The sequence below is a fragment of the Leucopleurus acutus genome (assembly GCF_964270905.1).
Source record: "Leucopleurus acutus genome assembly, chromosome: 11".
In the NCBI taxonomy this organism is placed as follows: Eukaryota; Metazoa; Chordata; class Mammalia; order Artiodactyla; family Delphinidae; genus Leucopleurus; species Leucopleurus acutus.
In genome coordinates, this window is record NC_139152.1 from 43,195,981 (window position 1) to 43,471,402 (window position 275,422).

A 275,422-nucleotide genomic window follows, 5' to 3' on the forward strand; every position below is an offset into this window, starting at 1 on the left:
GAAAGCAAGACGTGCGTGTAGACACGGAATGCAGCGTGAGGGCTGGGGCCAGGGTTGGCAGTGCAGAGCCCATGCAGCTAGAATTCCCAGGAGGAGAGCTGAACGCCTCTGAAACGGGGCTTGAAGTTCTCTCCACCCCAAATTAGCCAAACCCCCAGCCAGTTATCAAAGTTTCACACAAACCCAGCAGTGACCCTGGCACAAAGGTGGTAAGACAGAGGGCTTGAGGCTCTGGCACCCTCACCTGCTTTTTGAGGTTCTCAGTCTGACTCTGCAGCTTCTGAATTGCCTGCTGCAGCTGAGTGATCTGGACTTTGGTCCCCTTCATTTGGTCCCCATGAAGCTGGGCAGACACCTGAAGCTCCCGGTACTGATGGGGGATGGGGTGACACCGTCAGTGGAGAGGACCCTCACCTTTGACCCCAAGACCATGAGGAACACCATGGCCCCGGTTCTCTGCCTCCTCACATCCTCATTTGGGAAGCGGGTTAAAACGCTTGGAAAACCAGGACATGGTGGGATGTGGTTGCGGAAGTCTGGGCTCATCTCCCACAGTTTCCCTGCATTGCCTCCCTCCTGGAGAGGGGAAACATGGTGTCCACCCAGCCCTGGTGCTTCAGAGAGGTTATTACAACTGCCCAACGGGACCAAGGTGGACGACCACCCTGGGGGGGCAGGCAGGGAGACCCAGCCATTTCCAGCATGGTGCCTGTCCCCCGGCCCTGGCACCTTGGTCTGGTACAGCATCTCGGCCTCAGCTTTGCTGGTCCCAGCGATCTCCTCGTACCGGGCACAGACCTCGGTGATGAGGTCTCTGAAGTCCAGGTGGCGGTTGTTTTCCATGGACAACACCACAGACATGTCGCTGGCCTGGGTCTGCAGCTGGCCCAGCTCCTGTGGGGAAGACTGACTCAGTGTCCATTGGCCCCCCAGCTCCCTTTCCCCTTGGAGCCCCGGGCAGGTGGGCAGAGTGCCCTCTTCCCTCGGAGGCAGCCCTCCTTTGTGCCGGGTGACAATGAGCACACCCTGCCCTCTGCGGGGCTGTGTCCTTTTCTGGAATTGAGGGCTGTCCAACGACTCGTGGACATTAAAGGAACGTGTCCAGCAGGGTCTGAAATCACCTGGTCCCCATCACTCCCCTGACCTCCTAACACATCCTCTCTCTTGTTCCCATTGCTCCAGTCACAGCAGCCTCCTTGCATTTCCTCAAAGACACCAGCACCCTCTGCCTGGAATCCCAGATTCCCCACTGTGTGTCTGTCCTCCTCACTTCCTTCAGATCTTGGCTCAGATTTTGTCTTCTAAATAAGGCCATGCCAACCACCCTATTTGAAATCGCCACCTGCCCTACCCCCCTGCCACATTCCCAATCTTCCTTTCCCTGTTCTAATTTTCCTTATTCCCATAGTATTTATCACTTTCTAACATACTTGGTCATTTATTTATTTACTAGGTCTAGTGTTTATTGTCTGTCTCCCAATAGAAAGCAAGCTTCATGATTTTTGTCTGGTTGTTCACTGGTGTATCCCCAATACCTAGTAATTCACATGGTACATTCTCAGTAACTGTTTATCAAAGGACTGAATGACCGGCATCTAATTCACTCTAACCAGGCTTCACCTCCCAGCCACTCCCACTATTGCCACAGGAGCCTGCCCACCCTGTCCTCTTCCCTCCCGCCCACCTGCCCCTGGCAGACCATCACTTCTGCCCTTAGTGATCCATACTTCTTCATACAGACGCCTCAAGAAGCAGATGTACTCTTTCAGAGCCTCCACCTTGCCTTCCAACTCCATCTTGCTCGAGAGAACTCCGTCCACATCCTGGGGACAGGAAGATAAAAGCCATATACCCCCACTCCCTCTTTGGGGGTCCCACTCTGACCCAAGAGTTCTGTTCACACACTGCCCAACACCCACCCCATGGCCATCTCCAGCTCCCATTCCTTCCTCCTCCAGCCCCGCCCTGCCCTGCTCTCTCTTTTGCCTGACACTGACCCACACCACCTTCAGGAAGCCTTCCCTGATTCATCCTAACCAGTCCTGTTTCTTCCACTCCCTCCCCACCCTCTCCCACAGTGACACCAGAGCTCATCACATAGTCCCTCAGTTGGATCTTGTCCTAGGGTCCCCCTGTGTCTACGTAGACATCCCATTTCCTCAGAGGGTCCCTAGAGGCAGTGTGACAGCATGTCGTGCGTGAGGATCTCCCACCCACTGCCCTCCCAGCCCAGGACTGGGCTCTGTGCACGGTGGATGCTCGGGGTTCGGGTAGAGCAGCTGACCCCACCCTCACCTTTTTGAGGACCACGAAGTCTTTCTCCAGTGTGGCGCACCTGTGGGCCTCCCGTTCATACCTGCCAAGTAAGTATAGAAAGACGCTGCCTGGAGTGCTGGCATCAGAGCCCAGGCCCCTCTCCAAGTACACCCTCCCTGCAAAGGCCACTCTGCTTTAGATGCTCCAAAGCAGGACACGCCACCAGCCTGCTTCTCTACTCTTCCATCAGGAAGCTTTGTCATGTCTTATGTCCCTCTTCACTCTTTCAGCCCAGGTCGACTTGTGACATCAGGCGACTTTGCTTCATGTTTATAAGACACATTCAAACACTCTTCTCACTTACCACTCGCAATCATCATCTGAAGCAGGCATTTTGGATTTTATTAGAGAGATTACAAGATGTGCCCAAGTCCTAGATAATTAGGTGGCCCAAGCAGATCTAAAACACAGGTCTCCTGGCCCCAATCTTTCCAGGACCTTCCACCTGTGTCCTGGAGCAATGCTCCCAATGTTTCTGGAAGGTAAGAAAGGCAAGTGGCATTTTCCCAGTCCACAGATAAGGAAACTGGGGCTGGGAAGGGTAAGATGCCTTGCACAAGGCCACACAGCTATTCCTTGTTCACAGTCGCTAACCCCAAGCCTCCTGTTGGTCCAGGGCTCTCTCCATACCACCAGGTGACCTGGCGGGGAACCCAGAACCACAGCCTACCTGTGAGTCATGCCACAGGCCTAGGGATGTTCCCACTAATGAATTCTCTTCCACCTCTGAGACCAGAGAATGTCTGAGTCACTTTGACCCACAGCCTGCTCAACAGAACTTTCTCAAGGAAAAAACCCACATAGGCATTGTTTAATAAGCCCCTCCCAGCCTTGACCAGAAATGTGGCCCTCATAACTGGGGCCTGCTAGAATCGAGGCTCTCCAGTCCTGGGTATCAGGGGCTGTGGGACCACTTACTTGCAGCAGGTGGGGCCCCCTGAGAATCAGAGGGAATGAGGATGTGGAGGGGCTAGAGGGGAGGCCGGTCATGTGACCCTGGGAGCTCAGCAGTGAGATACCCTCTGGTTGACAGCCTGATTCAAGCCCTCCCAGCCCCCATCCAGGGCCCATGGGGATGCTGCGTTTTGCCTACTTGGCTTTATACTCCTCCTGCTGGTACTGGCAGGACTTCAGCTCGGCGTCCAGAGACACCCGTTCTCCCTGCAGCTGCTCCAGCTGCTTCCTGAGTTGGAACAGACAGGCCTCGAAGAAAGACTGCAGGGCCTGGGGACTGTCACTCAACTCCTGCTGCTGCAGCAAGTCCCACTTGGTCTCCAGGACCTTGTTCTGCTGCTCCAGGAACCGCACCTACAGCACAAACAGCGGGTCCCTGAGGCAAGCCCCTGCCAGACTCCCTGGGCACAGCCTCTGGGAAATAAAGCCTGAGCAACCCTCTAGCCAGCCCGGAGCCTTTAAGGCCTTTGATAAGTATTTTCCAACACACTAAATGAATTATAATGACATTTTCATAAAGGGAATTTCAAAACACTAATTAAACAGAGCCTCAGCATAAACAGAGAGCCTCCAGTTAGACCACAGGAGGGACTTCCTTGCTGCAGAAGTGATTAGAAAACTAGTAGGAGACCAGACTTCCCCATTCCCAAGTCCATCGAGAACAGTTCCTCGAGGGAGTCACAGAGACAGGGGCTTAGCTGAGTTCACCCTCACCTTGTCAATGAAAGAAGCAAACTGGTTGTTGAGGGTTCTGATCTGTTGGGTCTGCTGAGTCTGAACCACCTGGAACTGGGGGTCGATCTCAATCTTCAGTGGGGTCAGCAGATTCTGGTTGATGACCACTTCCTGGATGCCTCCCGGAGGGCACGGGGAAAGCCCAGGCCCACCGATCCCCTCCCCATACCTCACCCCTAGCCTTCCCCTTGAACCCCAGGCCCTCCCACGAGAGCCTCCTTGGCACCCCCCAAAGGAACTGAGGCTCCTGCTGCTGAAGTTGACCCTGCCTCGGCCCCCCGAGCGAGCAGAACAGGCTGAGCCAGCACTGAAGCCCCTCCGGGCCCGGCAGGGGGAGAGAGACATGGCAGAGACTGAAGGTTTCACAGCTACAGACAGAGGATCCTCCAGGAGTGTGTGTTCCTGCCCTGAGGCCCCCGGGCGGCACAAGACTTTTATCTCCTCCCGTGCCTGGGCTGGGTCTTGGAGAGCAAGATGCTCTTGGCCTGAGTGTGTCTGTCACTGACTCCAGCTGGCCTCTTCTGACACGCCTGGGGAATAGGTGCCTGGCAAGTGCAGAGCCCAAGGAAGAGACCCAGAGCCTGCCCTCAGAGCTCCCAGGCTATAGGAGGGATGGGCACATTCTGAAGACCAGGAAGTAGCCAGAGACCTGGATTTCAATGCTGGGGGATGGGGAGAGATGGCCCTGAGCAAACTTCCTGAGGGTCATTCAAGGAAGGCTTCCTGGAGGAGGAGATGGGGAAGAAGGGAGGCACATTCAAAGGGAAAAGAAGATGGAGGGGGTTCAGATGGAGCCCTTGAGTGCCCTGCAGATGCTGGACAGGGGAGTGCATCTTCCCGAGGGAGGGTCTACATTCGAGAGGAGGAGGAGGAAGGCACTTCGCAGCACAGGAGAAGCCAGGAGGTTAATAGAGGTGTTATTGTCATCATTAGCTAAAAGACACTGCAGGGTTTCCCTGGTGGCGCAGTGGTTGAGAGTCCGCCTGCCGATGCCGGGGACACGGGTTCGTGCCCCGGTCCGGGAAGATCCCACGTGCCGCGGAGCGGCTGGGCCCGTGAGCCACAACTACTGAGCCTGCACGTCCGGAGCCTGTGCTCCACAACGGGAGAGGCCACAACAGTGAGAGGCCCGCGTACCGCAAAAATAAATAAATAAATAAGTAAAAGACACTGCAGGATTTGGAAATGAAACAGAAAAACAGGGTACCCAAGTCCCTCCTCTTGCCCAACGCAGCAATCATCCATGAGGCGCCACCCCACTCAAACCAGCCATCTGCACCGGGGGGGGGGGGGGGGGGGGGAGGGGGGGGGGGCGGCGAATGGAGCATTTCCAAGCCCAGCCTGTGTTCCTTTCACAAACACACAGCACTAGGCACATCCACTTGGGTCCAGCACTGTGTCTGTCAAGTTACACATCAGAGGATCCCAGGCTCTGAAATAAAATGTACATTTAGAGACATACCTTCCCCGGGGACTGGGAGCAAAAACAGGAGTTTTGAGGCTCGCTTGCAGGATAGATTCCGTCTCCGCCCTGAGAGTCTGCTAATTGGAGGAGCCCCAAGGTTCATCATTCAGCAGGCCTCCCACCCGGTGGAGGACCCGTGATGGAAGGCATCCAGCCACCTCCACTGCTGCCCTCCCACTGCTGGCAAGGAGGGCCGGCATCTCTGATTTTTAGAAATTTCCAAAATGTCTTCTTTACAAGGCGGGAGGGCTATTTCTCCCTGTCCCTCCCCCGCTTTCTTAGAGCCTGATGCACCCTGAAGCTGGGATACTGGGCCTTTGATAATGCAACTCAAAGCCAGGACAAACAGAGACTCAGCATAATAAACACTCAAGAGATGTGCTATGAGGAAGTCAGTCCTAGCAATGCAAACAGTCCCATAGATGTTCCACCCCCGGGGACCAGAAAATGGTGAGCGTATCTCCCCTCCCTCCAGAGGATTAGAAACCCCATCTGGCAGATGGCATCCCGGAAGAAAACTGAATGACAGATGACGAGGTCAGGACTTCTGTGGGGAAAACAAAGGAGATCAAGGGACTGAAGGCTCAGGTGAGGAAGAGAAGAGGAGAAAAATGATCCAAGCAGAGATTCAGGGACACAGAGGAGAGAGGAGGCAACGTGGAGCAGCCTCAGAGTCTAGAAAAAGAATCTGGAAAATGGGTTGAATCCCACTGAGGACCCACCTCCAAATCCTACCCCCTGGGGACCACTTTGCAGAGGCAAGGAGGGCCGGGTGCCTTCCTCCCACAAACATTCTTAAGAAAGATCTCCGTGGGCTGGAGTCTACCACCCCTCTCCACTGGTACTGAGGGTGAAGGGCAGAGGTCACACTTGGAACGGGGCCTAATGTACCTCCCTGGAACTTCCCCTTGTTTGTAATATTACAGAACATTAGAGCCAGAGAGCTTCAGGGTCCTCCGGTACAATGCCCTTGTTTCACACTTAAGGACTCTGAGGACCCATAGGGTGTAGTGCAGGGTGCAAAGGCTGTGCAGCCTCGAGTAACCTAAGAGATTGCACAGATGACCGCGAAGCCTACTTTGACCTTCACTCTGTGGTTTGAGTGACTGGCTCAAGGCCACCTACACAGCTGATCAGGCTGGAGCCAGGGCTCCCACCCAGCTCAGACCACTGCCCCACAGAGCAGCCCACTAAACAAACCTTTGATCATGACTCCACAATGCCTGCCTTGTCCACCCCCCCATCGAGCTCAGGGTCTGGCTTATGCTAGGCATCCAAAGTACTTGTTTAAGAGATGAATTCTTATCCATGACAGTTACAGCCAGGGACCTTCATGAATCCCCGTGAGTTCTCAAACACTGCTGGAACACATGTTTTCCCCTATTTAAAAAAAAATCATGCTGTGATGGAGAGAATGAAAAAATGGCTTGGATGTTTGAATGCCAGGCCCCTCGGAGGCTGAGTGGTACACACAAGGTACGCAAAGGGACCCCGATCACGCAGCAGCAAAAGTCCAAATGGCTGGAATCGTGAACTTAACGTTAAACCCAGCATGCAGCCACAGGGGTCCCCAACCCCCGGACCACGGACCAGTAGCTGTCCACGGCCTGTTAGGAACCAGGCCACGAACCGCTACTTGTCCACAGCAGGTACACAGTAGGAGGTGGGCAGCGGGGCAAGCGAGCGAAGCTTCATCTGTATTTACAGTCGGTCCCATCGCTCGAATTACCGCCTGAGCTCCGCCTCCTGTCAGGTCAGCAGCGGCATTAGATTCTCATAGGAGCGCGAACCCTACTGTGAACTGCGCACGCGAGGGATCTAGGTTGCGCGCTTCTTCTGAGAATCTAATGCCTGATGATCTGAGGTGGGGCTGAGGCGGTGATGCTAGCCCTGGGGAGCGGCTGCAAATACAGATTATCATTAGCAAAGAGGTCGGACTGCACAGAGACCATAATAAATCAATTGCTTGCAGACTCATATAGAAACCCTATCAGTGAGTGGCAAGTGACAATTAAGCTGCGACTTACAGAGTAAACTGGACATAAGCAACACACCCTGGGTGTCACTGTCTCCCATCACCCCCAGACGGGACCATCTAGTTGCAGGAAAACAAGCTCATGGCTCCCACTGACTCTGCGTTATGGTGAGTTGTATAATTATTTCATTCTATATTACAATGTAATAATAATAAAAATAAAGTGCACAATAAATGTAATGCGCTTGAATCATCCCAAGACCATCCCCTGTCCCCATCAGTGGAAAAATTGTGTTCCGTGAAACCAGTCCCTGGTGCCAAAAAGTTGGGGACTACTGCTCAACCACACCTCATGCTCTACAGTCCCTGCCCACCCCAGTCCTGCCTTCGAGAATGCCCTGGCCAATGCAGCTTCTTGTAGCTCCCCAGCAGCCCCTTCTCTTACTGCTCCACCCTGAGTTCACCCCTGGCCACAGCTACAACTCCTCAATCTCTTTCTCTCTAATTGCCCTCAAGCCTGTTCTGCTTGTGAAGCGGATTTTTTGACCCAATAGCCATTTATTCACATTTATTTATTGACTCAACAAGATATGATTGAGCACCTTCTATGTGCCGGGGCCTATGCTGAGAGTTAGGAATTTAGCAGAGAACAAGGCCCAGCCCCTGCACCAAGAAAGCTTAGAGTCTAGTAGAGAAACAGACACAGAACAGGTAATTAGATACGTATTTGATTGCAATTATGATAAGGAGAGAAAAGTACAGGGCATGAAAGAGGCCTAATCTAGTTTAGCCCCTAATTTATTCTCGAACATGCCAGGAGCACTCCTGCCTCAGGGCCTTTGCACTCGCTGCTCCCTCTTCCTGGAATGCTCCTTCCCAGATCCCCGTATAGCTATAAGTCAACTTCTCTGGTTGTCCTAAACCAAAAGTGCAACGCTGAGGCCATCCTTCATCTGACACTTCTTACCCCTTCCCTGCTTTATCTCTTTCCAATTAGCACTTAGCGCTTCCTAACATACCGTATATTTCACTTCCTCATTTTGTTTGTCAATCTTCCTGCACTAGAATATCATTTCCACGAAGGTAGGGATTTGGTCTCTTTGCTCACTTCTGTAACCTCTGCACTTAGAACACTGCCTGACATACAGTAGGTGCTCAGTAAATACTTGTTAAATGAATGATTCCCCATTCAATTTCATCTTGTTGATTTCCTTCCATCTTTTAACCCCTGGATATCCTTGTGAATCTCAATTCTGTTCTCCAAAGCACTGATCACTCCCCATCTCACTCCCCAACAAGGTTGGGAGCAAGCAAACATGGTAGTGTGTGTGTGTGTGTGTGTGTGTTATTGAGCTCCTGCTGTGGGCTGAGCACTGAGCTAAATGATACAGGAGACATAAAAGATGGATAAGGCGCCATCCCCATCCTGCAAGAATATATAGTCCCGTGGAGAATACACATATGAACAAAGAATGGGGGAAACGATCTGAGAAAGAGTGCACTGGGTTGCAAGTGGGCATGTTGGTGTAATAGTGAGGGATTCCTCTTTTTACCTGGACCCTCCTCTTGTCCTTGGAGGAAAACAAGGACAGAGCCTTGTGACATGCCACTAGAAACCCTTCCTCTGCGGCTTTACATCCTCCCAGTGTATGTCCTTTGGATGCTATGCTCAGCTGTTTGGGAATCTACCCACCTGTACTTTTATCTAAGAACTCTACATATGGTAAGCATTTGATCCTAACAACCCTATGAAGTTGGTACTATGATTATCACCACCTTGCAGAGGGAACAAATAATTTTCCCAAGGCCACACAGCTAGTAAGTGACAGAGCCAGGATTTGAACAGAGATAGTTGGACTCCAGAGTCTTTGCACTTAATCACCTCACTGTGCTCCTCTCAGAGACCTGGGAATGTCAGTATTGAAGGACACCTTAACCAACTGAAGCCCAGAGAGGTAGAATGACTTGCCTGAGGTCACACAGCAGATCCAAAAGTGAACTCATTTCTCAACGTTCATCCATGATCAACATTAATTAAGCACTACCAGGTGCCAGACACCATGCCAGCCCAGGTTAAACAAAATTTAATGAAAGTCCCTGCCTTCGAGGTGTTTGCAGTCAGGAAGGGGAGTGGGAGAGAAGTGGGGAATCTATTTGAAAACCAGTAAGTGCAATAAAGTGTTGGAGTCTCCACTGTAGACGCATGTACAGGTCTTGTGGTTCTGGCCATCTTCTTGAAGCAGCAGCGGCAGGAGTGCTTATTTTGGGCACATCCCAGAAGAACAGAAGTCATCTCCTGGGGCAAGATGAGACAGGGTTACCCACACCCATTCCGGGTCTTCCTAGCTTTCGCAGGGCAACAAAGGGGTTGGTTAGTGTCCTGTCCTGTTTGAGGGGAACTGGACAGAAAAGGCTCAAGTGTCTCGTGCCTGCCTTTAGTCAGCCTCCCCTCCCCCACCATGGACACCCCATGACGTCCCCGATCTAGGCACAATGGAACCTTCCCTCAGCTCTGCTTTTGCAGCTGGGAAATACATGCCAGATTCTGACCCAGAATCTCCTGAATCGCCCAAACATCAGCCACTCACATTCAACCTCCATCATCACGCCGTTTCGTAAAGCCAGATGTACTAGTATATACTTAATATTTTCTTTAAATCAAAGCTAAATCAGTTCACTTCTTTCTTATCCTGACCCTAAGCCGTAATATCCTTGAAAATGTAGCTTTTGCGTGCTGGTTCTAATTTTTTTGAATTCATATTCAAATAAAACATAACTATTAAAATGTAAAACATTCCTCCATGTGCTGTCGGCCTACAGAGAACACAGGTCAATCTTGTCCCTATTCGAAGTTTCCCAAAGCCAGGGAGGGCAAGGAGGGCGTAGCACCCATCAGATGTGGCTGATTTCTATCTCACCTGTAATTACAGCTCTCTTGGCCTGTCGGGACAGGAGGGGAGGGAGGAGATGAAAGGTCTGCCCTTCACTCTTCCCCAGGCCAGGCAGAGCACACTCACACCAGCCTGCTCTGCCCTGGCACCGTCCTGCCTGCTGGGCTGGGGGCGGGTAGCCCCTGCCCTCCTCACTGCACTGGCAATGAAGGAAGGCGCTGCCCATCCAGAGAATGGGCTTATTGTGAGGGAAGGGGTGTCCCAGAGGGGAGCCAAGCTGCTGCCTCCTCAGGCCTCCGTGCCCAGGTAATGAGCCCCCAAAACCCACAGGGAGAGGCCTGGAGAGGAAAGATTTGCAAAGCTTTTCCTGGGAGCTCAGTAGTTAAATGTTTGTCTCCAAGTTCCCGGTTGAGGGTGGAAGTGAGGAGGGACAATGCCAAACTCTAACTTTGGAGTAATAACCATTTTCCATGCATAACACACTTTCTAAAATTCTATTGACGCACCCCAACGTTCATTGCAGCACTATTTACAATAGCCAAGACATGGAAGCAACCTAAATGTCCATAGACAGATGAATGGATAAAGATATGGTATGTATACACACACACACACACACACACATATATACAATGGAATATTACTCTGCCATAAAAAAAGAATGAACTCATGGCATTTGCAGCAACATGGATGGACCTAGAGATTGTCATACTGACTCTGGGTGCCAGTCACTGTGTCGGGCCCTATAGATGCTTCACGTGCTTTAATCCTCACCACGATCTGAGAAGTGGGGATTATTCTTATTCACACTACAGACACAGAAACAAAAACAACTGTCCAAGACCTCAAAGACGTGAAGAGGCCCAGCCAGGACGAGAACCCAGATCTTCTAAGTATCCTATCGTCTCCTCAGGAAGAGAAGCCTCCTCCAAGACTCCTTCTTGCAATAGGAGGAGTGTTTCCCTATTCAACAGAGAACCAGAAACTTCCCCTCTGGTGCGTGCTGGGGAGAGAGGCCGTGGAGGGGACTTGCTGAGCTTCCCTGGGCAGTGGGGGCTGCTGTGTAACGGCTGGCTGTCTGCGGGGTTGGGAGAACACGTCTCTGTCTTGTAGTGTTTGCCATCTTCTAGGGTATAAATGGTCCCGCCATGGCTGATTTCAAGCTACCGGCATGATGTCACTGACTGCAGAGTTGGGAAGAGGTGAACACGGTTAGCCCTCACGAGATTGCACAACTGGCTCCAGCACACCACTGGCCGAGGGTGAGGAAGGTAGAGGCCTTTCTGTGGAGGGGGACCCGTCCCAGACTGTGGGAGCCAAGAACACATCTTTAGGAGCAAACTGATGGTAGCTGGGAGAGGAAAGAGGGCTGGGCTGAGAGGGGAAAATCTGAGTTGAGGGTCCAGACTTGCCCATCAGGACCCAGCACGCAGCCACTGCCACTCTGAACCAATCAGGTTCAGCCAGTTGGGTGCCCTGCTGCAAGCAACCACTCCTGAGTTGGTAAATATTTATACAGCATGTTACTAAGGACAGCCTCCCAACACCCCAGAGGTCCATGGGGCAACTTCTAGGGCAAAGTTTCCAGGATTCCTACAACCCTGGGAAAATGAGGTCAAGGCCCCAGCAGAACTCCTGGACTGGGAGATAGGGTAGGGGGTTTACCTGGACCAGCTCCCTGCCCCTCCTCAGTCCCCCTCCCCAGCAACCCTCCCATGGCCATCTGAAGCACTAAGCCCTGGGCATGGGGCATGGGGAGGGGGTTGAATCTTCGGCCCCCATCCCCAAGGAACTTCAGTCTGAGAGAATAGTATTTTCAGAACTGCAAGTTACAACTCACTAGTGGGTTGTGAAATCAATTTAATGGATCTCGACCAACATATCAGAGTGTATCACCATAAAATTGTGTTCCATGTGTGTATGTCTGTGTAAGTGTGTACAGAACTGTGATATAAAATGCATTTCTTACTAAGGATCATTGTCCAAAAAAGCTGAGAAACCCTCTGATAGAGGAGGTGGTCCCACCCCCAGACACACGCAAACCCAAGAAATAAGACCAGAAACAGGAGTGGCGTTAGTTGTCAGGACTGGGGGATGGGAAAATAAAGGTTTAGTCTGGGGAGATCTTCCAGAAGAGAAAAGTAATGAAAGCAGGATTGGGAGGGGGAACTTGGAGAGTGAGGACCGCTCTCAATTTATCCTGAAAGTTAGGAAATTCTCCTAATACCAAATCTAATCCCTAAGCCCACTGATGCATGCTCTGCCCTGCAGCCCGCCGACTCCCCAAAAGGAAGAATCACGGGCCCCTGCTCCACAGAGCCTCCGAGTCACAAAAGGGACAAGGACAGGAACCACTAGCTGGGTCCAGGGGAGGGAGGGTCAGGCAAGCCAGGGAGCACAGACAGCAGCGTGCTGAGTGCCAGCAAGGCGAGGAGGGCCAGACTGCGTATGCCGTGGCGACACAGACCAGGTCTTGGGAATTGTAGACGCTAGTTAAGATCACAACTGGAGAATGACCTGACACCAAAAATGCCCCACACGTGCATAATACCTGCCAGTTGTTGTCAGATGTCAGAGCAGAAAGACCTAAGAGGTCATCTTATCCAACACCCTTGTTTCATAGCACAAGAAACTGAGGCCCAGAGAGGGCAAGCAACCTGCTCAGAGCACACAGCAAGGGTAGGACTAGAGCCCACTAAGCCAGGACTCATTTCATTCTGCACTGCAGAGAGCCATGAGACTAGGACAGAGACTATAGAAGAGGACCCCAAACCCCCACCCACACAGCCCCCCCATCCCAACAAGCTCATGCACGCTATCATCCACCCATAACGTTTCCTGGGCACTTCTCAGCACCAAGCACTGTGCTCGGTATGCGGAGATACACCACATAATCCCCTCCAGGTAAGAAGGGAGTGCCCCACCTGCCCTCCAGAAAAGGAGACTGGCTCTGTGATCTCCCTGACCTGCTCCAGACTCTTATGACTGTCAGGAAATTCTTGGGTCTAACCTCACTCCTTCCTGCTGCAACATCAGCCCAGTTCCTCTTGGCCCCAGAGGCACCTGCTTGCTAGCCTGGCCTGGCACGGGGGGAGTGCTGCCCAGGACCTTCTCCCGGCTCCTGAGTCAGCCCGTCCATTGTTCCAATGACTTTACCTAAACCTTTTTGTACTAAGGTGGCACAAAAAGCCCGGGGAGCCGTGCCAGCAGAAGCTTGTGGGCGGAGAAGTGGCAGAAAGAGGAGAGGACCGGCAGGAAGATGTTGGATGGGCAAGTGAAAGGGGGAGAAAATGCAGATCCCACCCACTGCCGTGCTTCTTAAAGTCTAGGCTCCTGTTTTAAAGATGTGGAGGAAGAAGAAGAGTCCAAAGCTGGTGACACTTCCTTTTCTTTATACAAACAATACAAATTCATTGTTGAAAAATTTAAAGCAACAGATAACAAAATTGGAAAAAATAAAACTCTTCCAAAATACCACCACCTAGAAGTAGTCACTATTAACATTTTGGTGCATAATCTTCCAGACTTTTCCATATGTAAATATCTTTCATTATTCATTAAACCTATATTTATTGGACACTTTCTATGTGCCAGATATTGTTCCAGTGCTAAGAATAAAGTAGTAAAAAAAAAAAAACAGATAAAAATCCATGCCTTTACGGAGTTTCCATCTCACAATGATGTGTGTGTGTGTGTGTGTGTGTCTATTCATATGTCTAGTATAGTGCTGTATTCTACGATAGTGTAAGCACCATTTATTCGTGTAAATATGTATTTCCCAGAAGTGGGATCATATTACACATACAGATTTCTAGCCAGTTTTCCTCCCCGTCTGTGTCAATAAATATACCCTTAGATTATAGTGAATGGCTCAGAGCATTCCCTTGCATGTATTCTCAGGGCTTTTCCCCAATTCCACTGTCTGATTTCTTCCCCGCAGGAGACCTGAACCTTGCTCTGGAAGCCCATTGGCACACGCGCATGCGCGCAGACACGTACAGGAGGCTGCACGCGCGCACTGCAGACACCGGAGCCAGCCGTCGGCCTGATGGATCGTGCAGTCTAATGTAGTCCTGGTACGAGACATGTTTCCAGGATTCACCAGGGCACAGACCCATTCCCGGCATTCCCATCCGGGCAGGAGCAGGAGCCCGGCTTCTCCCAGTCTTGACTTCCCCTGCAGGCGGCCGGGGTTCTCGCAACTGGAACCAGGCCTGGGAGCCCGGCAGGAGCCAGCCCTGCAGCAACAGGAGGAACAGAAGCAGGGGCTGATTCTGATCTCCCTGAGTCCCTTCTCTGCCACCGCCTTCCTGGTGCCTGGTGGGGATGTAAGGCCAGAGGCCTCAAACAGCCCCCCTAATGGGGACCTAATGTCCTGGTGATTTCTGGGCATTTTTCTGGACTTTAAGAAAGTCCCAGCATAGCACAGGGAGATCAGCTAGGTGGCTTGTGACCACCTAGAGGGGTGGGATAGGGAGGGTGGGAGGGAGGGAGACGCAAGAGGGAAGAGATATGGGAACATATGTATATGTATGTATGTAAAGCAATTATACTCCAATAAAGATGTTAAAAAAAAAAAAAAAGAAGAAGAAGAAGAAGTCCCAGCTGGCCCAGACTGCCTGGGTTCGGATACTGTCTCCACTACTGACTAGCTGTGTGGCCTCAGGCAAGGCACTTAACCTCTCTGGGCCTCTGCATTCCCGACTATAATAAGGGGATAATCATTCCTATTTCATAGGGCTGCTGTGTATGTCAAACAAGATGATACACGTAGAATGCTCAGAACAGAACTTAGCACAGTGTAGTACCCACCAACTATCAGCTTTATTTTATTTTATTTTTTTATTATCATCGTCTCCTGAGCCTCCACTCACCAACCAGGCCTGGCCTACTAAAGGCTGACTTTCCTGGGACTCCTGCTCTCACTGTGGTCTGAAGGGCTTTTTGTGCCCTCCCGACCTCCCAGGGTAAAAGAAAGAGAGAATAGGGACATGCGTGTGAATACATGCAGGGTGTGTATCGCCAGGAGCTTGTAATGAATGTGAGGGAGTGAGCGTGAAGGTGAAAAGAGATTGGACATGATCGTGAAGGACTACATATGTGTGCATACAAGTAAAAATGTAGGGGCTGTGGAAGCCAGGTTTGGGTGTGAATGTGTAAGCTAGCAGTGTGCGTAAGGGTGAGAGTGTGAATACATAGCTTCTGTGAATGTGTATGGTAGAAGACACTTGCGTATGACAGCATGTAAGGGTGTGTGTGTGAAAGAGGGGATAGAGGGGTGTGAATGTGTTGTGAGGTTGTGTGTTGTGATGTGTGTGTGTATGAGGGTTGTGTGCGGATGTCCACAGTCCCCAGCCCCACCCCAGGACCCAGGAGACAGTGCTTCATCAGAGAAAAACATTTCCCAGTGCCCTGATTTGTTGTGGAACAGACTTTTTTTCTCCCTTCAAAGCTCTCAAGTTTCCTAGAGAAAAGCTGCTAGCTCAACAGAGCCCAAAGTTAAACCCGCCCCTCTGATCGAAACTCGGGAAGGAATCCAGCACCAGCCGTCCCCACTTTGCACCCTCACCCCTACCCCCGCCTGGGAAAGCTCCAGCTTGACCCACACTTCGCCCCCCACCTCCCACTGGCTGCTCAGGTCCACACCCTCTCCCTGTTCTCCCCAGCCCCTCCGAGGGCCAGGGTGCCCGGGGCAGCTCCCAGCCACTGATGAGAACGCTTAAACCCCTCTGCTAGCTTTGAGAGCACTTTGCGTACCTGCCCAGGCAGGCCCAACCAGGGGTAGCTGGCAACTCCACGCAGAGGGGAACTGGGGCTGGGGGGAGGGGGACCAGCTTCAAGGCCCACGACCAACCCCCTCCCAGGAGGCAAGCACTCCAACCCACACTGCCTCTCCTAAGAAGGCAAAATCCCAATAAAGGACTGGGTGGGAGGGTGTCTCAGAGAGAAAGGCCACTTGGAGGTAGGGGTTGGACATCAAGTAGGGTCCTTCCTGGGGCTTCCCTGGTGGAGCAGTGGTTAAGAATCCACCTGCCAATGCAGGGGACACGGGTTCGAGCCCTGGTCCGGGAAGATCCCACATGCTGCAGAGCAACTAAGCCCGTGCGCCACAACTACTTAGCCTGAGCTCTAGAGCCCGCGAGCCACAGCTACTGAGCCCACGTGCCACGATGACTGAAGCCCGCGTGCCTAGAGCCTGTGCCCCACAACAAGAGAAGCCACTGCAATGAGAAGTCCGTGCACCACAACGAAGACCCAATGCAGCCAAAAATTAATTAATTGATTAATTTTTTTTTTAAAGTAGGGTCCTTTCTTACATTTAGGGGCTCAAGAGAAGACCTCTCTTCCAGGACGTTGTCTCAATTTTTAATACTATTATATGTATCAAGAATAATTAGGGACACACCACAGTAAAGCAATTATACTCCAATAAAGATGTTTTTAAAAAAAGAATAAATAGGGAGTTCCCTGGTAGCCTAGTGGTTAGGACTTGGCGCCTTCACTGCGGTGGCCCGGGGTTCAATCCCTGGTCGGGGAACTGAGATCCCACGAGCCGCGCGGTGCAGCCAGAAAAAAAGAATTGTTATCACATAATGCACAACTACTACGTTCCAGGTGTTTTACATATTGTGCTTCTAATTAACACCATTTTATAGATGGGGAAACTGAGGTTCAGTCAAGTTACATTACTCGCCCTAGCTCACACAACCAGCGGTGGCAGAGCCAGGATTTGAACCAGGTCTGTCTGTACAACCTGGACCCTTTCTCAGGTTTGTGCCTGCATCTGCCTGCCTGTTCTCAGCCTGAATCGGCACCTCCGTTCTTCCCCCTCTACCAGGGGGGTTGGGGGAATCTAAAGAAAGACAGAGACCTGCTCAGCCAGCTGGAACAACTCGGGCAACAGCGGGCTGGGGCAGTTGGCAGCACCTTGCAGAGGAGGGGAGCGTGGAGGGGCCTCAGGAAGCAAGGGGGAGAGATTGTTGAGTGGAGGGGATAAGAAGGGGGACCCAGACCTCTGTGACACCTGGCTAGGGAGGGTGGCACATGGTTGCATGTAGGATGGCAGAGTGGGGAGTGGAAATTAAGGTAGAAATTGAGGCCTAGTGGCTGAGCCCCCAGAGTACCTGCCCCCCTGTGCCATCACTTCCGCAAGGAGGCCTGGGCCGTCTGCCTCATGGCTTCTGCTGGGCCAGGGGTCTCAGACCGAAGAGCCCAGGTGGTGGGCATCTGAGCGCCTCCAAACTCTGGAATGTGCCAGAGCGTCACTCCTCAAGCCGCCTCATTCCCAGCAACAGGGAAGAGCACTTAAGGCCCCAGGCATGCGGGAAAGAGAAGCCCTGTGGGTCTCCAGGGTGGCCAGCCAAGGCTCCCGGAGGGCCGGGGGCCGAGAAGGGGGCGCCTGGCTGAAGCTCCAGGAGACAGGAGATGGGCAGGGGCCAGGGACGGAGTGGGAGGTGGGAGAGACGGCAGGGCAGGGTGAATGAAGAAGGAGGGAGGGGAGGGATTGGATGGGGGCGGGTCTGCAGAGGGGAGGTTCTGTCCTGAGGCCAGGCTGGGGCAGAGCACTTGGAGGAGAAGGCAGGGCAAACTGCCCTGGCCCCCGCCCCAGCCCCCTCCCAGCTTCCCCAGGGGCAGCCAAGTGCCAGGGAGAACTCATGTCTATCCCCTGGGGAAGCAGGGCTTCAGTCCACAGGCCCTCTCTCTCTGGGACTCTACTCCAGGAAAGTGACCAGTGTCCCCCTCAGCCCCCCAGCTTCATGAAGGCCTTTTGCAAGAGGGGAGTACAGAAACTGCATCAAACCCCCCTTTAAAAGTTCCTTGGGGAGCCTGGCCCACCACCAGGGGAACAGGCCAGCGCTGCAGCAAGGGGGATTGGAGTCAGACCCCTGACACCATTAAGGGAAGGACCACAGACACGAGCAGTGGGCCTGGGTCAAGGGGACGCAGGTCCGGCAGGGAGAGGCTGCCCCACAGAGGCAGGGGAATGCTCCAGATGACTTCTCTGGAGTCCTCACCTGACCCCAGGGAGTCCTTTGGTGCCCCACAGAGCAGAGCCTCCACTCTCGGGGACTTCTCAGGAGGGCCCTGCTCTCCAGAGGCTGGGGGTGGAGGTGGTCCTGTTACATTCTGTTCAAGCGCATTTGATACTTGGTGATTTGCGAGGGCAAAAGGGAGAAACCGGGAAACATTAATCCAACCCCGTGGGAGCCACATACAGATGAGGATAGTGGTCCCCGCCAGTGACTTATCATGACAACTAAGAGAGGCCACTAAAGCAGTCAGCACAGGCCTGGCACAGCCACTTGGAGGGAGGGAGCAGTAAAAAATGGTATCCTAAAGCTCAGAGACAGGTAGAAAACAGGTGACAAAGTCTCTCAGGGCCCCAGGGACCTGGCCAAAACACCCTCGGCTCTGGCCAGGGCGAGGTAGCTGGGCTCATTTGCACGTCATTTGCATGTGTCCTGTCTGGCCACTGACACTTGTCACTCCTGTCGCTTCAGAGCCACTGGGCCCCACGTGGTCTCTGTCCCTCCCTCGTGGCCTTTCCCAGACTCCTGAGGGCTGAAGGACCCCGGAGAGAGAAGAGAGCCCGAGTCAGGGACATAGGGTCTGAGAGGGCACCTGGCTTCTGGAGACGGCCCGTACCGCTGCCACCGGCCCAGAGCCTGGCTTAGGGCGACCCCTGCAGGGAATTCCCGGAACAGAGGGGAAGGAAGGGGCCAGCGCTGACCCGTCCCCGCTCCACGTGGGCCGCAGCCGCCCAGCTCCTTTGCACCGCTGTGGCACCTAGAGTCTGTGGCACCGCTCCCGGGCACCTAGAGTCTGCGGGCAGACCCACTCACACCATGCCCCCATCCTGACGGAATCCGTAAACTCACATCCCTCCCCGCAGCCAGCCAAGACCAAGGGGTCAACGGGGATTGTAGCCCAAACACCGGGTAGGAATCTTCGGGAGCTCTGCAAAGTCAGCAACACTCCAGCACCTCTCCTCCAGATACCACTGGATCTGCACTAGTGCCCACCTCGGCTATCACACCCCCATCTCGCAACCCAGGATGGAAGGGCTCGTGGTTTTACTTTTGCAAGAATTTAGGGAACAGAGAGAACTGTGAAGAAGTGGGGAGAAACTCACACCGCCTGTACAGAAGGTGGACCCACCAAGGGGCCCCAGATCACAGGGCTGTAGCTAGCTGGATTGAGTCCAGGCCAGGGAAGGAGTTCCCCACAGTAGGGCTCTTTGGGGGCTCTGGGAGCCACCTAGGTCCCTCCCCATCCAGATCAATTCTGCCCATCCACTTCAGCTGAGAGGGGAACAGGGGAAATGCAGCGACTGCAACATTTGACTAGGGGGAAAAGAATGTCAAAAATGCTCTGAGCCTGCGGTTTGCTTGTTGACAGCCACGTAGGCTCACAACCCTGCTTTTCCTGTGGGGCTGGCCACCGCCCCTGTCTTGGCTGGGCGTGTGAACGGGGGCAGAAAAAGGGCAGGGCAGAAGGGTGGGTGTGTTAACAAATGAAGTCATTCTCTCTGGGTGGCTCCTTTTAATTCGCACCTGAAAAACCCCCAGCCAGCAAAATTGGGTCTTGCCAAGTGGGAGCCCTACCCTTCTGGCTCATCCAGACCCTGGGAGCAAAGGGGGGCAGGAAAGCTGAAAGCAGGAAAGGAAGGGGTCTGCTTAAGGCCAGAGCATTTGAGAAGACTTCCTAGTCCTCTGGGGACCCATTGGCAGGACACGGCCTCACTCGAGGGCCAGCTGGTCTCCAGGAAGCTTGAACTGGGTTGTGGGCAAGTGGAGGTTGGCAAGGCATTGGTGAACTCATCCCCTCGCCCCCAGCCCCCCCAGGGAGATCAGCCACTGAAGGTGACCAGTGTCCCAGCCCTGGAGGTTACACTACAGGCCATTACATCCACGTCCGGTCCTGGCAAGACATTCTGGCCTCCCTCTGGCCATCTGCAACATTTAAAGCAGAGTCACCTGGTGTCTCATGGCAACCCCCCAAAATCCAGTCCCCACAGTGGGAAGCAGAAATTTACTCCACAAAGGGGACAGAGTAAGCCTCATCAACTCCCCTCAAGACCCCCAGTCCCACGATCCAGAGGCCACCCCCCTGGACTTGCCCATTTTCCTCTTCTCCCTCAAAACCCTCCTCCAGGGGTTTCCCTGGTGGCGCAGTGGTTAAGAATCCGCCTGCCAATGCAGGGGACACGGGTTCGAGCCCTGGTCTGGGAAAATCCCACATGCCACGGAGCAACTAAGCCCGTGCGCCACAACTACTGAGCCCACGTGCCACAACTCCTGAGCCTGCGCTCCAGAGCCTGCGAGCCACAACTCCTGAGCCCAGGCACCTAGAGCCTGTGCTCTGCAACAAGAGAAGCCACCGCAATGAGAAGCCCATGCGCCGCAACAAAGAGTAGCCCCCACTCACCGCAACCAGAGAAAGCCCGCACGCAGCAACAAAGACCCAACGCAGCCAAAAAAATAATTAATTAATTAATTAATCCCTCCTCCGGGCAACTGCCTGATAATCTCCCTAAGTCTGTGAGACCTTCCAGTCTGATGGGTTCAGGTCCCATGTATGGCTTGAGCTTCTCTGTTCCCTGCATCTGACACCCTCCTCCCCCATCAGGCTGGAGTCCCTGAGGACAGGGCCCGAGTCCCCTCCTTGCTCAAGTCCCCTCCCCAGCTCCTAGGATCAGACAGCACACAGAAGGGACGCAGCCCTGTGAAAATGGACATGGGGGCTGGGGTGGGGGAGTGGTACAGCCAGCACTGAGACTCGGGCTTTTTTGCATGAGAAGACAGGAGCCCCAGCTTCAATCCCACTGCTGCTTCTACAGAATCACTGTGTGACCTCAGACATGGGGGCCTCCATCTCGGGTCTTGATTCAGTAACCTTGAGGGTCCCTTCCAGCTCTGACAGCCTATTCTACTAGGGGTATCCTCATGTGTTAAAGGGGGGAGGGGATCTGAGGGCAATGAGAACCTGCTTAAGTAGAAGACTAGCTTGCTGTGGCCATGGCTTCTAAGAAAAGGACTCTCCCTCCCAGAGCTGGGGGCAGCGTTCCTTCTAGTGTCCCCTGAGACTAGAGAACCACTTACAGATGTCCCCAGCTCTGGGGAGGGCTGAGGGTCTGGCGAGAGCTGGGGTTGGGAAGCACATGACAAAGTAGAGGGTGGTCCAGTTTCCAGATGAGTAAGTTCTAGATGCTACCAACACGGTGCCTGTAGCAATACTATACTGTACACGTAAAGTTTAAGAGGGTAGATCTCGTGTTAAGCGTTCCTACCACAATAAAAATAAAATAGAAAGTAGAGAGAAGCTGCCTGAAAGCTGTGTGCAGCCCAGGGGAATCTAAGCCCAGAGGGGGATCCCCAGCTGCAGGTGGTCCCCTTCTGGCTGCTTCCAGGGCACAGCAACAAAATCCTCACCATCACTACCCTCCAAAATCCACCGGCCCAGAGAAGCGGTGGGGACAGGGCCACCCTGCCGACCCTCAAGTCCTCCCCAGAGAGCCAGGCCATCATGCGCACCCCTCAACCACACGGAGCACAAATCATTGCGGGGGCCCACCCTGGGGCTCAGGCTGTTGGGAGAGGGTGGAGCCTGATTTCAGGTGACAGGGGAGAGGTGATGGGGTGAGTGCTCTCGGGGACAGAGAGGGGCGTGTTGGAAGAATGAAAGCGTCCTCTCCCAGGGGCTGAGTGGGAGCCCCAGCAGAGCAGGCACCGCCCTATGCGGAGGCCTCCGCCCCTGTCCTGCCCTGCTGGGCTGGCTGTTCCCATCACACCCTGGGCAGTAAATTTTGCTTTTATTGTTGTTGCAGAGGTCATGGGTGGAGGGGGGGGCGGGGGGCAGGGGCCGGGGGGAGAGGGGTGCTGTTTGTGTCTGTGTTGCTATGTGCAGACACACCTGGTGCTTGCATATGTATTGATGTCTGAAGTTTGGGGGGGGGTGTGTGTGCATCAGTGTGTGTCCATGAGGTGTCTGTGTGGATATATTCTTGTGGGCCTGGGAGATCACTGTAGCTCCCATTTATTGAGTTATTACAAGGTACCAGGCACTCTCCAGGTGTTTTTTTTTTTTTTCTTTAATCCTCACAACAACCCTGTAAGGAAGGGATTCTAGCTATCCCCATTTTACCGAAAAACAGTTGGAAAGTCAGAAAAGTAGTAAGGGACAGAGCTGGGATACTTGACTTTCATGCCGAAAATGTGTCTGCGTTCCATGTATATGAGAATCTGGACAGAACATCTGTAGATCTGTCTCTCTGTGTCTGTGTGTTTGCATAATCTCTACCTGCTCAGATGAGTCTATGCGTATCTGCCTGTATGTCTGTATCAAGGCCCAGGCTCTGGCCAGGCCGGACTCAGTAGTAGGCAGCACCAGAGTCTTAGGAACAATGACACTCCCAAGGAGTGACTGTATTGTCTGAAGCAGAAGACAGAGCTGTGATGTGGCTGACTGTGGACAGAGAATTTTTGCCATCAAGACTGTGCAGGAAACACCAGTGTGAAGCCAACACAGTCCGAGAGTCTGAAAAGCAAGGCAGTCTGTCCCCTTCGAGGAAGGGACGATCTGGGAAGAGCTCAGAGGGCAGCAAGAAGGAGGCAATTCCCCCGCCCCCACCCCATCACTGTCACCGACAGGGTCACCCCTACCCCTAACCAGCAGGTGGGAGTGGCAAAGAAGGGGACCCCGGAGAGGAGCTGAGACTTCCTGGCTGGGAGCTCTGTTCCCTGAGAGCCCCGTGCTCCGTCTCCTGTACCTCCCTCCCCAGGTAGCGACCACGGGCTCCATCTGGCCAGGTGCCAGGTCAGGGGCCGATCAGGCTGCCTGGGAGGGGGCCCTGGGAACCGAGAGGCCGGCCGCCCGCTGCAGGGGCGGGGCCAGAGCGCTAGGCCGGGTGGCGGCCGCCGATTGGCTGGGCCCTCGCGCTCCCTCGGCCGCCGTGGGGCCCAGGGCGGCTCCGGCCGGCAGCTTGACGACTGACTCTCCGCCCACCCCTGGAGCTGGACCGCCGCCCAGCCGCTTCCGCTCAGCCGCTTCCACCCGACACCCGCCGGCTGAGCGGGGACAGGCTGAGTCAGCAGGGGGAGCAGGGGCCTGCCTGCCGCCCTCTGCGCGTCCTCCCCAGGGGCGAGGGGGCGGGGAATGCGTGTCCATCCCTCCGGGAGAATCGAGCCCTCTGGAGAGGAGGGGAATCTGGTGTCTGGTCTTCCGGGGTCGTCCTTGGGGCGGTGGGGACTTCTGTCCCTCTGAAATGGGAGGCTGTGTGTGTGCCTGTCTTTTTGAGGGTGTCTCTGTCTTCCTCTCCTGGATCTTTGTGTGTGCAGCTGCTGGGCTGTGGCTTTTTGGAGTCTGCATGTTGACTTTTTTGGGGTGTCACTCCATGACCACCGTTTCAATATCATCTCTGTAGCCCCCACCCCCTCCACACACACCTTGGATGCCCTACTCTATGCCTCCCTCTGAGAGGGGTGCAAGGCCTGAGGCTCTATGAGACAGTGCAAGGCCAGGTCGGGCCTGACAGGGGCTACACATTTGGAGAGTTCTCCAGCTCCGGCTTTGCCCACCTCCACACTGCAGGGCCCCTGAAGGTCAGAGACCAGATGCTACCCTGAGATCAGGCTCCAGTTGCCCCTTCCAACCCCTGTGGCCCTTTCCTGCAAGATCTCACAGTGACCTTCAAGTGTTCTCAAAGTGATTCCTTAAATAGAAAAGGACCCCCATTTGTCCAGAGACTACTGCGTCTGTTCACCTACTGCTGGGAGCATTATGTTCACATAGCAACTCCAAAAACAAACAGGAGAAACTGAGGCATAGAGTGCGACTTGTCCAAGGTCTTACAGATGTGAGAGTCTGAATTTAAACCCAGTTCTGCCTGGCTCTAAACGTGTGCTCTTTCCACTGGCTGTGGCTGCCCCCTGAGCTCGTAGCTGGTGTGGCCTCCTCCTGGACCCATTATACTAAAGCAGATTTGGGAGGGAAAAATGCCAACTCCGCAGGAGGTCCTGTTCTCAACTTCACCACCCAGGGTTTCCATCTCCAGGGAGGATCCCTGAGGGCTGTGGGGTGGGGTGGGGAGCAGAAAGAAGCTGAGTGTCAGCACATGTGGGCTTTGGAGGAGGCAACAAGATGTATGTGCCAGATCCCCGGGCTGAGGAGGGACGATGTCAGCTTGACCCACATACATGCACAGTGACTGTGGGACCCACACACACCAAGGCACATACCCAGTGGCTTGTGGAGTCATCACACAGAGGAACACAGGAGTGTGTGTCACACTTACACTTGCATGTTTCACACGGTGCACACATGGTCTTCAGGATTGCTATAAACACAAACACATTGTAAGGGATCAGTGGAATGTTTACACACAGAGTTGCAATGGTTTGGGGATCATTACACACACACACACACACACACACACACTGTCAGAACCATTAAAGGGAGGTGATGGGGGAGTGGAAAGAACATGTGAATTTGTTGCAGGAGCAAGTTGGTCCCAGGGCCTAGCCAAGCCCCAACCCAGGAAGCCCAGACCCCTCCCCTCCCCACATCACCCACCCTGGACAGGCTACTGCCAACCGCTGGCCCTCTGCTGTCTGAGCCCAAGACCTGAACTACTCACTTACACATACACAGAGACCTTCACACACACACACACATACACACACACACACCACACACACACACACAGAGGCCTTGGAGAAAGCCTACACTGACTCACATAGATGTCTGCCACAAAGGTGACATACAGAAGTCACGTGGGTCTCTCGGACGACGTGCACACATAGCCGTCATGCAAGCACACAGCCTTCCCACAGACACATCCGTGCAAGACCCTCGCACAGACATGCCTGGGTACCAGTCACACACACACAGAACCACCCGTGGCCCTCGCACGGACCCATGGATCCATGCATACAACAAGAGAGATGAATGCATAAGCAGATCAGTCACATGTACCATAATGAGTAAGCAGGCACAGACACACTGCCCCCATCGCAAAGGAATCCCCCGCAGCTGCCCCTCAACCTTCCATCTTGGCCAAACAAGGCCCAGGCTTGCCGCATCAGCTCCATCCCCTCCCTGACCCAAGACATACCTTGCCCTGCCTGCCCTGGCCTGCTTAGGTGGGGCCCTGCCCGCTCCCCGAGCCAGCTGCTAGCTCAACACAGGGCAGGGTGCCCCATGCTTCTGGCTGCCGCTCTGGCTTGTCACCAGCCCCACTCCCTCCTCCCAGGCCTGCCTGCCACCTCAGCATCTAGGCCCCAGCCTGGGCTCCACCTAACCCATTTCTTTCTCTTTTTATTTTTAAGTTGTTTTTTTTTTAATATTTATTTATTTAGACTGCGCTGGGTCTTAGTTGCAGCATGCAGGATCTTTAGTTGCGGCATGCAGGACCTTTTTTTTTTTTTAGTTGTGGCATTCGGACTCTTAGTTGCGGCATGCATGCGGGATCTAGTTCCCCAACCAGGGATCGAACCCGACATTGGGAGTGCGGAGTCTTACCCACTGGACCACCAGGGAAGTCCCCACCTAGCCCATTTCTGCAGGCAGTGGGCAGGGTAACTGACCCCCAAAGCTGGGAGCCAAGAGGAGGGACCCACAGACAAGACCCTCGGGGGGAAGGGACAGCCCATCCGCAGCCTCCGACCACCACCCCCTTGTTCTTTCTGCTTCTCCAGATTCACCTCTCCTCACCAGCACTGGGTCCCCACAGGAACAGGTGACCTCCTGATTGCAGTGAGCAAACACGCCCAGAGCTACAACTCTCCCCACACTATCCCCTCACCTGCAGACATCGGTGCACACACATGGGCTCCCAAGCACGCGGACACAACCAGCCCTTCTCACAGCCCCACACGCACAGCCCTACACACACAGCCACCCAGCCATCCACTCCCGGCCTGTCACACCCAGTGTGCCAGCACCACCAGACACGTCAACCCCCTGCCACACACACAGGGTTCCACGCAGTCTCCGTAAAACAGTGTCCTTGTGCGTGTCCAGTCACTCAGACCTGCACAGCGTCACTGGGCGTTTATAATTGTCCCAGACACAATCAAGCCAGCTCCGTCCTGGGAGTGCTGGTTTTAGGGGGCAGGTCTTTGTACCCACCTTGTGTTTGCAGTTCTAGGACACTGGGTGGGCTTCATTTATCCCTGTTCTGTCCATATTCTGTAGTTATGACAAGCCTGGCTGGGGCAGATGTCACCCCAGAAGCCACGCACTCCCACAGTCTGCCCCTTGGGCGTGGGAGAAAAGCACAAACTGGCCATCAGCTGATTTGAGCACAGGGCCATAGGGACCCTAGGGCTCCTGAGGTAGACTGGGAAATGAAATAGGCCCTGGGCCTGCCGCCCAAGGAGGGGGCCATGCCAGGGCCTGGCAGCCAGGGTGCTGGAGGAGGACGGGCATGACAAAACGGAGGCATTAGGGAGAGAGCCTGGGTTCAAAAAGCAGTAAATCTCCTAGAGCAGCCCAGACTCTGGAGGGGAGCAGGTGGAAGTCTGAAGCCTCCCAGACTCTCTCCTCCCGCACCCTCTCGCCACCCCCTCCCAGCTTCAGAGTCAAGGCACAGGCCTTTTAAAAGCCCCTACTGTGGGCTGCAGGTGCTGGCCCTGCGCTTTCTTGATCTGGGTGCTGGTAGCATGACGTGTTCGGTTTGTGAAAACTTGTCAAGCTGTATACTTTTGACGTAAGTACTTCTCTGTATGTATAGGTACTTCAGTGAAAGTATTTTTAATTTATTTTATTTATTTATTTATTTTTGGCTGTGTTGGGTCTTCGTTGCTGCACGCGTGCTTTCTCTAGTCACGGCGAGCGGGGTCTACTCTTCGTTGAGGTGCGTGGGCTTCTCATTGTGGTGGCTTCTCTTGTTGCGGAGCACGGGCTCTAGGCGCGCGGGCTTCAGTAGCTGTGGCTCGTGGGCTTCAGTAGTTGTAGCTTGCGGGCTCTAGAGCGCAGACTCAGTAGTTGTGGCGCACGGGCTTAGCTGCTCCGCCACATGTGGGATCTACCCGGACCAGGGCTCGAACCCGTGCCCCCTGCATTGGCAGGCAGATTCTTAACCCCTGCGCCACCAGGGAAGCCCTGTTTTTTTTTAAAGTAAAGCCCGCACTGCATATGGAGCTCTGTCTTGCCAGGCCAATGTGCACGGCCTGCCTGCGCCTGCTCACATATTAGCTCCCATGTGAATTAGTCCTTGTCTCTGCTGCCTGAGGCCCTCTGTATGTACACTTACCATGCACACATATGAGCACACACACACAAACATGCATACACATGCACACACACACCTGGCTCCCCACCAGTCTTCTGTGATGACAAGGCTGCAGCTGGAAGGGTGGGAGGGGGGATATAGTCAGGCCTTCCTACCAGGCATAGGGATATAGAATGCATTCCAGGCAGACTCACAAAGCTCACCATCTGCTGGGGCAAGGGGTGGGGGATGGAATGCAGAGAAAACAGCCACGGGTTGGAGTACAGGGGAACTGGGAGCCCAGCCTCGGAAGGGTCAGGAGGACTTAAGATGAGCCAGAGGGAGCCCGCATTGCCAGCAGGGGAAAGCACACACAATGAGCGAGGGGTGTGAGTGTGTGCGCTTCCTCCAGGGAACTGCAAGGAGCTGAGCTGCTGGGCCGGGGTTGGGGGGGAGATGGTGGGGTTGCAGCTGCAGAGGTGGTCTTCAGCCAGGGCAGGCAGGGCCTTGAGTGCCAAGCTCAGGGGCTTGGGTGACTCCAAAGAAGGGATTTGGGCTGGGGTGTGACATGATCCGAACCAACCTGAAGGAGTGCTTTGGGGGCAGGAGCACGGACTGGGAGCAAGGGCCCTGGCTCTGCCCAGACGCACGGTGACTTCCCTCTTTGAGCCGCCACAAGAGAGCACCGGCCTCTGCACTGCTGACCCAAGTGCCAGGGGCGGGTGTCCCCTCCTCCAGAACCAGAAATCCCACCCGCCTCCGATGTCCGCTGTGCCCATCCTCCTGGACCCTGTCAAGCTCTCACCGCCCCCCACCCCAGCTTCACCTGCCAGCCCTCGGCAGAGCCCTGTCACCCCAGCCTCAGTCGGCTCTGCCGATGGAGCCTGGAGCCTGCCACCTGCCGGAAAGGCGGGAGCCAGCAACTGGCACCTGGCAGTGTGGGAACCCCTGCCACCTCTCACCTGGAACTCAAAGCACCAGAGCAGCGAACCGCACACACCTGCAGGACCGGGGCTGCCCCACTCCAGACCTCGGTCCCCTCAGCCCTCAGCTCCTCCACCACCACAGCAACGCCTCCTGGGTTGCCAGGCGGGTAGGGCATAAGTGGATGGGGACTAAAATCCACCCCAAGTTCCACTTATCAAGCCAGACCCTGACCTGGGGCTGCAACCCCCCAGAAGATGAGAGCTTCCTTTGATTTGCATGCAAGCTCTCTGTGGACTTCTGGTGGTCTGCAACGCACCTCCCAGATCTGGCTCCTGGAATGCGGAGGATGCAGCAGGCCGGCCAGCTCTGCTCTAAGGAGCCTGTGGAGCTGCTTCTTCCCTGCTCCTCTGCTGCCCCCCAGTGGACACCTGTTGAACCTCCTATATGCCCACAACCAACCTCCTTCCCTCTGAGCGTAGCCCACAATTACTGCCCATCTTTCAGGGGTCCAGACAGACTGAGAAGCAGGCTGCAGGGAAAGAGGAAAATCTGGGGCTCTCTGTGTCCCTTGGGTCCCCACCACTTCACTTCCCCCTAATACCAATGCTGCACGGAGGTGGGAGCTGGTGGTGGAGATGTTGCAGCCCCTTTCATCTGCTTCCCCTCAGTCCTTCTATGGTGACTCAGGCTCCTATGCTATGGGGACCAAGCTAAGCTTTCTCTCTGACCTCAGTCTCCCTCCTTTGTTTTGTTTTGTTTTTTGCTTTTTGGTTTTGGTTTTGTTTTGTTGGTTTGTTTGTTTTTGGCCCGCCATGCGACATGCGGAATGTTAGTTCCCCGCCCAGGGATCGCAGAGTCTTAACCACTGGACCGCCAGGGAAGTGCCTCAGTCTCCCTGCTTTGAACCAGAGCCCAAAGATATATTTTCTGTGGCTTGTGAGGTCTTGGCCAGGACAATTTTTTTTCCAAACATTTGAATTAGTTGCCAACATTTTTACATCAAGAGATTTCTTGTAAAAATCCAGATTTCCGATTTCTGTTGCAAAGTTGAAAGCTCTGGAATCCCTGCATGTCTTCTACAGCGGGCAGGGGCTGAGGAGAGAGACCCGCCTGGGCCTGGTCCCAGCATCTGGGGAGCCAGGACGGGTTGCAAAGGGAGACCCACAGCCCCCTGCTCTTCTGACCCAGCTGCATCCTGAATCTCACCCCATATTTGAAGGGCCCTCATGCACAGGCCTGTGGACACCCTAACAAGTCTTCCAAGGGCCCTCTGTACCAGCCCAATAGAAACAGAATGTAAGCTACAAATGCCAGCCACATATGGAATATTAAATTTTCTAGTAGCTACTTCATAAAGTAAAAAGGAATAGGTAGAATTCATTTTAATAGTACACATATTTAACCCAATATATCCAAAATATTATTTCAACATGTAATCAATATTTCAAATTATGAATATTTTATATTCATTTTTTCTCATACTATCTTCAAGATGTGCTATCTATTTTATACTTACAGCGCGTCCCAATTCAGCCTGGCCATGTTTCAAATCCTCCATCGCCGCATGTGGCTGGTGGCTGCCTGATAGGATGGGCCAGCTCTGGACACCCATCCACCCCCAAATCAACCATCCCATAGCCACTGTCGGAACTAGAGGTTCAAGGGAGACAGGGCCCAGGGAAGAAGCCCAGCAGTTTCTGGAAGTGAGCTCAGGCCCATCTGGACAGGGACAGGGAGACACAGCTCTGTCTGGGTGGGGACCCCGTTGGCCCCTTGGACTCCTCACTAAGGGTCAAGAGTCAGAGCCGGAGGGTAACAGAGCAGAGCCTGCTAAAACAAGAGCTGCATGGAAGGGGTGCCTCTGGTCCAGGGATTATCAGTAATTCTAGCTGGCCATGGTCCTCACCATTCCCTTTTATTGTCCCAACAATGACGCCGAATGTCAGATGCCTTTTCTACACTTGGACCGCCTTATGATAGAACTAAAAAGAAAATTAAACCATCCCTGCACCCATCTTTCAATCCACAGTGGGAGAATGAAAGGCCAGCAGGTTTCAAAAAAGACAATGGAAAACACAATTCTTTGTGAGCAGAAGAATATTCCAGCATTTTTCATGTGCAAACAACCTGTGTCTATCCACAGTTTCTTACCCCAGACTCACTTTCCTCTTTTACATTAGTGGTCTGACCCCTGTGGGCATTTGTATTTTGACCTCCTAAACCAAAAAACAAAACTCCAAGTTACCTACATTCTCTGTTCCAATAAGCCCCCAAAATAGACCAGGAGCTGGAAGGAAAGGGAGTGTTAGAGGAAACATCCCGAAGCCAGGAGCACGCTGCAGTGGTGGGTGTTTAGTTGGCTGCACTTTCCAAATCTCCCTCCAGGTGGCGCCAGAAGCCTGAGTAAAGTGACCCCACGGGGACCAACCAACCGTGAACTTGTACTGCCCTCCTCTCCACTGCCCCAGGCGCACCCACCAGTGTGGTTCACTCCTCCGTCCTTTACTGTAATCCTGCAACTTTCCCCTAGGTTAAAAGAGTCTGGGCAAGTAAAATAATCTGGGAAAAGCTCAGGTTGAGGCCCTTGTTCTGACCCAAGTTCTGCCCCCCAAATAGCCAGGCAACCCTGAGCAAGTGACTCCCTCTCCCCAGCCTTGGGCGTCATTTTTCACCTATAAAATGAGACTTGACGATATTCCAAGTATGTTTCTGAATGAAAGGAGTGACAGTAGAAGGAGACTGAGTTTACAGACTCACTATAGTATTAAATAAAAGAAGCGTCCTGCACAATACAGTTCTATTACAGTGAGTTGGAAGTATTACTTCATGTAACTAGAGATATTTTTGAAATTAAAACATTTAAGATTTGTAGTTAAAAATTTTTTTTAATTAAAATAAAATAAAAAGAGACTTGAACCTTCCTCTCAGAGAACATGTGAGAACCAAACGAGGTGAAGCCTTTGTAAGCACTTCGAAAACTGCAAAGCTCAGTACACAGAGAAGTGAGGAGAAAAAAACCTAAGAGAAGTGGGGAAGGGGGCAGGGAGCAGGCAGATGCCTTCGGGCCCCTTTGCTTTCTTCCCAGGGAGGCTCCCTGGTCTTATGCAGAGTGAATGTGATGCACCAGGGTGGGGGAGAGACACAGAAGGGAAGGCGGAGAATATTCATCCTGAGAGAGATCTGAGGGAAAGAGCACCTACAGTTCAAAGGACACCTTCACATGCATGACCGGTTCCAGTCTTCACAACCACTCTGGGCCGTGTTGATTGTCCCCGTGTCACGGGCAGCAAGCTGAAGTTCAGAGAGGGGAGGCAGCATGCCCAAGGTCACAGATGCCAGGTCTTCTGACCCTCACCCAGTGCCCGCCCCACTTTAGTCACGTGTCCCTGTCAGGACCTGCCAGGTTCATCTTCCTAAAGCACTGCCTCCCATCAATTCACTTCCTGGCCCCCCATCAAAAAAATCTTCAGGGCTTCCCTGGTGGCGCAGTGGTTGAGAGTCCGCCTGCCGATGCAGGGGACACGGGTTCGTGCCCCAGTCCGGGAGGATCCCACATGCCGCGGAGCGGCTGGGCCCGTGAGCCACAACAGCTGAGCCTGCGCGTCCGGAGCCTGTGCTCCGCAACGGGAGAGGCCACAGCAGTGAGAGGCCCGCGTACCGCAAAAAAAAAAAAAAAAAATCAGTGCCACCACCCCTTCTGAGATCAAGTTCAAATTTCAAACTTGGCATTCTGGGCTTCCATGACTCACCAAAATGTCCAGAAGATAAAATGGCAGAGCTAGAAGATACCATAGCAACCCTAAAGTCTAGCCCTCTTTGTCCAAGAAGAGGGGACTGAGGCCCAGAGAGGGGAGGGGCTTCCCAAACATCCCAGAGCAAGTCCAGAGCAGGATGCAGGCCGGGGTTGGAAGCCAGTTTGCTTCTCCCAGTCAGTGCTCTCTCTGCTCATCCTCCAGGATCCTCTGGCAGCTACATCCCTGAGACAGGCTGATAGGCTCACTATATTAGAATTAGCTCAGCTGAGAGTACAGGAAAACCCAAAGTAAGAGTGGCTCAATCCAGACAGAAGCCTATTTCTCTCTCAATTTTCCAGACATATAGAGATAATCTGTCCAAGGCCAGTATGGCATTTCATGGTGCCATGGACCCAGGTCCCAACTCTCCTTTGCTCTACCAAGGGGAGTTTCCATTCCCCAGGTCACCTCATGGTCCAAGATAGCTGCTGAACTGCAACCATCACATATGCATTCCCACCAGCAGAAAGGAGAGCCAAAAGAAACAGCTCACGCTTCTCCCTTTAAGAACATTTCCCAGAGATCAGGTCGTTGGTGCTTTGTGACCACCTACAGGGGTGGGATAGGGAAGATGGGAGGGAGACGCAAGAGGGAGGAGATATGGGGCTATATGTATATGTATAGCTGATTCACTTTGTTATAAAGCAGAAACTAACACACCATTGTAAAGCAATTATACCCCAATAAAGATGTTTAAAAAAAAAGTAAAGTTTGGGCTAAGGTATTGGATAATGCAAAGGTATCAATGCAATTACTGTGCTACCTTAACAATGAAGAATTCTGTAAAAGGAATTTACCTTCTTCGTGTCCTAGAAGAGAGATAAATGTGCTTTTTACTAGAATAAGCCTTCTTGAGGACAAGGACACTGCTGTATCCCAAAGGCCCCAAATGATGTCTGGAATAAAGTAGGCACTTAAGAAAAAAAAATTAAAGGACACTTCCCAGAAGTTGCACCCTCCACTTCCACTTCTATCCCTTTCTCACATAGCCACAACAAACTGCAAAGAAGGCAGAAAAATGTAGTCTTTTTTCTGGGTAGCCAGGTGCCCAACTAAAAAGTGGCATTCTACCTACTGAGGAAAAGAGAGGGAACAGGCATTGGGGGAGTACTAGCAGTCAGTGCTGCACTAAGTCACTGCTAAGCCCACCACGCACAACAGCTCCTCGCCTTGCCGCATGCCAAGCATCTAGACCTTCTTCCAGAGTCTCGTTCACCCCAGATGACCAATGAATGTTTCCATGACTGAACACAGCGCCTGCACGTTTCTGGGATGTGTATTGCTTTTCCAGGTAAGCTGGAAGTAGTTTCAGATCAAGGACCCTATGTTAGCTCTTTTGTATTCACATCTGCCAACCTCCTCCCCAGCGTCCAGGTGCCAGGCACACTGCTAGGCACATTTACACCAAGCCCGGCCCTAACTCTGCTCTTTCCACTGCTTCCCAGGCCCTTACAGAGGACTGTCTATTGCTAACATGTGGCTAAGTGCACTTGACAGGGAGACGCTTTAAAAGACCAATACATCATCTGCTCCTGGACTAGGCCTGAGCAAATGGATCTATCTTCCCCAAAAGGAAGGAGTTTTAAAAAATTAAAATGGCAGAAAATAAATAAATAATAGATGACCATCAATCTGGAAACAGTTCCCTCATTCTCTTTTTTTTTTGGCTGCACTGCACTGCTTGTGGGATTTTTAGTTACCTGACAAGGGATCTAACCCAGACCCTCAGCAATGAGAGCGTGGAGTCCTAACCACCGGATCGCCAGGGAAATACCCTTTCCTTCATTCTTTGATTTAATTTTTTTTTTTTTTTTTTGCGTGATACGCAGGCCTCTCACTGCTGTGGCCTCTTCCGCTGCAGAGCACAGGCTCCGGACGTGCAGGCTCAGCGGCCATGGCTCACGTGCCCTGCCGTTCCGTGGCATGTGGGATCTTCCCGGACCGGGGCACGAACCTGTGTCCCCTGCATCGGGGGACTCTCAACCACTGCGCCACCAGGGAAGCCCTATTTAATAATTTTTTTATTGACCACCTGTTATGCGCCTGATGCTCTGCTAGGTACCCAAGAATCAGTGGATGGATAAACAAGGTCCTACTGTATAGCACAGGGAACTATATTCAATATCCTGTGATAAACCATAATGGAAGAGAATATTTTAAAAGAATATATAGGGACTTCCCTGGTGGAGCAGTGCTTAAGAATCCGCCTGCCAGTGCAGGGGACACGGGTTTGAGCCCTGGTCCAGGAAGATCCCACATGCCGCGGAGCAACTAAGCCCATGCGCCACAACTACTGAGCCTGCGCTCTAGAGCCCGCAAGCCACAACTGCTGAGCCCACGTGCCACAACTGCTGAAGCCTGTGTGCCTAGAGCTCCTGCTCAGCAACAAGAGAAGCCACCGCAATGAGAAACACACTCACCGCAACGAAGAGTAGCCCCTGCTTGCTTGCCACAACTAGAGAAAGCCCACACACAGCAACGAAGACCCAATGCAGCCAAAAATAAATAAATAAATAAAACATTTTTTAAAAAGACTATATATATATATATATATATATATATATACACACGTATAACTGAATCGCTTTGCTATACAGAAGAAATTAACACAACACTGTAAATTAACTATACTTCAATTTAAAAAAAAAAAAAAAGAATCAGTGAAGAGCCAGGCATATATGAAGGGGTCCTCGCCCCCATGGAGCTTACAGTCTATCAGATAAGGTAGACATTAGTAAAATACCGCTGCAGATGAATAAATGACTGCAATCTACAAGAAATGCTTTGAGAACTTATTCTAGAAATACCCCACCTGACCTGTGGAGTCCAGGGGCTTTCCTGCCGAAGCTGCATTTGGGCTGCACTCTGCAGAATCCCTAGGAAGCTCGGAAGCCCACAAAGAAAAGCCGTCATGTTCCAAGCAGACAACAGCATGTGCAATGGCCCTGTGAGGAAGGAATGTGATGTGAGCGCTAAGCCGCACCACTGAGTCAGAGAGAGCGTGGGGGTGGGGGGGTGGGGGGGCACTGAGGAGGGCGGAGGGCTGAGCAGGCCCAGGCGGTGGGCCAAGGCAGGGCTTGGGGCTTTATCCTGGGCGGCAACATTGCGGAGAGTAAGTAGGAGAGTAACTGAATCCGATTTGCATTTTCTTTTTTTTTTTATAAAGTGAATGGTTTATTTATTTATTTTTGGCTGCGTTGGGTCTCTGTTGCTGCACGTGGGCTTTTCTGTAGTTGCGGTGAGTGGGAACTACTCTTCCTTGTGGTGCGCAGGCTTCAGTAGTTGTGACCCACGGCTCTAGAGCGCAGGCTCAGTAGCTGTGACGCACGGGCCCTGTTGCTCCCCAGCATGTGGGATCTTCCCAGACCAGGGCTCGAACCCGTGTCCCCTGCATTGGCAGGCAGACTCTCAACCACTGCACCACCAGGAAGCCCTGCGTTTTCTTTTGATTTGCATTTTTAAAAGTGCACCTTGCAGACATAGAAAACAAACTTATGGTTACCAAAGGGGATATGGGAGAGGGGCCAGGGATAAATTAGGAGCTGAGGATTAACAAATACACACTGCTCTATATAAAACAGATAAAAAACAGGTTCCACTGTATAGCACAGGGAACTGGATTTAATATCTTGTAATAAACTAGAATGAAAAAGAATCTAGAAATGAAGAGAGAGAGAGAGAGAGAGGAATCACTCTGCTGTACACCAGAAATTAACACAACATTGTAAGTCAACTATACTTCAATTAAAAAAAAAAGAAGCACCCTGACAAGGGGCCCAAGGGACTCTTCTATGACACAGGAAGTGTTCTATATTACAGTGTGATTGTAAGTAGAAATCCATCGAGTACTTTCTGCATTCTGTTACATTTAGTATCATACCTGAGCAAAAAAATAACAAAGGGGGCTGTGACTGGCCAAGCCTGGCTCCCTCCACCCTTGTGGCCCCAGAGAAGAGGTGCTGTGAGGGTCGCACCTACCAAAACCACAGGGTTGGAGCTGGAAAAACAGCTCCTGAAAGAAGAGAGATTTTAATACCTGCCTCACAGGATCCTTGGAAGGTTGAAACGTGCTGAAGCACAGATCTACCACCAAATAGGTATTAAAGAAACGTTAGCGTTCATCCTTCCTCGGTGTCTCCTCTAAATGAGAATTGGAGGTCCGGCTCCATTACATCATTAAATACTGAAAGGTAGATGAGACGGTGTCTCCTAAAGGCCGAGTGTCCTTGATGACACGGTAGATGCACAATAAGCAAGAAAGGAAGGAGGCGGGGGAGAGGGAAAGGGAATTCTCCCTGGAGCTTTCCTGCCCTTCCCTAAGCAAGCAGCAGGTCAGGTCGGGGGTGTGGAAACTCCAGGAGAACATCGGTGGGGCCTTTGGCTGCCTGCCCGCCCCCTCCCCAACCACGTGCCCACCGCCAGGGGGCAGGGCCCCGTAAGACAGGTGGCTGGCTTCCAGGAGGATCGGGTGGGCCACAGTTGAAAATGCTGACTTGGGTCCTCAGTGGGCAAGAGATCTCTCTCACTGGGTACTGCGCCTGCTCTGGGCTCTAACACCACCCTCTGGGCTCCGGGGACCTGGTAAGATGGCCAGTCACACATGAGCAGAGGGCAGAAGGTTGGTACGGTTTTATGAAATTTTTCTTTCAGTTATATAGATATAAACGTTTGCAGGTTGTGATAAAAATGAATTTCGTACTGAGAGCTGCTGCCACAGTAGTTAGAGTCACTGCTCTAGATAATGGTACTGTCAAGTTTTATCATGGAAGAGTGAAGTCCTTTATTGTGACAGAGTCCAGAACCCTGGCCCTGGTCCCAGGACTGGGTGGAGGGGGCAGAGGAGGTAGAATGCCTGGGCTCGGTCTGGAACAGCTCCATTGAGGTAGTGAGATGGGCCCTTGGGTGGGAGCCCAGGGCCTGGGAAGCCTAGACCCCAGGGCAAGGAGCCCTGGGAGACCTCACAGCAGGACCAGAACCTGAGCTTCCTGCGCCAGGCTGTCCCAACGCCTGGACCCTCTGCATGGGTTTGTTCATTCTCCTTTAGTGTTTGGGAAAGTCTGAAAATGCCCCCATCTCAGCCATTCTAAGTGAGGGCATGTTCCACACTTAGTTCAGCACTAAGGGGCCAGCGTGTCTGCCGGGGAGTCCACGGGTGGTGGCAGTGGAGCCACTGCTCCACCCAGCCCCGCTCCTGCCCCAACGAGACAAGCAAAAACCCTTTACACACTTCACAGGACCCATCCACACCCAAATACACACAGCACGCCCTCCACCTGCAAACACAGAACGCACACACCCTTTACACGCTCAGCTGTATATGGTACAAACACTGCAGGTAAATGGGTGGAAAGGGGTGGTGAGGTACCATGGGGGTGGGCGTGACTGTGAGTGAAGCATGGAAGGGGCCATCTGTCAATGCCAAATCCTATACTATCTTGGCTTTTAGAAATTGTGGGTGTGACACACCCAGCTGCTGAGAATGGACTCTGGGTCTCTGAAGGGACGGGAAAACCAGGATTCCTTGTCCCCAGCTGCTAAGGAATGAAGATGTACAAAAACACCTCTGGCCACCGAGGAAATGCCATGTGCCTGGCTGAGGAGGACAGGCTGGAGAACTGGACGGTCCTGGGTTCGAATCCCAGTCGGCCACTTTTTAATTAGGCCAATTACTTGGTCTCTCTGGCCCTGGGCCTGAGGCCGACCTCCTGTGAGGTCTACGGGAAAGGAAATCTCCTGATACTCCAATCTAAAACCTGCTCTGCGCCCCAACAGGGTTTGTTGCCCAGATCAAATGAAATGGGGTATCTGAAACAAAGGCATCAACGAGGTTTTTCAGCAAAGTCTCCCTGGAGGAGGTCAGACTTTCCTCCACGTGTCCCCCAACCCCAGCCTTCTGATCCCAGAGGGAGGCCTCCTGACCACCTGTCTCCCACCCCATTGACAGACAAGGGCTGCACACAGCAAAATGTGCTGGCAGAGCCAGCTGAAGTTTTATTCTGAAAAAGACACTTGGATTGGCTTTTTGGGGGGCGTGGGCAAGAGAGGGAGCCCCAGACAGTTGACTCCCCCAGGGGTGGGCTAAGGACAGGACTGAGCCTCAGGTCTTTGGTTCCAACACTCCCCTGCACAACTCCTTCTTGCAGGAGCAAGTGAGCTGGGGAGGCTGGGAGGGATCGCGGGAGCCTTTCACTTAGGCAGGATGTCAGAGGACTCGGACACCAGCTTCCCATCACGGGTCTCAATCTTCTTCACAACCACAGCCTTGGAACTGGTACGGCTGAAGGAGCCAGAGCCCCCTCCAGAGCCCAAGCTGGACTGGTAGGAGCTCAGGCCGTAGTTGAAGCCAGGGTTCCCATAGGGTGAGGTCAGCCCACCTGGTCAGGAACAGAGGCAGCCACGTGAGCACAGGAGCCCATGCGCACATCAGGGGCCACGCCCCCTTCTCCCTGCTACTCCGGACCGGACGTGGTCCCCAGGGATAGGGAACCCCCCTGGTTCACTCCTCCAAGATGGTTGGGGAAAACCAGGAGCAGGGCAGGAGAGAGCTTTGCTATTAGCTACGTGACCTTGGACAAGGCATTTAACTGGGCCCCAGCTTCCTCAGCTATACCGGAGGGAACTGTATAGGAGCTGCCTCCTGCCCTGCCCGCCCAGGACCAGGACACTCACCTGAGTACCCGCTGGTGGTCTTGGTGTGGATGCTCATGTTCTGCATCCCAGATTCCAGCCTGTACCCAGAGGACACATGGGATGTCAGGACCAACCCCTGGCCCTATCCCAGGACAACAGGACTCAAGTCCCACCCCTCCCCACCCCAGGTCCCAGGGATGGGGCGCCAGGGCCGCTCAGAGAACGCCCACACCCACCGGCTCTCCTCGCCCTCCAGCAGCTTGCGGTAGGTGGCGATCTCCACGTCCAGGGCCAGCTTGACGTTCATCAGCTCCTGGTATTCGCGCAGCTGCCGCGCCATGTCCTGCTTGGCGGTTCTCAGCGCGGCCTCCAGCTCGGCCAGCTTGGCCTGAGCATCCTTGACGGCCAGCTCCCCACGCTGCTCCGCATCGGCAATGGCGGCCTCCAGGGAAGCCCTCTGGCGGGGAGGGGACGGGTAAGCAGTTAGAGCAGAGTCCGCTTGCCTCGTTCCCTCCTCCCCCTGCACCCGCTCTCCCTTTCCCCTCCTTTAGGGACCCCCTCTCCCTGACCTGGACTAACCAACTCCACCTGGCTCAATCCAAGAAAATGCTACGGGTGGGCGAGAGTGAGGAAGCGGAACGGGGAAACATGAGCAGCTTCCAGCCACTTCCCCGCGCAAGCTTCTCACCTGGGACACTGTGCGGTGTTATCCCCACCCCCAGCTGGACTAGATCTCTGCTTTCTAAACTTCCTTAAAGCATCAGAGCCCAATCTTACCCTGATATATAAGACAGATACAATAAAGCAGGCTTGGGGGACCCATCCTGGACCCCCAACCTACCTGCCCGGCCCCTCACACGGGGGCCTCCTCAGCACCCCTCAGCCTCCCAGGAGCAGTCTGGACTCCAGCTGCCCCTCCAACTCCTGACTCTGGTCTAGGATTCCTCCCCCAACCCCCAGACCCCTCACTCCTCCTGCATTATCTCCTCTCACCGGAGGTGTCCCAAGACCCTCTCCCACCCCCAGCCCAGCCCGTACCTGGCCTTTGAGGCCCTCGATCTCAGCCTGGAGTTGGTTGATGTTCCGGTTCATCTCGGAAATCTCCGTCTTCGTGCGACGGAGGTCATCCCCGTGCTTCCCAGCCAAGGTCTGCAGCTCCTTGTACTGCAGATGTGAGACAAGGAGTGAGGTTGAGAGGGGACCCCCCGGTCCCTCCGAGGGAGAATGCCCTCTCGGCCAAGTCACCAGAACCCAGGTCATCTCTCCCCTACCCGCCTCTACACCTCTGGGCACGGGGACGTCCCTGTCCCCCAGCACTACTCGGCAGCCCAGCTCGCAGCAGGCAGAGTCCAGTTTGAAATCCTGCTCCCTCCTCAAGGACTAGGGCACAGAACTAGCCAGAAGGGGAACACCAGCCTATAGTGACGCTGCTCTTCACCTTCATCTGGTACATGGTCTCGGCCTCAGCCCGGCTGTGGTTGGCGATCTCCTCATACTGGGCCTTGACCTCGGCGATGATGCCATCCAGGTCCAGAGAGCGGCTGTTGTCCATGGACAGGACCACGGAGGTGTCAGAAATCTGCGACTGCATCTCGCGGATCTCCTGTGGTGGGGAAGGGAGGTGGTGAGGCCCTGGGCCCGCATACAAGGAGTTCCCTTCTGCAGAAGGGCCTTCCATAAAGGACAAGACAGTGGGAGTTAGGGCCGGAGAGAAGGCAAAGTTCCTAAAGAAGGAAAATGGGTCAAAGACCTGGAACTTGGAGGGAAATAAAGATGAAATGAGGCCAGGATAAAAGGAAATCTGGCTTTGGGCGAGAAACCAGAGGGGCAGAGCCCTTCCGTGCTCTCAGCTACCAGTATGGCGCCCACAGAGGGCTCTCATTCGGCCCAAAGAATCTAACTAAGGCCCTGGGGACAGAGCAGGCCTGAGCTGCAGCTGGGTCACCACTCTGTGTATGGTGACCTTGGACAGGCTATTTCAGTTCTCTGAGCCCATTTTCTCATCTGTGAAGTGGGATAATAAACCCTCCCTCATGCAGGGGGACAGAACATATAGAACATCCATGCCGGGCTACTATCGGCAGCTGTAATTATTCAGTGGTGGGCCCTTGTCTGTTGGTGCGCTGGGGGCTGGGAGGGGCCTCTGATGGGGCTGGGGAACCTCAGTCTCCAGCGCCCAAGAACGTACCTCTTCATACAGTTGCCTGTAGAAGTTGATCTCGTCAGTCAGCCCTTCCAGGCGGGACTCCAGCTCTACCTTGTTCATGTAAGCTTCATCCACATCCTGCGGGGCAGGGGGAGGGGAGCCTGAGCTGAATGCCCACTCCTGACGCCAAGCCAGGGGCACCCAACGGCCTGGACTTGGAACTTTCTAACTAACTGTCTTTCCCACCTCACTGTGTGTGGCCTGACCCAGTCCAGTCTCTGCCCCATCACACCTGCATCCCCAGCCCCAGCACTTTTACCTCTGCTTCCTACACACACCCTTCCCTCTCCCCCACTCCCCTCCCCCTCCCCTCCTCCTTCTCCTCCAGGAAGCCTTCTATAGCCAGACCTCAAATTCTACTGCTCCGTTTTCTTAACCATGTTCCAACATTGATGTCCAGAGTTCTGTCCAAATACACCTAACTACCTCTCTGTCCTTCTATGCTAGATACCTAGGAGGCACCCAAATGTCGTCCCATTACTTAGAAACATTTAAGAACAGAAAGCCTCTAGTCTGAGTCTCTAAGCGCCAGCCTCCAGTGTCTGGTGGGGGAATGGGTACTCCCTCACCTTCTTGATGATGACAAATTCATTCTCCATGTCTGTGCGCTTTTGGATCTCTTCCTCATACCTGGTGAGACAGATATAATCAGAGGATGGAGGCAAAGGTGAGGTTGCTGTGGGTCTTTCCAGGGGGACAAGGATAGCTAGAAAATTCAGTTAATGGGAATGCAAGAAGATATGAGATGGCTGGTCTGGTCCTTCTGCCCCAACCAGCTACTGTTTCCCCACCCTTACTCCATGCTATCATCAGCCAGTGGGGGGCCTGGAGCAGGAAATCTCTCTCCAGATCCACGAATACACATTGGATTAGGCATATGAGGAGGATTAGCAACAGGCACTGACATGAAACCTCAGACAGAACTTTCTGGAATGTGCTGGAAATCAGGGGTAAGGAAGAAATAGAGTCTAGGGCTATTAGTATACAAGAGAGCCTGTTGGCTACCTCTGTCTCCCATTTTAGGTTTACTGTGTAAACATTAGCAGATAATTTGTTGTCCAAATTGGGACAGCTCTGAGATTGAAGGGGGAAGGGAGGTGCTATTAACAATGGGCATAAACCTAGACTGTCCTGAGAAAACCTTGTCCTGGGGTCACTCTAATTATATAAGACTGCACTGCCCAGCAAGCAGAGGGCCTTGGTGTCTTAGGCCTCTGGTCCCAAGGGGCCGGGCAGGGTGGGATGACAGAGGCTCACTTGGTCTTGAAGTCCTCCACCAGCCCCTGCATGTTGCCAAGCTCCACTTCCAGCTTCAGCTTCTCCTGGGCCAGGGTTTCCAGCTGCCGCCGGAGGTTGTTGATGTAGCTCTCAAACATGTTGTCTATGTTGCTCCGGGCTGTCTTCTGCTGCTGCAGGAGGTTCCATTTGGTCTCCAAAATCTTGTTCTGCTGCTCCAGGTGCCGCACCTGCACGACGAGGCAGAAAGGTCCACATCGCACATCAGGCCAGGGCTCAAAGTCTGGCATGAAGCAAGCACCGTCTTTTCCCCTCATCCAACTCCCCAAGCAGTGGGGTCTCCGGAACCCCATTAGTGCCGAGTTGGGGGGAAAGAAGGGGATACACGGTTGTAAGAGGATAGCTAGCAGTTATGTTGAAGCTATATTTGCAAAACAAATGGTTCTTATCGACTTCGATTGTAATATTGCAGTCAATAAAAGTAGCCAAGTTTTAATTAACACTTTATATATGATTGAAAAAAATGTAGATTGTTCACAAGAAATAATATTATCATCATGATTATTATTTGGAGTGGCTTTGAGGGACTCATTGACTATAAGGAAACTTTAGCCCTACAGCCTGGAGAGCATTCGCCAGAAGACCTAGGTTTTAGCCAAACACTGCTACCTGATCTTGAATTACTTCCCCTCTCTGAGCCTGGGTCTCCTCAGCCCTGCAATGGCTTAGAAGAACTCAGGCGAGCCCTATCCAGAGCCCCACCCCTGTGCAGAAGTCACTTTTAGCCAGGGAAGAGGCAAGAAACAAGGTAAATCTGTCTGCAAACTGAAGACCCTCCTCCCCACAGCCCTTCCTTTGAGCTCAACATCCAACCCCACCCTACCCTACCCTACCCCGAATCCACAACCCTGTCCTCCTGTCCCAAACACAAAGGTCCTAGGTTCCTTGGGGCTCAAGGAATCCAGATTTTAGGATGAAATTAAGGCACGTTGGAAGGGAAATTTTTTAAAAGAAAGAATAATAAACTGGTTCCAAGAAGAGGAAGGACTTTTTTTCTTTTTTTTTTTTTTTAAATCAACCCAAAGTTGGACTTCTTTTAAATTGGGAGGACTCAGAAGGTTATTTTAAGGGTCTGGTCCAGATCCAGCAAATCTCTCTCTGTAAATCTCTTTCTTCCCCAGCTCATTCTGCCCCAAAATTATAAAAACTAAGTGATAATAACATTTAGCCTTATTAGACTGTTTAATGTAGGCCAAACACTGCTAAGCTCTTACATTTTATGCTTGAATAGGCAAAACCTCTTTGACTTAGGGATTAGCGTGCCCATTTTGTAGATGAGGAAATCAGATTTAGCAAGGTAGTCCATCCAAGGAAAGGGCAGAGCACTGGGAACCTTCGGCCTGTGCTTAGCTACTCACTGGGAGGACCCCAGCGCTAGCAAAACGCAGTCAAGAAGTAAAGGGAAGGTTGCTTAAAGCCAAGGAACCAGCAAGTACTTCCCAAAATCTGGGGAGCGCCGGTTTCCCGGGGGACTCCAATTCCTAAAGGCGCTAATCTGCCCCAGGATTTCCCTCCTTCCGCTCCCAAAATGCCTCCCAGGAGCCAGTCAGCAGGGAGGGGCTGAGCCTCCAGCGCGCTGCGGGCCCTGGGGCCCCTGAGGAGGCAAACCCCCGAGGCTGCAAAACCCGGCCTGGCGCCTTCCAAGGGAAAGCAGAGCCAGTTCGTTGGGGCGGAGCCGGGGTAGTAGGGAAGAGTGAGAGGGGACTAGTGCCGAGCGGGGAGAGGGGCGTTAGCGGACAGACGCCTTATCTAAAGCCGTAAATCGTGGGGTTTAACAGGACGTGAAACGCAGGTGGGGTGTCGCAAGCCCGCAGACTTTGAATCCTGGATGGACTTTTCTGAAGCCAGGCCCTGGCGTCCACCCCACACCGATACACGCCCCCAGGCAGAGGAGCGTGTCCCCAGTACCGCGGGCCTCGGCCCCGCCCGGCGCCGCCCACATGGCCGGCTCCCGGGACCCTGGCCAAGTTATGACTCATCTTGATGCCCCCAACACTTGGGTCCCGGTACGCCGAAGGCCTGGATCAATATTTGCCTGTTTGAATCAAGACAGCCGCTTCCTTCTCCCAGAATCCTATCAATCTCCTATTTAAAAAAAAAAAAAAAATTTAAAGCACGGGAGCACTGTTGAGAAGCCCTTGGGGCCATGCTAGGGAGAAGGGTGAACCTGAGGGAGGAACTGCCCTCCCACACGCCAGTTGAACAACTGGGACTCTTCCAGAGCTGAAAGCTTTACAGACGATCAGACCCCGAGTTGGGGTGAGATGGGCGAGTGAGGGAGGGAGCCCCAAGATTTAGAGTCCAAAGCCGCCCGGACCCCCTCTCTATCCCTTCCCCAGCCCAAACCAAAGTGCCTGGGGCTGGAGGAGGGCGCCGAGACATCCTTTGGAAGCGGGAGCGGTGCCAGAGTGGGTGGGGCCCAGCAGGACGCCAGGGAGGGCCTGGAGATGTGCCCACCGAGGGTGGGGTGACCAAGAGAAAGGGCTGGGATCCTGGTCCGGCCCCAGGCACCGCGGGCCACGCAGGGGGAGCCCTCACCTTGTCGATGAAGGAGGCGAACTTGTTGTTCAGGGTCTTGATCTGCTCCTTCTCCTGGGTGCGCACGGCCTGGATGTCGGGGTCCACCTCCAGCTTGAGGGGGCTCAGCAGGCTCTGGTTCACCGTGACAGCTGTGATGCCCCCCAGACCCGGGGCCCCACTGTAACCTGCGGCCAGACTCATGCTGCTGCCCAGGCCGCCCCGGAAGCTGCCGCTGCTGCCCACCCGGGAGAAGGCCGAGGAGCTGATGCGGGTGCCCGGCCCACTGGTGTACGAGCGGCTGCTGAAGGACCGGGGGCCGGAGGTGGACACCTTGTAGGACTTCTGGGTCACCCTGATGGACATGGTGGAGGCTGGAGAGGAGGTGAGCAGGCTGAGGCACACAGAGACTCGAGGAGTTGCGAAGCTGCTCCTAGGTGGGGTGCAGCTCCCCGGATGGCCTCTTATAAGAAAGAGCCCAGCCCAGGAGGAGGGGATCGGCCTTGTAGCTGAGTGGCTAGGCCCTGAGGGGGCAGGGCCTAACCTGACACCTGCCACCTACAGGCCGGACTCAGGTGGGGGCAGCAGAGAGCTGCGCCCGCCTGGAGCCCACCCCTGCACCACCGCAGAGCCCAGGAAAGGGTAACTCCGTGAATGTGAGACGTGCAAGGGCTGCCAGCCTCTACCTGTTCCCTAACAGAGCCTTGCGGGGTGGCCCAGCCACTGCAACCCTGGATCCTAGGTCTTATCTCCTTCCCTGCTGTGGGAAATAAATGCACAGACTGAGGAGCAGAGCAGGAAAGTGATCTGTGGCATTTGGGTCTCCTCTGAGCAGCTGACGCCCCAGAGGCACCACCCCGTGTCCTTCCGTGTTCTTCTCTCCACTTGGAGTGATTATGAAGGTCTGCCCAGTTTGGAGGACAGGGCTGGGTTCCGAATCCTTGAACCCGAGGTCAACCATTTGCCCAGTCTCTCCTTAGTTACTGCTGTGCCCCCAGCCCTTGGTGCAATGCCAAGAGGGGCTGGGTAAACATTTGTGAAATGAATGAATGAACACACACACACACAGGCTGTCTTCCCTCTGGGGCTGTACATGCAAGTTAACGTGAGATCCAACACAGCACTTGTTCTGGACACAACCCCGTGTCTTTCTCTCTTCCCAGGATCACAGGATTGAGCTTCCCTGGTGGCACGGTGGTTGAGAGTCCGCCTGCCGATGCAGGGGACACGGGTTCGTGCCCCGGTCTGGGAGGATCCCACATGCCGCTGAGCCTGCGCGTCCGGAGCCTGTGCTCCGCGACGGGAGAGGCCACAACAGTGAGAGGCCCACGTACCGCAAAAAAATAAATAAGTAAAAAATAAAAAGATCACGGGATTCCCTGGGCCGGGCTGAAAGGCACAGAGGAGGGTGAACAAGAGCCAGTGGGCAGGCTGGGAGAGCGCAGGAGAGCAGGCAGCTACGTCGGCGGGGACTTCATCTCATCGCTCTCCTTGCTGCCTGGGGAGTCATTCCCATAGCTCCCAGTGGGTGAATCACAGGAAAGGAGGCAGAACTGTGGAGTGGGGGGCACCGATGGTGAGTCAACCTGCAGCCACCTGGGCCCTCCTTCTCTTTCTCTTCCCAGGCCCCCAGATGGCCAGCGGAGAAGGGGAAGAGTCCCTGCACCTGTCTCCACAAACCCATTATGAGAATGAGTCAGGAGAGTGGGTTGGGGCACTGCATGCACCTGCAGAAGGCTGGAGAATGGGGAGCTGAGTAAGGCACCCCAGGCCTGGGTGGGGCAGGCTGTGGGTGGAAAACAGGAGGTTTGGGTCCCCGAGGCAGAGATTCCAGCTTCGATTCTCTAATGGCTGGGGCTAGATTCTCTGAAAGATCCTGCAGGGCATGAAGTGGGGACTGGATAGCTGTTAACTAGAGACCAACAGATCCCCTGGGGGTAGAGGGACAGGTGGCCCACAGCCCCCAACCCCCAACCCAGGGGAGAAGGTGACTGCTACCCTGACCACCTATCACGAGGGGGCAGATGTGCAGATGCCTCCCTATCCTTCTCCAGTAAAGACACCCAGGGTTCCAGAGGACAGGCATAGAGACCCCTACAGAGGGACAGCGAGACCAGAAGCCCCCTCCTTGGAAGAGAGACAAATCCAAAAAGACAGACACACTGATAAGCTCCCCTCGGATCACACACACCAGATCACACACACGCACACACAAAAGGACACACTTTGAAGTCCCTTCCGGAAAGACAAAGACAAAGACTCTTAGAGGGGACGCAGAGACCACATCCCTTTCTCCCCAGCCCTGGCCTCCTGCCACACGGAACCAGGCAGTACCTGTTTGTACCAGGCCCTCTCTCAGCCCCTTTAAACAATGCTTAATTTTCCAAGGAGTGATTTGAATGCAAGCTACCCCTTCCCCAACAGACTCCCACACCGTGCAGGAAAGAGAGACTTCACCTTCCTGAGACCTTCCCCAACAGACTCCCACACCGTGCAGGAAAGAGAGACTTCACCTTCCTGAGACCAAAGGGAGGGATATGGGCCCGGTGCCAAATCAGGCACAGAGAAGGCGGAAGGAGAGAGGGAGGGGCTGGTCAGACAGGTATGACGGCCCTGGGGAGGGAGGACGACCAGCTCCCCACTTCTCCTCCCCAACAGAGTACACCTGGGCAGACTTGGAGGGGAGAGACCTCACCTGAAGTCCTGAGCACAGAACTGCAGCCCAGAGCCCTCCCTGAAATCTCAGCCCCTCCACCCGAACTCACCTGGTTCCCTGGTTCCAGGACTGCCTTTTGTTTAAGGTGAGGACAAAGCCGGCTACAAGGGACCCTGTGGTTTTCGGGCTGTAGGGCGGCCCAGATCTCACCCAGGGGGAGTCCCTCTTTGCTGGGGCAGCCCAGAACACTGCAGGGCCGGAAGTGTTTGCATCTCACTTGTCAGCTCCCTATTGCCCAGAGACCCCAGCCAACCCCTCCCCCATGCCCCAAGCCCAGCCTTGGTGCAAGAGAAGAGACCAAAGCTGCCCTCTCCAGTGGCTTCTGCCTGGGATTCCGGGATGGAGGCAATAGGGGGAGGCCCCAGGACGAGGGCCTAGTGGTGAGGGAACAGAAAACTGCACTAAGGTGGCCCGTGGGGACAACTCCTTGTAAGACTGTCTCTGGCCACTATGGTCTGCACACTGCTGCCTACCCATTGAAAGGGAAAGTGTTTCTGGTGACTGCCCAACCCAGACGATTCTGCTCCAAACTGCCTTTCCTGGAGATCAGAAGAGGGAAAGAGGAGACGCATGCCCCCTCCACCCCGATGGTGATGCACAGGAGGACACCGAGGAGGCCCTGAATCCCTGAGCAGTTGTGTCAAGGCTGAGGGCTTAGATGGGTGAGCAGGGTAGCTCCTATCACTACATCACTCACAATCATCGGAAAAGATGGTCTGAACACGTTCTTCTCAGTGATCAGGAATGGTGACACAAAGACACCACATTCACAGCCGCGCTATTCACAGCAGCCAAAATGGAAACAACACAAATGTCCACCAACTGATGAATGGAGAAACAAAATGCAACGTATCCATACGATGGTATATCATTCTCAGTAAAAAGGAATGAATCGCCGATACATGCTACCACGCAAGATCACATACTGCATGATTCTGTTTATATGAAACGTCCAGAAGAGGCAAATCTGTAGAGACAGAAAGCAGATCTGAGGTTGCCAAACCACCTCCAGGCTGGGGAGAATGGAGGTAACTGGTAAAGTACGGGGTTTCTTTCTGGAGTGATGAAAATGTTCTAAATTTAATTATGGTGATCGTTGTACAAGCCTGTGAAAATAGTAAAAAAAACATCGAATTGTACACTTTAAATGGTTGAATTGTACAGTATGTGAATTATAGCTCAATAAAGCTGTTACAAAAAAGAAAAAGCATAAATTAGCCACATATATAACGTACGGACTTGGTGGGCCAGCAGACGGGTCAGGGGATAGAAGGGAAGGTAGATTCCCTGCCTCTAGGTTAGTAACCAGGGCAGCATCTCCAAAGCACTGAAATCAGTTTAAAAGATGAGCAATTTAAAATCTTATTGTTGGCATGGAAATAGCTGAGTTTAGCACCAAGGCAGCAAGAATAGTTCATTTAAGTGGGAAGCCACAGATGGTGGGAACACCCATCAGTAAGCCACATCATGCATATAATAAAGTTGATTTGATTGTTGATTTTTGTGCCATGTGCCTCAAGGCCAAAATTGTTCATAGTCGATGCTCGGTAAATGGCGACTATTTGTCTTCGTGATAAACACGGCTCTGATGATTAAAGCCAGCCCAAATGGGAATGGACTGCCTAGAGAGGAAGCAGTCTCCTGTCCCTAGAAGTCTCGAGCCCAAGGTGTGCTAACCAGCTGTCCACTGGGCTCACTGTAGGAGGATTCCTAAATCAGGTAAGGGTTCGGACTAGAACATCACAATCCTCTCCACTCTGAGAGCCTTGATCCGTATTCTACCATCACAGAGCTTTACGCTTTGATTAGGCATCCACGAATGCTCTCCGAACTGAAATGTTGATTTTGATAGAAGATGTGGTTAGAAATTATTAGAACAAGCATGGGGAGAACCTTCCCCATGAGGTAAACCTTCTTAGGGAGGAAAGGAGACAAGCCTGACAGCCTGGAGATGATGAGGTCTCCCACTCACCTTCCCATCCTCACACCCTCGCTTCCACTGACACCAAACCAGAAGAGGCCATCCGTTGGATGGGCAGTCAAGCCTAGCTCAGCTGTTAGAGTCCTTCCCCTTCATTCTGATTGTCTGTCTGGACTTGCACACCAAAATCACCCAGGCTGCACCTGCATGTTTTATAAAGCTTCCTTGGTACAGCCAGGGTTGAGCACCTGGCTTTGGCTCTGCTCTCACACCAAGACCTCCAGGAACACACTCTTCTCTTCCCCCTGGAAGAATAAGTTAGAGCCCAAGTCCAGTGCACTGCAGGGTCCCTGCTCAGAAAGGATGATACACCTGTGCCTCAGGGGATAAAATAGAGAGTGGCCAGTCCCCAGAGCCTGACACTCCACTGGGGTGACCAGGGACATAGACAGAGATGGAGAGAGGACCCGAATGGGTCCCACTCATGGAGGGGAGGACAGCATGCAAGAGGCCTGAGTGATGGGAAGTGGGAAGCAGGGAGTCACTGAAGAAGGCTCCCCAGGAGGATGGGACCCTAAGGAAGTAATCACACAGCCCAGCCCCACTACACAGCTCTACTGCAAGAAAGCTTTCCTAAAGGTGTGTCAGGTAACCAGACAGGAGCGCAGGAGGGAAAAAGGAACAGCAAGGACCTGGGCCTCAGCTACAGCACCCCACACACACACACCACCACCCCCTCCAGCACTGAGAATTACCCATGGCCTGGGCTGCTGGGCAATGGAGCTATTGTCCAGAGGTTTTTTGTTCTGAATTTCCTGCCCAGCAACCTGAGGACCAAGGTGGGGAGTCAGGGGCAGGGACCCCAGGCCTTTATTCCGTCCTGGTTTTGTTCACTCATTCATTCACTTGTCCACTCATTTACTTATCAGGCAGTAGCCTAAAAAGTATGGTGAGATAGTTTTTTGGTTCCCTTCACACCAGTTCAGTACAGGTAGGAGCCTCCTATGACCAAAGCAAGGTGTGGCCTGAAGGCTTCTGTTGAAAGGTGAATATTAGGAGTCCTTCTTCATTAATTCAGTATATTGGTGGCTGGCTATACATTGGGCACGTGCTGGGAAGGCTCTGAGGGAACTGGGTCCCCAATGGTCTTCACTGTGTGCAGGGAGAGAGAGACAGACACATAATGCCACTTATTCTAATAGGGTAATAATAATACTGATATGGTACAAAAATGTCTTCCAAGTATTAATTCATTTACACTACGTAAGAACCCTATAAAGTAAGTGCTATAATACCATTTTTACCTGATGAGCCACAGAGAGGTTAAGAAACATACCCAGACTCACACAGCAGTGTGGCTCTTTCTCCAAGGCCCTAACCACTATATCACACTTCCTGTATAATGCTGAGAAGCAAGAAGAGTGGTGTGGGCGTTTAGCAGCCCAGAGACTGTCCTCAGATCAGCAAACTGGCACTATCAGGGGCAGGGCTTGAGAGACGGGGGCCATACCTTGACGAAAAGCGGAGCAGAGTGTCAGCGTTGGGTCCAAGGGTCCTCCAAGGAGGCAGGAGGACTGGTGAGGTGGAGAAGCATGCTGAAGTGAGCTCCCTCACCGCCACATTGCCTGAAGTTGGTCTTGTCCGGGATGAACTTCTGATTGTCCATTTTTCAGCCCACACCCCCCAGCCTCAGAGAAATCTAGGGGTCTGCTTGAAAAGGGGAGCTCTTTGTGGTCTGAAAAACACCCGCCCGGCACCCCCTTAAAAACCCGTAACTAGGGACTTCCCTGCTGGCGCAGTTGTTAAGACTCCGCGATCCCAGTGCAGGGGGCCCAGGTACGATCCCTGGTCAGGGAACTAGATCCCACATGCCGCAACTAAGAGTTTGCATGCCACAACTAAGGAGCCCACAAGCCACAACTAAGGAGCACGCCTGTCACAACTAAGACCAGGCACAACCTAATTAATTAATTTAATTAATTAAAATAAACATTTTTTAAAAACCATAACTAGTGTGGTTGGACAAGAACCTTTGGGGAGGGATAAATTAGGAGTTTGGAATTAACAGATACTACTGTATATAAAATAAATAAACAACGAGGACCTACTGTATAGCACAGGGAACTGTATTCAATACCTTGCAATAACCTATAATGGAAAAGAATCTGAAAAAGAATATACATATATACATGTATGTATAACTGAATCACTTTGCCGTATACCTGAGACTAACACAACACTGTAGATCAACCATATTTCAATTAAAAAAAAAGAACCTTTGAACGCCCTGATACCCTGTACTTGCCAGGGTCCCAGGGTAGGGCCCACTCTCACACAGTAGCTCAGGCACCCCTCCCAGCCCTGGGTGAAGAGGAGGGGCCCTTTCTTGCTCTCCTGACATACAGGAGCAGTGACCCTTCCACACCTAGTACGGAAGAGAGAGTTGCACAACATTGGTGGGGTCATGAAAAGTTACGGGCAAGGCGTGGTCCTCTGAGAGTTCTCCGGGTATCTGGATCTCATTCCACCTCACCCCAGGAAACAGCCACTGCTTAGGCCATTCCCAGCCTTCTCCACGGTCGTGTCGTGACTTACAGGAAATGATCATTCGTATATGGCAAGCTGGGGTAAATGAAAAGGTCTGCTTGGGACTAGTTGTGGTCAGGCCAGAGGCTCTGGCCACCCAAGGCCTCCCTCTGACACTCAGAGGGCTGGTGGGCCCAATGTATCACACAAGTATAGCCCACTCTCGGCACAAATGGTGTGACCAGACACCCTGGCGGGGAAGCTCTGGTTTGGGGAGACCATTCTGTTCTGATGAAGTGAAGAGCTGAGGTTGAAACAGGAAGGAATGGGATGCAAACAGCTAAGGCCCAGCCCACCTTGGAGAGAAGCCCAGGTGGCACAGTGATTAAGAATCCACCTGCCAATGCAGGGGACATGGGTTCGAGCCCTGGTCTGGGAAGATCCCACATGCTGTGGAGCAACTAAGCCCGTGCGCCACCACTGCTGAGCCTGCGCTCTAGAGCCCGCGAGCCACAACTACTGAGCCCATGTGCCACAACTACTGAAGCCCACGCCCTAGAGCCTGTGCTCCACAACAAGAGAAGCCACCAAATGAGAAGCCCACACACCGCAATGAAGAGCAGCCCCTGCTCACCACAGCTAGAGGAAGCCCGCGTGCAGCAATGAAGACCCAACGCAGCCAAAAAGTAATTAATTAATAATCAAAAAAATAAAAATAAATGAGCTTGGACTTGATGGAATTGAGCTTAGAAAAGAAAGGTATGGAAATGCAATAAGTTATTGGATGAGAACAGGATTCCTATGGAACATGAAGGTGGTCATGGGGGCCAAGGAAGGTGTGGGGCAGGAGGGGACACGGTTAAAGTGGTGCTTTAAGAAGATTCAGGGGGCTGAGATGTGTAGGTTAGATGGTAGGGGCAAAAACTGGCAGGAGACTAGAAAGGGGGCTATTGCAGCACACAAGTGAGAAGGCTTGTGGGGTGCCAGGAGCCATGCGGAGAGAAGACGGTAAGAAGAAAGAACCTACGGCAGTTGATTGCATGGCAGAGTCCAACACAGGCACTTCCCGTAGCTCCCTTCTGAACCTTAGCACCTTCTGCTCCAGCCACATTGCTGCACACACTTGTCATGAGCTGCTGGACTTTCCCCTGCCATCACTTTCCTCTCAGCGACATCAGACCATAGCTTCTTGCAGACAGGACAGCATCCTCTAGTGTCTGAGTATAGTTCCCAACTCTTTTGCCAGCCTCTGCCTGGCAGGGCCCTGACCCAGAGTACATGCCACAGAGGGAATGTGTAGACCCTCCCCTGAACACACAGTTTACACCCATCACCTTACCTTTGTTCATCACACACGCGTGCACATGCACACCTTCATGCCAGCAACAGCATGACGAGGCCGCCGTGAAACCCTCCGTGGTCCTCGGCAACAGATCCAAGCATGGGAAAGCCCATTTCCTCCCCTCTGATCGTGCCATGCTTGGAGAACAGGGTTTGGCTCTTGTCTGACTCTTACAAGGGACCTGGACAAATGGGAGCTGATGCAAGGAGATGTCTGGGATAAGGAGATGAATGGAAACCACATTCCACAGACCTCTTAAGTAGTTGCATTTTCAGCTGGCACTGAGTATGTTCCCTGGAGAAGAGACATGAACTGCCAGGAAGAAGAAGGGACATTCATCCCTGTGGCCCAAGGGATACATCCAGCACCAGCAGGAAGAAGCCCCCAGAGAGAGACTTCTGCTCACTGTAAGTAAGGAACTCCCAAAGCTCAAGCTTTGTGCAAGTGCAATGTGTATCGTCATCTGGGAGGCTGTGGCAGAGGGTCGATAGATGGGTTGGCGGAGCCCCAGACACACATCCTAAGGCCAACTATGTGCACTGCAAACTTCAGCTCATGCAAGCTTATAAAGACCTCTCCGGGCAGGGATGGGTACGTGCCCAGGTCCACACAGCTGTGAAGAGCACTGGAATCTGAACCCCGTGGACTCCTCACTGGTGGGACTCACCAAGCCTGTTAATGCATGTTCATCGGCTCTGCAGCCAGGTGTGACTGAAGGCCAAAGGATAGTGAATGCAATCAAGAGAACTTTGGAGCCACTTCCCAACGGTGTGAAGCTGGACACTCTACTTAATCTCTCTGATGTTCCTTTTCCTCAGCTGAAAATGCAACTACCTAAGAGGACCGGTCTGAACATCAGGTAAGGGAACAGTGCCTGACAGTTGTAGGTTGTCAATCAACGTTAGCTGGACTCTCACCACACCACCCCCCTGTGCAGCCTCCCCCATCCCTTCACTGTCTTTGAGATCATCACCCCATGGAACTTGTGTTCACACCCGCTTTGACTCATTTGCCTTGTGAGAATTGAAGTCCTTGCAGGATGGGACCATGTCTCATGCATCTCTCTGTCCTCTGCAGTGTCCACTCAGCCCACAGGAGGTGCTCAAGTGGGAGAGAGCGCTGGTTCGGAAGGACTGAGGCTAACTAGAGAGAGGTGGCAATTGGGATGATAAGGAGTCTCTGGGGCTTCCCTGATGGCGCAGTGGTTGAGAGTCTGCCTGCCGATGCAGGGGACACGGGTTCGTGCCCCGGTCCGGGAGGATCCCGCATGCCACGGAGCGGCTGGGCCCATGAGCCATGGCCGCTGAGTCTGCGCGTCCGGAGCCTGTGCTCCGCAACGGGAGAGGCCACAACAGTGAGAGGCCCGCGTACCGCAAAAAAAAAAAAAAAAAAAAAAGGAGTCTCTGGGATAGTAATAAAGGGATAACAAGCAAAACTCTGCCACTATGCAAAACAGAAGTTTGCAAATCCAATTCCCAGGGAGCCAGCCATGTAAACTGAGCTCTGCCTATTGACACGCCCTCTGCTTCCCCATCTCCCAGCCCAGGGTTCCTTTCCCTGCTGACCATGATGGTGGCGGTGGTGGTGGTGATGTAGGGAATGAATGATGGTGATGATGACGGCAGCTTTCATTTGCTGGGTTCCCACTAAAGGTCAAAGTGTCAGATCTCTTACATATTTATAATCATAAAATAACCCAGGAGGAAGGTAACATTATCCCATTTTACAGATAAGGAAACTAAAAGTCCTTCAACACTTGACCTCAAGTCTGGTGTAAGCCCAAAAGCCTGGGCATGCTGTTTCCAGTGATGCTTTCATATAGAGTCATTGTGGATAACCCAGAAGAAATGTCCCCAAAACATTTTTCTCATTTTATTTAGCAATCCAAAAAATAAATATTACATGCATTCATTGAACATTCAATGACCTCTCCTACTCAGTGATCCAGACCTAGGGGACACCTCCCGACCTAAAGGAATGCTCCATGAGAGCGACGACCTTAACTGCCTTGCTAACTACCGTATCTACAGCATTAGAAAGCGCTTAGAAGGCACCGCACCAACATATGATGAATTCACTAAGGATTGACTAAGCCTCTGCCATCGTGTGTGTGTGTGTGTGTGTGTGTGTGTGTCTATTAGAAAGGAAGTAAAAGGGAGAGTGGGAGACCAGCTCAGGTCAAGGAAAGCCCTGCTACCAACCACCCAATAATCAACATTTCTTCTGGGATCCCCAGGTGTCTAAGGGCTAAGACGACCCCAAAGCAGGACACAGTGTCACAATCATAGGTCTAATGACAAAGCTGCTGACCTGGAAGGTGGGACTGGGCTTGGTCTGGGCCAGCTGGAGCCAATTTAGCCTCAGGGAAGTGTTCGGCAAGCTCCCACGGCAACACAACCCACAGTGTGCTCCTGCATTCCCAACGGAATTCCAGCCTGAGGCCAGGATTCCCCAAGGTGTCACACAAGTGCTGCCCTCTCCTTCCTTGCCTCCCCAGGTTTCCCAGGTGATCATCTCGGGAAGCTAAGAGAAGCTTGAACGGCAGAAGCAGCCTCCAGAACATGGGAGGCAGAGGAGAGGGTCATTTCCCTACCAGACCAGAGCTCCAGAGCTTCTGGTTCAGAAGTATCCCGCTGCAGAAGTCAAACTTCCCAGGCCTCCTCCTACACCCATGGGGCCATGGGAGCCATGGCCCCCACATGAACCCTCTGCCCCCAACTATGCCTCCCCCACCATGGCCTGACCCTGTTCACTTGGTAGCCAGCTCCTACACAAACTCTCCACCTGGTTTCTTCACCAGACCCTCCTCCTCTCTCTCTGTCGCTCCAGCCTGGTTGCACTCCAAATACCTCCTACAGGAAGCCCTCCCAGACTTTCCCCTCCTGGCTTCTCCCCCAGTCTCCCAGCCTGGACTCTCACCTGGTCTCCCAGAGTTGGGCATGGGTCCAAGTACCCCCAATGATTTAGGAGTTTCCTTAAGGCAGTCATGACAGCTTTTAATCTTTACAGAAACTATGAAATAAGCAATATCTCCATTTTAGAGCTGAGGAAACTGAGCATCAAAGTTAAGAATAGCTTGTGCTCCAACAGTAGAATTGGGCCCTCTCTGCCCCCAAAGCTGGGTCTCGCCTCCCTGCGGTACACCTCCCTCTCTCTGTATCCCTTCAGGATAGTACCATAATGCCAGGCACTCCCTGCACCACAGACTTTTTTCTTAATAAATTTATTTATTTATTTATTTATTTTTGTCTGTGTTGGGTCTTCGTTGCTGCACAGGGGCTTTCTCTAGTTGCGGTGAGCGGGGGCTAGTCTTCCTTGCGGTGCGTGGGCTTCTCATTGCAGTGGCTTCTCTTGTTGCAGAGCACGGGCTCTAGGGACGCGGGCTTCAGTAGTTGTGGCACACAGGCTTCAGTAGTTGTGGCACGCAGGCTCAGTAGTTGAGGCACACGGGCTTAGTTGCTCCACAGCATGTGAGATCTTCCCGGACCAGGGCTCGAACCCGTGTCTCCTGCATTGGCAGGCAGATTCTTAACCACTGTGCCACCAGAGAAGCCCCCATAGACCTTTTATAATCCCATTTAATCCTCACAATTAAACCCATGAGGAAAGTACAGTTAGTCTTATTTACACATTAGGGTATGGAGGTTTAGAAACTTTCGACCTATTTTGTAAGGTCACACGGCACCTAAATGTCAGGAACAGAATTCAACCCAACTCTTCAAGCTCCAGAACCCAGTTAGGTTTCCCAGTCCCACTGGGTTTCCCAGTCCTGAGTCTAACCAGACACAGACTGAAAGACGCTGGAGATAGGAAGGCAAATTCTCCAGGCCAGCATGAAAGCTTTGACTCACATCAGCCAGCACCTCTGATAAAGGAAGATGACTTCCAGAAGGCCTGCAGAAGTTGCCCTGCTGATCTGGGGAGGCCTAGGAATCCCAGGACAGCTGAAAGCTGGCTCACTGGCCAGCTGACTTCCTGGCTCCCCACACTTCCCACGAATCCTGTGAGTTGACACACCCTCAAGCCCTTTCACTTCTGCAAATTCCTATCACCACCTCCAAAGTGCTCTAGGTTTTGTCGTGAGAATTCATTTTCATTTTGAGAATTGTTTTCAGCAATTCTTGGAACAATACGGACTAGCAGGAAAACAAAAACTGGGGAATCAAATAACCTGTGCTCTCCTCTCAACTCCGTCTCTAAATTGCTGTGTGACCTTGGGCATGTCACTTTCCCTCTCAGAGCTACAGCTGTCTCATCTGTACAGTGAAGGAACAGTCCCATTTATTTCTAAAATTCCTTGAAATTACATTTTATTATTAATGACATTTAAATTCATTCCGTTTTTAGAACTTTGAACTTCCCAAAGTGATTGCAATGTCTTGGGGAAAGCATTAAGCTTGAAATCACACTGATTTGATTTGAACAGCTTTTGTTTTCTCCTCTATAAAATCAATTATATGATGATAATATTTGCAAGAGATTTTCTTTGCCCCTGTGCAGTGCCCATATAGGACTATTGCTGTGATGGGTGAAAACGATAAACTCTTCTCCAAGAATTCACCCTTCCCCCTGTCTTTTACCTCCCTCTCCTCCATTAAAGGGCTCCTATGATAAGTCCACCCTCACCTGCTCTCCAGAGTCTACCTCACTGGATACCAACCCATGAACAAAACAGCATCAGCTCCTTTAAGGAATGCTTTCCTTTCAACGGAGCATTCCCCCTTCCCTCTTCACTCATCTCTACTCCTATTATTCTGTTCCTTGGATTAGCCAGTCCTCCCTTCTGTCTAGCCTTTTCTCCCTTTCAATGTGGCACCAGCGATAGCATTTCAAAACTTTAGCCTTTTCATGCCTCCTCCTTCCTGCTGCAAGCCCTCAAGTCCTGAGCTGTCACCTATGAGCTTCTGACATGTCTACTATTGGGTCTCTTTGTGTTCTTTGTTACTTGGGTGCAATTCCATCTTTCTCTGTGCATCCCATCTTTCAAGGTGTGTAAAGTTCACTTTTTTCTCTGAGGGTGTAGGGGGTGGGGGAAGTCAGCATGAATATATATATATTTTTTCCCCAAATCCAAAATTTTTGTCAATATCCACAGTCTTTTTTAATTGAAGTATAGTTGCTGTACAATATCATATGTTACATGTGTACAATATAGTGGGTCACGATTTTAAAACGTTATACTCCATTTATAGTTATTATATGGTTATATTTTAATGTAGAAAATGTGATCTGGATATAAAATGAAAATAAGTATTAAATTAAGTGGAAGTTTAATTTAAGAATTGAAAGGGAGAAAAGGCTAGACTGAAGGAAGGACCGGCTAAGGCAAGGAGTAGTAGTAGAAATGAGGGAAAAGGGAAGGGGATAGGCTTCTTTGCAAAAGGAGCTGTGCTGGATCTCTTTTCACTCGGACCTCGAGTGGGGCAGGCCGGCCCAGAAGCCAAGGCCCAGAGGAGAGTGGGAGCGGCAGGCCTCAGGGGGACAAGAGCAAGGCGAGGCCTGGGTGGGAGGAGACCCCCTCGGGGGAGGAGGTGCTGAGAAGCAGGTTTCTGAAAATAAATGGTGCTCAGACGCCTGAAATTCCTGGAAAAGACTGTGTAAGGCAGGGTCAGGCCCAGGAGGAATGCAGTTGGAGGTATGTCTGCACAGCCCACCGTCTCACAGATAATGAGCCATAAGCCTTATCTGCCCACCTCGGGAGAGCTGGGGGAACGATCTCACCATTCCCGGGAGCTCAGGCTGAGTCAGCCCAGGGGGTTGGGAGGATTTCAGGCCTGAGCCGCATACCTGAGTCACCCCAGCGTGGGTGGTCCATCCGGAAATGAGGTGGGAGCTAAGGGGGGCCAGGATCACTGGTACCACCAAAGGCTGAGGGCCTCGATTCCTATCAACCAGCTCCCCCCGGCCAGAAATTTCCCTCCCAAGAAAGTGATGTCCCGGGGCTGGACAGCACCGTATTCCAGGTAGCTCTCTGGGGTTCAAGACAGTGAAGTTCTTGTGGCCTGTGGGGTTTCAATCTCTCTGCCACCATGAACTACTTCTTCAGCTTTAAAAACCACAGTTGACTCACCCTCTCTCTTAGAGGACAGGAGCAGGACCCAGAAGGGACCCAGATGGGACCCCGATCCTGTCCCCCTCTCCCCCTCCCACCTCTGAGCCAGGCCCTGGGTCCCGTGGAGGGAGGAGGCGGAAGGGGGCAGTGTTCCCAAGAAATTCTCCACCTCCCTGCGATGTTCCCTCCCTCCTTCTCGCAGGCAAGTGGGAAGGGCCCCCAGAGAAAGAGACGTGCTGCTGTGAATGCCCCCCTCCCTGCAGAGTTGCAGGGGAGGTGACCTCACTGCCCGCCTGAGGCTCCTAGATATGTATGCTGTCTCCCTCTGGCCCAGCGCCCCCCTCTACCTCCACGATGGACTCGCTTTACTTTGCTCCAAGGTGTTTTCCCCCAGGGCCCAGGCAGACTGATCTTCTATGAACACCACTTGGATCCTGTCACTCCCCAGCTGAGCACTTCCCTTTGCCTCCAGAGTAAAGGTCAAGCTCCTCACGATGATGGAGCTGAGCTTTCCTGCCTGGCACTAGCTGCCTCCCTGCCCCAGCCCCGGGGTTCTGCCCATCCTGCCTACAGTTACCCTTGCAGCGCACCGTGTGCACTCTGCAAACATTTACTGAACGAAAACCACCCAGCAGCACCTCCCTGCCGCCGTCACCGCTGCGGGAAGCGGCCTCTCCCACAGAGACCCCAAGAACTGGCCTCGTTACACCCTGGGCTGGGTCATATTTGTCTGAGCGCTCCTCCCTGACTGCAAACTTGAGCCACAGGCATCCAACTGCTGTTGAACACCAGCAAATGAGGCAGTGGTCCATGTTCATCTCGTTTGATCCGCACAATAACCTTGGGAGTTAAGTATCATTATCCTTATTTACAGATGAGGAACCCAAGGCTTAGAGAAGTGACTTGTCCATCAAGTGGTAGTTAGGGCTCATACCAGGGTCCCCAGTTTCCAAATCCAGGGCCCTCACACCAGCACCAAGGCACCTCCTCAAAAGCAGGGTTGTGTCTTACATGTTTCTGTTTCCCTCAGTACCCAGCATGGGAATTTGTTTGATTCACAGAATGAATGAATGAATGAATGAAGGATGGTTCTAAGATGCACTTCTATCCAGATGAATCATCTTCTCCACTCTGATCCGTATTCTTCTCCTCCACATTTGTTTTTTCTATCTTCTCCTCTCTCTCACCCTAGGCCCTAAGGATCCAGGAGAAACGAGGAAAGAAGCTGCAATCGTTCTCACTGATTCCAGGGATTGGATCTAGGCCCCAGGAGAAACAGCCCAAAGGAAGACAGGAAGGCTCTTCCCTATACCCACCACCCAGCTTGACAGTGAGTTCCAGCCCTCTCCCTATCCCTCCCCAATTCTCACAGGACACAGGTGGAGCAGAAGGGAGCCTCAGGGCCAGCCAGAGAGCAGTGACTGGGTGGAAAGGGGCCTAAATGCTGTGACTCACCATCCTTGTGCCTTCTGGGAAGCAGGGTGAGGGATACCTGGACGCTGGAAATTCCAACCCCTCCCCAGAGAGACACTTAGGTGTCTGGATAGGGAGAGGGAGAGCTCTGTTTACCCCAAACTAAGGGGCAACCATGGCAACGGAGGCCAGGGCCATCTGAGCAGGGAGCAAAGGTGAGGGCCCTGCTGACAGCCTGCCAATTGGGCTGTTTGCCCAGATCATGCGAAGCAGGCCTTCTCTGGCTGAACACCCCCTTGTGGGCACAGCCTGTCTTGAGAGCTGGGGAGGGAACGTCCTGAGGAAGTAGCCACCCATTTTACAGATACACAAATGCTCCCATCCCCTCCTCACCTCCTTCCTTGAGCCTTCTCTCTGGAGACCAGAGACAGACAGACAGGCAGACACTGAACCAAGGGGAGCTCTTGGCCTCTGTGCTGAGACAAAGAGGGAACAGGGAGCTGAGGCAGCTGCTGGGAAGGGGCAGAATGGAGTTATCAGTCAAGGAAGGCTTCCTGGAGGAGGACAAGGCCAAACATAAGGAGGAGGGTGTCCAGGCTAAGGAAAAGACAGTGTCTCCTCAGCTAGTGTGAGACCAGATGCACCATCACTCTTTCCCCTCTGCTAGTCACCAGAATCGTAAATTCTTGGTACCCAAAGGGGCCCTCATGGCTGCCACCACCATCCTTAACAATGCCCCCCTCATCCGTTGTCTGTATCCATCCCCACCCTTTCCTCCCTCTTGGAGATGGAGGTGTCCCTCACTGTGCTCAGAGCCAGGCCCACCACCTGCGCTCTGAACTCTATCCCCTCAGAACCTCGCTGCATCAAGGACCATCTCTCTCTGGTCCTGGAGGGACTTTTCCCCTCTACCTGTATCCCTGCTCAAGGGCTTTTCTACTTAAAAAAAGCAAGGAAGAAAGGAAGGAAAGAAGGGAGGGAGGGAGAGAGGGAAGGAGGGAGGGAAATTATCCTTGACCCTGGACCCCCCTCTTTCCTCTTCCCAATAAAGAGGTCATGTTTGTTCTCAATTTTCACCTCATCCTACCTACTCCCACCCCAGCCACCAGCCACGGAAATTTAAAACCACCCGTGATCAACTAAGAGCCGAATTTGGTCGACCTTTTCAAGCTTTCTCTTATCTGACCTCCCTGCAATATTGGACTGGACGCTACTGATTCACTCCTGAATCCTCTTCATCTACCCACCACTTGTATCCATAGCCCTTAATCTTTTTGGTGGACCATGCGCACTTTTGAGACTCTAAGGCACCATCACAGATTGCCAGCATCTCTCATATGCCTCAAGGGATTCATGTACTCAGGAAACCATCACAGAGGCCAGATTAAGAACCTCGGCCTTGAAAGTTAGTAGCCCTGGGACGGGTGCCTTAACCTCTTCTGAATAATCCCATCCACTCCCAGGGATGATGGCTCTTGGACCCACATCTCCCAACTCCCAGGAGAGTTTCAGACCCATGTTTCCAATTGCCACCTGGATGTCTCACCCAAGTCGCAAAGTCGGTAGGTTCCAAACAGAAGTCATTGTCTAACACCACCCTCCTGGCCTTCCTTCCTCTCATAATCATTACCTGGTGGACAGCCTCATTGCCTCCAAAGCGAGAAAGCTAGGAGTCACCTGAAGCCCCGGGGATGGTACTATAACCTGCCTCACATGGTTGTTATGAGCCTAAATAATGTGATATGTGTAAAGCACATAGGCTCATGCCTGGCACATCATAGGTACTCAGTAATTGTTAATTATTGTGGTTGCTATTCTTCCTTGTTCTTTCCCCTTATATCCAATTAGACACCAAGACCTAACTTCTAACTTCTAAATTTCCCTTGAGTCTATTTTCTTCCCTGTTTTTCCACTGATTCCCCCTAGTCCAGGCATTCATGTCACTTGCCTAGATGATGGCAGTAATCTCCAGTCTTGTCCCTTCCTGTCTTTCCAAGACATACAGCTAGAATGGTCTTGCCAAAATGCAATTCTGACAATGACACTTCCCTACTTCAAGCTTCAATGTCATCCCAGTAGCCCACAGCCACTGGTGCATCCCTAGGGAACTTGTTATAAATAGAGGCTCAGAACCCAACCCCCTGCAGACGTGGGTGGTACCTTGGCACATGTGATCATAGCACATTTCCTGATGTATCTGGTGCAAAATAGAATTGAGAAGCAAGGAAGGAAAAACTCTACAAGGCCTGCAAGGTCCTCCTTGACCCAGCCCTCAACAACCTTTCCCATTTCATCTTCTGCCTCTTCCTTTTCTCTGTTACCCATTGACTCTTTACATATTCGACAAGTATTTATTGAGCACCTAATAAGTGCAGGCACTAAGGACACAAGGGTGAGCAAAATAGACATGGCCCCTGGAGCTTATAATCTAGTTGGAGAGAATGATAGTAACCTAATAATCACACTCATGAAAATGTAAATATAAACTGCTATACATTATTTTAACGAGAGGAACACAATCCTAAGAGAGTATATTGTAGAGCAACCTGACCTAAATTTGAAGGAGTTAGGGAAACTTTAGGAAGCTTTACTTTAGGAAGCTTTACTTTAGGAAGCAATACTTGAACTGAGATATGAGAGATGAGTAAATTAATAGAAAAGGCTGAAAAAGGAGAAGAGAGTGATCTAGTTATAGAGAATTGCATGTGCAAAGGCCCTGGGTAAGCAGGAGTTCAACATGTTCCACAAACAGAAAGAAGGTCAGTGTAGCCATATTAAGAGGGAGAAAAGGTACAGAGGGAGACTGCAGAGGTTGAGAGGGCCAGACCATGCAGGGCTTCATCAGCCACTTTAAGACTTGGGGTCTTTACCCTAAGAATAATTGGACCTAGTTAGATCTAATTAGCTTTAGAGGGGTGACTTCATTTGTGTGTGTGTGTTTTTTTTTTAATCGTGCCTGCTTGCCATGTGGAGAGCACATTAGACCAAAGTGGATTCAAGGACATCAGTAAACTAAGAGAGTAGGCTAAGCAAGAGATAATATAACGATAACTTAGACTAGGGTGATGATTATAGAGCTAGAGAGGAGCTGAAAGATTCAAGAGTCATTTAGGAGGTAAATGGACAAGATTTGATAATGGGCTGATATGGTGGTGGAGGGTGGGAAGTGTCAAGGATGACAACCCAGTTTTTGCCCTAGACACCTCTTTGGATGGTGATGCCATTCCATAAGAAGGGGGAAATTAGAAGGTCACACAAATATCAGACAAAATGGACTTCAAAACAAAGAATATATCTGGGATATGGAGGGACATTGCAGAATGACAAAGGGGCCAATTCATCAGGAAGCTATAAGAATCCTAAATGTGTATGCACCCAACAACAGAGTTTTTAAAAACATAAAATAGAGGGACTTCCCTGGTTGTCCAGTGGCTAAGACTCCAAGCTCCCAGTGCAGGGTGCCTGGGTTCGATCTCTAGTCAGGGAACTAGATCCCACATGCTGCAACTAAGAGCCCGCATGCCACAACTAAGAGCCCACATGCCGCATCTAAGAGCTCACACTCAGCAACAAAAATCCCGCGTGCCACAGCTAAAACACGGCGCAGCCAAATTAATTAATTAATTAATTTAAAAAAACATAAAATAGAAATTAAAAGAACTGAAAGGAGAAGTAGATTAATCCAAAATTATGCTTGGAGGCATCAATATTCCTTTCTCAATAACTAATAAGACAAATAGAAAATCAGTAAAGGGCTTCCCTGGTGGCGCAGTGGTTGAGAGTCCGCCTGCCGATGCAGGGGACACGGGTTCGTGCCCCGGTCCGGGAAGATCCCACATGCCGCGGAGCGGCTGGGCCCGTGAGCCATGGCCGCTGAGCCTGTGCGTCCAGAGCCTGTGCTCCGCAGCAGGAGAGGCCACAACAGTGAGAGGCCTGCGTACCGCAAAAAAAAAAAAAAAAAAAAAAAAAACACAATACAAGAAAAATATAGATCAATATCCTCCATGAACATTAATTCAAAACCCTTACCAAAATATTAACAAATCAAATCCAACAACAGATAAGAAGAACAATACATCATAATCAAATAGGATTTCTCCCTGGTATGGCAGATTGGTTGAATATTTAAAATCAATTAATGTAATTCATTTTATTCATAGACTAAATAAGAAAAATCATATGTCCATCTCAATTGATGCAGAAAAAACATTTAACAAAGTTCAACATCCATTTATGATTAAGAACTCTCTTGGGACTTTCCTGGTGGTCCAGTGGTTAAGACTTCACCTTCCGGTGCAGGGGGTGTGGGTTCAATCCCTGGTTGGGGAGCTAAGATCCCACATGTCTCGGGGCAAAAACAACAAAACATAAAACAGAAACAATATTGCAGCAAACTCAATAAAGACTTTAAAAATGGTCCACATTAAAAAAATCTAAAAAAAAAGAAAAGAAAAACTCTCAGCAAACTATGAATAGAAGGGAATTTCTTTGACCTGATGAAGAACATTTACAAAAAACTTAGGGCTAACATAATTTTTAATAGTGAAAGAATGAATGTTCTCCCCACAAGATCAGGACTAAAGCAAAGGTATTTGCTGTCTCAGCACTTCTATTTAACATTGCAATGGAGGTGTTAGCTAGTGCAGTTAAGTCAAGAAAAAGAAAGTAAGGCATACAGATTGGAAAAGAAGAAATAAAGCTGCCTTTATTCACAAATGAAATGATATTCTATGTAAAAGGTTTCAATCTACAAAAAAGCTACTGGTGGGCTTCCCTGGTGGCACAGTGGTTGGGAGTCCGCCTGCCTGCCGATGCAGGGGACACGGGTTCGTGCCCCGGTCCGGGAAGATCCCACATGCCGCGGAGCAGCTGGGCCCCTGAGCCATGGCCGCTGAGTCTGCGCATCCGGAGCCTGTGCTCCGCAACGGGAGAGGCCACAACAGTGAGAGGCCCGCGTACCACAAAAATAATAATAATATTTAGAGATTGACAAACTGATTCTAAAAATTTATATAAAGAAAAAGGGCCTAGACTAGCCAAAACAATTTTGAAAAAGAAGAAAGTTGAAGAACTCACACTACCTGGTTTCAAGACTTACCATAAAGCTTTGGTAATCAAGACAGTGGGGTATTAACATAAGGATAGATACATACATCAGTGGAACGTAAGAGCTCAGAAATAGACCCACACGATGGTACCAAGGTAAATCATTGCAGAAAAAGTCTTTTCGACAGATAGTGCTGGAACAATTGGACATCCGCATGCAAAAAAAGAAATTAACCTCTACCCATACTTCATGTCATAGACAAGAATCAACTCAAAACAAAAAACCTAAAAATATACAACTTCTAGAAGAAAACATAAGAAAAAAAACTTAGTGATCTTAGGTTAGGTAAAGATTTCTTAGAACACACACACACAAAAATAAACCATTAAAGAAAAATTTGACAACGGAATTTTACCAAAATTAAAAATGTCATCTATTCTAATGACACTGTTAAGAAAATACAAAAGTAGGGACTTCCTTGGTGGCACAGTGGTTAAGAATCCACCTGCCAATGCAGGGGACACAGGTTCAAGCCCTGGTCCGCGAAGATCCCACAAGCCATGGAGCACCTAAGCCCGTGCGCCACAACTACTGAGCCTGCACCTAGAGCCCATGCTCCGCAACAAAAGCAGCCACCGCAATGAGAAGCCCACACACCACAACGAAGAGTAGCCCCCACTCGCCACAACTAGAGAAAGCCTGCGCACAGCAACGAAGACCCAACACAGCCAAAAATAAATTTATAAAAAAAAGAAAGAAAATACAAAAGTAAGCCACAGATTGGGAGAAAATATTTGCCAAACACATTAACTCAAATGAATCTTAGGCCAAAATGTAAAATCTAGAACCATAGGCCCCTGCCCGGGCCGCGCTCGCCAAAAGTCGGGAGGCTGGCCCGCGCGCCGCGGCCTTCAGGTCCAGGTCACAAAGTGGGCCCTGTGGGACCTGCTGGAGTGTTCTTGATTGCGTGACCTTGAAATAGCCCGCTGTCAAGGAGAAAAACTACCATGGCTTCCAGTTCTTTGACAAAACCTCAGATGCGTGGCCTTCTGGCCAAGCGTCTGCGATTTCATATTGTTGGAGCATTCTTTGTCCCCTTGGGAGTTGCAGCTTTCTATAAGTTTGCTGTGGCTGAACCAAAAAAGAAGGCATATGTAGATTTCTACAGAACTTATGATTCCATAAAAGATTTTGAGGAGATGAGGAAGGCTGGTATCTTTCAGAGTGCAAAGTGATTTTGGAATATAAAGAATTTCTTTGGGTTGAGTTCCATGGAATTTTGTCACTTACCTGTGTTCCTGAACTATGCACTACTAATATCTGGGCTAAGGAATAGTTTCTCATGATAAATAAACGATTAACAAAAATAAAAAAATCTAAAACCATAAATCTTCTAGAAGAAAACAGAAAAAAATCTTTGTGACTTTCACATAAGCAAAGATTTCTCAAATACAGCACCAGGGCATGATCCTTAAACTAAAAACTTGATAAAATGGACTTCTTCAAAACCAATAGCTTCTCCACAAGAGACACCATTAAGAAAATGGAAAGACAACTACAGACTGGAAGAAAATAGTTGTAAATCACATATATGATGAAAAACTTAAATCTAGATATATTTTTTAAAACTCTCATAAATAAATAATAAAAGAGACAACCCAATATTTTTTAATTTAATTTTTTTATTGAAGTATAGTATATTTACAATGTTGTGCCAGTCTCTGCTATACAGCAAAGTGACTCAGTTATATACATAGAGACATTCTTTTTTTATATATCCTTTTCCATTATGGTTTATCACAGGAGATTGAAAATAGTTCCCTGTGCTATACAGTAGAACCTTGTTTATCCATCCTATATGTAATAGTTTATATCTGCTAATCCGACACTCCCAGTCCTTCCGTCCCCCAGCCCCTACCCCCTTGGCAACCACAAGTCTGTTCTCTATGTCTGTGAGCCTGTTTCTGTTTTGTAAATAGGTTCATTTTGCCATATTTTAGATTCCACATATAAGTAATATCATACAGTATTTGTCTCTCTCTTTCTGACTTACTTCACTCAGTATGATAATCTCTAGTTTCATCCATGTTGCTGCAAATGGTAATTATTTCGTTCTTTTTTATGGCTGAGTAGTATTCCATTGTGCATATGTACCACATCTTTATCCATTCATCTGTTGATGGATGTTTAGGTTGTTTCCATGTCTTGGCTATTGTGAATAGTGCTGCTGTGAACATAGGGGTGCATGTCTTTTTGAATTATAGTTTTGTCTGGTTATATGCCCAGGAGTGGGATTGCTGGATCATATGGTAGTTCTATTTTTAGTTTTCTGAGGAACCTCCACACTGTTTTCCGTTGTGGCTGCACCAACTTACATTCCCACCAACAGTGCAAGAGGGCTCCCTTTTCTCCACACCCTCTCCAGCATTTGTTATTTGTAGACGTTTTAATGATGGCCATTCTGACCAGTGTGAGGTGGTACCTCACTGTAGTTTTGATTCGCGTTTCTCTAATAATTAGTGATGTTGAGCATCTTTTCATGTGTCTCCTGGCTATCTGTATGTCTTCTTTGGAGAAATGTCTATTAAGGTCTTCTGTCCATTTTTTGATTGGGTTATTTGTTTTTTTCTTGAGTTGTATGAGCTGTTTGTATATTTTGGAGATTAAGCCCTTTTCTGTCTTATCATTTGCAAATGTTTTCTCCCATTCCGTAGGTTGTCTTTTCGTTTTTTTATGGACAACCCAATATTTTTTAATGGGCAAAAGATTTGCACTGACACTTCATCAAAGAAGAGATACAGATGGCAACAAAAGCACATAAAAAAGATGCTCAACATCATTAGTCATTACGAAAATACAAATTAAAACGACAATGAGATATTACTATGCACCCACCAGTAAAGCTATAATTTAAAAAAAGAAAAACAGTAGAAAGTGCTGGTGAGGGTGAAGAGCAATTGGAACCCTCATACATTAGTGGTGGGAATGCAAAACGGTACAGTTACTTTAGAAAATAGTTTGAACACAATATTATAAATTAACTAAACTTCAATTGAAAAACAGTTTAGCAGTTTCTTATAAAGTTAAACATATACTTATCATACAACACACCATCCCATTCCTAGCTATTTTATCCAAGAAAAATGAAAACTTATATCCACACAAAGAACTGTGCACAAATATTTATAACACCTTTATTCATAATTACTAAAAACTGGAAACGACTCAAATACCCACGTACTGGTGAATGAATAAACTAATTGTGATACCGCCATACAGTAGAATACTATACAGCAATAAAGAGGAACGAAGTGCTGATACATGCAATAACATGGGTGAAACACAAAAGCATAAGTGAAAGAAGTCAGAGACAAAAGGTAACGTAGTCTATGATTCAATCTACGTGGCATTCTGAAAAAGGAAAAATCATTGGGGCAGATTGATGGTTGCCAGAGCTGGGGGTGGGTGAGGGAGACTGACTATGAAGGAATGCAATAGGACTTTCTGAGGTGATTAAATGTTTTCTATCTTGATTTATGGTGGCAGGTCTACAATTGTATCCATCTGTCCAAACCCACTGAACCGTATCCCTGAAAAGAGTGAACATTTCTCTATGCAAATTGTACCTCAATAAATCTGAATTTTTTTAAAGAAAAAAAAAAAAGATGCAGGAAGATCCAGCCTTACATCTAATAAGCTTGACTTCTTTGGGAATTCCCCAGCAGTCCAGTGGTTAGGAGATCACTCTTTCACCACCAAGGATACAGGTTCAACCCCTGGTCTGGGAACTAAGATCCCACAAGCTGCACGGCACAGCCAAAAGAAATTTTTAAATAAAAAAGATTTCTTTGAAAACTCCAACTGGGGACAATATCCAGTGGTGGGCAGGAGATACACATCTGAAACTCAGAGGAGGGGACTCTGTTGGATACTGTAACAGATCACAATACCGTTCTATCTGTAAAGACTTCTCCTTGACCCCCTTGTCTCTCTAACAAGTTCTTGTTCATTTTTTTGAAGCTCTGCCAGAGCATTCCTTCCTTCTTGAGGTTCTCCATGATCCCAACACTTCCACCTAAAATGTGAGCTCCGCAAGAACAACAACCTTATCTGGCTTTTCTTTGCTGTATCCCCAGAGCCTAGAACATGGCTGGCACATAACAGCTCCCTTACAAATTGTTAATGAATGGATGAATTATTCCCTCCTCTGAAACTACTTTAGAACTTTTCATAGCACACTGTATTTTTTTGGTCCGGTTATCTTCCCCTCTAATAATCATCTCCTTGATTATTATTGTTTATTTTTATTTATCTCTGTATCCCCAGCTCGCTGTAGAACTGAACTAAACTGAGAGACTTGAACCTCCATGCTGATGATTATTGCAGCAGAAGAAGGCAGGGGAGCACCTGCTATGCTCCAGGCCCTATCATGCACATTTAATTGCTGCAACAACAGATGAGGAAACTGTAGCTCAGAGAGGCTTACTAACTTGGGCACCCGACTTGAACGAGTTCACTCAGCTGGCAAACAACAGAGCTAGAACACAGACTCAGATCTGCCTGACTCCAAGATCTATGCTCTTTTCCTATCCTTTCTTTTCCTTAAGATCCTTAACTCCATGACTTCAGCCACCCTTAAATGATATCATCTGCTCTGACCCCAAACTCCGACAATCCCCTCTCTGACATGCCACATCTCGTGCTCCCTTGTTTTCTAGACTGCCATCCATCATGTCAGCTCCCAAGCCCTGGACTCCTTTTCCTCTGAGTTCTTCTGGTTGTCTTTGCTTTCCCACTCAACCCACCCCAAAAGTCTATTTCAGCAATGTTGTAAATCTAGATTCCTTTGCCTCTGAGTTTCCACCACTCCCTCCCGCTCATCTCTCAGCAAGAGATTCCCCCAGGATACAGATTCTCATGTGGTTGGTCTCATCATGGAGCCATGCTGTGTGACCTTCACTGGGACCTCAGAACCATTCACGTAGCCTCATGCACCACGGGTAGACCATGTTACCTCATCACGCGTGCCGCAGGCTCCTTCTGCCTCTGTCCTGCTCTTCCCATTGGTAGAGAGGCTGAAGCATGTAGAGGTTACGTATGACAAATCCCAGGTCTGCCACCTACTAGTACTAGCACTCTTCAGGTTTCCGCTGAAATGTCACTTCCCCCAGGCTCTTAGGCTGGGTTAGCAGTTGCTGCTATGGGCTTCCATTGGGCCCTGGACTTGCCCTGGTCCAGCACCAACCTCACTCCGTGGTCATTGCTTGTTTAATCACTGATCAGCCTGGCTAAACAGTATCATCCTGAGGACACCTTCCATCAACCTTGCTCTCTACAACAGGGTATCACCCCATTTTCTCCTTCCCTTCCCTGACAAACCTTTTTTTTTAATTTTTAATTTTTTTTCTTTGCCATGCCATGCGGCTTTCAGGATGTTAGTTCCCCGACCGGGGATCGAACCCATGCTCCCAGCAGTGGAAGCATGGAGTCCTAACCACTGGACCACCAGGAAATTCCCTAAACTTCTTTTTTTTTTTTTGGCCACAACACACGGCTTGTGGGATCTTAGCAAGGACTGAACCCGAGCCCTCAGCCGTGAGGGCGCAGAGTCCTAACCACTGGACCGCGAGGGCATTCCCCCAAACTTCGTAAAAGAAAAGTTTACGTTCTGCTTCCACTTAGCACTAACCACTGACTCCTTGGCCTTTCAGCATCTGGCTTTGGTCTCCATCACTTTACTGGAAGTGCTCTGCTTCTCCACAGCCTCCTTGATCTCTGTGTGCATCTGCCCCTTCTTGAAACTTCTTCTCCTTGGCTTTCATGACAGCCCTCTCTCCTGGTCTCTTTTGGGAGCTGGCAGGAGTCTGGACCTCCTCTCCTCTCTCCTCTCTTTTCCCTCTGTCTCTTCCTCCTCTTCTTGCCTTGGGTCCCTCTATGCAGATTCTGCCCACGTTTTTTGTCTGATCTTTTTCCTTAGGCCATCTCATCCACACCAGGGTTTCCCCCAGATCCTCTAGGGGGATGGCTCCAGACAGGGCTACCGCATCTGCCTGTGCAGGTCGGTCAGTGCACAGGCCAAGGAGACAAGGAGGAGGCTGACTTTGTCCAGTTTTTGCCAAGGCCCTGAGGGCTAGCCTTGGCTCCACAAGCTGCATTCCATACCCCATGCCTCTCTCGAGCTGTAGCCTTGCCCTCTAGCTGCTCACAGGACAGTTTCCCCAGACATTGCTAGTAGATCTGCCTAGTTCAAAGCCAAAAGGAGAGAGACTGGTAGAGACGTGGCCATTGATGGGATGATTTTGAGATGGGTTTTCAGCCACTCTACTTTTGCATTTCGCCCCCTTTTCCATAGACTCAGTTTTAGCTGCCCCTGCCCTGTGCCCAAATTGAAAGTAAAGAAATAGTGATGAGGAGGGAGCACAAGGCTAGAGGGTAGTGAGAGCAAAATAAGGGACCTGGGAAGGCAAAGAGTAGATGGGGGCAAACCAGACAAGAGAGGAAATGAACTGACTTCTTCAGCTGTCAAAGCCCCTCCAGGCAGATTGTCTCATTTGGTTCTCATGAAAGCTCTCGGAGTAGATGTAACTATTATCCTTATTCTACAGCTGAGGAGACCAAGGCAAGTAAATTTGCCCAAGGTCACCCAGCCAGCAGTGGGACCTTGAACCCAGGTCTTTTGACACCAAGTGCCACACTCATCCCTGTGCGTCACACACCTCTTGGCAGATTGGAAAGAGGTGATGGGCTGGGGGATGGCACTGAGGTAACGGGGCTGTACCAGAGGAGAGACCAGGAGTACCAGGGTCATACGGGGGAAGGGGAAGGGGTCATAAGAATAGGAGAGGCCACGCCTGGTGGGTGAGAGCTGGCTTTGCCAGAGGAGACTGCAGGGGACCCCAGGGAGCTGAGGGGACTCTGGAAGGGCCAGATTTCCTGGAACCCTCTCTGAGTTTTATCGCTGGAGATTCCTGGGCAGCTACGTGTTCTTCATGATCTTTCCTTCCTTTATCCCTGGAAAATAACCCAGGATACAAGCCCAGCTGAAGCAATGGTATAAAAGTACCAGAGCATTCTTTGACCTTCCCAACCCTGGGGGAAAGGGCCTGGCCCCAGAACCCCTCCCCCAGTCTACACTAGACAGGCAGGTCCAGGTTCTCCAAATGGGGCAGGGACACTTCCAGGGACATTCCCAAAAGTCTTGAGGGATTCAGACTGGGCCTCGCTCCCAACCCAGCTGCCACCCCCATCATCCCACCTGCCTCCACAGCCTACCTAACCACATTCCTCGGCCCCCCTTTTCATTAATTGTTTAAATCAAAATCATTTATGGAGCTCCCGTTACATGCCAGACTCAGGGCTGAGCAAGAGGAATTCCCACCCAGAACCCAGACTCCTTTCCCTTGGGTCTCGCCCCTTTCCTCCCTCTGTGTGTTCTCTTCCTCGGAGGCTCTGCCCCTAATTCAGTAGCCCTTGGGGTCCTCCTGTGGGAGGTCCGCTGGCACGCTGGGCCCTGCACTGAGGGGAGCTGAGGGGAGCCTCCCAGGCCAACCTCTCACCCGCCTTGCTGCCCCCTACTGTTCCCACTAAAAAGACCTCTCACTGCCCCCGAGACACTCACACCTTTGGAAGGCCCTTTCCGGAGTCGTTCTCAATCCTTCAATCCTTGGAGATGATGGTGAGAATCCGACTCCCGCCCCCGCCCTCCCCCGCCCCCTGCTGTCTGGTCTATAGCCCCCAACCGTCACACTTCAGTTGCTATTCTAAACAACCCCCTCCTCAGGGTTGGGTACAAAATTTACAGACTAAATGATAAAGCAAAGCCTAAAGGGCTCCAGGCCCCCATGATCCCCCAATCCCTTAATCTCCCCACTATCTAGTTCTCCCAGGGCTGTGGCTCCAGCTCTCCAAGGGAGAGTGTAGGGAAGGGGGAGGAAAGAGCTGACCCGCCCCCTCTTATCAGGGTCATCTCGGAGTTTACTCAGTAGTTAAACCTGTCTCTCAGGTTCCCAGCTCCCCCTCAGCAGGACACCGGAACACAGGGCAGGATGGGGGTGGGGGACCATTTCCCCTCCTTCAGGACCCCCCTCTGCTGAGCTCCTTTACTCCACTCACCTTCTCATCTGTCTTTGTTCCGGCCTCTCACCGGGACCCTTCCTGTTCCTCCTACTCCAGGGACCGTCCTCACCATCGCCCATCCCACCACCACCCCAGAGCCCCAGTGCTGGGAACCTGGGGGCCCGAAACTCCCCCCTCACACCCCCTCCCCAGCTCTCCCAGAGGCTCTCAGAAGAGTGAAAAGGCCCTGAATCACAGAGGAATCTGGATGTGGTGGAAAAGGGCAGCTGGTGCTGGAAACCTGAGGTCGGTATTTGCCCCGGTGCTGCAAGAGGTCAGGAATGTGGCCACTAACATCAGCTATGGGAGATAAGACCTGGCTGGCAGCTCCCCTCCTCCAGCCCCAGACAGTGCCTCCCTCCCCAGGCCCCAAAATGTCCCAAGCAGTTGGAGTGGGGCAGGAGTCAGAGAAAGACCTGGAAAGGAGTTTAGATAAGAATCCTTAGATCTGGGCCTGATCCCTGTTGGAATTCAAAGTCCCCTAGGGGTGTTAAGTGACTTAGAAAGAGTCCTTGTATCATGCAGACATCTTTACAATTACACTGACCCCCTCACAGCTGCCCTCCTGGAGATTTACTCCCCAGTAAGTAATTAGCATTTGTTCAGTGAATAAATGAGTGATAATTAACATTCATATCAATTACCACCCAAGGAGATAGACTGGACAGGCTTTCTTCTCCTTTTACCAGTGAAGAAACTGAAATGCAGAATTAAGTGACTTCCCCAAGGTCACACAGCTGGCAAAGCCCACAGATTGTCTGACTCCAAGTTTAGCAAAAACAGCAAAGGCAATACATCACATCTGTAACCTCTACACCTTATTGTGCAATTCTGCACAACATGACAATCCTGGAACTTCATGGGGGAATGTGAAGGTGAAAGCAGGAGAAACCCCTTTCACTGACGGGCACTTCTAAGCTCCCAGAAATCCTCCATGCAAAACTAGTGGGCATTCATTTGTATGCTAATTTGCATCCCATTTGCCTTTTGACCTTCAGCAGGCCCTGACCCTCCCCTGGCCAGCTCCCACCCTGACCTGCTCCTAGCCAGCTCCCTTTGGGTGCTGAGGGGCTTTCCTCACCAGAAGGTGCCAGGCCTGGGATGATCCAGGGCCAAGCCCCTCATCTGAGCAGTGCCTCCCCTCTGTCTGGTCCGTTGACCTAGCTACTCCTGGGGCCCCTCCTCTTCCCATTCCTCCTCTCCCATCTGCCTTCACCTCTTCAGTTCAGATGGCAGCTCGATAAGAATCGATAGATCCTCCCCAGAGCAAAGAGCACAGACAGGTGTGTAATGCCAGGCCCTGCCAAACAAATGAGCTGCTGGTGGCAACAGACTTGAACGCCCAGTACCTCAGGATTCCTCCAGCTCGTTCAGCAGAGGGTCACCATCCAGCTTCAGGGGTGAAGGGAGCAGGGGGAACTTCCCTACGTCCATCCTTCTCACCCATATCCTGACATAAGCTTCCTGGAGGAGGCAGTCCCCTGGGGACAGGCTTGGGATCCAGAGAGCCTTTGGAGGAGAGGCAGGGGAAGGAGGGGGCCTGCCGAACAGTCCTAGTAAGGAGGGAGAAAGGGCTGGCCACCAGTGCCGAGTCTCAGCCAGAATGTTCGGAGGTGTGCGTGTCTGTCCTCTCAGGCCCCATACCAAATGGGACACATGGCAGTCTCCATGAGGGATTATTGGTCTCTTTCCACTGCTGCTCTCCCAGCAACTAGAACAGGGCCTGATGCACAGTAGGTGCCCAACGAATATTTGTCGAACTGTAAGTGCTCAGAAATATTTGTTTACCCAGGGTGTGGGTAAGGCTGATACGCAGGTGTGTAGAGGTGAGGACTCCTGTTCAAACCACAGAGTGCTCGAGGAAGGCCAGGCCTCAGCGGCAGTGGGCTGAGGGATGGGGAGGGAGTGGGAAGGTTCAGAGTGAACGTAATTGGTGAGTAAGCGTTTCTGTGGGTAATTGACGATACACGTGCATAGGATAGGGGCTGAGTGTGTGCTAGGGAACAAGTGCAGGAGGTCACGATTGGGACCAAGTGTGTGGGGCGGTCGAGTGTAAACCAGCAGACTTGAGGCTCAGAATCGCGTTTCTCTTCCTCTTCTCCAGCCCCCAACTTTTCTTCCCCAGGACGCCTAGGGTTCCGGGATTCCCCAAGATGCCCCCTGCAGGTGGGAACTTGGGCTGCAGCTGAGGACAACGACGGAGACTCACACCCGACCCCAACACTCATCCCCCAAATTCTCAACCAGGCCTGTACCTCCCCTACCTGGGGGAGGGGGGGTACCATGACGTCATTTCCTGCCCTGAAGTCCCAGCTGCCAGAGCCAACTTCACCTGCTGCCCACGGCTGTCCCGGCCCCACTCACTCACCGCCACCCTGGGGGCTGGAGGGTGACCTCAGCAGGACGGTGCTGAGGGGGCGGGGAAAGGCTGGAGAGGGTCGGGAACCTGAGGCGCGGAGTCCCCGCGGTCCACCTGTGGCGCAGGCTTCCGCGCTTCCGCGGCGACTCTGGTGGCGGAGGCGGGGCCTGTCGGGGGGGGCGGGTTCCCACCCGGGTTCCCACCCACCCCCTCCCTGAGAGCTATAACTTGAGTTGCGGACCTCACACTCTCCACGGCCCAGCACCTGAGTCCTGGCTTCGCTCTTTCCTCGCGGAACAAACATGAGCTTCAGCGCCCAGTCCACCTTCTCCAGCTACCGGTCCCTGGGCTCCGCGCAGTCACCTGGCCACGGGGTCCGACCGGTCAGCAGCGCTGCCAGCGTCTATGCAGGCGCCGGGGGCTCGGGCTCCCGGATCTCCGTGTCCCGCTCCACCAGCGTCCGGGGCGGCTGGGGGTCCGGGAACCTGGGCGCCGGGATGGCCGGGGGTCTGGTGGGTGTAGGGGGCATCCAGGGCGAGAAGGAGACCATGCAAGACCTGAATGACCGCCTGGCCTCCTACCTGGAGAATGTGAGGAGCCTGGAGGCCGATAATAGGAGACTGGAGAGCAAAATCCGGGAACACCTGGAGAAGAAGGGACCCCAGGTCAGAGACTGGGGGCACTACTTGAAGACCATCGAGGACCTGAGGCTTCAGGTAAGGGGGCATGGAGGGAGCAGCCCCAACTCCCAGCCACATTTGACCCTCCAGTTATCCACTCCCCTCTTCCTCTCCCTCCCCCAAGGATAGGAATTTTAGTAGGGTGGGGTGCACGCACTCCTTCCCCTTGTCTATCTCCCGCCCCGCCCCCAACTCCACCCGCAGAAGGTTAGGAATGCCCCGAATTTCCATAGACATCGCCCCTGGTCACAGGGACCCCAAGGGTGGTGAATTGTCACAGGAGGGCCCTTCCCCAGGACAGAGTGGGAAGAGGAGGGGGGAGCTTCGCAGAGGAGTGGACAGCATAGAGGGAAGTGAAACAAGGCTCAATAAAGAGGGCCCAGACACTCTGGCTTCTGGTGGAGAGGGGACAATTGGAGGGGTTAAGCAGATGTGGCTATAAGGCTGAGTCATCTGGGAGTAAAGAGGAGGCCCACAGGTGGGGCGGGGGTATGCGGAGCAGGTGCACTAGGAAAAATGCTGGGAGAGGGCCAGGGAGAGGGCGGTTTAGTAACTGCTCACTTCCGGGCTGGCCAGCCAACAGAGGCCTAGAAGGAAGGGCAGCAGGAGACTGGGAACGCTGGGATTTGAGACTCCAGGAAAGGAGGGAACAGTGTGAGGGGGCACAGGTAGAAGGGGATAGGTATACAAGGAAAGCCTCTGGTTATTCCAAGGACTAGGAAGGGTTTTTCGCTGAGACACATGACACCCTCCACACACTCAGCCCACCCCATCACTGACTTCCCATTCATGGAGCGACCTCTCTCTACAATCCCCCCAGATTTTTGCAAGTTCTGTGGACAATGCCCGCATCGTTCTGCAGATTGATAATGCCCGTCTTGCTGCTGATGACTTCAGAGTCAAGTAAGGCTGGGGGCTAGGAAGCTGGGGTCCGTTAGGGGGATCTTGTTCAGCTGTGGGCAGAGCTGGGTGGATGAGAGTAAGGCTCCATCAGTTTATTCTTCACGTAACCCAGTGTAAGAACACTGTCCCCCAAGTGCCAGGAACAGTGCTCAGAGGATTACTGCCTGATTTGTGAATCAGGTGGCTGGTTTGCAGTGGGCATGGGGCTGCTCTTAGTAGGTGGCATGGGTTGAGAAGGTTCAGGATCAGAGACGGGGCCCTTCCAATCACCTCCGCTCCCACAGGTATGAGACAGAGCTGGCCATGCGCCAGTCTGTGGAGAGTGACATCCACGGGCTCCGCAAGGTCATTGATGACACCAATGTCACCCGGCTGCAGCTGGAGACTGAGATCGAGGCTCTCAAGGAGGAGCTGCTGTTCATGAAGAAGAACCACGAGGAGGCAAGCAGGGGACCCTGGCCAAGCCAGGAACCAAGGGACCAAGATGAGTCTGGGCCGGGGACTAGACGGAGCAGGCCGCCTGCAAGCTGCCTTGCGGGGGAGTTTAGAACTACCAGCCTGAGTGCTTCTTCATCAGACTGTTGCCACGCTAGGTGGGTCGCCTGAATTAGAGTGTGATGAGGTCAAAAGGCCATGGGTGAGAGGATGAGATGAGGACCACAGTGGAAACAGCTAGCAGCAGAAGTGAGACCTGATGGAGGAGGTGAGGGAGGAAGGTACAAGGAGCAGGTTTGTAGATGGAGGGACAGGGTGAAGGGAGGAGAGAGAAACCACCACCTGTGAGTGACAAGCATGGCGTTGACAGCTGGCATTTTAGCCATCTGGAGTAGAAGGCCCAGAACTGGCAACGCCCAGAGAGCAAAGTCAAGAGATTCCCCTGTTCTATTCTCCAACTGATCCCATAGGCTTCCTGGAAGAGGCAGTCACAGGTGAAGAGGCTTCCTGGAGCTCTGACCCTGAGCACCTCCTCACTTTTGTCCCTTTCTCCTTTAGGAAGTAAAGGGTCTACAAAACCAGATTGCCAACTCTGGGTTGACCGTGGAGTTGGATGCCCCCAAAGCTCAGGACCTCGGCAAGATCATGGCAGACATCCGGGCCCAGTATGACGAGCTGGCTCAGAAGAACCGAGAGGAGCTGGACAAGTACTGGTCCCAGCAGGTACACGAGGGAGAGGGATGGATGCCAGGCTAAGCACAAGAGGCACGAGGGTGCGGGAGGGAGGCCGACAGAGAAGGAGGGACCTGAGGACCATATCCCCCCGCAGATTGAGGAGAGCACCACAGTGGTCACCTCGAAGACCGCTGAGATAGGAGCTGCTGAGATGACACTCACGGAGCTGAGACGCACTGTCCAGTCCCTGGAGATCGACGTGGACTCCATGAGAAATCTGGTGAGAGCCCTCAATGCCTTTCGCTCAGAAAGAGTTGTTTCTCTCTGTATTTCCCACCGCTTCTACTCACTACCCTAGTACCTGGCAAACAGTAGGCACTCAAAGTTTCAAAGAGGGCTGAAAGCTGCAGAGACTCTCCCTCCACCCTGTCTCACCCGACCCTCTCCCTATGCCCCTGCAGAAGGCCAGCCTGGAGAACAGCCTGAGGGAAGTGGAGGCCCGCTATGCCATGCAGATGGAGCAGCTCAATGGTGTCCTCCTGCACCTGGAGTCGGAGCTGGCCGAGACCCGGGCGGAGGGGCAACGCCAGACCCAGGAGTACGAGGCCCTGCTGAACATCAAGGTCAAGCTAGAGGCTGAGATCAACACCTACCGCCGCCTCCTGGAAGATGGGGAGGACTTCAGGTGAGTGGGGCTCTCCTCCTACCTGTATAAGCTGGGGTCAAGCTACCACTTCTCCCCAAAGCCTGAGCTTTTGTAAACCCCCCATGTGCCTGTTCATCGGTACCCACTGAGCACTGCGCCGGTGCTCTGCGCGTGCCCCGAGAAGAGAATAGACTAAATATTGCTCCTAGCCGTTCTTGGAGCACAGGTGGAATTTGGCCTTCAGTTTTCCTTTTATGGAGGAAGCAGCGAAGGGGCACTGGGACATGCAGGCGGGGATCGGGAGCCTTCTTTTCTCCACTTTCCTTGTTTCTCTTTTCTCTGCGGTGCTGTTTATAACTGGGGCTTTGTCTTCTGTTACAGTCTTGCTGACGCCGTGGACAGCTGCAACTCCATGCAAACCATCCAGAAGACCACCACCCTGAAGTTCGTGGACGGCAAAGTGGTGTCTGAGACCTCAGACACCAAAGTTCTGAGGCATTGAGTCAGCAGAAGCAGGGTGCCCTGGGGAGCAAGAGGCCAATAAAAGTTGAGACGTTACTGCATAACACTTTGTGTCTTCCGTGGCTCATTTCCTACTGCGAGCGTACGAATGCCCTGACTCCGTAGTCCTATCTCTCTGACCAGGCAGAAATCGCCTCTGAGCCCAGAGGTTTCATACGGGTCGGGGAGTGGGCAGAAGAAGGGTCTGGGTTCTTGGAAACACCTTCTGAGAGAAAAAGAAGGGAGCCAGTAGATAGGATGGGCCCAATGGCAGTGGGGAAAATTACAATAGAATTGTGAATCTTAACCTTAAAGAAAACTGATCATAAGGCCCCCACCTGACAGGTGCTCCTTAGTAGAAATCTGAGCCTGAGAAGGAAGTGGAGCCAAGGACGGAGGGCAAAGGAAAGGGGAAGAGGTGAGACCAGAGCACAACTGGCCCTCCCCATCCCTGTCACCCTGCATCCACGACCCACGGCCCACTGCTTCTCCCCACACACCCTTCCTACACTCAGCCCCAAATCAGTGGTCCCCTATGCTCTGCTCGTTCACTTAATTGAGAATGGGACATGATTTTTAAGAGTCCTAGAGGTCTGGCTAGAATTGGAGTAAATGCAGTCATGGCAGGTGAAGGACTAGTCTACACCAGTGGTTCCCATCTAAGTAAGTGGTCCCCTTAAGTAACCACCCAATTGGGTAATAATGAACACTTCCAGTTCTGTGCTTGTGTGTGTATGTGTGTGTGTGTGTGTGTGTGTGTAAGTGGTTTTCTGGTAAATAATTGCAGTAATAATTATTATCCTGTTAATTGCTACTATGCATTGAAAGTTTGCTTCTTGCTTGGTCCTTGGCCAGGTTATTTCATGTAATGCTCATGATCATCCCGTTGGAGTAGGTATTATCTCATTTTTTTTTACATTATATAGACATTATATATATATATATTTTTTATTATTATTAATTTTTTTTTTTGCGGTACGCGGGCCTCTCACTGTTGTGGCCTCTCCCGCTGCGAAGCAAAGGCTCCAGACGCGCAGGCTCAGCGGCCATGGCTCACGGGCCCAGCTGCTCCGCGGCACGTGGGATCCTCCCGGACCGGGGCACGAACCCGCGTTCCCTGCATTGGCAGGCAGATTCTTAACCACTGAGCCACCAGGGAAGCCCTAGACATTATTTTTTCATATTCTTTCCCATTATGGTTTATCACAGGATATTGAATATAGTTCCCTGTGCTATACAGTAGGACCTTGTTGTTTATCCATCCTGTATATAATAGTTTACATCTGCTAATCCCACACTCCCAATCCATCTCTCACCCGCCACCCCCCAACCCCCGCCTTGGCAACCACAAGTGTGTTCTCTATGTCTGTGAGTCTGTTTCTGTTTTGTAGATAGATTCATCTGTGCCATATTTTAGATTCCACATATAAGTGATATCATATGGTATTTGTCTTTCTCTTTCTGACTTACTCCACTTAGTATGATAATCCCTAGTTGCACAGTTCTGTGCTTTTGATTGGAAGTGTGTCATCTAGTAGTGAAAGCAAAGGATGTCTAAAACTAATACGCTTTGATTGGAATGATAATTTATCTTTTTAAGTTAAAAAGTATAAAAAACAAGCACAAAATACAAGCAGAAAGAAGGAAAGAAAAATATGTCCCGTTCCACTCCCCAGAGGTAACCACTGTAAAATAATTTCCTAAACTAGACACATACAAACACATTCTATTGTAGGTATGCAGGCTCATACTGCGCATCTTGATTTCTTAAACTCTGCTTTCTTCATTTCACAGTATAATTTGGACACCTTTCTGAATCAAAATATGCAGACTTACTTTTTTTATTTTACCCAGATGAATGAATTTGGCATTTCTTCTACCTTCATGTGGAATCCATATGCATATTCCATTTACTATAAGGATATCGTTAGCCCAGTACTGAGGGGGGGAAATGCAGAATTGTAGTGACTATGCATTCTGTCACCTCCCCTGTTTCAGTGCCAATTTCAATTAATTTTTTCCTACCCATTGTCCAGTTGAATGTTTATAACACATAAATCTGCTCTTAATCTGCAATAAAGAATAACTACTACACTCTACAAATTCTTTCTAAAAATCAGAACCTTGATCTGTGTAATGTCCAATCATGCTCCACAGACCAATTTGAGAAATGATATCTAGGTCTTTCCTGACCCTCGCCTTAGTAATTTGTCAACCATCTAGTTTGAGAAACATCATACAAAATATATCGGCTTACCTGGTGGCGCAGTGGTTAAGAATCTGCCTGCCAACGCAGGAGACGTGGGTTTGAGCCCTGGTCCAGGAAGATCCCACATGCCGCAGAGCAACTAAGCCTGTGCACCACAACTACTGAGCCTGCGCTCTAGAACCCGCGAGCCACAACTACTGAGCCCGCATGCCACAATTACTGAAATCCATGCACTCTAGGGCCCTTGCTCCACAACAAGAGAAGCCACTGCAATGAGAAGCCCGTGCACCGCAACGAAGAGTAGCCCCCGCTCACCGCAACTAGAGAAAGCCCACACACAGCAACGAAGACCCAATGCAGCCAAAAATATAAATAAATAAATAAATTTATTTTAAAAATATATATGATATAATTTTACATAAAATTTCTATTGCATCTGTATAGGAATGATGTTGGGATCATTATTTTATTTATTTATTTACTTTTAATAATTACTTTTTAAAAATTTATTTATTTTATTTGTTTAGTTTCGGCCATGTTGGGTCTTCTTTGCTGCGCACGGGCTTTCTCTAGTCGTGGCGAGCAGAAGCTACTCTTCGTTGCGGTGCGCGGGCTTCTCACTGCGGTGGCTCCTCTTGTTGTGGAGCACGGGATCTAGGTGCGCAGGCTCAGTAGTTGTGGCGCACAGGCTTTGTTGCTCCGCCGCATGTGGGATCTTCCCCGACCAGGGCTCGAACCCGTGTCCCCTGAATTGGCAGGAGGATTCTTAACCACTGTGCCACCAGGGAAGTCCCTATTTTATTTTATTTTTGTTGTTATTATTATTTTTTGGCCGCGCCATGTGGCATGCGGGATCTTAGCTCCCAGAACAGGGATCAAACCCATGCCCCCTGCAATGGGAGCACGAAATTCTAACCACTGGACCTCCAGGGAATTCCCTAGGATCATTATTTTAGAAGGAACTTCAATAATTTTCTCTCAGGTCTCGGCAAAAACAACCAAAAAGAAAACTGTTGTTTGGTGGGAAGGGAGCTATTATATTTAATTTCACATATACCTCATTCTTTTTAATAGCTGCCTGGTACTCTAGTGTGTGGAGTGCAAATTCACTTAACCAAGGTCTTCTAGCGATGCACGTCTTCGTCTCTAGTAGTTTTGCTTTCGCAAAAATGCTGCAATTAATGTTAATTAATATGCCCTGTGTGAGCATATCTAGGAATTTATCTATAAATTCCTAAAATGGTATGCTGGACTGCCATATTAACAAATATTTATGAAGTGCTTACTTTGTGCCAGGCCCTGTGATTATATACGTGGTAAAGAAAATTGGTATTGCCTCTACCTCGTGGAGGTCACAGCCTAATGGTCAAAAGTATTTGCGTTTTTATTCCTTCCTCACACAAAAACTTACTGAGCCTCTATTATGCACCAGCCACTCTTCTAGGCACTAGGGATTTTCAGTGAACAAAACAGACAAAATTCCTATCCTCATGGAGTTAAATTCTGGTGACAGGAGACAGATAATAAATGTGATATAGCATGTTAACAGGTGACAAGTGTTATAAGTTGGATAGAGCAGGCAGGGAGAATTGTAGTCAGGAAAGTGAAAAGGTGATGATCCCAGGATAATGAATCTTCAACTAATGGAAAACTGAGTTCTTACTTAAAAAATACAGTGTGTCTATTCTGCAGTCTCTAAAAACATGAGGGTCCTTGGAGAAAAGCTAAAGACAGCATTGTTCAAGCCCCTTTGTCCTTGAGAGGCCCAGAGGAGGATGAGGCCAGGACAGGCAGCCCCTAAGGGTGCAGGGAAGCCCCCAGAGGGAGGGGGTGGGCGTCTTTATCACTGTCAGGCCCCAAGAGAAGATGAGTCAGAGAGGCTGCAAAGCGAGCAGAGCAAGGGCTGCTCTTCCTGAGCCCCACGAGAGGTCACCTGGGAGCTTCTGCAGGCAGGGAACCCCACTGCCTCTGGGTGCTTGGGTTCTACTACCTGGAGGAAAACTTCCTACCTGAAAGCAAGGCGCCCTAGTGAGGCGCGGCTCATCCTTCTTAAACCTACCTTCCCTGAATAAACATAACAATCACCTATCCCGCTTCTTCCTTCCCAATCTCTCTTCAACCCCTACTTTGTCCCCTGACCCCAGTCTTTGCAGGAGTCTACAGGATATGAATCCTTGGGGCAAGATGGTAAAGCTTTACTTTCTGACGTTTGTTTTAGGAAAGCCATCGAGGTAGTATTCTTGCCCCATCTGCCATACCATTTTCCAAATGTGTAAGTATGACATGGCATGTGCTCCCTCTGACCACATAGGTGCCCCGGAAGTCTGATGAGCCCTTACAAAGGGTTGCGCTGCCCTGGCTGGCCACCACTGGAATTTAGCCAGGAGGAATCTATCTACCCGGGCCCTTAGCCAGGAGAGACTGATGTGGTACGGTGAGCAGACAGGCCTGAGACTAGACTGACCCCAGCCAACATTATGGGATGTGTACCTGCCCGAGGATGAAGCAGAAAGTCCCTGGCAGAGGCTGAGCAGTGTTTGCAACTAAGTTGATCGAAGTAACCCGAGATGATGCGTGGGGTATGACTAGCCCTCCCATCGGACAATGTCTCACAGTTCCCAGGGTCCTTATGCATTTGATCCTCATCACAGTCCTGTGAGGTAGGCAAGGCAGTGGTTATTACTGGCTCTGGCCCAGAGACGTGGGCGTAGAGGCTCGCAGAGATCATGTGACTTGTCCGAAGCTACAGAGCGAGAAGTTTAAGGCAGGAAAACACATCTCCAGATTCCCAGTCCCAAACTCTTTCCTGTGTGGATTACAACTTAACCCAGGGGTTCTCAGCCCTGGATGTACATTTGAATCACCTGGCGAGATTTATAAACAATACCAAGGCCAGGTCCCATCTCCAGAGATCCTGACTCAGTTGTTCTGAGGTTGGGGTGCAGGCCTCCAGGCAAATGTTAAAAGAGCCCCTAGGTGATTCCATTGGGCAAGCAGTGTTGAGAGTCAGACCCAAGTTGTACCAAGGGTCGGCACCATGGCCTTCCCTCCTTTCCTCACAGAAAGGAAAAAGGAGATCAAGGACTCTGGTGTGGTCTGGCTGCTTTGAGCCTAAGAAAAGGAAATGGCAAGCTTGACATTTTAAATTCTTTTTAAATTTAAATTTTAAATTCTTGTCTGAAGAGGACCGGGCTGCTCCTAAGAAAGACTTCCCAGATGAATCTCTTAACTCCTGTAGCCACAGGGCTGATGCCGCTGAAACCTTACCAGGTCTCATGGGAAAAGCCGAGAGATTAAGGAGGAATCCTAAGAATGGGCAAAGGGGCTTTGGGATCTGTGTGAGGATGCTGAACGCCCAGGCCCCACTAAATCTCACTGTCTGGCAGAGGCAGCCCTTCCTTCTCCGTCTAACGAGGCTGGTCCTGTCTTGCTTGGAGACTCTGTAAAAACCTCACCTGAGGTGGTCAATGTGCAATGGGTGGCTCAGACACGTAACTAGGGGGACAAGTACAAAATCGGACCCTAGAGGAAAAAACTCACAAGATTAACAAAGATTTTTGCTATATTATTAAACATAAACTTGGGGAATATGGGTGGGGTGGGATTCTAAAGATGCTAAACCAGAGAGGAAGGAACACAGTTTTAGAATTGGGCTGATTGTTTTTTTTTTTTTTGCAGGGGGGGGCCTCGTCTCGCAGTTTGTGGGATCTTAGTTCCCTGACCAGGGATTGAACCCAGGCCCTTGGCAGTGAAAGCACAGAGTCCTAACCACTGGACCACCAGGGAATTCCCTGGGCTGAAGTTTTTAATATGGGTTCAGAGATTCCAAGCTCGGTGTGCTAACTCCAGCAGTTAGGAATGATTTTATCTCTTTCCTTAGTTAATTTGTTAAAATCTGGATTCAGGAGTGGTGTACAACAAATGAAGCTGCAATGCAAGAAATCCTGTTGCATAATGCAGAGAAAGGAATCCAAAGACTTAAAGAGAGAGGAATGTTGAAGCGGATTTATCATGTACAATCCACTCACTCATCCCTAAATAATTCCCCCAAGAGGGCCTAGGGGAAAAGTCCTTCACTGAGGCATTGAGAAATATACTGGTAAGAGAAGCACAGCATGCTTAAAAAGGGCTGTGCTGATTTTTCTCTGCACTCAGGAATGAAGATGGATGGGCTGCTATGGAAATGGGCTTCCTGATTTCGATAGCAATGATGGATCCCAGCATGGAACAGCCAGGGGCAGCAGTTGACCACCAGAGGCAAGGTAGGTTTGGTTACCTTAAAAGGCAACCGGGCCAGCATAATAATCAGAATGGTCTGACCCACAGGAATCTTCGGCAGTAATTACCTGGTCATAGGATTCTAGTTCTAAAATAAGTAGGCGGTCTATTAAAGTCATCTTTTGTTTTTCTCTTATAAATGTGCCTATAAGAAATTCGCTTCAAGTCAAGGATATAAAAGTAAAAGAATGAAAAAAGAAGATATATCATGAAATATCAATCGAGAGAAAGCAGAAGTGGCAATATAAATATCAGATAAAGTAGACTTCAGAGCAAAGAAACCTTGCCAGAGATAGAAAGAGACGTTACGTAATGATGAAAAGTCAATTCACCAAGAAGATATAGCAATCCTAATGTGTATGCACCAAACAACAGAGCTGTAAAATTTGTGAAGTAAAACAATTGATTGAACTGAAAGGAGAAACAGACAAATCCATGATTATAGTTGGAGACTTCAACCCCCCTCTCTTATTAATTAATAGAACGACTAGACAGAAAATCAGCAAAGCTATAGAGGAACTCAAAAACAGCATGAACCAAGACCTCATTGTCATTTTTAAAACACTCCGCCACCAACAGCAGAATACACATTTTTTTCAAGTGCCCACTGAACATATACCAAGACAGGCCATATCCTGGGCCACAAAACAAACCTCAAAAAATTGAAAAGAATTTAAATAATAGAGAATGTTTTCTCTGACCACAATGGAATCAAACTAGAAATCAACAGCAGAAAGATAACAGGAAAATCTCCAAACACTTGGAAACTAAACAACACACTTCTAAGTAATCCATGGGTCAAAGAAGTCTCAAAGGAAACTTAAAAACACATTGAAGTGAATGAAAATTTACAAATGGTAGGATACAGATGAAAAATTAAATTAAAAGTGGTAGGATACAGATGAACCAATGTTGAGAGAGAAATTTATGCTCAGCTTCCATTTCGAGAACCTAGAAAAAGAACAGCAAAATAAACCCTTAGCAAGCAGAAAGAAGAACATAATAAGGAGAGCAGAAATTTTGAAAACAGTGACACAGAAAACAGAAAAGCAATGGAGAAAATCAGTGAAACAAAGAACTATTTCTTTGAAAAGATGAATAAAATTACAAACTTCTAGCAAGACAGACAAATTAAAAAAGAAAGAAGAAACAAATTGCCAACAACAACAATGAAATGGGATTTTTTTTTTTGTAGACAGAGACAAGATTATGCTAAAATTTATATGGAAAGGCAAAGAAACAAGAATAGCTAAAACAATTACATAAAAGTGGGAAAAATCAGTCTACATGATTTGAAGACATTATTATCACTATAGTAATCAAGATTGTGTGGTATCAGTGGAGGGACAGACACACAGATCAATGGAACACCATAGAGAACCCAGAAATAGATCCACACAAATATGCCCAAATTTTTGACAAAAGCATTAAAATAAATCAATAGAGAAAAAAATAGCCTTTTCAACAAGCAGTACTGGAGCAACTGGACAATTACAAACAAAAAACAACAACAACCGTCTTGACCCATGTCTTACACCTTATACAAAAATTAACTCAAAATTGATCACAAACTTAAGTGGAAGACATAAAACTATAAGGAAAAAAACATAGGAGAAAATATTTGAGATCCAGAGCTAGGCAGAGCTCATAGACTTGATGTCAACAGCATGCTCTATAAAAGGAAAAAATTGCTAAGTTGGACTTCATCAAAATTAAAAGTGTTTACTCTGTGAAATAAGCTGTTCAGAGGATGAAAAAACAGACTAGGAGAAAATATTTGCAAACCATACATCCTACAGGTACCAGTGTCTATAACATATAAAGAGTTCTCAAAACTCAACAGTGAAAAATAAACAATCCACTTAGAAAACGGGTTAAAGACCAGAAGAAACAGTTCCCTGAAGAGGATATACAGATGGCAAATAAGCACATGAAAAGATGTTCAATGTCACTATTAGGGAAATGCAAATTAAAATCACAATAAGAGATCACGACACACCTATTAGAATGACTAAAATTTAAAAATGGACAACTCCAAAAGCTGGAGCAGATGTGGAGAAACTGGAACACTCATACATTGCTTGTGGGAATGCAAAATGGCACAGCCGCTTTGAAATACAGTTTGGCAGTTCCTTAAAAATCTAAACACACGGGGGCTTCCCTGGTGGCGCAGTGGTTAAGAATCCGCCTGCCAATGCAGGGGACACGGGTTCGAGCCCTGGTCCGGGAAGATCCCACATGCCATGGAGCATCTAAGCCTGTGGGCCACAACTACTGAGCCTGCGCTCTAGAGCCCGTGAGCCACAACTACTGAGCCTGCATGCCACAACTACTGAAGCCCACGCACCTAGAGTCCGTGCTCTGCAACAAGACAAGCCACCACAATGAGAAGCCTGCACCGCAACAAAGAGTAGCTTCCACTCGCCACAACTAGAGAAAGCCCGCACGCAGCAATGAAGACCCAGCAGCCAAAAATAAATAAATAAAATAAATTAATTTTTAAAAGAATCTAAACACACAACCCAGCATTTGCACTCTTGGGCATTTATTCTAGAGAAATAAAAACTTTATCTTCATACAAGAACCTGTACAGGAAAACCAACAACAAAGAATAAACTTAAGGGCTTCCCTGGTGGCGCAGTGGTTGAGAATCCACCTGCCAATGCAGGGGACACGGGTTCGAGCTCTGGTCCGGGAAGATCCCACATACCACGGAGCAACTAAGCCCGTGCGCCACAACTACTGAGCCTGTACTCTAGAGCCCGCAAGCCACAATTACTGAGCCTGTGTGCCACAGCTACTGAAGCCTGCGTGCCTAGAGCCCGTGCTCCACAACTGGAGAAGCTACTGCAATGAGAAGACTGCGCACTGCAACGAAGAGTAGCCCCTGCTCGCTGCAGCTAGAGAAAGCCCACTCACAGCAACAAAGACCCAACACAGCCAAAAATAAATAAATAAAATAAATAAATTTATTTAAAAAATAAACTTAAAATAGCTAAAAACTAGAAGAAATACTGATGTCCTTCAACAGGTAAATGGTTAAATTGGGGTACCACATCCATGCGGTAGAGTATTTCTCAGCTACATATGAAATAGCCCAGATGAATCTCCAGGGAATTATGCTAAGAAAAGCCAATCCCAAAAGGTCACATATTGTATGATTCCATTTCTATTCCATTCCTTTTTGTTTGTTTGTTTAATATTTATTTATTTGGCTGTGCTGAGTCTTTGTTGCGGCATGCAGAATCTAGTTCCCTGACCAGGGCTAGAACCCAGGCCCCCTCCATTGGCAGCACGGAGTCTTAACCACTGGACCGCCAGGCAAAGTCCCTCCTGAAATGGCAAAGTTATAGAAATGGAGAACAGCTTAGTAACTGCGGGGGATGGGATGGGGGGCGGGGGGGCGGTGGTTAAGGGGGAAATGGGGCCAGAGGGAAGTGTGCGTGGCCATACAAAGACGACACTAGAGATCCTTGTGGTGATGGAAATGTCCTGTATCTTTACTTTATCAATGTCAAAATCTTGTCTGTGACATAGTACTATAGTTTGGTAAGATGCTACCCTTGGGGGAAACTGGGTAAAGGGTACATGGGATTTCTTTGTGTTATTTCTGACAACTGCACATGTGTACAATTATCTCAAACTGAAAAGTTTAATTTTTAAAAAATGGGTATGTACCAGGGCTTCCCTGGTGGCGCAGTGGTTGAGAGTCCGCCTGCCGATGCAGGGGACACGGGTTCGTGCCCCGGTCTGGGAGGATCCCCCATGCCGCGGAGCGGCTGGGCCCGTGAGCCATGGCCCTGGAGCCTGTGCTCCGCAACGGGAGAGGCCACAACAGTGAGAGGCCCGCGTACCGCAAAAAAAAAAAAAAATGGGTATGTAAAATGTTTCGCATTTATTTTCTCCCCCCCAAAAATTAAGGTTGCTTTTTAATATTCAATCCTTATCCTAAACATTCACGCGCGTTCAGCGCGCGCGCGCGAATACACACACACACACGCACACACACACACACACACACACACACACACACACACACGAGATTTTTTTCCCTTTGAGTGTTATGTGTTACGATAGGAAAGTTCTCCTCCTTCTTATCTTAGGAGACTGAGGGTTGGTTGCAGGTGCCACAGGATTCGCCCTGGGACTTGCTCCCAGGAGCCCCAGGACAAACTGGAAACCAGGAGACTCCCCCGGGGCGGGGGGAGGGGTACTGGGGAAGCGGCGGCAGGAAGCGCGGCGACCCTGCCCCAGGTGCGAACCCAGCCTCGGCGGGGCCACGGGACAGGCGGCACTGCCCTGAGCTCTCGGGGCTGCAGGCACCCAGGCGCCCCGCGCTGACTCCACTGGGGACGGGGGACGCGAGGGGGGCGGGAGAGGCAGACCCGAGGATGTGGGGACTGAGCGAGAGAAAGGAGGGCGCGGGCCGGAATGCGACTTCCCCACGCGGTTTGCTCGGGACACGACCCGAGACGGCGGGCGGCGCAGAGCCGGGAAGCAGCTCTCCCAGCCCCAGAGAGTCCTTTAGGGCGAATTTTTGAGAGTTAGGGTCCCGCTTCCCACCCCTCGCCGCCCGTCCGCACGCCCCTCTCTCCCCGCGGTCCCGGGCTCTGGCGCCACCTCTCCATCTCTCCCGGCATCCCCATCCGTTCCCACCAGGCCTGTGGCTTTAAGGGGAATCCCCCCCCAGACACAAAGCTTCTTTTTGTTCTCCCAGTTCCTCTTTGCCCCTCAGCCCCGCCCACGAGGACTGCGACCTTGGCGGAGGCCTTGGATGTGGTCTGGTTTGAGCAGGGCCAGCGGGTGCCAGGGCAGCGTGTTGGCCAGGTGCCCGCTGACGGAGATCGGGAGCAAGGACGGCTCCGGACCCAGGTTAGCCCTCCAGCTGGGCTGCCCAGCCACAAACCCCAGGAGAACCACTCACTCGCTGGGTGACCCTGGTTAGTTTCCTTATGTCAATGCCTTAGTTTCCTTGTTCCTAAAATAGGGCTAAGGGTAGTGCATGCTTCTTGGGGTTGCGGTGGGAATAAATGAATCAACAGGTGTAAAGCTCGTAGGACCCTGCCCAGCCCATAGTAAGCGTTATGTAAGGCTTGATATTATTACAGGTAGTTGAGCACCGGAATTCCCATGTCCTCTTCTCAGGTTCCATAATTGCCCCTGCCCTTTCCCTCTCTGGAAGGCCTGTCACAATCTGCTTATGCCTACTGTCACCAGGAATGAGAAGGGTGGTGCACAGACGCCCTCACACACACACCCCCAGTCAGTCCCCTCACCCCGGCCCAGGTCCCTCTCCCCTCTCCCCACCCTAGGGAAAGCCTCAGCTCTCCTTGGGAAAGGGGGGTAAGGAGGGAGATTTTCGGGCCCCACCTGGTCTGGGTCACGGACCAGAGTGTGAAAATCTGGGCGGCTCTAAAATCTGAATCCTTGTCCCAACCAAATTACCTCCATGACCTTGAGTCAGCCACCCTCCGGGCCTGACTTTTTTCCTGAGTGGAATAAAGATATTGCTTTTTTGAGTACGCGTTTATTAGGTAGACACTGGCCTGGCCTGCCCTAACAACTTTAAAGGTTGTGGTGAGGATTACCTGAAATGATACAGGCGGAAGTGAGTCATGAGGTTCCATAGAGTTCCACACATTCTACAGTCCTGGAATTATAGGAGGCCTGCCAGGTCACACAGTGCCTGACTTCCCGCTCCTCCCACCTCCCAGCCATGTCAGCTCCAGGAGATTAGGGATTTTGATCTGCTTTGTCCTCAGAAATGACCCCAGCCATCTAGTACAGTGCACATAATAGGTGGCCAATAAACGTTTGAATGAATGAATGTTCAAATTTGGCCTCTCAGGGTAGGAATCTTCTTTGTAGCCCTCCGGACATCTGGCTTCAGTGTGAAGACTTTAAGATAGCCTACAAGTATCTGAAAAAAAAAATTATATATATATATATATATATATATATATATAACTGAATCACTTTGCTGTATACCTGAAACTAACACAATATTGTAAATCAACTATACTTGAATTAAAAAAATTTTTTTTTTTTTTTTTTTTTTTTTTGGCGGTACGTGGGCCTCTCACTGTTGTGGCCTCTCCCGTTGCGGAGCACAGGCTCCGGACGCGCAGGCTCAGCGGCCATGGCTCACGGGCCCAGCCGCTCCGCGGCATGTGGGATCTTCCCGCACTGGGGCACGAACCCATGTCCCCTGCATCGGCAGGCGGACTCTCAACCACGGCGCCACCAGGGAAGCCCTAAAAAAATTTTTTTAAAGATAGCCTGTAAGTGACATTAAGATAGTGCCCCCATTGCGCACTCTGATTCCAAAAATATTATTTCTACTTATACTGGGCTGAAATCTACCTCCTTCCAACTTTCTAGACACAGCTCTGCCTGCTGAAGTTACACAGAACTCCCTCCTCCATGAGATTTTATCTGTGAGTGATTATTATTCTCTTAACCTGTGTAGAGGGAGCCCCAAGCACTGTGTACAGATTTAGCTCCACTGCTGGCCTCAGCCCCACCTGCCTGGGGCTGAGCTGGGGAATCACTGTTCTACAAAAGAACAACTCAAGGAATTTGAATGAATGGATGAATGAATGAATGGTTTTAGTGATCCTCAGGTCTTGGGAAGCTGTTTCTCCCAAAGGCCCTGATCAGAACATGATGAAGTGGCTGGTGCTGCAACAGGAGGAATTTAGGGTAAGCTTCTAGGGATTCTCAGGCGTTGCAATGCCCTGGGCCTAAAGCACACAGAGCTCTCCCCCACCCCACCCCAAGCAGCAGGGTTGAGTGGGTGCCTGCCAAATTAACTGACCTTTCTCCACCACCCAACCTGTCAGGATCTGAAGACATTCATTTACACTGTTGAACTTCCTCCAGGCCCTTCCCACACATACCTGTGTTAGAGTCCTGCTTTGTGTCCCCAGCTAGAGCTAATGATTTACACTCAAGGCCAGATGAAAGGGCTTGGGAGGCCAGGGGGAAGGGAGGGAAGCAGGGAGAGGCTTTGAAGCCTCCTAGGTTTGGGGAATGAATTACAGTCCCTTGTGGCCCATGTCCTACACCCCAAGTTAGTTCCCTTGGCCAGACATATCGCTCCTTTCCCTCTTCTTCCAAAAGCCACTGCAGTCTCTTCCAGAAAACCTTCCTCACTCTTCTGTATCCCCATCACCCTGCCCTACCCTGACTAATGTCTAAACGTCTCTATCCCCATCACCCTGCCCTACCCTCACTAACATCTAAAGCAGTATTTTTCAAATGGAAGGGTATGAGCAGAAGAGTTGACTAACCAGCATATAAATATATATATATTTTTTTTAATTAATTTATTTATTATTTTGGGCTGTGTTGGGTCTTCATTGCTGCACACGGGGCTTTCTCTACTTGCGGCGAGCAGGGTCTACTCTTTCTCTAGTTGCGGCGAGCAGGGTCTGCTCTTCCTTGCAGTACGTGGGCTTCTCATTGCAGTGGCTTCTCTTGCTGCAGAGCAGGGGATCTAGACGCGCGGGCTTCAGTAGTTGTGGCTCGCAGGCTCTAGAGCGCAGGCTCAGTAGTTGTGGCGCACAGGCTTCGTTGCTCCGCAGCATGTGGGATCTTCCCGGACCAGGGCTCGAACCCGTGTCCCCTGCAGAATCCCCAGGCGGATTCTTAACCACTGCGCCACCAGGGAAGTCTAAATATATTTTTTAAATAAAATTAATAGAATAGGTTAAAAAACTAAATCAGAGTGCATCCCATGTGGTAAGGGTGAATACTGTTATACCGTTTCATGAAACTCTTGATGTATACGTGGAGAGAGACAGAGGGAGAGATCTGTTATATATATATTACTGTGGATTTTAATCAAAAAAGTTTAAAAGCCACAGCCTAGAGCAATTGGTTCTGTCATTTTGATGACATATATCTGGGTCTGAATATATGACCCGTCTGCCTTACCCATTCCTCTTCCTCCTTCTGCCTCTAGACAGTACCCAAGAGAACTTTCTGCAGTAACGGAAGTATACTATATCTGTGTTGTCCAATATTGTAGCCACTAACCACACGGGGCTACTGAACACTTGAAATATAGCTAATGTGACTGAGGAAATTATATTTTTTATTATAATTAATTCCATTAATTTAAATTTATTTATTTTTTTGTTTTGTTTTTTAAACAATCTGGAGTTCAGTAATTTTAGAATTTATTTATTTTTGGCTGCGTTGGGTCTTCATTGCTGTGCGCAGGCTTTCTCTAGTTGCGGCGAGCGGGCCCTACTCTTCGTTGTGGTATGCGGGCTTCTCATTGCAGTGGCTTCTCCGGTTGCGGAGCACGGGCTGTAGGCACGCGGGCTTCAATGGTTGCAGCATGCGGGCTCAGTAGTTGTGGCTTGCCGGCTCTAGAGCGCAGGCTCAGTAGCCGTGGCGCACGGGCTTAGTTGCTCCACAGCATATGGGATCTTCCCAGACCAGGGCTCGAACCCATGTCCCCTGCACTGGCAGGCGGATTCTTAACCACTGTACCACCAAGGAAGTCCAGCTGATCTCTGAGCTTCTCCAGGCAGTTGTGGAGGATAAACAATTTTATTCTTCTCCCATTTTAGAGATATCTCAAGAGAAGCACTTGTGTGGATATGTGATTGGAGTAAAATGCTGTGAGATGAAAAAGCCCCAAGGCCAGCTTCCCCCTCAGATTCTGCATCTATAACACACCCAAATGATGCAGCATTGCCCTCTCACTACCTTTTGAATGAATGAGTGAATGAATGAACAAATAAATGAGTGAATAACCTACCAAGATGGGACTCTACGGCAGAACACTCAAGGGAAGGAGTAATAAGGAGAGTACGGGGATCTTTTAAGCTGTTAACAGTCATCTTTCTCCCTTTGTAGCTCCTCTTTGTACAAAGAAATAGAACCCAGTGGGAGAATAGTTGAACTTCCTCAGTCTGTGGCCCCACTTCACAGCCACAGACTCTCAGGAAACCTCAAGGGCTTTCCAACAGGCCCCAACCTAAGCCATCCTAGCCAGAGGAAAATCCTGTATGTTACAAAAGCTCTAGAGTGAATATTAAAGCATGGGGAATGAATACTAAGCTCATGTAAGGTAGTTGCTGCCATTTTTTTAAATTTCCAGGTACAGAAATGACACAGCCTCCCTGAGTCACTTAAACAGCCTTTGTAATAGGAAGTGCTAAAACTATAAATCTTGCTCTCATTTAGGAATGCTCAGTGCAAATGTTTACAGGCCCCAGGCACCATTTTCCACCTCTCCTTTGAAGGGCTTTGCAGTTCTCCCCTGGGGTCAATCCTGCATTCCACACGTGTTCAAGGGAGGGGAAGGAGGGGCAGGTTCCTACTTTGGGGATAGCTTGAACCCAGGTGGAGACCTTAGCCCTAACCGATTCAAAACAAGAAAGTGTTCAAATAAAAATTCAAGCAACGAAGTATGAGACAAGGATTCAAGAAAGGTCATGAGCTAAATTCAGAGCCAAGGAATGGCAGGGCAGTAAACACTACAGGAGTTCAGAGGAAAGGCGGTGGTCATGATTCATGCACAAGTGGAATCCAAGGGATACTAGGGCTTGTGCACGGGGAGACGTGTGCGTTCCAGCTGAGAGAATAATGAGAACACAGCCCCCAAGGTCAACTGAGTGCCTAGCACATAGTAGGTATTCAATAAATACATGTTCATAGTGTCCCAGAGAATCTGAGTCTGCTCTTGGCCGTAGCAATGGCAAGAGAGCATGGGCGGGCAAATGCCAGGTCTCAGGCAGTCAGTCCATCACCAGAGAGATAACCTCGGACTGGCAGAAGCAGCAGCAGCATACAGTGGGGCTGAGCTGAGCCAAAAGCACAAAGAGGTCTTTTCCCTGCAGCTACTATCTAGGATGCCAGCCCCCTAGCTGCCCCAAGACCTCGGGCCTAAATAAGGAGGTGACATCCTGCCTGTCAAACCTGGCTCTGCCCATCCAGGGTCTCAAAGGCCTGCTGCCCACCTTAGCACTGCTTTGAGCCTGTCTGGCACCAGGCCCAGCCACGCTCTGCTCTGCAGAGCTCTCAGATCCTTGGGTTGGCAGGGCTAAGGGTGGCTGGACTGTGGCAGCCCTGGTCAAAGCAAAGCCTTGCTGGGGTTCCCTGGAGCTGTGTCTCACGTGCCACCCACTTCCAGGCCTCTCTCACCCCTCCCCAGCCCTCCCCAGCAAGTTCTCTTGTTTGTTCAAGCTCCCACTAAGTGATGTACAATGATCCTCAAAAGGCAATAACAAACCCTCATCTAACAATTTCGAACTCCAGAAAGCTCTGAAGACCAGAAGTTTTTTTTTAGTTCCCCAGCCACGGACCAGGGATTGAAACTGCGCCCCCCTGCAGTGGAAGCGTGGAATCTTAACCACTGGACCCAGAACTTCTTTGTAATTCACTCACCTGCAAAACCTAACCTAGAAACATCAAGGTTTTATATATTCCGCCTAGGAGGAATGTTTCTGCGTCTCACTGCATAAATAGTAAAGTATGTGATTCCATGATTCCAGGGGCCACCTCAAACCTCACTGGGGTTTTCCTTATACATTATATGCACTACATTTCCTTTCTAAAATCTAAAAGATTCTGAATCCCAAGGGTCATCTGGACCTCAGGATTGGGTTTCAGGGGTTGTGGACTTGCAGCATCAGCCCAGGCTTAAATTTAGAGCAAACAGATTCCAAGTTTGAATGCCTGCTCCTTAGAGCTGGTTGCGGAAGGGATCCCAGGAAGACAAGACAGGGTGGGGGGACGCGGACAGCTCAGGCATTAACTATTTCCCAAATGGGACACAAGTGCAACGTTCCCATGCTTTAACGATCACGCAGCAGCCCGGGGGCATACCAGCTGCCCAGCAGCCATGGCTTCACCCTTTCCAGCGGTCAGACGTTGAGCAACACACTCATTTCCTCACATGGGTTTCTTCATCATTTAAATGAACCCACCTTGGAGGAGCACCGGGTGGGGATGAAAGTAAGTGAAACGCATAGCACACTGAAGGAACTCAGTGGGCATGGGCTACCTCGACTGTTCCTTCACCCGGTGAAGTCTTCCTTGACAGCCCTGTACTGCTAAGCCCCTGTGGGCAAGACAACGTATAAGTTACAGGGTGAACTCAAGGAGAGATAGAATGTGCACACCTAAGAGTGAAATCGGACTGAGGAGATCAACGTAAGATCTCAAGGGAGACGAGAGTTTGGCCTGGAGAAAAGGAAGCTTGGGAGGCAAGAAAGGCGCCCTGGGTGGTATCGGAAGACCTGGGTTGGGTCAGGCTGACTCATTATGCAACTCTAACGTAGCTCTTTCCTCTCTGGGCCATTTGCCTCGCTGACAAAATGTACATCTAGCCTTCAGTCTCCTCTGAGTTCCCTTCTACTTTCTGTGATGTCAAGTATCTGAAGGCCTGTCACTTAGGAGAAGAGAAGTTAGAGCTGGTCTTTGTAACTCCCAGGGGAGCAAAGTGAAGGACTTGGTAAGGGGCTCTCCCACCATCAGGATGCCCAATGAGGATGCAGGATGTGCGTCCTCACCCCAGTGAGGCAGCCTGGGGACTGGGCATTGGGCAGGGAGTCAGAGAAGGGGGCCATGGCAGGAAGAAAGGCAAGTGGCCTGCCCTGGGACAAGGAGAGGGAGGAATGAAAACCCAAGGGTCTGGGATCCCAGCATGCTTGCTGAAAGTTCTCTCCCTTCCTGTAATAGCAGCTGCAAACAGCCCAGGCTCAGATTCCCAGAGACACCCCGGAAGGCAGTCCAAGAGCCCAGCCAATGCCCCCACAAAACAATCTTGGAGAGATCATTGCCTCCATTCCCTGTCTTGGGGAGACATTCTCTTAGACCCAGGATCTGCGTTCCAGTGAACAATTCTCTTCCCAGGTCTTGACTTCTGGGGGTTGGTAAGGCCTGGGTCTGGGGGTCACGAGAGAGAAAGGAGACAATCTGGGGAGCCTCTGTGACTGGACTGAGCCTCTGGGATGTACCCCCAGACCCAGTGAGCTTGCTCCAAACCATCCCCTTGCTCTTGAATTTCTTCCCTCCGCTTGCTTCTCCATTCCCCACTCCCACCCACCACCCCACCACTGAGGTCAGAGCCTGCAGAAGCCAGGTGGCACCAGTGAACTGAACCCTTCCCTGAATGGTGCCAGGTCATCTGGTCCAGAAGAGTTCACCCTGTCCTGTGTCACCCGAGAGGCAGGGACGTTCCATTGTGGACTGAACCACCGGCCAAGTGTGGACCCAAGGGCTGGAGAATCCCTGGATTGGGAGATGGGGGGACGTGTGTCTCCTGGCTCCCTCAGTCCCACGCATCCTGGATCTCTGCTCCAAACATTCGTGAGCCCGCTGCGACAGTGGCAACAGCAAAGGGTAAGAAGCGGGGGAGATAAGAGACCATGGGACCCTTACCTCTCTACCCTGGACAACAGTCCACACTTTGCTTCCAGAATTATCTGTAAATCCCCATCTGTCCCCTATCACCACTCCCTCCCCCGACAAACACCTTCATTGTTGAAAGTATAAAATCCCACCTCCTTATTCTTGCATTCCATCTCTCCTATCACCCCGTATTTGTCTCCCTACTTAACTCTCCAGTCTCCTCCTTCTCCCAACTCTTTGCTCCCTAACATTGTTTCCTCAGCTGCCTCCTGCCCACGCCTCTATAATCCCCCCTACTCTTCTGTTTCCTACTTCCCACACTTCCCTCAAGGCTCAGCACTAATGACACCTCCTCCCTGAAGCCTTCCCCATAGCCCTGGCACCAGATCCTGGCGCGCTCTCATTAGGACCACTCATCGAGATTGTTCTTTTAGTACTTGGTGTGCCTGGTCCCATATGTTGGCTGGAATTGATTATTTGAACGAAAGGTGTATTGATCCAATGATGACACCTGTTCTACCATCCTGGAAGAGAGAGGATAGAGAAGCCCACAGCAGGGGTCATTGACCCCCCCAAGCCCAAACCCAAGAGATGTTCATATTATGATTAAAGTGAGATGTCCCCCTCCAGGTTCAGAAGCACAGGCCCTGTATAGGATGAGGAAGCCGTAAGGGATGAAAAGAGACCCAAAAGATGGAGGCAAGAGCTGAAGCAGGGGGCATGGAAAGCACTAGGGACGCAAAGATTCACTCCCCCCAGGGAAGAGGATAAATTGCAGGGACTAAAGGGGGCAGAAACTAGTTCCTGGGAAAGAATGTGTTATTCATCCTAGAAGAAAGAAAATGGAAGCTTCCTGGAGGGGAGGGGGTGCTGATCTTATCTGACGTTTACATTCCAGAGGGCCCCTGCTGCTTCTTCTCATCTTAATTAGAAAATACCTGAGGATCCCCGCTAAGTGCTGGGAGAGAGGAATTCAGGCGCCTCCCCTGGCCCCCGCCCCAGTCCTGCTCCCTTCACCTCTGACCTCCAGGCTTGCTGTGTGGATTTCTGTTTCTTCATCTACATTGGGCGGATCCTTTAAGCTAGATTCCTTGAGAGATAATATGAGAGGGTCTGTGAACTGTCAGGACGCCACTCCATCACCAACATCGCCCTTCCCCACTACCGTGGTATGGGGTGCCGACACTTCACCCATTCATTTATCTGGCCGTCCATTCAAAGTCATTTATTAGGGCCTCCTGTATAGGTGCCAGACACAATGCTGGGATACAGACAGTTACTCTCTGTCATCGACGATGTATGATAAAACCTATAATCCAGCTATAAACATGCTGTGAGTGGGTGGAGACGACGTTTGTCTTCCAGATGTCCCAGAAGCGGTGACATCTGAGCTGGTCTTTGAAGGACCCATACAAGGTGGCAAGGCGGTGGTGAGGCTCAGAAGCGCATTGCAGGCAGCAGGAATAGCATAAGCCAAGGCCTGGACTCCATCCCTTCCCGCACATCATCAGCTGACCTCCTCTCTCTCCTCCGTCAGATTTCTTTCTCACTCTGCTAGGTCCTCCCATTGGCATTCAAATACTGTTGTCCACCTTAAGACAAGCTCCCTGGACCGCTGACCCAGCAGCTCGTTCCCTAGCTCTCCGCTCCTTTCCACAGGCTCTCCCCTCCTTTGCCCCGTTCATTCCTCAGCCCACTCCAGGCTGGCCAGGGCTCCCATTGCCCCATGGCAGCTGCACTAGCCTAGGTTCCCAGAGACACCACATTGTTAAAATCAGCTGACACTTGACATTCCTTCCATTCCTTGACCTCTTAGCTTTCAGCAGCTGAATATGAACACTCCCTCCTTCTTGCAACACTCTCCTTCCCTCTTCTCCTTACACCTCACTCCAGGTTTTCCTCCAGATGTAGCCCCTCAGCCTCTTTCCTCAGCTCACCCCCTTTATCTGCTCTATAAACGTTGACATTCCTCTGCTTTTATTCCGTGTACTATTTCCTTGAGTGATCTCACCCATTGCCATGGCTTTAACTCCATCTTCTGTAGACCAAAGGCTCCCAATTTTAGATGTCCAACCCAGATCTTCCTTCCGAGCTCCTGATTAGTCTATGGAACTTTCTACCTGATGCTTCCTTTTGTTTTTGTTATTTTTTGTTGTTGCTGTTGTTTGTTTTTGTTTTTGGCCATACCGCGAGGCATGCGGGATCTTCTCTGACCAGGGATCGAACCCGTGCCCCCTGCACTGGAAGCGTGGAGTCTTAACCCCCGGACCACCGTGGAAGTTCCTGATGCCTCCTTTTAGATGTCTCTTAGGCATCTCAGATTTAACCTGTTTAAAACTGAAAACTGAACTATTGATCTTAACCGCCACCGGTTCCTTCTTAATTATTGCTCATCTTAGTACATGACACTCCATCCATCCAATTGCTCACACCTGAAACCTGGGAATCATATTCAACCTTTCCTTCTCTCTTACCCCATCCCTCTGCAGCTAATGAATTACTAAGTCTACTTCCAAAATAAATCCAAACCTGTCCCCTTCTCTTCATCTACACATGGTGTCCAGGCTGCAGCCATCTCTCCTCTGTACTACAATATCTCCCTAACAGTAGGCCTTCTCGTGGCTGCCTGTGACCCCTTAGCTATCCTCCACACACCATCCAGTGTGGTCTTCTTTAAAAATAACTCTCATCATATCCGTCACCTACTTGGAATCCTTCAATGGTCTCAGAAACATGCAAACTACCTGGTCAGTCCCCTCTGTCCAGCCCCATCTTTTCCAGTCTCCTCCATGTTCACCAGCCTTCAGCGACACTGGGCTTCACCCGGTTCTTCTAACCAGGCACACATTTCCAGCCCAAGGACCTGGGAGTGTGGTCCTGTCTGCCAGTCACACCCCCACCTACGCACACACGTTGTCCCTCACTTAGCTCCCTCCTACCTCATGCTCAAAAGATCTCTCAGGCTCTGGCTTCCTCCCCAGGCTCTGGCTAAATGGTCTGGCACCCAGAAGGCACTCAGTGAACATGGGGAAGGAAGGGAAGACACAGGAAGGGAAGGAAGAGGCATGGTGGGTGAGTGAGGCTCACAGCAGAGAGTAGTGTATGTGGGAGCAGGGGAGGGCTGAGGGCAGTGTTTAGACAGGTCCTTTGAACTGCCTTTGAGCATTTAGTTTCTTTTCTTTTCTTTCTTTTTTTATAAATTTATTTATTTTTTATTTTTGACTGTGCTGGGTCTTCATTGCTGCACGCGCTCTTTCCCTAGTTGCCGGGAGCAGGGGCCACTCTTTGTTGCTGTGCGCACGCTTCTCATTGCGGTGGCTTCTCTTGTTGCGGAGCACAGGCTCTAGGCACGCGGGCTTCAGAAGTTGTGGCTCGCGGGCTTCAGAAGTTGTGGCTCGTGGGCTCTAGAGCGCAGGCTCAGTAGTTGTGGCGCCCGGGCTTAGTTGCTCTGCGGCATGTAGGATCTTCCCAGACCAGGGCTCGAACCCATGTCCCCTGCATGGCAGGCGGACTCTCAACCACTGCACTACCAGGGAAGTCCGAGCATTTAGTTTCAAATCTGCACCCGTTTGAATTATTCTGATTTTTCCCTGGCACTTCACTGTTACAATGATCCGTTTTATCAAATGGCAGCTGATGGCATTGTACACCGGGGACTCCAGCAGGCCCTCCGGAAGCAGCACCCTCTTAACCTTCCTCTGCCCCCTGGTGGCCTTCCAGGAGCAGACGGCTGTTCCCGCCTAACCCGGGACGACCGTGCTGTGCTCTGATTCTCTGCCTTATAGCACCACCATCTGGCCAAAGCTGCTGATAGTCGGTTTCTCCACCCGCATTCACCTCCAATTTCTTTTCAACCTTCCCACTGGGCAGAGCTCATAGAATCATGGCCTCTTGGAGTGTAAACGACCTCAGTGGACGAAGTCCCATCCAGAGTTCATCTATGCTTGAAGTTCATTCTGGAGGGCCATGCTAGAGGTGACGACAGAGTGGCAAATGACCATATGCATGGCAGGTGTGAGGCCCTGATATCTCCTTTGTGCCTAAGCTATCCCAGGTTTCCTGGTCCTGCCTTCCATCTGCCCCCCTCCCTGCCCCCCCCCGACACACACACACACACACACACACACAAACACCTCTCACCCTCCTTCACCCTGGGTGGAAAGTCATCAGCCTCCTACGAGGTTCTCTTCCGGATTAGCTCAGTCCTATTAACCTATTAACACAATCTTTGACCCTGTCCACTTGACTCTCACCACACTTTAACAAATAATTGTGGGGACTTCCCTGGAGGTCCAGTGACTAAGACTCTACGCTTCCAATGAGGGGGCCCGGGTTTGATCCCTGGTCAGGGAACTAGATCCCACATGCCACAACTATAAAAAGATACTGCATGCCTCAAAAAAGATCCTGAGTGCTGGCAACTAAGACCTGGCGCAGCCAAAGAAATAAATAAATGCTTTTAAATAAATAAATAAATGTGGGTTTTCCTTATTACCTAAGCAAGATGTGTTCACTGTAGAAAATTAGAAAACACAGATAAGCAGAAATAAGAAAAATGTTAAACCGCCAGAATACCTCCACCTAGCCTTTGTTAATTATAACTATTGTTAATACCTTGATGTGTAGCCTTCAAGATCTTTTGTTTTTGTTTCACAAAAGTGAGATTGGATTGTACCCACTGTTTTGTAATCTCCTCTTTACACATCATATAGATAATGGGATTTTCTTTCCATGTGAAATAAACATTATTTTTAAGGATTGAATAGTATCCCTTCAATGAATGGATACAGCATAATTTATTTAACCATTCCCTTAGTTTTGGATATTTACATTGCTTTTCGTTTTCTGCTATCACAAACTGAATTGCAACAAACATCTCTCTGGTCATTTAAAAACTAATTTTGCATTGTAAATGCTCCCGTGGGTGGCATGCTTACCCTGTTAAACTGTGAGGACCCCACAGATAGAAGAGCCCCGCACCTTTTTCCCTCATGCAGAGCCACACTTGCAGTCACTGCGGTCCATCCCCTTCTCTCCTCCTGTAAGCACAGGGGCCAGTAGACTCACTTTTCATCTAAATCCCACCTGCTTCTGGTCTCAACTTCTCCAGGGCTCCCTTGTTTCTTATTTTTCTTACCTAGGACATAAATCAGTACGCATCTATGAATTAGTTTAAAAGTAAGGTGGTATTTTTACCATGGCATAGTGGAAAGAGCTTTGAAATCAGCCCAGACCTCAGTCTGAATTGCTTGTTACGCATGGGTGTCACAGGGTGTCAGCCTATGCCACAGAAGGATATGTCTCAGAAAGGAAAACTGACCGTGAACGCCTCTAGGCAGGACACACCCTCCACAGTCTTCCATGGACTGCACAGTGCTATGTGACCTACACCGCTTCACATATGTGCCTCTGAACCCTGCAGCATTTGAATTTGAGTTTGAGACCCGGGAAGATATTATCCCATTTGATCTTTAACAAGGACATTGTAAGGAGGGCAGGGCTGTGGGAGTAGTCCACTCTGAGTTAGGCAACAAGGGGGATCGTTGTCAGCAGAGAATTTAAAAACAATAAAACTGACTAAAAGTCTGTTTTTATTATCTTCATGCATAGACAATTCTTTTTTTTTTTTGGCCTCGCAGTGTGAGGCATGCGGGATCTTAGTTCCCCCACCAGGGATCAAGCCCGCGCCCCCTGCAGTGGAAGCGCAGATTGTTAGCCACTGGACCGCCAGGGAACTCCCATGCATAGACAATTCTAAACAAGGTCAGTGAGGGAATTCCCTGGTGGTCCAGTGTTAGGATTCGGCGCTCTCACTGCCGGGGCCCTGGGTTCCATCCCTGGTCCAGGAACTAAGAACCTGCAAGCCTAGTGGTGTGGCCAACAAATAAAAAATAAACAGGGTAAATGATAAAATATTCTGTAAGGAAATCTTTTGTTGGTCTAAGTGCTAAACAATTGCCGTGATGACTGTTGAGGTTTTTTTGGTTGTTTTTTTTTTGCTGTACGCTGGCCTCTCACTGTTGTGGCCTCTCCCGTTGCGGAGCACAGGCTCCGGACGTGCAGGCTCAGCGGCCATGGCTCACGGGCCCAGCCGCTCCGCGGCACGTGGGATCTTCCCGGACCGCGGCACGAACCCGTGTCCCCTGCATGGGCAGGCGGACTCTCAACCACTGCGCCACCAGGGAAGCCCGACTGTTGAGTTTTGATAATAAATGTGTAAGCTTCAAATGAACACACTTTCATTACTTATCTTTCAATGAACATAGTATTCTGTATGCAGTGGATACCCAGTGTTTTCAACAATGATACCTGTTCATTTGGCGAGAAGTTTGTAACAGTTCAGAATTGTCCAAGCCCTTGCCCAGCCAGCCTTTGTGATAATACACCTTCCAGGGTTTAAATAGTAGATGGGAAATAGACAACGACCAGACACGGTAATTATAAAGAAATAGCCCTTGGCTAACTCCAACTCTGCCATTCTATGTGGACATTTCCAACTTTTACTTGTGTTTAAGATTTAAAATAATGACTGCAAACTGCAAGGTATATTTTTGCTTGGTAAGTGTAAACTTCAGGTCATACATGAAATGTTACACTGAATCTGAATAATATCTTTTAAAGTAATATTTTTAGGGCTTCCCTGGTGGTGCAGTGGTTGAGAGTCCGCCTGCCGATGCAGGGGACACGGGTTCATGCCCCGGACCGGGAAGATCCCACATGCCACGGAGCGGCTGGGCCCGTGAACCATGGCCGCTGAGCCTGCGCATCCGAAGCCAGTGCTCCGCAACGGGAGAGGCCACAGCAGTGAGAGGCCCGCGTACCACAAAAATAATAATAATATTTTAAAATTACTAATTGTTCTTAAGCTAAAAAGTGAATCAAGAAAAGAATGATTCTTTCTAAAAATAATTTTGTCCTGTAGAGGAAGGAGTTTCCAGGTACGCCACTGGAGAAAGACATAATTTCATTTTTTAGATGTATTTATTATTAGCTAATTAGAATTATTATGAACTAATAATTTATTTCTTGGTTAATTAGCATTGTTACTGAATTAATAACATTTGCCCTACGATTACTGTATCAGAGTTCTCCAGAGAAACAGAACCAATAGAATATATAGAGATATATATAAGACAAGATTTATTTATTTTGGTTTTTTTTTTTTGACCACACCATGCAGCATGCAGGATCTTACTTCCCCGACCAGGGATTGAACCCTGGGCCGGCGGCAGTGAAAGTGCAGAGTCCCAACAACTGGACAACCGGGGAATTTCCAAGACAAGACTTATAATAGAAATTGGCTCACATGGTTATGGAGGCCAAGAAGTCCCACAATCTGCTGCCTGCAAGCTGGAGACCCAGGAAAGCCAGTAGTGTTATTCAGTCTGAGTCCAAAGGCTGAGAATTGGGGCCCAATGGTATAACTCCTGGTCTGAATGCAAGCGCCCAGTGAAGCACCATTGTCTGAAGGCAGAAGATGGATGTCTCAGCTCAAGTAGAGAGAGCAAATTCACCCTTCCTTAGCGCCATTGTCCGAAGGCAGAAGGTGGATGTCTCAGCTCAAGTAGAGAGAGCAAATTCACCCTTCCTTACACCTTTTTGTTCTATTCAGGCCCTTAGCAGATTGGAAGATGCTCACCTAAATTGGTGAGGATGATCTCCTTCACTCAGTCTACTGATTCAAATGCTAATCTCTTCCGAAGACACCCTAACGACTCACCCAGAAATAATGTTTTACTACTGATCTGGGCACATCGTAGCCCAGTCAAGTTCACATAAGCTCAATCATCACAATTACAAATTTGAATGGTAAAAAAGATATACAACGAAAAGTACGTCTTACCACATGATCCAGCAATTCCCCTCCTGGGTATATATCCGAAGAAAACGAAAACACTAATTCGAAAGATACATGCAACCCAGTGTTCATAGCAGCATTATTTACAATGGCCAAGCTGTCCATCAACAAAAGAATGGATTGGAAACTCCCTGGCGGTCCAGCAGTTAGGACCCAGCGCTTTCACTGCCATGGGCCCGGGTTCGATTCCTGGTTGGGAAACTAAGATCCTGCAAGCCACGTGGCACAGCCAAAAAAAAAAAATTAAAACAGAAGAATGGATAAAGAAAATGTGGTGTAAACAATGGAATACTACTCAGCCATAAAAAAGAATGAAATTTTGCCATTTGCAGCAACATGGATGGACTTGGAGGGCATTATGCTAAGTGAAGTAAGTCAGACAGAGAAACACAAATAGTGTATGTTACCACTTATACGTGGAATCTAAAAAATAAAACAATTTCCCTGGTGGCCCAGTGGTTAAGACTCCATGCTTCCACTGCAGGGGGTACAGGTTTGATCCTTGGTCGGGGAACTAAGATCCCACATGCTGCAAGGCGTGGCCAAAAAATAAATACAAATTAAAAAAAAATAAAACCAGTGAATATAACAACAAAAAAGAAAAGTAGGTCTTCCTACTATCCCAGATGTCCAGCCCCATACCTTACTCCAGATGCAACCCCTATATATGGGTTTTTTAAGTATAGGTAGATATAATTTAAATCTTATTTTACAAATGAGGAAGCTGAGACTGAGCAAGGTTGAGTGACTGCCTGAGATCACACAGCTGAAGGAGCTAACAGAACTGAATGGAGGTCTTCCCTGACACAACACTGCCACCCTGACATCATCTCGAGTTCATACATATGTCCTGGATGTACCGCCTGGATTGGGGGCCCTCAGAGAGACAGGGCTACACATGCAACCAGCTCTAGGCAGTCCCAGCACTGGGCCACTGGACACTGCAGCAGGAAGCCTGGGATCTGGCCCACGATTAAGTTCTGTGTGGTGCTAGGCAAATCTCTTTTTTTTTTTTTTTTTAGGCAAATCTCTTGATCTCCTCACCTGTCCTTCTCACTCACTGGGCTACGCTGGGACTCAAGCTAAGTAGAAAGATGTTTGGAAAGTAAAAGTGTCACATGACACATATGAGGGAAGGGAGGAGGCAGATATTAACGACAGGTTTAACTTTGTACTTTATTATGGACACACCATGTCCTTGTTAGATGTAAAGTTCCTAGAAGAGTGTCGCTTCTCTTCTTTTGAAGAGGGTGGAGTCCCGCTGCTCTAATGAGTCACCAGCCCAGTGCAGACAATGAGCCTGTCAAAGCGGCTCCTCTCCGTGGACAAGGTTTGGGACCAAACAACATACCCAGGTAGTAATACTTCTGTCAAGGAGCAGCACAGGGGTCCCAGTCAGCTTGGGCGCAGGACGGCTGAGCCAGGAAATTCAATCACAGGGAGTAGTCTCCATCCCCAAAGAATAAACACTTGTCCCCTGCTCCCGGCTGACATTCTATGACTGCACTGACACCTCTGCATCAGTTTAGCCATCACCACATAACAAAACACCCCAAGACTTAGAGGCTTAAAACAACAACAGTTTATGAGGTCACGATTTTAGCTGGGCTCAGCTGGGCAGTTCTTCTGCTGGTCTCACCTGGAGTTGCTCATGTGGCTGCAGTCACGTGGACCAGGATGGACCAAGGTGGCCTCACTCACATATACGACGGTTAACTGGGGCTGTCAGCCAGGGTGCCTCGGTTCTCCTCCATGTGACTCTCCAGAAGAAGACCTTCTGGAGAAGAGGTTTCTTACTCAGTAAGGGCAGGTCCCAAGACAGTGAAAGTGGAAGCTTCTGGGTCTCTGGAAGTCTAGGCTCCAGAATTGACACATTGTCACTTCTGACATATTTGCTGGCCAAAGCAAGTCACAGGCAATTCCAGATTCAAGGAGTAGGAAATTAGACTCTCCCTCTTGGTGAAAGAGATGGAAAATATTTTGGTCACAGTGTTCAATCTACCACAAGCTTTATAATCCATCATTCAAAAACTCTCATCAATTAACCAATCCACACTTATGGAACACCTAATATGCACTAGGTGTTGTGCTCAATACCTAAGTATGAAAGAACTCTAAGACCCAGTATTAATTAATAGTAAATAAATAATAATAATAAAATTATTTTCTTTATTTTTAGTTTTGGCTGTGTTGGGTCTTCATTGCTGCGTGTGGGCTTTCTCTAGTTGCTCGTCTGCAGCAGGTGGGATCTTCCTGGACCAGGGCTCGAACCCATGTCCCCTGCATTGGCAGGGGGATTCTTAACCACTGAGCTGCCAGGGAAGTCCCCCTTTCATTGTTTTTGACTAGACTCATTTATAGCTCTGCAAGTTGGGAAAACTGATAGTAATGCAGATAATGTGGGGCCATAGAAATGCAAATGAACGTTGAGATAAAAGGTGAGATGAAATTGGTTTCTGAATAAAAGAGAAAACAGGGGCTTCCCTGGTGGCGCAGTGGTTGAGAGTCCGCCTGCCGATGCAGGGGACACGGGTTCGTGCCCCGGTCCGGGAAGATCCCACATGCCGCGGAGCGGCTGGGCCCATGAGCCATGGCCGCTGAGCCTGCGCGTCCGGAGCCTGTGCTCCGCGTACCGCAAAAACAAAAACAAAAAAAAGAGAAAACAAATTTGTTAAGGGATTTTAAGTAGCTCACAGATTTCTAAGAGGACCAGTGAGACACGCTCCATGGCTAAATATCCAGGGGTAAGGCCCAATCGGGGCAGCTGTAGAGAAAACACCATTGCTACTCCTGTTCAGCATTGATAGACGTCCAGGCTGAATGATAGAAGCTCTGTTACTCCAGTCCTTTAATAGCCAGACTGCCTCTACTGCCTCGCATGCCGGAAGACCAATTCTTTCCAGAGTGGCCATCTCCTCCCTCTGCTAAATAGTCATTCAAAACAATAATAATAAAATAAATTTAAAAATAAAATAAAATTGGCTTCTGCCCAGTAGAAAAGATGATTTCAAATTTTAGTACACATAGAATATTAACCAGTTTTGAACATATTAGCAACTTCATTTCAGCATTCCTGATTGCCTATAAATGTCTGCTCTTCAGATTCTCCTTTCAGTTGGTTTTAACAAATTGCAGGTTTTTTTCTTTAATTAGTGAGTTAAATAAAATCTTTGATATGTGTTCACTTCATGTTTGTGTGAGTCATTATTTTCCCTTTTTGAAAATTATCCTACAACACAGCTTCCTCGACTGTAAAATGGTAATAATCATAGAACTTCCCCATAGGGTTGTTGGGCAGATGAAATTAGATAAATTATATAGATATATTGGGTTGGCCAAAAAGTTCAATTGAGTTTTTCATGTTACAGAAAAGCCCGAATGAACTTTTTGGCCAACCCAGTATTAGCAAAGTACCAGGCTCATAATAAATGCTTAATAAATATTAGCTAGTTTAATGTTGTTACTATTATTATTATTCAAAAGAGTTATCATTTAGTTGGGAAATCACACAAAACAGCAGCAAAGAGTTTAAGTACATCATTAAGTTCTAAACTGTGTGGCAAAGGTTATTAATCCTGGTGTTCAAAACAGGTTAATGGAGTCTGGAGTCATCCAGGAAGGCTTCCTGGAGGAGCAGTGGTCTAACTGGTCCTTGAAGGATGGGCAAGATTTGGAGAAGGAAAGAGAAGGTGGAGGAGATGGTCCCAGGGAAGGCAAGGCAAGGTCAATGTGGAAGAGTATAACTCGACCAGGATCTGTGACAGGTTCATCCCTAGCTCCTTCCGCTGTTGCATTTCCCTTTGGTTTGCCTGTTAGAGAATATTTCACTATTCATTTCTCCACTGACATACCATAAAAACATTAATCAGCTGAATTATATTCTTATCAATACCTGTCAAGAGCACACAATTAACTACAGATTTGTAAACTCCTCAGGGGCAGGGGTCAGGCCTTTAGCTGTTTCTCAAACACACTTCAGCATTAAAAAGTTTGAACTGGTAAGTGAGAAGGAAAAGAAGAACTTGAGCCTGCTGCTGTCAAACAAGCCTGTCCTGATGAGCAACCCGACTGCTCTCTTGCCTAAGTCCAGAGTTGGGTTCGAGTTTGAAACACTACATGGCAAATCTCTAGCTAAAGCCCTCACCTGCCCCTCCTTTGATTAACAGTCTCTAACTCAGGAAGTGGAATTATGGCATCTTTGGTGTCAGAGGTTGGATTTGGGCAAGAAAAAGCCCACCCACACTCCTCAAGCAGAAAGAGAACAGGGTGAGGGGGATCGCTTTAGACCCTGAAGCCCTAGGCGTCCCAGTGGTTTTAGCACGATGAGCTCAATCGGCACCAGGTATGACCTGTCAGCCTCTACATTCTCTCCTGATGGAAGAGTTTTTCAAGTTGAGTATGCTATGAAGGCTGTGGAAAATAGTAGTACAGCTATTGGAATCAGATGTAAAGATGGCGTTGTCTTTGGGGTAGAAAAATTAGTCCTCTCTAAACTTTATGAAGAAAGTCCTAACAAACGACTTTTTAATGTGGATCGGCATGTCTGAATGGCACTAGCAGGTTTGTTGGCAGATGCTCGTTCTTTAGCAGACATTGCAAGAGAAGAGGCTTCCAAGGTTAGATCTAACTTTGGATATAACCTTCCACTAAAACATCTTGCAGACAGAGTGCCATGTATGTACATGCCTATACACTCTACAGTGCTGTCAGACCCTTTCGCTGCAGTTTCTGGTTAGGGTCTTACAGTGTGATGATGGTGCACAGCTCTACACGATTGACTCATCGGGTGTTTCATATGATTATTGGGGCTGTGCCATTGGCAAAGCCAGGCAAGCTGCAAAGACAGAAATTGAAAAGCTTCAGATGAAAGAAATGACCTGCTGTGATGTTGTTAAAGAAGTTGCAAAAATAATTTACATAGTACACGATGAAGTTAAGGATAAAGCTTTTGAACTAGAGCTCAGCTGGGTTGGTGAAATAACTAACGGAAGACATGGAATTGTTCCAAAAGATATAAGGAAAGAGGCAGAGAAATATGCCAAGGAATCTTTGAAGGAAGAAGACGAATCAGACGATGATAACATGTAACATTTACTTCATTTACTTCTATTTAACTATTTAGCCCTTTGGACAATTACATACCCACTGACCAACTTTCATTAAATCTTTGTCTTGTAAAAAACAAGAACAGGGTACAAGGCCTTGGAGGAGAGGAAAAACAAATGTGTAAAATATGTCCTGGGGTTTATAATCTAATTAGGAGGATAAAATCAACCAAGTACACAACTAAATAGGAAACCAGGCCAAGAAGTCTTGGGACGATGTCTTGGAGTGGGTAAGCCTTCTCCTATGAGACCGAGAAGGTGCAAGCTATTCTAAGCGAAGAGAATTGTGAGTAACAGTGGGAAAGCCCAGCGTCTGCTCTGGGCAAGGCAGAAGTTGGGGGCGACGTAAAGTTGGAGAAGCCAGCTGAAGGCAGATTATGAAATGCTTTCAGTGCTAGGGAGTAGTGCCTTGGAAAGAAACAGGATGTGTATTAGTCAGAGCTGTCCAGAGAAAATGGAACCAATAGGATACACAGGGATAAATATAGGAGGAGGTTTATGATAGGAATTGGCTCACATGATTATGGAGGTTGAGAAGTCCCATGATTTGCTCCGTACAAGCTGGAGAACCAGGAAAGCTGGTAGTGTAATTCAGTCAGAGTCCAAAGGCCTGAGAACCAGAAGCACAGATGTCTGAGGTCAGGAGAAGATGGATGTCTCAACACAAGCAGAGAGAGCAAATTCATCCTTCCTCTGCCTTTTGATTCCACTCAGGCCTTCAGTGGATTGAATGATGCCCACCAGCACCGTTGGTGGAGGTTATCTCTACTCAGCCTACCAATTCAAATGCTAATCTCTTCCAGAGATACCCTCACAGAAACACCAAGAAATGATGTTTTACCAGCTATCTGGTCATCCCTTAGCCCAGTCAAGTTGACACATAAAATTAACCAACACAGAGCCCAGGTTTAGCCAAGGTTCATCCAGGCAGCTTGTGCTGGGTAGAGTCAGACAATTCCTGAAGCAGTCCAGAGGGGAAAGGACAGTCACAGCTAGGGCAGAAGTGGTGGAGAGAGAGCAGAAGACAAAGATGGGAGAGGTGGGTAACCCGCCCCTATTACCCTCTGCCTTGCCCACCAAGTTCCAGCCAAAATGGTCTCCTTGTTGGACTTCAAACATGCCAGGCATGCCTCCACACAGTGTCTTTGCCTTTGCAACAGTCTTCCCCGGAAGTATGTAAGTCTCATTCCTTCACTTCTACTCAAGTCCCCTTGACCACCAAATATAAAATAGCACCCTTCCCCCATCATGGCACTCCCTAGTTCTGTTACCTTGCTTTACTTTTCTCCATGGCATTTATCACCATCTGACCTAATATATATTTGTTTATTTTCTGCCCATTCCCAATAGTGTGCAAGCTCCATGAGGGCACAGATTTTTTTAGTTCACCGTCGTAGCCTCAGTGCCTAGAATAGGGCACACAGTATGAATACTCAATAAATAACTGCATTGGTTTTAGATGGGTAGGTTAATGTGACATCAACAGTTTGAGACTGTGACATGGAAGACAGTAGTACCTTTAACAGAGATAGGAAAGTTGGGATAGAAAAGTGTTTGTTCAACATGGAACATGTTGACTTTGAGATATATGAGATTAGTTGAAAATTCAGGACTAGTCCAGAGCAAACCTGCAGGGAAGTGGAAGGCAGAATCCAAACCTCCAAAGAGTAAAACAAAAGCTGAGAGGAAAACGGTTGAAAGGAGGAGCAGGATGGAGAGTCAGGTACAAAGGGCACAACCATAGATGGTCAAGGCCATAAATGGGAAAGTAAATCACTAGGTCAGAAACCATGAAGAAACATTCAGGTTGAATATGAAATATGTCAGGAAAAGGTGACTGGGGTCAAGGCCATGAGAAAGAACCATTAGGTCTTTTACAGGCTGCATTCATCTGTGCTGGCTATAGGGAGCCAGGTAGGACTCATGGCTTAGCACTCAAGAGCTGCCCTCCACAAGTTAGACCAGGGCGAGAAACCCAGAGTTGGAGGCATCTGTTGAGCTCATCAGGAGTTGTGATACAAAGATCTGGTCTCTGCCCCATCTGAACAGGAGTGACAACAGAAGCTTTGGGAACTGATGAGTCACTAAGGAAGAAAATGCAGAGCTCGAGTTGCAACTAGTGGCCCCAGGGTTAAACTGACCCCCAGGAATGTTTTTCTTGTGTGTGTGTGTGTGTGTGTGTGTGTGTGTGTGTGTGTGTGTTTTGCGGTATGCGGACCTCTCACTGTTGTGGCCTCTCCCGTTGCGGAGCACAGGCTCCGGACACACAGGCTCAGCGGCCATGGCTCACGGGCCTAGCCACTCCGCGGCATGCAGGACCCTCCCGGAACGGGGCACGAACCCGCGTCCCCTGCATTGGCAGGCGGACTCTCAACCACTGCGCCACCAGGGAAGCCCACCCAGGAATGTTTTATTTGGGCTACACAAGGTTTTATTTTTCAAGTTAACATCTACTTTTTTATTTAAATTTACTTAATTTATTTATTTGGTTGTGCTGGGTCTTAGTTGCAGCCGGCAGGCTCCGTAGTTGTGTCTTGCGGGCTCCTTAGTTGTGGCTCACGGGCTCCTTAGTTGTGGCATGCGAACTCTTAGTTGTGGCATGCATGTGGGATCTAGTTCCCTGACCAGGGATCAAACCCTGGCCCCCTGCATTGGGAATGCAGAGTCTTAACCACTGTGCCATCAGGGAAGTCCCTAACGACTACATTTTTTTTTTTTTTTTTTTGGCTGTGTTGGGTCTTCATTGCTGCGCACAGGCTTTCTCTAGTTGCGGTGAGCGGGGGCTACACTTCATAGCCATGTGCGGACTTCTCGTTGCGATGGCTTCTCTTGTTGCAGAGCATGGGCTCTAGGCACATGGGCTTCAGTAGTTGTGGCTCGTGGGCTCAGTAGCTGTGGCACACGGGCTTAGTTGCTCCACGGCATGTGGGACTTCCCAGACCAGGGCTCAAACCCGTGTCCCCTGCATTGGCAGGAGGATTTTTAAGCACTACACCACCAGCGAAGCTCCCTAACATCTACTTTTAAATGTTAAGAATTTTCAGCAAAAAATCCTTATTTCTGGTTTATCTTGCAGAAACTGGAAGATCTGGTGACACTGGGCTAACATTCCAGTTGATAATAAGAGTCTGAGCTGAGTTGTGACTGCTGCCTTTAAAGGAAGTGTATAGGGTAGGCTAGGCTATGAAATAGAAGGAGCTTAGAATGAAGATTTGTTTCTTGTTCACTCAAAGTCCAGGGTCAGTCGGGCAACTCTCCGGAGCAGCTTTCCTCCTGGCAATGACTCAGGGATCCAGGCTGCTTACACCTTATGGCTCTAGTTTAACTTACGGTCTCCATGATCAGCAGGGAGCAGCAGCTGTTCAGATCGAGCTGCTCCAGAGCTTTTAACATGCTTCCTACTTGATGGGACACAGCTCCTTCCACCAACTGTCTATCTGCCAGAACTAGTCACATTTCCCCCAGTAGGGAGCTGAGAAATGGGGAGCTTATGGATTTGGGGTGAGCAGTAAATGTCTCTGCCACAGGGAGCAAGTGCTCTGTATGCAGTTTGCCACAATGCCTACCTACCAGGCTGCTTAAATGTTCCCGTTAGCTGCCTGACTCCTGGAGGCATCTGCGTCCATAGCCTTTGGGGCAAAAAGAGAGGAGGGCTGGTAGAGAACCTTGTGGAATGTTACCAGAGGCTAGCTCACAACAGAACCCTACACTGGCAGGTGTCTTTCTGCCTTTCCTCTCCTCCCCAAGGTAGCTGGTTATCGAGAGAACCCACACCCACACCTAGCCATCCCTTTCCCACTTTCCTGGGCACACCACTGAGGGATGCCTGCTTTTTCTCCAGAGATGAGGATTCAAAATGTTCTTGTGCTCCAGCCATTGCATATTTCAAATTCCTCATAGTCAAGAATATTCTTCTATATTCTATCCACTTTACTTCCCCTTGCATTGCGTTTTTCTGTTTACCCTTATTGTGCAGAGCTGAGTAGGAACAGAGCTGCAACAAGAACCTGCACTACTAGGCTCTAGAAATTACGAATCCCCATGTAAGACGTTATTCAGGAAGATAATTTATGTGCTGTCCCTTTAAAGTGCTTGCTTTATATATCTTATTTTTCCCCTCTGGTTTTTAAAATTATTATCATTTGTTCCTCCTTTTCTGCCTTCTTTTGGATTAAATAACTTTTTAAATCCCACATTAATTAATTTATTGGATTTTTAGCTATACTTCTTTGCATTATTTTTTTTCCAATAATATGGGTTTAATTGGGAAGTAAAATTAAATGTCCAGCAAGAGGAATTAATTGGAACAAACTGTTTTTCACAGCTAAGCATAAAATTAAAACATAGCAAACCAGCAGAAGTGAAATAATTGGTTTATAATGAATTATCATTTTTAATCACCGAGAGCCCCCAAACCTACTCATTTTCCTTTTACAGTGAATTTTATTTTTAGATTAATTCTAGTTTTCCTTATTACAAATGCAATACTTACAATTAAGATACAATTACGTGAAAAAAAGTCATAGGAAAATCACATGCTTCCAGATATTTTAATGTATCCAGATACCACCACTAATAAAACCTTGATGTTTATATTTCCAAATCCTAGTCTATGTTTAAGTTGCTTAAGTAAGTTTTATTGACTTTAGGCACACTATCATAGTTTACACAAGCATCCCATCAATTGTGAAACCCTAAAGGTTTCCAACTAACCCATTCTTTTCTTTCCTTTTTTTTTTTAATTGGAGTATAATTGCTTTACAGTGTTGTGTTAGTTTCTGCTGTATAACAAAGTGAATCAGCTATATGTAAACATATATCCCCATAGCTCCTCCCTCTTGCGTCTCCCTCCCACCCTCCCTATCCCACCCCTCTAGGTGGACACAAAGCACCGAGCTGATCTCCTTGTGCTATGCGGCTGCTTCCCACTAGCTATCCATTTTACATTTGGTAGTGTATTATTTCTCTGTGGTTTTTTTTTGGCTGCGTTGGGTCTTCGTTGCTGTGCGCGGGCTTTCTCTAGTTGCGGCGAGCAGGGGCTACTCTTTGTTGTGGTGCACGGGCTTCTCATTGCAGTGGCTCCTCTTGTTGCAGAGCACAGGCTCTAGGAGCTCAGGCTTCAGTAGTTGTGGCTCACAGGCTCTAGAGCGCAGGCTCAGTAGTTGTGGTGCATGGGCTTAGTTGCTCCGCGGCATGTGGGATCTTCCCGGACCAGGGCTCAAACCCGTGTTCCCTGTGTTGGCAGGTGGATTCCTAACGACTGTGCCACCAGGGAAGCCCTCTGCATTATTTTTAAAGTTCCCGTTCTAAGGCTTAGAATATCTATCCTTAACCTTTCATAGCCTACTTAGAGTTAATATTGAATCTCTTCAGCCAGAAGGACCATCACCCTTTACGCTATAGTTGTAATATACACATTACACCTAAATACATCATAAATCCCACAACACAATGTTCTAAAATTTGCTTTTAACAATCAGATGCATTTTTTAAAAAATAAAAGGGAAAAAAGTCTTCTATATTTATGCAGCAATTTACGATTTCTGAAACTCTCCATTCATTCCTGAAGATCTGAATTTCCTCTGGTGTCATTTCCCCTCAGCTTTCTTCTTCTGGCACTCTAAGAATCTTGTTTCTCTGCTTTCAGGACTCTATAGTTCATGGGAAGCCCATCACCATTCAAATTATTGTTCCCCTGTATATGATGTCACTTTTTTTCTGAATGCTTTCAAGATTTTCTTGCTATCATTGGTTTTCAGCATTTTGACTCTGATAAGCCAATGCAGTTTTCTTTATATTTACACTCTTCAGGGTTTGCTGAGCTTCCCGAATCTTAACCAAATGTGGTTAACCAAATCTACAGTTTGGGGGTATTATTTCTTCAAATATTTACTATCCTATCTCTTTCTCTCCTCTCCTTTCGAGACTTCAGTAACATGTTCTATCTTTTGATATGGTCCACAGGTCCCTGAGGCTCTGTTCACTACCTTTTTTCCAATTTTTTTTCCCTCTCTTCAGATTTGATCATTTCTGTTGATCTACCTTCAAGTATAGAGACTCTTTCCTATCATCTCTCTTCCACTCTTAATCTCATCCATGAAATTTATTTCAGATATTGTATTTTTCAATTTGAAAATTTCCATTTGGTTCTTTTCATATTTTCTATTTCTCTGCTGAAATTTCCTACCTTTTCATTCATTACAAGTATATTTTACTTTAACTCAACAAGCACAGTTATAATAGCTGCATTAAAGTCCTTGTCTGATCATTTCAACATATGGCTCATCTCAAGGTTGCCCTCTGTTGTCTTTTCCCTCCAGAATGGGTCACATGGGCTTCCCTGGTGGCGCAGTGGTTGAGAGTCCGCCTGCCGATGCAGGGGACACGGGTTTGTGCCCCGGTCCGGGAAGATCCCACAGGCCGCGGAGCGGCTGGGCCCGTGAGCCATGGCCGCTGAGCCTGCGCGTCCGGAGCCTATGCTCCGCAACGGGAGAGGCCACAACAGTGAGAGGCCCGCGTACCGCAAAAACAAAAACAAAAACAGAAGGGCTCACGTTTTCCATGTTCTTCACATGTTGAATAATTTTAACTGTATCCTATACATCGTGAAGGTTACGTTTTGAAGACTCTAGATTCTGTTATATCCCTCTGTGGCAAGCAGAATAATGGCCCTCTCAAAGATGACAACATCCAAACTTCTGGAACCTGTGAATATGTTATGTTACACAGCAAAAGGGAATTAAGGCTGCAGATGGAATTACAGTTGCAAACTGGATGACCTTAAAATAGGAAGATTATACTGGATTATCCAGGTGGGCCCAATGTATCACAGGGGTCCTTAATAGTGAAAGAGGGTAGCAGAAAGAAAAGCCAGAGTCAAAGTGATCAATACAAGAAGGATTCAACCCAATGTTTCTGGCTTTGAAAATGTAGGAAGGGGACCATGAGTCAAGGAACATGGGCATTTATACAGAAGGTGGAAAAGGCAAGGAAACAGAATCTCCCATAGAGCCTCCAGAAGGAACGCGGCCCTGTCAACACTTTTATTCTAGCTCAGTGAAACCCATTTCAGACTTCTGACCTAGAATCGTAAAAGAATAAATTTGTGTTTTTCTAAGCCCCTAAATTTGTGGAAATTTCCTACAGCAGGTACAAGGAACTAAGGCATCCTCCAAAAACGTTCATGTTTTCATTTTAGCAAGCAATTAAATTGGTTGGACCCAAACTACAACCTCTCTCACATGAGGTAGACGGCAGCTCAGATCTCAGTTCAATTCTCTCTCTTTTTTTTTTTTTTTTGCTTTCCTCAGCTGAACAGTTCATGCATTCATGCTTTAACGACCAGCCAGAGACTTGGGCAGAATCAACACTAGAATTCAGGCTCTCTTCTTTACGTATTCCCTCCTGACTTTCTGAGACAGAGACTAAGTAAATTGCATCACCCAAGTGTTAATGCCAAAAAGTTGGGAGAGTTCGCTCTCCTGTGCCCTTCACATCTAATCAATCATGAAGTCCACTTCCAAAATAGATCTGCATCTATCCCTTTCCATCTCTTCATTCATGCCTAAAACACCAACTTCTCTCATCAGGATTACACCAGGGTTGACTTATCCAGTAGGTACAGCAGGCACAATGCCTGGGCCCCACCATACTTTAAGGGGCCCACAAAAACATTTTAGTTTATTTTTAAATTATAAGAAAAAAATAGGAACTTCCCTGGTTGTCCAGTGGTTAAGACTACATGCTCCCAATGTAGGGGGCCTGGGTTCGATCCCTGGTCAGGGAACTAGATCCCACATGCCGCAACTAAAAAAAATTTAAAACAAAAAGAGGCCGCACACAGCAATGAAGATTCCGTATGTTGCAACTAAGACCTGGTGCAGCCAAAAAAATATAATAATAAAAATAAATAAATATTTTTTAAAAAAAGAAATGTTTAGGTCAAAGAAAATGTATAATATTAATATATTGGTCTTTATACCAGGACAATCATAAAATATAATTTTTAATACTGTTTTTTGGAGAAAAGGGCCTATGAAGGCAAAAGTACCTAGAGTCCATGAAAAGTCATTATGAGGTCCTGGCAGCAAGAACCTTTTAACTGGTCTTTCTCTTCCATGAGTGCATGTGTATAATCCACTCTCCATTCACTAAACTGAGTAATCTTGTTGTCCTTGCTTAAAGTATGATTTCTATACAGTAAGGTGCACAACCCTTAAGTGTACAACCTGATGTACATAAATATACACTTATGTAACCACCACCCACATCAAAATACTAAATAATCCTTTTCCAAATTTTATTCAAGTCATGACATTCCCTTGCATAAAATCTTTCCGTGCTTTCCCAATCCACTTGGAATAAAATCCAAACTCCTAAACCTGGTTCACAGAGCCTCACATGATCCAACCCCTACCTATTTCTCAAACCTCATCTTGTACGACGCTCCCCCCTCCCTCACCAAACTCCAGCTACCAGCTTTTAAATTCCTCCACCTGCCAACATGTTCCTGCCCTGGAGCATTTGATCTGGTAGTGCACCCTCTCTACCTTCTGTTAAAGCTCTTCACGGGTCTGGCTCTTTGTAATTCAGATCTCAGTTTACATGTCACTTCCTCAGAGGACTTCCCTGACCATGCAATCTAAAGTTGCACAAAATCACTTTTATTAAGTCACCTTAATTACCTGCAGAGTGCTTATCATTTCTAATATTTTATTTATTCACTGCTTATTGTCTCACTGAACTGTAACATCCTTTGGAGCAGTTTTATTCTCCGTTGTACCCAAAACGCCAACAACAGTGCCTGACACATGGTAAGCGCTCAATGAAATTTTTCATTGAATTAACTACTATGATAAAAATATAGCATTAGCTAGAGGAAGCATGGATGGCACTCGGCTGTGAAATCCTAAGGGCCTGAGTTTGACTTAATTTAGTCAGTAAAATGAAGGCTTAAAAGAGGTAAAAGCCCGTGGCAAGTAAGCGTTCAATATTTGTTACTTATTCCTTCTAAACATGCCCAATTAAAACCATCCTTAAGCAGAATACTGGGTTTGTTTTGCTTTAACAAAAAGCGATTTACAAAGAAACTCAAAATCTTCCCTTTCAGGAAACCAATTGTGGCACGCCCATTCTGAGTTCCAGCCCGCTGCCATTCGGTGCCAGAGAGGTGGAACCTGCAAGCGCGGCCCCGCCCCTTCCGCACCGGCCGGAAGTCTGCGGATCAGGAGACCCCGCCCCGGGCTCAGACCCTGCCCCTCGTCCGCGCGTAGCCCTACGTAAAGCGGGGTTTCGCGACAGCCCAGGCCCCACCCCTTTGGCCACATGTCGCGCAGGTCTTCCCGTCGGACGCCGCGCCACCTCCTCGCGCTGCTTTACGAACCCAGAGCAGCGCCGCCCCGCCTCCTGTGTCCCTCCTCGCCTCCCCGCCCCCTCCCAGTTTTGCGTCTCCTAGCCCGACGCGCTCGCTATAATCACGTGACTGCCCCATCCGGGTCTTTTGCGTTCTCTCTCCCTCTCCCAACATGGCGGCCTCAGGTGAGTGAGCGGCCGAGCGCGGCCAAGGACCGGGATCCGAAGCGACTTACCGACCCTGATCCATTGGTTCTCTGGAGTCGGGGGATGGGCGGCACCGCTTCCCTTCGGATTTTGGGGCTGCGGCAGGCTGGCGGCTAGGCCATGTGAGGTTATCGCCTCGGGATGTTTGGGGGGAGGGGAAGGACACCTTCCCCTCCCCCTCACACCCTTTTCACCCCGTATGCGCGAGGTTGGACTTGGGAGCAATGGTGGACTCTGGCTTGACTTGGAGTGAGGAGGAGCCGCAGAAAGAGCCGCGGGAGACGTGAGGCCTTCGCATAGACGTGAAGCACTGTGTCCGCGTGAAGGCGTGGTGGAGGGAAAGAGGCGGTTGGCGCGCGGACGGGTGCACACTAGACCAGGTCTCAGAGGCGCGAGGCCTTTGCGGACGGGAGTGGGGGCAGGGAATAAAGGGGGGGCAGTTAGAACGCGAGCGCGAGTCGGTGGAGGGGCGGGGGAAGGCGGCGGTGCGCGTGCGCGGTAGAAGAGACGAGGGTAGTGGAGACGGGCGCTCCTTAAAAGCACGCGCGAGAGCCCAGATGGGAAGGTTTACGCACCTGTGTTGCTTTCTTTTTAGGTCCTTCCACTTTCTGACCTTCCCCTGTTAGAGTGTGACCCGGCCCTTATATTTTTACAAGGGTAAATGTGTTAGGTTTGGAGGTTGAAGTTACTGGAGTTAGATGGGGATGGGGAACCCGATGTGGGGCGCCCACGTGTTGGAGGAGAGAAACAGGGTGGAGACCTACATTTCTTCTAGGCTGTTTTATTCAGTCAACATTTTTACTGAGTGCGAGCTATATACGTGCCAGGCACGATTCTAGGTATTGGAGATATAATGGTGAGCAAGATCTGATCCCTTGACAACTTCCATTTTGATTTTGGTCGAGTTTTGATAGCCCCAGTGGTCGAGTTGGGCTTTTTTTTTTTTTTTTGGAAGATATTTGCACAACTGCTTGGGGGTGCTTTTAGAATATTAGTGGTTAGAGTTGATTTCTTTGACTTTGGGAGAGGGAATATCACTGACATGCAAGTCTACTTGCATTTCTGATGGACTTAGTGAGCTGTGCCAACATTTCGTAGCAGTAATTTTAGTTTGGCAGGTATGGTCTCTTTTCCCTGGCATCACCCTGCATTCTACAAAACATTTATTGAACAACTGTTATCTCCGGACACTCATTTCTCACCACGGATTTCTCTCCACTGTTACATAGAGATGTATGTCTTTGAGGAAATTGAGGTGCATTTGAACATAATACCTTTTATTAGTGTAGCACTTGACGTGGACCTAGCACTTTTTTGTATGTTGTATAATTTGATGTTCTGTGAGATAACATAGGCAGATATTGGTGTCTCCCATCTGAGGAAGATGAAATGATTCGTTCAGGTCACACTGCGTGCTGATGGCAGAGTAAGGTCGATATCTTTGAAACTTCTCACTCTTCTCTATTATCAACTTGGAACTAATAAGGTTGGCTTCCATGTCATCCTAAGTTTGGGATGCTGCCCAAGAGCTTCATCTGAACTACTTATTTGGCCTGAATTTGCCATCCTGATGGCTTAGTGTCATAATCTAGCGAAAAGCCTGTATTCCCTTTCTCAAAACTTGTGTGGAATTTTTAGAGGTGGAAGACACCATTAACAATCTGTCCTTCATTTTACAGAATTGAGTGAAATCCAGACTGATTAAACTGGATGTACTTAGTGAGGTCTCCTCCTGTTCTTCCACTTTACCTGCCTGGAAGCCCTCATCTCATTTCATTCGGTTCCATGAATCTTTAGCTTGTGTAGTATGTGTAAGTTACACTTATGCTAGTATCCAGGTGCAAGGTTGCATCTGACAGTCTGCCCTTGAGAAACTATCAAATTTCTTTCCCCACTTTGAATCCTTTCCCATTGCGTTGACTTGGTTGAGTGACCAGTATTCCCATATGACTGTATTAATGAGTCTGTAAAATTAGTGTATTTTCAGTATACTTCTTGAGGGTGCCTGGTGTCTTGTTGAAAAAACAGATCTTACATTTTCTTAGTGAAAATACATGATAAAACTTCATAGGCCTCTTTTACTGTTAAGTGAGACCCAAAAATTCTTTGCAGTAATACCAGTATCCAGTGTGACGCATTATTGAACTTCAAGAACAGGAGGTGTCCCAGAGCTGACTATTGAATCTACTCTCCTTACCTGTGGGGGATCAAATGTATTTGATATGGGTTAACAGTTTTTGAGACTAGACTGCTTTGAGATTGTAAATAGTGTATCTATGCCCACACAAGGCCTTTCATTTGCATAACACTTTCCAGAATTATATGTATCATCTTGATTATTTTTTATGGGGTGAGGATAGTGTCCAATGGTTGTTTTCATACAATTCTGACCCTTATGGTGAAAAATAGTTTCAGTGGTTGCTATTATATGCTGTTCACATATTACCTATTTTCATATCCCTTCCTGTATCATGTTTGTTATTCTGGGAGTAAGATACCCAGATTCAGAAGGCCAAGGTTAAAACTCCTTATGAAAATTCAAGTACAAATACAGAGAGAAGTACCAAGGTAAAACATCATATTTCTAAGTAATGTCACTTTTTAAAAAATGTATATATTTTTATACAGCTTTGAGGTATGTCACATACCATGTATAGCTTGAGATAGGATATCCTACTACATTATATTTGTCTCAAAACATCCTAGAATTTGTTTTCCTGATCATGGGGGAAAGAGTTAACTTAAGGATTTGGGGTTTGTTTGTTTTTTAACTGCTTGTTTGTAATTAAGTATATGTATGTACATTTATAAGTGCACACACCAAAGTCAGTTTCTTAGGTTTGTAATGGATATTGCTGTGGTCCTAATGGTAGGAAAATGCCCAAAGCAAGAAGTTATTCTTGAATTTTTATATCTCCTCTCTTACAGAAAAGCTGCAAGTACTTTGTGTAGTGATCTATCTGCATGATGTTGTATTGGACACTTATTTTATATATTTTATGTAAGTGATCAAATTGAGTAGTGTGGAGAGGTAAGGAAAAGACAGTGTGGCATTTTCCTCAGATTGTGTCAAGATGAAGAAGTTGGACAGAGAAGAGAGGTCCCATAACAACTGAACATAGGAGTCAAGGTGGTGGAGCTTATTGGTCCTGACTTAGACTTTATTCTCTTCTCTGCTAAACAGTAGCATAGTAAAGGTTGAAGCCTCTCAACATCATGATACTGTACTGCATTGTATGAAATATCTTTTTGTGCTGGGCTCTAATCAGCAGATTACTTCAGTTCTAGGCACTCTGGTATTTGAGTAGATTGCATTTGTACAGTATTGTTTCTTTAAGGAAATATTTGTTGATCGTTAACTAGCTTTTAATTCTGGAGACTGGCAGGATTCACTTCCCAGAAAGAAACACCTTTCCCATTAGCAGTCATTTCTCTTCTCCCCTCACCAGCCATTAATCTTACTGGGTTTTTGTATTTACTTATCCTGAACGTTTCATATAAATGGAATCATATAGTGGGTGGACTTTTGTTGCTAGCTTCTTTCTCTTAGCATGTTTCAGGGTTCATCCATCCATATTGTAGGATGTATGGATACTCGTTCCGTTTTATTGACAATTCCGTTGTGTGGACATCTACAATTTATTTATCTATTCATCAGTTGGTGGGCATTTGGATTGTTTCCAGTTTTTTGCCTATTATGAATAATGCTGTGATTTTGTACAGGCTTTTATGACACTTTCTGACTTACTTAGTCTTTTTTTTTTTTAATAAGTTTACTTATTTATTTGTTTTTGTCTGCATTGGGTCTTCGTTGCTGCACGTGGGCTTTCTCTAGTTGCGGTGAGCGGGGTCTGCTCTTCTTTGTGGTGCACGGGCTTCTCAATGCAGTGGCTTCTCTTGTTGCGGAGCACAGGCTCTAGGTGCGCAGGCTTCAGTAGTTTTGGCTCGTGAGCTCTAAAGTGCAGGCTCAGTAGTTGTGGCGCATGGGCTTAGCTGCCCCGCGGCATGTGGGATCTTCCCGGACCAGGGATCGAACCCATGTCCCCTGCGTTGATTGGCAGGCAGATTCTTAACCACTGTGCCACCAGGGAAGCCCTCCTAGTCTGTAGTTGCTAACACATTCAGAAGACTTGATAACCCTGTAAAGTGGGACTTAGTCTGGCAAGATCTAAAGTTAAGAAACTGAATTTTTGACAACTTATCTGAATGTTAAGAGCTATATGAATTCTCCTTCCTAAATAAGAGATACTAGTTTAAGAAAGATGGAGAAGTAGGGCTGCATTGTACAACAAATAAGCTTTATTGATTAAAGTACTTTAAGGTGTCTTCTGTTTTGTTTAAGGAAAACAGCACTTCCACAGATTTTATCACTCCAATGTCTGTCAGTTCGTGCTTTTATTACTAATACAATGGAGGTAACAGGACAACATTCTGAGAAAAATAAAGGAAGCATTTTTACTTGCTACAGCCTGATAGTCCTGAAGACTTGGTTGAATGTGGTCACTTTTCTGCTGATGTGCTTTATATAGGGCTAACGTTTCCTTTTGTTTGTCCACTTATTTATTGATATGAAATTACCACTTAGAGCAGTGGTGCTCAATCATGGGCAGTTTTGTCTCACCCATCCCAGAGGACATTTGGCAATGTCTGGAGACATTTTTGTCACAGTGGGGTGGGGGGTTGCTACTGACATCTAAGTCGAGACTGGAGATGCTGTTAAATATCATACAATGGACGGGACACCCCATCGCCCCCCAACACAGAATTACCCAACCTCAAATGTCAGTGATGCAGAAATTGAGAAACAAAGAGTTAAGCTGATCAGTTGTAGTATTTATTTTTATATGTCATAACAAAGCTTGTTTTTTTAATTAAGAAGACTGTAATTGTAAGATCTTTTCTTTAACCTAGATGAGTATATAAAGACCTTCACAAGAACCTAGTACTTAGAGAATAAATTACAATTGTAATGAGACAAGCAGGCAGTTAGAGGATTTGATAAAATTTCTGGGACATATGGTTTTTTTTCCTCTTAGTCCATGTGGATTTGGTCTTAAGTAATTGGAATGTGTTTTGTTTACCAGGTGGTTGGTTTAACTTTAACCAATTCACATAAGATTTAAAGAAAACTAAGAGTTGGACCAGTTCAATCATTGTATCAAGGGATTGATACCCCTAGAGCATTAAATGATGCTTTACTTATAAAGAAGAGAACATTGTTGAAATCCTAAACATGGAATGGACCTAGATATTGAAGGAGCAAAGCACAAGGAGGATTTAGATAACATTGTTTCTCGGTTACTGAAATAAAATACAGTGGAACAAACATTTAAGTTTATTCATTTTACTTTTTAAAGGCTTGTTCCTTTAAATCTGCTTATATTGTGATTGAGTCAATGCTGCTGCTAGATTTAAAGAAACGGAAGTTAGGGATCTTGTGGAAGAATTTTAGCCTGTCTTTAATTGAAGACTGTCCATCATCCCACAGTGATTCTCAGCCAGAAGTTTTTGGAGGGGCCAGTCACAGAATCAGGGGAGAGGGAGATGTATGATTTGAAAAGACATTCTAAAACAGTGCTTTAATATTTTTCTTTGTCATGATATTTATTATTTTGAAATTTCAAATAACATTAAAGGAGAGTGTGAGACTTGTTTGTCAAGAGTCAAGGGGTAAAAGTTGAGAAACTCTGATTTAGAAAATTGATGTAAGCCAGAATCAGACCAAAGGGCGGGTTAATTCCAGACTGCTGTTTTGGTATTAGATTCATATATAAAACAAAGGGAAAAGGGATCCCTCAGTCAAACTCTTACTATTCTTATGTTGGACTTGACCTCATTGTATGACTGACCACCAATTCTATTTTTATTTTCTCAGTGACCAGACAGATCATGATACTACGTTAAGCCCCATGAAGGTAAAGATCTCTAGCTAGCATCATACTAGTCCCAGACACTTATTTTTAAATTGGACAACTAAAATAAGCCTATACATTATAAGCATTCTACCACAGAGGTATGCTTTATGTCTTATTCAAATTAAAATTTCCCCTAGGCCTTTGCATATGAGCTAGGAGCAATATCAGTGCTATAGGACTTAAACTTTGCATAGCTGCTTTCTTTCAAAGCATATAATAGATCCAAAATATAACCCGGTGATCATAAATTATAGTTTTGGAGCAGGGTTAGTGTTAAGTCACTTGAGAGAGACATGGAAACTTCACGTTCAAGACCATCTTTTCTCTGTATAATTACAGCCAAGTTTGTCTGGTTTGCACATTGAGACCATAATCTCAGTGTGCAAAATGAGGTCAAGTCCAACATAAGAATAATAAGAGTTTGATTGAGGTATACCTTTTCCCTTTGTTTTATATATGAATTTAATTCATAGTGTCCAGAACGTTCATAACATTTGTAGCAAGCAGGTCTTTAGTTCCTGAAAATGGTATTTTAAAGGAAAGGCAGGTACCAGGTGAGAGAACAATCTTCATTCAGTTAAGCAAATGGTGCATCGAGTTACAGATTCTTCATCCTCTTGGATGGAAAATTTGTTGAGAATTGGAACATGGAGGAGGAACTCATCATTATAAAAGCCATGAAAATGATCTTTGTTAACAGCAGAGCTGCTTGTTTTTTGTCTTAATTATGTCGCAGCTGTTCTCAGGGGCCAGTTTTAGAACTTCAGTTAGTCCTTTCAACTCTTCTGCGTTAGCTGCTGGTGCGTTAGCTGCTGGTGGGTGCCATCTCAGAAGTTCTGAGGGCTGGAGAGTTAAAGAGCCAAGGTCAGGCCACTAAGTGGAGCCATTTAGAGATTCCTAAAGATTTCATAACCATGGGAAACATTTAAATTGATGGTTCTCAGGGATTTCCTATGTGTTCCCTTTAGTATAATATCTCATCTTCATATGTGGTATTAAGGTAGGGAAGGAGATCTTTTTTTTTTTTTTTCCTAGAGGGCAGAGAAATCAAGCTGTGTATATGAGTCTTACAATTTGAACACTTTCAAATGACAGTGAGTACATTTGCCCTGGTTGTGATAACCCGCCATAGAACTAATAACAAGCTTCTTAGGGGCTGGAGCTCCCATGGGAAGAGCCCTAGACTTGGTATCCAAAACCTTAGGTTTAATTCTAGCTCTGCCATCTAATATCACTGTAACTTTAGGATGGTCATTTAACCTCTCTGAGACTTGGTTTCCTTCTCTGTAAATTGATAGTAATGATTCCTTCCTCATGTGGTTATTTTACGAGTATCAAACAATTCTCCAAAGTGTCATACAGAATATATTATTAGGGATAGAGATTTTGTTTTATTTCTTTGTGTCCCAGGAGCAATAAATGTAGTAACCTACAAAAATCTCAAATGCTACACAAGTGAATATAGTAGGAAATAAAAGGTTGCTGCCCCCACCTCAGTTTTACTCCCAGAGTAAGTTTGAAAACCCTTCTAGACCCCTTTGCATCCGTATGCATAATGTATATTTAAACAACAGGGACTTACATAGGGGCTTCCCTGGTGGCGCAGTGGTTAAGAATCCACCTGCCAATGCAGGGGACACGGGTTTGAGCCCTGGTCCAGGAACATCCCACACGCCACAGAGCAACTAAGTCCATGCACCACAACTACTGAGCCTGTGCTCTAGAGCCTGTGCGCCCCAACTCCTGAACCCTCATGCCACAACTACTGAAGCCTGCACACCTAGGGCCTGTGCTCCACAACAAGAGAAGCCACTGCAATGAGAAGCCCGCGCACTGCAACAAAGAGTAGCCCCTGCTCGCTGCAACTAGAGAAAGCCTGCGCGCAGCAACGAAGACCCAACGCAGCCAAAAATAAATAAATAAAATAAATTAAAAAATTTTTTAAAAGAAAGGGGGACTTACATAATATGTATTCTGTAACTTTTTATTTTTCACATCTCGGACTTTCTGTGCCAGTACATTGTGCTTTCTCCTTTATATCTGCATGGAATTCTTTCACAGAAATGTACCACAATCTGAACCTTTGATGGGCATTTATTGTTGCTTTCTTTATAAATACATTTAACAATAGTGCATTGTACAACTCTGTAAATACCCAAGTATTGATGAATAATCTTTCTCTGGCCCTTTTAAAATAGCAAAAAAGAAGAATAAGAAGGGGAAGACTATCTCCCTAACAGACTTCCTGGCTGAGGATGGAGGGACTGGTGGAGGAAGCACCTATGTCCCCAAACCAGTCAGCTGGGCTGATGAAACAGATGACCTAGAAGGAGATGGTAACTTTTCTTTTGTTTTCCGTCGTGTTTGGAATTTTCATTACTTTCTAGACAAAATCTATTCCGCAATAATTGTTCTCACGTGTAATTTGGAAGGAATTTAACTAATTTTGTAGAACCTATGTTTACGTATTTTGTAGAATCTTAGGTTTAGGCTCTAAGAGTTTGTGATAGGGGCTAAAGTGGTGATTCAAGAGAGCTAGTGCTAACTCTGGCTATTGTAGTAACAGGGCTTTCTCAGCGTACTATCCTTTTAAGCCTTATTTTCTTCATTTGTAAAGTAAGGACTAGATTATTTCATTTTAGGTCTGAAATTCTGTGATGTCCTCATAAAGTAATACGCAGTATTAACCTGTATGGTCTTTATACTCAAGAGTCAAGGAATAATTTGTTCTAAGAGCTATTAGTATGAAGTCAGGGCGTCCCTGGGTAAACAGAACTGGTCTGAGGAAAAGGAATAGGAATAGGAATTATGGTGGGAAAATGCAGAAGAGTCATTGGGGTATCATTTGAATTTGTGCCTTCAAGGAATAGCCAGGAACAGGTAGGAGCTATAAGATCGTTGGGTATGACGTAAGTCTGATCACCCATCATTATTCTCTAAAAGCTTTAATTGCAAACAGAATACTTTTTCTTTTGTGACCTGTTTTTGTAACAAGAAATTTCATCTAGATCATGTTTTCCATAAGTGTTGATACCTGAAGTACAAATTCATGGGCAGTGCAGTAGGGACAGTATCTCCTAGCTCCCCTAAGATTACCATCCTACTACACTACCATCTGTGTGACCTTGGGCAAGTTACAAAACCTTCCTGAAATCTTAGTTTCCTTTTCTGTAAAATGGGAAACAAACTCACATGATTATTACAAAGGTGAGTTGGGATATAATGAATATGAAGTACCTGGCACACGGTAACATTCCATAAATAGTGATTGATATTCTCTCCTTTCTCTGCTGCATAAGGAATAAGTTATGATTCTGTTAACAAAAGCCTGGGCCTTGAAAGGCCTTGAAATACTTAGAAACAAAGAGGCAGTAAATAGTACTGAGTCTTTGCATTGCTATCTGATTCTGACATTTCAGAAGCATTTTGTCTGTAAAGGGTCCTTATTGCTGAACCCCCCTACCCTTTTTATCTGTTTATTTCCTGATATAGCTTATTTAATACTTGGCGCTTACCATATGTCCTCTTATTCTACAGTAGCAGTAAGGGAAGTTTCTTCTAATTTCTTATGTCTACTTTTCTATCCTAGTTTCAACCACTTGGCATAGTAATGATGATGACGTGTATAGGGCACCTCCAATTGACCGTTCCATCCTGCCCACCGCTCCACGGGCTGCTCGGGAACCCAATATCGACCGGAGCCGTCTTCCCAAATCACCACCCTACACTGCTTTTCTAGGGAACCTGCCCTATGATGTGACAGAAGACTCCATTAAGGAATTCTTTAGAGGATTAAATGTAAGTGTAAAGGTTTTAGGCAATTAACTAGATATGGAGGGTACTGTATGGGTAGTGAATGTCTCTGAATTTCTGTGTTGAGAAAGGATCTGAGGTTATGTCTATACTTGGAAGAAACAGGTATGTAATTTAGTGTTGTTTAGGCCCTTTGGCTGAGAATGTTCTCATCCAAAACCAGTTGGACAGTCTTATCAGCAAATTTAATACCTTATTGATATAGAGAGGATCTCTCAAAAATATATATCCCTCTCTATGAAATTTAAAGGTGACATACCCAGTTAAACGTTGGAAAGTGGAAGAAGGTTTCTCTGAACTCAGCTGTTCTGTTCTTGACTTTCAGGCTTATATCAAAATTACATTTTAATTTTTTATATGAATACGTTTAACTGAGCAGATGTGTAGTTTTTATTAACAGAGTCTGTTCACATATAATGGGATTCACAGGCTTGCTTAAAAAGCTTAAGGCAGGATGTTTGAAAACACTGACCTAGAAGTTTCCAGAAAGACGAAAAAGTGAGTGTGAGGTGCTAAGAATCCTTTTTCTAAACTTTGATGAAAAAATACTTAGGATTTCAAAAATGGAAGAATGAGTAATAATTTCCAATTCTATTCGGTTTTTCTCCAGAGTCTTTGCTGAAGAGAAGACATTAAAAACTAGGTTTCTTCTAAGAATCTGCTCCCTCTTTCACTTTTTTATTTTGGCTGCGTTGGGTCTTCATTGCGGCATGTGGGCTTCTCTAGTTGTGGGCTCCAGAGTGCTTGGGCTGTCTAGTTGCGGCTCGCAGGCTTAGTTGCCCCGCGGTACCTGGGATCTTAGTTTCACAACCAGGAATCAAACCCACGTCCCCTAAATTGGAAGATGGATTCTTAACCACTGGACCACCAGGGAAGTCCCTCCCTCGTTCGCTTTTTTTTTAATTATTATGAATACAGCAGGTTCTTATTAGTTATGTTTTATACATATTAGTTTATATATGTCAACCCTCCTTCGCTTTTGCTATGTTGGTTGACTTCTTTACTAGATCCTGTTCTCTGCAATGGGCCATCAACTTCTGTAGCTGGCTTTTCTTGTGTGATTATTTTTGATAACAACTTACAAATTTTACTCTCTGTTTAATTATGTAGTACATCTAGAAGCATGGCCTGTTTTGGATTCCTCTCTAGTAGCCTCTTTCTTCCGTAGAGTGTTGAATAATCTCTGGCCTGTTCAGGCTTTTCACCTTTATGCTCTAGAATTGGTCTGTAGCTACTTCCTTTTATTTTATTCCCTTTTTATTTTGTTCCTTTTCCTGCTCTCCTCATAAGTTGAGTTAAACTAGAATTTAAAAGCGACTGTGACAAAATCTATATCTCAGGAGCCCAGAATAAAGTATCAAATCAGTGATGCAAAAGATAGCTTGAATATATGCAAAATATTGGAGAAATGAAGAAATAAGAAAATAGAGTAAGAAAACAGACATAAAAAGTGAAAAGTACAATTCAGTGGTTTACCATCTCAGAATTCGGCAGAAGGGGTAAGTATGGTGAGGGTTTACAATCCAGTGTTTGATTCAGCCAAGCTATTAATAATGAAGACAGTAAGTAATGTTTCTTAGGTAAGTCAGCTTGCCAAAAAATATACTGCCCAGAAAATTTTTTGGCAAAAACTGAGTCAAATTTCTGAGAGACAAAAATTGGAAATAAACTAATTGTGGAACACAGGCAGTTCCTCTTAATTGAAAAACAACTAAAAACTAGAAATGTAGAATGAAGCAGAAGTCAGGGGTACAAGGAATACACTGAACTCCTTAGTTTTTTAAAGGTTAAATTCATATTGTTCAAATTGAAAAGGTTTAACAGGGTATACTATGAAGTCTCTCTTGTATCCCTCTGTACCGGTTTTCCTCCTGGAGACAGCCAGGTTCTTGGGGTATTCTTCCGAGAAATCCACTGCATACACAATGGTAAAAAAAAAAAAAGATGATAAATGAACAAGAGCATTGAATTAGGAAATATTTTTTGTTTCTTTCCTCCTTAGATCAGTGCAGTGCGTTTACCACGTGAACCCAGCAATCCTGAGAGGTTGAAAGGTTTTGGTTATGCTGAGTTTGAGGACCTGGATTCCTTGTTCACTGCCCTGAGCCTCAATGAAGAGGTAAATAAACTAAGGGTGGGAGGTGAGGGCTGGGAGCTAACAGCTCTTGTGTTTATCAAACTGATAGTTTTTAGGCCAGGTCAATAGCTGTTTCGAAGGTTCCCATAGTACCTACAAAGAAAAGCCTGGATTATTTATCAATATACCGGTTAACATTCAACATCTAGCACGTCACACCTCCCTTCTGCAAGTTCAGCAGGGCCTAGTAATTCAGGAATGTGTGTAGGTGGGAAATTGTGAAGAAATCCACCACGAAGTCCTTAATAAAATCTCACGTTAGTTTACGCACAGCTTTGCCTCAGCTCTGTGGCTTTGCTTTTTCCAAATAATATGACCGGATCAAGGCAAATAGAAAAATCATGGTATTTTAGTATTTAAAGACGTTACCTCATTTTCAGGGAAGTAATTTTTTATTTTTAAGAGGGCTCTCCTGGGAATCTGTTACAGGAGAATGACAGTAAACATTCAGTCCTGCTTTGTAACATTGCCCGTAGATATTTTTTAATCCAGACACTAGAGGTTCTGTGGGGAGAGGAGATTTAGCTGTTAATACATGAGGGGGGATGGAGAATAAATCTAACTGAAATACAGTTATTTAAGTGATTGGTGCCAGGTAGGGATTCCTAGGCTAGCCAGAGCAGGATATTGAAACATTTAGTTACTTGTTAGTGATGGAAGTTTCTAATCCAAGAACTGCTTTTTTATCTCTAGTGAGTGACTTTAGAAATCAAACTGATTATATATCGAAAGAAAAAAAGGCTGGTTTTTTTCTCTTTTAATTCCAGAAACATCTCATTGTTCGTTGAGAAGGTAATTTCCAATGCTATTTGTGCCATAATTCTATGGTCCATGTCTGCCATTGGACGTGATTGAAAGCAACTCCTCTTAAAATATTTTTCCTATCTCATAACTTGAGTACCACCATGATAATCTGAAGCAGATGTCAAATAGGAATAAAATTCATGTATTTAGTTAAATATATGAAAAGCAAAAGTTGTTTGAAAGTTTTTCTTCTCAGGTCATTTTAGGTTTTAGTAACATTACTAACTTTTACCTCTCAGTCTGAATAAGAAAAAGAATACCATACAATTGTTATTATCTGAAGTTTGCTGAATTGACTGTTAAATAGTGTTGTCATGGTCCAGACTTGGGAGTTAGTTTGTATTTAGAGATATCATCATAGTGGTATTTAATATAATTCCAGGTGTTCTTAACTAAATTTCATTGTTATCCTTCTTCACCTGTAGATTCTACTATGAAATGAGAAAAATATCATCAGTAGAAATAATTGGGTTCAAAGTATAGAAATAGTGATGTGGGAAAGGGAAATCAGAGGGTATCCTGGAGGAACTGATTTATCGTAAGGTAATACTGAGTGAAAGAACTTGAGATTATAAACAGACCATGCTTTATGCAACTTTGCTGGTGCATAGTAGGGACTCTATAAATGTTTGAATGCATAATTGCCCTGGACCCAAATAATACCTTTTATTTAGCTAGTTGTCTAGAAATGTTTTTAATTTATTACATGTGACAAATTGCCTGTGATAGTTAAAAAGTTAAATCTATTCTGTGAGGTTTGACTTTATAAAAATAGTAAGACAATTGACCTGACATTCATTTAAGCCCAACTTAAATGTTAATTCTAAGGGGTTATTTTATATTCAAGTCTTTATAAAGGATTCTTTAGCCAACAAATTGTAGTGTTGGCTAGATTACAGTGTTCTTCCTTTATCTTCTTTCCCCCAGTGCTTCTGCTATGCCCAGACGTTCAAGGTCACTCATGGGATTTGTGCATAATGGGGCAAAAGGTTGGTTAATATGGTCCTATGCTCTCAGTCTCTAGGTAACAGGAGAATTCGAGTGGACGTTGCTGATCAAGCACAGGATAAAGGTAGGAAAGATGATTGAATGTTTTGATTTGTCACGGTCCTGGGAAGACAAAGCAGAGGTGCCCTTCCCCAGAAACTTGTAGTAGAGGCAGATAGTGGGGGCCACCTTAACCTTGAGCAGTAGTTCTTGACTGAGGATGGTTTTGCTTCACAGGGCATATTTGTCCATTTTGGGAGACATTTGGGTTGTCACAACTGTGGGGAGGGCTCCTAACGTCTAATAGCATCCAGGGACTATCCTATAATGCGTGTGACAGCCGCCCCAACAAAGAATTGTCCAGCCCAAAATGTTGGTAGTGTTGAGACTGAGAAACCCTGATTGACCTAGATGAACGTTAAATATATACTAAATAGATTACGTACTTAGCAGCACACTGGACACAAGAGGAGCCTGATTCATGTATATTTCAGGGGGTTCCTGGCCTATCTTTAAAAAATTTTAAGATGCCTATCCAGAAGATGAGACAGGTAAGCATTAAACCAGTAGGAATAAATGTGAGGAAGGGAGTCACTTGGTTGAGTTGGAGAGTACGCTTACGGGGCCTGGGGCGACTTCGTGATGGCGCTGTGGGGTAAGCAAGAAGTGCAGTATGTGGGGCAGGAGGGGCCTCTGCATATGAGAAACAGCTGGCAAAAGTCTTTGTGGGCTAGCCCGCGGTTTTCGTTTTGTGTGTCTGTAGACAGGGACGATCGTTCTTTTGGCCGCGATAGAAATCGGGATTCTGACAAAACAGATACAGACTGGAGGGCCCGTCCTGCTACAGACAGCTTTGATGACTACCCACCTAGAAGAGCTGATGATAGCTTTGGAGACAGTAAGTTCATTTTTATCTAGTTAGTTTCTTGTGTATTCTGGGGGGTTGTTTTGTAATAGGACAAATGTGTTAATGTAGATGATCACCATAGCAGATAAAGAGGAGGGTAGCAGTAGATGCAGAAAAAAAATTTAAGATGCCTTTTAAAATAACAGAAAATTCATTACCTTCAAAAATACTAAATGTCTGCCACGTGCCAGATACTTTTGTAAGCTCAGGATACAGCAGTGAACAAAACAGACAAAAATACTGTCTTTGTTGGACATTATTTATACCAAGCGAGAGAAACAATATGCAAATAAAATGTAATTTAGAGAAGGGGAGTAGAGAATGTCATGGGGTAGGAGCTGGGATAAACTTTTACACACACCACCTAAATCCAATAAAAGCTTTTGTAAAACGTTTGTGGAGAAAATGCTACAACTTTATTGAAATACATGAAGAAAGACTCAACACTGTCATTTCTTGTTTTAATGGAAAGGACCTTCTGTTGAGTAAAGAAATGACTAAGTGGGCTTCCCTGGTGGCGCAGTGGTTGAGAGTCCGCCTGCCGATGCAGGGAACACGGGTTCGTACCCTGGTCCGGGAAGATCCCACATGCCGTGGAGCGGCTGGGCCCATAAGCCATGGCCGCTGAGCCTGCGCTTCCGGAGCCTGTGCTCCGCAACGGGAGAGGCCACAACAGTGAGAGGCCCGCGTACCACAAAAAAAATAAAAAAAAAAAGAAATGACTAAGTAGTGGTTTGTCTATATAATAGAATATTTGATAGCATAACATACATGTGATGACAAGGATAAAATTCAAGACCTGTTTTGTTTGGCCGCGCCAAGCCTCTTGTGGAGTCTTAGTGTCGTCCCCCTGTCCGTCTGCATCCCCCCTGCCCTGGTCCGGGGATCAAATCCTTGCCCCTGCACTGGAAGCGCGGAGTCTTAACCTCTGGACCACCAGGGAAGTCCCTTAATTTTTAAAATTTAAACTACCTGCGGATGAATGTTCACGTAGACAAAGTGATGTCCTTTGCAAAATGAAACCATTGTTTTAAAAGGAAGCTGTCATAAAACTAAGATACTTCTTAGGCCTACTCACAATTAAACTCAAAATGTCTTTTAAGTTTTTTTGTTTTGTTTTTTAATTGGTTCATGTTTAGACATTGAGGGTTTTTTTTTTTCCATATAAAAATCTGGGTTTCTGACATGTCACCTGAAGCTAAATAGCATGCAACGATTTTAATATTATAAACAACAATCCAAAGAACCTTCTTATATGTATATCTGTATAATGTGTCCAGTTACTTGCTCAGGTTAAATTCTTAGAAGTTAAATTGCTGGCCCAGAGGGTATACATGTTTTTTAAATCTTTTAGTATATAGTTCCGAAACAACTTTCAAGGCCTTTGAACTATTTTTAACTCAGCAGAGTAGGAATTGACTTATTGTGCTAAACTTTGCCACTACAAGATGTATCATTTATTTTAACCTTTCCATTTGGGCAGTAGAAAACAATGTCCCGTTTTAGTTTCTGTTACTTAAGCAGTAACAGGTAATTAACCAGTTGTCATATGTTACATATATTTTTCTTATTTTGTTTGCCTCTCAGATTTGTGGTATGTGTATTGTTTTTCTGTGCTAAACTTTTAGTTTGCCGGGCCACGTGGCTTGCGGCATCTTACTTCCCCTATCAGGGATGGAACCCAGGCCCCCTGCAGTGGAAGCACGAAGTCCTAACCACTGGACCACCAGGAAATTCCCTCCATGCTAAACTTTTTAAGTAGTCTTTGGTTCTTTGGTATCAGGCATGAAAGATTCCAACTATATTTTCTTCTGGTGCTTTGTGCTTACATTTTTAGTATTCACATCTTTAATCCTGGAAGTTCATTATGGGATATAAAGTAGTCCCCGCGCCCCCTCATCTGTGGGGATACATTCCAAGAACCCTCCTGGATGCCTGAAACCTCAGATATTACTGAACCCTATGTTTTATGCTATGTTTTTTCCTATACATAACAGTATACTGTAATAAAAGTTACATGAATCTGATCTCTCTCTCAAAATATCTTACTGTCCTGTACTGTACAGCGTGGATATGCTGGACAAAGGGATGATTCACATCCCGGGCAGGTTGGAGGGAGACGGCACGAGATTTCATCATGCTACTCAGAACAGCACGCAATTTAAAACTTAACGAATTGTGTATTTCTGGAATTTTTCATTTAAAATTTTTGGACTGGTTGACCACAGGTAACTGAAATGTCAAAAAGTGAAACCACACATAAGGCAGTACTACTGTATAGAGATTTTTCTCTCCCCTAACTCCCTCCTAAATTGTTAGCCCAGCAACATTTATTGAATTAGTGGAGAACTTTTTAAAATAAATACCAAGGAAACTTTAATTCAATACAAATTCTTCTACCTTTGATATAATGCGATTTTTTTTTTTTAAATAAAAACAGACACAGCAGTGAATATGAAGTCATGAAAACAAACTGACCTAATGGGCTATGTTTGTTCTTATCAGTATGTGTCAAAGAAAAAGGAATGACGATACCTGTCTCTTTGCTCTCTAGAGTATCGAGATCGTTACGATTCAGACCGATATCGTGATGGGTATCGGGACAGTTACCGTGATGGCCCACGCCGGGACATGGATCGATACGGGGGCCGAGATCGCTATGATGACCGAGGCAGCAGAGACTATGATAGAGGTCGTTGTAAAACACAATTAAGCTAAATTGCTTTCTTTTAAGAACTCCTTTCTTGCCTTCTCCCTTCCAGTGTGATGATCACAATTTGGGATATGTTTACAGGCTACGATTCCAGGATAGGCAGTGGCAGAAGAGCATTTGGTAGTGGGTACCGTAGGGATGATGACTACAGAGGAGGCGGGGACCGCTATGAAGACAGATACGAAAGACGAGATGACCGGTCATGGAGCTCCAGAGACGATTACTCTCGGGATGATTATAGGCGAGATGATAGAGGTAATCATTTGCTTTTGCTTACTTAATGGGGCATTACCGCTAGAGGAACTGGTTGGGAATTTTTCAGTTATGTTTCAGATCCCTTAAGTGGGCACAGATAGAACCTACACATAGTAAAGGTTGCATCAGAACATAATGGAAAGAGCATCAGATAAAAATGGACATAATGGAAATAAAGTCTAGCTCTAACCTGTTTTAGCATATAGATTTTTTCAGTTAAAATTTAATTGGGGCTTCCCTGGTGGCTCAGTGGTTGAGAGTCCGCCTGCCGATGCAGGGGACACGGGTTCGTGCCCCGATCTGGGAGGATCCCACATGCCACGGAGCGGCTAGGCCCGTGAGCCATGGCCGTTGAGCCTGTGCGTCCAGAGCCTGTGCTCTGCAACGGGAGAGGCCACAGCAGTGAGAGGCCCGCGTACCAAAAAAAAAAAAAAAAAAAATTTATATTGTATAAAAAAAGGAAAAAACATTTGCCAGACATTCTTATAGTATGATCTCACTTAAAATAGGCTGTTTAGCCCCATTTTTCAAGTGAAGGAATGAGACTCAAACATGGTCTCATAGCCAGTAATTGGTTGGCACTGTGGGTTAAAAACCAGGTGTTGCTTATTTCAATGCCATTGATACCAAGTAGTTGATACTCATTAATTAATGGTGAGATGTCGGTGTACCTATTCTAAAATTATGCCCCTGATATTGTATCATTTATATAAAACATACAGTGTGTTACAACTCTGACCTCTCAAAAATTATTATAAATGGCCACCATTTGTTGTTCTGACTTGAGTGATGTCATTTTATGTATGTATGTATGTATGTATGTATGTATTTATTGGTTGCAACGGGTGTTCGTTGCTGTGCACGGGCTTTCTCTAGTTGCGTCGAGCGGGGGTTACTCTTCCTTGCAGTGCGTGGGTGTCTCATTGCAGTGGCTTTTTTTTTTTTTAATTTATTTTTGGCTGTGTTGGGTCTTGGTTGCTGCACACGGGATTTCTCCAGTTGTGGCAAGCGGGGGCTATTCTTCATTGCGGTGCGCGGGCGTCTCATTGTGGCTTCTCTTGTTGCAGAGCACGGGCTCTAGGAGCACGGGCTTCAGTAGTTGCGGTGCACAGGCTCAGTAGTTGTGGCACACGGGCTTAGTTGCTCTGTGGCATGTGGGATCTTCCTGGACCAGGGCTCAAACCCGTGTCCTCTTCATTGGCAGGTGGATTCTTAACCACTGTGCCACCAGGGAAGTCCCTAAAATTTATTCTTAAAAGCATTGATGATATCTGTTTCCTCTATTTCCATGCAAGAAACCTGGAAATAATAGCTAACATTTATTGAGTGTTTATGCTGCACCAACAATGAGCTGAGTGCTCATACAGGTATTATTTAAGTATTCTATGTGGTAGATGTACAGTTATCGTCTTCCCTTTACTTGTGAGAAAAGTCGAGGCTCAGATGTAGTCTTCATTGACTACTGACCTTTGCCTCTCATGCCATTTCTTGCCTCCCCCAATGGCTGTACACCTGATTTCCAGCACCCCTTCCCCCCTGATGATCAAACCCCCAACTCCTTCTAAGATCTGCCCCCCTTGTCCTCAGGGTCACTGCCACTACCTCTGTTCAGACTTCATTGCTATGCCCACGTTACTAACATTTCCCTGCCTCACTCCATTTTCACGTTGGCCCAAGTAGTCTTTCTGAAACGATATCTAATTAGGTTATTCTCCTCCTTCTAAAACTGTATCTTGTCTCTTCATGGCCTGAAAGATATCCCTTTGTACCTCTGACGTACAAGGGCCTTCACTGCTGTACCTCTTCAGTGTTGTCTCCATCCCTTCCACAAAAATTGCCCAACCATCATATTCCGGACGTTAGCATGGTATCTGAAATATAGGTGTTCTAGTTATTTGTTGAGTAGGTAAACGAAATTACCAAAGGAAGAAGGAGACATTGTGTACCATAGTGGGAGGAGCAGTGGAGTTGCTTCAATAACGTGGATTTCATTCTTTGGTCCACCAGGTGTTAGCTGTGTGACTTCAATGAGTGCCTCTTTCTGACCCCAGTTGTACCCTATTCACATAGGTAATGGGCTCTTCGCAGGGTTATACAGATGAAAAATGTATCTCGGAAGTTATATAAACTACCAACTTAAAACGCTTGTAGAAAATTTAAATCTTGTTAAACAATACCCTCTTTGTTTGCAGTTGCATAGATATGTAGTAAAAGACCAAAGACGCATAAGAATGATAGATACCAAATTCAGCATACTAGTTACGAGAAGACAGCGCAGCACTAAGCATGTTATCGGGAGGCTTCAGTGGTTTTTGTGGTGTCAGGTGGTTGATGTACACAGGCTTTCTTTATATCTTTTATGTATTTTGTGTCTGAAATACTTAGAATAAACACTGATTTTGAGAAATACAATATCCTTGAAGCACTCAGGTTTATCTTGAAATATTCTGACAACTTGGATCCAGGAAGAAGTCAGACTCCCTTACAGTTTATATTCTAATGTTCGGTGTTGCATGCTTTGCCCTATGAATCACCATCAAATTTATATTCTACCCAGAGATAAGAATATAAGAACTAGAGCCTTCCGCATCATACTGTTACAAGTTTGTCTTAACCTACTGAAGCAATCCATCTTCCAGACCACATTTTTTAACAAGATACTTTTCATCCAATATCTTATAGTCAAAAAATTTCCCCCAGATAATAGTAATCATGATAAATGCTTAATTTACCGTTGAAATTTTTACTATTTTTAGTCTTTCCCTCAGTCTGGTACTGCATCATGGATGTGGTAGTGGAAAGATTAATTGGACTTGGCTCTTTGGGCCACCCATTTTTAAATGATCTCCCTTTTTACCTTTGCTGGATTGGCTAGGCCACTCACTAATCTGAATCCCAAAAAGCATTTCGTTAAGAGGTATGTCTGGAAATCTGGCTTTCAGCCATCGGCTTCTGATGATTTTCAAAAACTATTACTTAGACTTTCATTTAACTTAGGTCCCCCCCAAAGACCCAAACTGAACCTAAAGCCTCGGAGTACTCCTAAGGAAGATGATTCCTCTGCTAGCACATCCCAGTCCAGTCGAGCAGCCTCTATCTTTGGAGGGGCAAAGCCTGTTGACACAGCTGCTAGAGAACGAGAAGTAGAAGAGCGGCTACAGAAGGAACAGGAGAAACTGCAGCGTCAGCTGGATGAGCCAAAACTAGAACGACGGCCTCGGGAGAGGTGAGGTTGTCTTGTATTACGGATTTCACATCCATGAATCCAGTGATTCTTTTTTTTTTAATCCTGAGTCTTTATTTTAACATTTATTTATTTTATTTATTTGACTGTGCCGGGTCTTAGTTGCAGCACACAAACTCTTATTCGTGGCATATGGGATCGAATTCCCTGACCAGGGATGGAACCTGGGCCCCCTGCATTGGGAGTGCAGAGTCTTAGCCACTGGACCACCAGGGGAGTCCCCAATCCAGTGATTCTTAATGGGGGGCTTACATCCCCACGGGGCACTTGGAAAATTCATGTGGGTGTTACTGGTTGTCACTTACTAGCATTAGTGTGTGTGGGGTGGGGCTGCTAGGTGGTCTGCAGGGTGTGGGAAAGTTTCTTTACCCAATGAAGAGTTGTTGTTTATCCCTCATGATTTTCGAAAGGCCTCCTGGGCCCTGGTGGTACTTTAATACAAGAGTCTGTAAATTGTGGCCTGTACCTGTTTTTATAAATAAAGTTTATCTGGCCCTTTAAGAAAAAATTTGCCAAACCCTGCTTTATTGTGTAGAGTAAAACGCCACCATAGTGAGGTGAATGGATTTACCTCTTTTCAAGTTATTAGGGATGGAGTAGACAAAATGTTTTCACTGATACTAAGTGTAGGCTGTAAATTATTTTCCAGTTATTTTTATTTGTGTGTATGTTGGTTATATTATCTGTTATTTCAGGATAGTGTAAAGGAGTGTTTATTATTAAAAGATGGCATGACATCCAATAGGGTAGACACCTCCTATAATACGCTGAAAAGCTAGGCCTGGTTTTGAGCAATTTGCGGAATTGTGTTACCACTAAGGGAGGGCAGAGTCATAGATTATGTAGGTTATGTAAAAGCAGAAATCCTCTTTGGATTTCTTTCGGTTAGCAGCAGCATATATGGATCTTTCTGTAAAAGTGAAGTGGCATAAAGGAAACTTTGGAAAAGCAGGGGATACCTGTATTTAGAACCAAAGAATGCTAATGTCTGCTGCTTTCAAACGGTTTGCGCAAAAGAGACAGGTGCATGCACCCACACGTGAATAAAACCAGCACGATAAAATATTAATAAGCGATAGTTCCTGAGGGGTCGGCATGGGTCCAAGGTGGCCTTCACTGAGCTGGACATGATGTATTCTGTCAAATCTCTTTTATACAGACACCCAAGCTGGCGAAGTGAAGAAACTCAGGAACGATCGAGGACAGGAAGTGAGTCATCACAAACGGGGACCTCATCCACATCTGGCAGAAGTAAGTCAGACCAGGGTGGGTATCTTATTATTGCCCTTTTCCATAACCTATCCATAACCAAATTATGCAGAGATTTTGGAGTATTAGCATAGATTGATCTGACTTTCACATCTGCTTTGAAAAGTCTGAGAAATGTGTACCAGAAGAGACTTTCGTTATGGGTGTATGTGCACATGTGCATTGAGCCTCTATGTGGAAGTTGATCAGTGGTCCCTCGAGTTTACAATTTCATTGTAGGTCCCCTTCACACACATATGTGTATCCTTCTTCAAGTACCAACGTTCTAACACGGAGAATACAGAAAGATGATAATCCTAAAATAAAGAATTCTCATTCCTAGGAGAGGTCAGATAGCTATCCTTGGAGTGTCATTATTTTTCCTATTTCTCTTGCATCAGTAAAACATTTTCGCCAGAGGACATTTGGAAACCAGTTTGGGGATAATTGTATCTATTGGGAATCAAATTCAGCAGGTCTGTATTTAAGAATAATGATGGAGGGGCTTCCCTGGTGGCGCAGTGGTTGAGAGTCCGCCTGCCGATGCAGGGGACGCGGGTTTGTGCCCCGGTCCAGGAAGATCCCACATGCCGCGGAGCAGCTAGGCCCGTGAGCCATGGCCGCTGAGCCTGCGCATCCAGAGCCTGTGCTCCGCAACGGGAGAGGCCACAACAGTGAGAGGCCCGCGTACCGCAAAAAAAAAAAAAAAAAAAAAAAAGAATAACGATGAAAAGCAGTAAACTCGGATGTGGACCGTTTGCCACTCTGTTGAGGTCTTAATAGATTGTTGTCCAATAAGCCCTTTTCTCCTGATGCTTTGACCTTCCCATTCTGACTTCACAGATGCACGAAGGAGAGAGAGTGAGAAGTCTCTAGAAAATGAAACACCCAATAAAGAGGAAGACTGTCAGTCTCCAACTTCTAAGCCTCCCAAACCTGAACAGCCTCTAAAGGTAATGCCAGCCCCTCCACCAAAGGAGAATGCTTGGGTGAAGCGAAGTTCTAACCCTCCTGCTCGATCTCAGAGCTCAGACACAGAGCAGCAGTCCCCTACAAGGTGAGTCAGCTTGGAAACATAGCAGTTGGTTGGCTATAGACTCTTCAGTGCTGTGCTATCATGGTGGAAGGTGCCCTGTGGGGTACTGGCCTTATGGCATCTGATAAGTTCTGCCATCTTTGCTGTCATAGTTCAAATTCTGTGGTGTGCCGGTGGTTCAGTTTTCTGGAGTTTGGATAGCTGGTTAACATCACTTTGGTGACTCAATCTGCACTCACTATAAATCGGAACCCGCCAATGCCACATTCTGGCAGTACAGCCTTGGGGGTCACATCACTTCCCTAAGTTTTAGGATTCTCATTTGTAAAGTAGAGGGATAAGATTAACCTAGCATGACTATAATAATTCTAAAGGACATGACATTTGGTCAAGTTCACATAATTGCTTTCATTGTTGCTTTCCCATATTTTAATGTTTCACAGCATTAAGTATGTATTTTTGGTTCTCTGTAAAACTTCACTTGAAGTAGAAGTTTCTTATCTGTTCCTTCCCTAAGATAGCTGATGGATGTGATTACATGTTTTCCTTCTAGTGGTGGAGGGAAAGTAGTTCCAGCTCAACCATCTGAGGAAGGACCAGTAAGGAAAGGTAAGGCCAAGAGGGGAATAGGTTATTCGCCCAGATAGAGACCTAGATAAAAAATCCCCATAGAGGAGTCACAAAATACTGAATATCATTGTATTTTGCACCCATTTTTTTGTGTTAAAGGTTCTTTGATTGTCTGCCTTTTCTTTCCAGTAGAGGGCAGGAGTGGCCTCTTTGGAGAAAACATAGAGCCCTGCCCTTTCCCGGTAGAACATTTCTTTGAAAGGGAAAAAAAAAGAATCGGAAGGAAATTGACATGCTCAGTCCAGATTAGAAATGTTGCCATCTGCAAGGCCAAGGTCACTACACAGCATCATAGTCCTTATTTCCACTTTGCTTTTTATGATGGCATAATCCCACGGTGGAATTTTTTAGTGGATCTTGTTTGCAGTGTGTGTGTGTGTCTGTGTCTGATAATAGAAGGGAAGAAGGGCTTAGGAAGGAAGTCTGGATTGGGGGTAGTTTTCATTTCCCTCAGTACATATGGGCACACTTCTCTTCAGCTTAAGGGAAACCTGGGAGAGGAAGAGTGTCTACTTTACTGACTTCCATTTATTTTTGTGTCTCCACTCAAGCAGATGAAAATAAAGTAGATGGGGTGAGTGCCCCAAAAGGCCAAAGTGGAAATTCCAGCCGTGGTCCAGGAGATGGAGGGAACAAAGACCTCTGGAAGGAGTCAGATAGGTACGTGTGTTCCCTCCTCATTTGTAATCTTTGATATGTTGCTAGATACCTGTGTCTTTGTATGAGAAAGTTCTTGGTTCTCCAAGCCTTGCCAGATCTCCCACTGTGAACCCATTGAAGTCAACCAATATAGTCAGTTACAATTCTGAGAATCTAGATTACAAAATGTCTAGATAGCCAGAACTGTTGATTGGAGGTGCCTATTCAGTACCTCAGAACTGCTTGTGAGTATCGGGAGAGTCCTCTCCTAAAGTTGTTCATGTCTCTGCAGGAAAGATGGCAAAAAGGATCAAGACTCCAGATCTGCACCTGAGCCAAAGAAAGCTGAAGATCCAGCCTCTGTGAGTGTCAAAGACTTGCCCTCAACTTCTTGTAGCTTACTTTTGCCATTGAAATCCTGTACATTTGGGGCTGCAAACAGAGTGGTTGGAAATAGGCATTGCTGCTTGTTCTTATCGATCGTGTCTATTACAGAAGTTCAGTTCTGCAAGCAAGTATGCTGCTCTTGCCGTTGACGGTGAAGATGAAAATGAGGGAGAAGATTACACCGAATAGACCTCTGCATTCTGTGCTTTCTCCTAGTCTCTCACCACCCGGGAACATTTCGAGAGCAAATCAAACCTCTATCCAGACAAGATAAAATAAAACTCACCATCTCCTGGATACCTTTCTTAACTTTTTTTTTTTTTAAAAAAAGAAACAAAATGAAATTCTTTTGCATGCTGCTGCAGCCTTTAAAATATTGAACTAACTGGAGAATCACCAATGTAGCCAGAGAGAGACGTACAGCTTTTAATGCTGTAAGTTTAAAGTTGTGGTGCATTTTTATGACACGTGCAGTTGCCTGTGTGATTAGTGCCTAGGGGCCTCCGTTTAGCAAGATGGCAGTGATAGTGATGCAGTGTCTGGAATCTAGTTGGGCAGTAGGCAGGTATAAGGAAGAGTGTGAGGTTTCTACCTTTAATTCTTATCCCGTTGTGGCATACATGAATTAGCAAACAGTATCTGAATAAACTCTCCATTCTTGGCAAGGTAGGTTTAGTCTCTGATGTTGTTTTAGTCTCCAGGAGGCTGCCAGCCCCACCTCTTATTTAATTCTGAGTTACTGGGGCCAGCCTAAGGGGGAGTTCCTTCATTTGTGCCCCCCAGGGGGGTAGGTGGGAGTGAGTCTACAGGCCACTGAAGAATAGGACTGTTTGGTGACCAAAGTAAATGGGGAAATCGTGATTTGAAAAGAAGCTTGGGGATTTGATGAATTATTTTGCACCAGTAACAGGGAAAATGGTATGACCTCCAGTAAACACATAATCGTTTACCGCCTGGAGCAGGAAGCACTTAGGGGTTGTGGGAATTCCCAGGTCTTTTATGTGTCCTGGTTTCACCCTTTCTTAAACCCTATCCCTTCTGAAAGTTCAAATATATCCACATTCTGTTGAAATCTTGGAGCTTTAAAAATTTAGACTCTTGTCATCATCTTATGTTCATCTTTCCTGTTAACCTTCCTACAGGCAGCTTCTGCTTAAGTCACATACTTGACCTCCTAAGCATTCTCTAGAGCCCCTGGGAGCTGTCCAATGAGGAATCATCACTGCTTTTTCTCAAGCAGATCTTGCCTCCTTCATGTTTTGACACTCCTTCCCTCCAGCCATTCGTGCTCCTGCTGCTTTGACCCCTTTTACACCTCAGAAAAGAATTACCAGTCTTAGGTGGTGAGCGAGGGTGGTTAAATTGGGAGCCTTTCTTACAACCTTGATTGGGGTTTGAGGGGCTTTTTAAAAAACAAAAGTTTCCTTCTCTCCAAGTGAAATCCCACACCAGTGTTTGGATTTATAATGTGGCCTAGACCAATGTGTGGTTTTTTTTGGTTCTGTTTTTTTAGCATCCCCTTGAGAGAATAAATGATAATGGAGAAGAACAATTTCACAAGGTCCTGGCTTCTCTTGCAACACACTAGCTTTACTTGCCTGCTTTTATGTGCACCTTGGTACTGTCAGCTCAACAGATGGTGTCCTTACAGGCAATATTGGTACCTGCAGAGAAAAGACACCTTGGTCTCTTCTCGCATCAGTCCTAGGTTAGACCCTTTACAGCCGTGCAGGGGTGTTGGTTTATGAGTGCTGCAGCAGTGAGCATAATGAATCATTTACCCAGTGGACATAAAAGACATACCAAGTGAAGTAACTTTAAATAATTGGCTTGGAGTGGGTAGTAGCTAGGAAGTGGCTTTTAGAGATACCCAAGGTTGAGAGGGTATTTTTTTTTAACCATTTGCTATAGATGATGAAAAAGTAGGGTTTGCCCTCTTCATGTCTGCTTCCAAATAGATGTGTCCAAAAAAGCTGTTTTTTCCCCCATTCCTCTACCCTGCCACCCTGTTAAAACAAACAGGGATTTATGACCCGCTCCTCAATACATGTAAAATTTGTACAAAAATATCTTCTATGAAAATGATTTGTAATCTGTAGACTTAATACCTGGGAGATGTCTTGAGATGTAAAATCCCATCCTTTAGGTTGTGGGGTTTTTTGTTTTCTCCAAATAAATCTGATCTTTAAAGTTCACTTTAATGCTTAAGTGTCTTGGCGTGCATGCCTCATGCTGTGTTTTTTATTCCATTCCCTATTGATACTCTGCTCTACAGACACACACACACCCCTTTCTGAAGTTCCCTCTCAGTATTGGATACCATTTTATGCAGGTGGAGGGTGGGAGTACAAGAGGAATCTGTTGATTGAGGCCCCAGAACTGGGAATTTGCGGAGCACCGGCTCTGGACGCGCAAGCTTACCGGCCATGGCTCATGGGCTCAGCTGCTCCGTGGCATGTGGGATCTTCCCGGACCAGGGCACGAACCCGTGTCCCCTGCATCGGCAGGCGGACTCTCAACCACTGCGCCACCAGGGAAGCCCTCCCCTCTGTTTTTACCTGGTGTTTACCTTTAATACTTGAGAGTATCTGTGTTCCATGTCCTGTACCGTTTATTTTAGTCATAAGATTAAGCGGGAACTCTAGGGATAAGTGCTCATGTCCTTGAGGGGGTGTCTCCATAAACCTCCACCCTTCAGTCTGGAGAGGTGATGTGTCTGCTGTCCTAGGCTATACCACACAGGCAGAGTGGAGTTAAGGTTGACAGCGTGGTCTGGGTTACAACTGAGGCTTTTAATGCACAGGCAGCGGGAATTTTCCAAACAGCTAGGGACAGACTGTTCATTGTTGCAAGGCAGGAAAGAGGTTAGAACAGTGGCAGAGAATCCTTAAGGTCACAAGGGGGTGGGAGCACAGAAAGCCACGGAAACCTCAGTCGACAGTTTTGGGGACTTGGAGCCAAGAGGAAGTGTGGGGCGGGAGGTGTAAGGAGATGGAAGCACAGTGACACAGGTGGCTTTCCTGGGCCAACTGCAGCAGCAGCTGCTCTTGTAGTTTATTGCTGGTGCGTTGACTTCTGAAGTCGAGCAATAAGTGGCTTGGTGTGCTGTGTCCCTGTGGGTAGGGAGGAAAAGCTCCGGCCCAGGCTACCTGTACCTACAGCCTACAAGGCAGCGCTTGCATACTGCAGCTCCACCGCAGGCAGCAGCCTCAGTCACATCCTCCAAAGCCTTCATTTCAAGCCACTCCCCTCACTGTGTAATACTGAGGTCTTGGTAAATGATGATGGAAAAAAGGGTGAAGCTAGGAAAGGCTGACCGGAAAGAGGTTCATGTTGGTTGTGCACAGAAAAGGCAGGGAGGAAAACTCCCTGTACTATGGCCCAACAGGGTGCTCAAGTTCAAGGGAAAAGTAGGCACCGGTATGGCCCCCATCCTCAGTCATAAGAATGTGTGGACTCTTTCAGAAGCCCAGCCGTGGAAACGGGTCCCAGGATGGGTCAGCCCTGTCAACCTACGTAAATCTTGAGCCATCAGAGGCTGCAGGTTTGGCATCAACTTCAGTCCGGTCGGGTCCCTCGTGTATTCCAATCCACATGGCCTAGTTTCTTCTAAACAGAGTCAAACACTAGGCTCTGGATCCCAAGGCAGGGTCCCAGTTAGTGCTGAGGGCGTCACCTCGAGCGCTAAGTGAGCTCACAGCATCTGGTTTCTCAGGAAGTGGGAGAGCTACATACACATCTGCTCCTGGGAAGCATTATTTCTCAAATAAAACCTTGTTTCTCAGCAACAATTTGTAGCCCCCAGGGCCACAAGTGTGGAGGGAAGACGTGCCTTCCCTCACCCCCCAGCCTCAGCAGAAAGAAAGAGTTTGGAAGAGGCGAGCTGTGCAGCTCCCCGCCCAGCTGCAGCAACCTCCCAGCTGGACAATATATCCTCTGTCCTCAGCTAGGAGATCTTGCCTCTGGAGACAGCTCTTCCCCTTCCCCCACTCTTCCTGGTTCCCAGAGCCCAAACCCTCCCCTGAAGTTCCCCTGACCTCTTCCAGCCAGACCAGCCTACTCCCTCAATGCTCTCCTATAGTCCCCCACCCCCAGGATCTGAGCACACTCAGTCACAGGCATGGGATCACCCCAGACCAGGGAAGAGGGGGTTCAGCCTTCCATGCCAGGATGGGCTGCCCCCTGCATAGTTAAGGTAAGAAACCCTGCATGAAGGGTCAGAGGGTGTTCCTCAACTTGTTTCACCTTCACTAACATGATCCTGCTTTTCTCCTCCCTTTCCCCTTCCTTTCTAAAGTCCCCTCTGCTCTGCGCTGGTAGTCAGGATGCCTGGCTGGCCCTATATGCCACGTGCCACCCATTATAATTTCACCCCCTCCAAGCCACCTTCTATATTTTCTCACTCTCAACCTTCCTCATCAGCTTCCCCCCTGCAGCCCCCTTCCGCCGTCCCCACATTGAGAGCAGGAATCAAGTCTGGGCTGGAAGTTCCGCTACCCATCTTACGACCCTCCCCCAATTCCTTGCAACCTCAGAAGTGCCTCTTAGCGAGAATTCCCTGGCGGTCCAGTGGTTAGGAGTCGGGGCTTTCACTGCTGAGGGGCCGGGTTTGAAAACAAAATTTCCTCTTAGGGGCAGCAATACCAGCATGAGTGTGAGGCTCTGGCCCTCCCATCATTCTGGGGTCCAGTCAAGTACGTTTTCTCTGGGTCCCAGTCTCTCCTTTGGTACCTCTAAAACCTACCCTTTGGCGTGCATCCCAGGGCCCAGCCAAAGACCCTAATGAACTCTGGAAAGAGCAAGATTTTAAAAGAGGTAGACTTAGGCTCCAAAGAACGGAGTGAGTTTTCCTATCTTGGCTATCTCGATTACATAATCAAATCTTACCAAAATACACAGAACGACCTTCAGCCCTGCCCCTTCGCCAGTAGCCTCTGATCCCCGTGGTTCTCCTCTCTCCTCTGGCCTTCTCCAGACTCTGGCCTCTCACCTTCTCCCAGTGCCTCCCTAACTCTTCCCTCCCCCGCTCCGTTGGCCCCCAGCCCTTCCTCCAGATCCCAGTGACTCCTGCCGCTCTAATCTCTGCCTATTGGACACCAACTCAGTCAAGAGCAGTAAGATCAAGGCTCCCTGGTCCCAGCCACACCTACCCCTCCCAAATGCCAGTCTCTGGGGAACCTGCATTGTCACCATCCGCAGCTTCCCAGCCTCTTCCCTGCCGCCAGATTAGCATCAGGTGCCCCACTCCCTCGTAATCAGAACCAGGCTTCTCAGCCTTTGCCAAAGGCTAGATGAGCACAGAAAAGACCCAGCTGAGAGAGGAGACAGGGAGGGATAGAAGGCCTTAGCGCTGGCGATACTGGCTGCCTTGAGCAGGTATTGGGCATTGAGGTCTGGGCACCGGCTCCTCAGAATCCGCCTGCCCCCCTCCCCCACCAGTTTTCATCATGGAAAAGCCAGTGGGGAGGGGGAGGGAGAAAGTGTCAGGAAGTGCTCACTGCTAAAGAACACTGGGGAACCTGGGAATGGGAATAGATTGATTGAGCTTCTAGAAAGACATCCTTTCCCTCTACCTTCCCCTCCAGGGTGGCACAACTCAAACCAGCCCCACAGCCCATTAACTCAACTCCAGGAAGTTCCTATCCAGTACCAGATCCAGACACTGCAAAAGAAGTGAATGAGATTAGACCACAGAATAGATTTCCATGTCCACTGGAAAGCCTGGAACTTGAGTTAAATGAGAGGAAGACTTTAATAGAATTATCCTAGGGAACAGGAATGACAGTCCAGGTCCAAAGCAGGGCGATGTTTGGGCCGACTGGAGCAGCTTAGGCGTGGGGTTGGGAGGTTGAACTTGACCTGAAGGTCCTCAGCTGTGAGTCCTTTGGGGCAGACTAGGTGGCATTCGAGAAGTCTCCCGTGGCAGAGGACCAGAGGAGTGCGTCCAGCGACTTGGGACATAAGTGATACCAGATGCCTTCGTTTGAAGCCCCGGTGGGTAGGTGGCGCTAGCCCCACTAGGCTAGGCCGCAGGTGGCCCCTGATTTCGGGGTCAGGCCCACTCCCAAACGCATTCCCGTGGAGGGGCCGAACTGAGAGAGGCCGAGGCAGTCCTCTGCACCCTTGTTTCTAGTGCCTTCTGGACCTGTGTCCACCTTTTCTTCTGCGTCTGTTTGGCTCGTAAGTTTTTTTGCCTGTGTCCTTCTGGGTCAGTCTCTTCCGGACTCTGAGATTTTCCTGTCCCTGTGTTCTCCGCGTCCACCTCTCCCAAAATCTCTCCCCGCATTTCTGTCTCTTCCGATCTCCAAGGGTCTCTGACAGTCCCCGCATGCCTCCTTCCCAGCTCCTGGGCGCGTGGGTTCGCCAGAGAAGGTGGGGAGGAGAAAAGGAAGAAGGAGAAGGACGAGGGGCGGGGAGCGGGCGGCACGTGGGGATTGGAGCTCGGGAAGGAGGGAGAGAGGGAGGGAGAGGAGCCCGCGGAAGGGAGGAGAGGGCGGCGCAGGGAGCGGCAGGGGCGAGCGCAGCACGCCCGCCCCGTCTCCTCCGCCTCCTCCGCGTCCGCTCGGCGCGGGCCCGGACGAGATGGGCTGGCCCGGGGGCTCCCCCTGCTGCTGCCCCGCCCCGCCGCGCCCCCGCCCCGCCGGGCGCCCCCCGCAGGTGAGTGGCCGCGCTGCGCCGGGCGGGAGGGCGGCGGCCTGTGCGTCACGGCCCGGCGGGCAGTGCCGGGGGCGGTCGCCAGGGGGCGCGGGGCCACCGGGTGGGGCGAGAGGGCGCGGGGAGCGGGGCGGGCGCGCTGGGCCGGGGGTCGGGAGCCGCGGGGCCGGGGACGGCAGCGGGCGGGGCCCGGAGGCCGGAAAGGTGACCAGGGGGCGGGGCCGGCCCGCGGTCACTCCCCGGCCCGGCCGTCTCGCCTTCGCCCGTCCCGGGCGCACACGCCGCCGCTCCGTCCCGCCACGCACGCGCTCGCGCCGCCCCTGCAGGCCCGGGACCTGGGCGGGAACTGGCCGGGGAGAGTGCGAGTCAGGGTTTTGCTATTTTACTTCACATCTGGGGAAACCGAGGCAGATTCGGCTTCCACCGTCAATTCTCCAGGTCACCCTGGGCACACTCGCACACTCCGCCTTCCCTCCTGGTCTCCTTCCCTGGGCCTCACCCCTCCTCGCGGCTGGGCTCCCAGCCGCTCATCCAACCACAGCTATTTCCAGGAAGGGGGAGTGTTGGGTGGAGGGGGTTCTCCAAACAAACCCAGGGCTTGGGAAGTAAGAGGGGGCCAGGCTGGGGGACAGACTGACGGGCTCTGGAAAGTTCCAGGCAGGAGGAGGGTGAGGGTCCCAGGGGTCTGGCCTGGCCTTTCCAGGCCTGCCCCAGCGAGCTGCTTTTCCTCTCAGCACTGCCTGAAGGCTCAGCGCTCTCCCATCCCATCTCACTTCAGAGGTGCTCCACAGGGTGGGGAGGGACTCAAAGCCATGCTTCCCTGGCCACCCAACATGGGGGCTAGTGAGCCACCCACGAGGACAAGAGTGAGGGTCAGAGAAGGTCTGGGGACCTGTTGCCAGGTGAGGGGACTTTCAGCCTCGGGAGGCAGCAGGAGTAGAGAGAAGCCTGCTGGAGGGGTCCTGGCCAGGGTAACTGTAATAGGAGGGGAGAAGGGCCATCCCACCACTACCACAGCACCTCTCCTGATCCCAGCAGGGCTGGGGACTGCACCAGGCCAGGCCCGGTTGCCCACACTGGCCAGGGGCCTGGAATGTCCTGGGACCCAGCCAGGGCTGGTGGGGTGGGAGTGTGTTGCAGAGCCAGTGCCCCTCTCCAGTTACAGGCTAGGCCTCCCTCTGGCTAAGGTACCCTGGGGGCAGACTTCCTGACCTGGAAGGAGAATTAGAGCTTCAAGGGAGAAGCCTCAGGGTAAACCCAGTCCAGGCAGCCCAAGGAAGTGTCCTGACTGGGCTCATCCCAGCAGCAGCGGCAGGGTTAGACCAACCCAGATGGGCTCGAGGGAGGGAGAGGGAAGGTTAAGGAGGACCTGGTGGGAGAAGCCAGAGCTGGGGGAGCTTCCAGAGCCCTGGGACATTCAGTAATACGCTGCAAATGGGGGCGGGACACGCACGTTTGCACATTCTTTCAAGCCACTGGACTGTTCCACTGGACTGCTCTGGGGAGCTGCTGTCCAAGGCTTGGGGCTGAGGACCCCCAGGCTATTAACCCCTTATACTTTCGGAAGATTACTCCCCCCCCCATCCTTTCCAAGGCCCCAATCCACCTCCTTCCCTTAACTTCCGGGACAGGAAGCTGGCCGCATTCCCAGGAGGGAGGCAGGAGGCCCGCGGAGGGGCGTGGAGTATGTGTTGGGAGGGGGGCCTCCTGTCCGGTTCTCGGGCCCTGGGACAGCTGCTGAGGAAGGAGAGCGGAGCTGGGAGAGCCATGAAGGTAGCGTTCAGGCTCGGGGGGGGGGGGGCGGGGGGGGCCCAGACCTAGAGCTTGGGGTGGCAAGGCTCAAAAGAGCTAGAGACCTGAGAGAAACAAGCCAGAGAATAGGTGAGTAGGGTACTGTGTCAGGAGCAGAGCAGCTGGGGAGCTCTCAGGAGAAGGGCCCCAAATGCCTCGGGCTGGGGCAGGAGAATGGCTCGCTCCTGTGCGCAGAGCGGACTCTGGCTGGAATTTGACCTTCCAGTGTAGATGGTGGGGGCAGGGGGCCAGTGCACGTTCTCCTTTTCCTATTTCTTCACAACTGGTAAAACTGAGGCAGGAAGCTGGCCCTCAGTCCCATTCTCCCTAACCCTCAGGATGCACTTCAGTCCTGAGCTGGCTGGGGTGGCAATTCCCAGCTCCCACTCCCCCCACCAGAAGTCCCCAGAGAGCCTGAGAGTTCAGGCCGGGAGGCTGGCCTGGCTGGGACGCGGTGTTCCCCGCTGGCCCTTGAGCCCTGCCCTGAGACCTAAATTCCCACCCCGCCCCTGCCCCGCCCCACTGGGGGCTGGATCTCAGGATCCCACAGATCCCTGGATAGGGCAGATCCCTGGGCATGGGGCAGCTCCAGAGCAGGGTGGGCTGGGGGCAAAAGATCCTGGGCTGACACTCCCAGCAGGATAGATCCTGGGAATCTGATCTCCTGGCCTCCCCCACTTCCTACCCCCCCACCCGCCCCCACTTCCTGGAGCAGCGACCTGCCCCCTTCCCGCCTGCACTCCCCTCCACTTCCAGGGCTGGGCTTCTCCTCACACCAGCCAGACAGCCTACTCTCCACCCAGGGGAAGTGGCTGCCTCCGCCAGGCCGCTTCCAGGAAGCCCCGGGCCAGGCCCCAGCATTGTTCGGGCCCCACGGCCGGCACCCCAGGCAGCCGGACACCATGAAGTCCAGCGGCCCAGTGGAGAGGCTGCTCAGAGCCCTGGGGAGGAGGGACAGCAGCCGGGCCACCAACAGGGTAGGAGGGCCCATTGGCTGGACAGAGGAGGGGCAGGGGTGGAGGTGTGGGCAGTGGGGGAGGGGGCCAGGACTCAGGCCAGACCCCCTTCCCAGTTTCGGCTTCCTCAGCCTTCTCCCCTTGTCCCGCATCCCCTCGCATCCCCTCGTTACGCGCTATCGCTCTGGAGTGGCCAGGTCTGGCTGTGGCGTGAGCAGCAGACGTTAGGGTTAGAGCAAAACCTGGTGTCCCTTTCAGCTCCCCTGACACATTCCCTGCCCTAGCCCAGGCCAGCCCTGCACCCAGGAAGGTATACATCATTGTAGGACCTTCCTGGGTACTATTCTGGAACCCCAGAGAGGACGTCCCTAAGCTGAGAAGTTTGAGGGAGATGGGATGGGGGTGGCGAAGGAAGGAAGGGAGGGAGGGAGGCAGGCAGCCAGGTCTCAGGAGTGCTTTAGACAAGGGGGGGGAGTTGATTGGCTTTCCACTGCTATCATCTGTGTGTGCCATTAATGCCAAAATACACCCAGGTTTCCTAGTGGGTCTGGCAGAGTTGGTCCAGCCCAGAAGAGTTCAAGTTGGGTTTAATCCAGAAGCTTCAGGGACAGCCAAGAGACCAGAGGTGCTGCCTGCATCCCCAGGCTGAGGGGCCTGGAGGCCCCTTCACTGCCTTTCCCCACATTTTCTCAGCCTCACCCCAAAAGAAGCATCTCAGGGCAACATGAGACAATACAATGGGGGAGGGAGGCAGGAACTTGAACGCCAGAGAAGGAGAAAAATAGGTAGAAGAGAGAAGAGGCAAGGAAGCAAATGGTCCCCAGAGGATGGGAGGGATGGGACAAGGTAGGCCTGGGCCATAGGGGGCATCCCAGCCTCCCCGCTCACTGCACTCTGGGTGGGGAGGGGCCCAGGAGCATCTGCTCCACCCTCTCCCCCTCCAACGCTGGAATCCCACTTGAACCTCCTCAAGTGACGGGGCACTTACTACATCCCGGGCACTTACTACATCCCGGAGCAGTAAGGCAGCGAAATATTTCCAAGTCATGCCTCCATCTGCCTCTCCCCTCTGAGCATTACCGCCCCCTCCTTACACAACTGCTGCCTGCCGCCTGGGTGCACAATGAGTAAACATGTTGTTCTGACACTAGGGGGAGGAGGGCGTGTCAGCCGCCTGGAGGACTGGGACATCGGGACCAGGGGAGCAGGCCTGGCTGAGGCCCTCCTGCCGGGTCAGTCTGGGTGCTGTGTGACTGACACCGTACATTCATGTCTGACCCCCTCCCTGCTCACTCTACCTAAGCCTCCAGCTGGGGAGGGCAAGATGGGAGGAGAAACAGGTTGTCTTCATAGCAGAGTCAAGGAGCGCCATCCCCCCACACCAGGACGGAAGCTCTAGGGCTTGGGTGGCAGTGACCGCAAGGGTATCACACACCAGGGCCACGTGAGGGGCCTAAGTGATCCCTTGGGGAGGAGCTGACCCAGCTAGGGTGACGCAAGGGGCCAGGTTCTATGCACTGTCTAGGACAAGCCCTACAACTGCCCGGAAACAGCTGTGGCCAAGTGCGTTCTACGAGTTTGGGGGCTTTATTGGGATGGAAGAGAGAAACTGTGCAGTGCTCGGGCCCCGGCCTGGTCCTGGAGATGGGCCCGTGGGAACTGACACCTCTGTCTGTCTGTCCCTCCACCTAGCCTAGGAAAGCTGAGCCACATAGCTTCCGGGAGAAGGTTTTCCGGAAGAAACCACCGGTCTGTGCAGTGTGTAAGGTGACCATCGATGGGACAGGCGTCTCATGCCGAGGTGAGGCGCCCTGCCCTATGCTGTGACTCTGCGAGCATCACCCAGCACCACTGGGTTGCACAACCCCAGCAGGCAGACCGCAGAGCAGAGCCCGTACTGCGCGTGCTGCCCCTGGGCTGGGCCATGTGGGAGCCAAGAGGAACTGCGTCCCCTCCAAACAGCCCTTGCTCCCCCAGCACCCCAGGAGACCCGGTACTCTAAATCACCTTCCCACGTCACCTGAGACTGGAGGCTTTCCTCCCTTGCTTCCTCTTCACCCGCACCCACCCTAGAACGTTACCCCTGGCTCCCTCCCTCCCTGGCCTGGGCAGTAGGGCACCACTGCCATGCGCTTCCCTTGAACTCTGCCCCTGCTCCCCCACTCCAGCCAGCTCAGTACAGCCAGAGTCCTGGAAGTCCCAAGGTCTAGTTCCAGGGCCTGGGGAGATGGGAGAGGGCCACCCCTTCCACTGCCCCAGTGGACCCCTGCTAACCCCTCTCCTCCCCTCCATCCCCTCTAGTCTGCAAGGTTGCGACACACAGAAAATGTGAAGCAAAGGTGGGTACCCGCTGTGGGGAGGGGGACTGGGGTCCCTTCCTCCTCTGAAACAGGCTTCTCCGACCACACTGGCATCAACCCTCCACCCTTCTCATCATTGGGGAACCCCTGCTGGGTGGGAGAGGGTACTGTACTGGGCCCTTTAAGAACCATCCTACTCCACCCCCTGGAGGGCTGGCCCAGGCAGCGCAGACAGCGACAGCGCAGCGTTTGTCTTGGTGCAGTGCCCAGGCTGCAGCTGGCGAGTGGATGGGGGGTGGGGAAGAGGAGGAGAGCGAGGAGGAGGAGGAAGGGTGGGGTGGGTGGGTGTCAGAGCAGGATTTCGGAGACTGGCAGCCGGATGGGCTGTGCCTTCCTTCTGGGGAAGGGTCCTCAGGATGCCTAAGTGGGTCTTGTCCTGGGCCCTGGAAAGGCTGGGCAGAAGGTGCAAGGTGTAGATAGCACCCACTGTCCACTGGGAACCTGAGACAGCTGCATCTCTGGGGAGGTGCCCTGGTCCTCCTCCTGCAGTGTGAGGGGTCCTAGGGCCTTGGAGCTGGCTTTGGGGAGCTGTGTGCCCAGGGGCGGGGTCTCCCAGTGAAAGAGGCCAGTGTCCATCCCTAGCCATGGCCTGCCTGCATGGCTCTATATATAACTCCTGCCCTGCAGCTGGATGAATGGGGGTCTGTGTGGGCAGGGGGCTGGAAGCCAAGAGTAACAAGTGGGGGGCCCAGGGGTGGGGGACCGAGAGGCCAGAGGGGAGGCTCCCTTAAATAGAGGAACCTCAGTTGCAGCCTGCGCCCATCTGCTGACAGCCCCTCCAACTTCTCGCTGAAGCTGAGGGGTGGCCCCATCCTTAAGCCTGGGAAAGCCCATTTCACCAGCAGCTCAGCTCCTCACTCCCGTCTCCTTCCAGGTGACTTCGTCCTGTCAGGCCTTGCCTCCCACGGAGCTGGTAAGTATACTCTGGGATGGGGTGACCGAGGCAAGGAACCTGGCTGCGGCGGTGTCCAGAGGTCTGGTGGCCACAGAGAGGGCCCCCAGGAGGTTACCTTGAATGGACTAATGTGGATAGTGGTCAATCCTGAGGCAGTGGGAAAAAATTTGAGCCCTCTGCTATCGTCCTCTTGGGCCTGCTGGGGGCTAGGACTCCGCCCCCCCCCCCAGTACATTCCTCACAGGGACGCCGGCTGGTCCTCGCCCCTTCCCTAACCACTCCCTTTTCCTCCCCCATCTCCCTCTAGCGGAGAAACACGGCCCCTGTGAGGCGCATAGAGCACCTGGTAAGGTGATGCTGGAGGAGGGGGGCGGAAGCAGGTAGCTCTGGGACTAAGGACCTAGGTTTCTTCTGAGGCAAAAGTTCATGGAACTCTGGAGTGGGGAGCCTAGAGTTAGGGGCACAAAAGACGTGTGCAAAGTCTCATCTCATCCACCAGGGATCCACCAAGTCTCTGAACTACTCAAAGCAACGCAGCACTCTGCCCAGGTAAGTGAGGGCGCGGGGTGTGGTCCCATATGAGCTCCTTCCGCTGGCCTTACACCTCAGCCCAGGGCAGGGCCCCCCAACAAAGCTCTCCAGGCCAGCGCCGCCCCCCAGCTGGTCCTACCCACTCTCAGGACCCAGGAGACCTCACCTGTAGTCAGCCAAACACCCTTCCTCCACACCAGCCTCCGGTGCCCGCCCCACCCCCACTCTCCGCCCTGTTCCTAACACAGGCTTCGCCTCCTCCCCAGGAGCTTCAGCCTGGATCCTCTCATGGAGCGCCGCTGGGACTTGGACCTCACCTACGTGACGGAGCGGATCCTGGCCGCCGCCTTCCCCGCGCGGCCCGACGAACAGCGACACCGGGGACACCTGCGCGAGCTGGCTCACGTGCTGCAATCCAAGCACCGCGACAAGTACCTGGTGAGGGGCGGGACCTGCCTCAGTCAGCCAACGAGAGGGCTGGGAGGTCCAGGCCCCTCCCTGACGTCACGCCGCGGAGGCGGAGCCCCGAGTGGGCGGGGCCCGGGCGCAAACCTGGACCGCCGACTGGGCTGTACGAGCTAGGTTGGGCCTTAGCGACCCCCTCATTTTGGAGAAAGACCCTTCCTTAGGGTCACAGCGGGTGATACCACCTCCAAGCATGATCGCGCCTCGCTGCCTGGGGTCACTTCGCCTAATGCCCCCACTTTACTTGCAGCTCTTCAACCTTTCAGAGAAAAGACATGACCTGACCCGCCTAAACCCCAAGGTAGGAGGGGATTAAAGCCATCACCCCCTGCCTCCTCGGTATTAATAGTAGCAATTGCTATCTACTTCACTCTGAAGCACTTTCCCATATGACACGCCACTTGGGACACCCCAAAGCATGGTGCATCAGGTATCAACCCATTGTCCAGGTGAGGGAAGTGTTGAAGCTGCCATGGACACAGCCAACAGGCCCCTGACCTTGTCTCCAGGTCCCTACAGCCTGTCCCCCTTCCACCCCCACCCACCTCTTCTTTGGTGGCCACCAGCCCCAGTCCCACTCCTGCACCCCTCAGGTCCAGGACTTTGGCTGGCCTGAGCTGCACGCGCCCCCGCTGGACAAGCTGTGCTCCATCTGCAAAGCCATGGAGACGTGGCTCAGTGCTGACCCGCAGCATGTGGTCGTACTGTACTGCAAGGTGAGCTGGGAGCGCGAGTTCGCAGGGCTGGGTGCCCTCAGCCAGGAGCCCCAGCAAGCCCTGCATCCCTGTCTCTTTGTCCTTAGGGGAGCAAGGGCAAGCTCGGGGTCATCGTCTCTGCCTACATGCACTACAGCAAGATCTCTGCAGGGTAAGGCTCCCCAGCCCCGAGCGCCCCCTTCCCCAGTGACCCTTCCTCCAGCTGGCCCTTGACGAGCCCATCTCCTCTGAAGCCCACCTCAGTGTTCAGAAGAGCCATTTACTATAAACTTGACCTTTCCACCTCCTTCTTCTCACTTGTACTTCACCACAGTTTTCCTAGGGCTGCTGTAACACAGTGCCACAAACTAAGTGGCTTAAAACAACAGAAACCTGTTGTCTCAGTTCTGGGGGCTACAAGTCTAAAATCTGAGGTGTCAGCAGGGCCACACTCCCACTGAGACTCTGGGTAGAGACCTTCCTGGCCTCTTCCTAGCTCCTGGTGCTGCCAACAGTCCTTGGTGTTCCCTGGCTTGCAGATGCACCACTCCGATCTCTGCCTTTGTTGTCACATGGCCTTCTTCCTGTGTGTCTGTGTGTCTGTGTCTCTTCTTCTCTTCTTCTAAGGACACCAATCATATTGGATTAAGGGCTCATCCTACTCCAGTATAACATCATAACTAATTACATCTGCAACGACCCTATTTCCAAATAAGGTCACATTCTGAGGTACATATCTTTTGCGGGGACACGATTCAACCCATAACATGGTCTTATTGTCCCATTTTACAGAGGAAGAAACTAAAACTCAGGGAACAATTGCCCGAGGTCCAACAACTAGTAAAGTGACTGGGGTTTCTAGTTCTCTTCACCACCACTCTGGGCCTCCTCTAGACTTGGGGGAAATCGCACCTCTCTTCCCTCCCCTGGGGCTTAGGGATGGGAGACCAGGTTGGAGACCAGCCCCTAAGACCCCACACTGGTCCCACTCTCCCCAGGGCGGACCAGGCGCTGGCTACCCTTACCATGCGGAAGTTCTGTGAGGACAAGGTGGCCTCGGAGCTGCAGCCCTCCCAGCGCCGGTGAGCAGCCTAGGTGGGGACGGGCCAGAGGAGCAGTTCCCTCCGTGGCTACGAAGGCCGAGGTTCTCTCATTCATGCCGCACACCTTCATGGAGCGCCTCCTGTGTGCTTGGGATTGTGCCAAATGCTGAGAACGCAGAACAAGCACAGGGTCCCTGCTCTCACGGGGCTTATTTACATGCTTAGTGGGGTAGATGGCAATAAACCTGTGAATACGGAGACAAGGTCGTTTTGGATGATGACAGGTGCTGTCTATACAAAAATAAAGCTGAGTCTCGTGGTGAACGGAGACTCACAGGACAGTCAGGGCCCACCGCTATATAACGTGAGGCAGAGATCTGGGGGAAGAGCATTCTAGACAGAGGGAACAGCAAGAACAAAACCTCGGAGACAGCAAGAAGGATGGAGGTTAGATGCAAGGAAGACATCTCTGTTGAGCTGGAAGATGGGAGGGAAGCGCCGAGGAGAAGGTGGCTGGGGCGGCGTTCGTAGTTGAGATGACACCAGGGGATCTCCAGAGGAAGGGGCTTACGTCCTCCTTGACATCCCCCCACCAGGTATATCAGCTACTTCAGTGGTCTGCTGTCCGGCTCCATCAGAATGAACAGCAGCCCTCTCTTCCTGCACTATGTGCTCGTGCCCATGCTGCCAGCCTTTGAACCTGGCACGGGTGAGTCTGCTTGGAATGTACTCCGGGGAGCGGGCTGTCGCCCACCCCCTCCACTCAGCACCCCTCACGTGCCTTCTCCTTCTTGCCCCTCCAGGTTTCCAGCCCTTCCTCAAGATCTACCAGTCCATGCAGCTTGTCTACACGTCTGGAATCTAGTGAGGGCTCTGTTCCCGGGCCCCTGCTTCCCTGCTCCCTGGGTCCCTGTTTCTCCAGCCTCCCCAGATAGCTGGGCCTCCAGCCACTGCACCCACAAACTAATAGCATCACAGAATCCGTTTTATAGGTGGGGAGGCTGATGCTTACGGGGCTCTCACTAAGGCAGTGTTCAGTCTCCAGTCTCCCAACTGCCTCCTGGCTCTTCACAGCCACCCGTGTACCCGAGTGCCCCTGATTCACCTTTGCCCTCTCTCTTCCCCAGTCATGTTGCAGGCCCTGGTCCCCAGCAGCTTTGCATCAGCCTGGAGCCGGCTCTCCTCCTCAAAGGCGATGTCATGGTGAGGGGGCCTTAGCGACAGGGAGAGTCCTGGGGGTGGGGTGAGGGGCGGTGGTATGAGCCGCCAGCTGCACAGTCTCTGGTGAGCCATCAATTCGAGGCCGATGGGAGGGCAAAGAGGGCATCCTCCTGATGGGGAGGTCACCCTGGGGTTCAGGCAAGGCAGAGCCGTGGCCAGATAGTCCCCAGGGTGGAAGCACTGAGGAGACGTGAGTGGACACGAGGGCCTGAACGCCGGTCTCCCTCCCCTCACCCAGGTGACGTGCTATCACAGGGGTAGCCGGGGGACTGACCGGACCCTCGTGTTCCGAGTCCAGTTCCACACGTGTACCATCCATGGACCACGGCTCACCTTCCCCAAGGACCAGCTGGACGAGGCCTGGGCCGGTGAGTTGGAGACAAGTGGCTTGGGGGCTGGAGCCCAGGTGAGGGCGGGCGGGCGGGCGCCTGGTTCCTCACTGCCCACTCCCCGCAGACGAGAGGTTCCCCTTCCAAGCCTCGGTGGAGTTCGTCTTCTCCTCCAGCCCAGAGAAGATCAAAGGTGAGAGCCAGGCCTGGCCCCGGCTGGGGGCGGAGGGGAGTCGTCCCTCCCTGCGCCTCACCCCCGGGTGCCCTTCCGTAGGCAGCACCCCACGGAACGAGTCCTCGGTCTCTGTTGACTACAACACGGCAGAGCCTGCCGTGCGCTGGGACTCCTATGAGAACTTCAACCTGCACCACGAGGACAGTGTGGATGGTGTGTGGGGCGCAGGGCGGCAGGAGGTGGAGTTTTGGGGGGCACACTCTTCCCTCCCCAGGCAGACACCCCTCCCAAGAGACACTCCCTGAGCTGGAGTCTCCTGCGCTGTCCCCTGTTAACACACTCTCTCTCTCTCTCTCTCTCTCTCTCTCTCTCTCTCTCTCTCTCTCTCTCTCCCTCGCCCCCTTTTGCCTGCTTGCCCTCCCTCCCGGACCTCTCCCCACCCAGACTCCGTCACCCATACCCGGGGGCCCCTGGATGGCAGTCCTTACGCCCAGGTGCAGCGGGCCCCCCGCCAGACCCCGCTGGCGCCCTCTCCGGAGCCGCCCCCGCCCCCGCTGCTCTCTGTCAGCAGCGATTCTGGCCATTCGTCCACGCTGACCGCCGAGCCCGCCGCCGAGTCCCCTGGCCGGCCACCCCCGACAGCTGCCGAGCGGCGGGAGCTGGAGCGCCTCCTGGGGGGCTGTGGCGTGGCCGCCGGGGGCCGGGGAGCTGGGCGTGAGACGGCCATCCTCGATGATGAAGAGCAGCCCCCGGCGGGCGGAGGCCCCCGCCTTGGAATGTATTTGGGACACAGGCCTGGCCTCAGCCGCCACTGCTCCTGCCGCCAGGGCTACCGGGAACCCTGCGGGGTCCCCAATGGGGGCTACTACCGGCCAGAGGGGACCCTGGAGAGGAGGCGGCTGGCCTACGGGGCCTACGAGGGGCCCCCACAGGGCTATGCTGAGGCCTCCGTGGAGAAGAGGCGCCTCTGCCGATCGCTGTCCGAGGGGCCGTACCCCTACCCGCCTGAGCTGGGGAAACCGGCCAACGGGGACTTTGGCTACCGCGCCCCAGGCTACCGGGAGGTGGTGATCCTGGAGGACCCTGGGCTGCCTGCCCTGTGCTCATGCCCCGCCTGTGAGGAGAAGCTAGCGCTGCCCACGGCAGCCCTCTATGGGCTGCGCCTGGAGAGGGAGGCTGGAGAGGGGTGGACGGATGAGGCTGGCAAGGCCCTCCTGCACCCGGTGCGGCCTGGGCACCCGCTGCCCCTGCTGGTGCCTTCCTGTGGGCACCACCATGCCCCAGTGCCCGGCTACAGCTGCCTGAAGCCGCCCAAGGCAGGCGAGGAAGGGCATGAGGGCTGCTCCTACGCCATGTGCCCCGAAGGCAGGTATGGGCATCCAGGGTACCCTGCCCTGGTGACATACGGCTATGGAGGAGCGGTTCCCAGTTACTGCCCAGCGTATGGCCGGGCGCCTCACAGCTGCGGGTCTCCAGGCGAGGGCAGAAGGTATCCCAGCTCTGGTGCCCACTCCCCCCGGGCTGGCTCCATTTCCCCCGGTAGCCCACCCTACCCCCAATCCAGGAACCTCAGCTACGAGATCCCTGCAGAGGAGGGAGGGGACAGGTATCCGCCGCCGGGGCACCTGGCCCCAGCAGGACCCTTGGCATCTGCAGGTGAGGGCACTGGGATGGGGAGTGCCCAGGGCAGAGGAGGGCTCTGGAAGATGGTGGGGGAAGGCACAGAGTGAGAAAGAGCTAAGCCAGACAGAAGGGGTTCTTCCTGGCTCACAGCCCCTCCTCTCACCTTCCCTGCAGAGTCGCCGGAGCCGGTGTCCTGGAGGGAGAGCCCCAGCGGGCACAGCACCCTGCCTCGGTCTCCCCGAGATGCCCAGTGCAGTGCCTCTTCTGAGCTGTCCAGTCCCTCCACGCCCCTGCACACCAGCAGCCCAGTCCAGGGCAAGGAGAGGTACCCAGAGGGGCTGGGCAGCTCAGGCGCCTCTTGGTCCGGGCAGACCCTGAAGCCTGGGGTGGGGGCAGCTCTCACGGGGTTCTGGGGCTCTACTAACCACCTGCCCTCCCACCCCGCAGCGCGCGACGGCAGGACACTAGGTCCCCCACCTTGGCGCCCACTCAGAGACTGAGTCCCGGAGAGGCCTTGCCACCTGCTTCCCAGGGAGGGGCTGAAAGAGCTCCAGAGCTGCCAGCAAGAAGTGGGCCTGAGCCTCCGGCCCCTGGTCCCTTCTCCCCAGCCTCCCCGCCCAGCTCACCCAACGACTGGCCTCAGGAGAGGAGCCCGGGGGGCCGTTCGGACAGCACCAGTCCAAGGGGCCCTGTACCCACCACCCTGCCCGGCCTCCGCCACGCCCCCTGGCAGGGCCTTCGAGACTCCCCGGACAGCCCAGACGGGTCCCCCCTCACCCCTGTGCCTACTCAGATGCCCTGGCTTGTGGCGAGCCCAGAGCTGCCACGGAGCTCACCCGTACCTGCCTTCCCTCTGGCTGCATCTTATGACATCAGTGGCCCTACCCAGCCCCCACTTCCGGAGAAGCGCCACCTGCTGGGGCCTGGGCAACAGCCTGGACCCTGGGGCCCAGAGCAGGCATCGCCACCAGCCAGAGGCACGAGTCACCATGTCACCTTTTCACCTCTGCTCCCGGATAATGCCCCCCAACCCCCAGGTATAAAGGCCTTCAGGTGGCTGGGGCCACCTCGGGAGAACCCTTTTTCCCAGGGAGGGGCATGGCATGGGGACTGGGGAGCCCTGAGGCCAAGCGCAGTCCCTCCCTGTCCTAGAGCCCCCTATGCAAGAGAGCCAGAGCAACGTCAAGTTTGTCCAGGATACGTCCAAGTTCTGGTATAAGCCACACCTGTCCCGTGACCAAGGTGAGAAGCCAGCCTGCGCCCACCCCCCGTCCAGGGCTCTGGCTCGGCTTTGGAGCCCATCCTTCCAGTCGGTGCCTCTTCCCCGTCTCAGTGGGCCTCCTCTGGGCCGAGCCTTTCTCTAGCTGGTGATTCTGGGCTTCGGGCTCAAGGAGGTCTAACACTGTCAGCGCTCTGTGCGCTGACTCCCCAGCAGCGTCCCGGGTGCTGCCGCCGCAGCTGTTAGGGCCAGAGGCCTGGGGAACTTGGGCAGCGGAGCGGAGGGGCTCCTTGGGGCTCAGTCGGCCGCTGAGAAGACTTCTCCCAACCTCCTGCAGCCATTGCCCTGCTGAAGGACAAGGACCCTGGGGCCTTCTTGATCAGGGACAGTCATTCATTCCAAGGAGCCTATGGGCTGGCTCTCAAGGTGGCTACGCCCCCACCCAGCGCCCAGCCCTGGAAAGGTACAGAATGGTCAACCGTGAGGGAAACGGGGAGTGGGGTGTGGGGAGGTACCAGAGGCCAGACAAGGCAGGGTGGGCCATGTCGCTTCTTAGTGGGGAGAGGGAGCAGGTGTCCTCTCCTGCTCGAGAAAGAATTCCAGCCGGCGAGCAGCAGAACCTGGAATCTGACGAAGCCTTCCTCTCCCCTCCCCTCCCCTCCGCTCAGGGGACCCCTTGGAACAGCTGGTCCGCCATTTTCTCATTGAGACTGGGCCCAAAGGGGTGAAGATCAAGGGGTGCCCCAGCGAGCCCTACTTTGGTGAGAAGCAGGGGCTGGGAAGGCTGCACTGGGCTGGTCCAGGGAGGCCAAGAGGCGTCAGGAGGGAGGAGGTAGACCGCGGGTATCTCCGGGTGCCTCGAGACCCCACTCGCCTCTCCCCTGCAGGCAGCCTGTCGGCCCTGGTCTCCCAGCACTCCATCTCCCCGCTGTCCCTGCCCTGCTGCCTGCGTATTCCCAGCAAAGGTGGGTGTCCGGTCATCTGTCCTCCCACCTCTCCCCACCCACTGCAGGCAAAGGCAGAATCCCTAGGCCCTGGCTTCCCGCCTGCCTGCCTGCCTTCCCTCGGGGACGGCAGAGGTTGCTCTCCATCTCCCAGCACTGCCACTCCCCACTGGCCCCCGTTTCCCGCAGATCCTCTGGAGGAGGCCCCAGAGGCCCCAGCGCCCGCCAACATGAGCACAGCGGCAGACCTCCTGCGCCAGGGCGCCGGTACGGGCCTCTCCCTCCTTTCCTCCCCCTGGGCACCAAGGGGGCCGTTGCTGATACATGGGGCACTGAAGGGCCTTGAGGTGGGTGGGTGGGCCCTGGCGGATGCGTCTAAGCCCTGAGGGCGGGGGAGCCCTGCATCTGTAGGCGCGGTGGGAGAGGGAGTCCTTGCTCTAGGCTCTGTGGGGAGGGGGCTTGTTAGGACGCAGGTTCTCAGGCCTCTTTCCAGCACCTTGACTGTGGATCTGGGGGAGGCACAGAATCGGCCTTGTTAGCAGGTTACCTGTGTGACATGCATCCCGAGCGCACTGGCTGGGGAAAGTGCGAGAGCCGGTGGGGTGGGGGGAGCGAGGGGAGATAGACCTGGGGGCAGGCAGAGCCGCTGCTCCCTCCAACCCCCCGCCCCCCCAGCCTGCAGTGTGCTCTACCTGACCTCAGTGGAGATGGAGTCGCTGACAGGCCCCCAAGCGGTGGCGCGGGCCAGCTCCGCAGCTCTGAGCTGCAGCCCCCGCCCCACGCCAGCCATTGTCCACTTCAAGGTCTCAGCCCAGGGCATCACGCTGACGGACAACCAGAGGAAGTGAGTGTGCGTGCCAAGCCCCCCCGGGGGGGGTGCAGGCCCTGGGGCCCCGATTTCCGGGTGACTTTCCCCACCCTCCTCCTCACAGGCTCTTCTTTCGCCGCCATTATCCAGTGAACAGCATCACCTTCGCCAGCACTGACCCTCAGGACCGGAGGTGACCCTCTCCCTCCCAGCCCTTTCGCCCCACAGTCCCCAGCTCAGCTCTTCCGTTGGTAGCTATTCCCCGGGTGCATCCCTTCACAGTTCTTCTCCTTCTGCAGATGGACCAACCCGGACGGGACCACCTCCAAGTAAGCCTCCCTGGGAGTGCAGTCGCCCCTCCCTGGCATGGCATGGCATGGCACTGGCGTGGCACTGGCATGGCACTGGCGTGGCATCGAGGCACCTCCTTCCCCCCCAACCCTGGCGTGGCAGTCCCTGTGGAAGGGATGCTAAGCCCTCCCCATCCTGCCTTTGTACCCCCAGGATCTTTGGTTTCGTGGCCAAGAAGCCGGGAAGCCCCTGGGAGAATGTGTGTCACCTCTTTGCAGAGCTTGACCCAGATCAGCCTGCAGGCGCCATTGTCACCTTCATCACCAAAGTTCTACTGGGCCAGAGAAAATGAAGGAAGGCCACAAGCTCCGAGCCCACATCGACACTGCGCCCCTCTCAGCACCCCACAGCCCTCACTTCCCCTGGCCTGGACCCAGGAGACCCGGGATCCAGCCCCTCCCCTAGGAACGGGGAGCGGACACCGGCCTGGGACACTGCTCTCCTTCCCCGCCCCCAGCCTGCTAAGCAAAGTGGACGGGCCCATGAGATGACCTTGCATGTGAGCAGATGGCAGAGATGGGTGTGTGAAGGGTGAGAAGGCATCAGCAGTGGAGCCTGGAGGAGATGGGGATGGCCCTGCCTGCGCGAGAACATCAGCGCTGGCGGAGACAGGCCCTGCTAGCTCCACCCAGCTGCAGGTCCCAGCATGGCAGGGAGAGGGGAGAGTGTGGGGAGCAAGGCACTCCCTCCTCTGCCTCCCCTCTGAGCAGAGAGATCAGAGTGGGATCACATGAAAAGGGGGCTAAAAAAGAGTCTATTTTTGTCTAATAATAAAGAGTTTCTATAACGTTTAGTCGGAGTTGGAGTCATGCCTTGTTTCCAGGAAGGTCAAAGCCTCAGGTCTCCCAGGGGCACAACTGTGCTTCTTGGGGCATCCCAGGCCCAAGCCAGGCCTGTGGGACACACACGATCCCCCTCCCTGGCCCCATACTGGTCCACACGTGCCTGGTGAGCAAGTGCCCTGGGCCGTCCCCTGTACTGGAAAGGATTCCCCTGTCCCGGCCGTACTGATAAATATGGAAACTCCATCTTTATTGGCTGTATAAACATCTCTGGTCTGTACATACATTTCATACATCATAGTGCAGGGCCTGAAGGGAGGGCCGAAGGGGAGGCCCCAGCAGCACAACACCTCACCCCTTTTCTCAAAGCCCTGCCCACTCTGCCCAAACCAAGGCCTCTCCCTCCCAGAAGTCACTGAGGAGGGGACAGGGGTCAAGCAGCTAGGAGACCGGAGGGCTTGGTGCGGAGGACACGTTAAGCGCTAGAATCAAACACTGAAGCGAAACAGGCAACTGGCACAGGCAGCAAGCAGGGGCGGGGGCAAGGCAGGGCAGGGGAGCGTGGGCCCCGTGCCCTCGGGCTCTCACTAGGGCTCTGGGGTCCCGCCCCCACCACGTGGGAGAGACAGGCTCTGGAGTCTCCGCCTGCCTCCCCAGGAACGAGAGACGGGTGCCAGAGGTGAGCCAAGGAGGGCAAGGGGGAGACAGGAGCAAAGGCCCCAGTCCCCCGATTTGACAGCCCCTCTCTCACCCCATCAAACACGTCATGGACACCATCTACGTGTGTACAGCTGGGGGAAGCCAGAGACTCGCATTCTCGGGGGGACTGTGGTGCCTGAGCAGGCAGTGAGGGAGGAAGCTGGCTCGCAGGGGAAAGAACGGAGACCCTCGAGTAGTCTTCTCGGGACACCCGTCAGTGGAAGGAGACAGAGGGCCCAAGAGAGCGCCCCCCCAGCCCAGCCCGGGGGGGGATGACAGCGGCAAGTGCTTCACACGACGATGACGAGGAAAGGAAACAGGAAAGGAGATGAGAAGAGGAACCCTGTGGTAAACAGAGGACGGGGTGTCCTGCTCCACCCTTGCCAAGCCTCACGCCCAACAGCAGCTGAGACAGGCGCTCACTCCTCTCCCCTCACACGGGCCAGGGTGGGAGGGGCACGCGGGAGCCCACGGCCAAAGCCAGTGGGCCCCACCCATGAAGCAACACCATCCTTTGGGCTGGTTCCTGTCCAGCCAGGAACTCTCGCCCAGGGACTAACAACAGGGGCAGCACCAGGTCAGAAACACAGGCACAGAGGAGCCTGGCAGGGGCCTGATCCGGTAGGGCAGAGGGACAACACACCCCCTGGGGCCTGCTGGGTAAGCAAATCCTCGGGGCGTCAGGAACAGGGTACCTGGCTCTGCAAAGGGCGAGGAGAGGGAGAAGGGGCAGGTCCAGGGGAGAAGGCCTAGCCACTCAAGGGGTGCAGATCCACTTTGACTTTCTCCCCACAGCTCAGCATCCCAATTGTGGGGAAGAAGCCCCCAGAAGGTACGACAGCATCCTTCTTCCCAATGATCTTGCCATTCCGAGTGAAGAAAACCTGGGGGTGGAAGAGAAAAGTGGGATAGGCAGGCTCTAGCCTCTCCTCTGAGGATGCTGGAGCTACGCAGGCCTGAGCCGCGTCACTCCCAGCTCGCACCACCGTTGGCGAGAGACAGAGGGCGATGCAGGAGGTGACCACGAGAGGGCGTCCCGAGGCCGGAAACCGGCGTCCCAGCCAGTCTCCCCACTCAGCAGCCCCACGCCCACAGCAGCCAGGGCTTCCCCTCTCCCCTCCCTGGGCTCCGCTTTTTGCACTAACACCAGACCTCACGGAGGCCCAAGACCCCTAGTCCAACCCCAGACCCACCCCACTCACCACCACCTTCTTGCCCTCGTGCTCCTGTTCTATCTCTTCCCCATCATCTTCCTCTTCCTCTTCCTCCTCTTCCTCTTCCCCTTCCTGGTGCAGGTACATGACGTTCCGGACATTCCGGACAGCTCGGGCGGTCGGGGACAAGATCACTGTGTCACAGCTGTCATCACTGTCACCTGGGGGCCAGGAAACCTGAGCTCCTGTGGTACTGCCCCCACCCTCTGCCCGACCAGCCTGGTTGGCCATGGTCACCCCACTCACCCTCACTGTCCAAGATGTAGTCCCGGGGGAACATGATTCCACAGCCCATGATGTCCCCTTTGTAACAGCGTGGCCCAAAGGGGTCCCCCACACCACTGCCATGGAAGATCTTCCCGTCATCTGTCGGAGGAGGGGAGAGGACACACACCTGAGGGAGGGGCCGACACCCTACAGCCCCTAGAGCGGCCCCTGCTTAAAGCTGAAGTGTCCCTCCCTCCCTCGCTGGCCCTGAGGAAGGGAGGAGAGAGAATGAGGGCACCAGATTAAAGAGAGACGCACAGCTGTCCCCTCAAGGGGCTAAGGGAGAAACTCCCTTGGGAGCTGGTCAGAGAGCGGGGGGCCCTCGGGAGGGGAGGGAGAGGCGGGACCAGGAACTCACAGCCCCTCCTTTCTAAAGGAAGCCCTAAAGGAAATCAAGCCGATCCAAAAAAAAAGAAAATGCAGAATCTGCAGGAAGGGTGCAGAGGGAGCCAACTCAGAGGCCTGGAATGTCCAGTTTGGGCCCAGATCCCCCACCCCTGTTCTGCTCCCCTGGCTTTTTGGGCTGGGAGGAAAAACACAGATGAAGACAAAGCGCTAGCAGCTTGGGAGGGGGAGAGCAGAGAGCGGCAGGGGAAAGTCTCTCGGGCCAGATGCTGAAGGCGAGGCCCCTAGTGTGGGGTCAGGGAAATGGATGTCCCTGTGCCCCTATACCCCACCCCACCCCCAGCTTCCCCAGGGCAGCCCCTCACGCACCTGCATGGTAAGCCACAGACCCTCTGCTCCAGCCAGGGTGCCTGTTCTTGGGATAATCCTACACCAAGACAAGAAAAGAAAGCTGTGGTACCTCGCACAGGAAAGAGGATGCGAGAGTGGCTTACGAACCACTTCTGAAACAAGCTACGACCCAGATGGCTGCTCCCACCCCGGCAACCTCACCCCTTCAGGCACTGGAGGTCGCAGGGGAAGGTGGGAAGGTGCTTGGCTTTCCCAGCCAGGGCTGCAGGCTGCCCCCCACCCCACATCCAGGCCTTGGTGCGTGTGGTGCGCTCACGACCCTCTCTCAGCTCCGAGGTGACTTGGGGTCTGTGCCCTCACACGGCAGGCACATACGGCCTGTTCTGTCTCGGGTTAGACCTCCCTCTGCAGCCCAGCCCCTTGATCTCCCCAAGAGCTCCGGGCCCCGGCCCAACAGCCCCAGAGCTGAGCAGCTCCACAGGCCAAAAGCCAGCACTGGCGCCCACCTTCCGGGCCAGCCCCAAGGCGATGTAGCATTTCTCTCCAGGGTCCACGATCTCCACTTCGAAGTAGTGGCTACGGGTGCTCAGCGGGTGCCGGGCCTGGGCCAGCCCCACGTCCACGATGCTCTTGCCCTTGCCCAAGTACTCCAGTAGCTGTGGGGGAAGAACCAGGGGTGGGGGGCAGGCTAGCACCCCACCCCTGGAAACCTGGTTCCAGGGCCATCTGGGGACCAGTTTTCCTGGGTCTCACAGAAAGCCCTGGCCGAAAGGGAAGGGATCCTGGAGGCACAAAGTGGGCCTCAGGGTTCCAGGCAGGCATGGGAGAACAGGGATGGGGGCAGGGGCGTGGAGGTGGCAGCACGAGCAAGAGGGCTGAGCCCCTGCTAAAGGCTGCGCCCACCTGCCTACCGAGCCAAAAACCCTCTCCTTGCTGTGGGGACCCGGCGAGAGCAGCACAGCGATCCAGATGGCTGAGTGCCAGGACCACACAGGGGTCTGTACACTCTGCCATCACTTCCCTCAATCACCCTTCCAGGAAAGGGCCACCCAGGGGCTCTGAACACAGAGAAGAGGAGAAGCAAAGGCTAGGCTGAGAGGAAGCCTGATGGCTTTCTCAGGGTGCCTCGGGCGGATAGGGAGGATGCAGAGGTTAGGGGCCAACTCCAGACGTCCGGGGGAGGGGAGACGAGCCCAGAAGCCAGTTCTGCCTGGGATGGGACTGATATAATTTCTCAAGGTCTTTGTTTTACTTGGCTTTGAACAGAGCTGTTTGTAGCAGGGTCGAGGGGAGCCAGGGAACCGAGGACAACCAGCTCTTCTCCTTCATTTAATGCGAGGGAGGGGAGCAGGCAGAGAGAAGCTAGAAAGGCAGGCGTTCCTGCCCCCAGCCCCTCACGGCTCTTTCAAGCTGGAGCAGGGGTGTGGAGGGGAGTTGACTGATGGGCTCTTGGGGCTCTTCGGCCCCACAGTGATCCTGCCTGGGCATGATGGGGCGGCAACCCCCGATCTGGGAGGATTTATTTATCAGTTGTCATGGTGATAGTAGGGCTGTGACTCAACCCCATCCCCTCTTTCCCCCACCCTCAGCATCACCTGGGATTCCTTAATCCCTTTTTAATTAACCAAACTGCCCCTCAAGACTTTCTTCTACCCTCCCACCCCTCCGGCCCTGAAGAAAATTCACTCCCTGAGGATCTCCTCCACTTATCCCTGGCAAGCCTCGGGACGCTGGCCTCTCACCCCACAAAGAACTCCTGCCTGAACAGGAAAGGCATCACACTCGCCTGCACCAGTGCCGAAGCCTCCATGTGTCTTCAGCAGAGGCAGGCGCTGCATCCTCAGCAACCCCTTCAGGGAGGCAAGAGAGGGACTCGGCCCCCTTCTCAGCCCTGGATCCCCGAAGCCCTGTCACCTCAAGCCCATTCTCCCCTCCTCCCCAGAGAACTGGAGGTGGGGGACAGGGGGCACCAGGAGAAAGGCCAGAGGTGTACAGGAGGCCACCTAAACTTTCTTCTCTCCTTCCTGCAGCCAGGACCATACATGTTTCGGGCTACACTGGCTCTGTGATATTCATTCTCCTAGCCCAAGTCTCCATTATCTCACACTGCTTTCTTCCATCAGAAAGGGGTCCCCTGCAGGTGGTCTTCTGATTTACTGGGTATTATGAAGGCCCACACTGTTTACATTCTATTTCTGGTCCTCTGTATGTTCTCGGCGTGGCCTGGGTTCCTCCTCTGCATCTCTCCCCACAGGGCCCGGAGGGATGTGGTATGATGCACATTAACTAACATAGACTCCACCCAATCCGAGCAGCCCCCAGCCCAACCTCTCCACCCTGCATTGCAGAACTGGGTGGGGGATCCCACAGCTGCCCTTGACCCACTCCATCCAACTGGCCTCTGCATAGGAAACACAGTGTTCTCCACTTCCAGAGCCAAGAGACAGCAGACCCAGATCCTGATCCTTGGGAAAAACCCGCCCAACCATTCCCTCTGCCTCAGCCCAGAGGAGGGCAGGCTGCCGGTTTGTCTGTGGATAGGGTGGGGATGGTTCCTTAAGCTAAAAGGCCAGGAGGATGAAACACACTAACGTGGGACTCTAAAGCCCACTCCCCAGCCCGCAGAGCAGCTCAGACAGGCTGCTGAATGCCTGGAAGACTAGGGCCATGCACAAGCCACCTCTTCAAGAGAGGAACCACCCACCCCTTAGGGTGTAAGCCCCTGGATTCATCTGTTCCTCTGCATCCACTCTCCTGCCCCTGGGCAAAGTCCTCCCAAGCCCTGGGAGCCTTCTCAGAGCACTCAGAGGAGCAGGTAGGGGAGAGTCTGGCCTCCCTGATAGATCCTTGCTTGAGTGCACTCCTCCCCTCCTTAGACTAGGGCTGGTAGAAACCTAGAGAAGATGAGAGGTTTAGCACCTAGAGTCTGAGTTGCTAGAATCTTGATGCTGGTCCCTCAATCTGTGCCTCAGGTGCCTCTTAGTTTCTACATTTTTTTGGCCATGGCACAGGGCTTGCAGGATCTGAGTTCCCAACCAGGGATCGAACCCGTGCCCCCTGCAGTGGAAGCATGGAGTCCTAACCACTGGACCACCAGGAAATTCCCAAGATACTTCTTAGTTTGAAAGAGAATCAAACAGACCTGGGTTCAAATCCTAGCTCCTATTACTTACTAGTCACTAAACTCAAGCAAGTGACTCTCACTTCTTTAAGCCTCAGATACTTCATCAGTAAAACAGGGGTGCCACTACCCGCATCTCCAAATATGGGTACGATGAAGTGAAGTGAGTGTCAAGGGCTTAGCCTGGAGCCTGACCCCCGGTAGGTGATAAATGCACACGTCAGCCTTTCCCTGACTCAGGAAATGGGGGTGATACTGGAATATCCCAAAGTTCCCATGCTCCCTAAACATTAACAGTCGCCCCCAAGCTACAACAGACTGGAACTGCCAGTCACAGAGAAGGAAAGGTTCTCTCACCTCAGCCCTTACCCCCAACTAGAATGCTCCCTTGGGCTCCCAGGACACTCCTCAGATGACTCCATCCCAAGGGGCCAACTGTCTTCCTCCCAGTATTTCTCCGCAAACAATACCCCCAATCAACAGGCATGCTCCTTTACATCTTTGGTGGGGGTGGGGAACTCTTTCCTTAAGGCTCCCAAGACCCCCTCCCCACCCCACCTCCCTCCACACACAACGGAAGCCTTGAGAGGCCAAACAGGTCAACTCCACAGAGCGGAGGCTGCAGACCAGAGTGCAGAGAGCCTCCTGCACCCCGCCCCCTCCCTCATACCAGTAGCCCTTCTCAGCCTCCTCTCCTGCTGCGACCCGCCCTCCTCCTCTTGCTAGCAGAGACCCTAATCCCTCTTGACAGCAGCAAGGGAGGACTCAGTGCCCGGAGGGCCTAGAAGCAACTGAAACACGAACCAAGAACATGCTCCCCACCGGCCAGCTCAGGCCCCAACACGGTCTCCTCCTGGGTTGGGCCCGGGGGGGACCCCTGAGAGGGTGGGGCCTCATTCACCCCACTTTGTGTACCAAGGCTGTTGCCCCGTCACTAAGGAGTTGTTAGAGGAGCTATGAACAGAAATGAGAAACAAAGACAGAACGAGTCTAATCCCCCAGCCCTACCTACTGCCCCCCCCCCCCCCGCCACATTACCTCACTGCGCAAGGCCTGGGGACAGGAATGAGGGGGAGCACCCCACGCCTGAGCAAACGCAACAGCAATTCTTCAGCATCCCGGAGCGCAGGGAAGGGGGCGCTCTTTAGGAGGGGAAAGTGAGGCCACAGGAAGCAGGGAACGACTTCCCTCTGGAAAGAGCCGGTCTGTCTATATATAGATCCTCAGATCAAACAAACACAACTAAATATTAACAACTCTCGAATCTAGATAGTGGGGATACAGTGGGTGTTCACTGTGCTATTTTTTCAACTTTCCTGTATGTTTGAAACTTTTCATAATGAATTGCTGGAGGAAAAAAAAGGGTCAGGAGTTGAATTCATTCTTCTGTATGGGAAGAACCAGTGAGAAGGGAGAAAAGAGGATAATTGAGACTACAAAACTGGGAGAAAGGGCTATAGGAGTAAAAGAATTCCAAGGTAGCCAAGTAAACTCACCTAGGAGGCCCCTGGCTAAGCCACTAGACGGGAGAAATCCCCAGGGACATGGGAATTTAAGCCCAGGAACTCTGGATTCATCTTATGAGAAGCGAGTAGGAGAGATTGGCTACAGAAGAGTGGGCCTGGGCAGAAGGCAGCAGCATATATCAGACAGTGGAAAAAGCTGGGGTAGGGGTCAAGGAATGAATATCTGGGCTTAGTTCTGCTGCTAATTCGCTGTTTGACATTTGATCAAGTCTCTTCACTTTTCTCTGGGACTGCTTTCTCAGCAGTACAAGAGGATATATGGGAATGTCGGGCAGTCACGACAACTGGGGCACAGGGGGTGGGGGTGGGGTCGGAGCTACCAGCATCCTGGGTCTGGGAACCAGGGATGCTAAATGGCTTGCACATCAAGGAACTGTCTCACCTAAGATGCCCACAGTCTCTGCACTGAGAAACCTGGACAGGATGGCATCAAAGCCTCCTCCAGACCTTTATGGTTCTATGGCGTGTCCTCCTGGGAACATCACCTGGGGCAGGAGAAACAGGCTGCAACAACAGCAGAGGTCTGAGGTCTCAGGGAAGGGCTCCCCACAGAGGGGGACGTAAAAACAGGAAGGGCAGAGAGGAGAAGCAGCTGTGCTGGACATCTTTAGAAATAGGAGGCACAGGCACAGCCTAATGACCTCTCCCAGGCTCCTCCAGGCTGACACCACTCTGACTGCTGGATCGGAAATACAGTGGATGGTCAGAGGGACAAAAAGGATGAGGCAAGAAGTTCAGGAGGCAAGAGTGGATGGGGGGCCGAGGGGCTGGCAGAAACTGGTTAAGTCACCCTCATTTGAAAGATGAGGTAGTTGGCAAGACTAGAAGAGAAGCCTGCGTCCCTCAGGAGGCTCATGCCCACGGCTGCCCCAGAGAAGCAAGTGCGCAGGGAGCAGTGTGCCTACCCTGGCAGCTGTCCCCAGCTGGGGTGCGGGTTTGACAGAAGAGCTACACTGAACAGCTTAAGTCAAGAAAGAAAAAAATCCTTAAATGTGTGGCCTGAGGGCACTGGGGGAAGGGCAGGGAGGAAGGAAGGCTATTTATAAATGTCTACAGGATTCCGCATCAATTAGAAAAGACTGCCTGGGAGGAGCAGGGAGCAGAGTCAGGACAAGTCCAGGCAGGGAAAGGGTGCCAGGAAAAAACTCTTGAGGAGAGGTCAAGGATGAGAGCTGGAACATCGCCCTGGCTCAGTCCCAAGCTCAACTCTGCAGATGTTGTCAAAATGATGGTGGAAGGGGAAAAGAAAGGAGGGATGAAGGTCAGGGAGTGGGCATCTGAGGCCTCCTGGACCCTAGTGCCAGAAGGGGGTGCAGAGTGCCCGAAGCTGCAGGAGGCCACACTTTCTGCCATTTTCCTTGTGTTTGACTCACCTTGAACTCCAGAGTGGAGAGCCTTACTCATAATCCACCCACTCCACCCCACCCCCCCCCACCGCCCCGGCTGCTTCTGTTTTGCTATCAAAGGCTGAGTTGAAAACAGCCTGGGTTGGGGTGAGAATGCCAGAGGGTGGAGGAAAAAGTTGAGCCGGGAAGGAGGGAAGGAGCGGGAGGGCCGCAGAGGGACAATTGGAAGTGGAAGGCCCGAGCAGCCCACTAGAGGTCAGGGCCAGACCCCTAAGTCAGCATCCATTCACTCCCAAACCAGCAAGAGGCACAGAGGGTAGATATGAAGAATTTCCCTCTCTCAAGGTCCATACACTTCCCAAGAAAGTTTAAAATCTAGGCAGGAGACTAAAGCAGGTATGGTGAGATGTACAAAAACGCCAGCTTTGGAGGATCAAGGACTCTCACTGAATCATTATCTGCCTCTATTCTCATCCTCTATAAAATGTAGGAAGGCAGAAGAGACTGTCATTGATGCTTACTCGAAAAAGAACTCAAAGAACCTTCCCCAGCATGAGTGGGATTTGTGACCACACCTGCTCCACAATGCAGAGAATGGAAAACTGTGCTAGCTGGGCTGGGATCAAGCCAAAAGGGTGTTCCAGGCATCCGGCCTCCAAGTCAGCCCAGCCTCTCAAAGGCAGGCGTGCAGGGCAGCAGCGTGCATGGGGTGAGGGGTGGGGGGCCTGAAGGAACCAAAGAAGGCAAAGGAGAGCTACTGGCTACTGCTCGTTCCTAGGGTTAAGCAACTAGGCTGAGCTCTCAAACAAAGGGAAGGCAGGAAAGAGGACCACCACTAAGGAGAACACAGATCTGGACTCAAGAATCATGTCAGGACGCCAGGCTCTCCTGACAAAATTCCCACTTTCCAAAATGCTACAAAAGACCCTGTCTTGGGACTTCCCTGGTGGCGCAGTGGTTGAGAATCCGCCTGCCAATGCAGGGGACATGGGTTCGAGCCCTGGCCCGGGAAGATACCACATGCCACGGAGCAACTAAGCCCGTGCGCTGCAACTACTGAGCCTACACTCTAGAGCTCACGAGCCACAACTACTGAGCCCGTGTGCCGCAACTACTGAAGCCCTCGCACCTAGAGCCCGTGCTCCGCAACAAGAGAGGCCACCGCAATAAGAAGCCTGTGCACCGCAATGAAGAGTAGCCCCTGCTCGCCGCAACTAGAGAAAGCCCGCACGCCACAACGAAGACCCAATACAGGCAAAAATAAATAAATAAATAAAGTAATTTTTAAAAAGACCATGTCTTCACTCCCTATTCTAAGCAATCCTGACATGCTTCTGTGGAGACCCCGGGATTCTGCCCAGCCCTACCCTTCCCCTTACTTACAGTTCCGCAGACTCTGACGTCGTGCAGCCGGCCCCACTCGTCCTCATAACTGTCCACCATCATGACACTGTCGTCCTCGCGGCCCAGCTCAGCATTCAGGTGCAACCGCACCTCCTCACCCAGGGAGTGCATGCCCACTGCTGGGAACAGCCCATCGGGGGACATGGGCATGATGGTGGAGCCCACCTGCAGCGGAGGGAGGGGGAGGAAGGGAGGGAGCTGCCGCCTGGCTCACCTTTCTACAGCTCATCTAATTCTCACAAGGGGACTTCTGAGATGATGCAACCAGTCATCATCACACACGCTGACAGGTAGCAAAACAGAGGTACAGAGAAGCATAAAAAGCTGCTGAGTACTCCTAGCTGAGCAAGGTACCCACGGAGCTAAAAGGCAAACACAAGTCTCTTGTCAACCCCCCCCCGCCCCCCGCAAACACTTTAGGTACGCGTGAGTGTGGACTGGAGCAGGAAAGTGCTGAGCGTAGGTGCTTAAGGAAGGAAGACCACTAGGCTGGCCGGCGGAGGCCTGAGAAGGCAATTTCTCCCACCCTGAGAAGGGTGGGAGACGGGGCTGGGGAGAAGAAGAAAGAGAGCTGGGGTCTCTCCTATTTGCTCTTATCCCATCCCTTCACCATCACTAGTCTCTCTCTGAAGAGGGAGGAAAGGAGAAGTGAAATAAGGAACACGAAACACAGAAAGGACATATCCCCAAAAGCATTCAAGTCAAAATCCCAAGAGGACCTCCAGCTTATGCAGCCAGGTCATAATCTCCCCATCTTTTTTTCTGCTCAAAACCTTCCCCCATATCACCAGTTCTGTCCCCCACAGTTTCTGCCCCTCCTCCGCTGCACAAACCTGCCCCTCTGCGTCCATCACCTGGGGAATGTCCCAGCTTCCCCTAGGTGTGGGGAGCATCTTCTCCTACATGCAGGAGACCCCAGGAGAATCTGAGGCTGAACTGAAGAAGATGGGAAATAAGCCCGTGGGGCCCTGAGCAAGCCCCAACTAGCAGACTCTTTCTTTTACTCACACAAATCCCTGGACAGCTTCAAGCCGTTTAAATCCCACTCAGGATGTCCCACTTACCCGCTTCCCATTTTTGGTGAAGAAGATCTGGGCAGTCTGCACATCAAAGGACACTGGCTCAATGCCACAGCCAATCCGGTCCCCGGAGTTGCACTTTGACCCAAACTGGCGGCCCTTGGCCCGGCCATTGTACAGCCTGTGGACAGAGCAGCACAGACACAGGACCCGAACCCGGCTTCCCAACCTCTCCCCAGTGCTCCTGCTTCCATCACTCCGCAACGGCATCGACCTATGTTCTCGGGGGAGCTCCACCTTCCCCTTTAAGTCTGCAAACCTCCAAGGGTAGCCAACAGGCCACCTTCCTGTCCCTATCAGAAAGGTCTATGAAAATACCCCAAGACCAGTGAAGGAATAGCCAAAGCCACCCTGAGGTAGTCCATTATATCCAAGATTCCCAAATCCGTAGGAAAGGGGTCGGGTTCCACAAAAGGCAACTCACTTGCCATCATCAGCATGGTAGGCTACAGAGTCAGGCAACCAGCCAGGCTGGTGATCCAAGCTGTAGTACTGAGGGACCAGTCCCACAGCAATGGTACCCCGGACCCCGCTGTCCACAATAGACACCTGGAGGGAGGAGAGCAGGGCACAGTTAGCAGGGAGGGGAGTTAGACATCAAAGGGGGCTGAGGCTCAAAGAGCAAAAGACAGGGGAATCAGAGAAAAAGTCAGGGCACTCAGAGGGAGAACTGGGGAAAGTGGGCGCCCACTTTACCACAATTACTTAGAAAACAATTTCCAAGCTATGGAAAAAGATGGGAGATGGAGTAGATGCTGGGCCTGGGTTAGGGGGTGGGAAAGGACATGGGTCAAAGTCTACCTAGGTGAAGTGCAGGAGAGCAGAAGGGACAGGGTGAAAGGACTTTAGGGTGTCTCTCAGATTAGGCACCATGCTATCCTGGGCCCTTTTCCCAGCCAACAGGATAATCCTGATGGAAAATGTAAAGGACCAGTCAAGAACCCAGTAAAAGAGCGCCTTGGAGCTTAACCATCTCACCCCCTGCTCTGCCCAACCCCTGCCTTGATCACCTCAAAATAATTGCTGTCCTTTGTCAGGGGTCGAGAAGCCACGTAGCAGCCAACTTCACCAGAGTTTCCATGGTAACTGAAGGAGGAATGAAGGGGAAGTTCCATTAGCAGCCTAGTCCAGGGGTTGGGGGGAGGGCCTCAGCATCCCCAACCCCCACCCTGTGAGGGCCAGCACAGAAGAGAATCCATCAGGCCATACTTCAGGACATCTGCACAAACACCATAACAAGATACTTGAGGTCACCCACCCCACCCGCCACCTCCAGCCAGGGCCCAGCCCACACCAGTCCAATGCAAGCCTGGCTTCTTCACTGCCGGTGGGGAAGAGAAGGCGGAGCCTCCCTCAGTTGCCTATTAGGGGTCTCACAACCCTGTCTAACCTCAGTCCCTCATGCTGCAGCTTCGGCCCTTTTCCTCTGGCTCTGTCCTCGGTGGAGCTGGAGAACGGCTGGTCTCTATCCTCGGGACCAAAGCCCTTTGCAGATTGGAAGACAGTTACTCAGTCCCCACTCCTCAGCTTTCTTGTCTCCAGGCTAGATAGCACTACTTCCTCCCCCGCTTCCAGTGACAACTTTGTGAGAGAATTAGACTCGGATGGAGTCAAGGGAAGGGTTCAAGGCAGAAAATAGAGCGAAAACAAACACAAACACACAAACCAAAGGGTTGGAAGGCAGTAAGCAGGATGCACTACAGGACTGTCCTTCACAAAACAGGAAATCCACTGCCTTTGAAATGGCCATTCTTCACCGATCCCAACTACAGAGATGCAGGCAGGAGAGCCCGGCATCGCACAGGCTCACTGGAGTCCTTTCAACAAGGCAGCTGGGCAATTCCTGAGACCCCAGCAGCCTCCATCTCTGACATGACTGCTTCCAATGCAGACCAGGACAGAGGGACCCACAGACACAGGCAGAGGGGGGTGCGGGGTGAAGAAGCATATACTGCTCCATTCGGAAAGGCCTCCAGGGTTTACAGCATACCCCTCGCTGTGCAATGCAGACAGTCCTCTGCCTTTGCAAAAGCCCCTTTTCGTCTCTAAGATCTGGCACAGAAAGGAAAATGTGGAAGCACTCCCCGAAACTCACCTCAAAGTGTCTCCATCTACAAGAATGTGCTTGAACCTCTCCTGATATCGGAAAGCCCGGACCTCTCGAATCTCCCGGATCCGCCGGCGCCAATTCAGAAACCGGTAGTGCAGGTTGAGGTCATCCATCTTGTTCATGAGAACAAACCTGCCAGGGGGAGAAGGAGATTGAGGAGGAAGAAGCAAGGCGCTGAGCAAAGTATCTCAGCCTGTTCCACCCAGAATGCGGAGAGGACACTGGACTTGAAGCCAGTTGCCCAGATTGACCTCAACAGTCCCCACCCTCATCCTTTCATTCAGCAAACATTTAGTGGGCTCCCACTATGTGCTCCTACTGTCCTAGGTGCTAGGGATACAGCTGTGAACAAGATGGATGGGATGTCTGTTCTCATAGCACTTCCGTTCTATTGGGGGAGGCATGACAGGCAATAAACAGACACGACAACGTTAGACAGTGGAGGAAAAAGCAGAGTGCTCTGATAAAGAATAATGGGGTGAACTCTATGAGATGAAAAGGTGACAGGCACGTAACAAGCCCAAGAAAGAGCATCCCAGGCAGAAGGGACAGCCAGGACACAGGTCCCGAGGGGCAAGGCAGCTGGCATGGTAGGAAAATAGAAAGGCCAGGTGGCTAGTGTGTAGGGAATGGGAGGGAGGGAGAATGTACCAGAAGAGGATGGAAGGAAGGTAGGGGCCAGATCAACGCCCTACAGACCATGTTAAGGAGTGTGAATTTTATTTCAAGTGTGATGGGAAAGCTCTGGAGGGTTTTATGCAAGAAAATTATATGATTTTAAGGTTTATCAGATCGTAAAGCTCATTCAGGCGGCTGGTTGGAGACTAAACTGATCCCATAAGAGGCAAGAACAGAAGTGGCAAACAATTAATTAGGAGGCTGCTGCAGCTGTTCCAATGAGAGATGGCATCCCCAAAGATGGTAGCAGTGAAGATGGAGTGGAGTAGGATGACCCAGGTATTTAAACCACTAACAGTGCTAACATATGAATGAATGAATGAATGGACGAATTTTTCCCAAAGCGACAAAAAGGGGAGGTACTTTCTCTTCCAATCCCCCAAACCCTTGGACAAGGGTTCCATCCAGGCCTGACTGTGCCTTGCACACAGCAGGGGCTTAGGAAGCCTCGGCTAGGCTGAATTCAATCCCAATGCGCATATTACACGCTTCTGCAGTAGCTACAAGCCACCGCGTGACCAAAAGGGTAGGCAGCTGTGGGGCAGCCCTAGAATTGGCCTCCTTGGCACTCGGCCAGGGGGCTCGACCCCAGGTCGATGTTGGCGCCCAACCTAGGGGCATCTGCTTGCCTAGAACCCCACAGCCTTGGCGCCGCCGACGCGCGGCCGCACCGGGCCCCGCCTCCACCCCGGGCACAGCCCGATCACTCAGATGAGACCCGGGGGAAAGGGGCCCTGGCCCGTCAGTGTGACTACGCCCAGCCTCCCCAGGCCCTGCACTGGGCCAAGGAGGGTCCCCAGGGAGGAAGACCAGTGACCAGAGCGCAAGACCCCGCCCCTGACTCCGAAGCCTCCTCCCAGGACCCCAGCCTCCCGCCTCAGGCTCCGTGGAGACCGACCCGAGGCCTCGGGGACCCCGCCCCCGATCCCCGCCTACCGGGGCCGCCGCGTCCTCCTCATCCATAGGCCTCTGAGCTCCGCTCACTAGCTCTTCGGCCGCCGCCACCACACACATCCGGGTCCCCGCCCTTCCAACGGTCCCCGAGACCCGCCCCTTTCCACCCACCCCGGCCAATCTGCAGCGGCTGAGGACAACAGGCACCTGCAGAAGCCAATCGAAGGACGCAGGCCGGGTCGGGCGCGGCCCGGTGAACCCGGTACCTAGTGCCGGGTAAGGGGCTACTAAATACGGGTGTCGAGAGGGTGGGGGGTGGCGACGTGGCAGCGCGGACGCCACACTGGGCGCCCTGGGCGCTGACTGGCCGGTCAAGGGGCGGCTCCCTCCGGGCGGGGTGGGCGGGGAAGGTCGCTGCGCACCCACAAATACTGCGACTGTTGCCTCAGCGCTCGTTCAGTGTTAGTTGTGAGGCTAAGAGCTTTGAAGGAATGTCCTTTTAATCCGTTCAACAACCTTATGAAATGAGTCTTATTAAATCCTTTTTGTAGATGCAGAGCCTGAGGCTGGCCTCCACAGTTCGTGCGCCTGTTAACATATACTTTGTATTCTCCCGAGCTCCATTTCATGTTACCTTTCCTTCATTCTAGGCAGGGCATTCCCTTCCTGGAGGAGAGAACTTCGGATGCAAAAAGCAGTGGCATGAAACGGCACGCTGTTCAGGAACAGAGGGGTTGGTGTAACTTAAGGAAAGTTAGGCTGGGGCCATAATGTGAAGGGAAGAAAGATACTGACATTTATTGAGCACCTACTAAAGGGTGATTATTGCCGTTCTGGGGAGGACTTCCCCGGTTCCTCCCATCACCGAATTTCTCTATTCCAGATAGGAAGGTTTTCCCTCCTCTGTATTCTTTTTTTTATATATATAAATTTATTTATTTAGTTTTGGCCGCATTGGGTCTTTGTTGCTGTGCGTGGGCTTTCTCTAGTTGTGGCGAGCGGGGGCTACTCTTTTGTTGCGGTGCGCTGGCTTCTCACTGCGGTGGCTTTTCTTTGTTGCGGAGCACGGGCTCTAGGCATGCAGGCTTCGGTAGTTGTGGCACGTGGGCTCAGTAGTTGTGGCTTGCAGGCTCTAGAGCGCAGGCTCAGTAGTTGTGGCTCACGGGCTTAGTTGCTCCGCGGCATGTGGGATCTTCCTGGACCAGGGCTCGAACCCGTGTCCCCTAGCATTGACAGGCGGATTCTTAACCACTGCGCCACCAGGGAAGTCCTCCTCTGTATTCTTATACCATGTCGTTTGCACCTCATTTGTAGCACTTATTACAGTCTTACTTTTATTATTAAAGTAACTTCTGTTTGTAGATCTGTCTCTGCTGGACTGTGAGCTCCTTCAGACCCCTGAGAGCTATCCTATTCTTATCATAAATAGGTGCTGTACAAATGTTGAATGAAATGGAAGCCATCCTCTCCTATACTATAAACAGTGACCACTTGGCATAATGGAGATAAGGTGTCAGAAATAGGTGTAGACCAGACATTAGGAAATCTGGATTAGAACCCCAGATCTGTGACTGACATTTACTTGTCATGTTTCCTTAGGCTCCTTAATCTGGGACAGTTATTCAGTCTTTCCTGAAGAGTAGATGCCAATTATCTTGTTTAATATCCCTCAGTTTCATTTTAGCTGATATTTACTCATTATTAGATTGAGGTTATGCATTACCAGCTTTATCCAGATCTGTGATTAATTTTGAGTTAATTTTTTTCTTTTTTTTTTTGCATATGGACGTCCAGTTGTTCCAGCAGCATTTGTTAAAAAGACTATCCTTTCTCTACTGAATTCCTTTGCACCTTTGTCAAACATCTATTGAACAAGTAAAAAAGAAAAAAAAAAGTGTTTAAAGAAAAGGAAAAAAATTAATTTACTGTATTTTTGTGGGTCTATTTCTAGGCTCTCTACTCTGTTCCACTGATCTGTTTTTCTATCTTTATGTTTTGATTACTATAGCTTTATAATGAGCCTTGAAATCAGGTAGTATAAGTCCTTCAATTTTGTACTTTTTAAAAGTTGGTTTGAGTTATTCCAGATCCTTTGCTTTTCTATATGAGACAATCAGCTTGCCAATTTCTACAAAAAAAGCCTTCTGGGATTTTAATTGGGATTACGTTGAATCTGTTGATCAATTTTGGGAGAACTGATGTTTTAACAATATGGAGTCTTCCAATCCATGAGGATTGCACTGAAGTCTCTTACTCTAATCCAGTACCACAGGGTTCATTCTAGCCTTCCTCCCTACTTCTCTCTGACAGTGAGAAACCCAATATCCATTACTTATTTGCTCAACCCCAGTACATATTAAGCAGTTGCAAAAATTTTAACCCATGAGAAACAAATTTATCAACTAGAGTACAGTGTTTATGTAGAGTGTAGAGTATGCCATTACATTTATCTTTAGCCTTACAGTTTCCAGTCATAACACTGTTTTCCAAATTACTTAAGTCAGCACCTTTTTTTTTTCTCACCCCCTCAGTGTGTTTTTGTCATACATATATAATACATTTAGATTAACCTGTTACAGTCTGCATTCTATCCTGGAATACCCTCCCATCCCGATTGGTTTTTTAGGTGTTTATTAAGTGTGTGTTGGATGGACAGATATTAATTCTAAGCTCCTTGGGAGCACAATTCCTCCCTATTTATGTCCATATAATGTAGTTACATCCACATAAATAAATGCTCTATCAATCTACTGAATATATTTTTATTCATGTAATTACCAAAAAAAGCAAAACTCAGACTCCCAGTTATTATTTCTTCTCCACTAATGATTCCCAACTCCCAACCATCTGGCTGACTCCAGCCCAGTCTAGAAAACTGCTCTGCTCCCTTCCCAGTTCTCCTTTCTCTGATATCATTGGGACACTGGGAATCTAGACAGAACAAATCATGCACACACATTCACACGCATGTCTCTTTCCCCTCATCTCTGTTACACAAAGATGTGCTTTCCTATCTGAGATGCCCTCCTCCCTCTTCTCCTAAACTCTTTTTTTTTTTTTGGCCTTGCCATGAGGCATGTGGGATCCTAGTTCCCCGACCAGGGATTGAACCCGGGGCCCTCAGCGACGATAGCACCAGGTCCTAACCACAGGACTGCCAGGGAAGTCCCCTAAACTCTACTTTAAAGCCCTATTCTCGGGACTTCCCTGGTGGCCCAGTGGTTAAGAATCTACCTGCCAATGCGGGGACACGGGTTCCATCCCTGGTCTGGGAAGATCCCACGTGCCCTGGTCCTGGAAGGTCCCACATGCTGCAGAGCAACTAAGCCCGTGTGCCACAACTACTGAGCCCATGCGCCACAACTAGTGAAGCCCGCATGCCTAGAGCCCATGCTCCGCAACAAGAGAAGCCACCACAGTGAGAAGCCCTTGCACCACAACGAAGAGTAGCCCCCGCGTGCCGCAACTAGAGAAAGCCCGCACTAAGCAACAAAGACCCAACGCAGCCAAAAATATAAATAAATAAATAAAAATAAATTAAAAAAAATAAAGCCCTATTCTCCGGGAAACCCTCTTTGGTTTATCCTGGGGCCAGGTTTCCCTTTTTTATTGAACTCTGACCACACTCCGGCCTCTCAGTCTCTTTGGCCTTTACTTGGAGAACAAGGGGGAGAAATAGGAAAAGAGAGAGGAGGGGTTAAAGGAGTTGGAGAGCCACAAGACCCCCTGGGGTGGGTGGCCTGGGCTAGCTCAGAAGTAGAGGAGCCTCCAGAAGAGTTACAGTGCGCCCGCTTCACCTCTCAAGGCCCTCCCCCAGGACTGCCTTTGCTCCCACCCAAAACAACAACTTTTACCTCTATCAATTCCGAACTCCTTATATGAACTGAGAGCTGGGGGGTCCAGAGGTGAAGAAGATGTGGGGCTCCTGTTCTCAAAACACTCAGAATCTGAGACTTCCCTGGTGGCGCAGTGGTTAAGAATCCGCCTGCCAGTGCAAGGGACATGGGTTCGATCCCTGGTCTGGGAAGATTCCACATGCCGTGGAACAGCTAAGCCCATGCGTCACAACTACTGAGCCTGAGCTCTAGAGCCCATGCGCCTAGGGCCGGTGCTCCGCAACAAGAGAAGCCACCACAATGAGAAGCCCTTACATCGCAACAAAGAGTAGCCCCCGCTCGCCGCAACTAGAGAGAAAGCCCGTGCACAGCAACGAAGACCCAACGCAGCCATAAATAAATTAATTAATTAATTTAAAAAAACCCAACACTCATAATCTAACTGGAAAAATAAGACACAAGAAAAGATAAGCAAAAATTTAAGATAGCAACACAACTATGTGGATGAATTAAAAGAAAGGCAGACAGCTGGCTGAGCAGGTGGGGATGAGGTGGCAGAATTTGGTTTGTGGTGAGAGGAATGGTGGGGAGAATTTCATCCTTATGAGCTAAAAATTTGGAGTTCAGGGGAAGAAATTACCTCTGGGCACCACACCTTCCCTTCCCCTAATCTCAGTTCAGACTCAGAGATGAGAAACTGACAAGAGGTTTTGGGGAAGGTCATCCCACCAGATGGCTGAACCAGTGTGCTTCCCGGGCCAACCGTCCACAGGGTCATGATTGGCATATGAAAGCATGGGTCCTTGCGGGGAGGGGGGCATGGAGTACCGCCAAAGGTCTTTGAGGAGGAGAGAGTCACAGGAGCAAGACCAACTGGGAGGCTGTGTGTGGGACAGATGGCAGAAACCAGAGGCTGGAGACCAGCGGAGGTTATCGCAACAGTTCCCATGAGACCCACACCAGACTTAGGCCATGTCATGATGTGGTCATTAAGCCTCCTCTCTGGTGCTTTCTGTCTGTGGACTGTGCCACTACTTGTCTTTCCTCAGACTCAAAGCTCAAAAGGATCCAGGCAGGCCCCCTCCTTTACCCCTGGTTCTCAAAAGGAAGTCAGCACCTGGGGTTGCCGTGGATTTGGAGGGATGGGCTGGGTGTGAGAGATGACGAGCATAAGGGAGCAGCACGACAGAGTGTAACCTGCAAGAGGAGAAGGAAGTCCTGTCAAAGTTTGTTTATAAAAAGCCTAAAGGGCTTCCCTGGTGGCACAGTGGTTGAGAGTCCGTCTGCTGATGCAGGGGACGCGGGTTCGTGAAGATCTGAACCGGGAAGATCCCACATGCCGCGGAGCGGCTGGGCCCATGAGCCATGGCCGCTGAGCCTGCGCTCCGCAGCGGGAGAGACCACAGCAGTGAGAGGCCCGCGTACTGCAAAAAAACAACAACAAAAATAAATAAATAAAAAATAAATAAAAATAAAAAGCCTAAGTAACAGCCCCAGCTGTTTAGTCTTTTCACAGCCCTGACAGAAGCTTTCCTCAAACTCTTCTCTCCACAGAGGCCAGACAGTCCCAGAGTGTGTGCACCTTGGCCCACACTCCATCCTGAGCACGCACCATGCGCTTCCTACCTCTGCTCTGAGTGCTGAGGTGAAGGGCATCCCAAAGGGAGGAAAAGCAGAGTTCGAGAGTCTCAGTCTGCGAGAAAGAGCCTGGTTAGACCCCAGCACTGACAGCACAGCTCGCCGCTCTGGACATCCATACTGGAGGCATGGGGTCGAGGCAAGAGCAGTGCTGGGGTGGCGGGTGGGACTGGGCTGTGCCGTGGCTGTACTTAGACTGCATGGAGGGACCAAGCTGGGCAGGGGGTAGCAGTAAACAGGGGAAATCTGTAAGGGTGGCGGTGGTGATGTGGGAGGGGGAAGGGGGAATTCGGGAAGGCAGCAGTAGATGTGAGAGACTAGCAGAGTATTGGGCTTCTCTGCAATATAACCTACCAAAGAATACAAACTTCTTTAAAAAGCCACACTGGGATCCTGCAGGGAGTATGGCCATCTCTTCCCCATCTCAACTTTCCACAGACCTTTCCATCTTATTCAGAAGCAGCAAGATGGAGCTGAGGAGAAAAGCCCTAGCTAGAACCATGTGCAGGGCAAAATAAATCGTGATAAGGACGGAGGGACAGGATGGAGCTCGCTACCCTGGGATCAGAGCTTGGAGGAGGAGGTCCCAGAGCCTCCAGAGAGAGGAGAGTTGCTCCTCCCACTGCCCCAGCAGCCACCCCCCCACCCCCCCACCCCCGCCTGCCCAATCTGCGTCACAGTCTCAGGGCTACTGGAAGACGCTGCTCCCCAAATGCTGGTTCTAGGGTCCCAGGGTAGCCCTAGGGGGTGGGCTGGGAGTAAAGTTCTTTTTATTTTGTATTTACCTAAAAGTTCAGGAAGGCCTTGCTTATATTCTTGCTTGGAGGACCAGAATTTAAACTTAGTCACTGCCCAGAGCCGTTGTTTTAGGAAAGAATGAGATGGCCGGTGTTGCGTAACCCAGAGCTGGGTGGGTGTGGGTTGCAGAAGGAAACGGTCCTTCTTCCTCCCTCTAGGAAGGAAGGCTCAGCTAGGAGTCTCAGATGGGCGGGGCACTGCCTGGAGAAGGGCGGCCAGGGGTGGGGAGGTGGGGTAGACAGACCAGCGTGTGAAAGCTCGGGGAGCAGGCAGACTGAAACACTCAGACCAGTCACCATTCAATCCCCCTGGGTAGAGCACAGCCTGAATAATCCAGAAAACCCAAAGGGTGGTACTGGGTGGGTGTGGAGTGGAGGACAGATTCTGGGAAAGGAGAGGAATGGAGGGGTGGGCTGACCTGGATGAAGGACAGCGTGGGTTGGGGATCTGCTCTCTGGCCACTGTCCCTAAGAGCACCCAGAGTATGGGTTCCTCTAATCCTCCCCCCCGCCTCGCCCCCCCCCGCCCCCGCCCCGCCACTATAATTTCAGCTGGCCAGTCCCCCGTCCCTACCTCCCAGGTGTTCAGCTAGTTCTGCGGGCACGCTCCGCCCCCTGCAATCCCTCCAGACTCCCATGGCCCCAACACAATGCTAGGATTTCTGACAGTTCATTCAAGGTGTGCTTCCGCCTCCCCCCACCTCACCCCTTGCTTCCCCCAACCCCTTCTATCATCTTACCCAAGTCTGGCCCCCACTACCCGCCTTCCCCTGTCATATCTCGGGGAGACCTTCTCTTGCTCCTGCCTCAGCTTTGCTCTTCCTCTCCTCGCCCCTGGTTTACTCTCTTCCATCAGCGGTCAGTTCTCCCAAGACCCCACTCCCCGTCGTCTCCGCCTTTTCTCTCTTTTCGCCCGCATTCCTCTCATGACCCCCACACCATCCCTTCTGCGTCCACTTAAGTCCGCCATCTTCTCACTCCCCATCGGAGTCCCTCCGTCTCCTTCATCCGCCACACATGTACCCGAACTGGATTTCAGGTTTCCCCTTCACCCCTACTGCCGCTTCTATCCCTCCTGCTTCCACCCCTTCCCACCCTCCAGGGCCTCCAGCCAGCTGTCCAGCTCCCAAAATCCGGGCGAGATTCCCGGGAACAAAGCAAGAAAAATCAGAGTAATTTGGGAAGTAAACAGAAACCGGGAAGGGAGGAGGTAGAGAAGAGTGGGGAGGACCCAGGTGGAGGGGGGGGGGCCTCTCCAGTCCCACCCAGTTTAGGGAATGCCCCTGCCTTCTCCACCGCACCCCCCCCTTCACCTGGCTCTTAAAGGGCCCGGCCCCTGCCGGCGGCTACTTAAGGCAGAGGGGCGGCGACGGGCAGCAGCTGCGCTACGACTGCTCTGGGAGGAGTGGACGGGGCAAAAATCTTGACCATGACCCCCCACAGGCTGTTGCCGCCACTGCTGCTAACTCTGCTGCTCGCTGCCCGCCCAGGAGGCGCCTTGGCAAGGTGCCCAGGCTGCGGGCAGGGGGTGCAGGCGGGTTGTCCAGGGGGCTGCGTGGAGGAGGAGGATGGGGGGCCGCCGGCGGAGGGCTGTGCGGAAGCTGGGGGCTGTCTCAGGAGGGAGGGGCAGCAGTGCGGGGTCTACACTCCAAACTGCGCCCCAGGACTGCAGTGCCAGCCGCCGGAGAAAGACGAGGCGCCTTTGCGGGCGCTGCTGCTGGGCCGGGGCCGCTGCGGCCGGGCGCGCGCGCCCTCGGGTGAGTCCGCGCCCCGCCCCTGCCCCGCCCACGTGAGGCCCGCAACTCTGCCGGCAGGGTCCGGGAGGGATGCGCACGGGCAGCCCTGCTATGAGGGTCCTGAGATTGACGCTTCCTCCTCCCCAACCCTGGTGGGGGGTACATTTTAGGGGCTGAAGGGGCCAGTGCGGGGAGCTCCTAGGAGTCTGGGGTACGGCTGGGGGCCCTAGGGATGAAGCAGGGAGATGTCTGAGCCCGCAACCCTTTTTTGCCCCGTCAAAAAAAGGGTTTCCCTTGAGGGGAAAGGGAGGAATGGAAGGGTTTAGGGACGTGCTGTATGCCACAGAGGCCCAGCTCCTTCAGCCCTAGACCCCCAAGCTGGAGAAAGGATCCAGGCATTGTTACCAGCTTCCACTTGGAGAAAGAGGGAAGAGAACTCCAGACTCCCAAATCCTGCACACACTGAGAAATATCTCCTCTTAATATCAGGGTGTCCAAAGCACCCGAACATGGGGCGGAGAATAGAAGATGGCTCAAATCCAGAGCAGTTTCACACTAGACTAGGGTCCGATGGTTGGCGCTGGCCCTCCCCACTCCCCACCCGGAGCGGGGGGATAGAGGTGGGAAAAGAAGGAGTCTGCCAAATCAGGGTTATGATTTAAAGCTTCTCAGAACCCTCCAGCCACCCCACCCCACCCCACCCTAATCCAGAGAGGAGAATAGAAGGCTGAGTCATTGGGTGGGTGGGACAGAAGTGAGTCAGAACCTGAAAGATGGGGGGCAGCAGGGAGATGGGAAGAGGAGGAAATACAAACGGCCCCCACCCCAGGGGCATCTGAGCTCCCAGTTTTTTCCACAGGGAAGGATGGGAAATCAACTTGGAGTTTCTTTCAGTCCTAAATGCCTGAGTCCAGGCTGCTAGGGGTCTTCCTGGAAAGAGGTGGTCTGGTTGGGTCAGAGGAGGCGGCTGGCAGCATGGTCGCGGTAGGATGCTGAATAGGGGGAATGAGGGGCAAGGTCTGAGGAGTGTGGAGGAAGAGGGATCAGCCTCAGGATTGCAGAGGACATGGTTCTTGGCTTTTGAGTAGCAGGCAGATGGGAGCAACTTCAGGGCTCATAATGTCTCATTTTACAGCTGGGGCAAATTCCAAACAGTGCCCGCTCCCCTCCCTGTCTTTTCTTTGCCCTGACACCCTGACTTTCCCTTCCCATCCTGAGCCTTCCCCAAACCCCCCAGTACAACGTGTGAAACTTTCTCCAGAGCCAGGAGCTGCCTGCAGGTTGGAAGCCGCTCATTCCTGCACCTTTGCAGCCTGCCCGCCTTCCACCTCCTGGTTAAGGGCTGAATCACACATGCTCCTGGGACCACTGGGGTTGAGCTGGGCTGAGTCTCAGGGGACCAGAAGGGAGAGGCCCCCACTGCAGTGCCCCCGAAGTAACCATGTCTCAGCCCTGGGAGGGGTGGGCTGAGTCACAGCAGGGTCACAGCGGGGACACACATTCCACTTGGGTCCCTGCTGACCCCCTCTCACCGCCATTGCTCTTCTGCCCCATCTCCCTGGCTTGGTGCACCCCCTGCTGGCCTCTGGTGGAACAGCCCGGTCTTTTCACCCAAAGCCCCAGGCTCCTCGATCAATGAATGTATTGATTTTTGCTTTCCAAAGTGCTTCTCCTTTATAAGCCTTAAAGCCTTAGTCTGCAGGGGACTTCCCTGGTGGTCCAGTGGGTAAGACTCCATGCTCCCAACGCGGGGGGCCTGGCTTCGATCCCTGGTCTGGGAACTAGATCCCGCATTCATGCCACAACTGAGAGTTCGCACGCTGCAACTGAGAGTCCGCATGCCACAACTAAGAAGCCCACATGATGCAACTAAAGATCCCGCATGAAGAAACTAAGACCTGGTGCAGCCAAAATAAATAAATAAATAAATTTAAAAAATACTAGTCTGGGGATATTATCATGAAAGGTAATATAACCATCTGTCAGAGAAAGAAACTGAGGCCAGGAGAAGGTAACAGTGGAGCCAAACTGTAAACCCCCTCACTACTCTGAAAGCCCCGCTCGTTTCCGCTCGGCTCTGGCCTTTGACATCTGGTTGATTTCCGGCCTCTTCTTCCCCATTCCCCATTGTGGCTGTAGGGGAGAATCCTAAGGAGAGTAAGCCCCAAGGAGGGACAACTCGCCAGCAGGACATGAACCGCAGAGACCAACAGAGGAATCCGGGGACCTCTACCACTCCCGCCCGGCCCAATCCTGGGGGCGTCCAAGACACTGAGATGGTGCGTTTGGGGCTGCAGGGAACGGGAGGGGTGGAGAGTCCTGGAGATTCCCATCTGAGACTGCTCCCTTGGGCTTGGCCGAGTCTTCCATCCCAATCCTGGGAGCCTGGCTGGTGGGGCCAGCAGGCTCTGCAGCAGAGCTATCCCTTCCTCCAGGGCCCCTGCCGCAGACATCTGGACTCAGTGCTGCAGCAACTCCAGACGGAGATCTACCGCGGGGCTCACACCCTCTACGTGCCTAATTGTGACCATCGGGGCTTCTACCGGAAGCGGCAGGTGAGGCCATTCCTCTCCTCCCTTCATCTATCAGTACAAGCAATAGGTCCTACTAGCAATTGGGTAGGGGGGCTTACAAAATTGCATAAATAAGACACTTGCCCTGCCCTTAGGGCTCTCCCAACTTTAGGGCCCACACAAACATAGAGAATAACCAACCACAGCTATGGGAGAGGAGTTAGACTATCTAAACAATGCCTAACTCAGAGGTTAGACTATCTAAGCAATGCCTAACTCAGAGGTTCACAAGCGTGAGGAGCAATCAGAATCACCCAGGTGTGAACACAGGTGGCTGAGCCCCGCCCACAGAGCCTGAAAATTTGCATTTCCAATGCGACCTCTAGTGATGCTGATGCTGTTGGTTTGGAAACCACACTTTGAGAACCACTGTTCTGGCCTAGAAGAACAGGCACAGTTTGGTGGGTGGAGAAGAGAAGCCATGCAAGGGAACCCAGCGGGCTTCGCTGTCCCGAGAACACTCAGATGTTTCCACAGACTCAGACTCAGGAGTTGACAGCCTGTCCCCCAACCCACGGGGCCCCTCCCATCTCTCCTGGGCCACACCTCTGACTCTTGTGCCTCTCTCCCCAGTGCCGCTCCTCCCAGGGGCAGCGCCGAGGTCCCTGCTGGTGTGTGGATCGCATGGGCCAGCCCCTGCCCGGGTCCCCAGACGGCGATGGAAGCTCCCCATGCCCCACCGGGAGCAGTGGCTAAGGCTGGGTGGGAGGCTGCATGGCCACTGGCAGGAGTGTGGGGCTATCATCTTGGGTTATTTGTTGAGTGCTGAGTAACTCAGGGGCCCAGAGCCCCACACTCCACCTGCAGGCCCTGCCCCATTGTCAACCTCACACATGGAAAGATTGTTGGTGTTGGCTGGGGGTGTTAATAAAGCTGTGTTGGGGGTCTCTGGCCTACGTCTCTGTGTTCACCTCTCACATTGTGGAGTCCCTGGCCCTTCTCTCTACCCCTGTCCAGCCTCTTAGAGCAGCTCTCTTCTCCTGTGGACTACCATCTGTCCTTCCTGCCACACTGGGAATGACAGAGACAGCCACTGGTAGACGTTTCATGGCCTCAAACCTCACCCAACTGCCCACCAGGGAGTGGAAGGCAGCAGGTGGGGGCAGGGAGACACTGAGGCCGTGGCCTTGGTCTGAGGTTGTGACCTTGTTTCTAACACTGATCTTTGGACACAAAGGGAGAGGAAAGATTAATAGTTAATCCCCACCAGGAACCCAACAAAGAGGAACTCTCAAGGCACTTACCCTTCTGTTACTTCTTCAGGAAATTATTATTTATTGCACTCTTGCCATGGGCTACGCCCTGGGCCATTTTATGGACTGCCTCGTTTTATGCTTACCTCATTTTATGCTTACGATAACCTTATGAGGTAGGGACTTTTACCCCTGTTTTTCAGAGGAGGAAACTGTAGCTTAAACTATTAGGGTCATCTGCCTGAAATTCCACAGCCAGTAAATGACTGAGGGAGGATTTAAATCTGGTTCTTCCATATGGGACAATGCCTGGCATTCCTCAGGTGCTGATTAAGTGATTGTTTTGTCTCCTTTCTGCCTACCTGCTAACCCAAGCAGGTGTAGGGAAGAGGTGGTGTTCAGGGCCCCCAGCCCCTAGCCTTCCCTGGAGGGGCCACGGTACCGCAGTCATCACAGGTACCAACCTCACAGAATACTAATCACATGCACAGAAATCTTTGTTGACAAGGTTCTTTCACGTACCTTATCGTGGTCTATGGGAGCTGAGTGCCTCATACCTGAAGATGTTTCTGACCCCTTCCCAACCTTCAGCCTACTGAGAAAGAGATTGGGAAGCAGCCATACCAGGTGATAAGCCTCAGAGGGGCAAAGTCCCCCTCCCCATGACATGTATGGGTGCAGAGCTCCCATTCCTGTGGGAGGGAGCTGGGCATCTGGGTGGTGGTTGGGCTATTTGTTCAGGGGTTTTGTCCATCCCTGTGACAGCCGGTAGAGCAGAGCCTCTAGCTGAGATGGTACTGCCTTCCGGAAGGGGATCATGGATCGGATAACCTATAACCCCTCCTCCTGAAAGGACTTTAGTCTTTGGAGCTGTCAGAGGAGCTGAGTGAGATAAGAGCTCTGCCAGGCAAGCCTGAAGGAAGGAAGGGAACACTTACCAGCTGCCGCTGCCCAGTCAAGACACACATCATGGAGCCAAGGGCGGCCCAACTGCGGAGGAGAGAAGGGCTAGGAGGAGAGAAGGAAGACCGGCCCTCCAGAGAAGGGGAGCCCCACTTTGGGAATGCAGAATGCCCAGGTGGGGTTGCAGGTGGGGTGCACTGTCGAGAGGGGGTTCCTGCTGTCTACCTTCAATCCTTCCTGCTGTCCAGGGAGGCCAGTGAAGGCAGATCCCAGCCTCTGCTCCCTAACTAGACAGCTGGGGAAGGGAGGAGAAAAGAGCTATTCAGTACCTTGCCTTATCTTTCTGACTCTTTTACCCCCGATGGTGATTAGAGTAGCTTCCCGTTCCCTGGGTACCCTGTTTCCAGGAATGTCGTCAGGCTCCCCGCTTGCCAGTGACCTCCTCACCCCCTGCAAAAATAACTTCCCCTTCTGATTGCTCCCCCCGCCACCATGATACTAGATATTGACTAGTTGGGGGTGGGGAGGCTGCTGAGCACACAGAAAGCACTTCCTGGTCAGAGGATGCCTCTGGGTCTGCACCAGGCAGCAGAACCCTCACTCCTCCCCTTTGACCCCTTATCCTAGGAAACAATGAGACACATAGCGGCCCAGATTTGCTACAATGGACCCGACATATGCAGGTGAGGGAGGTCAGAGGTCAAAACGGACAGGTCCTGGAGTAGAGGGAGGGAGGGGGGAGGACTGGCTTAATGATAAAGACAGTTTGTTCTCGGGTTCAAACCCCTCAGGTCAGAGCTACGAGTTAAGATGGAGGGGTTTGAAACACAGGTCATCGGGACAGGTGCCAAAGGTCAGCCAGTGAACAGTCTTCTGTTAGTGGGGCTAGAGGTCAGGAGAGGGAAGGCTGGGGTCAGGAAGAAGAGAGTAGGATCAGAGATGACAAGGTGGTTGAGGTTCAGACCCAGAGTCTGAAAGTATCTTTCCTGGATCCTCACTGCTGCCCTGGGAAACCAGAAGGAGTTAAACTGGGGGTGGAGACGTCTGGGCAGGAGCCATGCTTGTTCATCTTTCCATCCCTAGCACTTAGCAATGTGCCTGGCATGGAGGGAGGCTCAGTCAATGCTTGGTGAGTGGGAGGATGGCTGACTGGATGGAGGGACCGCGGGCCCTGCCCTGCTTTGTCCTGTAGGCTGTGAAGACGCAGTTGCTGGAGCAAGCACAAGGTCAGCTGACAGAGCTGCTGGATCAGGCCATGTGCGAGGCTATTCAAACCTACCCGCCACAAGACAGACCAGTGCCCTCCATCCCTCCAGGTTCCTTGTGCAAGTAAGAGTCTGAGCAGCCAGGGGGCTGGGGAGGGGCTGCACAGCCCCCTCCATCGTAAGGATTATGAGCCACAGATGCTATCCCATGTGCCCTTTGCCAGCACTGATGTAACTCCAACTTCAGTCTTCCCTCTTCTCCCCTTATCGCCTCTGCCTTCCTGACCTCCACTGCTGGGCTTTGGTCTGCCCTGGCCCTCCCTGACCTTCCACCCGGTCCTGCCCGCTGGCCCTAACCCTGACCTTCCCCTACTACTGCCCTCGGCTCCCAAATATTGACGTCCCGCAAGGCCCTACCCTCTGCCTACTGCCTTCTTCCTTTGGGTCCTGGCCCAGAACAACTGTCTCAATTCAGGACCCGGGAGCCATCCCTGGGGAAACGGAAAGTTTTCATCAACCGCAAGTCCCTGCTTGAGTAAGTCGGGGGTGAGGACGGGATGAGAAGAAAAGAAAGAGCTTTGTCTGGGGAACCAGGGCGCCTCATTTGTCATCCTCAGGCTCTAGGTGGTTTGGGGGAGGACTTGGAGATGTTTTCTAAGGTTCTGTTTCTCTATTTGCCTTGGGTGTGATTGTGGAAGAAAGGCCACCAGGATGAGAATTGTCTGGGCTGGAAAGAGCTTTGGACAGAAGTCCTAGCCATATGGCAGCCCATAGCTGCAAGTTCCCAATCGCTAGGTCCCATCCCCACTTGTGTACAGTGCCTGAGCTAGTCTGCATGACCTTGAGGACTCTCCCACTGACATTCGGGCCCCTGTCCTTCCAGCGAGCTGATGGAGGTGAAGCATTTCCGCACCATCTACCACATGTTTGTCGCCGGCCTGTGTGTCTTCATCATCAGCACCCTGGCCATCGACTTCATTGATGAGGGCAGGTAGGCACCCCTCCCACTCGGGATAGGCCCACAGATAAGATCAGACCAGCTGGGTTCCCAGTGTTCCACTTGCCACCGGCCTGAGAGAGCACAGGCCCGTTGGATTATTAGACACACATCAGCATTGCTTTCCAACCACCTTCCCACCCAAAAAGTCCTCTTAGCACAGCCTTGGATAGCCTTTGGTCTGTTTTTCCAGAGCTAGCCCTCTGGGAACACTACTCCCCCACTCAAATTCTTCTCAATTGGACCCTTGTCCTGAGGCAGACATGCACGTATGTGCACACACAAGCATGGTTCCCACCCCACCGCTCTCACACAGTCCTTTCCAAGGAAGTGGTGTTCGGCTCAAGTAACCTCCAGTGAGCCCCTCCTAAGCCCCCCCTGGGGGGCAGAGAGATGAGGGGCCGACCCCAGCCCTCTCTGTGAGGCATTCCCAATCTTGTGGGGAAGACAAGATCTTGTGCACACAAGTGCCTTGGTGGGTTGCTTCCCCCAAAAAGCACCTCCCCACTCTGGGGATGAGCCTCAGGGAGCTGTAGACCCCTGGGGGTCTGGACTTGCATGACCCCACCTCACCCTACATATGGCTTAGGAAGCAGTAAAGGGAAGAGGACCAAGCATCTGCAGGTTCAGCAAAAGCACTTCCTTTTGGCAAACTTGTTGTTCATCCTTATAATTAAGGATCAAATCTCAGGAAAGGTTTCAAATATATGTAAGATGGCTCCTTCTCCATCACCCCCCTCCATCCCAGACCGCTCCCCAGGGGTAACATTTTTAATGGTTTTGAGAGCTTCCCTCCAGAGCATTTCGATGCATCCACTTCCAGATGTATATAAGAACCAAGGGAATGTATTTTATGGAGGTTTACATTAATAAGATACTTACTGTACCTATTGTTTCCTTTTCACTCCCTAATGACCCATATTAGCGATCTTTCCATGTTGGTCCATTGATTTTAATGACTGCAGAGTCTGGAAGTGCCAGCTTTTGTTCATTTAGTTCTTTACTAATGTACGTTTGGGTTGCTTCTAATTTTCTAATTTTTCACCATTACAAACCATACACTCTTTTTTGGCTGCACAGCGAGGCTTGCAGATCTTAGTTCCCCGACCCTAGGGATTGAACCCGGGCCACGGCAGTGAAAGCACCGAGTCCTAACCAATGGACCACCAGGGAATTCCCCAAACAGTATACTCTTTTTTTTAATTAATTAATTTATTTAGCTAATAATAAATTAGCTAAATTTATTTAGCTAATAATAAAATATTAATAAATTTATAATAAATTATAATAATTATTATAATTAATTAATTTAAAAAATTTTAATTAATTAGGCTGCATTTGATCTTAGTTGTGGCACACGGGCTCTCTAGTTGCCCTGCAGCACGTGGGATCTTAGTTCCCTGACCAGGGATCAAACCCACATCCCCTGCATTGGTAGGTGGATTCGTAACCACTGGACCACCAGGGAAGTCCCAAACCGTATATTCTTTTTTTTTTTTTTTTTTTTTTTTTTGCGGTACGCGGGCCTCTCACTGTTGTGGCCTCTCCCGTTGCGGAGCACAGGCTCCGGACGCGCAGGCTCGGCGGCCATGGCTCACGGGCCCAGCCGCTCCGCGGCATGTGGGATCTTCCTAGACTGGGGCACGAACCCGTGTCCCCTGCATCGGCAGGTGGACTCTCAACCACTGCGCCACAAGGGAAGCCCCTTTTTTTTAACAAAAAATAAATTTATTTATTTTATTTACTTATTTTTGGCTGCATTGGGTCTTCGTTGCTGTGCACGGGCTTTCTCTCGTTGAGGCAAGGGGAGACTACTCTTTGTTGCGATACGTGTGCTTCTCATTGCGGTGGCTTCTCTTGTTGTGGCTTGCAGGCTCTAGAGCGCAGGCTCAGTCGTTGTGGCGCACGGGCGCACGCGGCATGTGGGATCCTCCCAGACCAGGGATCGAACCCATGTCCTCTGCACTAGCAGGCAGATTCTTAAGCACTGTGCCACCAGGGAAGTCCCCAAGCCGTATACTCTTAACCTAAGCAAACAAAACACTCAACAACCTGCTTTCCATTAATTCAAGTCTACAGCTCCAGACACTCCAAAAGTACAAAACTAACAAAAATCAAAGTTAAACTCTAGGCACCTCATACCCTAACACCGGTGGCATGGGATGTACTGAATCCTTCTGCAATGCCACAGAGGGCTCTATAGGTTATTTGGAAGCAAAGCCATCCCATGATTGAGTCTCCTCGGGCAATGCCCTGTTGCTAGAAGTCCTGGGCGACAGAGGTGCCATCTTGAACAATTTCAGAGATGGGGAGCTCACAACCTTGGCAAGATGCCTCAGTTTATCTTCCAAGAGCTCTGACTGCAGAGGAAGCGGACAGGATGGGCCTCACACCTGTCTACTTTGTCACTCCCAGGCTGATGCTGGAGTTTGACCTACTGATCTTCAGCTTCGGACAGCTGCCCTTGGCGCTGGTAACGTGGGTCCCCATGTTCCTGTCCACTCTGCTGCTGCCCTACCAGGCTCTGCGGCTGTGGGCGAGGCCCCAGTCCAGAGCGGCCTGGACGCTGGGGTTGGGCCTGGGCTGCATGCTGCTGGCCGGCCACACAGCAGTGCTCAGCATCCTTCCAATCCATGTAGCAGTGGAGTATCAGCTCCCGCCAGCCTCCAGCTGTGTCCTAGTCTTTGAGCAGGTAGGTGATGGGCGGGACCAGTGGTGGGCGGGGCCCCTGGGAAGGAGGGCATTGGATACTGTATTGGTGGGGGTGGAGCTAGTTACCAGGGGCGGAGTCCTTTGCGAGGGATCTGAGCCAACCAGGAAATGTAAACGAACGAACGGACACTGCTATGCAAATATAATCGATTGGGTTGGCCAGCTGGAGTCTCTGCCCTTTCCGGTACCCCTTTACCCTCGATTCATCCCAGCAGCCGTCTGTGTTAGGCTATAAGACAGTCCAACAAAAAGATAAAGTATGGGCTTTGACCGTACAAAGTTTACAATCTGCCTGCCCCTCTCCCGTAAAAGAGACACAGAGAGGTTAAGTGATCTGCTCAAAGTCCCACAGCACCTTAACCTCTTTCCCATTCCATCTCAGGTCAGGCTCCTGATGAAAAGCTACTCCTTCCTGAGAGAGACTGTGCCTGGGACACTTCGGGCCAGAGGAGGTGAGGCCTTCAGCAGGCGCTGCTGTGAACTCAGTCCTCTTGGCTGGTTGCATGAAGCCAGCAGTTGCAGGATCCTCATAAAAGCTCCAACCTCCTAAGGCCGTCTGGCCCGCGGTTCACAGCTCCGGCCCCCAGGTGGGCTCTGTGGGCCTTAGTCATTCTCTTAGGTCCCACCTCTGATACCCCTCCCCTGCTGCCCACGACTCCCGGCTCATTCTTATTAAGACCCAGGGTGTGAGCGCCTTCCATTAGGTAGTCAGAACAGAAGGAGAGAGAAGTGGGTGGTGCAACTTGTGGGTGCCACATGAAGCTCTGGCCACAGCAGGTCCTGTGCCAGAAAATGGGGGTGCCTGGAATGGAAGCAAAAGGAGGGCGTTAAAGAGCAGGTTCAGCTCCTGCCCAGTTTCACCTCCCCCACTCCACCTCCAGATCCAATATCCAGCTCCTCACCCCCCCCACCTCTGTCCCATCCAGCTCTGTTCACCAGTCCCACTGCCCTTCCCCAGCATCCCACCCAGCTGTGTCTTCTCTCCCTTCCCTCTTCACTGACGGACCCCTCTTACTCCTCCCCAGGTGAGGGGATCCGGGCCCCCAGTTTCTCCAGCTACCTCTATTTCCTCTTCTGCCCCACACTCATCTACAGGGAGACTTACCCCAGGTAAGACCCTGCACCCCTTCCCCCAAATGCCCAGGCCCGTCAGGGATCTAGCCCGTCTACTCTCCTCTCCCTGAGGTCTTTCGCCTCATCCCAGACACTGGCCACTTTCTCAGGCAGCACCCCATAATAAAAATGGGAAGCAAGGAGCAGGTCTTTCACTCCTTCTCCATGCCCCAGCTCATGGTGACACAAGGGTGACTAACTGTCCTGGTTCGCCCAGGACTGCCCCAGTTTTAGCACTGAAATTCTTACATCCTGGGAAACCTCTCAGTCTGGGGCAAACTCCAGATGGTTGGTCACCTTAGTAGACACTCAAGCTAAAAATGCACTTGTCGTCTCTGTTATAGAAGGTCCAAAGTGTTCTAGACCCCCACCTCTCCAGGTAATCCTCCCAGGCCTGAGCAATTGAGGGGGCTGCGGAGAGAGGGCCCCAGGTGCTGGGCCCCGGCCCAGGCAGGAACAAGATAAAAGGATGAGAAACATATTATCCCCATTGCTGCTGCAGGACACCCAACGTCAGGTGGAATTATGTGGCCAAGAACTTTGCCCAGGTCAGAAGACGGGGTCAAAGGGTGGACTACCTATGACTCATGGTGGCTGAGGGGACATTTCTGGGAGTGAAGTAAGGGAGGCCTGGGGAAGAGGTCAGAGGGTGGCGCTAAGGAAAGAGGATGCAGTTGCTGGGCCACAGTCTGATTTCAGAAGGAGGGGCAGCGACCAGTGATTCCTTTCAAAGTTATGCGTCCTCCACCCCCTCCCCAGGCCCTGGGCTGCGTGCTCTATGCCTGTTTCATCCTGGGCCGCCTCTGTGTTCCTGTCTTTGCCAACATGAGCAGGGAGCCCTTCAGCACCCGTGCCCTGGTGCTCTCCATCATGCACGCCACCTTGCCAGGTATGCCCACCAGAGGCAGGGCTGCAGAAGGCTGCACCCTGGGGAAGACTTAGCAGGGAGCCCCTCCCTCCGCTCGCTCACTCTTAGTTTCAACACCTCTTCCCTCTGACTCTCCCTTATCTGCCCCCTCCTGTGGTTGCTCATCGTCAGGGTCTCACTTCAGATTGCCACCTACTCCCTACCTTTCAACCACTCTATGAACTCCCAACTGGCAGAGGTTTGGACATTCATCTCTGTATCCCCAACATCTGGCATGGGCTTCATGAGCAAATGGAATGAATGAATGAGTGCATGAATTAGTGAATGATTAACAAATGATTGGTGGGAGTTGGGGCCCTGGTTGCTGGGCGAGGGCTTCCTGGGGGAACCCCTGGAGCTTCGTGGGGGATCGGGGGTCCAGGCTGACTTGCAGCCCCTTGTCTCTACTTACCAGGCATTTTCATGCTGCTGCTCATCTTCTTTGCATTCCTTCACTGCTGGCTCAACGCCTTCGCAGAGATGCTACGATTTGGAGACAGAATGTTCTATCGGGTGGGGCCTGGACCTGGGCTACTTGGGAGCTGGATGCAGGGAGGGCTAGGGAAGGATGTGGGGAGGATGGTGGCTATGTTGGCTGTCACCTAGTTACCGAACCAGGTTCATTTGACCAATTCGCAGTAAGCCAAACACTGAGACGCCAAGATTTACAGCGGACAGAGGGTTTATTCACAAGGCAGACAAGTGAGGAGAAGGGAGAACAACCTCAGATTCGCCTCCCCAAAGGCCAGGGGCTTGAGATATTTATGGGATAAAGAAGCAAGATGATCTTAGGTGTGGGGAAAAGTGATTGGAGGTAGGGAAAAGGTGAGGTAATCGGTGTTCTGCACAGGTGTATCTGAGTTACACGCTTCTTCATGGGATGCATGTTAAAAAATGGAGGCAGGGCTTCCCTGGTGGCGCAGTGGTTGGGGGTCCGCCTGCCGATGTAGGGGACACGGGTTCGTGCCCCGGTCCGGGAAGATCTCACATGCCGTGGAGCGGCTGGGTCTGTGAGCCATGGCCGCTGAGCCTGCGCGTCCGGAGCCTGTGCTCTGCAACGGGAGAGGCCACAACAGTGAGAGGCCCATGTACCGCAAAAAAAAAAAAAAAAAAGAGAAGAAAAAAAAATGGAGGCAATTAGCATGATCTGAGGGTGGAGTTTTTGGCCCTCTGATGTCAAAAGGTCTTTCATCCGACACCTGTGCAAGCCCAGTTTTAGGGTCAGTGGTCCCAACCAGTCTTAGCCCGCTTGAACTAGACAAGAGCTAACTCCAAGTTTCTGGAAAACTTATGCCCCCTGTTACTATAGTGACCCATACATCAGAGGTGTTATCTATACGGGGCAGTTAAGGAGTCAAAAAAAAAAAAAAATTTAAGGCTTAGTCAGTGAAGGCAGGTTACAAGCAGAAGGGTTTTTTAACAAGCTGTTCCCTTACCTGCTGTTCTGTAAGACGAGCTCAAGAATTTCCATTAGTCACCAGTTTCTCTTAACCCTGTGGGGCACAATTTCAACATCAGCTGTGCTGCCAATCTTCCACAGTGAGAAATGTGCTCCTCTGGGTACGGTTGTATTGTCACCCCTCTACCCCCTGACCAGCCAGGGCTAACTGCTCTTATGGGGATGCTAATTTGGAATCTTCTTCTCCTGAAAGGGAGAGTAGGAGGGAGGGCAAGGACCCCAGGTGCTGAAGAGGGAGTTGAGAGGTTGCTTGCTGTCTCTGTCCTGCTGGGAGCCAGCCCTTGTGGAGAACACTGGGACAGGGGGCAGGAAGCAGGGGAGAGAAGCTGGGGCCTGGGCAGAGACAGGGCCCTGAAGCTCACCTCCTCTCCCCCCCTGAACACCCCCCAGGACTGGTGGAACTCGACGTCCTTCTCCAACTACTACCGCACTTGGAACGTGGTGGTCCATGACTGGCTGTACAGCTATGTATATCAGGATGGGCTGTGGGTATGGGCTCTGCACACCCCGTCAGCTCCCAAAGTTAATGGAACCTCTCTGGGATATCCTCTCCTTCCCTTTCGCTGCACCATTCATCTTTTCCAGACCTAAGGGCCCCTTTGACTTTCACCTGCCCCCATTCTACCCAACCCAATGGGCAGAAATTCCTTCTTATGATCTAACTTCCTTCCTTCCTTGTCCTCAACTACACCTCCTCCACAGGGCATTTCTCCCCTCCTTAGCCTTCTAAGGAACATGCATATAGCAATTTTCAGTTACCAAGAATTTTCACATACTACATAATCTGCCCTGTAACCCTGAGAAGTGTTATTATATCCCCTTTTGAAAGTTGCATCTAAGGCCCGATGGACTAATAAAATGCTCTTAAATAGGACATGTCAGCCCTTCTGATCGCAAATCCCATATTCTTTCCACTGTACTACACAACCTCTGGCTTCCTTAAGGAGGGGGCTCTTTGTGGAGGGGGCTTAGGGAGACTCACTCCACCCTCCTACCCCCGGCTCCTGCCAGCTCCTTGGTGGCCGGGCCCGAGGGGCAGCCATGCTGGGCGTGTTCCTGGTCTCTGCGGTGGTCCACGAGTACATCTTCTGCTTCGTCCTGGGATTCTTCTACCCTGTCATGCTGTTGCTCTTCCTTTTCATTGGAGGTGAGCTTGGCCTCTTTATGCCCCTGGAGAGGGAGACAGCCAGAGGGAAGGGACCTGGAGTCCCACTCCTGGAGATTCCAGACTGATGGGAGAGGCCACGTACCCAAGACAGAAGGGGGAAATGTGTGTGCCTTCTGGGGGAAGGCATCAGAGTTGTGTGTGAGAGTTGGTGGAGGGGGGGCAGGACGGACGGACTTGGGAGCAGGGAGGGAGGCAGCAAAGGGATATCCTGGGGGATGTGGGAAAAGACCTCTGGCTGGAGAGGAGCATCTGAGCAGGGCACACATACAGGGAGAAAACTGGTGGGAGGTTGGGAGGTTTAGTAAGAGATCCAGGATACTGAAGTGTAGACTGAGGAATCCTCGTTTTACATGAGCCACTTGAGACCTCCGTGAGCTTTTGGAGCTGGGTTCAAGATCTTCCTCAATGGTGCCTTCCTGTTCCAACTCTTCCCCGTGCCCTGAGATAGGAAGGCAGCCAGGAAGATTAGATACAGGTATCTGGAGCTGAGGTGACAACATTTCCTCCTGCATCAGGGCCACTGAACTTCATGATGCATGACCGGCACACGGGCCCAGCGTGGAACGTGCTCATGTGGACCATGCTGTTTCTGGGCCAGGGCATCCAGGTCAGCCTGTACTGCCAGGAGTGGTATGCACGGCGCCACTGCCCCCTGCCCCAGGTAAGGGACCATGACCCTCGCTCAGCTCCCCACCCAGGAGGACCTGCCTCCACTTCCCAAGAGCCAGCCCCCTCTTGTTGCCCAGTTCCACAGCCACGGTCAGGGGCCAGGGCCCGGTTTGGGGGTGAAGGACGGGCTCCCATGTTTTAGATGCACAGGGTGGGCACTGGGAGGGACCTTATTCACAACTCACCTTTCTCTGGCACAGACAACCTTCTGGGGGCTGCTGACACCTCGATCTTGGTCCTGCCATACATAGAAGTCAGGGCACACTCACTGCCCAGATGACACCGCCAAGTTCTCTGCCTGCAAAGCCTGGGACCCGGGCTCCTCTCTGAATTCCCAGACCTAGCTCTGAGTCAAGGGGGCCTGCCATGCCTGACCCCACCAGAGAACTCCAAGGACTGAGATCTGTGGACCTGTGGACAGGTGAGCACAGACTCAGAATGGTGGTAGCTCTTGAGCCCCCAGCCCCGTGGGTTGGGCAAAAGGCCCCCTCTCACTCCATGGCTGTTCAGACTGGGGGAGACACGAAGGGCCTTACAGATTTGGTGAAGGTGGGGTGACTTAAAGCAACTCGGGCCGTCAAGGTCTGAGAGGTGTTTGTTTCTTTCTTTGTGCTCTTTACAATACAATAATAAACTCTTTGTATCGCTTTTTATTCATTCGTTTATTCATTCATTCATCATTTGTTGAAGACCCACTTAAAAAAACCTCTTAATTGAAGTATTGTTGATTTACAGTGTTGTGTTAATTTCTGCTGTACAGCAAAGTGATTTCATTATACATATATATGCATTCTTATTTATATTCTTTTCCATTATGGTTTATCCCAGGACAGTGAATATAGTTCCCTGTGCTATACAGTAGCACCTTGTTGTTTATCCATTCTATATGTAATAGTTTGCATCTACTAACCCCAAACTCCCAGTCCATCCCTCCCCCACCCCCACTCCCCCTTGGCAACCACAAGTCTCTTCTCTATGTGAAGACCCACTTTTGACAGGCAAGACTGAAGACAGGCCAAGTCTGCAGAGGCAAGACTTTGTGATGGGAGGGGCTGAGGCTCTTAGGTGACATTCTCCCTTACCTATTCTATGCCACCCCATCTCCCCAAAACTCAGCCTCATCCCCTCTTCCACCTCTACTCCTTCAGATCACATTTCCCCAACCCTTGAATCCTCTGCTCCTGGCGACCTCCAGCACATCCTGAAAGGGCACATGGCTGGGCCTCCTTTCCTTCAGAGGACCCAGGAGAGGAACCTCCTGTACAGACCTTAGCCAAATCTTTTAACTTCGTGAGCCTCAGCTTCCACAGCTATAAAATGGACATTTAGGCAGTTCCCTGGTGGTCTAGCCGTTAGGGTTCAGCGCTTTCACTGCTGTGCTCCAGGTTCAGTCCCTAGTAGGGGAACTGAGATGCCGCAAGCCACGCGCGTTGCGGCCAAAAACAAAAAAAGGACACTTAGGTGCTTTGTGACCACCTAGAGGGGTGGGATAGGGAGGGTGGGAGGGAGACGCAAGAGGGAGGAGATATGGGAACATATGTATATGTATAACTGATTCACTTTGTTATACAGCAGAAACTAACACACCATTGTAAAGCAATTATACTCCAATAAAGATGTTAAAAAAAAAAAAAGGACATTTAAGTTAGAAGTGTCTTGACTATATGGGGACATAGTGTTCCCTCATGCCCCTTTCCAGTCTACTCCTCAGCCAAAGGCAGCTACTTTCTGATTTCTACCCTCACATATTAGTTCTGCTTCTTTTACAACTTCACATGAATAGAGCTCTACAGTAGGTACTCCTGTAGGGAGGTAGTCTTGCTTTGCTGAATATAGTCCTTAAGATTATTCCATGTTCTGAATGTATCAATTGTTTGTACTTTCTTCCTGCTCAGCAGTATTCTATTTATGAATATATCACAATTGGTTTATCCATTTACCTCTTGATGGACATTTGAATTGGGGTTGCTATGAATAAGGCTGCTCTGAAGATTCATATAGAAATCATTTTGTGGGTAAATTTTTTCATTTCTTTTGGGTAAATGCCAAGAAGCAGAATAGCTGGATCATAGAGGTGATACACGCTTGACTTTATAAAAAGGTGCAAAACTTTTTCCCAATGTGGTTATAGCGTTTTACATTGCCACCAGCAGTGTATGAGAACTCTAGCTGGGCACCGGACTACTCACCAATGTTTGATTTTGCTAGTCCATTTTTATTTTGGCCATCCTAGTGGAGTGTAATTATATAATTTACATTTCTTTGATAATCAATGGCATTGAACATTCTTCCATGTGTTTATTGACCGCTCGTGTATCTTCCTTTATGAACAATCTATTTAAGTCTTTTGCCCATTTAATTCTTTAATTTTTAAAATCTTATTTGATTTATTTATTTTTGGCTACATTGGGTCTTCATTGCTGTGCGCGGGCTTTCTCTCATTGTGGCGAGTGGGGGTACTCTTCGTTGCAGTGCACGGGCTTCTCATTGCAGTTGCTTCTCTTGTTGCGGAGCACGGGCTCTAGGCAGGCGGGCTTCAGTAGTTGTGGCTCTCAGGCTCTAGAGCACAGGCTCAGTAATTGTGGCACAGGGGCTTAGCTGCTCCAAGGCATGTGGGATCTTCCCGGACCAGGGCTCGAACCCGTGTCCCTGCATTGGCAGGCAGATTCTTAACCACTGCACCACCAGGGAAGCCCAATTGCCATAGACATTTATTTTTATTTTATTTTTATTTTTTGGCTGTGTTAGGTCTTGTTGCTGCGTGTGGGCTTTCTCTAGTTGCGGCGAGTGGAGGCTTCTCTTTGCTGTGGTGCACAGGCTTCTCACTGCGGTGGCTTCTCTTGTTGTGGAGCACAGGCTCTAGGCACGCGGGCTTCAGTCATCGTGGCACGTGGGCTCAGTAGCTGTGGCTCGCGGGCTCTAGAGCTCAGGCTAAGTAGTTGTGGCGCACGGGCTTAGTTGCTCCGCAGCATATGGGATCTTCCCGGACCAGGGCTCGAACCCGTGTCCCTGCATTGGCAGGCGGATTCTTAACCACTGCACCACCAGGGAAGCCCAATTGCCATAGACATTTATTTTTATTTTATTTTTATTTTTTGGCTGTGTTAGGTCTTGTTGCTGCGTGTGGGCTTTCTCTAGTTGCGGCGAGTGGAGGCTTCTCTTTGCTGTGGTGCACAGGCTTCTCACTGCGGTGGCTTCTCTTGTTGTGGAGCACAGGCTCTAGGCACGCGGGCTTCAGTCATCGTGGCACGTGGGCTCAGTAGCTGTGGCTCGCGGGCTCTAGAGCTCAGGCTAAGTAGTTGTGGCGCACGGGCTTAGCTGCTCTGCAGCATGTGGGATCTTCCCGGACCAGGGCTCGAACCCGTGTCCCCTGCATTGGCAGGTGGATTCTCAACCACTGCGCCACCAGGGAAGCCCCACCATAAACATTTAACAGTATAATATTTTGCCAGGTTTGTTGCTTACTGCTTTCTCTTTCTCCTTTTCATCTTCCTCTATCTTGATTTCTCTGTTCTCTAACCAAAATTTTCTTCAGTAGTTTCCTCAGGTGAGATATGGGATTGATATACTCTCTGAATCCTTTATATCTCCATATATCTTTCTTTTGTGCTAACAAGTGAATGCTTCCTCAGCTGGGTATGAGATTCCGGGATAGCCATCCTTTTCTCTCAGTATTCCTACTGTTAACTTCCAGTGTTGCCGATGAAAAGTCCTGTGTCAATCTGATTCTTTTCGCTTTGTAAATAACTTGCTTTTTCTGTCTACACACTTGAAAATATCTTTCTTTAATCTTGGAATTCAGGAGTTCCATGCTTAGATGTATGTCTTCTCTTTTTGTATCTTCCTATGCCCTTTCAGTCTGCAAGCTCAGAACTTTCTTCAGGTCGGCAAAATATTCTACTTTTAAAGTATTGTCTCTCCTCCATTTATGCCTTTTCTTTCTTTTGGAACTAAAATATTTGAATGTTAGGATTACTGGTCTCTTCTCCAAATCTCGTATTTTCCTCATTATTTCCATCTCTTCGTATTATTTGCTCTGTGCTTTGAAATATTTCTCCACTTCTTCTTCCAAGCCACTAATTTGAGTCCCGCCAGTGACCAGACTTCTTTCTTTCAGTAAATAGGCTGATTTTTTTTGTTGTCAAAAATAATGTTTTTTTGGTTCCAGAAAGTATTTTTGGGCTACACTACTAGAATCTCTTTAGCTGCTCCTGATATGTTCTTAAGTTGTCACGTACCTCTTCAGTGGTTCCTATGCTGTCCCCAAGGCAGGAACACCAGCTATAATGACCTCATCCCTGTAGGGCCAAGGCCCTCTGAGTCATGTTCTTCCAGTATCCCTACAGTCCTGACCTCTGCTCAGGGGCTCTCCAGAGCTGGTCTCCAGGCTCCTGTGTGGTGAAAATGAGGAAGCTCCTCACCTGTCTCCACACCAGGCCTTCCCCATACTAATGCCAAGTCCAAGCCTTCACTTGTATACCCTGATGCCACCTGTCCCAGCAGCAATATGGCTAAAAAGAAGCACATGTTTGGAGATGGAAGTAAAAAAATCCCCTTAGAACAGTGGTTCTCAAATTTGAGGATGCATTAGAATCATCTCCAGGGCTTGTGAATATGGATGGTTGAACCCCACCCCAGGAGCTTCTGATTCATGAGGTCTGGGGTACTGCCTGAGAATTTGCTTTACTAACCAGTTCCCAGAGAATGCTGTTACTGCTGATCCAAGAACGACGCTTTGGGGCTTCCCTGGTGGCGCAGTGGTTGAGAGTCCGCCTGCCGATGCAGGGGACGCGGGTTCGTGCCCCTGTACGGGAAAATCCCACATGCCGCGGAGCGGCTGGGCCCGTGAACCATGGCCGCTGGGCCTGCGCGTCCGGAGCCTGTGCTCCGCAACGAGAGAGGCCGCAACAGTGAGAGGCCCGCGTACCGCAAAAAAAAAAAAAAAAAAAAAAGAACCACGCTTTGAGAACCACTGCGCTAGAATACATCAAACCAAGCCCTCCTCCTTCATCTTCTTCAAAATTTTACCTTTTTTCTCCGGTAAGGAAATTAATCCAATAGCAGGGAGATACCTTCTCCTTATTTTATATTGGGTTCTTCAATTTGTCCATGATATGGAGGCTTGTACACATCCAGACCCCCTCCTCCACCAAAGCTCTCACGGGCCCTTCAAGACCCTGACTCCCAGTCTGAGAAGGGTGCCCAGGTAAGGATGCCTTGAAGCTGGGCTGAAGTGGAATAGAAGTGTCAGGGGAAAGGAGTCCTGAGCCTATGCAAAGGAGGACCCCTTTCCCCTGGCGGCACCCTTGCTTTACCCTTGTACCCAGAGGGCAGCATCGGAGCTGCCCGGCACTCCCTCCACGACCCCCTGGGGTCAGTGGGGACTCGGGGTGGAAGCGCCTGGAGTGGGGATGAACGTGGGAGGCAATGAGGGCTCTCTGGCCACCCTCCTGCCCAGTGGGGCTCTGCTCCCGGGCTAGGAACCCCGTCTTCCTGTCTGGGGTCTCCTCACCCTGCCCCACCTGTGTCCCCAAACTCTGTGCCCACTCCCTTGCTTCAATCACACTCTCTTTACCCCTTTGATTCTGTCCTGTGTTTTCTCCAAATTTCCCTGCCTGTCCAGGACCCCCCATATAACACCCACTCCACTCTTCTGTGGTCCCCTAATTTGTGCTGGCCCAGTGGTCTATGAGCTCCATCACACCTTCACATCAGAGGCCAGTCTCTCTCACCATCTCAAACACTTAGTCCTTTTGATGAGTTCTGGGCACCACCCTGTCCTTTTCCCTATCAAATTTCTCCCATTGGCATCCAGATACGCTCCTCTACTACAATCATCTCTTCACCCCACATTCTCATCAAGCTGTCTCACTTCTCAGCTTTCTGTCATAGCCAAACTTCTGGGAAGAGTTGTCTGAGCTCACTCTTGCTGGCCTCTCACACCCATGGGTCTCCATATTTTAGTACGGGTTGCTTACTCCAGTTCCCGTCCCTTACTGCCATTTCCTCTGCACCATACGTATCCGCTCTAATACATGACAAACCTATACGTATTCTTGAAAAATACGGTGTTGTATTGCACCTTTTAAATTTATATAAAGTAATTCCAAAAATGCCATAATTCTTATCCCATTTCATCCATCGTTTTAAAAGATGTACAAGGGTGTTACAGGTAAAGTTAGTTAATTTCTGCTGATAGTTCATTCCATCATATGTATGCACCACATTTTATATATGTCTTTTTTTTAATATAGTCATCTTTTATTTATTTATTTATTTTTATATTTATTTTTGGCTGTGTTGGGTCCTCGTTTCTGTGCGAGGGCTTTCTCTAGTTGCGGCAAGCGGGAGCCACTCTTCATCGCGGTGTGCGGGCCTCTTCACTATCGCGGCCTCTCTCGTTGCGGAGCACAAGCTCCAGACGTGCAGGCTCAGTAGTTGTGGCTCACGAGCCCAGCTGCTCCGCGGCATGTGGGATCTTCCCAGACCAGGGCTCGAACCCGTGTCCCCTGCATTAGCAGGCAGACTCTCAACCACTGCGCCACCAGGGAAGCCCCTATGTATGTCTTTTGGACATTTAGTAGTGGATATTTAGCATGGGCTTGAGGAAACAGGGGTTCTCTGTGGGATTTCCTAGGAACTTGTTCTTAAGACCTATTTAATTTCACTAAGAACAGCCAGGTGTTCTCAGAATAGCTAGACTTAGAGCCATTTACATGCTCACCATCAGTACATGAAGTTTCCTACATTTTAAGAACAGAAGGTATCTAACTTAACTTTGCATATAAATAGTCAGTTGTTCCACCACCATTTGTTGAAAAAACTGTACTTTCTCCACTGAATTGCCTTTGCAACTTGGTTGAAAACCAATTCATCATATATGTATGGATCTATTTATGGACTCTCATTTCTTTTCCATTGATCTATAATTATGCTAATACCACACTGTCTGTTTGGTTTTTTTTAAAGGAAGTGGGAAGGAGAAAGGATTATTTATTTATTTATTTATTTTTGGCTGCATTGGGTCTTCGTTGTCGTGTGCGGGCTTTCTCTGGTTGCGGTGCGCGGGCTTCTCATTGCGGTGGCTTCTCTTGTTGCGGAGCACAGGCTCTAGACGCGGGGGCTTCAGTAGTTGTGGCACACGCGCTCAGTAGTTGTGGTGCATGGGCTTAGTTGCTCCGAGGCATGTGGGATCTTCCCGGACCAGGGATCGAACCCGTGTCCCTGCATTGGCAGGCAGATTCTTAACCACTGTGCCATAAGGGAAGTCCCACTCTGTCTTGATTACTGCTTGTTATTAAGTCTTGAAATCAGGTAGTATAAGTCCTATTTTTTCTTTTTCAAAGTTGTGTTTGGCTATTCTAGATCACTTGCGTTTCCACATGAATTTTAGAATCAACGGTTAATTTCTACAAAAATCATACTGGGATTTTGATTGTGATTACATTGACTTTCTAGCTCAGTTTGGGGAGAACTGACATCTCAGCAATACTGTGTCTTTCAATCCATAAACACGGTATACCTCTCCATTTAAGTCTCGTTTAATTTCTCTTAGCAATGTTTCTAGTTTTCAGTGTATAGAATTTGCACATCATTCATCAGAGTTGGCCCTAAACATTTCATTTTTTGATGATATTGTAAATGATATTGTCTTTTAATTTCAACTTCCAATAGTTTGTTGCTAGTATATAGAAATACAATTGTTTTCTGCATTTTATATCGTGTCTTATAACCTTGCTAAACTAGTTCTAGTAACATTTTTGTAGCTTCATCAGAATGTTCTAAACAGATGATTGTATCACCTGCAAATAAAGACAATTTTACTTTTTCCTTTGCAATCATTACGTCTTTTATTTATTTTTCTTGCCTTATTGCCTGGGTAGAACCTCTAGTACAACTTTAAATAGAATGAGTGAGTGTGGACATCTTTGCCTTGTTCCTGATTTAGAGGGAAAGATGTGTATAGATACATATATATATATATATATGAGCTATTTTATCAGCTTTATTCAAATATAATTCACATACCATTCAATGTATCCACATTAAAAGGGTACAAGTTAATAGTTTTAGTACATTCACAGATCTGTGCTACCATCTCCAGAATTCATTAATTTTAGTACATTTTCACCACTGTCTCAAAAAATCCTGTACCCATTCCCCCAATCCCTCCAGCTTTGGGCAGCTGTTTCTAAAGTGTTACAACCCCACCAGAAGTGTATGAGGTTCCAATTTCTCCATACCCTCACCAACACTTGCTATTTCTCTTTTTAATTATAGCCATTTTATTGGGTATGAAGTGGTATCTTGTTGTGGTTTTTATTTGCATTTCCCTGATAATAATGATGTTGAGCATTTTGTCAGTTGCTTATTGGCCATTTATATATCTTCTCTGGAGAAATGTCTATTCAGATCCCTTGCCCCTTTTTTAACTGGGTTATTTGTCTTTTATTGCTGAGTTGTAAGAGTTCTTCATCTACTCTAGATATAAGTCCCTTATCAGAGCTGTGACAAAGCGAGAGAGAGGCATGGACATGTATACACTACCAAACGTAAGGTAGATAGCTAGTGGGAAGCAGCCACATAGCACAGGGAGATCAGCTCAGTGCTTTGTGACCGCCTGGAGGGGTGGGATAGGGAGGGTGGGAGGGAGGGAGATGCAAGAGGGAAGAGATATGGGAACATATGTATATATATAACTGATTCATTTTGTTGTAAAGCAGAAACTAGCACACCATTGTAAAGCAATTATACTCCAATAAAGATATTTAAAAAAAAGAGTCCCTTATCAGATATACGATTTGCAAATATCTTCTTCCATTCTTTGGTTTTCTTTTCACCTTGATGCACAAACTTTGAAGCACAAAAGTTTTAAATTTTGATGAGATTCAATTTATCTATTCTTTTCTTTGGTTGTTTGTGCTTTGGTGTCATTTGTAAGAAGTATTTGCCTGACCCAACCTCACAAAGATTTACTCCTCTATTTTGTTCCAAGAGTTTTATAGCTTTAGCTCTTACATTTAGTTCCATGATCTATTATGAGTTAATTTTTGTGTATAATGTGACAAAGGGTTTCGACTTTGCATGAGGCTATCCAGTTGTCCTAGCATCGTTTGTTGAAAAGACTATTCTTTCCTCTAATGAATTGTCTTGGCATCCTTGTTGAAAAGCAATTAAGTGGAAATGTGAGCGTTTACTTCTGGATTCTCAGTCTATTCCGTTGACCTGCATGTGTATCCTGTAAACCACATTGTCTTGATTACTATAGCTTTGTAGTAGTCAAAGCTTCCATTGTAATCAAAGTTCCATTCAGGACACGGTACTGTCTCATTGATGTGTGACAGTATGTGGCAGAAGGGAATAGCACCACAACACCTCCAGTTGACAGTAAAAACATTTAAACCTCTGAGCCAACTTTAAAATGTATGTGATTATAAGTAAAAACTAAAAATACCATGCTACAAACTAAGGAAATGTGCAAGCTCATTATACTGGCACCAGATAATTTGCTAAAAATGAACTTCAGGAATTTTTCAAAACTAGGCCATCAGACTACTGGATTCCTCTAACATGTGGAAACTGGATCTCAAGAACCAAAAAAGTATCAGTCTAGAAAAGAAAGAACAGAATTTTTGCATTTGGGGTATAAAATTAAGAGATGCTGGCTTGTACAAACAAAAGATATTCCTCATTAGAATAAAATACATCTTCTGCTTAAGAGACAGACACTTTTGTGGCCTTGTCAAGAACCTGAGCTTTGCCCAGCCTCAGCTGCCTTATTTGTAAAATACGGCTTTAAAAAAATCTACCTAAAGGCCAAGGTTGTACAGATGAGTACCTGTTCTGGCCTTTTAATTGCAAGACCAAAAATTCTATGAAACTTGGAATGCTAATGCTAAACCAGGGTCTGCAAGAGCATTGCCATCTTCATACAATACCCAATCTGCAAGCATCCCAACTCTGTACCTCACCCCCCACCTACCATCCTAGTTTATCAACCCATTCTCTCTGCTGCCCCTGTGCTAGCTCTCAGGGGAGCCGCATTTCCCCCTTTAGAACTCTGGCTTTTTGTTTCCCTTAGCACAGTTATGATGGGTTAGGAGATCCAAAAGGATGTTAGTTTAAATTTTTTAATTACATGAATAGGGACTTCCCTGGTGGCACAGTGGTTAAGAATCCACCTGCCAATGCAAGGGACACGGGTTCGAGCCCTGGTCCAGGAAGATCCCACATGCCGTGGAGCAACTACGCCCGTGCACCACAACTACTGAGCCTGCACTCTAGAGCCCGCGAGCCACAACTACTGAGCCGACGTGCCACAACTACTGAAGCCCGCAGTCTTAGAGCCTGTGCTCCACAACGAGAGAAGCCACCACAATGAGAAGCCTGTGCACTGCAACGAAGAGTAGCCCCCCTCGCTGCAACTAGAGAAAAGCCCGCGCGCAGCACCAAAGACCCGACCCAGCCAAAAATAAATAAATAAATAAATAAATAAAGTACATGAATATATCCAGTACCTATGAACATACCTGGTGCCTAGATTGTGGTTTCTAAATGCCATTCTCCACTAAAAGGAATCAGGGCTCCTTGCTGATTGCAAGAGTGGGCAAAGAAGGGACAAGATTTTTGCTGTGCCAGGAAAAAAGGCAGTGTTTTAAAAAAAAGTCATGTTTAAAGGACATGGGAGCCAGATTAAAGCAGCTCTCTATGGTCAAAACTGGGACAATCTGAGCATTAAAAATAAGTAAGGTTAGAAATGGATTATAAGTTACTTAATAAAACAAGGGTCTGGGACTTCCCCGGTGGTCCAGTGGTTAAGACTCCGCGCTCCCAGTGCAGGGGGCCTGGGTTGGATCCCTGGTTGGGGAACTAAGATCCCACATACCGCAACTAAGCCCGTGCGCCGCAACTAGAGAAGCCCGCGCACTCCAATGAAGACCCACCGCAGCCAGAAAAGAAGGGTCCATATTGAAAAATATATATGAATAAATGAATGAGGGGAAAGGAGGGCTCTTCTTTATAGTCAAATGCCAAATTATAAAAGTGGAGGGAATGTTGGAGTTAGAAAACCACCATTTGGCAATCGTTATGATAAAAGTTGGTTTGGCGAGCATCGTGAATGGATACTAAGTCTAGATGGGGAAAATAGGAAGAGGAACAGAGTATCTGCAAAATCTCAAAATGTCTCCTTACAGATTATTACCTGCAAAGGGCACAATAATAACCATGCCTTGGAGAAACCAGACACCACCTCGACCACTTCTGACTTTGATCAAAGTTACATCACCAGTAAGGAACAGATGGCCATTGTGGCCGTTGTGATGTGCTTCTCTGAAAAGGATACACGTGACAAGTCATATTGCAGCTTAGAATGCTAACCTGAATCCAGTCGTGAGGAAGCCTCAGGAAAAAACAAACTGATGACCATTCTATAATATAACTGGCTTGTATTCTTTTAAAATGTCAATGTTAATGATAAAGAAAGGCTGAGGAACTATTTTAGAGTAAAGAAGACAAGAAGACATGACAACTAAATGCAATACATGATCCTGGACTGGGATCTTGTACTGGAAGGGGAAAATGCCATAAAGAGCATTGTTGGGACAATGAACAACTTTGGAATATAGACTTTATCTATCTACCTATCAATTTATTTATTTATTTAGGCTGTGTCGGGTCTTAGTTGCGGCATGAGGGCTCTTTGTTGTGGCACGGGCTTCTCTCTAGTTGTGGCATGTGGATTTTCTCTCTCTAGTTGTGGCGTGCAGGCTCCAGAGGGTGTGGGCTCTGTAGTTTGCGGCATGCAGGCCCTCTCGTTGAGGCGTGGGAGCTCAGTAGCTGTGGCGCACGGGCTGCCCCACGGCATGTGGGATCTTAGTTCCCCGACCAGGGATCGAACCCGCGTTCCCTGCATTGGAAGGCAGATTCATTACCACTGGACCACCAGGGAAGTCTCTGGAATATGGACTTTAGATGAAAGTATGGTGTCACTGTTAAATTTCCTGAATTTGATCATCATATCATGGTTAAAATAATATTCTTGTCCTTGGGAAATATGCACTAGAGTATTAAGAAATAAAGAGGCATATTGTTTATATCCGACTCTCAAATAGTTCTGAAAAAAATAAGTTATAGTACATACATAATGATAAAGAAAATTTGTCAAAATGTGAAAATTGATAAATTCAGGTAAAGAGTATATAGAAGTTCTTGCAACTTTTCTGTAAGTTTCAAATTATTTCAAAATAAAAAGATTTTTAAAAGGTATATAAAGAGGAGAAATAGCCAGCTTAGGACCTAGGGCGCATAAGAACAGTTCCAGGTGTCCAAATTCTGACTTTACTGTTGTTTGCACCCTTTCAACCACTCTCCTAAAAAGACTCTTACCCCAACCTTGCCATACCCAAGGTGCCCCACCCGGCTTTTAGCTTCCCAGCCCTTGGCCTACCACCCTGTGAAGTCACCATTTTCCTTCCCCTGTCATGGGGAGGCTAGCCTCTTGAATACTTTGACCCCTTTAAACAAAAGAAAAAACCCACTCAAACATTGTAATTCACCCAGGTGTTCCCAACGAACTTGCTTCCTGTTTGATGGTAATACGATTTCTCCAGGCCAAGGGCAAGATGGGTGACCGAACCTGTGAATGCCTTCATTCTTCCCACAAGCAACAGATCCACAGCATACGGTTAATAAAATGGCCCTGATACCCACACACTATGAATTATGTACGCCTGTCAACAGAAGCCGACTAGACCCATGGTTAAGAGCCAGAGGAAGATGGTCTGAATTTGGCTTTGACTCACCACTTAAAAGTTGTGTGACTGGGCTTCCCTAGTGGCGCAGTGGTTGAGAGTCCACCTGCCGATATGGGGGACATGGGTTTGTGCCCCGGTCCGGGAAGATCCCACATGCCGCAGAGCGGCTGGGCCCGTGAGCCATGGCCGCCGAGCCTGCGCGTCCGGAGCCTGTGCTCCGCAACGGGAGAGGCCACAACAGTGAGAGGCCCGCGCACCGAGAAAAAAAAAAAAAAAAAAAAAGCTGTGTGACTGAGAGCAAGTCAACTAGTACCTGGAGCTCATTAACCATTCACTTAACATTACCCACCTTGTAAGTACAAGACTCCACTTTGGGAAGCAATGATACAAAATCTCTGCTCCCAGAGCTTACATTCTAGCTGAGTGAAACCAGGGCAAGCAGGTGCAGGGGAAGTAAGTAAGTAAATAAATAAATAAATAAACAAATTATAGTGTATGCCAGATGTTTATACATGCCATGGAGAAAAACAAGGCAGATGTAACAACAGAGGGTGAAAATGTAATTTTAGATCAACAATTCAAGGAAGGCTTCAATAAGTCAGTGACATCTGAACAAAAATCTAAAGGCAATGAGGGAGCGAATCACGTAGATGGGTGAACACTCAGGCCAAAGGGGCAGCAGGTGCAAAGGGCCTGGAGCAGGGACAGGCCTCAGTTGAGGGATGATTGCTTTAGTCTTAGGTGGGCTCTTGGAAGGCAAGACAAGGAATTACGCACAGCAGGAGCTCAGTATATGTTGATGGGAGAGAAAAAGGAAGAGAGAGACTACCATACTATATCCAGAGATTTTGAGATTGAATTTTGGGAATGGAGGAAAAGAAGAATCCGTTTCATAAAGCTGGAGAAAAATAGGTGATTCACTGATTTTACGTCCTGTCTTTCTAGCCTTCTCTCTTTTTTTTTTAAAAATTTATTTAGTTTTGGCTGCGTTGGGTTTTCATTGCTGCGCGCAGGCTTTGTCTAGTTGCGGCAAGTGGGGGCTACTCTTCGTTGTGGTGCACGGGCTTCTCATTGTGGTGGTTTCTCTTGTTGTGGAGCATGGGATCTAGGTGTGTGGGATTCAGTAGTTGTGGTGCGTGGGCTCAGTAGTTGTGACGCATGGGCTTAGCTGCTCCATGGCATGTGGGATCTTCCCCAACCAGGGATCAAACCCGTGTTTCCTGCATTGGCAGGCGGATTCTTAACCACTGTGCCACCAGGGAAGTCCTCTAGCTTTCTCTTAAACATACTTCAGAGATGGAGATGATTCAAGGAATTTGAAGATTTCATTTTTGTTTTGTTTTCTGGCTTTGCTTTGAGCTGAAAAATAAGGACTTTTTTAGTTTGCTTTTAGTATGTTTAAGACATTTTTCAGATAAATAGAACTCTTTAAGATTAGGGCTTGGAGCTCAAATTATTAGTACTCTTTTTTTTTTTTTTTTTTTTTTGGTACGTGGGCCTCTCACTGTTGTGGCCTCTCCCATTGCAGAGCACAGGCTCTGGACGCGCAGGCTCAGCGGCCATGGCTCACGGGCCCAGCCTCTCCATGGCATGTGGGATCTTCCCGGACCGGGGCACGAACCCGTGTCCCCTGCATCAGCAGGCGGACTCTCAACCACTGAGCCACCAGGGAAGCCCAAATTATTAGTACTCTTAAAACAAATTTATTATTTGGAAGAAATTAGATACCATTTATTGCAAGAATAACAAGTTTACAGGGAAATTATTAGTAATTTATGAATAGAAAATCTTTTTTCCCCCAAATGGTCAAGAGAATTGGGTTTGAGATTTGGATGTTCTTTTGCTATGGTTTGTATGGTCTGTATTTGCTTCTTCAAATAACTTTGGATGACTCTTACATGACCACGTTATTGTTTTCATAAATGGTATTTTTAGGAATTGGAAATAACAGAAAGTTCTGGTAGACTTGCCACTTGTCCTAAATAACTTGTGTAGCTAAATGCCTCTTTCCCAAAAAGTGACTGAAAAGCAACATCAGACCAGGATTTTAAGTGTTAAATGGATGTTTTTATGTAAGACAGTAGCAATAACAGAAGACATAACAGTTGTTGGTTCCGTTGCTGGGCTTTTTTTTTTTCAACTTGGTTTCTGTTGTTTAAATTACAGAAGGAACATTCTTACTTTTTTGGTGTGTGTGAAGATTTTTCAAGAGTGATAAGTGGACAAGGTTCTCGTCTCAAGATACAAGTGCCCATTTTGTTTTCAGTGTCATTAAAGTATAATTAACTTTTTAAAATTAATTAATTAATTAATTTGGCTGCATCAGGTCTCAGTTGCGGCAGGCGGGCTCCGTAGTTGCGGCTCACCAGCTCTGTAGTTGTGGCAATGTGGGCTCCTTAGTTGTGGCATGTGAACACTTAGTTGCAGCACGTATGTGGGATCTAGTTCCCAGGCCTGGGACCAAACCCGGGCCCCCTGCTTTGGGAGCACGGAGTCTTATCCACTGCACCACCAGGGAAGTCCCAAAGTACAATTAATTTTAGAATAACTCCACTTTTGATCTTTTCTCTCCCACTCAAGATTTTTGGGAAAATTTTTTCCTATTTTTAGCCTCTCTTATACCTTTAATTTTTTACAAATTTGCATTCTCCACTATTTTGTTGAAAGATAACAAACTTCACAATATACCAAAATAATACAGCTGAAAATTTAACTTTATTATTTTCCTATTTAAAAGTAATAGAGGGGGGCTTCCCTGGTGGCGCAGTGGTTAAGAGTCCGCCTACCAATGCAGAGGACATGGGTTCGAGCCGTGGTCCGGGAAGATCCCACATGCCGTGGAGCAACTAAGCCCGTGTACCACAATTACTGAGCCTGCGATCTAGAGCCCACAAGCCACAACTACTGAGCCCGTATGCCACAACTACTGAAGCCCGCACGCCTAGAGCCCATGCTCCGCAACAAGAGAAGCCACCGCAATGAGAAGCCCACGCACCGTAACAAAGAGGGGCCCCCGCTCCCTGCAACTAGAGAAAGCCCGCGCACAGCAACAAAGACCCAACGCAGCCAAAAATAAATAAATTTATAAAATAAAAAGCAATAGATACGCCTTATATCATAAAAGGGGCGCACAAAAGGTATAAAGAAGTTAATTTTCAAATTACCTGTAATCCCATCCCAGAGAAAACTATTAACATTTTGGCATATTTCATCTCATCAGTCTTTTCCTATGTATTTTTGAATGCACCTCAGATATTACCATATATAAAGTCTTATATCCAGCTTTTTCACATAACATTATATTAAAATTATTTTTCTCTTATCTATAAAAATCCTCTTTGTAAACATAATTTTAATGGCAGAGTAATATTCCATCATATGGATATACTATCATTTATTTAAACATTCTCTTAATATCAAATACTTAAAGGAGAGTTAGTGGGTCAAAGCACATAAAAATTAAGACAGCTTTGTTTCCTGGAGAGGTTGTTCTTGAGAACACGGGGAGGGGATACAGGGAGATGGTAAGGGTTGGGGGAGGGGTCCAGGCCAGCAGAGAAGGAGCGGCTCAGAGGTCCTGGCCCAGCCGTTCCAGTTCATTCAGCAGAAAGTCCATATCCGCCCGCGTCAGCGCAGGGTTGGCCACGACCATGCGGAAGAAGTTGCCCCGGGTACCATGGGGCTGGTAGCCAATCATCATGGAGCCCTTCCTCACCATGCGCTCCTTGAGGATTGGGGCCACCTGTGGGAGGAGTGGAGCAACCTTCCAGCTGCAGCCTGGGGTCAGGTGAGGGGCTGGGCTCCCCAACTTGCACCTCCCTCCACCCAGACACCTTCCAGAGACAGCAACTCACGGCTCGGATCCTGACGTGGCCCCAGTTTACCCTTGCCACCACATCCAGCCCACTGGACCTTCTCTACCTCCTGCATTCTTTCACGTCTCACCATTCTCCACATTACCACATGGGCCATTTTCTGCTAAATCCTGACTTTTCACTGAATTTCAACACTGCTTTTTCAGTCTAACTTCAAGCCTTCATCATCCTCGACACCTTCTTCTCCCCTCTCTGAATTCCTATAACATTTTTGATGTTTCGTATCATCTGCAGCACCTAGTACCGATCTATCCTTAGCGACCAGGACATACCTCCTGGCCTCACAGGGTTGCTCTGTCCCCAGCATTAGTGAGCAAAACTCCAAGATCTTTCTGCCTCACGCCTCTGTCCTGAGCCTGAGCTCCCAGCAGAATGCCCCACACCATGGATCTATGTACTTCACACTGGTGACTTTTCTTGTAATGCCCCTCTCCGTCTTCTTCTTACTTTCCAGAAGCATACCTTATCCCCCATTCCCAGCCTCACAGAAATGAGGACAAGTGGGTGTCGTCTTCCAGTTCACGGTCCCCACCTCAGGAGCAAGAGACTAGCCAAGGGAACTGCCATGCCACTTACAGCCAGCAGGCGGCGGAAACACACCACCTGCATCGGTTCCCTAATGGGTTAACCAGAGCAGGGAGGAGACTGCCTACCGTAGCCAGCCTTTCACCGTAATCCGGACTCCCCTTCTTCTCCCGCAGACTAGGGGGCACGAACCAGAAACACACGTTGACAAATTCAGGCTGGGAGGAATGAGGAAGAGGAAGGTGTGAGCTGAGGTAGGGGGACCGTTCCCCTCTCACTGCCCCTCTTCCCCAACCAGGGCTCTGCTGGGGAAGAGGGGCAGTGAGAGGGGAACGGCGGGGGGACGGGGGATGAAAAAGAGCACAAGGTCGGTCGTACCTCCATGACCAACTCAAAAGTTTCCCGCTTCTTCAATTCCTCCACCAGGTACCTGTGAACACAGAGTGAGACATCATGGGTGGAGGAGGAAAGGCAGAGATACAGAAACAAAAGCAACCCAGAGAGTGAGTCAAGAGACACTAAGAGCAGGAAAGGGGTGCAGGGCTGGAGCCCAGAGAGGGGAAACGGGACTGCCCCCACTCCTACCGGGCAAGGGCAAAGGCCTGGTCCACACGCCGCTCCAGCCCCTGCCCGCCCTGTGCCTTCCACATGAGCCACAGCTTCAGACAGTCCACGCGGCGGCCACACTGCACCACCTTGTCTCCAGTGTCCAGAGCCACATCGTAGAACTTGTCCTGCTGGAACAGGTAGCTGGCCTGGGACCCGTGGCAGCGCTTGAGCAGGTTCTGTGGAGGGTGAGGAGACAGTGAGACCCACCCTCCCCGCCGAGGTTTCCTCCAGAGCTGCACTGGGCCATTCCTTAACTCAGTCCACATGCTTCTTTCCCTGGAACCAGGCGGCACTGATGGGATGGCTGCCAGCTGACTGAAACCCTCTCTCTGGGTTTTCTTCCAACACTCAGAGTTCTTCCCAAATGACCCAGGATCCCTCCGATTATGACTTAAGCCGGGAACTTTTTCCTTTGCACGAAGACAGGGGAGTGAGGGAGCCCACTACAGGGGATTAGGGTGGTCACAGATATTCAGCTTCAGATGGCATGGCAAGGAGAACGTGGTAAGGCCAGGAGCTCCTCTCAGGTGGGATAGAAAAGAAGACAGAGGTCCAGGGTGGGAGGGGGCGCCAGGGCGGGGGAGGGGCAGACCCACCGAGTTGTCCCGGAGAAGAAGAGCTGAGCACTGCAGGCCTGCGGAGAGGAGCTTGTGGGGATTCCAGGCCACGGAGTCAGCCCTGGGGTGGGCACAGCAAAGCAGGGTCAGCTGGCTCCCCCTCAAGCTGCCCAACCAGAGCCCCAACCTTTCCAGATCTCCAGTAAGAGGGGCCGGTCTCACCCCGGCCCAGCAGAAGAATTTCCACGTCTGACGTCTGACCTCCCAGCCCCAATCAACCATCTCTCCAATCTCCCTCCTACCAGCCTCCTTCCCCTACCCCCATCTGAGCTCCCTGGTCCAAGACTACTCTCTGGATCAAGGATTTGAAGGGTGAGATTCAGGGCGTAGGGGGCTGTATGCACCTCTGGATCCCATTCAGGAGATGTCTATGTGTCTGTGACAGCAGGACACTCCCTCCCCAGGCGGCCTGTGGAGCAAAAGGAACAATGTGGGCTTTGGCCTTGGCCTCAGTTCAGCCCACCCCATCCTCAGGCCTGAGTACCACTCACATCCACGTGCAGCCACAGTCCATGACGCTGGCACACGTCTGCAACTGCCTCCAGAGGGTCAAAGGCCCCCAGCACGGTAGTGCCAGAGGTGACACTGACCAGGAATGGCACAGCACCCTGTGGCAAAAATGCAGAGGGAGAAAGAGGCTGTGAAGTCATCTCAAGAGCTACCCAGAGCCTGGTGCTGAGATCCAGCTCTGTAAATTCTTCACATGCCTGACCTGGGCCCTTGCAACCTTACAACGTGTTACTGTCCCCTTTAATTTGCAAGTGAGGACACTGAGATTCAGAGGAGTTAAGAAACCTGCCCCCAAGCTGAAACCCAGAGATGGAGTTCAAACCTAGGTCTGTCTGATGGTCTATTTCCAAAGTTCATACTCTTTCAACAAAGTTGAATGTCTTACTGGAAGATCAAAATGCTATTTTAAATATCCTAATAGTACAAAAGTTTATGAGGAACTTGAATTAGTATTCAAAAAACTACAACAAAGAAAAGCGCAGGCCCAGATGGCTTCACTGATGAGTTCTACAAAACATTAAAAAAAGAACTGATACCAGCTAGGGCTTCCCTGGTGGCGCAGTGGTTAAGAGTCCGCCTGCCAATGCAGGGGACATGGGTTCGAGCCCTGGTCTGGGAAGATCCCACATGCCGCGGAGCAACTAAGCCCGTGTGCCACAACTACTGAGCTTGCGCTCTAGAGCCCACAAGCCACAACTACTGAAACCCGCGCGCCTAGAGCCCGTGCTCCGCAAGAAGAGAAGCCACCGCAATGAGAAGCCTGCACTGCAGCGAAGAGCAGACCCCGCTCGCCGCAACTAGAGAAAGCCCGCGTGCAGCAACGAAGACCCAACGCAGCCAAAAATAAACAAATTTAAAATTAATGACTTAAAAAAAAAAAGAATTGATACCAGCTCTTCATCAGCTTCCAAAAAAAAAAAAAAGAAGAGGAGGGAACACTTCTGAATTCATCCTATGAAGTGATTATACCCTGATACCAAAACCAGACAAAATATCACAAGAAAACTACAGAATATATCTCTTCTAAATATAGACATAAAAATCTACAAAACACTAGCAAAATAAAATCAGCAACATATAAAAATAATGATATACCATGACAAAGGGGGATTTGTCCCAAGAGTGCAAGCTTGGTTTAACATCCCAAAATCAATTAATGTAATACATCCTATCAATAGAATAAACGAAAAAAACCCACATCTCAATGTGGTTTATTGATCATCTCAGTAGACACAGAAAAACAGTTAACAAAATCCAACACTCCTTCATGATATAAACACTCAAAAAACTAGGATTTGAAGGGAACTTCCTTAACCTGATAAAGGGCAACTACAAAAACACCCACAGCTAACATCATACTCAATGGCGAAAGACTGAAAGCCTTCCCCCTAAGGTCGGGAACAAGACATGGATGTTCACGCTCCTCATTTCTATTCAACATTGTGCTGAGGTTCTAGCAGGGCAATTAGGTAAAAAAAAATAAGAGCCACCCAGATTGGAAAGGAAAAGAGCAAAATTATCTGTATTTACAGATAACATTATATTATACCGAGTAAATCCTAAGGAATCCACTAAAAAAAACTATTAGAATTAATAAATGAGTTCAGCAAGTTCGCAGGGTACAAGATCAATATTCAAAAATCAGTTGTATTTCTACACATTAGCAGTGAACAATCCAAAAATGGAATTAAGAAAACAATTTCATTTATAAGAACATCAAAAAACAATAAAATACTTAGGAATAAATTCAACAAAAGAAGTGCAAAACATATACTCCGAAAACTACAAAGCACTGTTGAAAGAAATCAAAGAAGACCTAAATAGATGGAGGCATTCCATGTTCATGGATCTACAGATTGAACACATCCCTATCAAAATCCCAGTTGGCTTCTCTGCAGAAATTGACAAGCTGATCCTAAAATTCAAATGGAAATTTAAGGGACCCAGAAAGCCAAAACCATCCTGAAAAAGAACAAAGTTGGAGGACTCACACATCTGATTTCAAAATTTACTACAAAGCTATATTAAGACAATGTGGTCTATAGGATAGACATGCAGATCAATGGAATAGACCGAGAGTCCAGAAATAAATCCTCACACTTACACTCAATGGATTTTAACAAGGATGCCAAAACAATTCACTGGGGAAAGAACAGTCTTCTCAAAAACCGATGCTGCGACCATTTGCATGTGGAGATATATACATATTTTTTTAAATTTATACTTAAATACATAGTTGAGGTATTTTCATGTTAACATATATATTCCCATCTTATTCTTTTAAATGGCTGCATACTACTCCAACAATAACAACAATCGCAGCTAATATTTATATACTGCTTCACTGTTCTAAGTGCTTTACACATAATTTAAGCCTTACAACAACCCTATAAGTTCTATATTATGCTCATTTTACAAAGGAAGAAACTGACACAGATACATCATAATTTATCTATTGATGGATATTTAAATTTTTTTTTAATTTTACACTTCACTCCAGTGCACACAATGCTAAGCACTTGTGATGATGATTTATAAACTAATCCTAGCAGCAGGAGACAGAGTCAGTGGATAGATACATTTAAAATGGTATAGGACTTTTCTGGTGGTCCAGTGGCTAAGACTCCGTGCTCCCAATGCAGGGGGCTCGGGTTCGATCTCTGGTCAGGGAACTAGATCCCACATGCCACAACTAAGAGTTCACATGGGACTTCCCTGGTGGCGCAGTGGTTAAGAATCTGCCCGCCAATGCGGGGGACATGGGTTCGAGCCCTGGTCTGGGAAGATTCCACATGCCGTGGAGCAACTAAGCCCATGCGCCACAACTACTGAGCCTGCGCTCTAGAGCCCATGAGGGGGAACCCCATGCCACAACTAGTGAAGACCGCGCGCCTAGAGCCTGTGCTCCACAACAAGAGAAGCCACCACAATGAGCAGCCCGCACACCTCAAAGAAAAGTAGCCCCCTCTCGAAGCAACTAGAGAAAAGCCCGCACGCAGCAACGAAGACCCAATGCAGCCAAAAATAAATAAATAAATTTATTTAAAAAAAAAAAAGAGTTCACATGCCGCAACTAAAAGATCCTGCATGCCACAACTAAGACCCACAGCAGCCAAATAAATAAATATTTGTAAATAAATAAATAAGTAAATAAAAATGGTATAGATAGTGCTGAAACACCCTCCAAGACGGCTGCAGCAGCTCCCATGTCCCCTAGTGCGGAGGGGCGTGCAGGGGCCTCCACATCTCCCATTGCTCCAAGTCTGCATTGCTCACCAGTGGCCCGCACATCTTCCTGAACTTCCTGCACAGACCCTGCCAGCTCACAGAAACCTTCTGGGCTACACCTCAGGTCCCCAACTCCCTGCGGTGCCCCTTGGGACTCCACTCAGTGACTCAGTCCTACCCCTGCCCTGCGATCCGATACTGCCCATGGGTCTCAGCAGGACTACAGTGTCCTTGCTCCCCAGGCATCACTTCAGCCCACCAGGGAAACGGGCACAGAGATCAAGGGGAGGGATGAGGGGAGCCTTGAATAGGCACAGGCCAAAGAAGCCTCCAAGAAAGGAACAGAAGGGTCCTGTTCCACTGCCTCAACACCCCTCACTCACTCACCTCGGCCTCAGCCAGACCGATCTGCCTCTCCAGATCCTCAGGGATCATTTTCCCTCTGGAAAAGAAAACTTAGTGGGTAGGGGAGTAACAGGTTCTCTAGGCTGGGCAGCAGAACTGTCGAGAGCAGGGTAATGTGCAGTTAGCAGTGCAGAGGCCACAGTGTTGATTTTTCCCTAAGAGGGGTAAACAGATCTCAGGGGACAGGGCGGAGGCTCTAGCAGGCACTGGTAGACAGCAGAGGCAATTCGGTGGGAACAGAGCAGGGAGAGAAGTCCGCCGGGGTGTGCGCCAGAGGCCAGAGCCCCTGGCAATGAGAAGGCACACGGCGCCAGGCTGGGTCTGAGACATGCAGACAGAAGGACCTTCACCTCTCATCTGCCTTGACCATTCGGACGCTGTCGGTGCCAAGTCCCAGAAAAGCAGCTCCTTTCTTGACAGAGTAATGACACTGTGGAGGAAGGCAGAGGGCAGGGAGGGTGGGGAGGAGAGAGACTGGTCAAACAGATGAGACCCTGTAGGCCAGGGCTTCTGAAATACTCATGGGCCTACAAATCACCAGTGTGTCTGGTTAAAATGCAGATTCATCTTCAGTAGGTCTGGGCTGGGGCCCGAGATTCTGCATTTCTAACAAGCTCCCAGGTGATACTGATGCTGCTGGCCCATGGCCCATACTCTTAGCAGAAAGGGTGTGGACTGTGTACACTGCACTGGATGCCCCTCTGCTACCCCCACACAGAAGGCAAGGTGAACGGGGAGTGTTTACACAGCCCCCTTGGTTGGAAGGAAGCACATCCGCCTGGGGGCAGGCTGGTCTCGGAAGAGATGGGTCTGAGCAGGCAGAGGATCTGACAGGTCTCGGACTCAGCTGGCTGGAGATTAGAATCGGGGAGCCCAGGGTAGGCCTGTGCCTCTTCCCACCTCCTCTGATGTGAAAAGGGCCAGGGGCGGCAGTGCCCAGAGGCCCCTCTGTTTGCAATCCGGGTAGCGCTGATAGCGGGCCAGGTTCACAGCATACATGTTGGAGATGGAGCCACCTGTCACAGGGAAGGGGTGGTGGCAAGAGGGAGGGGCAGTGGGTCAAAACTGGAGCTTGGCTCTCTTGACCTCTCCACCCAGAAGAACTGATCAAAGAAGCACAAGTGATTGGCTACCAGGCCACGAGTTCTGAGGGCTCGACAAATGGCACGCTGGTAACCCAGACAGCGGGAGCTGCAGATCCCGACTCCCCCTCCTTATCCGGGGCTGATCCCAGGATCCACCACCCCACCCCACCCCACCCCCCCGCCAGGACAGCAGGCACTGATGCCATGTATTATTTGGCAAACATGAGGATACGGGGGACTGGGCAGCTTCTCTCTGGTTTGGCCGGAGCCCAGCTGGAGAAGAAACAAAGAAGAATCACCCCTCCCTGCCAGCTTACAGCAAGAGAACAGTGGGGAAGGAGGAACCCTTGAAAAGGCCAAAGAAAGGCCCCCCTCCTGTTTACATACCAGGGCAGAAGACGCCGTCCCCAGAGCTCCAGCCCACCAGGGCCCGGAGTTTCTTCAACACCTCTTCTTCCATGAGGACAAACACAGGGGCGATCTCATATGTGTACCTGCCAGGAGAGGGAATGATGAGAATGGGAAAGAGACAGGGAGAGACTCTGAGAGGAGTTGGAGAGAGGAGGTGGACAGAGTGAGTGAGAGAGGGTCCAAAGAGAGGACTGAGTTGGTGAAAAAGAACCAGGGAGGAAAAGATGAGAAAAAACTGGAGCCGGGAGGCATGAGAAAGCTTGAGAAAGGAAGCCCAAAGGGTACGAGGGGAAAGACTCTGCCAGCAGAGATTCCCAGAAAAGACAGGGGGGCAAGCACCATTCTCCTCTCCTACCCACCGAGTGTGTCTCCCACAAACCCAAATCCTTTCGGGGAGGTGCAGGGGGCCCGGGGATGGCTCACTGGCTGGTGTTGAGGCTCTCAGTGACAATGCGCCCGGCCAGGGCATGAGGGTCCAACCCTGAGAAGAGCTGGTTGAAGAAACGAGGGTGACCTGGAGAAGGGGGACGAGGGCTCAGAGTGGAGCTGGGTACAAATTCTGGACGCGCCTCCCCGCAGGACCCAGGACCTACAGGTCTTCACACTGTAGCGGATCACAGCCCGGCAGCGCTCCAGGATCTGCTCCTGTGACTCCCCCTCATTCCGCAGCTCCAAATCCAGAAGCTGCTTCAGCTCCTCTGGCTCCCTCCACTCACAGACCTAGGAGGAGAAGCGGGAGATTCTGGGGGCGCTGAGGCACCCCGCTGACTGGCTGCCCAAACCACATCTCAGCAGACAGAAGACACCACCAAGCTGCACTTACAGCAAATTAGGAATATTTTCCAAGCAACACATGAACAAGGGTAAATAAACACAGTCTGGCCCAGTATGTAATCCCTGAGGCACACAGTGAGAGTGATGAATTCTGGGGAGAAGCCTGCACAGAGGAGGAAAGTTCTCAGCCAGGTTTGATGGGCAGGAGGAGGGGGGAGAAAAGACCCACCTTCTCGGAGGCACTGGTCCCTTTCCGAATGACCTCATCCACCACAATCCCAAACACGTCCCGGAGCAAGGCTTCTGCAGCCACGGCGTCCCCATCAAGGGAGAGGAGTGGTTGAGAGTCAGCCATCAGGAGGAAATCTGTGAGCAGAGCAGGAGTTATTCCCTACTCAGTCTCAGGACCCCACCTGGACCTAACCAGCAAGAACTTCAACTCCGTAATGGGCCTAAGGCCTAGCCCCAGGCTTCACTGTACAGATAAGGCAAGTGAGAGCGCCCAGGGAGAGAGCCAGCAGAAACAGGTGGGAAAGAAGTGCTGAGCAGGTAGAAACCAGTGGCCACTGCTCACCAAAGGCACAGGTGAGAAGCTTACCTTTCTGCTCAGTTCTTCGTCCAGGTGAGCTGGAAGCAGGGGACACAACTGGCTTTTTAGAGTGTTAGGACTAGGGCAGCAGAGGGAGCAAGGTATAGGCAGCAGTCACATGGCCATGACATCATTCTCATGACCCATGCCCTGAAGATTTGGGATAGTGCCAGCAGGTTGAGATAAGTTTCCTGAATAACCATTAGCTGACATGAAGAAGCGGGGAGATGAGATGTAAGGCAAAAACACATGCCACCTTCACTTAGACTGGAGAGGAACAGAGTAATGGTTTAGGCAGGCCTGAGAGGCCGATCTCTTTGCATCCCAACCCCCAGAGTCTTCTCAGAACTGTCCTGATTTCTAAAGCCCTCTTCTCTGAAGAGCAGGAAGAAAAGGAGGCCACACTGAGGAGGCAGACCGTTAAGTATAATCCTGTGCCTTGCAGGTTGAGAGTGCTCAAGAAACAGGGAGTGGCTGTTTGGTTTTGTTTTTGTTTTGTTTTTTTGCAGTACGAGGGCCTCTCACTGTTGTGGCCTCTCCCGCTGCGGAGCACAGGCTCCGGACGCACAGGCTCAGCGGCCATGGCTCACGGGCCCAGCCGCTCCGCGGCATGTGGGATCTTCCCGGACCGGGGCACGAACCGTATCCCCTGCATCAGCAGGCGGACTCTCAACCACTGCGCCACCAGGGAAGCCCGGGAGTGGCTGTTTGAAGTGAGCACCAACTGTGTTCACACCAGGGTGCTGGGCTTGGTGGGTGGGGAGGGGGGATATTGATGCACGTTTAACAGTTACAGCCCAGGGAGCTGGCGAGATGCTGATCCCAAGCGCTATTCAGGAGAAGAGATGGATGAAGGCTGAAGCCTGAGGAGCATCTGCAGTGGGACTGGGGCTTCAACTTGAAAGCAGGCAGGAGAAACAGGACTGGAGAAAGGGAGGAAGAGAGGCATTCAGGGACAGGGGGGAATGCCATGAGCTTACATCAGGAATGAGTATGGCTGATTCTCAGGTCAGTGAAGGTGCCTGGCCGGCTGGAGAGAAGGTCTGCAAGGACGACACGGGAGCAAAGGCAGGGTGGGCAGAGCTGCACGAGAGATTATGGACAGCCTTGAGTGCCAGCCAGACCAAGAATCTAGATTTTATCCTGCAGAAAATGGAAAGCCACTGAAAGATTCTGTGGCAAGGATTAATGTGATGAAAACAATGCTCTCAGAAGACCAGTGTATAGCAGATGGATGCAGAAGAATGAACAGGCCATTGCTGTAAACCAGGAAAGAGGTGAGCCACACGTGAATAAGGGTGGTGTCGCTGGGGAAGGACAGGTAGAGGAATTATACTCAATTCAACACTTACGGAATCTACACTGGAGGGGAAGGAAGGGTCAAGGACGACCCTGGGGTTTCAAGCCTGGGTGACTGGAAAAATAATGGTGCCCATAAAAGAAATAGGGATGCAGAAAGCGGAGGCTGGATGGAAAGTAGATTGTTATTTCTTGGAAATACTCATCTAAGTGGAGGTGTCCAGGGCTACAAATACGCAGATGGGAGGAAGTCAGGTCCAGAGCTCTGCTGAGATGCAGGAATGAGAAGCAGACTCGAGAGGTGGGGCACAGCTGAAGCCTTGTGATGGGCTCCATTCCCCAGGGGAGAGAATGCTCACGGAGATGGCCAGGGAGAGAGGGGCAAACACCAAGGCCTGGGGAACCCGCCAAATGAGGGGGTAAGAGGATCCAGGAAACATGGAACGGAAGGAATCTTCCTCTGGTATAATCCACTGTCAGCAGCCACTGGACCCCAAGCTAGTTGAAAACACAGGTCCAAGGGACCCCAGTGGTCCTATCCTTAAACTTCTCCTCAGTAGATTGGGTTTTGGGAAACTAGGGGAACTGACTCAGCCTTGAGAATAAGACTCAATCCTTCATCAGTGCTCACTCTGGCTCCCCTGACAGGTGGCAGCAGTGGGGCGTTTTAGGTGGAAAGGCTAGAAGGAGAGACGCTAATAAAAATAGGCACCATGGAAGTACCTACCACATGCCTCATTCTGTACTTAACATGCATTATTCTCATCTTCACAACGACTGAAGTTAAGTTTATGACCCACATTTAAAGATGAGGAAACAGATTTCAGAGACACTACGTATGTAACGTGTCCAGGTCCTCCAGCCAGCATGTGGCTGAGCTGGGTCTGGACAAGGGTGTGTGGGGCTCTGAAGACCCCGCCCCTAATCACCAGGCTCCACCGCCTCGTGCGGGGCTCCCTCAGCCACTGAGCTTGCTTTGGCACAAAGGCTTCTGGGCCAGGAGTGAGTACACCTCAGGGCCTCAGTTTCCGTAAAATATGGGATTTAAAGAGAGAACCTCCAAGGTATCTGTGGGTGTTCATCAGCTCAGGCTGTTGGATACGGCAAGCAGGCCAGGGGAGTGGAAAACAGGCTGCAAGGAGGGAACGACTGGTGAAGAAAGAGAGACCCCAGGCTGGAGGAAGGCTTTTCCCAAAGCTCTGAAAAGAGCTTCCATGTCTGCAGGGAAGACATGGCTCTGTGCACCCGGCCCCTTCTGTATCCATCCCACCAAAGTCACCACCCAGAAACGAAAGGTGGGGACTTCCCTGGTGGCGCAGTGGTTATGAATCTGCCTGCCAATGCAGGGAACACGGGTTCGAGCCCTGGTCTGGGGCTCCACATGCCATGGAGCAACTAAGCCCGCGAGCCACAACTACTGAGCCTGCGTGCCACAACTACTGAAGCCCGCGTGCCTAGAGCCCGTGCTCTGCAACAAGAGAAGCCACTGCAATGAGAAGCCCGCGCACCACAACGAAGAGTAGCCCCACTCACCGCAACTAGACAAAGCCTGCGCATAGCAACGAAGACCCAGTGCAGCCAAAAATAAATAAATTTAATAAATTTAAAAAAAGAAAAAAGGGCTTCCCTGGTGGCGCAGTGGTTGAGAGTCCGCCTGCCGATGCAGGGGACACGGGTTCGTGCCCCGGTCCGGGAAGGTCCCACATGCCACGGCGCGGCTGGGCCCGTGAGCCATGGCCGCTGAGCCTGCAAGTCCGGAGCCTGTGCTCCACAACGGGAGAGGCCACAACAGTGAGAGGCCCGCGTACCGCAAAGAAAAAAAAAAAGAAAGAAAGGTGGAGGCAAGGGCTCTGAACACTTCCAGTTTCCTCCGGGGTAAACAAGGAGGTGAGGCATCCCTACCCTCACGCCCCACACAGAATCCTGTCCTGGGGACCTGAGAGAGTTTTCCTTTTACAAAGCAAGAAGGACATTAACCCCCAAGATAGAATGATAAAGCAAAGAAACATGAATAAACTTAGGAATAGCACTTTTGTCCCTGGCTGAGAAGATGCTGGAAGGACCAAGTAGGGTTTGTTTAAAAATTGACAAGTTTTGTATAGACAGCAAGGGGGGAAAGTGGCGGGGGTGGATGGTGGGATGAACTGGGAGATTGGGATTGACATATATACACTAATATGTATAAAATAGATAACTAATAAGAACCTGCTATATAAAAAAATACATAAAATAAAATTCAAAAATTTAAAAAAAATTGACAAGTTTTTCTTTCTTCATGGGATCTTTAGTTCATAAACTCCTCCAGCCATCAACTCCCTTGTATCTTTCTTTCCTTCACTTACACAACCTAGATTGTACGGTCTGTTGTTTCAACCACTCTTTGTCCAAAATCCTCAACTCCCTGGCCCTAATGTCCTTCCACCAAATCCACCTGGCAAAACCCCAATCCCAACTGGCCAGTCCTTCTCTTACCAAATCCACCAGGACTGCTGAATTCTGCTAGTGAAAACCACCTAACCATTCAAATTGGTTTTGCTATAAATTCATGGTCTCTGTGCTCATTCCAATAAAACACACCAGATTAAATGCATATGTTTACCAATACTCCTTCCTGAAACCCCACTAAATTATATCAGTGGAATTTTAAATTCAGAAGAATAAAGCAGGGCTTCCCTGGTGCCTCAGTGGTTGAGAGTCTGCCTGCCGATGCAGGGGACACGGGTTCGTGCCCTGGTCCGGGAAGATCCCACATGCCGCGGAGCGGCTGGGCCCGAGAGCCACGGCCACTGAGCCTGCGCGTCCGGAGCCTGTGCTCCGCAACGGGAGAGGCCACAACAGTGAGAGGCCCGCGTACCGCAAAAAAAAAAAAAAAGAAGAAGAAAGCAGATGGGAGACAAGAGGTGAGAGATGTGAATAACTGCAGAAGATAGAAAGCAGATGAGAAGTGGTAACTGGTTCAGCAAATGCAAAAAGTTAAAGCCACTCTGTCTGCAGAGGGTTATGCCAACAGGATATAAGCTGCTTCTTAGGGCAGAAGCCCAGAAAGGCTCAGGAATTTACAACAGTAGCTACCTGGGAAGCCAGGAGGAAGAAGCACAGCTAAAAACGTGGAAATTAGATGAAAATTTATACAAGGAACATTTAGGCCCTCACTCTTCTCCCCCTGCCCATTCAGCGAGGCAACTCCCCTCTCCTCCACCTAATTCCAAAGAAGCAGGAAGTCTGTTTTCTAGAGAAACTGAAATGGAGCAGCTGGGACTTAGGGATGCCAAGCACAGCAGAAGTTGAGGAGGAGGCACTGTACTGAATACAAGAGGATTAGCGGGAGGTATCCAGTCAAGTCCTTTCTCCTGATCAGTGTTCAGAACCAGTGGCCTGGGGTAAACCTTCCAGGGTCAGGAGACTGGAGGATTCCTCTCTGAAGAAACTGATCTCAATAGCCCTAGAGAAAAGACCTGACACTTATTTCAGTCCTCGCCCTAGTCAGTGGTGCCCACAAGTCAATAAATACATCCTTTCTATGCACTTGGGCCTTCCAGTATGCCTTAGTGCCTCACTCTTCAATGTGAGCAGACAGACAGCCAGGGACTACCCGACACCTGAGGAAAGCCCCTAATGTGAACCACAGAGGTGAAAACAGACACACTGAAAAAAGGTATTTGGTAAAAGAGGAGAAATGCAAGGAGCAGAAGAAAGCTTCAAAAATTCAGGAAGATACTGCACTCATAACAAAAAAAAAGGGGGGGGGTTTGCTCTCAAAAAGGAACACTCAGAGAACAATGAGAAGCTCTAGGGTTTTAAAAATATGACAACTGAAATGGCAGTCAAGAAAATCACACAGAAAGATAAAAATATAAAGAGATGGACAACAAAACATAAAAGAACTATAGAAGATCGATCCAAAAGGCCCAAGAGTCAACTAATAGAAGTTTCAGAAAGAGAAGGGGAAAAAGGTGGAAAGAAATTAAAAAAAAAAAAAAAAGCTTTATAGAACAGGATAGATCAAATGGATCCACTGAATGACCAACAGGAAGACAGATGATAATATTGTTTCAGAACAATGGAGGATCCAAAGACTTCCAGAGACAAAACCCAAACCAGGTCACAGACAAAGGACAGAGAATCAGACCACATCATATTTGGCCCAACACAGGAGAGAGGTGAAGGGAATTCCCAGGACTGTGATGAAGGTAGTAACCATCTTCAGAGGCAAAAAGCAGCAATGACTCTCTCAACTGGACACACAACACTGCCTGGCAACATTACTATTCTTCTATTGTCGGCTCTATCTCCAACTGTCTGGAACAATTATTTCAAAAATTTCCCACACCTCTCAAATTATTGACCTATCAACCTTCTCCCTGTTTCCCTCTCATTTCAAATTTCTTATAGAAAATAAAAACCATCCAAACTCACTCAACTTTTTGTCACCTGCACTCTGGATCCCTCTCTGCCTTACTTCAGTATTTATTCATTATCTGGTATATATGTGCCAAGCACTTTGGTGACCACTAGAGGTCACAATGGAGAGCAAAAGACCACAGCCCTGCCCTCATGAGGTTCACAGTCTAAAGCACGGGTCACAAACTGGAAGACGGAGGGCCAACTGCTACCCATAGACATGGTTTTGTTTGGCTTGCATAGTACATTTTAAAACTTTAAAAAACAATTTTCAATGCCGAAACTTCCAGCTTCTTGTGAAAAAAATCAGAAGATCTAGCAACACTGGGCCTGAATTTTAAGGAGCAACAATCCTGTAGTTGGAGTCCCCCTTTATTATTATTATAGTTGTGCATTCATTGGGTTTTCTTTTCAATTTTTAGATTTTTGATTAAGCAACATATTCAAGTAGTTCAAAACCAAAATATATGAAAATATTAAAAGTGAAAAGTCTAATTTCCACCCCATTCCATATGCCCCATTCCAGGTAACTATTTTTATTAGTGTCTCAGATAATCTTTCAGAGTTTTTAATGCAAATACTAACAAATGTAAATATATATTATTTTCTCCTTTTTCACATAAAAGCATATAATCCCTGTTGTGCACCTTGCTTTTTTTCAGTTAACAGTATATGAGTGATCATATAGAACATATAGAACTTCCTCATTCTTATTTTTTAATATAACAGCTTTATTGAGATAATTTACATACTCTCAAGCATATCCTTTTAAATTGTACAACTCAGTCCCACCTGGGGTACCAAAAAAATTTTTAAATAAAAAATAAATAAATTGTACAATTCAGTGGTTGTTCATGTAGTAACAAAATTGTGCCACCATCATCACTAATTCCAGAACATTCTCATCCTCACAAAAAGGAACTCCCCATTCTCCCCTCCCCCCACCACTGACAACCACTCATCTTTTTTCTGCCTCTAAAGATCTGCCTATTCTGGACACTTTCACATAAATGGAAACAAACAGTATGTTATCTTCTGTGACTGGCTTCTTTTACTTAGCATAATGTTTTCAAGGTTCATCCATGTTGTAGCATGTATCAGAACTGCATTCCCTTTTATGATCAGATAATATTCCATTGTATGGATATACCACATTTCAAGTATCCATCAATTGATGGACATTTAGGTTGCTTCCACAATTAAGCTATTGTGAATAATGCTGCTATGAACATTAATATACAATTTTTTGTGTGGACATGTTTTCAATTCTCTTGGGTACATACCTGGTAGTGGAATTGCTAGCTCATAAAGTAACTTTACGTTTGATTTTTTGTTGTTGTTGCGCCAGGCCTTAGTTGCAGCTCACAGACTCCTTAGTTGCAGCAGGAGGCCTCCTTAGTTGTGGCATGCGAACTCTTAGTTGCGGCATGTATGTGGGATCCAGTTCCCTGACCAGGGATCGAACCCAGGCCCCCTGCATTGGGAGCGAGGAGTCTTAACCACTGCACCACCAGGGAAGTCCCACATTTAACTCTTTGAGGAACTGCCGAACTGCTTTCCAAAGTGACTACACTATTTTACATTCCCATGAGGGTTCCCATTTCTCCACATCCTTGACAGACTTCTCATTGTCTGTCTTTCTGATTACAGCCATCTGCATTTGTAACTTTGATAAGGATTGCCAACATCCATAGAGGTGACACCAATGTATGAAAGCGTCTGTGTTCTCAGCCTCAGTAACAGAGCATGCTGTCAAACTTCTGAATCTTTTTAATTCGAGGAGTAAAAAATATCTTAGTATAGCTTTATTTTGGTTGAACTCCAGTATTAGTCAGTTTTGCTGTGGTAACTAATGACTTCAAAACCCCACCGTCTTGGGACTTCCCTGGTGGTCCAGTGGTTAAGACTCCGTGCTTACACTGCAGGGGGCGAGGGTTCGATCTCTGGTTGGGGAACTAAGATCCTGCAAGCCGTGCACGGTTGGGGGGCAGGGGGGACCACTGCCTTACAACAGAGATTTATTGCTCTTTCAAGGTTTATATTGGTGGTAGGGTTGGCTATAGCTCTGATTCATATGCCTTTATTCCAAGACCCAGGCTGAAGGAATAGCCCCTACTTGGGACACAATGTTCTCACAGAAGAGAAAACCATGCACCAGCTCCTAAAACTTGTGCTCAGACCTAGCATACGGCATATCTGGTCAGATCCAGTTGACCAAAGCAAGCCCTGGGGCAGTGGGGTGAGGATGTATATTCCTCCCACAAGGGGGCACTGTAAAGTGCATGACAATGGATGATGATTGGATGACAATCCTCAGAAGAGGACTGCCCACAGGCCCTTAGAATTTTGCATTCTGTTTCACCTCAGTCCACACTAGTCCACCTCACTCATCTGCTTTACCTGCCTGGCCCTGTAGACATCTGAGTTGGACCCATTGGTCTAAGGGATTCCTCTCCTTCTCCTTCAGGGATACCCTCTTGATGACCCCCGCCCCCCCATTTCTCCAACTCTTCTTCCCACTACCTCTTTCTCACAGCATTTTATTTTTTATTTTATTATTTTTTTTGCGGTACGCGGGCCTCTCACTGTTGTGGCCTCTCCCGTTGCGGAGCACAGGCTCCGGACGGGCAGGCTCAGCGGCCATGGCTCACGGGCCCAGCCGCTCCACAGCATGTGGGATCCCCCTGGACCGGTGCACGAACCCGCGTCCCCTGCATCGGCAGGTGGACTCTCAACCACTGCGCCACCAGGGAAGCCCTCTCACAGCATTTTAAATTGTCTAAACCTCTCACAACACATTCCCACTCCAGCCACCTCCTCTTCTCAGCCAACCTTCTTAAAAGAGCTGTCTCCACTCCATCTTCATTTCCTCTCCTCTCACACTTTCCTGAGCCCACCACCATGTAGCTTACACCTTCAATGCCACCAAGAACATCCCTGCCTCCAAATCCAATGGACACATATCATCTTTATCCTACTTGACCCCTCTGGAGCCAACAGACATAGTTTGCCATCCCATCTTGAAACATTTTCTTTCACTGGCTTCCATATGACTACCCCTGACCATTTCTTAGCTCCCTTTGCCTTTTCACCTTCCTCTGGCCCTCCCTCAGGGTTCTATCCCATGGCCTCTTTCATCTGTGTTCTGCACCTCTCCCTGGACAATCTACTCTGTTTCCAGGGCTACATGCTGGTGACTCCTCCATCCCAGACATCTCTCCCCAGCCAAGATCCATGATGCCACCTGCCTAATTTGGAAGTCTCACAGGACTTCACACTCAACAGGTCCAAAAGTGGACTCATTATGAGCCTTTTTCTTGAGGCCCTTTTTCTTGAGTTCCCTGGTTAAGTGAATGGTACCATCTTCTGAAACCTAGATTCTAACTGAGCTCCTGCCTCCTCATCCTTGGCTGATTTTTTTCCTTTTTATTTAGTCTTCAAATGTTATATCTTTATTTCTCATTCAAAACATCAGCAGGAAAAAAAAAAAAAAAACCATCAGCAGAGGGGCTTCCCTGGTGGCACAGTGGTTGAGAGTCCGCCTGCTGATGCAGGGGACACGGGTGCGTGCCCCGGTCCGCGGAGCGGCTGGGCCCGTGAGCCATGGCCGCTGAGCCTGCACGTCCGGAGCCTGTGCTCCGCAACGGGAGAGGCCACAACAGTGAGAGGCCCGCGTACAGCGAAAAAAAAAAAAAAAATCAGCAGAACACTAAAACCTGGATAAAGCTTTCTCTTCTGTGTTATGCTGTAAAATTCTTTTCCTTAAAAGCACTTTAAAGGGAAGTGGTAACTTTACAGTGGAGAAATCTGGTGGACACCACCTTACCCAAGTGATCAAGGCTAACATCACCAGTAATGGCATGGATGGACATCGTGGGCCTTCTGACGTGAGGTATGGAAAAATGGCAAAAACGCACAACCTGAATTTAAACATGAGGAAACAGATGTTTCTAAATTGAGGATCATCCTACAAAACAATGTAGCCTGTAATCTTCAAAACTGTCAATATCATGAAAATCAAAGAAAGACTGAGGAACTGTTCCAGATTGAAGGAAACTAGAGACATTACAACCAAAAGGAATATGTGATCTTAAATAGGCTCCTGGATAAGGAAGAAAAAAACCTGCTGTGAAGAAAGTTACTGGAAGAACTGGTGGAATCTGACAATGAAAGGCCTCATAAGTATTAGAATTCTTCTATCAGTGCTCCATTTCCTGAACTTGATCATTGCATCGTAGTTATGTAAAAGAATGTTCTTATTCTTAGGAAACGTGCTAAATCATTTAGCAGCAAAGAAGCACTGTATATGCACTTTCAGTTCAGAAAACAATACTGTGTGTATGTACCTACAAGCATTTTAAATTTATTTATTTTATTTATCTTATTTTTGGCTGCATTGGGTCTTTGCTGTTGTGCGCGGGCTTTCTCTACTTGCGGCGAGCGGGGGCTACTCTTCATTGCAGTGTGTGGGCTTCTCATTGCTGTGGCTTCTCTTGTTGCGGAGCATGGGCTCTAGGCACGCATGCTCAGTAGTTGTGGCATGCGGACTCTAGAGCACAGGCTCAGTAGTTGTGGCGCATGGACTTATTGCTCCGCGGCACATGAGATCTTCCCAGACCAGGGCTCGAACCCGTGTCCCCTGCATTGGCAGGTGGATTCTTAACCCTTACAAGCATTAAAAGAAAGAAACAAAAAACAGCTTTATTGAGATACGATTCACAAACCACAAAACTCACCCTTTTAAAGTGTACAATTCAGTGGTTTTTAGTATATTCACGAAGTTGTGCATCGATCACACTGTCCAGAACATTTTCATCATCCCAAAAAGAAACCCCATAACTGTTAGCAGTCACTCCCCATGCACTTTTTTTAAAAACTGGAAAAGATGGGAAAAGTCTTCAAAATACTAACTGCGGTTATTTCTCAGTATCGGGATTATAGATGATTTTCATTTTCTTATTTACACACTTCTATATTTTTATAATTTTATATGATAATTCCATTGACTTATGTAATTAAAATAAATATTATTTTTAAGCAACGTAAAAGATTAAGGAGGAATGAAGGGGCAACAAGAATTCCAAACTATACAAATTGCCAGGCTCATAAAAAGAAACGAAATTGAGCTACCTGTAATGAGGTGGATAGACCTAGAGTCTGTCATACAGAGCGAAGTAAGTCAGAAAGAGGAAGACAAATACCGTATGCTAACACATATATATGGAATTTAAAAAAAAATGTCATGAAAAACCTAGGGGAAAGACAGGAATAAAGACACAGACCTACTAGAGAAGGGACTTGAGGATATGGGGAGGGGGAAGGGTAAGCTGTGACAAAGAGAGAGAGGCATGGACATATATACACTACCAAACGTAAAATAGATAGCTAGTGGGAAGCAGCCACATAGCACAGGGAGATCAGCTCGGTGCTTTGTGACCGCCTGGAGGGGTGGGATAGGGAGGGTGGGAGAGAGGGAGACGCAAGAGGGAAGAGATATGGGAACATATGTATATGTATAACTGATTCACTTTGTTATAAAGCAGAAACTAACACACCATTGTAAAGCAATTATACTCCAATAAAGATGTAAAAAAAAAAAACAAACAAACAAATTGCCAGGCTCAAGGAATGACCCCATTACACCACGTGGTTTCCCAACTCTCCTCAATCAACTCTCATCTAAAAGGTCTACCAGGTGACAAAGGTAGCCACATACTGCTCATTTCTACTATGCAGCCTAACTGGCTCTCAGAGAGAGGAACGAGTTCAGGAAGTTCAACAAACACTGACTATCTAATGCCTGGCACTGCCCCAGGTGTTGTGTCTGCCTTGTTTGCTCCAGCTAACAGGCCAGGAGGGAAGCCAGCACATAAAATAAAGGCTTGCTCCTCACTAAAGAAAGGGAGAGCTGGTTAACTCTGCTCAATTGGCCCAGGGCAACCTTCAAAGAGAAAACATTCCGGCTGTCCTTAAGGCAATAGAGATCTGGTACAGGAAAAGACTAATTGGTAATCATTACAATACTACCTGAAAAAGAGATGGGGTGGGCCTGAGGGGACAGTGTACCAGAGAAAGTGGGGAAGGTCGCCCAGGAGGAGGCCTGCCTGAGGGCAAAGGGATTAGGGCAGTTGCTTCTTAAAGCACTTTCAGCCAGGCTTATTGTGAGAAAGTGAAAACACTGACCTAGCTGTCTACCTATTAACAAACCCCACCGACTCAACACCCCGTTAACAGTGGCTCCAATTCTTATGTGTACAGTGTTTTCCCCTCTTCTAGACTGTAAACTCCTGGGAAGAGAGGTCTAAGTCTTATCTTTCCTTAAGTAAAGCACCAAATATGAAATAGGCATTCAGAAAAATGTTAGTTTTCATCTTTCCCACTCTCCTCTCCCTTCCCCCAAAGTCTTCCACAAACTTGAATAAACTATTTCCAGGTACTGAAAATGATGCTGCACTACACTTACATTGATATGCATAAACCAAAAATCAGTATTAAAGATAACTTAGAAGATTTGCAAAGGGTTTTTTTTTCTTCGTAAAGCCTTCTCACCTATGATCTCATTTGAGCCTCACGGTAGTGCTAGAAATTTGCCTGAAAAAGTATTTATTCACCCTCATTTTCGAGTCAAGGGCTCTTGAGACAAAAAAAAAGTGAGATTAATTTGTCCAAAATTACAAAGGTGACATGGGAGGAAGCCTAGATCACTGATTTTCTGGCATCTAGGCTAGTACCTCTCCCATTACATTATTGGTCCCTTTTAAGTCTGGCATTTCTCACTACTCACCACACACACAAATAAACTGCAGGGACTTCCCTGGTGGTGCAGTGGTTAAGAATCCGCCTGCCAATGCAGGGAACACGGGTTCGAGCCCTGGTCCGGGAATATCCCACATGCCGCGGTGCAACTAAGCCCGTGCGCCACAACTACTGAGCCTGGGCTCTACAGCCCACGAGCCACAACTACTGAGCCCGCGTGCTGCAACTACTGAAGCCCGCACTGCTAGAGCCCGTGCTCCACAACAAGAGAAGCCATCGCAATGAGAAGCCTGCGTACCACAACAAAGAACAGCCCCCACTGACCACAACTAGAGAAAGCCCACGCACAGCAACGAAGACCCAACGCAGCCAAAAATTAATTAATTTAAAAATAAATAAAGAAAATAAAAATTAAAGAAAATAAACTGCAGTTGAGATAAAGACATAAAACTGAAAACATACAACCATAAAAATACCAGAAGGAAGTACAGGGAAATATTTCTATAATCTTGAGGTAGCATATCACAAAAACCCAAAAGCCACAGGCAGATCTGACTACATAAAACTTTTAAAATTCTGTGTAAAGAAAGACACCATTAAAGTGGTTAGGGACTTCCCTGGTGCTCCAGTGGCTAAGACTCTGCGCTCCCAATGCAGCGGGTTGGGGTTCAATCCCTGGTCAGGGAACTAGATCTCGCATGCCACAACTAAAGATCCCGCACGTGGCAACGAAGATCCCACGTGCCACAACTATGACCCAATGCAGCTACATAAATAAATATTTTTTAAATAACTAAAGTGGTTAAAGATGATTTATGGCTTTATTTCCCCTCCCCCACCATTATTTTACCTACTCATTGCTTTCCAAAAACGGTTTTTGCTTTCCTCGCAATTTTTCCTTTCCATGCAGATTTAAAAGTCACCTTAAGTTCCATGCAAAGTCCTGTTTTAATAAGAATTTAACCTAAAGTAAAAACTGTGTCTCTGCAATATTAAGTCTTCCTATTCACGGACATGGTAAAACTCTCCATCTAATCAAGCCTTTTGGGAATTCTCTGGCAGTCCAGTGGTTAGGACTCAGTGCTTTCACTGCCTTGGCTCAGGTTCGATCCCCGGTCGGGGAACTAAGATCCCGCAAGCCGCGTGGTGCAGCCAAAAATAATAATCAGCCCTTTTTTTCTTCCACTAAAATAATCTGATTTTCTTAATGCATAATTTGCAATTTCCTGTTAAATTTACGTCTATAATGTAACATTTTTATTGTGAATGAGAACCTTCTATGACATTTTTATGGTTGATTATTGTTCTCATATCTTATTTATATAATTTTTGTTTGTTAATCGTATCTCTGGCGATGCTGCTGAACTCACTGGTTTTAGTATCTTGTCAACTGATTCTCTTTGTGGATGGATATATCATGTGAAAATAATGAGTATAAAAATATGAAAATAATAATGACTTTTGAGTGGCCAGTAGCTTTAATAGAATATTAGTTTTGATTGTAAACATTCTTGTCTTGCTCCTATTTTCATAGGAATGTTTCAAATATTTTCCCATAAAGCATAACTTTCACTCTAAGAAAAGTTCAAAGATAAATGAAAAACTAAGAGAAAATATTTTAAAAGCATATGACAAATGAAAAGTTAATATAACATAGAGATTACTACCAATCAATACGAAATAGACAAATGATCTTTTTTTCCTGAACAGGCAAAAGATGTGAACAGGCAGTTTACGAAAACAATTAAAATGGTCAAAAAGCAACAAGAGGGGCTTCCCTGGTGGCGCAGTGGTTGAGAGTCCGCCTGCCGATGCAGGGGACACGGGTTCATGCCCCGGTCCGGGAAGATCCCACATGCCGGCGGAGCGGCTGGGCCCGTGAGCCATGGCCGCTGAGCCTGCGCGTCCGGAGCCTGTGCTCCGCAACGGCAGAGGCCACAACAGTGAGGGGCCCGCGTATCGCAAAAAAAAAAAAAAAAGCAACAAGAGATGCTCAACTTCACTATTAACGACATGCAACTTAAAACAATGAAATTACTATTTTTCACCTATCAAGTTGGCAACTGTACAAAAATTCATAGCATCCAGTATTGCCAAGGTTGTAGGAAATGGGGACATTCACACATGGCTCTGAGTGTGTAAATTGTTACAAACTTCTGAAATTCAATTTCACAGAATCTATTAAAATTTAAAATACACATATCCTACCTACGAATCTATCTAGAAAAACAAAAAGAAACTATACTTATACAAAAAAGCTATAAGTAACCTAAATGTTCATCAGGATGGGTCTAGACAAATTAAAATAGTTGGAATACTATGCAACAATTTTTAAAATGTGAAATGACTTAGAAAATGTCTAAAATACACTTGTGTGGTCCATTGTAGGTGCTCAAAAATATGTTTTGGATGAAATAACAAATTTATGAACATAGAAAAAAGCTTGGATGTATATACACCAAACTTGTAAAAGTGACTACCTTCAGGAGCATGGAATAGTAAATGGCAAAATATTTTTTGCCTTTTAATTCTTTTTTTTGGGGGGGGGTGTGCGCGGGCCTCTCACTGCTGTGGCCTCTCCCGTTGCGGAGCACAGGCTCCGGACGCGCAGGCTCAGCGGCCATGGCTCACGGGCCCAGCCGCTCCGCCGGCATGTGGGATCTTCCCGGACCGGGGCACGAATCCGCGTCCCCTGCATCGGCAGGCGGACTCTCAACCACTGCACCACCAGGGAAGCCCATGCCTTTTAATTCTTTTGTGCCATGTGGACTTATTAAAATAAGCATGAGCTAATTTTTTTAAATTAAAGATTTATTTCTGATGATCTCGCTCCATTTTATCTGTTCTATGATGATCCTAAGAGCACAAGGATTTGCTGTCAATTACTCAAAAAATGGAGCGCTCAGGGAAATTAAATCTGTGTACAAAAGGTAGCTGGCAATTCTTCTTTCATAAATATTTTTTTTTCTTTTGGCATCTCTGTTAATTCTCCTAAACTCACAATCTGACACACCTAAATAGAATCGACATTTCCTTCCATCAAGTGCACTAAATGCATAGCCCATCTTTAGCAGAACCCCTCCCTAAAGTTGGGAATAGAATTTAAAGAAAGGCTCAAGTTTTCCTAATGTAGCCGGTCCCACGGGCACCCTGCATCGCTAAGTCTCCAAAGAGATTACATTCTCCTACTGAGGGGAGTCCTATGGCTTTTTCCAGGCGAGGAGGCCAATGTTAGATTGTGGACGGTCTGGAATAAAGGCGGAAGCGATATAGGGAAATCAGAGGCTTCGGGGTGCCCAGACCATGCCAAGGCATCCGTTCTCAGATTGGAGTCGAGTGTACTCGGCAGGAGCGTGCAAAAAAAGTTAACTCCCCTCCCAGCTGACGCGGCGGCCCTCAGAATCTGCAGATCTGGGCCTGATGGAAAGGTCGGGTAAAGATGACCTCGACCGAATTACATGAAAAAGCCTGGTACGAAGTATTCTGGCTTTATTTGGGGCTCCAGGCTCAGAAGCGACAGGGAGAACATCTGGGAGGAAGGGAGAGTGATGACGGTTCTTCAAGGAGTCCTAACCAGCTCACCTGGCAAAACCGCTCAACTAACACTCAGCGTACCAACATTTCAGGGCCCTCGTTCCTTCCCTGAATCAAGATGGCCGCCGGGGCGCGCCCCTACAACGGCGCAAGCGCCGTACCTCCGATCCTCCCTCTTCCCGTCCTTCCGCGCGCCGGCACCGCCCACTCGCCAGCTGCACTCCCTCGGTGAGCCCTCAACCTCACCCCCTTTCTGTCTGCCCCCGCCCGTCCAGGGTCGCGAGCCCGGAAGTGGATAATGCTGCTCAGGGGGGAGAGGACGAGCGGGGAAGGAGAAGTGCTTCCGGGGAAACGGGTCCCGGGTTGGTGTTTGTAAACTTGCCTCGGTTCCGGCGGGGGCAGCGGTGGCCACGGGGTTGGCACGGCGTGCTGCGGCCTGGAGGAGGGGCCGCGCGGCCGGGGAGACAGCAGGAGGCCGCGCCTGGCAGGTAGGAGCACGCCCCAGGGAGCGCAGCGTCGTCTGGGCAGACGGCAGCGCTTCAGCAGTTCGCAGGCCGTGGGGCGCCCCGCGGGAAGGGGGAGGGGAGGGGAGAAGGGGCGCGTGGCGAAGGGAGGGCGCTCCCGGGGAGGGGTAGGGGCCGCGCGCACATCACCGTCCGGCCGCGTCACCGGCTGGGCTGAGGGGGCTTACTCTGAAGGGACGCGGGCGCGAGCACGCACCTTGCGCGCTCCTCGGCTCTCTCCGGGTGCGTGCGGCGGGCGCAGCGGCTGGCTGGCTGGCTGGCTGGCTGGCTGGCTGGCTGGCGCGAGGGAGGGAAGATGGGAGGGAATGCACAGAGCTGGGCTTCGCCTCCCTGCCTTCCACCTCCGCAGCGAGTTTACGTACCTTCGGGCTGACTCGGAGAATGCGCACGTGTGGGCCGGCCCGGGCACGTACTGCCGGTTCGATTTCTGCCTGCTGCCCAAGCGCCCAGCGATAGCCCCTGAGCTTTTCTCTACCACACTTCTGGTCGCCTTAATAGAGTGCGAGCTTCGCGGGCCGGCCCACTGTACACAAAAGCCCCAGACGACCTCCGCCCCCTTCTTCCAGTTCTAAGATGGCAAAGCCAAGCAGTTGGCCTGCTGCAGTTCCTCCACCAGAGGCCCCAGTTACTTTTGCTCCTGTTGGCTGCCCGGAGACCAGTTTCAACTCATGACCTAGAAAGAAAACTCTGCTTGACTGATGTCTTCTTTTGGAGTTGCACAGAGAGCGCCTGGCAAAAAAAGAGTTCACCTCACTGCAGGTTGTATGGCCTGAGGATGTTGCACCTAACAGCCCCATCTCCCTTTCTGGTTTCAGGTTTCTGAAACAGATCGTGAACTTCATCTAGAGAATTCAGCTGGAAAACCAAGACTGGAAGACTCTTTTTCTTCAGATAGTAAGCAGGAACCAGGCAGAGACCAGGGATTCTTGGAACATCTATCTTCCTTTTGGAGGACACTAAGTTCTGTTTGAAGACAAAGGCAGTTCAGTATGGCAGCAGGACTGAAGGGACACGAAGGAGCTGTTACAGTGATTTGGTGACAGTTCTTCAAACAACAGTGTCTTAAGAAAAGGTGGATCGAGAAACTCGTGAACTTTTGGGTTGCATTAAGGGAAATCAGCATGGCTCAGGTAAAAAGCTCTCGAGTCCTCCTCCTTCAAGATCACTGGGAGGCGTGTTTGCAGTTTCACTCTTGAATGCTGCCTTAGTCAACATATTGACCAACCCAGTGAGCGAAGCTCTGTATTAAGCACCAGGGGGAGATCTAGAGGAAGGAAAGGAGACAGGCCACAGCCCCTGCCTTCAGGGAGCTTCCAGTCAAATGAAGGAGGTAGGCTATACTGCATCACAGGCCCTGATGGGACATTTGCAAAGCAACATGCACTCAGTTTACACTTGGTACATTAACTGCTGAGGGGCACGAGGGAGTGAACAGTCTGGTGAATGCTTCATTTGTTTTTTTCAACGGGAATTTAGTGAGCTCCTGTTACATGCAAGGCATTGTGCTGGGAATACAAAGATGAATAAAATTGCCCCTGTCCCCAACAAGCTTCCAGGCTAGTTGGGTTGGGGCGGGGGGAGATGAAGAGACACTCTATTGTTTATCTTTATATTCACAACACCTTGCCTAGTGGCTGGCTAGTAGTAGAGACATAGTGAATCTGTTGATTGAAGGAATGTGCAATAATAGAGGTATGTACACTGAAGGAGAGGAATGATCCTTCTGCTTGGATGAAAAAAGTTGAAGCTGGAAGGATACATAAGATTTTGCTAGATAAACAAGCAGAACAGGGCATTCAGACAAGGAGAACTGCATGGGCAGAGGCTTAGAGACATGGAAGGATGTGGTGATGTTAGGAGTACGGCAGGTAGTTTGCTAGTTACGGAGGAAAGGATTTAAGTGGGGCATGGTTAGAGGAATATGGTAGATAGTGATAGATGGGAACGTTAGGGAAAGGGAGTTGTTTCCTGGGGAAACAAGCAGAGTGACTGAAGGGCCTTTTATGCCCTGCTGAGGAATTAGTCTTTATTCTGTAAGGAATGGGAACTCTCTGAAGAATGCTAAGCAGCAGAGTGACGTCACATCAGTGTATTTGGAAGGTAATTGTCATTGCGGGGATACAGGATGGATTGGAGAGACAGGATGATTTGATAGGTTATTGTAGTTATCTGGGTAGAAAAGCTATATGTAGGCAACCCCAGAGCTGCTCCCAGCTTCCTTCCAGGGACCCTCCCCTACCAGTCTCACCAGGATGGCAGCCTGATTACAGTATAGTTGGCTTTCTTCCAGCTGCATGCATAGCTTCCTCCTTTCCATGCAGAGTAGGAGCCCTTCAGTTTCTTCTTCCTTTGTTTGCAGCCCACTTCACAGCATCGTGTTCACTCTTGCTTAAGTCATTTTTAAACTGTATGTATAGCAGGGAATGTGAAAAAATATGGATATGCACACATATAAATGGTGGGCCGGGGTGGAGGAGAGAAATTGTATATTCAACTCCAAAATCCTTCCAAGTGTTTTAATTTTTATATCTGTTGTAATTGGCAACATCTAGGGAATTTAAAAGCTAAAGGGAGAAATTAATCTAACTTTACTGATAAACATGTTTGTAGGACCCGATAGAATGTACGTTTGGCACCAGTGAGGTCTGCCAATCGTAAGTGGGCTCTGTGAAGCTGAGTGTCATCAAGGGAGGAAGAAGGAAGTTCCCCTAGAAATCTCCCGTGTCAGTGGGTCAACAGGAGAGACCCTCATGCCCACACACAAGGCTTAGAAATACTTCAGAGTAGTACACAGACACATGCTTTACCCAGCACAGTGCTAATGACAGAAGTGTCAATGACAGAAGTGTCAATGACATTGATTATTCACTTGGTCTGTATCTAAATGCTGACAGATGACAAAGTGAGTAGTTCCTGGTGAGGTGAGTTAGGGAGGACTCTTGAAGGAAGCAGGGTTTTGTGGTGAGGAGGGACGCTCCCTAGAGAGAAGCAGCATGTTAGTAGCTGGGTGTGAAAGGTAGTTCTTTAGAAGTTGGCAGTCTGTTTTTGCCCTGCCCTGCCAGGTGACCTGACACCTCATCTCCTTTCAACTTAGGCAAGTCTCCTGGCTTGTGAAGGCCTAGCAGGTGTGAGTTTGGTTCCCACTGCAGCCAGCAAGAAGATGATGCTGAGCCAGATTGCCAGCAAGCAGGCCGAGAATGGAGAGCGGGCAGGTAGCCCTGATATGCTGAGGTGCTCGAGTCAGGTACAGCACTTGAGTCCATTGCGGCACCTGGGGGTCGGGTGGCCCGAGCTCTCTGCCAGAAGATGCCCAGCTTTGATTCCTTAGTGCTTCTATTTAGGGAAGTGGGAAAGGGGATCCAGCTGGGGAATGAATGAATGTGGGTATTTTAGAGGATACAGAAAAGGGTACAGAAAAGGAAGGTCTTTTCTGTACAACAGCTCCTTAAAACCAGGGTACTTGGCGAGGAAATGAATGCGTACTTTCTCTAAACCTTCGGGGCAGGTGATTTACTCTCATTTGTAAGTTGTCTCAAAGCAGCTTTTGGCCTCCTGTCTTGTGTTCTGAGATGGACTATAAATTTAGATTTGATTTGTATTCAAAGAGCCACCGAAAAGACAGCGATAAGTCCCGGAGCCGCAAAGACGATGACAGCTTGGCTGAGGCCTCTCATTCAAAAAAGACTGTTAAAAAGGCAGGTAATGGGGAGTTCCCAGCGGTCCGGCGGTTAGGACTGGGCGCTCTCACTGCCGAGGGCGGTCCCTGGTCAGAGACTAAGATCCCGCAAGCCATGCAGCACGGCCAAAAAAAACAGAAAAGAAAAAGGCAGGTAATGGGGTAACTCCCAAACTGGTCCAGCTTGGGAATAGGGCAGTCCTCCTGTTTCTTCCCTCTCTGGCTCAACCCGGAGCTCTCCCTAGATGTTTTGCTCCCTCATAGCCAGTGAGTGTGTCACCCCGATTCCATCCAGGGACCACTTTGGTAATTGATCTCTGCCCTCTCTGAAACATCTTTGGTAAGGGAAGGAGGGTCAGGGGAGCATGAAATTCTGTGGCAAAGGGGCAGGCCGACTCCCCCTCAGGTCAATTCAGAGTGTTGGGTTTGACGAGGCAGATAGCTTGCACACCCTACCTCCTTCCTTAGAAGGTCTTTTAACTCTAAGGAATATGGGAGATGACAGCATCAGAGAGGTTACTTTGTCCAGCAGTTGGAAATAGACCCAGAGCAGAATGGGGGCAAGAAGAGGGCAGAGGGATAGCCTCATGACATACCTGACTCTTGCCCCCAGGTGGTGGTAGTGGAACAAAATGGTTCTTTTCAAGTAAAGATTCCCAAAAATTTTGTTTGTGAACACTGCTTTGGAGCCTTTAGGAGCAGTTACCACCTCAAGAGGCACATCCTTATTCATACTGGTAAGTCTCTTGCTCACATTCAAAGGGGGAGAATAGTCCATAGTTTGTATTATATTTGCGTGTAGCTCTTGTGGGGTTTATTTTAAGGAGTAAGTATTAGAAATACTAATAGAGAAAGAAAGTAAGTGAATGAGGCAGAGACATTGTGTGTATCTAGTGTCACTGAGACAGCAGCTTTGGGGACCCTTCCCCATTAGGTGTCTGCATATCACTAAAAGTTAAAGATTTCTGGGAAAATACCTGGAATGAGGTCCCTACCATGTATACCTCCTGATGTTCGCTTCTCTCTCTCCACCTGGGCCAGGTGAGAAGCCATTTGAGTGTGACATATGTGATATGCGCTTCATCCAGAAGTACCACCTGGAGCGTCACAAGCGTGTACACAGTGGGGAAAAGCCTTACCAGTGTGAACGGTGTCATCAGGTAAGCTCACGTGTCATCCATTCACGCCCACACACAGACTTTCTTCCCGAAGAACCAGGGCTTGCCGCCATTCCCTGCCTGACAAGGGGCCACCTAGCATTCCTGGCCATGTTAGAGTTAGTACCTCAGGGTGATGTATATCTCTCTGGCCTTATGCAGCTGATCATGGGTAGGGGCCATTAGAATAATTGTAATAATAATAATAGCATTTCTTGGATACTTACTCTGTGCTAGGCACTGTGAGAGCATATCTGACATTACTTTGTTTAACCTTCACATTAACTCCGTGAGGAAGCTGTGTTGTCCTGATTTCACCCATGGGGAAATTGAGATTTAGAGAGGTTGAGTTTCCCAAGGACACAGCAGATCCGGGACAAGAGACAAACTGAATCGAACTTCAGAGCAGGTGCACTTTGGAGGAAGAGATAAAATCTCTGCCCTGGGAGGTCAATATCTGATCTGTAGAGAATGTAAGAGCCAGGACCAAAATAAGACAAGAACAAGAGATGAGAAACGATAACAACTAACACTTCCTGGATGCTTTGCTGGGTCTCAGGCTTTGCTCCGTGCTCTTAGGTTGAATCTGCAGAACACTAGAATGAAAGCTCCAGGAGGCAGAGACCTTGTCCCTCTGGTTCGCCACTCTGTCCTCAGCCCCAAGAACTGTACCTGCCTTGAGATAGATACTCAATAAATATGTGATAAACGAAGCAGCCACTCTGTGAGTAGGTACCTTTAGCCCATTTTACAGATGAGTGTACAGATTCAGGGCTGTTAGATAACTTGCCCACGGTCACACGGCTACTAAGCACTAGGCCAGAATTGAGACTTCAGAGCTTGCATTCTTAACCACTGTGCACTCATGCCGTCTGTGTACGTGCCAAGGGGGTGTAGAATGGGATGTGTGCCTCTCCCGTGTGGGGAAGGCAGCTCTAGCCAATAGTAACTGAGTTTCTCCTCTCAGGCACTTAACCCTCCCTTTCTTCTCAGTGTTTTTCTCGGACAGATCGATTACTCAGACACAAACGGATGTGCCAAGGGTGCCAGTCCAAGACTTCCGACGGGCAGTTTTCTCTATAGGCGCAAGGGGCCCCGGGTGGTGGGAGTGATCAGAAGATTCTACCGAAGAGCGCACCCCTCTGGTCTGATGGTCCCACCACCACCCCGTCTGTACCTGTCCCCCTCCTGGAGGAGTGGACCCAGGAGACCAGAAGAGTGCATCGGGGACAGCAGGCCCCAGAGCTTCAGCTCTGTAAATAATCTGAGACTATGAGTATCTCGGGGAAGTTCCTTCAGCATTCCTGGGTAGGGAAGCTAGTCCCTGGACCCTTGTCTGAGGTCTTAGGTGGGGACTAAAGGTACAGGACCAAGACTGAAGTGTGGCTCCCACAACCTTGGACTCCAGCTGGCAGCTGAAGTGGAAAAGATCGGGGAGAGGGATTTGTTTGTTCTGTTCTTGTTTTTGTTTATCCAAAAACGATTTCAGCAGGTGCACTGTGGAAACAGGTAATATGGAGGTATAGAGTCCTGGTCAAAGTAGGGACTGTGGCTGGTCCAGCCCTCCCCCAAAATTGAGTTTTTAGTCGCAGTTGATCCTCAATGTTCCACAGCCCTGTACCTCATCTCCTGTTTGAAGGAGAATAGGATCAGGGATGGCAGCTGAGCTTACTTTGGTCTCCTTATACACTGTAGGGACAAAAGGAAGAACAGTGACAGGAGCAGACAAGGGCTGGATCCAAGAAGAGTGGACAGGTACCTCTCATTTCCTTCGGGGAAGAGCAAGAGTTGTGGCCATGGCTGTTGTAATGGCCCATGCCACACTGGTACCTAATGGGGTCAGCTCAAGTGCCTTCTGGAGGAAACTTGGGTGAGAGTGGCCCCTTTCCTTTCTCTCTTTGGGCAGTTGGTCTTGGAGATAGTTTTTGGCTACCTCGCTGATATTGACTCCTAAGCCAGGCAGATGTTGAGCAGGAAGTCATGGATGTCAAAGTGGGATCTCTCTCCTTGTGCCCTCTTAGGAGCAACCCAAGACTAGCCCCAAGTTGGGTAACAGCTGTTGAAGAAACGAAAGGAATTTGGTGTCCCCTGACATGACTGTTGGGCAGTGTGAGCTCTTCTCCCTGCCCAAGTCCTATCACTGTATTCAGGTAGAGGAGATAGGGGTCTGGCCTTCAGTCCCAAAGAACAAGGTCTTGGCTTCCTTCTTGATGGCCGTCCCTACCCAACCAAGAACTGCAGGGCGTGGGGATGCTGCGGAGAAAAAACTGAGGAGGAAACCTAACGTAGGTTTTACTCTTAACTGTACCCTTTGCTCCTCTCTGCTCTGACCCCACCAACCTGTCCACCCCCCAAAAAGCGATCGGGGGTGTGGGGTGTGGGTGTGTGGGTGTGTGTGTGGTATGTGAGTGTTTTTGTATGCTTGGAGATGGCATATTATTGAGCCAAACCCTTCTCTAGCCCTCAGCTCAGGGGAGGATGAGTGTAAAGCAGCCTCTCCTGACCACCTCCCCACCCCAACAAACCTGAAGGGTGCTTGAGGTCCCAAGAGAAGCTGAAGAACTCAACGTAGGGGACTGGAGGGCTTTGTTTTGGAGGGGTGTTTTAAGATTGATTCCACAGACTGGTGGTTAGGGTGTTTCTAACCCAAATCAGGGCTTGTGAATATGAATTTTCTAAAGTGAAATAAAAACCCTCTTCCTGCTAAGGAAAGGATCCTTATGGGAGGTTCTGGGGTTTGGTTGACTCCCAGGTTGTGGCCTGCCCTGACCTGTGGGGAGGAGGGGTGAGTAATTATGGAAGAATCATGGAGACTTGACTTGGTGAACCTGACCAAGCTGTCAGTGGGGATCTGAGATGGCAATCTCCAGGAAGTGATTTCATTTCCCAGAAAAATGTAGGCAGTAGCAGCAGCAGACTCCTGGCTGTTACCTATTCTGGAGGAAATGGCGGGGTGGGGGTCTCCATACCTCTGAGGTGTGAGGATTTCAGGGAAAAAGAAAGGAGGCGTGATACCCTTTAGATCTTCCCTGACAGCATCTGAGATCCTGTGGGGGAGACGCTGGGGAATGTGTTTGCTACCTGTGCTCTTCTAGTTCTGTGCTGGCACTCCCATTTAATGTGGTCCAGAAACTAGACCGCGAGTCCTTGGACCTGCCCTTGGTCCCTGCAAGTAGGGCATCTTTCTGCATGTGAGCCAGCCCCCTCCCTGTTAGAGGGCTCTGCTGGGGGCTGGGATTTGTCTAGGATACATTTAGAAAATTCTGTCCTTCCAAACGCGCTTTTGAAAGTGGGAGGCTTTGCTTCCTGTCACCTGCGGCTAATCTGTTTATGGTTGGGGTGAGTTGGGGTATGTGTGGAGAGAATCACACGAGTGATCTGTGCCCCTGAGTGTGCGAATGTGTGTTTAGGTCCAGATGTGCCCTGGCCCTTTGCAGACCTTGGCTCCCTGCCTGGGTGGGCGGGAGAGAGGGAACTTCTAAGCGAATGTGCAAAGAGCCATACCAGAACCACCCCTGCCGAGGACTGGGTGAGGGGAAACACAGGAGCAGGTGGTCAGCTCAGTTGTCCAGGTGCTGTTGTTCTGGGGCCATGGATGTGTGAGGAGAGAGGAGCTGAGAGTCCAAAGGAGCGATTTAGCGCCCAGGGAGCCCAGGAGTCCCACTTACACCCCAGGGAAATCACAGACCAAGACCGCTGCAAAGGCTCCTGGGCCCAATGTTCCACCCCACTGCTGGGTGGGGTCTAGCACTGGAAAGCCGCCTCAGGTGTGTCTGGAGTGAAGGGAGAGGGAGGCAGGGCCGGCTCTCAGAGACCAGGACATGGGATTCAGGGACCTGGGAAAGAGTAGCGCCAGTTCCTAGGTGGGCTCCTGTACCAGGTCCCACCAGCCCTGCCCTTCCCAGCACCCCAAGTCTTTTCCGTCCACCCCCCCCCAATAGCCTCTTGTCATCACTTAGCTACTGATTGTGCCCCCATGGCTTGACATTGGAGGGTTAAATGCGGTGTGGAGTCCGCCACAACTTTTAACCCTCTCCCCAGATGTTCTTTGCCTCTATGTGGCCCTGGGACTTTTATCTTAATCCCTCCTACCCTACCTTTCCTCTCCATCCCCTTTTTTTTTTTTTAATATACTTATTTTGCTGTTGGGGGAGGGGAATATCAAATGAACAAGATCACTTTTAAATGGTAGTTTTTATAAAATGTTATAAACTTGTATCTTTTTACCGTTAAAGTGCGGTGTGTGCTCCTTCGTGGCATATTTAGGATATTTAAACACAAAGAAAATGGGCTTTTGTACACACTATCTCCTCTTTGGGAAGAATATCCTTGGGAGAAGCTTTTTCACTGGGGCCGAAGTAGTTTTCTTTTTTTCCACCAAGTATAACCAACCACCCCACGACTTCCAGCACCCTGTAAGCTCCCCTTTGCAGAGAGCAACAAGTAGAATAAATACAGGATATCAGTTCAGAATAAGGAAAAAAAAAAAAAACATGCACAGCAGGACAGAATGAGGCCAGACACCAGCAAAGGCAGCGGTTCTCCAAGCATGGTCTCTAGGCCTCCTACGTCAGCATTACTTGAGGATTCAGTAGCCCACCCCAGCCCACTGCTGCTTCTCCCCAGGCAACCCATACCGTGCAGTCTGCTCTGCACTTTAAGTTTGAGAACCTCTCCTTGCCCTCAGTGGCAGGAGGAGGAATGCACAAGAGCCTTCCTGAGGCCCAGGCTCTACAGCCTGCTCTGGCCTTGGGGTAAAGCAAACTGACACCTGTGCTCTGAGGTAAGACTCTTTATTGTATACATGGGGGGTAGCCCCCACTTCTGAGGTAGGGAAGCAAGGTTGCCACAGAAGGTAGTCCCCTCTCGGGTGTCACTCTAAGAATGAAGTATGGGTGACCACTCAGCAGTGGATTAGCCCCCTACCAAGCTGCTGACTGCGAGACCCCATGCCCCAATTCCCTCCATGCCAGAGAAGAGCCCTGCAGTGAGTGTCCCTCCCCACTTCAGAGAGGGGCGCCTTCTGCCTCTTGAAAGCGGGGGTTGACAGTAGTCGTGATGGCGCTCTTGTAGAGAGGATTGTTGTCCTGGGGAAAGAAGTTGGAAGTGATGAGGAAAAGTCCCAGGACTCCGATTTTATCTAGTCCTAAGAGGCCAGCCTAGAACTTGGGCAGGAGGACCCCAGGAGCTGCTGGGAATTAGCAGAGGAACCAGAGTAAGCCCACAGAGGGGGGCTAGGCCGGCAGCGGGGCGGCTAAGTAGAACGAGTCAGGGTGGAGGGTGCGACGGTGAGGCAGAAAGCAAAGCCCACCTAACCAGGGGAAGCAAGGAAAACCCCACCCAGTGGGGTAGCGGGCAGCCTCACCTGCTTCCAGTGGAGCTGCTGCTGCTCCTTTTCAAAACGGCTGTATTCTCGGCGGTCGTAGATTTCCACTGAGAGCCGATAAGCCAGGACCAGTCCCAGTCCCACGACCACGATGCCCCCCACACAGCCCAGCACGATGATTTGGGTGTGGTCTGACCCCTCTATGGGAAAGAAACAAGAGACGGCCTAGGAATTGATCACCAGTTACCCACAGCGTGTCCAGCCTCATCCAGCCTCCCCAGACCTGCCTGTCATTGAAAACAAAGGGAACCTCCACAGGGTCCAAGGTTATCCCAGTGCTCAGGGCCTTAGCTTTGTCCGTTTGGTCCAGCACCTGCACTTCTGCCTGGATTCATTAGCTCTGCTTCAACCCCCAGCCTGACTTCCCATTGTCTTTACCTCCAGAGTTCTGAGGCCCTACCCATTAAACTTCCAGGGCCCCATCTGGCATGTCCACAGCATCCCTGCCCACTTACTTTCCGGGGGTCTCACTCTCAGCATGACCCTGCCTCCGGCTTCATCCTCTGCCAGGAAGAAGAAGAGCTGGTTGTCGTGGGTCCTCTCTTTGCACCAGCCATCATCCAGGATAGGGGCCAAAGCCAGAGTCACGTTGGCATGGGCACATGCCAGGCTGCAATTCACGGCCAGAGGACCAGTCCCAAAGGCGCCACACTCCGCGCAGTCCCTGTCCAGCGGGTGCCAGTAAGTTACCAGCTGGACAGATGTCACCCAAACCACATGCAGAAAGAGCAGGTGGGTGGGAGGGGCTCAACGAGCCCTGTGCCCCTGTTCCCAAGGCGCAAGGCCTGAGGGCTCACCTGTGTCTCTCGCATGGCGTCTTGCAGCCTGAGCACTGATCACATAGGGCACCGTAATAGCCGTCCAAGCACTGGCAGCGGTTGCAGTTGCAGTATCCATGCCCGTTGCACAGCCCTCCCTTGGGACTGACACAGTTGTCTGTGTCCCCGCTGCATTCGCATGCTCTGCCCGTGCGATTGGCGTGACAGTGACACACTCCACATTGGCAGCGGCCAAAGCCTGAGGCAGAGCCACGCGCAGGGTGACAGTCATACTCCCCACAGGCATTGGACATCACGTGCCGCCACAGGCTGCCTAGAGCTGACCTGTTCCTGTGCATCCAGTTCCCTCTCAAGTGTGCCGGATACCCTCCAACCCCTACACCAGAACCTTTGATTCCTCCCCTTAGTGCAGAGAAGTTCCCAGAGCCTGAACACCCTTGGGGAAGCCACTCTGACCCCGTCCTTCTCCCCAAAGTCTCCAGGTACCTCCACAGAGGATTCCCTCATGTCGCTCACAGCTGGCATCATCACATTCGCACAGACGTCCAGAGCTCTGTCCACTGCAGGTGCAGCGTCCACACTGGCACCGTCCCCTCCCACTGCACAGGGGCCCCGTGCCATTGGGGGCTCGGCACCCAGATTCCAGATCCAAGGAGGACAGCTCAGCCTCAGAGCACTCACAGAGTCGACCCAGGTGGCCAGGGACACAGCTGGGAGGGGAAGGCAGGGGAGGGAAAGGGGAGTCATAGATTTTGACCACGCCGTGACCTGCCTTTCCCAGAATCCTCTAAACCCAAGATCTCAAGATAGTTGGAGAGCCGCCAGCGGCTGACAGGAGGCCAGAATATAATGGAGCACCAAGGAGTATAGAGGGGGTTGGGGGGGTGGTTCTGGTGGAGGGCAGGGTTTGGCATTTCTGAGAAGCTTCAGGAGGTGAAAATCAGGGTGGAGTCTTGGGATGTCTAAGAAAAAGATGTCTAGAGACGCCAGTGGAAGGAGGGAAGGCAAGGGAGGAGGAATACAGGGGAGCCATATAGGTGAAGGGAAGCAGGAGGCCCTCACCTGCACACCCCGCATTGTAGGTGCCCCTTGCCGTCACTGCAGTGAGGAGCCTGGAGCTGGGTGTCACTGCAGTTACAGTCACACAGTGTATGCAACTCCACAGTCAGCTCCTCTGAGAAGCCGCGGGCTCGGAACCTCAGCAGATGGGGCTCTGGGAGGCAGTGGGTAGCTTGGAGAGTAACCAAAAAATTCACCTGAGGACGGGGCAGGTGGAAATCAAACTAAGATCACGTGTGCTCTTGTATGTGCACGGGCACACACCAAACACACTGGTCATCCAGAGCCCTACTTCCTAGTAAATGAAGGGATAGGGTCGCGCTAACACCCATCTCCTAGAAACACTCCTGAGCAGGCTGCTCGTTAAAGCTCCTCAGAAAGGATGGGTGGAAGGCTACCCCATGCTTTTTGCTTTGCTTCCTGGGCCTGTCCTCCGTCTCTCCCTGCCTGCTCAATTTCCCACTCCCACCCCCACGCCCTTCCTTCTCACTGTCTGGTTGATTCGGACGTGGTTGCATTGGCCCCTGTCACCAGCCTCATCCTGTCTCTTCTCAGGACCCCCACACTGAGAATCGTAAGAGATGTGGACCCCAGGAGGGAGTAGAGAGCGTTCATGTTCAAGGGTCACAGTGGATGATAGGCTCTGTGGAAAGGGAGAGAGAGAGAGTAACCATGTGAAGGCAGGATTCCAACCCCACCTCATGCCCTCTCCAGCTGTTCCAAATCCTGCCAGAAGCCTGCCCTCAGCCCACCTGGGCACTCCTTCCATTCTGCCCAGTCAGGAGGAGTTTCTGCAGGAAGGACCCGTGATAACCTTGAGTGAGAACACAGAATCCAGAGGCTTCTGAAGCAGCATTTCAGTGCAGCTGCAGCGAAGGCCTGCTGAGGGTCGGGCTGGCCAGCACTGTAAACATGCAGTGGCTGTGTTTTTCAAACCCCAGATCAGGACACATAACCGGTGTGCATACAAGGTCTAAAGGGCAGATTCTTTCAATTGAGTTTGTCCTGGGAAATTTGATATTGTCTCAAATTTTCTTGCCATGGGTTTGGAACATGGTCCGTCTTATCAAGAAGGCTACAGTCTAGTTGCAGAGATAAGACCTAAACCCAAGAAACCAATTTTTATGGTTCCTTCTACCTGTAAAATTCTATGGTTCCTGTGAAGAGTATCTCCAAATTATTTATAAGCTTAGTGAAGGCAGTCTCCAGATGTCACATTCTTTATGTACAGACTGACTGGGGGACAAGTGCCAGCCGTTCCATCTGTTATCTCTGTGACCTTGGGCAAGTCACTTAGCCTCCCTGTGTCTGTATCCCCATTGATAAAATTGGAACACTAGTTTCCAAGCAGGGGTTTTAGTGGGATAAATAAGACAGCAAACAGTGTGTGTACTCGGGACAGTGCTCGGCATGAAATAAAAGCTCAATCAATGTGAATTCCCTTCCTTGCCCAGAGCAGGGCTCCATGCTCTGCACAAATCAGTCACTTAAGATTTATGAATGCAAGACTGACTGAGTGAATGAGCTGTTAATGACAGCCACATGCAGACTGTAGGTAGGAGCTGTGGAGTGTTACACAAAAAGTGACCGTCCCCTTTTAGTTCTGCCACCCCACTTGAGGGTCCCTTTCCATCTTTCCCCAGTGCCCACCCTCCCCCTCCCCCTCGCCCCACGCTGGCCCCTCACATTATAAGCATCCATGATGAGCTGTACCACATTGCTGGAGTCCTCACTCAGCTCCCCCACTGCGGACTTGGGAATCAGCTTACTCAGCTCCTGCAGCGTGAGGAGTTGAGGGAAATGGTGGGTCACAGCTCTAGGGAAATAAGCTTCTGGGGGTCTGGAAGGAGAATGGGCCTGTGAGGGAAGTGAGAAAGGCTGGGAGTGGGAGGGTTTGGCATTCAGACAGCTCTCACCTGGTAGACAGGCAGTGTGGCACCGGTGACAGCAAAGATGGGCTGGATGTTTGCTGCAGAGAGGGCCTGGGCTACCTGACCCACGGAGGGGTAGTCCTGGAGCAGGGAGTCAGGACAAGGTGAGCACCCCAAGTCCCCCTCACAACACGCAAGGTACCCTCAACCCAGGAAATCCAGGGTTCCACCAGCTAGAAGAGCCCTGGAGTCTTGGCAAGAAGGAGGGAAGGACCAGGGAGTGGAGTGACTTGGGTTTGTCTGAGCAGTGGGGGGACATGGAGAGGAGGAACTTCTGGGGAAGATGGCAGGGTGGTCATCACCCGTAAGGACAGTGAGGCTGGAGGGTGGGTTCCTGGGAGGAGAGGAGGTGTGGCTCTGCTGGAGCGGGGCAGGTGAGGGTGGCAACTCACAAACTCTGGACTGCGACTGTAGAGGCCATTGCTGTCCAAGTGGCAGTGCCCGTCGCTGGGCATGAAAATGCCACCTAACTTGCCATCCCCAGCTGTGTGGAATGTGTCATCTGAAGTGAACACCAGTAGCCGGGACACATTTCTCCAGCCAATCTGCTCCTGGAGTGGGGTTCGGGGGTAGGCTGTGCACTTGGGCATGGATGGCCCTTGAGCCACCCCCGCCTGCTCTAGGAGCAAGGATTTGGCCAGCCTTGTTCTGGTCAGTTTGTCCAGCCCCCTGTCTCCAGCTCCCTGCTTTTCCCCAGCCCCTCAAACAGGGTTGCTGCTAGTGGAGGCCGTCTTGTGAATTAGAAAAACACGCCTCGGGACTTCCCTGGCGCTCCAGTGGTTAAGACTTTGCCTTCCAGTGCAGGGGGGTGCAGGTTCCATCCCTGGTTGGGGAGCTAAGATCCCACATGCCTCGTGGCCAAAAAAACCAAAACATAAAACAGAAGCAATATTGTAACAAATTCAAAAAAGACTTTAAAAACGGTCCACATCAAAAAAAAAAAAAAAGGAAAACATGCCTCTTCCTCAAGACATTTTACTCCAATCCACCAGCAAATTGTCAAAATAGATATGCAAACTACAGAGACTATAATACAAAGACCACCCCCTAGAATTGTGAACTGCATAACCATAGGTGGCCATCTTGGCCCCAAGCAGCCCTTCAGACTCAGGGCCCTTCCCCGCCCCCTCACCTGGCAGAGGGCAGCCTGCAGAATGGCATCAAAGCCACCTTCAGGCGAGTCCAGGTTGCCGGACACGCTCTGGCGTCCCACCTCCCGTTCGAAGGCCTTAGCATCCCGGGTGAGGGGTAGCACATGGTGAAAGCTGAAGGGCGGCTGGCAGCGCTCCAGTCGGGTGGGGCAGGGGTGGCGAAGCTTGGAGGGCACTGTGCTCACGAAGGGCAGCACCATTTTGTCCACGAAGGAACCAAAGCCTGGGAGGAGGAGTCATGAAGACAGTGGCAGAAGTCACTGGACAGCAACAGGATGCCGGGGCGGGGGGGCACTGCTGAGGACTCAGGAGGGGAGCCCTTGGGAAGTGGGGGTCGGGGGGGACAGTCATAGCGGAGGTGATGGGAGAGGGTGCTCCTAGAGGGCCGGGACCCAGGACCCAGCAGGGGCAAAGGGGTGAGAGCACATGTTCAGGGAAGTGGAGGATAGAGATGAGGGCACAGCAGTGGGCAGGCAGGGGGTTGGTTAAAGCTGGGGAAGAATGGACGGGTGTGCGGTGTAGCAGCAGCATAAGATGAAGGAGGGGATCTTGAACAGGAGAGGGATGAGTGCAGAATGCAGAATGTACAGCAGGGATAATGGCATTTAGACCTTGTCCAGGAGACACGGGCCTGAGAAGTGGCACCAGGGCAGTGTCCAGGTGGGTGCGTCTAGGGCACTGTCTGACCCTGGGAGCAGTCTGAACACAATCTCTCCAAACTGAAGGCCTGTTACCCTTCCAGTAAAATGAGGGGTCCTATTGGACGGTCTCTCAAACCCCCTCTAGCTCTGACCTAGAAGATAGATGTCTTTGGGGAGAGATGTCAGGAACCCATGGCCTGGCCAGGTCCATTAAAAACCGGGAGAGGGCACAGTGAATATTCTGCCCCTTCATTTCTATGCCCCACATAACCGGCTGGCAAAAAAAACTCAGGGCAGCTACTCACCTGAGTCTCCCTGCTCTTCCCTTGAGAGCATACTTTCACTTAAGTAAACCCTTGCCTTACTTTCTTGAAAAAAACAAAAACAAACGGGAGAGAGCAGGTGGGGCCCTTGTGTGCCCTAGGCATTGGCAGAAGCTAGGGTGGCGGTTGGTTAGAGGCAGAGGGCCGGCAGGTGCGGGGCAGGGCTCCGCTGGGCTCACCAATGCGCACGGAGTGGGTGACTTCCTGCAACCTCACCAGCAGCGCGTGCCCAAGCTGGCGCACGCGCTCCAGGTCGTCCTTCATGGAGTAGCTCAGGTCCATAAGGTAGTACAGGTCCACAGGGTATCCCTCGGCTCGCAGGAAGCGGACCCGGAGCTGCTGGGGCTCTCCTGGGGATGGAGGTAGTGGGGAGGTCGGTGGGGCGCGGTGGAATCCCAGCCCAGCCCCGGGCCCGGCGGCCCACCACCCCCTAACTCACCTGGCCGCAGCGTGACCCGGACCCGCTGTGGTGCCAGCTGGGTGGCCCCCTCGCCGCGGGTGCCCTGGCTGAGCGGCTCGTCCTGCAGCACCTCCTGCCGGCCGCGGGGCTCCTCCAGCTCCTCCGGGGGGCAGCCCCGGGCCAGCAGCTCCTCTCGAAGGGCACAGCGCCGCACCTCCGCCTCCCCGGACGCCGTGAAGTTCTGCGCCGCAAGGGGAAGCGCGTCGGGACCCTAGTCCCCTGGACCCCTCAGCCCTGCTCCCAGAACCACCCTGGCATCCCGGCCACTTCCAAGCCCTCCCCTGTCAGGCAACTCCCTGGGCCCCCCCGATTCCCTCCCCTCCCTTCCTTCCACAGCCACCCTTTTTTTTGTTTGTTTGTTTTTTGCGGTACGCGGGCCTCTCACTGTTGTGGCCTCTCCCGTTGCGGAGCAACAGGCTCCGGACGCACAGGCTCAGCGTCCATGGCCCACGGGCCTAGCCGCTCCGCGGCATGTGGGATCTTCCCGGACCGGGGCACGAACCCATGTCCCCTGCATCGGCAGGCGGACTCTCAACCACTGTGCCACCAGGAAGCCCCCACAGCTACCCTTGAACGCCGTCCTTTCTTCCTTGTCAGACCCCACTTCCTACAGCACCGCTCCTTCTCCTACCCTTATCTGGATGCCCCCTTTCCCCAGACACCCTACCTCTCCACTCCCCCAGTGCCACAGACTTCCTGTTGAGATCTCAGGGACCTCACTGCCATTAAAAAAGGAGGAGCCTGACCTCCTAGTCCAACCTCCCCTGAATGCTCAGGCCAAAATGGGAAGGGGGTCAGACTAAGACCCACAGTCCCTGGGAAGGGGAAGGATAGGGACAGGAGAGAACCCCCCGCTCCCCCTCAATGTGTCTGGTACCCCTGGCACTGGCTGGGAAGCCACAGGGGAAGGAAATGGTTAGAGTGGCTTCTCAGCTGATCCAGGTGCCAGCCTCTGGTCGGGGGATTGGAGGAGACAGACATATACCCAGCTGTCCCAAGAGTCCCTGCCTGGCACCTCTGGCCTCTGCCTCCCACTGACTCTGAGTCTTCCCCTTCCCGGCCTCCCAGATTCACTATGTGCCTTTCCCCTGGACCCACTCAGTTTTGTAGCTCGGCCTCCTAGTGACTGTGCCCTCATTTCTTATCTCATCTAACTCTCCATCTTCCTGTGAGAGAGACAGTTCTTCCCCACCCTCCAGTTCAGGCGCCCCTCATGCTCTGCTACACCATGAGCCCTGTCTCTTTAAGGCATAAACAAAAGAACAGCCTGGGGCTTCCTTGGTGGCACAGTGGTTGAGAGTCTGCCTGGCCTGCCGATGCAGGGGACACGGGTTCGTGCACCGGTCCGGGAAGATCCCACATGCCGCGGAGCGACTGGGCCCATGAGCCATGGCCGCTGAGCCTGCGCGTACGGAGCCTGTGCGAGAGGCCACAACAGTGAGAGGCCCACGTACCGAAAAAAAAAAAAGAACAGCCTGGGACTTCCCTGGTGGTCAAGACTCCCTGCTTCCAATGGAGGGGGGTGGCACTGGTTTGATCCCTGGTCAGGGAGCTAAGATCCCACATGCATTGCATGGCCAAAAATAAATAAATTAATTAAAATTTCCCAAAAAATTAAAAAAAAAAAAAGAACAGTCTTGTTTGACCAGCCAGGGAGACACCCTCTCCCCAGCATCCTTCTTGTCACTTAGGTAGCTCAAGCCTTTCCGCCAAAGCCCACAGGCTTCCAGCTCCTTCCTTTCTACCCTCCCAGTCACAGGCTGCTATATACCTAGGAACATGCCCCACCCCCAACACAGATCCAGAGACCCAGTCACATACTTTCTGCAGTGGACTGACCCCCAACATGATGATATTTGGAGATGGGGCCTTTGAGAAGAAATTAGGGTTAGATGAGGTCATGAGGGTAGAACCCTCATGATGGGATTAGATCCCTATAAGAAGAGACACCAGAGAGCTTGTCCGCAGCCCCTCTGCAAGCCAGAAAGAGAGTTATCACCAGGAACTGAATCAGCTGCCACCTTGATCTTGGATTTCACTTCCTCCAGAACTGTGAGAAATAAATTTCTGTTGCTTAAGCCCCCTAGTCCGTGGTATTTTGCTATGACAGCCCAAGCTGACAAATACACGTTCTCACATGTACACCCACAAAAGATCCCTCTCCCTATACACAAGCGTGAGTTCCAGCAGGAACATTTGCTTCCTCCAAATTTATGGTCACAAGTCTTCTCCACATATACACAAATACATAGATACAGACATAAACATACATGCGCAGGAACCTTGAGTGCATGTGTATGCACACACACACACACACGATCACAGACAGGAGTCCTATGTGCACAAACTCAGTCACACATAGAACTACAGAGTGCACCCAGAAAGTCACACACGTACCCACACAATCACACTCATGTATCCAGGCTGTACACACACATACACTTGGTTCAAAGGCCACAGGCCCATCTTTACCAGTTGCTTGCACCATGCACAGCTCGGGTGTGAGAGGATGCACTTTTGACAGGAGGGAGCTGGCTGGCAGGACCCTGGTAGGGACAGCCCAGGATCCCCCCATTCGGTGGTCTCCTGTGGGGATGAGATCTTGATGTCCAGTTCACTTTCACCTCTGCTCAGGGCCAGCAGGAAAACAAGGACCATTGACAAAGCCACCATGGTCTGTAATAGGATATAAAGGGGGACATGTGGGTCCTCAGCGAGGGCCCCCAAGCTCTCAGCCCTCTAAACTTAGCCTGTGGTTGTCCCTCTCAAAACTCTACCCCAACTCTTTATCTGTCCCCATAGTTTCACTTCCCTCTGTGGATTCAGCAGTTTCTTCAAAATGGCAGGAAGGGGCAGATCCCAGGCTAGGGTAGGAGCCTTGGAAAAGACCCAACCCTCCTGCGTGCAGACTTCATGAGGCCAGAGTGGGCAAAATAGCCTAACTAAGAGTCTGGAGAGTGGACCTGGAGGCACTAAGGTCTGCACGCAGGTCTATTCACCAAGATTCCAAGCCATAGTGGAAAGAGAACCAAACAGGAAACAGACCAGGTCTGGTCCTGCCTCAGTCACTCACTGGCTGGTGTCAAGTCAGATTTTCTCTCTGAGCCTTAGTTTCCACATCCGTAAAGTAAGGGAGTTGAAAAACTAATCTGACAGCCCTTCTAGCTTTCATAACCTTGGATTCTAAAGGAAGAGGGTCAGGGGCTCTAAATAAGGGGGAAAAGTCAGGGATTAGGAATGAGAGGAAATGAAGCTGGAGCAGATGAGGGAGTATGTGCAAGAGGCAGGGAAAGTCAGCTGTAGTTAACTGACATGGTAGCAAGAGGAATAAAGATTAGACCATAGGAAGAACTGTCTAAAGGTCTGGGATAATGGAGGAAGGAAGGCCAGGTTTGATAAAAATTTCTCTTTCCTGTACATTGCACAAAGGGGATCTACGTTAAAAATTTGAATAGGCAATTTATTACCATGCTTCAAAAATCAAAAAGTTAAATCCCAATGGCCGTTTTTATAGAAATGGAAAATCGTAAAATTCTAAAATTCACATGGAATTGCATGAATAGCCAAAACAATCTTGAAAAAGAACAAAGTTGGAGGACTCACACTTCTCACTTTGAAAACTTACTACAAAGCTGCAATAATCAGGACAGTGTGGTGTTGGCATAAGGATAGGCAAACAGATCAATGGAATAGAATTGAGAGTTCAGAAATAAATCCATCCCTTATGGTCAGTTGATTTTCAACAAAGATGCCAAACCATTCAATACAGAAAGAATAGCCTTCAACAAATGGTACTGGGATGACTGGATATCCACATGTAAGAGAATGAAGTTGGACTCCTACCTCACAACATATACAAAAATTAACTGAAAATGGACCAAAGACCTAAGTATAAGTTCTTAAAACTATGAAACTCTTAGAAGAAAATATAGGGATAAATCATGATTTTGGACTTGACAGTGGATTCTTAGCTATGACATCAAAAGCACAAGCAATGAAGGAAAAAATAGATAAATTGGACTTCATCAAAATTTAAAACTTTTATGCATTAAAGGACGCTATCAAGAGAGTGATAAGACAGGCCACAGGATGGGAGAAAATATTTTCAAATCACATATCTGTTAAGTGTCCAGAATATATTAAAGAACTCTAACAACAACAAAGAGAAAAACAACCCAGTTTTAAAATGTGCAAAGGACTTCGATGTTTCTTTAAAGAAGACAGACAAGTGACTCACAACAGATAAAAAGATGCTCAAAACGATTAGTCATCAGGGGAATGCAAATCAAAACCACGAGATACCACTTCACACCCACTAGAATGGCTGTAATAAAAAAAAAATAGAAAATAAGTGTTGAGGACGTGGAGAAAATGGAGCCTTCATACATTTTGGTGGGAATGTAAAACGGTACAACAACTGTGGAAGACAGTTTGGTGATTCTTCAAGAAGTTAAAACACAGAATCACCCTAGCACTTGACAATTCCACCCCTAAGGATATCCCTAAAAGAATTGAAGACGGGTGTTTAAACAAACACAAACTTGTGCAATACTGTTCATCGCAGTACCATTCACAGTAGCTAAAAGGTAGAAACAACCCAAATGCCCATCACAGATCAATGGATGAATAAAATGTGGTATATCCATACAATGAAATATTATTTGGCCATAAAAAGGAATGAAGGACTGATACATGCTACAACGTTGATGAACCTTGAAAACATTATGTTAAATGAACAAAGGCAGTCATGAACAACCACATATTGTACAACTCCACTGATATGAAATAGCCCGCCTAGACAACTCCATAGAGACAGAAAGTAGCCTAGTGGTTGCCAGGGGTTGGGGAGGAGGGGCGGATGGGGAGTGACTGCTTAATGGGCAGTTTCCTTTTGGAGTGAAGAAAAAGTTCTGGAACTAGATAGCGGTTACAGTTGCACAACACTGTGAATGTACTTAATGCCCCTGAATTGTACACTTAAAATGGTTAAAATTATAAATTTGATGTGTATTTTCCCACAATTTAAAAAACCAAAAAGTTAAGATGATAGAAATCTCCCACTCCTATCCCCCATCCACCCCAGTTTCCACACTTAACTTCAAATAAATAACCATCATTTATTATTATCTTTTGTTGCCTATAACCTTTCTAGAGACTTTTAGTGTATATACAGACTAACATGAACACATATATACTCTTCAAATGATAGAATCAAACAATAGAATTCAACAAATGCTAGAATACTTTACATCCAGTTTTGCATCTTACTTGGTTGGACTAGTTTTCTTGGAGTTCCTGCAACCCAAGAAAATAAAGAACTCCCTTGTTCATTTTTACAGCTATATAGATTTCCATCGCATGGATATGTCATGTTGTAGTTAGTCTCTTGTAATGGGAATTTATGTTGTTTCTAATTGTTCACTATTATAAACAACGCTGCAGTGAAAATTCATGGATTTATCATTTCACGTGTGCATGTTGTAGGATAAACCCCTGGAAGAGGATTTGTAGGGTTAATAAATAGGTATCATTTGTAATGCTGGTGAGTAGTGCCAACGTAACTGACATGAGCTCCTGAAGGGCTGTGCCCGTTCACGTCCCCATCAACAGTGCATTTGAAAGACCAGCTAACTCCTTGTCGGGAAGCATCTGCATCCTTCTCAGCCTGGGCCCAGACTTGGTACCAGATGATCTGCACGGGCTGTGGCGAAGGGGTGTGGTGCCAAGTTGCTGACCTCCCCCGTCTTGCTCCCCACCACCTGTGACCTCAGGCGTAGTAGATATATATTTAACAGAGCCTCCACCCTCCTGTGAGAAGCTAGCCCAGGGCTCAGCCTCAGCGTAACCTCAGCCTTGTTGGCTCTGCACGCCTGTGGTCGGCGAGGCTGGGGATGCTGCAGTACGGAGCCCAGTTTTGACTCATCTCTCACAGGTGGGGCTCCGGGCCACACTGTCCCCCAGGATAAGAAAGTCCCAGAGAGTTCAAAGGAGTCACTCATCTCCCCTAAAGGGGGCCCTTGGACCCCCCTCCCCAACCCCCTTCTCCCCTCCTCAGCATACGTGACCTGCCACCTGCTTCTCTTAATCTGTCTCTCCCTTTCTCTGTCTCCCCTTCCTAGTCAGAGATCTGATTCCATCTTGCAGCTACTTTTCTCTTCTCCACTTCTTCACAGTTCTTTGTTTTACTTCCTTTCCCACTCTGATCCTAACCATAGAATGGCAGAATCTTCTATTTCAACCCCCTCTTTTTACAGATGGAAACCTGAATCCCAGAGTGGTGAGTGACTTGCCCAAGGTCCCCCAGCGAACTACAGCAGAGCAGGGACTGACACAGGCCAGGCATCCCGCTTTGTTTGCTGCTTTCCTCCCCTCCAACCCGGGCACCATCTTCATGGAAAGTTGTGCCTTCTCCCCACCAGCCCCAATGGGCTCTATCTGATCCCCTTTCTCTTTCCTTCTGGCCTTCCTGTATCTTCGCTTCTCTCCCTCTGGGGTTATCCATTCTCCTGGACTTAATTCTGACTCCAATACATACCCCACTGCCCCCTGAGCAGCTGAGAAAGAGAGCATCTCCCCAACCCATCCAGATCTCCCAAGTCAGGAGGAACCCTCTGCTGCCCACTCAGAGTCACAAGGAGGGGACAGAACTGAGCCGCTGAGCCACAGTCTTCCAGGAGTGTGGGATCTGTGGCCAAGGTACCAACCGGGAGGAGGCCCGAGCCGAGCACGAGGCATCAGGCAGCAGGGATGGCAGCTGGGGAGTAATATTGGGAGAACCTTACCTCGTCATAATCCGTAACACATAGCCGGCAAGCAAATGACAGCACTCATGCATCCCCTACCTCCTTTTTCTCTCTCCAGTCCCACTCTTGGGAAACCAACACAAGAAGGATGGGTGGGGGGAGGGAGGGCTTGTGAGACTGGAGGAGGAAACAGGAACAGGAGATCTTGGGAATGCAGAGAGGTCTTCAGAGCCTTTCTCAAGACTCAGCTGAACCCTGGGTGTCTTCAGGTCAGAGCCCTCTTCCCAGGAGGTTAGGACCAGGTGGGGCCTGGGCGGGTAGGAGAGGAGGCAGGAGAGCTGCTGCCCTGGTACTCACAGGTGCGTGCGGAGCAGCCCTTCCTCCCTCCGGTGGTAGCAGCAGCCTTTGTGTACTGATCTGGGAGGCTGCAGAGGAGGAAGTGACACGCCCCAGGGTGGGGGAGACTTGGGGCTGGTGGGGGTGACTGACCTAGGAGAAGGTGGAGCAGATAAGGGTGAAATTGGGCCAAGGGAGTTGATAATACAGGGATCTGGACGAAGGAAGCAAGGAAGCTCATCTGTTGAGCACCCATTAGGTACTGGATGTATCATAATGTTACAATTCATTCTCACAGCAGCAACCTCACGACATAGGTGTTAACCTCCCTCCAGCCCCCTAATTTTACAGATATAGAGGCGTAGAAGTACAAAGTATTTTGCCCGAGGTCACATAGTTAGCAACTGCCTGCCTCCCAGATTGATGTTCTATTTTCTCATATAGGAACATGACAGGAAGGAAGAAATATGGAGGCAATAAGTACTGTCGGTGACTATTGTTCATTCTGAAAACCTGGTGCCCACTGTCTTACAGTGTGTGCTTAACTACACGGGCTCTGGAGCCAAACTGCCCAAGTTCAAATCCTAGCTCTGTCACTTACTGGTAGTGGGACCCCAGGTAAATTACTTACCCTTCCTGTGGCTGTTTTCTCATCTGTCAAGTGGAACTCATAGCATTATTGTGAGAATTAAGTGAGATTATTCGTATCAGTTGCTTAGAGGAGAACATGGCACTTACTAAGGGCTCGATAAGAGAGAGAATCGGTGGATGAGAAGTAATGGGGGTGGGAGGCTTTGACAAATTCAAGGACCAGGCAGCTGGGAAGTCGGAGAGACAGGCACAGGGCCAGGCTCGGAGAATGAAGTTGGGGGGCCAAGGAGCCAAATGGTGCCGGGGCCCGGGACGTGGGTGGAGGAGGCGAACTGCGCAAAGCTGAGCACGGGCATGGCAGCTGGAGCCAGGCAAGGACGAGGCTGCAGGGAAAAGAGGCTGAGGCCCACACTTGACCACAGAGAGTTTTGAGAAGGAACTGGATGTGACGTCTGTTCACAGGTCTGTCTCCTCCACCGGCAAGGGACTGACTGAGGCCGCAGGGTCCGTCTCCTAGCAGGTGTTCAGTGAACATCAGATGGGTCATAGGAGGAGCAACTAGGGAGAAGGGCGTCCTCCTCTGGGTGGGCTCCAGCCACTGGCTCAGACCTCTTGCCCTTCCCCCACAACCAGGGTTGCCATGGCAATGACCCCTCCTTCCCCACAGGCCTTGTGGTTTCCTCTAGAGTTTCTTTCACTTTCTTCTTCTGCTTTCCCCCCTCTCCTCTCCTCCACCACTCCCACATCCTCAACCTCTCTCTCCCACATGCACCGGTCGGGTCATCGGTGAAGACAGCCAGGCGCAGGTAGGCAAGGCACTGTCCCAGGGAAGAAGGTGGGTGGGGGTGGGTGTTAATGGGGAGTCACAGGGGGCAGGGGAAGAGTCCAGGGGCGCAGTGGCAGAGGCCAAAGTCAATGGGGCTGAGGTTGGGGTGTTGCAGAGGTTAAGGCATGCAGGGGCAGGGAGAGGTATTAGGACAGAAGGTAACACTGGGGTCGTGGAGGGCAAGCAGGGTCACAGGGAGAAGGGTGGGGGCAGAAGGAGTGACTCAGAAGGTGATAGTGGGGTCACAGTGTAGGCGGCTTATGGGGTGAGGGGCTGGCATAAAGCAGAAAAACTGTAACTTAGATGTACACCGTGGTTCTTTTCTTCTGGGGCCAGGGACCCTCATGACAACCAATTGAAACTGCATCAACCTCCTCCCCAGAGAAGGGCAGATGTGCATGTATACAGAACTGGGGGTGGGGATAGCCTAAAGACCTCTGAGGCCCAGGACCTTACTAGAGGTTCACAGAGCCCAATCAAAGCTCCAACACCTGGTGATCACGGAGGCCCAGACACTCAGGACAGGGCCCTGTGGACTCCCTTTCCGCCACCTTCCCACCACACCCAACCAGATACATTTCATCCTATTTCTTTAGTTCCCCTAAGAAAGCTGCAAAATCCACCCTCCCCACCCAGTCCCTCTGCAGATCAGCTCGTTGCCTCCCCCCTAGAGGGAGCCACATCCCATGAGTTTCCATCACTTTATTTGCAAAAATAGAAAACTCAGCAATATGCGACACAGCGGGGTGGAGGGGAGATGTAAACAGGGGAGGGGACAGCACCCTGACCCCCCCAGAGAAAAAGGGGAGCCAGTGGAAATCTTATTTGGCAGCTAAATACAAACTGGGGATTGGAGGAAGAAGGGAGGGGTCACAGGGGCCCTGGGCTCCCCCTCCCAAGACCCCTGGAGGAAGGGGTCAATTCCAGGGTGTAAACAAAAGCTAATAAATAAATAGAGGCTTCCTCGGGGTCAGGGTGGGATCAGCTAAGCAGTGCCCACCCCCCCTCTCCCTGGGCCAAGCTGCTCTGGGGGTCACGGGGGGAAGGCACCAGGGGGAGAGGGATCCCCTGGCCCCTCTGTAGTGTAGGAGGGTTCCTGCCCCATGGCTGAGATGGGGGGCAGGGGGAGCCCAAGGCACATGACAGGACTGGGGGAGGGGCTTGTAACTGAGGGCATAAGGTAAACTCTGGGCCCAAGCAAAGAGGTGCAGAATGGACCTGCCTCTGTCCCTTTCACCCTCTGGCCCCCCACAGAAATGCAGGGCCCGACCTGGCACGAGGACGGGGGCACAGCGGGCAGCGTGCACCCAGCAGGTGCCTTATGCAGCGTTAGGCACCAA

At 50.0% G+C, this 275,422-nt stretch overlaps 12 protein-coding genes and 1 pseudogene across 29 annotated transcripts in view; 8 read left to right on the top strand and 5 right to left on the bottom strand.

Moving 5' to 3' along the window:
* The window catches only part of KRT78 (keratin 78), a gene marked incomplete at its 3' end in the record, with an annotated part of 8,042 nt that extends 3,472 nt beyond the window's left edge, over positions 1 to 4,570 (bottom strand). Inside the window, exons 1-6 of the mRNA XM_082850507.1 lie at positions 3,985 to 4,570; positions 3,410 to 3,624; positions 2,296 to 2,356; positions 1,728 to 1,823; positions 730 to 894; positions 245 to 370 (exon numbers count right to left, since the gene is read on the bottom strand). Of these exons, the coding sequence (XP_082706633.1) occupies positions 245 to 370; positions 730 to 894; positions 1,728 to 1,823; positions 2,296 to 2,356; positions 3,410 to 3,624; positions 3,985 to 4,350 (1,029 nt within the window). The 5' untranslated portion in view covers positions 4,351 to 4,570. The remainder of the gene's footprint in view (positions 1 to 244; positions 371 to 729; positions 895 to 1,727; positions 1,824 to 2,295; positions 2,357 to 3,409; positions 3,625 to 3,984) is intronic.
* Positions 4,571 to 38,229: 33,659 nt separating this feature from the next.
* Positions 38,230 to 45,367, bottom strand: KRT8 (keratin 8). Its single transcript, XM_082850506.1, has 9 exons — positions 44,940 to 45,367; positions 42,363 to 42,571; positions 41,675 to 41,735; positions 41,088 to 41,183; positions 40,338 to 40,502; positions 39,938 to 40,063; positions 39,136 to 39,356; positions 38,939 to 38,997; positions 38,230 to 38,643 (listed from the first exon to the last, which is right to left on the bottom strand). Exons 1-9 carry the CDS (start codon positions 45,282 to 45,284, stop codon positions 38,456 to 38,458), a joined length of 1,470 nt encoding a protein of 489 aa, XP_082706632.1. The 5' UTR covers positions 45,285 to 45,367; the 3' UTR covers positions 38,230 to 38,455.
* Positions 45,368 to 66,466: 21,099 nt separating this feature from the next.
* On the top strand, positions 66,467 to 67,296 carry LOC309968128 (cytochrome c oxidase subunit 6C-like). The gene has a single exon (XM_082849268.1). The coding sequence runs from the start codon at positions 66,943 to 66,945 to the stop codon at positions 67,168 to 67,170; it is 228 nt and encodes a 75-aa protein (XP_082705394.1). The 5' UTR covers positions 66,467 to 66,942; the 3' UTR covers positions 67,171 to 67,296.
* A 9,354-nt stretch (positions 67,297 to 76,650) lies between these two features.
* Positions 76,651 to 80,314, top strand: KRT18 (keratin 18). The gene is made up of 7 exons (XM_082849755.1): positions 76,651 to 77,125; positions 77,910 to 77,992; positions 78,277 to 78,433; positions 78,986 to 79,150; positions 79,257 to 79,382; positions 79,564 to 79,787; positions 80,130 to 80,314. Exons 1-7 carry the CDS (start codon positions 76,712 to 76,714, stop codon positions 80,248 to 80,250), a joined length of 1,290 nt encoding a protein of 429 aa, XP_082705881.1. The 5' UTR covers positions 76,651 to 76,711; the 3' UTR covers positions 80,251 to 80,314.
* A 30,968-nt stretch (positions 80,315 to 111,282) lies between these two features.
* Positions 111,283 to 112,130, top strand: LOC309968341 (proteasome subunit alpha type-3-like; annotated as a pseudogene). Its single transcript has one exon. The product of its transcript is annotated as a proteasome subunit alpha type-3-like (transcript).
* A 9,455-nt stretch (positions 112,131 to 121,585) lies between these two features.
* On the top strand, positions 121,586 to 148,533 carry EIF4B (eukaryotic translation initiation factor 4B). Of its 4 annotated transcripts, none has more exons than XM_082850501.1 (15): positions 121,586 to 121,608; positions 129,743 to 129,880; positions 131,134 to 131,342; positions 133,360 to 133,476; positions 135,316 to 135,370; positions 136,049 to 136,183; positions 138,747 to 138,884; positions 138,987 to 139,160; positions 142,158 to 142,386; positions 143,564 to 143,670; positions 144,496 to 144,709; positions 145,242 to 145,297; positions 145,870 to 145,978; positions 146,250 to 146,319; positions 146,453 to 148,533. In XM_082850501.1, the coding sequence occupies exons 1-15, from the start codon at positions 121,596 to 121,598 to the stop codon at positions 146,531 to 146,533; spliced, it is 1,845 nt and encodes a 614-aa protein (XP_082706627.1). In that variant the 5' UTR covers positions 121,586 to 121,595; the 3' UTR covers positions 146,534 to 148,533. The 4 variants fall into 4 exon arrangements, with proteins under 4 accessions (XP_082706627.1, XP_082706628.1, XP_082706629.1 ...); XM_082850502.1 differs by having other exon boundaries at positions 145,873 to 145,978; XM_082850503.1 differs by having other exon boundaries at positions 143,564 to 143,655.
* Positions 148,534 to 152,207: 3,674 nt separating this feature from the next.
* Positions 152,208 to 169,197, top strand: TNS2 (tensin 2; the record flags this gene model as incomplete). Of its 9 annotated transcripts, XM_082850816.1 has the most annotated exons (30): positions 152,927 to 153,001; positions 155,593 to 155,766; positions 157,438 to 157,546; positions 158,047 to 158,084; positions 158,980 to 159,018; positions 159,308 to 159,346; positions 159,500 to 159,549; positions 159,798 to 159,969; positions 160,247 to 160,297; positions 160,590 to 160,712; positions 160,799 to 160,863; positions 161,690 to 161,773; positions 162,331 to 162,443; positions 162,538 to 162,598; positions 162,862 to 162,937; positions 163,194 to 163,323; positions 163,412 to 163,477; positions 163,559 to 163,672; positions 163,904 to 165,115; positions 165,257 to 165,407; positions 165,530 to 166,119; positions 166,235 to 166,324; positions 166,639 to 166,764; positions 166,970 to 167,062; positions 167,189 to 167,266; positions 167,435 to 167,512; positions 167,921 to 168,089; positions 168,178 to 168,246; positions 168,353 to 168,382; positions 168,558 to 169,197. In XM_082850816.1, 30 exons carry the CDS (start codon positions 152,927 to 152,929, stop codon positions 168,694 to 168,696), a joined length of 4,404 nt encoding a protein of 1,467 aa, XP_082706942.1. In that variant the 3' UTR covers positions 168,697 to 169,197. The 9 variants fall into 9 exon arrangements, 8 of the variants coding, with proteins under 8 accessions (XP_082706941.1, XP_082706942.1, XP_082706935.1 ...); XM_082850815.1 differs by lacking the exons at positions 152,927 to 153,001; positions 155,593 to 155,766 and adding an exon at positions 152,208 to 152,342 and having other exon boundaries at positions 159,780 to 159,969; XM_082850809.1 differs by lacking the exon at positions 155,593 to 155,766 and having other exon boundaries at positions 159,780 to 159,969.
* Positions 169,198 to 169,468: 271 nt separating this feature from the next.
* On the bottom strand, positions 169,469 to 184,343 carry SPRYD3 (SPRY domain containing 3). Of its 2 annotated transcripts, none has more exons than XM_082849238.1 (11): positions 184,263 to 184,343; positions 182,634 to 182,780; positions 181,549 to 181,624; positions 180,963 to 181,087; positions 180,524 to 180,659; positions 179,439 to 179,624; positions 172,569 to 172,718; positions 172,081 to 172,138; positions 171,346 to 171,465; positions 171,094 to 171,260; positions 169,469 to 170,769 (listed from the first exon to the last, which is right to left on the bottom strand). In XM_082849238.1, the coding sequence occupies exons 1-11, from the start codon at positions 184,283 to 184,285 to the stop codon at positions 170,635 to 170,637; spliced, it is 1,323 nt and encodes a 440-aa protein (XP_082705364.1). In that variant the 5' UTR covers positions 184,286 to 184,343; the 3' UTR covers positions 169,469 to 170,634. The 2 variants fall into 2 exon arrangements, with proteins under 2 accessions (XP_082705364.1, XP_082705363.1); XM_082849237.1 differs by having other exon boundaries at positions 171,088 to 171,260.
* Positions 184,344 to 191,920: 7,577 nt separating this feature from the next.
* Positions 191,921 to 195,678, top strand: IGFBP6 (insulin like growth factor binding protein 6; the record flags this gene model as incomplete). The annotated part of the gene is made up of 4 exons (XM_082849431.1): positions 191,921 to 192,248; positions 194,367 to 194,506; positions 194,663 to 194,782; positions 195,374 to 195,678. 4 exons carry the CDS (start codon positions 191,921 to 191,923, stop codon positions 195,494 to 195,496), a joined length of 711 nt encoding a protein of 236 aa, XP_082705557.1. The 3' UTR covers positions 195,497 to 195,678.
* Positions 195,679 to 196,874: 1,196 nt separating this feature from the next.
* SOAT2 (sterol O-acyltransferase 2) lies at positions 196,875 to 207,768 on the top strand. 2 transcript variants are annotated; one of them, XM_082850586.1, is made up of 15 exons: positions 196,875 to 197,083; positions 197,524 to 197,579; positions 198,089 to 198,225; positions 198,577 to 198,636; positions 198,985 to 199,092; positions 201,514 to 201,790; positions 202,193 to 202,262; positions 202,836 to 202,920; positions 203,426 to 203,471; positions 203,683 to 203,812; positions 204,246 to 204,343; positions 205,680 to 205,778; positions 206,301 to 206,436; positions 206,973 to 207,118; positions 207,327 to 207,768. In XM_082850586.1, exons 1-15 carry the CDS (start codon positions 196,963 to 196,965, stop codon positions 207,375 to 207,377), a joined length of 1,620 nt encoding a protein of 539 aa, XP_082706712.1. In that variant the 5' UTR covers positions 196,875 to 196,962; the 3' UTR covers positions 207,378 to 207,768. The 2 variants fall into 2 exon arrangements, with proteins under 2 accessions (XP_082706712.1, XP_082706713.1); XM_082850587.1 differs by having other exon boundaries at positions 196,875 to 197,071.
* Positions 207,769 to 223,405: 15,637 nt separating this feature from the next.
* On the bottom strand, positions 223,406 to 233,594 carry CSAD (cysteine sulfinic acid decarboxylase). Its single transcript, XM_082849543.1, has 15 exons — positions 233,490 to 233,594; positions 232,150 to 232,286; positions 231,740 to 231,866; positions 231,570 to 231,660; positions 231,123 to 231,229; positions 230,551 to 230,666; positions 230,001 to 230,080; positions 229,633 to 229,687; positions 225,999 to 226,115; positions 225,852 to 225,916; positions 225,487 to 225,568; positions 224,867 to 225,066; positions 224,660 to 224,711; positions 224,410 to 224,499; positions 223,406 to 223,623 (listed from the first exon to the last, which is right to left on the bottom strand). Exons 2-15 carry the CDS (start codon positions 232,273 to 232,275, stop codon positions 223,450 to 223,452), a joined length of 1,482 nt encoding a protein of 493 aa, XP_082705669.1. The 5' UTR covers positions 232,276 to 232,286; positions 233,490 to 233,594; the 3' UTR covers positions 223,406 to 223,449.
* Positions 233,595 to 248,857: 15,263 nt separating this feature from the next.
* ZNF740 (zinc finger protein 740) lies at positions 248,858 to 255,032 on the top strand. Of its 2 annotated transcripts, none has more exons than XM_082850126.1 (7): positions 248,858 to 248,987; positions 249,839 to 250,153; positions 252,118 to 252,267; positions 252,593 to 252,718; positions 253,313 to 253,436; positions 253,741 to 253,859; positions 254,850 to 255,032. In XM_082850126.1, the coding sequence occupies exons 2-7, from the start codon at positions 250,145 to 250,147 to the stop codon at positions 254,937 to 254,939; spliced, it is 618 nt and encodes a 205-aa protein (XP_082706252.1). In that variant the 5' UTR covers positions 248,858 to 248,987; positions 249,839 to 250,144; the 3' UTR covers positions 254,940 to 255,032. The 2 variants fall into 2 exon arrangements, with proteins under 2 accessions (XP_082706252.1, XP_082706251.1); XM_082850125.1 differs by having other exon boundaries at positions 252,629 to 252,718.
* Positions 255,033 to 258,638: 3,606 nt separating this feature from the next.
* Positions 258,639 to 272,431, bottom strand: ITGB7 (integrin subunit beta 7). Of its 3 annotated transcripts, XM_082849437.1 has the most exons (15): positions 272,369 to 272,431; positions 268,059 to 268,262; positions 265,566 to 265,767; positions 265,306 to 265,476; positions 264,144 to 264,385; positions 263,404 to 263,562; positions 262,997 to 263,092; positions 262,767 to 262,856; positions 261,571 to 261,723; positions 261,084 to 261,277; positions 260,508 to 260,731; positions 260,040 to 260,259; positions 259,698 to 259,906; positions 259,222 to 259,382; positions 258,639 to 258,943 (listed from the first exon to the last, which is right to left on the bottom strand). In XM_082849437.1, exons 2-15 carry the CDS (start codon positions 268,257 to 268,259, stop codon positions 258,863 to 258,865), a joined length of 2,403 nt encoding a protein of 800 aa, XP_082705563.1. In that variant the 5' UTR covers positions 268,260 to 268,262; positions 272,369 to 272,431; the 3' UTR covers positions 258,639 to 258,862. The 3 variants fall into 3 exon arrangements, with proteins under 3 accessions (XP_082705563.1, XP_082705564.1, XP_082705565.1); XM_082849438.1 differs by lacking the exons at positions 262,997 to 263,092; positions 272,369 to 272,431 and having other exon boundaries at positions 268,059 to 268,342; XM_082849439.1 differs by lacking the exons at positions 260,040 to 260,259; positions 260,508 to 260,731; positions 272,369 to 272,431 and having other exon boundaries at positions 268,059 to 268,342.
* Positions 272,432 to 275,422: the final 2,991 nt, after the last annotated feature.

Coding starts and splice junctions, on each gene's coding strand:
- SOAT2 (XM_082850586.1), top strand. CDS start 196,963: ATGGAGCCAAGGGCGGCCCAACTGCGGAGGAGAGAAGGGCTAGGAGGA. Junction 198,226..198,576: donor CCTCCAGGTTCCTTGTGCAA/GTAAGAGTCTGA, acceptor GTCTCAATTCAG/GACCCGGGAGCCATCCCTGG. Junction 203,813..204,245: donor CATGCACGCCACCTTGCCAG/GTATGCCCACCA, acceptor TCTACTTACCAG/GCATTTTCATGCTGCTGCTC.
- KRT8 (XM_082850506.1), bottom strand. CDS start 45,284: ATGTCCATCAGGGTGACCCAGAAGTCCTACAAGGTGTCCACCTCCGGC. Junction 42,572..44,939: donor TCGCCTCCTTCATCGACAAG/GTGAGGGCTCCC, acceptor CTCGTCGTGCAG/GTGCGGCACCTGGAGCAGCA. Junction 38,644..38,938: donor GACCACCAGCGGGTACTCAG/GTGAGTGTCCTG, acceptor GTTCCTGACCAG/GTGGGCTGACCTCACCCTAT.
- CSAD (XM_082849543.1), bottom strand. CDS start 232,275: ATGGCTGACTCTCAACCACTCCTCTCCCTTGATGGGGACGCCGTGGCT. Junction 229,688..230,000: donor ATGGTCAAGGCAGATGAGAG/GTGAAGGTCCTT, acceptor TTTCTTTTCCAG/AGGGAAAATGATCCCTGAGG. Junction 223,624..224,409: donor ACGGTGAAAGGCTGGCTACG/GTAGGCAGTCTC, acceptor CTCCTCCCACAG/GTGGCCCCAATCCTCAAGGA.
- EIF4B (XM_082850501.1), top strand. Junction 139,161..142,157: donor TTATAGGCGAGATGATAGAG/GTAATCATTTGC, acceptor CATTTAACTTAG/GTCCCCCCCAAAGACCCAAA. Junction 142,387..143,563: donor GAACGACGGCCTCGGGAGAG/GTGAGGTTGTCT, acceptor TCTTTTATACAG/ACACCCAAGCTGGCGAAGTG.
- KRT18 (XM_082849755.1), top strand. CDS start 76,712: ATGAGCTTCAGCGCCCAGTCCACCTTCTCCAGCTACCGGTCCCTGGGC. Junction 79,151..79,256: donor ACAAGTACTGGTCCCAGCAG/GTACACGAGGGA, acceptor ATCCCCCCGCAG/ATTGAGGAGAGCACCACAGT. Junction 79,788..80,129: donor GAAGATGGGGAGGACTTCAG/GTGAGTGGGGCT, acceptor CTTCTGTTACAG/TCTTGCTGACGCCGTGGACA.
- SPRYD3 (XM_082849237.1), bottom strand. CDS start 184,285: ATGAGGAGGACGCGGCGGCCCCG. Junction 171,261..171,345: donor CTACATCTTGGACAGTGAGG/GTGAGTGGGGTG, acceptor CCTGGCCCCCAG/GTGACAGTGATGACAGCTGT. Junction 170,770..171,087: donor ACGAGGGCAAGAAGGTGGTG/GTGAGTGGGGTG, acceptor TTCCACCCCCAG/GTTTTCTTCACTCGGAATGG.
- ZNF740 (XM_082850126.1), top strand. Junction 253,437..253,740: donor GCACATCCTTATTCATACTG/GTAAGTCTCTTG, acceptor CACCTGGGCCAG/GTGAGAAGCCATTTGAGTGT. Junction 253,860..254,849: donor AGTGTGAACGGTGTCATCAG/GTAAGCTCACGT, acceptor CTTTCTTCTCAG/TGTTTTTCTCGGACAGATCG.
- LOC309968128 (XM_082849268.1), top strand. CDS start 66,943: ATGGCTTCCAGTTCTTTGACAAAACCTCAGATGCGTGGCCTTCTGGCC.
- ITGB7 (XM_082849437.1), bottom strand. CDS start 268,259: ATGGTGGCTTTGTCAATGGTCCTTGTTTTCCTGCTGGCCCTGAGCAGA. Junction 263,093..263,403: donor ACAGTCGCAGTCCAGAGTTT/GTGAGTTGCCAC, acceptor TCCCTGCTCCAG/GACTACCCCTCCGTGGGTCA. Junction 262,857..262,996: donor CCACACTGCCTGTCTACCAG/GTGAGAGCTGTC, acceptor CTCACGCTGCAG/GAGCTGAGTAAGCTGATTCC.